Source organism: Trachypithecus francoisi, unplaced genomic scaffold, assembly GCF_009764315.1.
Source record: "Trachypithecus francoisi isolate TF-2019V2 unplaced genomic scaffold, Tfra_2.0 Contig01440, whole genome shotgun sequence".
In the NCBI taxonomy this organism is placed as follows: Eukaryota; Metazoa; Chordata; class Mammalia; order Primates; family Cercopithecidae; genus Trachypithecus; species Trachypithecus francoisi.
The window spans coordinates 18044957-18275171 of NW_022681431.1; the positions used below are offsets into that span (position 1 = coordinate 18044957).

General features: G+C 43.1%; 1 protein-coding gene and 2 long non-coding RNA genes across 14 annotated transcripts; 1 reads left to right on the forward strand and 2 right to left on the reverse strand.

Annotated features, from left to right (window-relative positions):
• Positions 1-27816: 27816 nt before the first annotated feature.
• On the reverse strand, positions 27817-35217 carry LOC117094483. The gene is made up of 3 exons (XR_004441563.1): positions 35085-35217; positions 34038-34248; positions 27817-27961 (listed from the first exon to the last, which is right to left on the reverse strand). It is a non-coding gene; the product is annotated as an uncharacterized LOC117094483 (long non-coding RNA).
• Positions 35218-35580: 363 nt separating this feature from the next.
• On the forward strand, positions 35581-229564 carry RBPMS (RNA binding protein, mRNA processing factor). 12 transcript variants are annotated; one of them, XM_033230033.1, is made up of 11 exons: positions 36065-37145; positions 42422-42490; positions 127194-127271; positions 131223-131261; positions 132735-132797; positions 158419-158569; positions 201794-201924; positions 213797-213932; positions 216028-216097; positions 223374-223477; positions 227951-229564. In XM_033230033.1, the coding sequence occupies exons 1-8, from the start codon at positions 37080-37082 to the stop codon at positions 213890-213892; spliced, it is 693 nt and encodes a 230-aa protein (XP_033085924.1). In that variant the 5' UTR covers positions 36065-37079; the 3' UTR covers positions 213893-213932; positions 216028-216097; positions 223374-223477; positions 227951-229564. The 12 variants fall into 12 exon arrangements, with proteins under 12 accessions (XP_033085956.1, XP_033085924.1, XP_033085943.1 ...); XM_033230065.1 differs by lacking the exons at positions 42422-42490; positions 213797-213932 and adding an exon at positions 35581-35675 and having other exon boundaries at positions 35776-37145; XM_033230052.1 differs by lacking the exon at positions 213797-213932 and having other exon boundaries at positions 226128-229564.
• LOC117094485 lies at positions 47312-67097 on the reverse strand. Its single transcript, XR_004441567.1, has 4 exons — positions 67087-67097; positions 63995-63999; positions 47979-49476; positions 47312-47926 (listed from the first exon to the last, which is right to left on the reverse strand). It is a non-coding gene; the product is annotated as an uncharacterized LOC117094485 (long non-coding RNA).
• Positions 229565-230215: the final 651 nt, after the last annotated feature.

The window sequence follows — 230215 nt, forward strand, 5'->3', positions numbered from 1 at the left end:
CAGCTTACTGCCATCTCTGGCTGCCTTCCAGTTTCAAGTGATTCTCCTGCCTCAGCCTCCCGAGTAGCTAGGATTACAAGCGCCTGCCACCATGCCCAGCTAATTTTTGTATTTTTAGAAGAGACAGGGTTTCACTGTGTTGGCCAGGCTCGTCTCAAACTCCTGACCTCAAGTGAACCGCCTGCCTCATTTTCACAAAGTGCTGGGATTACAGGCGTAAGACACCGCGCCCGGCCCTTTTACTTAGTTTTTATTTCATAATCTTAACTCTGCAATTCAGCTAGATGTAAAAGGGAATAAGGAAAATATAGAACCCAAAGAACTGCAGTGAGGGTACAAAGATTATAGAAAGCTGCAAGTGAATGGGGTGGTGAGATGCTCTCCTGAGCTACAGAAGGAAAGGCCTGGTAGTTAAAATAAAACACAAGTCAAATTTATTAGAATGATCCACAGTCAGCAATGGTGATCTTCTTGCTGGTCTTACCATTCCTGTACCCAAAGCACGCCATGGCTTCTGTGATATTCATGCCTTCTTTCACCTTGCCAAAGGCCACATGCTTGCCATCCAACCAGTCAATCTTGCAGTGCAGATGAAAAACTGGGAACTGTTTGTGTTGGGTCCAGCATTTGCCGTGGACAAGATGCCAGAACCCATATGCTTCAGGATGAAGTTCTCACCATCAAATTTCTCCTTGTAGACAGACTTGCCACCAGTACTACTGTGGCGCGTGAAGTCAACACCCTGACACATAAACCCTGGAATAATTCTGTAAAAGCAGAAACCCTTATAACCAAATTATTTCTCGTCAGTGCTCAGAGCATGAATGTTTTCTGCTGTCTTTGGAACTTTGCAAACAACTTAAAGGAGATGCAGCTCAAAGTCTCACCGTCAATGGCGATGTCAAAGAACATGGTGGGGTTGACCGTGACTTGTGGCATAGGGCTATGGGTGGCCCCAGCATCTGCAAAGCATCCTTGTTTTTGATGAGCTTAACAATTTTAAGAAGTTCTGATAAGGTTTTTTTTCAGACTTTCTCTCCATTAGAATTTTTCTGATGTTTCTTATTTGAGACTGAAGTTATAAGTTTCAGGGAGAAAGACCACAGACAGAAAGCGACATGTTCATCTCATCATATCAAAGATACATGCTGTCGGCTGGGTGCGGTGGCTCACACCTGTAATCCTAGCACTTTGGGAGGCCGAGGCGGGTAGATCACCTGAGGTCAGGAGTTGAAGACCAGCCTGGCCAACATGGTGAAACCCCATCTGTACTAAAAATACAAAAATTAGCCAGGCGTGGTGGTGGGTGCCTGTAATCCCAGCTACTTGGGAGGCTGAGGCAGGAGAATCACTAGAACCTGGGAGGCAGAGGTTTTAGTGAGCCGAGATCACACCACTGCACTCCAGCCTCAGCAACACAGCAAGACTCTGTGTCAAAACAAACAAATTTAAAAAACCACACAGAGAGATACACATGATTCTGTGTTGTAAACTAACTTCTGAAAATTTTGTATTCCTGGCCGGGTGTGGTGGCTCACACGTGTAATCCCAGCACTTTAGGAGGCCAACGCGTGTGGGTTACCTGAGGTCAGGAGTTCGAGACCAGCCTGGCCAACATAGTGAAACCCTGTCTCTACTAAAAATACAAAAATTATCTGGGCATGGTGGCACACGCCTGTAGTCCCAGCTACTCAGGAGGCTGAGGCAGGAGAATTGCTTGAGCCCGAGAGGCGGAGGTTGCAGTGAGCTGAAATCGTGCCACTGCACTCCAATCTGGCCGACAGAGTAAGACTCTGTCTCAACAACAACAACAACAAATTCTGTATTCCTCTCTCAGAGATTCACAGCTCACAATTGTATGTTCAAGGCTCTGAGAAGCCCTGTTACAAGGAAACACTCTTATTATTGCTTAATCTGGAGTTACTCAGACCACAAAACTTTTTTTGGTTGCCACAAAATATCTATTAACGTATTTTAGAACTAGTGTTCTGAAGAACATAGTTAGGAAATGTGGATTCACTCATTTTCTAGATAAGGGAACTTGCGTTAAGTGAGTTAAGTGATTTGTGCCAAGTTACAGGACTACTTAGTGATACAACTGGGTCTAAAACCCAGGGTTCCCAAATTCCTGATGGTCCAGTACTTGTGCATCGTACCACGTCATCACCTATGAGCCAGGTCGTAAGGCTGCTGAAAAACAATAGGAAATGGCTTTTAAAAGTAATTTTAATGGTTGGCTGTAGTGGCTCGTCCCTGTAATCCCAGCACTTTGGGAGGCCAAAGTGGGAGGACTGCTTGAGCTCAGGAGTTTGAGACCAGCCTGGGCAACATGGTGAAGCCTCGTCTCTACAAAAAATACAAAAATCAGCCAGGCGTGGTCGCATGCACCTGTAGTCCCAGCTACTCAAGAAGCTGAGGTGGCAGGATCCCTTGAGCCTGGGAGGTCAAGGCTGCTGTAAGCCATGATCATACCACTGCACTCCAACCTGGGTGACAGAGTGAGACCTTGTCTCAAAAACAAAAACAAAAAAAAACCCCACAATTTTATTATAAAATATTCATCTACATAATATGTTGTTTATGACATGTTATATGTTTGGCATAAAACATATGGCATAAAACAATATTAAGAAAAGCAGACCAGGCGTGGTGGCTCACGCCTGTAATCCCAGCACTTTGGGAGGCCTAGGCGGGTGGATCACGAGGTCAGGAGATTGAGACCATCCTGGCTAACATGGTGAAACCCCGTCTCTACTAAAAATGCCAAAAATTAGCCGGGCGTGGCGGTGGGCGCTTGTAGTCCCAGCTACTCGGGAGGCTGAGGCAGGAGAATGCCGTGAACCCGGGAGGCGGAGCTTGCAGTGAGCTGAGATCATACCACAGCACTCCAGCCTGGGTGACAGAGCAAGACCCCGTCTCAAGAAAAGAAAAAAAACAGAAAAGCACCCATGTATCATCACCCAGCTTAAGAAGGAGAATATTATCAGAAACTTGGAAGCACCTTGTAGGCCCTTCCCCAATTACACCACCCTGTGTTTATCATTGTGCTTATCATGCATTTGCTTTTCTTTATAGTTTAACTGCATAGACAGATCCCTAAAATGCATTATTCTATTTGATACATTTTGAACCTTTAATTAATGGTATTACTGTAGTATTCTTCTGCAACTTGCAAAACTTTTGCTCATTAATTTCTTGAGATTCATCCATATTACTAAGTATAGCTGTAACTCATTCATTGCTACACAGACTATCATTGGGTGAATACATCACAATTTTTTTTTTTTTTTTTTTTTGAGACAGTCTTGCTCTGTCGCCAGGCTGGAGTGCAGTGGCACGATCTCAGCTCACTGCAACCTCCACCTCCTGGGTTCAAGCGATTCTCCTGCCTCAGCCTCCCCAGTACCTGGGACTACAGGCACACACTACCACGCCCAGCTAATTTTTGTATTTGTAGTAGAAACGGGGTTTCACCATGTTGGCCAGGATATTCTTGATGTCTTGACATCATGATCTGCCCCCCTCAGCTTCTCAAAGTGCTGGGATTACAGCCACCACACCTGGCCTCATCACTATTTATTTATTCTCTGTCAATTGATCTTTGAGTTGTTTCTGTTTTAGTCCATCGCTGTAACAAAATACCTGAGACTGAGTAATTATAAAGAACAGAATTTTTTTTTCTCACAATCTGGAGGCTGTGAGGCCTAGATCAAGGTGCCAGTGGGATCCTTGTCTGGTGAGAGCTGCCTTCTGCTTCCAAGATGGTACCTTGATGCTACATTTTCTGGAAGGAGGAACACTGGGTCTTCACATGGTTGAAGGAAGGAGAGAAGGGGGAAAATGGCTGAACTCCCACCATCAATTTCTTTCATAATGGCATCAATCTACTCATGATGGCAGAGCCCACATGACCCACATCTCTCTCAGAAGACCTCACCTCCCAGCACTGTTGCATTGGGTATTAAGTTTTCAACACATGAATTTGTCAAGATATATTCAGACTATAGCACCTTCTCTTTTTCTTTTGGTTTAGTATAAACCATGTCTGAAGTGTTTTATATGCACAGACATGTATAAGCACACCTGCTAGTGTTTGTGTAAGTTATAACCTCAGAGAAATTGCTGGGTTATAGCACCCATCTTCAGTTTTATTAGAGAATATGAAATTGTCATTCAATTTACAATTGACATTGTCACCAGCAGTTTAAGAATGTTTCCATTGTTCTATATTTAGCAACATTATCTCACCAGACATTTTTTTAAAATTTTATATTATGGAAAATTTCACACATGTACAAGAATTATATTATAAACTATCCCCTGGCTTCAACATTTACCAACTCATGGCCAATCTACCATGGGCTATTTTGGAACATTTGAAAGCTAATCTCAGATATCTGAGATTACGTCATCTGTAAACATTTCATAATGTATCCCTAAAAAATAAGGATTCTGCCTTTTAAAATTTGAGGTAAAACATACAGTACAGTACACAAATCTATTTTTTTTTTTTTTTTGAGACAGGGTCTCTCTCTGTCACCCAGGCTAAAGTACAGTGGCACGATCTCAGCTCACTGCAACCTCCACCTTCTGGGTTCAAGTGATTCTCCTGCCTCAGCCCCCCAAGTAGCTGGGATTATAGGCATGCACCACCACGCCCAGCTAATTTTTGAATTTTTAGTAGAGGCAGGGTTTCACCATGTTGGCCAGGCTGGTCTTGAACTCCTGAACCTCAGGTGATCCGCCATCCTCAGCCTCCCAAAGTGCTGAGATTACAGGCATGAGCCACCACACCCGAACCTGTACACAAATCTTTAAGAGTACAATTTAGTGAATGGTGATTTTTTTTTTTTTTACGTATATAAGTACACAACTGTGAAACCACCACCGCGATCAAGATCTAGACTATTTCCAGCTTCTCCAGAAAGTTCCTTTGTAGCACTCTTTAAAAACGTAAGAACAACACCATTATCATGCCTAAAATAATTGCAATAATTCTTTAATATCATGAAATATCCATTAAATGATCTAAGTTCAATTGTCACTTTTTTTTTTTTTTTTTTTTTTTTTTGAGACGGAGTCTCGCTCTGTTGCCCAGGCTGGAGTGCAGTGGCCAGATCTCAGCTTACTGCAAGCTCCGCCTCCCGGGTTTACACCATTCTCCTGCCTCAGCCTCCCGAGTAGCTGGGACTACAGGCGCCCGCCACCTCGCCCGGCTAGTTTTTTTGTATTTTTTAGTAGAGACGGGGTTTCACCGTGTTAGCCAGGATGCTCTCGATCTCCTGACCTCGTGATCCGCCCGTCTCGGCCTCCCAAAGTGCTGGGATTACAGGCTTGAGCCACCGGGCCCAGCCCAATTGTCACTTTTAAAAATGTGTTTGCTTGTTTTATTGTCACTCAAATCAGGATCCAAATAAAAGCCATCTTTGTCCCCTTTCAAGCAATTTATTTGGTGAACAAACCAGGTGGTGTGTTCTGCAATTTCCCAGTCTGGGTTTTGTTGAATGCAGTCACAAGGTGCTATTTAACATGTTCCAGCAATGTGTGTGTTACATCCAGAGAGCTGATCAAATTTCCAATAAGAACATTTCTTAAGTGGTGGTATATTCTTCCATTAGGAGGCACATGACATTTTGTTATGTCTGTTTCGTGTGTTAAGGCAGCAATTATTGATAATCACTGCTTAGTTCATTGTTTCATTGGAGATTCTGTCATTCCTTTTCAATATATTAGTAGACTATGTATCTGAAGAGAAATATTTCATTATCAATTACTTGGTTACCATGAGGTGTAGCTTATACAGGAAACTGCCAGACTTTCAATTTTTAATCAGTATAAAATATAAAATGATGTTGTGGTTTTAATTTTCCATTTCTCTGATTTACTGGTGAAATCATCATATGTTCCATGTTTTCTTTTTCTTCTGTGAATTGCCTATTCTTTTTTTTTTTTTTTTTTTTTTTTTTTTGAGATAGTCTCGCTCTGTCCCCAGGCTGGTGTGCAGTGGCGCAATCTCAGCTCACTGCAACCTCTGCCTCTCGGGTTCAAGCAATTCTCCTGCCTCAGCCTCCTGAGTAGCTGGGACTGCAGGCGTGTGCCACCATGCCCAGCTAATTTTTGTATTTTTAGTAGAGATGAGGTTTCAGCACGTTGGCCAGGATGGTCTCAATCTCCTGACCTTGTGATCCACCCGTCTCGGACTCCCAAAGTGTTGGGATTACAGGCATGAGCCACCGCGCCCGGCCGTGAATTGCTTATTCTTATCTTTTTTCATTTCTCCCCTTGGATTGTATGTCTTCTTCTTACTAATTTTTAAGAATTGTTCACATAGTTTAGATATGAATTATTTGTTGGTTGTAAATATCTTCTTCCAGTTTGTGGCATTCAACTTTTGGCCTCTGAGGTTTTCCCTTACTTTGTTACCAGTTTGGATATACATTTTAAAAGATGAGCCAAGCACAGTGGCTCATACCTGTAATCTCAGAATTTTGGTAAGCTGAGGTGGGAGGATCGCTTGAGGCCAGGAGTTCAAGACCAGCCTGAGCAACATAGTGAGACTCCATCTCTACAAATTAATGAGTTAATTAATTAATTTGAGACAGAGTCTTGCTCTGTCGGCCAGGCTGGAGTGAAATGGCATCATCTCGGCTCGCTGCAACCTCTGCCTCTGCCTCCTGGGTTCAAGTGATTCTCCTGCCTCAGCCTCCTGAGTAGCTGGGATTACAGGTGTGCACCACCATGCCCACCTAATTTTTTTTTTTTTTTTTTTTTTGTATTTTTAGTAGGAACGGGGTTTCACTGTGTTGGTCAGGCTGGTCTTGAACTCAATTAACCAGGCATGGTGGCTCACATCTGTAGTCCCAGCTACTTGGGAGGCTTAGGCGGGAGGATTGTTTGAGCCCAGGAGTTTAAGGCTGCAGTGAGCTATGATCATTCCACTGCACTCCAGCCTGGGTGACAGAGCAAGACGCTATGTCTAAAAATAAAAAATAAAAATAAAATAAAAAGATGTTTGGCCAGGTGCTGTGGCTCACGCATGTAATCCCAGCACTTTCGGAGGCCAAGGCAGGCGGATCAAGAGATAGACACCATTCTGGCCAACATGGTGAAACCCTGTCTCTACTAAAAATACGAAAATTAGCTGGGCATGGTGGCATGAGCCTATAGTCCCAGCTACTCTGGAGGCTGAGGCAGGAGAATCACTTGAACCCGGGAGGTGGAGGTTGCAGTGAGCGAAGATCGTGCCACTGTACTCCAGCCTGGCAACAGAGAAGGATTCCGTCTTAAATAAATAAATAAATAAAATAAAATAAAATAAAATAAAATAAAAAGATGTTTATCTTGCCATGTAAAGGACACAGATATGCACACCACTAGCAACATGTGGTGTAAACGTAAGGTGAAATTTCCTGGGAAACTTACAGGCAGAACATCAGCAGACTATATGGATCCCACGTCATCTTGCCGTCTTGTGGATTTGTGTGCTTGTACAAGGTACCTCTAACTGACTGAGAAATTAGGCTATAACAATAGGAGCCTCCTGGTCAATGAAACTAGTTTGTTCTAAAGGAAGAGCCTCTGGAGCTCAGCCACCAGCAAACCTGTTCTTCTGCTGAGCAAACACAGACCTGCTGAGGCAGCCTCTTGCTAAGTGTGGGAGAGAAAATGAGCCTTCAGTGCCATCTGGATTTGTGTCTCCTTGTATCTGAGGTGTTTTGTAATGGGATCTTTTTTTTCAGGCTATCTAGCCTGCCATTTTACCAGAAATGGAAGTCCTCTAAAGAATGTTTTAAGGTCAACAGAGTGCTTACCATTAGACTGCGCATAGAATAACATAAGCCAAGCTACACATTGCTGCTAGATCAATCTTCTTGACATTTTCACCTAGTTCATGTTACTCTCTGGCTGAAAAGCTTGCAGTCATGCCTCAATTGCTACCTATTAATGTAGGTAGGAATTCTGCAATCTCGTCCCAATCTGGCTCTCTGATCTCACCTTTATATAAATCTCCATCCTACTAAATTGAACTCTTTCATGTCCTTTAAGAGCACCAAGAAATGCTGCTGTCTTGCCTCTTCCCTCCAATTATCCAAGCCAGAAGTCTCATCTGAGACCTGAGACAAATTCTCCCTTCTCTCTGAAGTGTCCTCTGACCCTTCCTGTCCCTTGTGAACAATTTGACTGTGGAGTAGCAACAATGACTTTTTTTTTTTTTTAAACAGGGTCTTGCTCTGTCGCCCAGGCTGGAGTGCAATGGTCTGGTGCAATCTCAGCTCACTACAACCTCCACATCCTGGGCTCGGGTGATCTTCCCGCCTCAGCTTCCCAAGTAGCTGGGACTACAGGCATGCAACACCACACCAGGCTAATTTTTGTAATTTTAGTAGAGATGGGGTTTCACCATGTTGGCCAGGCTGGTCTTGAACTCCTGGACTCAAGTGATCTGCCCGCCTCAGCCTCCCAAAGTGCTGGGATTACAGGCCTGAGCCACTGCACCCAATCAATGATGCCTTTTGACAGTACTCACCAAATTCGGATGTGCTCCCCACATCTCTCAGCATGCTTTGCAGTTGCGTTGGGGCTGTGAAACTAGCTGTAGCCAGGAGACCACAAAAAGGTGACATGTGGCACTTCTGGGCCCAAGGCACTTAAGAGTTAATATTTTTCCTCTACCCTTTATTTCACTATTGTGGCAACTGCATGTTCTAGATGGCATTGCTACAATATTGAGGAGAACCATCCTGCCCATGTTGAACACAATGTGAATGAGAAACCATGGAACTTTGAGAATCGATTTATGTCTGCAGCATTGACTAACCTATCCTTCTTCATGCAGATCTCCTTTCATTTGAACAATATAAAAGTATTAATAGATTATGTCTTGACTCTGACATTATCTTTTCTTTCTCTTACTCATTATTTTTGCCTGCCAAACATCGCCACCCCATCCTCTAAAAAAGTACCCCTTATTCCAGAGGCACAATCTTTGTGGGACTGGTTATGTTCTTACACTCCACAGTTGACCAGTCGAGGGATCTGACCCAAGCCAGGCCAATGAGCTCCTCCCCATGATTTTTGACTTGGAACCAAGAGAGTCAACTCAGACTTTTCTAGTGATTTGGAGGCCTAGGATATAAGGCCAGCAGCTGCCAGCAGCCATGCCCTGACCTGTGGGGAAAGCAGGTCTGCAAGAGGATTGAGTTGACACAAGGCTGCAGAGACACTTACGACCCTACTTCTGATTGTTTCTGAGGCCTACACATGTCCTAAATCTTCTTCATTTTAATGTGACAAACCTTTCTTGGACTTCTAGAGGCAGCAAAGCCCAGCTTGAGTTAGGTGCCTTGGACTATCTGTTACCCAGGGTCTGTCACCTGCAACCTAGCAAGTCCAGCTGACATCTGTCTACTCTTTGTCCTGCAGAAGCATCCTCAAACCAGCAAACCAGGAGTGTGGAAAACTGTTTGTCTCTAAGGTTGCCCCCCAAGTGGTAATGCTCCTTAAGTCAATGAGATGCCCTGATCCACAGGCATATATGTTCCTATCAGATAACTTCTGCCTCTGTGTCAAAAAGAGATACATGGAATTTGGCTCCATAGAACCAAAAAGAATGGTTTGGAAAATGAAAGGAGTAGGAACCCTGCAGGCATAAAACCAGCCACGCAGAGGAAACACAACAGCAGGCTGGTTGTGTGGTGTTAATGGGTTCGATGAGACTGTCTTGAGAACAAATCAGTAGGACATCAAGGTTCAGACAATTATCAAAGTCCTACTTCAACAGGAGAGGGCTTTCTTTTAAATGTTTTATAATCAATGAAAACATTGCAGCAGATGCTACTGATACCCACGCACATCCCTTCAACCCACCCTCGAGATCACCTGCAATACCTGAGTCTCCTTCCCTGAGGGATTTCTCTGGTTGCACATGGAATACCAGGGAGTGGAAACCCCCAAGAGAAACTTTAATTCATGAGGGATGGGAATTGGTGGATAAACATATCTCTCCCTTTGGTAGGACAGGACAATTCTGAGGTGCGTTTTACAGTCTCAAAAAGAGCCCCTTTGGAATGAGCAGTTTCCTCTCTTCCCTGCACTTCTCTACTTCCTCACCATACTAACCACTGAATAAGAAACTGCTTACACCCACATTCTGATCTTGGGAACTGTTTCAGGGAAACTCAAACGAACACAGGATAATAATGGTGATGGCATAATTTACATGCAGTAACAGTCACCTTTTTTAGAGTACACTTCTATGAATTTTGATTAGCAGTTGTGTAAATACCACTATCTATCTATCACCACCCCCAAAAAATTCCTTGGTATTCTCCTTGGTATTCAACCCCTCCACCTTCGCTACCATCCCCTCATAACCACTGATCTTCATTCCAGGATATCATATAAACAGAATTGTTCCACTATTTAGCCTCTTAGTTTATTTGAGTCTGGTGCCTTCCACTCACCAAAATGCATTAGAGACTCATCCATGTTGATATGGCCAGTCAGTCTATGAGCGCTTCCTTATCTGGTACAACAAGATGTTGCAAACTCATCTTGTGCTTTCCATGCTCCAGACCTGGAACCAGCCATTTCTACAAAGAGCCCTTTTGGTGGAGAATGGTACTTAGATACCAAGATCTGGGCATTAGGCCTGCTCATTGTTATGGACCCTCATAGTGGAAGAGCTAGGGAATATATAAATCACACACACACATACCCCAAGCATATCAGTATTTTATTGCATGGATATGTCATGTACTACGTGTATTCATTCACCAGATGGAATACATGATGGTTGTTTCCAGTCTTTGGAGGTTATACATAAGGTCATTACAAATATTCCATACAGGTTTTTGTGTGAATAATGATAAGTTTTTATTTCACTTGGGTAACTATCCAGGAGTGGGATTGCTTGGTCAAATGATACATTTATAAGACATTGACAAGTTGCTTTCCAAAAAGCAATGTAAAAGTGTTCCAGTTGTCCCACATTCTTATCAGTTCTTGGTATTATCTGTTTTTTAAATTTTAGCCATTCTGACAAGTGTGTAGTGTTATCTATTGTGGTTTTAATTTGCATCTCCCCAGTGATTAATTATGTTGAGCATATTTTCATGTGTTTAATTGCTACTCATATATCTTCTTTGCTGAAGTATCTGTCAAATCTTAGTCCGTCTTAAAATCGAGTTGTTCTCTTATTACTGAGTTTTGAGCATTCTTAAAACATTCTTCAATTTCAAAATGAAAACTATTTTTTTCTGATTAGAAATGTAGTGTGTTCTAATTTTTAAAAATCAGGGAGCAGATAAAAAGCTAAAGAAAGTGAAAACAAGTTAGAGAACTTTACCACCAAGAGGCAGAGACCCATCAAAGGTGGGTCATTTTACCGATGATGCTAAGGACCTTTCCAACATTACCCACACTGCTTCCAGCCCTCTGCTATAGGTGGGGTTTCCTCCTACACATAGGACCTCCAAGCTGGTGTGGCCCATGTGATCTGAGGGGCAGACACAGACCCACTGCCAAGTTCCACTACTATGGCCAAGCCTCATTACTATGGCCAAGCCTCTGCTTCAAGATGAGGATGTGAGCCATGCGCAATGGCTCTCGCCTGTAATCCCAGCACTTTGAGAAGCAGAGGTGGGCAGATCACTTGAGGTCAGGAGTTTGACACCAGCCTGGCCAACATGGTGAAACCCTGTCTCTACTAAAAATACAAAAGTTAGCCGGGCATAGTGGTAGATGCTTGTAATCCCAGCTACTCGGGAGGCGGAGGCAGGAAAATCGCTTGAACCAGGGAGGCGGAAATTGCAATGAGTCGAGATCACACCACTGCATTCCAGTCTGGGCAACACAGCGAGACCCCATCTCAATTTAAAGAAAAAAAAAAAAGGCCGGGTGAGGTGGCTCATACCTATAATCCCAGCACTTTGGGAGGCCGAGGTGGCGGATCACGAGGTCAGGAGTTTGACACCGGCCTGGCCAATATGGTGAAACCCCATCTCTACTAAACATACCAAAATTAGCCGGGTGTGGTAGCTCGCACCTGTAGTCCCCGCTACTCAGGAGGGTGAGGCAGAGGAATTGCTTGAACCCAGCAGCCAGAGGTTGCAGTGAGCCAAGATTGCACCACTGCACTCCAGCCTGGACAACAGAGTGAGACTCTGCCTCAATTAAAAAAAAAAAAAAAAGATGAGGATATGGTCTATACACTTTTAGTACCTTTTCTCAGGTAGAAACTAGCAAACACCATTCTCTTAGCTCATATAAGCCTGTGAAATGGTGAAATCCAATTACAGTTTTGTTCTCTCTGATACGGATACTGAATGGAGAGTCCTCTGTTCTGTAGTAAAACTATTTAATACCAGGCAAGCACTCTTTCCTTACAAAGAACAGCGTCTCACAGAATTCTACAAATGTCATACATTCTTTCCTTGTTATGTGTCTATGTGTATTTATATATTCCCTGGCTCTGTCCACTATGAGGGCCCCTTAGCAATAAGCACACCTAATGCCCAGATCTTGGTATCTAAGTATCATTCTCCACCAAAAAGGCTCTTGAATAAATGGCTGGTTCCAAGTCTGGGGCATGAAAACCACAAGATGAGTTTGCAACATCCTGTTGTATCAGATAAGGAAGTGCTCATAGACTGATGGCGCATATCAAGAGGACCCAAAAGTCAGCTTGAATGGAATTTATTTTGGCCAACTCTGGGACAATTTGAACATCAAAACAAATAATGATAGCAACATATGACATCCCACTAAATAAAACAGAAATTCATAAATCCGTATTATATAAATAGATATATAGAAGGGGAGAAGACAAAAACCCTCCTTGGAGTAGAATGCCAGCTAGTAAGTGTAAAAGGAGTGATGGAATTAGAATACTGCCACTTGTCAATCATTATGCTAATAATTCAGGCATGAAACATCAACCGATGCTAAAACTGGAAGGTGAAAGTTGGATGAGAAACAGGATATTTACACAGCCTCAAAGTTCCTCCCCATGAAGTAGTTATTCATGATAAAATGCGAAAGAGTAGTTTTGGTCGGGCATGGTGGCTCATGCCTGTAATCCCAGCACTTTGGAAGGCCGATGCAGGAGGATCACTTGAGATCAGGAGTTTGAGACCAGCCTGGCCAACATGGTGAAACCCCATCTCCATTAAAAATACAGAAATTAGCTGGATGTGTTGGCAGGCGCCTGTAGTCCCAGCTACTTGGAAGGCTGAGAAAGGAGAATCGCTTGAACCCAGAAGGCGGAGGTTGCAGTGAAAAGAGATTGTGCCATTGCAGTCTAGCCTGGGCAACAAGAGTGAAACTCTGTCTCAAAAAACAAAACGAGAAAAAAAGAGTAGCTTTGCCATCAGACACTATTAACCTTATTCTGGGACAAACTAACATTATGTGCTACCTAAGGGGGATGCAGTCAGTAAAGCTCTCACCATGACTGTGATATCCTCGCCAAAAATGCATAGCCTTGACTGAGTGCGATGGCTCACACCTATAATCCCAACAATTTGGGAGGCCAAGGAGGGAGGATTTCTTGAGGCCAGGAGCTCGAGACCAGCCTGGGAAACACAGTGAGACCCCATCTCTACATAAAAAAATTTTTTAAATACTAGTTGGGCATGGTGGTATGGAACCTGTTGTTCCAGTGGCCTGGGAGGCTGAAGCAGGAGGACGCTTGAGCCCAAGAGTTCGAGGCTGCAGTGAGCTATGATCAGGCCACTGCACTCCATCCCGGGTGACAGAGTGAGATCCTGTCTGTGAAGAAAAAAAAAAGAAAAGAAAAAAAAAGTATAGCTTAATCTACTCATGAGGAAGGAAACATCAGACAAGCTCAACTCAGAGACAAAATAACTGAGCAATTATTGTGGATGGACGGAAACTACAGAGATGCAACAACTAAGTACAATGTGTGGCCCTGGATTAGATCCTTTTGCTATTAAGGACAGTAACAAGATAGCAAAACTTGATGTTGTCTCTGGACAAACAGGAAATGGGAGTTCCCTGAACTATTCTTGAAATTTTCTGTAAATTTGAAATTATTTCAAACTACAAAGTAAAAAGAAACAAAATACAGGCAGAGGAAAGCCAGAAGAGTGCTTGATTTATAGGCAGATGCAGAAATAGGACAGAATGCTTAATCTCTTCTTTGTGGCAGAAGGATGAAAGAAACGTCTTTAAAGTAGAAAAAGAAGGCAACCATGGCTGTAAAATATCAGTATTTCTTTTACAGGCCTTTAATGAAAAATATTTCAGCAAATAAAATTTTTATTAGTTAGCAAAAATATAACAGAAATAGATCAATCAGGAAAGGAGGCGGGTCTACTAAGGTCAGTGTGATTATTGCCACCATCTCATAAACAACTATAGGTGGAAAGCAAGAGTTTAAAGTGGGTGAAATCACTTGCAGTTCAAAATCTAATAAAAATATAGCATTGTGGGCCTAGAGCCAGAGGATATTATTAGAATTGGTTTTAGTACCTATATTTATCCATATGGCACTTTTTTTTTCTTAAGAATCATCCTAGTCAACCTTTTCAAATTAAAGATATGCTTTTTAATAGGAAATCTGTGTCTCATCATAAAGATAGAAGAAAGTATGCCATGCCCTTAGCTGAGTTAATCTGGAGACAAACAGACTCTATTTCATAATTGCACAGTACACTATAGAGACATTGCTTATGGTACGTTTATTTCATGTGGTAAGTCATGTGCAAACATATTAATCAAGGAGCTTACAAACTGACAATGTATGGCCGGGTGTGGTAGCTCACGCTCGTAATCCTAACACTTTGGGAGGCTGAGGCAGGTTAATCACCTGAGGTCAGAAGTTCAAGGCCAGCCTAGCCAACGTGGTGAAACCCTGTCTCTACTAAAAAATAAAAAATTATGCCGGGCGCGGTGGCTCAAGCCTGTAATCCCAGCACTTTGGGAGGCCGAGACGGGCGGATCACGAGGTCAGGAGATCGAGACTATCCTGGCTAACACGGTGAAACCCCGTCTCTACTAAAAATACAAAAAACTAGCCGGGCGAGGTGGCGGGCGCCTGTAGTCCCAGCTACTCGGGAGGCTGAGGCAGGAGAATGGCGTGAACCCGGGAGGCGGAGCTTGCAGTGAGCCGAGATTGCGCCACTGCACTCCAGTCTGGGCGACAGAGCGAGACTCCGCCTCAAAAAAAAAAAAAAAAAAAAAAATTAGCCGGGCATGGTGGTGCATGCCTGTAATCCCAGCTACTTGGGAGGCTGAGGCAGGAGAATCACCTGAACCCGGGAGGCGGAGATTTCATTGAGCCCAGATCGCGCCATTGCACTCCAGCCTGGGCGACAAGAGTGAAACTCCATCTCAAAAAGAAAAAACTTGACAATGTATGTACTAACTCAAGATTGAACAACAGTATTCCCTTGTCGGTGGTTTTGCTACCCGTGGTTTCAGTTACCTGTAGTCAACTGCAGTTGTAAAATAGGTAAGTATAATATAATAAGATATTTTGAGAGAGACCACAGTCACATAACTTTTATTACTGTATATTGTTATAATTGTCCTATTTTATTATTAGTTATTAACCTCTTGTGCCTAATTTATAAATTAAACTTTATCATAGGTATGTATGTATAAGAAAAAACATACTATATATAGGATTTAGTACTATATCAGGTTTCAGACTACTAGATACTTGGGGTCTTGGAACGTATCCCCCATGGATAGGAGCGACTACTGTACTTCCATTGAAAATAACATGCGTGGCCGGGCGCGGTGGCTCATGCCTGTAATCCCAGCACTTTGGGAGGCCGAGACAGGCCGATCACGAGGTCAGGAGATCGAGACCATCCTGACTAACACAGTGAAACCCTGTCTCTACTAAAAATACAAAAATTAGCCGGGCGCAGTGGCGGGTGCCTGTAGTCTCAGCTACACGGGAGGCTGAGGCAGGAGAATGGCGTGAACCCGGGAGGCGGAGCTTGCAGTGAGTGGAGATCGCGCCACCGCACTCCAGCCCGGGCGACGGAGCGAGACTTCGTCTCAAAAAAAAAAAAAAAAGAAAAGAAAATAACATGTGTACTCTCTCATATGGTCTTGATACCAGCTCAGAGAGGAGGTAAGAGCCATAGTCACTAGTTCAATTTTACAAATAAGGAAACCACATCTAAGCAAGGTGAAATGCCCTTCCCAAAGGTGATACTTACAAGTGGCAGCGCTTAGACTCAACATGAGTATCTTATTTCTAAATTCCCTGCAATTTCCCTGACTCCAGGCTCACTCAAAAGAACCATGAACCAACATTAATCTGTAACTCCATGATATCAAACCATTGTTCATATCTTTCACGTATGGCACAAAAACTCATTTATTCAATAATCGCTAGCATAAAGTACTCATATGTAACCCGTTTCTAAAACATTTAACTTTTATTGAAGTAACAACAGGTGCTTAGGCCAGGCATGGTGGCTCATGCCTGTAATCCCAGCACTTCGAAAGGCTGAAATGGGTGGATCACTTAAGGTCAGAAGTTCAAGACTCAACTTGGTGAAACCCCTTCTTTACTAAAAATACAAAAAATTAGCTGGGCGTGGTGGCAGGTGCCTGTAATCCCAGCTACTCGGGACACTGAGGCAGGAGAATCACTTGAGCTCAGGAGGCAGAGGTTGTAGTGAGCCGAGATTACACCACTGCACTCCAGCCAGGGAGACAAAGTGAGACTCCATCTTAGAAAAAAAAATGGCCAGGTGCATCAGCTCACACCTGTAATCCCAGTACTCTGGGAGGCCGAGGTGGGTGGATCACCTGAGGTCAGGAGTTCAAGACCAGTCTGGCCAACATGGCAAAACCCTGTCACTACTAAAAAATACAAAACTTACCTGGGTGTGGTGGCGGGCGCCTGAATCCCAGCTACTTGGTAGGTTGAGGCAGGAGAATTGCTTGAACCCGGGAGGCAGAGGTTGCAGTGAACCGAGATCGTGCCACTGCACTCCAGCCTGGGCAACAGAGCAAGACTCATCTCAAAATTTAATTAATTAATTAATTTAAAAAGGTGCTTAAAATATTTGTTATTGACCAGACGTGGTGGTTCATGTCTATCATCCCAGCACTTTGGGAGGCCAAGGTGAGTGGATTGCTTGAGCCCAGGAGTTTGAGACCAGCCTCAGGAACATGGAGAAACCTTGTCTCTACTAAAAATACAAAAATTAGCAGGCATGGTGGTGTGCACCTGTAGTCCCAGCTACTTGGGAGGCTGACATGGGAGGATCAATGCCTGGAAGGTCAAGGCTGCAGTAAGCCGAAATCACGTCACTGCACACCAGCCTAGGAAACAGAGACCCTGTCTCAAAAAAAAAAAAAGGTTGTTATTGATTATGTTACATGAGCTGAAGCACAAACTTTCTTCCATAATCTCCACATACATACTCCACAACTTTTGTTGACTAGCTGCTGTTGAGTTTAGACTGACATTCAGGATGTAAGGAAAACTGGTAAAATCAGACCAAGTTATAGCCCAGAATGTGTGACAACAAGTCTGATTATCTCTGGTCAGCTAGAAGTCCAAATCAGCACTCATAAAATAAGTTCCAGAAGGCTTCAGAACAAATAATGCGTTTTCAAAAAACATTTTCTAGAATGCTTAACTGATGTGGCCATCAAACTTGAAAGAAATTCAGTGGATTTGCATCACAGTTTGAAAAAAAAGGATCATCTAGCCAAGTCGGCCTGCCACGGTTTTCACATGTTTTTAATATGGCACAAGTAGACATAATGGGAGTGTCAGATGTGACTATGTCACTGTTTAGTCTTTAAAAGTGAAGGATGTGGATTGGAGACTTATTTATTTAAAAGCTATTCATTCTACAAACATTTTACCAATAAAATGTTAGGCAAGGCACACAATCTAAGTGACTGTATCATTATTTATGTTAATGGTGGAAATTAAGTAAGTCTTGGTTAACATACCAGTGGCAATACCAAGCATACTGAGCGTCCTTGTAACCCAAAATGTTAGTTGTTTTAGGACATTTTAAAACATCAAGTCAGGCACCTTCTATTTAGGGCAGGCTGGGTGCTGGGGTTCATGCCTGTAATTCCAGCACTTTGGGAGGTTGAAGCAAGCGAATCACTTGAGGTCAGGAGTTTGAGACCAGCCTGGCCAACATGGTGAAACCCCATCTCCATTAAAAATACAAAAATTAGCTGGGTATGGTGGCGCGTGCCTGTGGTCCCAGATGCTCAGGAGGCTGAGGCAGGAGAATTGGTTGAAGCCAGGAGGCAGAGGTTGTAGTGAGCTGAGATCATGCCACTGCACTCCAGCCTGGGTGACAGAGTGAGACTCCATCACAAAAACAAAAAAAGGGACCAGGCATGGTGGCTCATGCCTGTAATCCCAGCTACTCAGGAGGCCAAAGTGGAGAGATTGCTTGAGTTCTGGAGTTCAAGACTAACCGGGGCAACATAGTAAGACCTCTTCTCTTTAAAAAAGAATTTTTTTTTTTTTTTCAAAATGTAGGAGAACTAGGTGAAAAAGTGGTGGTTGAGAGTAGAGGAAGGAGGTGATGGAGAGTAATGTGAAAGGAGGAAGAACACCTGGAAGAATACAGAATTAAATATAAGCCTGATCACATCATTTGCTTGCTCAAAACTTTCCAAATGCAGAGAACAACGTTGGTTTCCTATCCCAAGGTTATCACTCTTTCCTGCAGATAGAAGTGCCTCCCACCACAAATAATGAAATACCAGATGCTCACCTTCCCAGCAGTCAGTGCAGCTTGGCCCCTGTGTTTGGGTTCTGGCCAATGAGAGATGAATTCTTACAGAAGCTTCTGGAAAAGACTTTCCTCTTTAACAGAGATAAGGCCTATTTTTTCCAAGCCACTGAACATGATTGTGTGAGGGTGCGATGCTTAGAATTGCCACAGCTATTGTGAGTATAAGGGGAGATACAATGGGACCAGAAAAAGAGGTATCATATAATTGAGAATGGCAGAGTGAAAAGATGAAAAGGTGAACCAATCCAGGTACCACACTTCTCATTATGTAAAATTTTCAGAGTTCTGCTTAAGTCTATTTTTTTTTGAGACAGAGTCTCATTCTGTTACCTAGGCTGGAGTACAGTGGCGTAATCTTGGTTCACTGCAACCTCTGTCTCCTGGGTTCAAGCAATTCTTGTGCCTCAGCCTCCTAAGTAGCTGGGATTACAGGTGTGTGCCACCATGCTTGGCTAACTTTTTGTATTTTTAGTAGCGATGGGGTTTCACCACGTTGGCCAGGCTGGTCTCGAACTCCTGACCTCAGGTGATCCGCCAGCCTTGGCCTCCCAAAGTTCTAGAATTACAGGCATGAGCCAACATGCCTGGCCTCTTAAACTCTTAATAATCTGTCCCTTCTTTACTTATCCAAGCTTATCTCCCAGCACTTTTCTATTTTCTACTCTTCAGTGTTTTCAATTCACCAGTCAAAAATTCTCTGTAATCCCTTTACCCTCATTTCTGACTGGAACCCTCTTGGCTCTTACCACTCCTACTTTAACTGGCCACTATGCTCATCCTCATCCAGGGAAATATCATTTCCTCATGGAAGCCTCTACTGACCTCCCAGAGTGTGTATTTGTCACATTTTTGAACTCTCTAGAACAGTGCACTTCATAGGTATAGCACCGATCCCACTTTGTTGTAACTCCTTACCAATTTGCCTAGCCCGTGAAGATAGGGTCTGTGACTCTCTTGCATATCATTTTATTCTAAGAACCTATCATGGTATGTGGCAGTCATATCTGTGGAACACATAAACAGGTTGTAGGATACTGGGGGCAAAATAATTTCAAAGATCAATTAGAAAAAGGCAAACAACATATTTCAAAACATTGTACATTATAAATATGTACAATGTTTGTCAATTTAAAAATTAATAACCAGCTGGGCATGGTGGCTCATGCCTGTAATCCCAGCACTTTGAGAGGCCAAGGCAAGCAGATCACGAGGTCAGGAGATCGAGACCGTCCTGGCTAACATGGTGAAACCCCATCTCTACTAAAAATACAAAAAATTAGCTGGGCATGGTGGCATGTGCCTGTCCAGCTACTTTGGAGGCTGAGGCAGGAGGATCTCTTGAACCCGGGTGGTGGAGGTTGCAGTGAGCTGAGATCGTGCCTGGGTGACAGAGTGAGACTCTGTCTCAAAAAACAAACGAACAGACAAACCAAAAAATTAATAACCATATTTCCCACTAGAAATATGCACAAAGACACAATAGGCAAATTCCAAATAGTCATAAACTGAGGAAAAGATGGTCAGTCCTGCTAATAATCAAGAAATACAATTAAAGGAATGATGTTTTATCATTTTTCACCACCAACTGATAAAATGAAGATTTTTCCAGTGTTGAGAATGTTGTAATGAAATGGACATTCTCATGTAATGTAGAAGCAAGTGGTGCAAATTCTATCACCTTTCTAACCAGAAACATCAATGCATAAAATATGCTTAACATTTAACCTAATAACTTCTTTAGAACATATTCTAAAGAAATAATCAGGCAATGTATAAAAATGTTTGCACAAAAATGGTCATCAAAGCATTGTTAAATACTACAAAACTGTAAAAAAAACTAAATGTCCATCCATATAGGACTTGTACACCCATAGTTAAAATTATACAAAGCTTTTAAAAAGGATGAGGTTGGAAAAATCCAGATGCCTTCATATGGGTACATGTCCATAATATACATTATTTATTATTTGTTTCTGCTTTTTTTTTTTTTTTTTTTGAGATAGAGTCTCACTCTGTTGCCCAGGCTAGAGTGCAGTGGTATGATCCTGGCTCAGTGCAACCTCCTCCCAGGTTCAAGCAATTCTCCTGCCTCAGCCTCCCAAGTAGCTGGGGACTACAGGTGCCCACCACCATGCCCAGCTAATTTTTGTATTTTTAGTAGAGATGGGTTTCACCATGTTGGCCAGGCTGGTCTCAAACTCCTGACCTCAAGTGATCAGCCCGCCTCAGCCTCCCAAAGTGCTGGGATTACAGGCATGAGCCACTGCACCTGGCCAAGTTTGGTTTTTTTTGATTCCACATATAAATGGGATCATACAGTATTTGTCTTTCTGTGCCTATCTTATTTCACTTTGCATAACGTCCTCCAGATTCATCGATGTTTTCACAAATGACAGGATTTCCTTCTTTTTAAAGGTTGAATAGTATTCCATGGTGTATCTATACCACATTTTCTTCATCTATTCATCTATTGATAGATGGATAAAGAAAATGTGGTATAAATACACCATTTCTTGGCTATTGTGAATAATGCTCAAATGAACGTGGAAGAAAGATATGTCATTGACATACTGACTTCATGTTCTTTGGATATATGCTCAGTAGCAAGCCTGCTAGATCATTCTATTGTTAAATTTTTTGAGGAACCTCCATACTGTTTGCCATAACATCCAGTCATTAGTTTTAAATCTTTTCAGTCTGTGAATGTCCAATTTATATTTACAATGGTTACTCAAGAAAGGCACACATTTTAAAGTGGTTCACTTAGGGTGAAAATTACAGTAATGCTTATGATTACTGGAAGCCTAAATTTACACACACACACACACACACATCTAATTTTCCAAATTTTCAGCCATTGATGTTTACCTCATTAGTCATTTTTTTGCCTTTAAAAGTTTTATATGTTTATTTTATAGTTAAGCTGATTTAATAAAACTTTACTCATATGAAGAGAAATAAACTTTTTTTTTTTTTTTTTGAGATGGAGTCTCACTCTGCCGCCCAGGCTGGAGTGCAGTGGCCGGATCTCAGCTCACTGCAAGCTCCGCCTCCCGGGTTTACACTATTCTCCTGCCTCAGCCTCCCGAGTAGCTGGGGACTACAGGCGCCCGCCACGTCACCCGGCTAGTTTTTTGTATTTTTAGTAGAGACGGGGTTTCACCGTGTTAGCCAGGATGGTCTTGATCTCCTGACCTCGTGATCCGCCCACCTCGGCCTCCCAAAGTGCTGGGATTACAGGCTTGAGCCACCGCGCCCGGCCCGAAGAGAAATAAACTTCTATAAAAATGATGATATGGGGGCCAGACCTGGTGGCTCATGCCTGTAATCCCAGCACTTTGGGGGACCGAGGTAGGTGGATCGCCTGAGGTCAGGGGTTCGAGACCAGCCTGGCCAACATGGTAACGTCCCATCTCTACTAAAAATACAAAAATTAGTTTGGCGTGATGGCACATGCCTGTAATCCCAGCTATTAGGGCGGCTGAGGCAGGCGAATCGCTTGAACCTGCGAGGCGGATGTTGCAGTGAGCCAAGATCACACCACTGCACTCCAGCTGGGGTGACAGAGCAAGACTCCGTCTCAAAAAAAAAAAAAAAAAGAAGATATGTCTGTTTTTTCTGTTTTTCTTTTTCCATTTAGATATTCCCAAAAAGAGAAGAGACAAATTTAAAATGTGAATTTTGGCTGGGTGCACTGGCTCACACCTGTATGTAATCCCAGGATTTGTAAGGCCGAGGTGGGTGGATCACTTGAGGGCAGGAGTTTGAGACCAGCTCGACCAACATAGAGAAACCCCGTCTCTACAAAAAATACGAAATTACAAAAAATACAAGTTAGCTGGGTGCACTGGCACACCCCTGTAATCCCAGCTATTCTGGAAGCTTAGGCATGAAAATTACTTGAGCCCAAGAGGCGGAGGTTGCAGTGAACTGAGATTGTGCCACTGCACTCCAGCCTGGGTGATAAAGTGAGACTCTGTCTCAAAAAAAAAAAAAAAAAGTAAATTTCACAGTAAAATGTGGAAAAAAAGGGGGAATCTAGGAATGTATTGCTTTCCTTTTGATCACCTGGTTACAGCCCCATTTTCACTCTCACTTCTGAGGTGCCAGCTACTGCCAACACTTGAGTCTTTGGGGGATTCTGTAGCTTCTCAATTTTTTGCCGTCAAGCTTAGGATTTAGTTTTCTTAATATTAATCTTCTTCACAGCTTCCCAAATTTTATTACTGTTGTTTTCTTTCATTCTGTCTCTTTTTTTTCTTTCTTTCTTTTTTTAAGAGATGGGGTCTCACTCTGTCACTCAGGCTGGAGTACAGAGGTGCAATCATAGCTCACTGCAGCCTCAGACTCCTAGGCTCAAGTAATCCTCTTGCTGCAGCTTCTCAAATAGCTGGGACTACAGGCATGTGTCACCATACCCAGCTAATTTTTTTTTTCTTTTTGTGGAGATGAGGATCTTGCTATATTGCCCATGCTGGTCTCAAACTCCTGGCCTCAAGTGATCCTTGTGCTTTGGCCTCTCAAAGTGCTAGGATTAGAGGTATAAGCCACAGGCCTAGCTTTCTTTCATTCTCTTTATCCTTGTTAGTTTATGCTTTAAAATAATGTTGATGACAACAAATCTTTTTTGAATTGTTATTAGAGGTTTGGGGAGAGGGATGGAAATGCTTATGTTTAACCTGGCGTTTTCAAACAATGAAATGTGACAGTTCCTGTAGAGATTACAGCACAGCCTCCTGTTCAGTGCTGTTGTCCCTCCAAATTCATGTTTTTCTCACATGCAGAATACATTCTTTCCATCTCAACTGCCCGCAAAGTCTTAACTCATTTTAGCATCAACTCTGAAGTCTCATCTGATATCATCCAGAGCAGATATGGTAGAGACTCGAGGTACAATTCATCTTGAGGCAAAATTCCTCTCCAGCTGTGAATCTGTGAAACCAGATTAAGTTATGTGTTTCCAAAATACAATGGGTGGGACAGGCATAGGATATACATTCCCATTCCAAAAGGAAGAAATTGGAAGAGAGAAAGGGGTGATGGATCCCAAGTCCAAAACCTAACAGAGCAAATACCATGAGATTTTAAGTCTCAAAAATAATACTCAGCCCGGTGTGGTTGCCTCATGCCTGTAATCCCAACACTTTGGGAAGCTGAGGCAGGAAGATCCCTTGAGGTCAGGAGTCTGAGCCCAGCCAGGGCAACATAGTGAGACCCCCATCTCTAAAAATAATTTTAAAATTAGCCATGTGTGGACGTGCACACCTGGAGTCACTGCTACTTGGGGGGCTGAGGCAGAAGAGTCACTTGGGGCCAAGAGTTTGATGCTACAGTGGACTATGATCATGCCACTGCACTCCAGCCTGGGCAACAGAGTAAGACCTTGTCTCCTAAAAAAAGAAAGAATACTTGTCTTTGGGTCAATGCTGTGCCCGACTGATCCACTGGGGTGCAGCTCTGCAAGCAGTATGCCCCTTTGGGCTTTGTGGAGTACCACCCAAGTGGCTCTCTGCAAGGGCCTACCCACCCACCTCTGCTGAGTGTCACACCCACCCGCAGTGGAGACAAGCCTTGTTCTCAGCCTGTGCAATCTGGGTCTGTGGTGGGAGAAGCAGCTGTGATGATCTCTGAATCACCTTTGGAGTCCTCCTTCCCTTTTCTTGAAGGATAATGCATGTCTGTAGGTTTCCTTCATTCCGTCCTGCTTTCTGTTTCCTTTAATCCCAGTTGGCAGGGTTTCCGCTGGTACAATCCCGTGGCTTCTGTTGAGATGGTTGATTAGGTCTGTGGTTTGCACCCACACCAATCTCTTTATCAAAAGGTCAGTTATCCACACCCTTGGTGTTCTTTTCTGAATATCCTTTTTCATTTTTTACAATATGGACAGGCGGATAATGTTCCAATCTTGAAGCTGTGGTTCCTTTTTGCTTCACAATTCCTTCTTCAATTTATTTCTCACTTCTCAAATTTTACTTTAAAGCGGTCAGGAGGCATCAAGCCACTCCTTCAAAACTGCTTAGAAATCTCTACAGCTAAAATTAGCTGGGTGTGGTGGTGGGCGCCTGTAATCCCAGCTACTCAGGAGGCTGAGGCAGGAGAATCCCTTGAACCCGGGAGGCGGAGGTTGCAGTGAGCCGAGATTGTGCCATTGCACTCCAGCCTAGGCGACAAGAGTGAAACTCCGTCTCAAAAAAAAAAAAAAAAAATCTCTACAGCTAAATATTCCACTTCATTTCTTGCAAGGCCTACCTTCCACAAAACGCTAGAGCATGAATACAATTTAGTTACGTTCTTTGCCACTTTATAATAAGGATGGCCTTTCCTCCAGTTTTTGTTTTGTTTTGTCTTTTTTTTTCCCCCAGAGACAGAGTCTCACTCTATCACCCAGGCTGGACTGCAGTGGAGTGATCTCAGCTCCTTGGAACCTCCGCCTCCCGGGTTCAGGTGATTCGCCCGTCTCAGCCTCCCGAGTAGCTGCGATTACAGGTGCCTGCCATCATGCTCTGCTGATTTTTTGTATTTTTAGTAGAGATGGGGCTTCACTATGTTGGCCAGGCTGGTCTCAAACTCCTGACCTTAAGTGATCCACCCACCTCGGCTTCCCAAAGTGCTGGGATTACAGGCGTGAGCCACCATGCCCAGCCGCCTTTCCTCCAGTTTCTAATAGCATACTCCTCATTTCCACCTGAGACTGTAAGTGGTCTTTACTGTCTATATTTCTACCAACATCTTGTACATGACTATGTATTCTCTAAGAGGCAAGTTTTCTTTACAACTCCCCTTTTCTTTCTGATCCTTCTCCAGAATCACCTTTAAAGGTCCGTTCACAGCAATCTAGGCTTTTTCTAGCATGTTCTTCAAAACTCTTCCAGCCTCAGGCTGGGTTTGGTGGCTCATGCCTGTAATCCCAGTACTTTGGGAGAACAAGACAGGAGGATCATTACAAACCAACCTGGGCAACAAAGTGAGACCTCATCTTTAAAAAAAAATAAAATCTAGGCATGGTGGCCTGCACCTGTAATCTCAGCTACTCAGGAGGCTGAGGTAGGAGGATTGCTTGAACCCAGGAGTTCAAGGCTGCAGTGAGGTATGATTGCACCACTGCACTCCAGCCTGGGTGACAGAGCAAAACCCTGTCTCTATTATTATTATTATTATTATTATTATTATTATTTTAGATGGAGTCTCACTCTGTCACCCAGGCTGGAGTGCAGTGGTGAGATCTCAGCTCACTGTAACCTCCGCCTCCTGGGTTCAAGCGATTCTCCTGCCTCAGCCTCCCAAGTAGCTGGGATTCCAGGCACCTGCCACTATGCCCAGCTAATTTTTTTTTTTTTTTTGTATTTTTAGTAGAGACAGGGTTTCACCATGTTGACCAGGCTGGTCTTGAACTCCTGACCTCGTGATTTGCCTGCCTCAGCCTCCCAAAATGCTGGGATTACAGGCGTGAGCCCCTGCATCTGGCAGACCCTGTCTCTAAAAACAAAACTTTTCCAGCCTCTACCCACTACTCAGTTCCAAAGCTGCTTCCACACGTTTAGTTACTTGTTACAGCAGCAAACCGCTTCTTGGTATTAATTACTTAGTCAGCTGAGCCTGTCCTAACAATATACCACAGACTGGGTGGCTAAAACAACAGACATTTATTTCTCACAGTTATGGAGGCTGGGAAGTCCAAGATTAAGGTGCCAGCCAATTCATTTCCTCATGAGGAGACCGTCTTCCTGGCTTGCAATCAGCCACCTTCTCACTGTGTCCTCACTTGGCAGGGAGAGAAAGAGCTTTGGTTCTCGTCCTTTTTTAAAAAAAAACAAAACGAAAAAACAGGGTTTTGCTGTCCCCCAGGCTAGAGCACAGTGTTACAATTATAGTTCACTGTAACCTCGAACTCCTAGGCTCAAATGATCCTCATTCCTCAGCTTTGAGAGTAGTAGTTGGGACTACAGACTCACACCAACAGGCCTGGCTAATTTTTCTGTAGAGACAGGATCCCACTATGTTGCTCAGGCTGATCTTGAACTCCTGGTGTCAAGTAAATCTCCTGCCTTGGCCTCCCAAAATGTTGGGATGACAGGAGTGAGCCATGTGCTTGGCTAATTTGTTTATTTATTCATAGAAATGGGGGTCTCACTGTGTTGTCCAAGCTGGTGTCAAGCTCTTGGCTTCAAGCAATCCTCCTGCCTTGGCCTCCCAACGTGTTGGGATTCCAGGTGTCGGCCACCACACTCAGCCTCTTTCTCCTCTTATAAGGGGTGTGTCCGGAATTTATTCCTTCAGGTGGGAACTTCAAGAATGAAGCTGCGGACCCGCACGGTGAGTGTTACTGTTCTTAAAGATGGTGTGTTCAGAGTTTGTTTCTTCAGATGTTCAGATGTATCGGGAGCTTCTTCCTTGTGGTGGGTTCGTGGTCTCACTGACTTCAGGAGTGAAGCCGCAGACGTTCACAGTGAGTGTTACAGCTCTTAAAGGTGGCACGTCCAGAGTTGTTTGTTCCTCCCAGTGGGTTCGTGGCTTTGCTGACTTCAGGAGTGAAGCCGCAGACCTTGGCAGTGAATGTTACAGTTCATAAAGGTAATGCAGACCCAGAGTGAGCAGCAGCAAGATTTATTGTGAAGAGTGAAAGAACAAAGCTCCCACAGCATACAAGGGGCCCCAAATGGGTTGTGGCTGCTGGCTGGGGTGGCCAGCTTTTATTTTCTTATTTGGCCCCACCCATGTCCTGCTGATTGGTCCATTTTACAGAGTGCCGATTGGTCCATTTTTACAGAGTGCTGATTGGTGCGTTTACAAACCTTTAGCTATTCACAGTGCTGATTGGCGTGTTTACAATCCTTTAGCTAGACAGAAAAGTTCTCCAAGTCCCCACCCAACCCAGAAGCCCAGCTGGCTTCCCCTCTCTAGGGCACCAACCCCGTTATGGGGGCCCCACCCTTGTCACCTCATCTAAACCTAATTATCTCCCAAATGCCTTACCTAATACTATCACAATGGAGGTTAGGATTTTGTGTGAATTTCAGAGGGACACTAGCATTCAGTCCATAATAGGTTTCATCTGAAGGCTCCTCTGAGGGAAGATCTATTTCCAGGTCTACTCATGCAGTAGTGGGCTGGATTCAGCTCCTTGCTGGTTGTTGGACTGAAAGCCCATTCCTTGGTGGCTCTTGGCTGGAGGCCTTCCTTCCTTGCCACATGAGTGTCTCCATACAGCAGGTCAAAGGCAGCAAGTGAGAAAGCAAGAGAGGGCATGTAAGACATGAGACATCGTCTTTTTAAAAATCTAATCTTGGAGGTGCTATCCAACACTTTTGCCATGCTGTATTCCTTAAGAGCAAGTTGCAAAGTCCAGCCCACACTAAGGAAGGGATTACGGAGGGTTTGAATACCGGGAGGTAGGGATCATTGGGGCCCATTGTAGAGGCTGCCTACCCAGTGTCTTCTAGTTACATCCTTATCTTTTTTAAAATTAATTAATTAATTAATTAATTTTTTTGAGATGGAGTCTTGTTCTGTCTCCCAGTCTGGAGTGCAGTGGCGCGATCTCGGCTCACTGCAAGCTCTGCCTCCTGGGTTCATGCCATTCTCCTGCCTCAGCCTCCTGAGTAGCTGGGACTACAGGTGCCCGCCACCACGTCTAGCTAATTTCTTGTTTTGTATTTTTTTTTAGTAAAGACGGGGTTTCACTGTGTTAGCCAGGATGGTCTTGATCTACTGACTTTGTGATCTGGCCGCCTCAGCCTCCCAAAGTGCTGGGATTACAGGCGTGAGCCACCATGACTGGCCATCTTTTTCTTTTTTTTTTTTTTAAGAGTCAGGTTCTTACTCTGTTGCCCAGGCTGTAGTGCAGTGGCATGATCATAATTCACTGTAACCTCAAACTCCTGGGCTCAAGTGATCTTCCTGCCTCAACCTCTGAAATAGCTGGGCTTATAGGCATGTGCCACTATGTTCAGCTAATTTTTAAATTTTTTGCAGAGGCCGGGCGTGGTGGCAGATCACTTAAGGCCAGGAGTTTGAGACCAGCCTGGTCAACATGGTGAAACCGTCTTTACTAAAAATACAAAAATTAGCCGAGCATGGTGGTGTGTACCTGTAATCCCAGCTACCTGGGAGGCTGAGGCATAAGAATTGCTTGAACCCAGGAGACAGAGGTTTTAGTAAGCCATGATCATGCCACTGCATTCCAGCCAGGTGACAGAACAAGATTCTGTCTCAAAATTGTTTTTTTATTTCTTTCGTTTTTTCTTTTTCTTTTTTCTTTTGCAGAGAAGGAGTCTTGGAGTCTTGCTGTGTTGCCCAAGTTGATCTCAAACTCTTGGCCTCAAGTAATCCTCCCACCTTGGTTTCCCAAAGCACTGGGATTGCAGTTGTGAGCTGCTGCACCTGTCCTTGTCTTGAACTTTACTTATGACTATGTTTTCCTGATAGTACCTGGAATTTGACTTTTGCCCCTAGGCCATTTCTTATTGAGAGTTTTGTCCTCTGGAGAACTAGGAATAAAAAGTAGTTTTATTTCAGATCCTGCAAGTCTTGGTTTCTTTATTGCTTCTTCTAAATCCTGATGAAAAATGGAACAGTTTCTTTTTTAGTTCACTGCACTTCTCTGGTACTATATCATAGGCGTACAAAAGGAACCATTCCGCCCTTTCACCATTCTATCTGGAAATCTCCATAGCCAGATCCACATGTTCACTAGGTACCTTCTCTAGCTTTCACATAACTGCAGACTAGTTTAGCTAATTGTTCTTCTAATACGTAAATCAATCCCCCTTTTCTCCAGCCTGCAATAACAGTATCCTCAATGTTCTTTATTTTATTTTATTTTATTTATTTTGAGACTGAGTCTCTCTCTGTCACCCAGGCTGGAGTGCAGTGGTGGATCTCAGCTCACTGCAACCTCTGCCTCCTGGGTTCAAGCAGTTCTCCTGCCTCAGCCTCCCGAGTAGCTAGGATTACAGGCACGCATCACTATGCCTGGCTAATTTTTGTATTTTTAGTAGAGACAGGGTTTCACCGTGTTGACCAGGCTGATCTCAAATTCCTGACCTCCTCCCAAAGTGCTGGGATTATAGGCGTGAGCCACCAGGCCCAGCCCTGCTCACTGTTCTTTAATAGTGTTCTTCAATAACAGACTCAAGGTTCTTCCAGCTTCCGTCCTCCACCTGACCCCAAAGCCCCTGCCATGTGTTTTAGGTTTCTATTACAGTAGGAATCACCCTGTTGATTTCTATTACCCCACTTCTAGGTATGTAATTATGTTTCAGTTATATATTGCTGTATTACAAACCACACTGAAACATAGTGACTTAAAACAACAACATTCACTTTTTTTTTTTTTTTTTGCTAACAATTTTGCATTTTGGGCAGGGTTTGCTGCAGAAAGCTCATCTCTGTTCCAGATGGTATCAGCTGCGGCAGCTCAACTAGGGCTGGAGCAACCACTCTCAAGATAGTTCACTCAGAGGGCTGGCAAATTGATACCGGTTGTCTGCAGAGCTCAGCTGGGGCTGTAAGCCAAACACCTGGATTCTCCTCCATGTGGGCCTCTGATCATGGTCAGAGGGAAACCAGTGAACCTCAGAATTCTCTAAGAGCTGAAAATCAGGGAGATGTTGCACAACCATGTGAATATACTTAACACTACACTTAAAAATGGTTCAAATGGAAGGCTTAGGTGAAATGGTTTATGCCTATAATCTCAGCACTTTGGGAGGCTGAGGCAGGAGGATTGGCTGAAGGCAGGAATTTGAGACCAGCCTGGGAAAAAAATTTAAAAATTAGCCAGGTGTGGTGGCAAGAATCTGCAGTCCCAGCTGCTCAGGAAGCTAAGACAGGAAGATTGCTTGGGCCCAGGAGTTCGAGGCTGCAGTGAGTTATGATCATGCTGCTGTACTCCAGCCTGGGCAACAGAACGAAATCTGGAAAAACAAACAAGTAGGCTGGGTGCAGTGGCTCATACCTGTAATCTCAGCACTTTGGGAGGCTGAGGTGGGAGGATCACTTGAACCCAGGAGTCTGAGACCAGCCTGGGCAATACAGTGAAACCCATCTCTAAAAAAAAAAAAAAGAAAAAAAACCCAGCCTGGCCAACATAGTGAAACCTCATCTCTACTAAAAATACAAAAATTAGCCAGACATGGTGGCACACGCCTGTAGTCCCAGCTACTCAAGAGGCTGAAGCAGGAGAATGTCTTGAACCTGGGAGGTGGAGATTGTGGTGAGCCAAGATGGCACCATTGCACTCCAGCACTCCAACAGAGTGAGACTCCATGTCAAAAAAAAAAAAAAAAAAAAAAAAAACCCAAAGTGGTGAAGAAGGTAAATTTCATGTTATGTGTCTTTTGCCACAATGATAAATTAATAAATAAAAAAATCAGGGGAAGATGGAGAGGAGCTGGAGGTGAGTACGCACGCACGGGGTGAGGGAGAGAGAGGTGTCAAGGATGACAAAAACCAGTAAAATACAGCCCCTCTGGCCTCAAGAACTTCTTTGGCTCAGCCGAAGGGTTAAGAGACAATCACAACACACGTGGTAGATACTGCAGCTTTCTGCTGCAAAGCTAACATAGGTACAAAGCTCATGCCATGCAAATCGCCTCAAAATAGACCTTCAATGTCTGCAGTTCCCAAAGGCAAACATTTAAGACATAATTATAGGTTTGGATTTCTTAAGGCAAGCCTCGAAATGAACACTGCCAGAGAAACAACAGTGAGTAATAAAAAACTACAGGTGTGTGTACAATATTACCCTTTCAAGGTAATCTCGAAGGTCAGGCAATATGGTAGGTAGAGTGTTAGGCTGGGGAGAAAGAGGACTTTTCTGGTCTTCAGCACAACTATTACAGGATATAAAATCCCTTGGTTAGAGTGAAATTCCGTCTCAAAAAAAAAAAAATCCCTTTGTTGTCTTATAATTCTCAGGATGCCTGGGAACTGTTGCTACTGAGGAGATCTTTGGAATCTTTTTTTTAAAGTCATAAGCAAGTTGTAATTATCATTTATACCCTGATTGAAGGTACATTTTCCTCCCCCAAACTCAAACTCTTTGCCTTCAATCACAAAGTTTTACAAATAGCAAAAGTCTGTTTACAGATTTTCCTTGAGTTTTATTGGTAATACATTATTGCTCTTTCAAATAACTATTCTTCATGGAAAGGACAAAAAGCAGGAATCTCTCTTTTCCTGACATATTATCCCAACCCCATACGTTTTTCTGAAAACACCCTGAATGTCACTCTCACCACTGACTATATAGTATAGCCATTCCTGCATCAGTGTTGATTTTATTGTCTGATACGTCACATTCAATGGTGTGATTTTTTTTTTTTTTGAGACAGGAGTTTTTTTTTTGTTTGTTTGTTTTGTTTGGTTTTTTTTTTTTTTTTTTTTTTGAGATGGAGTCTCGCTCTGTCACCCAGGCTGGAGTACAGTGGCGCGATCTCGGCTCACTGCAAGCTCCGCCTCTCGGGTTCACGCCATTCTCCTGCCTCAGCCTCCCGAGTAGCTGGGACTACAGGCGCCCGCCACCTCGCCCGGCTAGTTTTTTGTATTTTTTAGTAGAGACGGGGTTTCACTGTGTTAGCCAGGATGGTCTCGATCTCCTGACCTCGTGATCCCCCCGTCTCGGCCTCCCAAAGTGCTGGGATTATAGGCTTGGGCCACCGCGCCCAGCCTTGAGACAGGAGTTTTGCTCTGTTGCCCAGGCTGGAGTGCAGTGGTGTGATGTTTGTTGGCTCACCACAATCTCTGCCTCTTGGGTTTAAGCAATTCTCCTGCCTCAGCCTCCTGAGTAGCTGGGACTACAGGCACCCACCACCAGGCCTGGCTAATTTTTGTATTTTCAAAAATGGGGTTTCACCATGTTGGCCAGGCTGATCTCAAACTCCTGACCTCAGCTGATCCGCCCTCCTCGGCCTCCCAAAGTGCTAGGATTACAGGCATGAGTCACTGCACCTGGCCTCAATGGTGGGATTTTATCTTTTACTGTTTGAAACCTTATCAGTTGTTCCATTCTGCACAAGGTCTCTATCTAGGGTCCTCCCTGCAAAATCATGACTAAAGACCACTGCTAGGCCGGTGGCTCATGTCTGTAATCTCAGCATTTTGGGAGGCTGAGGCGGGTGGATCACCTGAGTTTGGGAGTTCAGTACCAACCAGCCTGGCCAACATGGGGAAACCGTGCCTCTACTAAAAATACAAAAACATTAGCCAGGTGTGGTGGTGTGCACCTGTAGTCCCAGCTACTGGGGAGGCTGAGGCAGGAGAATTGCTTGAACAATTCTCGCCTGAGTGAGACATTTTCTTAAACAATGTTGCCTGGGCAACAGAGTGAGACTCTCAGAAAAAAAAAAAAAAAAAAAAAAAAAAAACAAAAAAAAAACTGCCAAGACCCTGCCTAATGCCATTGCTGTGACTACCTGTTCTAAGACATCTCCACTGATTTAGTCCTTCCTGCTGGATCTTGGAAAAATCCAGTGATAACATTCAGGCCTGAGAATCAGTAACCCATCAGACTTAAAATGCTTATTTATTAAAAAATAACTGAGTGCCTCCTATGTGTTGGGCACTGTCTAGATGCTGGGAATACCACAGTGAATAAGCCAGACAAGGATCCTCTCCTGGAACTTATTTTTGTTTTTTTGTGACAGAGTTTCACTCTTGTTGCCCAAGCTGGAGTGCAATGGCGCAATCTCGGCTCACTGCAACCTCTGCTCCCGGGCAAGCAATTGTCCTGCCTCAGCCTCCCGAGTATCTGCTATTACAGGCGTGTGCCACCACACCCAGCTAATTTTTTTGTATTTTTAGTAGAACCGAGGTTTCATCATGTTAGCTAGGCTGGTCTCGAACTCCTGACCTCATGTGTTCGGCCCACCTCGGCCTCCCAAAGTGCTGGGATTACAGGCATGAGCCACCGTGCCCCGGCTGGAACTTATTTTTGTTTTTTATCCCAGAGATTTCTGACTTTTAACAATGGACAAAGTCCTGGCTTGGCTTAAAGACAAAGGAACCAGATTCTTTATTTGGAATTAAGCCATGCTTCCCTGGGTGGGGATAGGAGAGGTTCTCCAGGCATCCTGATATCACACAACATAGTCCACCTGCTCCCAAGTGAAGTCTGAGTGGAACTATTGACTACATTGTCATTTTTGTTGGGCCCATGCCAGGCTCCAAGAAGACCATGCCCTTCTGTGGACTATGCTCCATGACAGGCAAGAATGGCCAAAGACACAGTGCTAGCATCATGGGCCACCACGGGGTCCTAAGACCACCACTCACCTATATTGCTTGGGAAGACATTGCCCCCTCGTGGTTCCTCATGTAATTGAGGGAGAAGCTGGCAGTGCAAAGGGCTGCTAGTTTAGGCAATCAATACATCCAAACACGTGCAAACTTTCCAGATTCACTGTAGCCTTGTCTCTTCTGAATGTCTTGGGTTGCAGTTTCAATAGACTTGGTTTATTTTCATCCAGGATGCATGTTTGTTCCCCTTAGAGAGAAATCACATTATGACAGCAATTAAAAAACATCTTTTCCCTATGGAAATCTTCCTGTTTCAAAATCTCCAAACCGCCAAGATAAACCCAGTATGTAAATCCAAGTATCACTACTGTTTTTCTCATAATGCCCTTAAAGCAAATATTTTCCTTGCTTTCTATAATCGGAAAGAGGATTCTGAGAGTATCTTGGCTCCATACCACTTTTTTTTGTCTTTTCTTTTTTTCCCCTTTTTGTGGAGAACGGGGTCTCACTATGTTGCCCAGACAGGTCTTGAACTCCTGGGCTCAAGCAATCCTCTTTCCTCTATCTCCCTAAGTGCTGAGATTCCAAGTATGAGCCACCATACACTACTTTAAGCTCCCTAAAGGGAGGGTCCTTATCTGCAATGCCCACAGCCGCCCCCACCCTATCCCCAGCAGCACTTAAATTAGTATAAAGAATGTCGGCCGGGCGCGGTGGCTCAAGCCTGTAATCCCAGCACTTTGGGAGGCCGAGACGGGCGGATCGCGAGGTCAGGAGATCGAGACCATCCTGGCGAACACGGTGAAACCCCCGTCTCTACTAAAAAAATACAAAAAAACTAGCCGGGTGAGGTGGCGGGCGCCTGTAGTCCCAGCTACTCGGGAGGCTGAGGCAGGAGAATGGCGTAAACCCGGGAGGCGGAGCTTGCAGTGAGCTGAGATCCGGCCACTGCACTCCAGCCTGGGCGGCAGAGCGAGACTCCGTCTCAAAAAAAAAAAAAAAAAAAAAAAAAAAAAAAAAAAAAGAATGTCTGCTGGGGGGTGGGGAGAAACAGTTAAGCAAATACTGTAGTTAGAAACTCACTGGTGCAGGACAGGAGCAGCAGGCTGGGACGCAGAATTCCTGGGAGTAAGAAGTGGGGCAGAACCCACTGATACATGGAGTTCCACATTTACACATTTGTAGCAGTCAAATCTGAAAGTTTGACACAGTGGTTCCAGACGGTAATTCCATCAGTTTGGGAGGCCAAAAGTGGGAGGATCACTTGAGGCCAGGAGTTCGAGATCAGCCTGGGCAACAAAGTGAGACCCTCATTTTTCTAAAAAAAAAAAAAAACCAGAAGCTTAAACGATCGAGTATTGGAAAAGCTTTCTAAGGCCCGGGAAAAATGGAAGTTTCCTTAATAATAATGTTAGCTTCCATGTATTGTAAACCTAAACGAAGCAAGAATGAATACTGGGTGCTGTACATAGCTCTATCAACCTATAATCTCGAAAACGCTAGGAGACACATTCAGCTGCTCCCATTTAACGGACGAGGAAACAAGTACGCAATCCTGAAGTTGGTGCAAAGCCCAGGCCCCCTTTCTTCTTCAAGCGTGCTTCCAGCCTCTGAAATTCCTCTGTGTGGACCCCGAGCTCTGCCTGCAATGAGGAATATTCACTTTGCCAACAAGTATTTATTGAGTGCCTACTATACACCCGGTAGCTCGTTTAAATAGCCGTGGGATTAAAAAGATAAATAGGGTAAGTTTGTGGTTTTTTCTTCCTTCCAGGAAGGAGCTTTCTGAAGGTTGAGGGAAAGGCCAGGTAAACAATCCCAGAACAGTCAGGTGAGAGTTGGGAGAGGAGTCGGGGGCCGCGGGACGCCCAGGAAGCGAAGCGGGGAAGGCTCCGGGCGCGTCGCAGGACCCGCGCTGGAGATGGGTTTGAAGCCCTGTCCTGAAAAAGCCGGCCCGGAGTGGGCTGTCCCCGGTGTCCCTCGAGTTCTCATCTTGTCATTCAAGCAGCAGGGGAAGAACCGGGTCTGGCTCGGGAAGGGTGGGCTTAGGGCCAGGGGTGCAAATCCCTTGGTAAAAGCCGGCAAACAAAAGTCGCACACATCCCAGCTCCCGGTCCTGGCCCCGGCGGGGCAGCGTCCCCGAAGTCCCGGGGCGCGCAGACGCCGGGGCCCCCAGGGGCCGAGGGAACGGCGGGACCCGACCTCCCCTGCCCTCGGCCTCCCGGGCCCTCGCCCTCCGACCAGCCACCGAGTCGGGGGCTGGGGTCGCCGCTTCCGCCCGCGGCCCGCGGCCCCTCCCCGGCGCGCGCCATCCGGCCGCCGGCCCCTCCTCCCGCGGGGGGCTCCGTCCTGCGCCCGGTCCCTCCGGGCTGCAGCCGGCAGCCCACGTCCAGGAGGGCGGAGGGAGGAGGAGAGGCGCGGAGAGGAGGGAGGGGAGAGGGGAGGGAGGAAGACGAGAGAAAGGGAGCTGCTTCCATCCCGGACTTCCCAGAGCCTGCCTGGAGCGCGCACTCAGCGGCTCTCGGGTCCCAGCGTCCCAGCCGCCGCCCGCGCCTCTCCGCCCCGCTCCTCCTCCTCTTCCTCCTCCTCCTCCTCCTCCTCCTCTTTCTCCTCCTCCTCCTCTTCTCTCGGCACCCCCGTCCCCTCCTTCCAGCGGCTGCAGCCCCCAGCCCCAACTCTCTGCGCTTACTCCTGGGACGCGCGTCCTCGCCCCATCCTTTGCTTCCTTCCTTCCTTCCTTCCTTCTTCCTTCCTCCCCTGGCTCCCGCCCTCCCTATCCAGGTCGCCCTCCCGGGGCCCGATTGTCTCGGTGCCCCGCTCTCGGCCCGCGCCCTGCCCCGTCTCTCCCTCGCACTTCCTGAGTCGCCCGCCGCTGCCGTCGCAGTCTCTCCGCGGGAGCCCCAGCCCAGCCCGAGCCCGAGCCCGACAGCCACTGCCCCGGCTCTAGCTCCAGCCCCGCAGCCCGCGGCGCCCGCCCGAGCGAGCCCCGGCGCCCGGGGAAGGCTACAGTGGGCGAGCGCGCCCTCGCCCAGCCCCGCTCCCCAGCCCTGCCCGGCCCGGCGAGGAAGGACCGGGAAGATGAACAACGGCGGCAAAGCCGAGAAGGAGAACACCCCGAGCGAGGCCAACCTTCAGGAGGAAGAGGTACTGGGCGGCTGGGTGCAGTGGCGGGGGCGACCCGGGACCCAGTGCGGGCGGCCGGCGGGGCGCGGGCGCGGGCCCAGGGCGCGGCGGTAGAAGGTTTAGGCATGGCCGGTGCCCCGGACGCAGCCCCGCAGTGTGGCCCGGGGAGGGTGGATCTCGGGAGAGTGTGCTTTTGTGTCCACGCACGTCTGCGGGCCCCAAATTGCGTAACTCTAAGGACTTTTCGGAGACTTTTGTAAGTATAATGCTCAGCTTTGTTTGCCCGGGATTTAAAAAGTGGAACCGAGAGCTGACTCCTGGGTGACCTCAGATGATCGGGACTCGGAGGGTCAGGACTTAGGGCTGGGGCTGGAAATTGTGTGTGGATTCGGGGTAGCGGGGGGGCAGTTTAAGGAAGAAACTCGGGGAAAAGTTTTCATTAAAAGATACCTCTGTTCCCTGCCCCCTCCCTTTTCGTGTTAAAAGTTCTTGGTGAAATATCTTTCTAGCCGAGGGTTTTTGGATTAATAGATAACTCATCAGCCACATTCTTCTCTGCTGAGTCAAAGACCCCGAACCTGGGCGGTGAACGCTTGCGAATTTAGGGCCGTGCAGATGAGGGGAGCAGAATAAGAGGGTTAAAAACGCAGCAATTCACCAAATGCTCATCGGGGATATTTTCATAGGACTTTGACTTCTGAGCACGCATTTTAGGTGGTGCGTCCTCACGATGAAAGTTTTGTGACTGCGGAGCGTTCCTTCGGTGGAAACAAAATTGAGTAGATGTGGTCAGAAGGGGAGTCGGACTCAGGAACAAACGTTTCAGAATTCAGTAGTAGGATATTTGTGGTATCCTACCAAATGACTGTTTCTGCAGGTACATTATCTGGAGTCCAAGAAATTACTTCTGGCGTACTTTTTAACATCCCACACAGTTGAGTTCTTAAACATTCTAGAGGAACTTGAGAGTGTGTGCAGATGCAGGAAAGTGCACGTCTCAATATGACCCGAAAAGATTCACACAGGTATTGCATCCTGGTATAGGTGTACACAGAAGGTAAACGGATTCTAAAGCGTTAGGATGTTGAGATCATTGTTGAAACACTGTTGTGTGCAAACTTCAATTCTGATAGTGAAACCAAAATTGCAGAGGAATTCATTAATACATACAGGTTCTCTGCACATTGTCCACTTGGAAAATGGGAACTATTTAGGTGGAGAAGGTAGAGGAGCGAGACTATGCCAAACAGTGCAAAATAGGAGATTTTACTCTCTTACCTAGTTGTATGGTAGTGAAAACCTAGATGAATTGCAGTCAGTCAAAAATTGCTTTCTCACCCGAGGACATTTTATATTTTATTATAAGAGACTATTTGAAGAGTTGTTTACATGCATGTTTTCTAATTACAAGTGTAGGAATGCTACTGGCGTTTCTTTTTTAAAGCAATGGAGAGTTGAATGGTATGTTCTTTTTTTCTTGAGCTTGCTGCTTTGCTATTTATTTTCCCTACCACTTAAAAAAATTTTAAAAAAATGCTTTTTAAAATTTGCTTTTTTAGGAATTACTATATTTAATTCACTTACCATATCAAAATAATTATCGCTTCAGAAATCTTCCTGTTTCAGCTAAATGTGCAATCTGTTTGCTTTTCAGGGTTAGAATATTATATCAAACTATCTTTCTTTATTTACCCAGTTGAGAAAACTTTTTTTTTTCCTTTTGATAGGTAGCAAAAGAGGTTCAGTGTCCTAAAAATCATACCCACTTAAGTATAGAAAAGTCACATTTTTCCGCTTGACTCATCTTAACAGCTGTCAGGACCGAGGGATTGCCTGCCCTGTTCCTGGACGCTCCTCTGTCCTTGCGAGGTTGTGTGTAATAATTGCTGTATAATCGCGGACCATTGCAGTACAGTTGCTGCCTCTTACTTGTCCTGTTACCTGACAGTGTTCCTTTTCAGGTAGAAATGGCATGTGACTCTAGAAAGTATCGATATTTTTAGCAAAACACTTGTTATGTAAAAAATAAGGGGACTGGTAGGAAGATTTCAGAACCCAAGTTATCGAAGAGATGTCGTGTACAAGACAGATAAGACTGTGAAGAGAGGGGGGTTTATAATGTCAGAAATTCAGGAAAAGACACTAAGGTGGCCTGAATGATCCGGGTAATTTTGCCTTAATTTCCTATTTTTGGTTTATATTTTGTTCTTGAAAAACTCTTAACTTCTTGTTTTTTTTCTTTCTAACTCTGAGAGCCACAATTAAAATAAATAGGGTATTTGGTGAGTGCCATTAATGAGACCGGCATTACGCAAAACCACTACATTGACCCTTTCCCTGCCCACCCATCGTATCAGCAACTTGCTCTTAAACACATTTAAAAACCTTGGCAGTGGACTCCGGTAAACAGAACACACATATACAATATATATATATACACACACACATAATGACAAGAGAGGAAAAATGTGTTTTCTTTTAATTTCTGGTGGCCATTGAACTGACATGGAAAAATGAGTCCAATCGTCATTAAGGGAAAATAGTTTATTTCACAGATCATGAGGGTGGTTTCGGCTTTCTCCACATTGTAGAATCCAGGTTTGTTTTTTTCTGTGTTTCTAGTTTTGAAACGAATTCCTTTTTATCAACCAGTGTATTTTAGCTGCTTTTGAGAGTTTCTAATGCTTACCCTGAAATAATTGCTGAAATTCCTCTTTGGTTCTAATTGTATAGAATGAACAGTTCAGGATCTAGGAGAATTTTTTGCAGCTTTTTAGGTTTGGAAGTTTTTGAGAACTTGGGCAGAACATGTATTAATACTTCTACTTTAGATAGCATTGAAAACTTTGAGGAAAAATAATTTTAGGATTTGGCTAGCCAGTTGTGTAAGAGAGATGATACATTTAGCTTTCCGGTTTTTAATGTATTATTACATTAAATACGTGTATAATACACGTATAATGTATTATGCGTGTGTGTCCCCTAAGCAAGTTGTCCTGTAAAGGCTAATCAGTTGTCAAAATCTCAGATTTACAAGGTTTGTTTATATATGTTTAGAGTATCATACCATTTCTTATGTTTTACAATTGATAAAATGATTCCTAAAATTTCTCTCGTTTTGCAATCAGACTTTATAAAAATTAATATATAAGTAATAGATCCATAATTGTCTTGGCTAATCAGTTATAATTTGAGTTTAAAGTATTTTCAAATATATGAAGACCTTTTCTGTCTTATAGCTAGAAGTAACTTATTTGTTGGTCACTGAATTTTCAAAATAGAAATTTAGATTAAATAATGTGATTTGGTTTTTATTTCTACTTTTATCCATGTCATTGAGTACTTTTCAGGCCGATTATAAAACATCTTTAAAAGGCCTTTTATTATATTGAAGCTCTGGTGTTAATTTCTCCTTAAATTGCTTTGAATTGACTTGTACTTACAGTAAAACTAAAGAAGCAAAAAACATGGAAGTGTTGGAATATTGATCAAAAAGATGTGCAGAAATCATGTAAAGTCAGTTCTTCAGAGGTTAATACAAACCTTTACTTTGCATTCCTTCTTTTAAAGTGTTTACTAATTTTGCCAAAATACTGGGGTTGTAAAGAAAAGTGTTTTTTACAATTGCTACAGAGAGGGTAATGTCAGTATCAGGCAACCTCAAATTTTCATTGAGCATTAAAGTCAGTCTACATTATGACTTCAGGAAGGTACAGAATGGTTTTATACAATTTAACCAAGATTGGGGATCTCTGTTATTCCAAGTCCAATAGTCCAATTCAATGCAATAAACATATATTTCAATTGTAGACTAGGATTTGGTGACAACTGATGCTCCATGACCCCTGCCAGTATGGCATGCACTTTTGAGTTATTTTTTCAGTAGCGGTTTAAACATTTCCCTGATAAACCCTTGTGTGTATCTGCAGGCTTCTTCGTTGCCAGTAGCATTTAGTTTTCAGATGGGTAGTTTGGAAGGGGTGGAAGCTCTTTTCTGGAGATGCTTTCATATGATTTTTGTAGGTTCATATTAATTTTTGCTTTACAGATAAAAGTGTTCAGTGCTGGTGATAAAGCAATAAAGTGGGTACTTCTGTGCAGAGCAGTGGTGATATAAATTAGTGTAGCTTTTCAGAAAGGACTGACACTATCAAAATGTGTTCAGGCCCTTTGATTTACTACTTTTATTTTTAGAAATTTACCCTAAGGAAACAGTATCAAAGATTTATATATAGGAATGATTTTTGCAGAGTGACTTATGACAGTGACAATTCAGAGGCACTCTGTATCTAACATGGGAAATTGCTAACGAAATCATTGTATAATTCTAGAAGGGGAATATTATGCAGCCACTAAAGGTTCTGTTTTTAAAGAGAAAAATACATGGGTTATAAAATATGTATTATACAATAGTATATATAACAGTAGTTATATACTATTCTGTGTGTTCTGGAGGTCAGAAACCTGAAGTCAAGGTGTTGGCAGGGCCACCGTGCTCTCTAAAGGCTGGAGAGGAGAACCTGTCCTTACCTCTTTGAGCTTCAGTGACTCCAGACATTCTGAAGACTATATTTTTATTCTCATGTTGTAATATTAAATGAAAAGAACTGATTTTAAAGTTTTATACTGTGTGATGCCAGTTCTCAAATAAATATATTTTCATAAAACGAAACATTAATAAAATGTATCTGGTAGATTACAGATCATTGCTATTTACTTTCTGGTGCTTTTCAGTGTTTAAGTTTTCTAAAATGATCATGTGAACAAAAAGAATTAAATGTTTTTGCTTTGAGGGTTTCCTTGAAATTGCAATATTCACGAAACCAAGGTTGGTCACATTTAGTTTTGCTCACAAACCTAGCGGCGAGAATCAGGCCTGCCTTGTTCCTCAGACATAGTGTTCCTTAGTACTATTAGTATTTCTCTTATTCATTCCCTTATCCTGATTATGTTGTGACGCTCTTCGAGTCCATCCTTACACCATACTGCTGGGCCCTCCAATGCCACGAATCCTTCAGTGCTACTTGGTACTCCACAAAGTCAAGTGTGCACATGGCTTTTGGGATTGCCCTCACCTACCTGTGTACTGTGATCCCTTGCTTCAGCCTCAGTCTTCCTCTTCTGTTTTCTTAATCTGGTCTGAGCTGCTTTCAAGCCAGGATTCAAGGTTTTCAGCCTACATTTTTGCAAGATCCCCCTCGCCTGAATGTCCCATCCCATAGAGATGATTTTTCCTTAGAATTTCAGTAAATTACTTTCTGTTATGTTCATTTAACTCCTGGTTATTATTTTTTCAGGTATTTATTTTGTATGGGTCTATGCCATTTTACAGTATTCCCAATGCTCAACACCTACCCTGGCACCAGGTAAATCCCCTCTGTACACATCCACACTTACATATATACACATGTATAATTCTTTGTAAATGTATATGAAATAGCCTTATGGGTGAGGTTGGTGATTGAGTTTGTATAGGTAATCTGTTAAGAAGCAGCCACTCGTTTAATGTTGAGGATCCCTTCTGCAGTCTGCACTGGGAATTAGAGAAGGCGTGGATGAATCCGCTGGAAAATTACTTCTATCCCTTTGTCATCAGGAACCTCCATTTGCCAGCACAGGTGAGCCTGCCTGGTCCATCAGATAGCCACTGTCAGTGTGGGACTGCTTGTCCCAAGGTGCATTTGAATTTTCACCATTAGAATTTGGTTTCTGCTGTGGAATTCCATTTGACCTTTTGGATGAGGGCTTCCAGAAACCTTGCTTAGGTGGAAGAGCACGGAGCTCCCTGTGTTCCCAAACAAGCCTGCTCTGTGTGACAGCCACTTTGGAATGTTTGTGTTCAGTTTCATTTGGCACCTTAGTGTCTGCCTGGGGGTAGGGGAAAGGGAATGCAAATGTTCCTCTTGAACAGTGCTTGCTTTGGTCAAAGAAAAAAACTTAGGAAGGAATGAGGAGAATGAACCTTAATAGCTGGTGCAGAAGTGGCTGCATAGCTCAGTGGGCTTGAGGCCATCTGGGACCAGGTATTTAAAATGGATGCTATGTTGGTATGAAGGTGTCAATTCCATGCCACTGGTGGGGATGAGCTTATTTGTCATGTGGGGATAACTCCTCGCACTCACATTCCTATCTTTAAAAGTGTACCAGGAGATTATTTGAAACAATTTTAATGCACTGTATTGTGTATGTTTGGGGGTGGAGGTGGGAGGTCCTTGATATTATCTGAAACGTGAAGCTGAGTAAAGGGGATATGTTTGTGGTATCAGAAGAAAGCTGCCTGGCTTGTCAGTGTTGCCGATAGCAGGAAAAAGGAAATACTGAAATCTTCAGCCTGCAGAATTGTCAGAAATCTTTTTATCTATTCACTAAATAAATAATTATCACCTAACTTTTATTATTTACTATGTGCCAAGCACTCTTCATATATTATCTTATTTCAGCCTCACAACAAGCTGATGAAGGGATGATGATGATTGTGTTCCTTTGATGGGGAAGTGGCTGAAGCAGTGAAAAGCTATGGAGCCAGGGTCTTCATGTGCAGATTCTAGGGATGCCAAGATCTGAGGGAGGCAGTTCCTGTCTTAAAGTGGCTCACAGTTTAATGGTGATGCCTCGGTGTAAGCAAACAGGTGGATAACCAAGCACGGGATTAAAGTAGAGGTAGTTGTCTGAGTTGAGCACAGCCAACCCTGCAAGGGAAGGGATGGAGCTGTGTCATAGAAAGCTTTAAAGAAGTTTGAAGAGTCTCTTCTTTAAAGACGGCATATGAGCTAAACCTCAGTTAAGATTCTGACTGATGAGAAAAGGATTCAGAGAGTGGGGAAAAGATGGGCTAGGCAAGGAATTCGCTTTGTGAATGAACACAGGCTTCAAAAGACCCTTTTGGGGAAGAGCAAGCAAGGCATGGCAGGAGGGAAGAATGGGGAGGGGCCATTGGCCCACAGTGGGTGGAGAAGCTGCGTCCGCACTAGGGAACTGGACTCTGTCCTCTGATGGGGCACCGGGGTGGATGTGCCCCAGAAGGCAGCATTCTAGGATGTCCCAATGGGCAGGGGGGTGCGGTGAATTTTGGAAACGTTGTTGAGAACCATTCTTGCAGTGAGGTTTCTGCTGCAAGAGTCCTGGTCTCAAAGTGAGGCAGCAGCCTGGCCACGACAGCTGAGGCATAGATGCCAGGTGTTCGGGGCCTTGATAACTGTCAGATGTGCGGGAGAGAAAGCAAGGAGACAGCCTGGCAGCCTCTTGGGTTTCTCCTTCGGGTGACTAGCTAAGTGGCGGTTGTATTTGTAGGAATAGAAAATAGAGATGGGGAAAGGGTAAGAAAAGAAGGTACCTAAGAGATGAAGATGTTATTGAGTCTGGGGTGCAAAGGAGAGGTCTGATCTTGAAATGCAATTTTCAGAACAATTCAAGAACATAGAGCTGATAATTGAAAATGTGCATACTGGGAGTGAGTGCCCAGAAAATGAAATTCATACTTTCTAGTAAACCTTGTGAGGGTTAGCAAGGAAAGAGATACAAAATTTAGTGAAAATTTGGAGTAATGTTAAAAAGTGTTTGAGAAAGGGAGAGAATTGAAAATAATCAGGAAAAATGGGGAAACTTAAAATTAATTTAGGAACATAAAAATGTATTACATATAATCTGCCTGTTTCTGAAGGGTTTGGTATACTTAGCCATTCGAAAGCCTGAGGGGGAGCTTAGAAAAATCTGGTGTATGGTGTTTCTCATATGCTTTTTTTTGCTTTGATCAAAACCCAGGAATCTGTTTATCTCTCACACTTGCCATTAATTCCCAGGCTTTTACTTCTCCAACTCTTCATTTGGCAACCCTGCACCTAAAAGAAAAGATCAAGCTACCATAAAATCTGGAGAGGCGTGAGTTTTTTTACGGGATAAAATTTCTAAGTTGCTTTTATCTTTTTTGACTTTATTGGGGAAAAAGAAGAGTAGGATGAGCCTTTGGCCAGCAGCCCAAAGACATCTAATCCGTGGGTCATATTTTCATTTTCTTCTTTTTTCTTTTTCTTTTGAGATGGAGTCTTGCTTTGTCACCTAGGCTGGAGTGCAGTGGTGCCATCTCACTGCAATCTCTGCTACCTGGATTCAAGCAATTCTCCTGCCTCAGCCTCCTGAGTAGCTGGGACTACAGGCACACACCACCACACCTACCTAATTTTTGTATTTTTAGTAGAGACGGGGATTTCACCATGTTGGTCAGGTTGGTGTCAAACTCTTGACCTCAGGTGATCCACCCGCCTCGGCCTCCCAAAGTACTGGGATTACAGGCATGAGACATCATGCCCGGCCATATTTTCATTTTATTCAATTTATACTTTAAAAATTTGCTGCCTTTTTCAGCCCAGCTAAGTGTCAGCTCAAAGCAGTCCAGGAACTTAAAAAGAAAACAACTTGCGTTTGTGTTTCTCTTAGGTTTTAACTCTGCTGCACCTATTATGGTGCATATTGTGTAAATGCTAAAGAGAAAAAGGAAATGGCAGTAATAAATGCCAATCGCACCAGGAAGATGGATTCAAATTCCAGGTTGTAATACAGTATTGTTAACACAAATTTAAAATGCAAAGGGAATGTTTAGGCAGTTCCATTGTGTCAGCCTTTAGGATTTTGCAAAGGTATGAGACACCTGAGAATCTCCAAAATGAGGTCTGGGTCACCAACCTCTGCAAATAAGTTATAGGACAACTTTAAATTAACTTTTATTTCTCATGAGTTGATTTTTTTTGTGACGTTCCTCTGAATTTCCCAGATCCTCGTGTCACTGGGGTAGATAGGCTGGCAGTGGCCAATGTTGTTCTAAGAGAAATCCTAAAGACAACCCATTTTTTTTCCTTGAATCCACAGGATCCTGTTTTGTGAAAATTCCTCTTACGCCCACCTATAGGATAGACAGTGGAGGCCCCCCTGGGAGAAAGTGTACACAGAAAGTGCTATCTAATTACAGAAGCAGCAGAATTTCCTTTGTGCTCAGAGGGGAAGTGCTACAAAAGTGTAATTACTTTACCCAGCATGTGTGATTTACGGGACTTAAAATGTGTGAGTTTCCAAAGAGGCATCTGTTTTTAAATACAGTATCCCTCCCAGCCAGGCAGGATGTGTTTGGGGAGGTGGGAGTGAGGACATGCACTTCCGTCCTGTGCCTGCTGCAGGATGCCTGGTGACGGGACTGAAACCGCTGGTACTTGCTGCCCCTCTGGGTCTTGCTTATCTGAGTAGAAAGAAGAAAATCAGCAAAGGGCTGCTCCCAGACCCGATCATCCACTGCTCTCCTCTTACCTTCCCACACCGAATTCTTTTTCCAGAACCTCCAAGACTTTTCCCAGTAATAAGCAAAAGAATTATCAGAGTGAACCCTGAGACCATTCTTAACATTTTTCTTTTCTTTCTTTTTTTTTTTTCTTTACCTGTTTTTATTTGAGATGGAGTCTTGCGGTGTTGCCCAGGCTGGTCTTAAACTCCTGGGTTCAAGCGATCCTCCCGCCTCGGCCTCCCAAAGTGCTGGGATTATAGAGGAGACCCATTTTTGTTGCACAGATTTCCTTGTCAGTCTTTTCCTAATATGCATAAGAACATCAATGGGGCCGGGCGCGGTGGCTCAAGCCTGTAATCCCAGCACTTTGGGAGGCCGAGATGGGCGGATCACGAGGTCAGGAGATCGAGACCATCCTGGCGAACACAGTGAAACCCCGTCTCTACTAAAAAAAAAATACAAAAAATTAGCCGGGCGAGATGGCGGGCGCCTGTAGTCCCAGCTACTCGGGAGGCTGAGGCGAGAGAATGGCGTAAACCCGGGAGGCGGAGCTTGCAGTGAGCTGAGATCTGGCCACTGCACTCCAGCCTGGGCGACAGAGCGAGACTCCGTCTCAACAACAACAAAAAAAAAGAACATCAATGGGATCACTGATCTTGAAGATCAGGTGCAGTGACTGGGCCGGGTGGCTCACACTTAGCACTTCATGAGGCTAGCGCTTTAGGAGGCTGAGGCAGGCAGATCAGTTGAGCCCAGGAGTTCGAGACCAGCCCGGGCAACACGGTAAAACCCCGTCTCTGCAAAAAAGTTAGCCAGGCATGGTGGCGTGTGCCTGTAGTCCCAGCTACTTAGGAGGCTGAGGTGGGAGGATTGCCTGAGCTTGGGGAGGTCACGGCTACTGTGAGCCATGATCGCATCACTGCACTCCAGCTTGGACAGAGTGAGACTCGGTTTCCAAAAAAAAACAAAAAACAAAAAAACAGGTGCATATCCAGATGTAATCAAACCTGTAAAAACACTGAATGGATTTTGCATATTAACGGATGGATCAAACATTTATGGAGCTGGTGTCTACTCTGCTTTTAACATTGCTCTTTGACAAACCATGTGAAGTGCTGCCATCCCATGTTTTGGGATAAGAAAGCTGAGGCTCTGAGAGATTAAGTAATTGGTCTGAGGTTTTACAGCTGGTGGATAGGAGCTTAAAATTCTCCAGTGGCATATGAGGTTCATGTGATCCGGGCCCTGCTGGTTTCTCTGACCTCATCTGCCAAGAATCACAGCCTCATTCATTATGCTTCAGCTGCCTGGGCTTTCACTAGGTGTCTCCAACTTGCCAAACTTGTTCCTGCCTCAGGGCCTTTGTGCAAGCCATTCTGTGTGCCCGGAAAGCCCTGCACTCAGACTTACCAGCCTCATCCTTGCCATTCATTTAGATCTCAATTCAGATGTCACCCCAGAGAGACCTTTGACCTCCAAGTTTAAAGTAGCCCTATATTCCCAACCCTTTTATTTTCCAAATAGTACTTCTTACCTCCTGACATTGCTATTCCCAACCCTTTTATTTTCCAAATAGTACTTCTTACCTCCTGACATTGCCTTATATGCTTATTGTACTTTTCTGGTACCCTTGGGATGTACCTCCCTGGCAGCAGAGACTTGCCTGCCTTGTTTAACACTGTACAAACCTCAGGTGCCTAGGACGATGCCCAGAACTGTCCAATACGTTTTTTTTGGTGAATTGACTAGAATGTAAATCTGCTTGACAAAGGCCAAAGCCTGTCCGATACACTGTGTCATCATAAACCTTTTTCAGCAGTTTTCAGATTAAACTTTGTATTTCTGCCTTGAAGATGATCATTTCTGGTCCCCATCCCCACTTTATTACATACAAAACCGCAGTTGTCATCTCGCGTCCTTTAAGCTGGAAATGTTGTTCAGACGGTAAGTGATAAAGCCCTTGTAGGGGTATGCAGCAGTTTTTTACACATAAACGAATCCTTCCCTTTTGTCCTCTTAGAATGGGAAACCTATTACAAATTCCACAGAACCAGGAGAGAGGGATGTGGGTCTGGTGTATAGGGAATGCGTAAGTACAAGTAGGGCAAGGTGAATTTGATTCCTGTTTTCCAGATGTGACTGTTAGCTTGTTAGAGTTACTGTTAATAACCCAGGTGGAATTGATTTGGAGATAGACTTACCACTTCTGATCCTTTGGGTCTAGCCTCCAGCTCAATATACCTTCTTCAATTTGCCTACAAGAGGAAAAAGATCTGAAGCTCAGCATAATGCTGGCTTTAGCCGTAAGAATCCAGCCATTAAGCCATCTATATGTGTAGCCATGAAGGACCTTCTAATCTGCCTTGTGAGCCTTTATGGGGCCACCTCACAGCCACAATTTATGCCCATGTGTGTCAACCTCACAGACTCAGGAGCTGTTCCTATTCATTGTATATACCAGATGACATTTCAGGATGAAAGAAATATAAGTTGTCATTACATAGGGCATCAGGCTAATAAGTCACCTGTTAGTTGAGCAGAGTAGTTATAGTTAGTGCACTGATGAAAATGCAGACCATTGGATTATCCTCATTTATAGCATTTATGTCACACTTGACCTTCAACAAACTTGGTTAACTTTACCATCATCCGTTACCTGATAGTCTTAGCACCAAGAGTATATAAATCCTTGTAGAAGTTAGTTCTTGACCAATCAATTCATGAGTATTCTTTTTTCTCTCTCCTTATCTTTGTTTCTGAGGGATCTAGGACAAGCCACTGAAGCTGCTTGTGTTTGACAAGTCATTTTAACCTGTTACCTTAACTAAAAGGTAGGGATTGTATAGACAATGCCTGTTGTGCATTAAAAGAACCATAAATCTCATTTTTCCACTTTCATTCCACTTTCCATTTCCCCATTGTGATGCAGAAAGCTGCTGTGGCGTGCCAAGACACATCCAGGGTGGGCTGTTTGGGGGGAATGGTTTTAATTTTGAGCCTTTTAAGTGAAAACCCTTAGACCTTGCCTCTATTTTGTTAAATTACGATTCTAACAAAATAAGCCAAAATGAGTGAAGCACTAGACTTTGGAAACTCTTTCCTGTATATTTGAAAAGATTTTCTTAAGACTGCTTTCCTTACCTGAAGTTGTTTTGTTTTTTCCTAAGCAAATGAGTGCCTCTCCTTGAAAACTGGGTGGGAGTCTCTGGGTGTGAGAGAACGGCAGGAAATGACCCTTTCTAAACAAAAGGACTCTTTAAGGCCTATCCTGAGTCTTTGTGTTTTGAGGAGGGGTTATGCAGAAAACCAGAGCTACGAAACGAATCTCTGCATTAGCCATTCTAATGGGGGAAGGGAGAATGGAGAACATTGTCTCCCTGCACGCCCTCCCAAGTATCTAATACCAGGGGACCCTTACTGTGAGATCCAAAGAAGTGCAAAAAAAGACCCTGGGAGCCAAGGTGGTTCTTCAGGAGTGCGTGGCTTCACGTCCCGTATAGGAAAGAAGGAACCAGGTTGGGCAGAATGATACCCAATGTGATGTTCTGGGTATCAGCTTTAACCTGGGCTTGCAGAATTTGTTTGAAAAAGCTCATGACCAGAAGTAAGTACAAAATGAAGAAAGTATGAGAGGAGTTTTGTAGGATCTATTTGTCATATGTATTTTTTTTTTTTTTCTCGCTCTGTCACCCAGGCTGGAGTGCAGTGGTGTGATCTCAGCGCACTGCAACCTCTGCCTCCTGGGTTCAAGCGATTCTCCTGACCTCAGCCTTCTGATTAGCTGGAGTTACAGGTGCCTGTCACCGTGCCTGGCTAATTTTTTTAAATTTTTAATAGAGATGAGGTTTCACTATGTTGGCTAGGCTGGTCTCGAACTCTGCTGATGTCAAGTGATGTGCCCGCCTCGGCCTCCCAAAGTGCTGAGATTACAGTGCCCGGCCTGTATATATGTTTGTGATAGATTTACCATATATATCTTTATGATCTGTTTATCCATAGGTAGAAGTTAGAGTGTTATGATTTTCTAATAAATACCCAGTAAATAAATCAAAGATTTGAATTGCTGTGTTAATGAGAAAATGAACTTTGAGGAATGCAGGTCCCTTTAAATGATCAGGTCCAGAGGGACTTTAAAATTAGACCACAGTCACGTCCTACTCCCCCCTAGAGCTGCATATTCACCTCTCTGTGTTCACTGTTTGCTGTTGCTACCAGTAGCTGTAAATTAACCTAATAATGCCGCACTGGACACTGTAACTCACTCTATAGTTTAACAATGTAGGTAGCCAATCACTAATCAGTGTAATTTGTGTAAACCAATGAGAATTCCTGGTAAACAACTTTATATCAGCCCACTCACTTGTCCCTCCTCCTTTTTTTTTTTTTTTTTTTTTTGCCTTTAAAAAGCCACTTGTAACTGCTTTTTAATTGGAATGTGTATTCAGGACACCCATGCTCCTGGGTTGCAATCTTCAAGCTTGGCTGAAATAAACTCTATTTATATTAATTTTGCCTCACCTTTTATGTTGCTATCAACTTCTTTTCTAAATCTAAGCTAAAGAGGGAATTAGTAATCATTGCTGTGCGAGGTAGTGGGCCTGTGATGAAGAAATGTCGGGCCTTGCCCTGCAGTGGAATGTTCCCTCCTCTCCTGACTTCAAAGTGACCATTCATTGTATCAGTATTTGCGCAAGGAGATCCCAGATTTAAAATGCTAGAAAAGGGGATAGGTCTTATCAAAATTATTTTGCTTTTATAAATTCTTGCTGTCTTGGAGCGATGAACTTCTCTGCTCTTCCAGGGATACTGCTATTTTTTTTTTTTTTTCAAGGAATATAAATCACTAATAATTAGAAACACATGTCTTGTTGAAAATAGTTTTGTGGTTTACTTCGTTTTCAGAACTTGAAAACGACAAACGTCTTTTCTAAGAAAAAGCATTGTTTGTTACACCACCACTGTAGGCTTTTCATTGTAACTATTTTTAGAAAGGCTGGCTCATGTGTTTGGTGGGGACTGTGTGTTGGGGGTAGGGGGCTGGTTTATTTACTTCACAGCACCAGATGCTTTACAGAATTGAAGATAAGATTAAAGCTGCAACTCAGATCCCATTATGAAAGAGTTTTGTGTATATATTAAAGGCTTGGAAGACTCTTTATCTTAGATATGAAGCCAGCAGTGCAGTATTCAAAAGAGATGTGATTATTGTAAGTTCCAGAGTTGATAGGGAAAAGTTATTCTCATTGAAAATCCCAGTGTCTGAAGTGTTGGTAGGTTTTCTTCATTTTCTTTTCTTTTCTTTTTTCTTTTTTTTTTTTGAGGCAGAGTCTTGCTGTATCGCCCAGGCTAGAGTGCAGTGGTGTGATCTCGGCTCACTGCAACCTTTGCCTCCCAGGTTGAAGCAATTGTCCTGCCTCAGCCTCCGAGTAACTGGGACTACAGGCACATGCCACCACGCCCAGCTAACTCTCGTATTTTTAGTAGAGACGGGGTTTCACTATGTTGGTCAGGCTGGTGTTGAACTCCTGACCTCAGGTGATCCGCCTGCCTCGGCCTCCCGAAGTGCTGGTATTACACACGTGAGTCACTGCACCTGGCCATTTTCTTCATTTTCTTTTTTTTTTTTTTTTTTTATTGAGGTGAAGTCTTGCTCTATTTCCAAGGCTGGAGTGCAGTGGTGCGATCTCAGCTCATTGTAACCTCCACCTTGGGTGTTCAAGCTGTTCTGCTTCAGCCTCCCAAGTAGTTGGAATTACAGGCACATGCCACCACACCTGGGTAATTTTTTTGTATTTTTAGTAGAGATGGGGTTTCACCATGTTGGCCAGGCTAGTCTTGAACCTCTGACCTCAAGTGATTCCCCGCCCCATCCCCAGCCTCCCAAAGTGCTAGGATTACAGGCCTGAGCTACCATGCCTGGCCCATTTTCTTAATACATTGTTTAAACTCCTGATTTGAGAAAGGTTAATGTATAACATAACAATTGGTAAGACACCAATTTACAAATATGGAAATATAAATTTAGATTCATTTAGAGGAGGTGGTATATGGTATACAATTGGCATATGTTTTTCATTCTTAAAGTATCAGTTATTTTCCTTTTATTACCTGTGGTAACATTGCTTGTATTTTTGTTGTTGTTGAGACAGAGTCTGGCTCTGTCGCCCAGGCTGGAGTGCAGTGGCATGATCCCTGCTCACTGTAACCTCTGCCTCCAGGGTTCAAGAGATTCTCCTGCCTCAGCCTCCCGAGTACCTGGGACTACGGGTGACTGCCACTACACCCAGCTAATTTCTGTAGTTTTAGCAGAGATGGGGTTTCACTGTGTTGACCAGGCTGGTCTCAAACTCCTGACCTCAGGTGATCCACCCGCCTTGGCCTCCCAAAGTGCTGAATTACAGGCATGAGCCACCACGCCCAGTTGCATTGATTGTATTTTTAAAAAATAAAAAAAAAAAAAAGTGTGATCCATTCTCTAAGCTGCTCGCCACCATGCAATATTGAGAGTCAGACGAATGGCTCTCAGATCCTGTGCATTAAGAACTGTTTGTGTATCAGCCTTCTTTTTTTTTTTTTTTTTTGAGGCGGAGTCTCGCTCTATCGCCCAGGCTGGAGTGCAGTGGCCAGATCTTGGCTCACTGCAAGCTCCGCCTCCCGGGTTTTACGCCATTCTCCTGCCTCAGCCTCCCGAGTAGCTGGGACTACAGGCGCCCGCCACCTCGCCCGGCTAGTTTTTGTATTTTTTAGTAGAGACGGGGTTTCACTGTGTTAGCCAGGATGGTCTCGATCTCCTGACCTTGTGATCCGCCCGTCTCGGCCTGTGTATCAGCCTTCTAAAGCATGGCGAATAAGACAACTTATGCAGTGGAGACACGTTTCCTGGGATCATCTGTGGTCGAGATAGATTCAGGAATGTAGTGTGTCTGATTTTATTGGGTGCAGGAACTGCTTTTTCTATAGCTGTTGGTATTCATGTAACTGGTGGTTAACCCCGAATCAAAGTGAAAATGTCCTGAGCAGGCATGTTTGTCCATTCTCTCCATGTTCTTAAATCATCAAAGGGAAGTTCTTGCCCTTTGCAAGACCAGCATCTGTTGCCATTTGGTCATAGTGCACCCAGCCTGCTGACTCTGTATCTTCAAAACAAAAACAAAAGCCAGTAGGGAGGGAGCAAAGACTCCAAAGTGCTGTGGGGCTTTGGAATACTGTGAGTTTCTGATTTTGGTAAATGTACATCCAAGATGTTTTAACCATTAACTGTCTCCTCTTCTACATTCCATTAAACCCCACTGGCCTTTAATCAACATGAGAATTTCTCTTGTAATATCCTGGATTGTGATTAGATAGATAGAGGAGTCCTATTGGTGTGAGTTTACCTTGAAGTCAGTGGAAAAGTGTTATTTTTCCTTTTTTTTTTTTTTGAGACGGAGTTTTGCTCTTGTTGCCCAGGCTGGAGTGCAATGGCACGATCTCAGGTCACCGCAGCCTCTGCCTCCTGGGTTCAAGCGATTCTCCTGCCTCAGCCTCCGGAGTAGCTCGGATTACAGGCATGCGCCACCACACCCAGCTCATTTTGTATTTTTAGTAGAGAACGGGGTTTCTCCGTGTTGGTCAGGCAGGTCTCAAACTCCCGACCTCAGGTCATCTGCCTGCCTTGGCCTCCCAAAGAAAAGTGTTGTTTTTCCGTCTACTGATACTAAAGTCAGCCCATTCAAAGCCTGGGTGCTGCTCCGTGCAGGAGACTCAGGAATGGAAATGCAGCAGATTGACCTGAGACCCTCCTTCCTGAAACCAGTACTCTGACATCTCGCCACATAACTCCAAAGCCCTGTACTTTCCAAACTGACATTGCAATCATAGTCTTTAGAACGCTTGCCGTAAATACCTTTCCTCCCTCCCCACGCCTAATGGATTAATTTTTAGTCTTATAAGTTAGGAAATGTCTCATATAGGGCTGAGATAAAGAGTAAGTGTTATTGTTCATGTAAAGCCCTGAAATAGTTTGCCTTTAGCAAAAGCTCTAGGGTATTTTCGCAGGTCTTTCGTTGTACTAAAAATGTGCAGAACTACCTTCTACCCCAGGTGGTCCTCAGCAGAGCTTCTGTGTGGAGCAGAAAGTTTTCTCCTGGGATATTTTTGCCTATTTTAAGCCCTGTCTTATGCTTATTTCTGTTGGTCATTTCTCCCAGCATTTCTTAAAGGAAAGATAGTAATGTATTGCTTCATTTTAGGGATTAAAAGAATGATAAATGTGTGAGGTGTTTAATTCATTTTATATTTTAAGTTGAAACTACCAAGATTCATAAGCTGTTTGTTCATCTAATTGGATCACATTGTGTTCAAGTTTCTGTTCACTGTTTTTGTTTTTTAAAACACAATCTTAGTTACCCGTTCTCTCCTCACCCCCATTAGCAAACACAAGTAAGCAAAAAAAAGATTAAAAAAGGAAACAATTCTATAACTCCCCCACAGCTAGTGTTAATACCTCACTGTCTTTTACATGTTCTTTTCTCTCTGCGTGCACACATGCATCTATTTGAACAAAAATGAGATCATAGTAAGTTTTCCATTTATTTCACTTAAAAGGATGTTATGAACATCTTTGCTTGCCATTGGATACATTTCTCTCTCTCTTCTTTGATTCGTCACCTTGCTGTGTCCTCCAGGCTGGAGTGCAGTGGCACAATGCGATCATAGCTCACTGCAGCTTTGAACTCCTGTCCTCAAGCGATCCTCACACCTCAGCCTCCCAAGCAGCTGGGACTACAAGTGTGCACCACCATGCCTGGCTAAGTTTTTGTGTTTTTTCTGTAGAGACGCGGTCTCATTATGTTGCCCAGCCTGGTCTCAAACTCTTGGCCTCAGGTGATCCTCCTGCCTCAACCTCCCAAAGTGTTAGGATTACAGGCATGAGTCATTGCATCTGGCCAATTGGATATGTTTCTGCAGCCAAATTTTAAAATCTTCCTATTGTGCTATACTATGGATGTGCCTTAATGTATTTGACCCACCCCTTATTATTGGGCTTATTATTAAACATATTTCCAGCTTAAGTGATATAAACAGTGCTGTACATCCTCCTAGCTAAATCTGTGTATACACCCTTAGTGATTTCCTTAGCTTCAATTCTTAGAGGTGGAATTTCTGGGTCAAAGGGCATGCATTCTTCTAAAGATATTTGATGTTTATTGCCAAATCTTCTCTAGAACACTGTACTAACTCCCATTCGTACTAAGATAATCAGCGGGCCCATTCCCTGCATCCTCTGCCCCTGCCGTTCAAAAATGTCGGAAGATTGCTCCCTCACTGTAGAGTTTTTCATATTTGTGTTCCATCTGTGATTCAGAATTAATATTCCAGCCTCATGTGTACAACACCTGGATGTTACATAGTGACTTTTTTTTAACCTCATTTGAAGACATATCCCAGTTGTTTCTCATACTTCACTGGGTATAAAAATGCTTAGCAGATAATTTCTGGGGGTGTCATTCTTGAGTTTATCGGGCACCATGAAGTGTGTTGATTTTTGTGTGTTAGGTGCTTGCTGTATTTTCCTGGCTATTAATGTCTGACGATGAGACCAGTATTTTAGGTGTTCTGAGTGCATGTACAGAATTTGAATCAGCTCTAACATTTGTCAGGTAGAATAATAACACTGCCAGTTAAAACTTTATTTTAGATGCATCCTGATTTCAAAGATGTTACAGTGTGGAAACATGTCTCAGAATCGGTGCATATATTATTCTCTTACCTGCTTTTCTGGTCACAAGGTTGGTTTGCTCTTGAGGTGAGAACAGAGACGGTCTGGTCAGTTTGACATAAGTTTTGGTGGACAGTGAGCCAAGTACATCCTTGGAAAGAATTTTGTAATTACAGTTGAATCAACAATGCCTTTTTTTTTTTTTTTTCGGAGACAGGGTCTCTGTCTGTCACTCAGGGTGTGGAGTGCAGTAGCATGATCAGAGCCCACTGTAACCTCAACCTCCTGGGCTCAAGCGATCCTCCCACCTCAACCTGCTGAGTAACTGGGACCACAGAGCTGTGTCACCACACCCTGCTAATTTTTTTTTTTTTGAGACAAAGTTTCACCCTTGTCACCCAGGATGGAGTGCAGTGGCACCACGTTGGCTCACTGCAACAGCACCATCTTGGCTCACTGCAACCTCCACCTCCTGGGTTCAAGTGATCCGCCTGCCTCAGCCTCCCAAAGTTCTGGAATTACAGGCTCCTGCCACCATCCCCGGCTAATTGGTCTATTTTTAGTAGAGATGGGGTTTCACCATGTTGGACAGGCTAATCTGGAACACCTGACCTCAGGTGATTCGCCTGCCTCAGCCTTCCAAAGTTCTGAGATTATAGGTGTGAGCCACCACGCCCGGCTCACCCTGCTAATTTTTAAATTTTTTTGTAGAAAAGGGGTCGCAGTACATTTCCCAGACTTTTCTCTAACTCCTGGCCTCAGGCAATCCTCTTGCCTTGACGTCCCAAAGTGTTGAGACTTACAGGCATGAGCTACCATGCTTTGCCCCACAATGCCTTTTATTAGGTAGAGACCGTGGTATATATCTCCTTGTGAAAATGATCCTTTTCCTCCTCCTTCAAATTGAGGATGCTGCCTTGGCGCTCCAGCATGTTGCAGCTCCTTAAGTATTACTCAGGATGGAGGAGAGACCATTCAGGGCAATCGCATCTTCCCTGAAGGGGCTGTTTTCACTGTGGATGCCCACGACATACCAAGAGTCAAATCCTGTCTGAGGAGTGTAGCTCCGGTCTCCCCGTGTGGGCAGGGCAATCACCATTAACCCCAGCCCACAGGCCTCCTTAATTGTTAACAGACATTCTGAGAAGTGCGCGCCCTCCACAAAGCCTACACACATGTGTTCAAGTGTGACTCTAGGAAATGAGCAGATGTAATGGAAACCTCAGTATTGACTCATCCGATTGTTATATATGAGTGGAATTTGCATCTCATTTAGTGTTTATTTCAGTAGATTCCAATTGAGGTCATGGAGTGCTAAATTTATATGCATCATAACACCTGTCTCAAAGGAATTGGGAACTCCTTTGCAAAATAAAAGATGTCTTCTTTTCCTTTAGCCCTTGGTTTTGTTTGGCAGATGGTGTAGGTGAAGAGAACATTAGTTGTGGAAGAGGTATGTATGACTCCCTTGGGCATAGTCATTGATATTTTTTAAAGACAGGCTGAGAGTCTGTTTTCTTGGCCTTTCTGGGGGATGGAGAAGTCGTTACTGAGAAGCAGTTTTCTTGCCTTCTTGGAAAGACCTCAGTCAACACAGGAAACAATGGGAGAATAACATTTGATCCTACTTAAATGGACAATATTGTGTAATATGGGTGGAAAGGGCTTAGAAATTCAGTAAGAGATCAGTGTGGACCAGAATAAAAGGCTTTGAGAAAGAAAGGTGGACCTTGAGGAACTGGTAATATTTAAATAGAAATGGGTACTGGGTTAGGAGAGTTTCACCATCATAAAAGTTTGGGGCCTGGCGTGGTGGCCCATGTCTGCAATTCCAGCACTTTGGGAGGTGGAGGCTGAGGTGGGAGAATTGCTTGAGGCTAGAAGTTCGAGACCAGCCTGGGGAACATAATGAGATGCTGCCTCTATAAAAAGTAAAAAAAAAAAAAAGATTAACAGGCATGGGTGATGTGTGCCTGTAGTCATATCTACTTGGGAGGCTGAGGTGGGAAGATCGCTTGAGCCCAAGAGGTCAAGTCTGCTGCAATGAGCTGTGGTCGTGTCATTGCACTCCAGCCTGGACAACAGAGTGAGGCCCTATCACGTAAAAAAAAAAAAAAAAAGGTTTGAAAGTAGGAATGAATGTAGCACATTTACAGGAGCAGGGAAAAGCTCTCTCTATTACTTTTTGACGAATGAATGGTATGTATTTGGGGATATTTTAAAGAATTTTTAGGCTGGGCACCGTCCTCATGCTTGTAATCCCAGCACTTTGGGAGACTAAGTGGGAGGATTGCTTGAGCCCAGGAGTTTGAGACTAACCTGGGCAACATGGTAAAACCCTGTCTCTACAAAAAATACAAAAATTAGCCAGGCGTGGCAGCATGCACCTGTAGTCCCAGCTATCAGGAGGCCGAGATGGGAGGATCAGGATCCCTTGAGCCCAGGAGGTCAGAGCCATGGCGAGCCATGATTGCGCCACTGCACTCAGCCTAGGCTGCAGAACAGGACCCTGACTCAAAAAAAAGGTATTAATATTTGTCAGTGTCATTGGTTTTCCAATCAGGGCTGTTCCACAGGTGATTGTTATACAACCAGGGAAGAAGTTAGACATCTGCAGAACTCAATGCCAGTTAGCTAAGTCTTTTTTTTTTTTTTCCAACTCATTTTGGGTCCTAGGTATGCAAGGCCATGCAAGCTGTTCAGGTTACCATACTGGAAAAATAAGGATTTTTTTTCTTTAGTTATTCTTCCTTAACTTTCTTTTGTATTCCAGCAGGGTGCAGTGGCGCAATCTCGGCTTACTGCAGTCTCTGCCTCCTAGGCTCAAGCAATTTTCCCATCTCAGCCTCCCGAATAGCAGTCGCATGCCACCAAGCCCAGCTAATTTTTGTATTTTTAGTCGAGACGGGGTTTCACCATGTTGCCCAGGCTGGTCTTGAACTCCTGAGCTCAAGTGATCGTCCCCGCTCAGCCTCTCAAAGTACTGGGATTACAAGCGTGAGTCACCATGCCCGGCCTTAACTTTCTGGATGAAGCCATTTACTCCATAACTTTGCTTATTTTTTCCTGTTTTTTTTTTTTTTGGTGGGGGAGTGCTTCTTCATTCTGCCTCTTCAGAACAGCATGGCTGTTTATCAGCCGTGGTGACTCTTAGCTGAATGTATAATTCCTAGATGATCTAGTCATCCCAAAGGTACTCAACTCCTACTTGGATTAGTCCCTGCTGGTGCAATGAGCAACAAACAGATTGTCCTTGATCATCCTGGAAGTTACAGTGTAGTTGGAAGTGTATATTAAACAGTTAAGCACGGATAAGTAGAGAATAACAGACTGTAATAAGTGCTAGGGAGGAAGAGTGCAGTTGATGTGAGATTGACAGTTGATAGTTACAAGGGGACCTTTTTGACTTTGTTCTCGGCACTGTTCACTTCACTGGGTATGAACTCGGTCATCTTCACTGTGCTGTGGGGTAGTTATCCACCACCGCTCCTCCCAATAGAGGAGGAACTGAGAGGCTCAGTGAGTTGAATAACTTGCCATGGGTCACAGCTAATAAATAACAGAGCCTGGATTTGAACCCGGTCAGTTAGTTCAAAATCCATCAATTTCACTAGACCTCACTGCCAGTTTAGAGGTACTAGAGAAGTTTACTTCAAGGGAACAAGAGTTCTCTTCCTTAGGCCCATGTCGCTCAGGATCCTGCCTCCCTAAACAGAAGAGCTTGCAACACAGGACTTGTGTAAGCTTTCGGCGATCGGTAATGTGGAAACTAATCTTGTCAAGGAGACGACCAGTTACAGGATCCCTAGTTTAAGAAAATCTAAATGGCCTTGGGCTTCCTCTTGCCAAAATCTAGTCTTCTCTGCTTCTTTCATCCTGCCTGTCTAGATCCTTAAGTTAGACCCCCAGAACCTCAATGGACTTTCCCCACCCTTAGTCCATCTAACATGAATGGCAGGCTCCTTTTCCAAAGGCGCTACTCTAGCTGGGCACAGTGGCTTATGCCAGCAATCCAGCACTTCAGGAGGCTGAGGCAGGCGGATAACCTGAGGCCAGGAGTTTGAGACCAGCCTGGCCAACACGGCGAAACCCTGTCTCTACTGAAAATACAAAAATTAGCCTAGTATGGTGGCAGGCGCCTGTAATTCCAGCTACTTGGAAGGGTAAGGCAGGAGAACCACTTGAACCTGGGAGGAGAGGGTTGCAGTGAGCCAAGGTCGTACCACTACACTCCAGCCTGGGCAACAGAACAAGATTCTGTCTCAAAAACAAAACAAACAAAAATCAAAGGCTCTACTCCATAAATCAGTTGCACCGAAAAACATTTGGAAGCTCCTTGATCGAAGATTTGATGTATGTGAAAGTGTTCTGAAGACCGTAGAGCGCTGTATAGTTGCACACCACCATGTTTTGGTGATAGTAAGATCCAAGTTTGAGAAATAATTCTCTCATCTCTTAAAATTCAAATTAAAAAGTGTATACTTGAATACTTCTTAGAATATTCAGAGCTGTGGAACCATCACCACTATCTAATTTTAGAACATTTTGTCAACCCCTGAAAAAAATCGCAAATCCATTAACCAATCAGTCAGCATTTCCTCCTCTCCCTAACCCAAAGCAACTGCGAATCTGCCTTTTTTCCTCTATGGATTTGCCTGTTTCGGACATTTCACGCAAATGGAATGATACAAGATTGGTCTTTTGGCTTTTTTCACTTAGCATCATGTTTTCAAGGCTCATCCATCTTACAGCATGAGTTGGTACCCTTCCCATTATTTGAGTGATGTCGCTGGTGTATGGATGTGCTATGTTTTGTTTGTCCATTCATCTGCTCACATATATTTGGGTTGTTGACACTTTCTAGATGTCAGTCTGTTATTACAAAGCATTCCACCTCCGGGTCCCTCAATGTCTAGTGCCTAGAGTGTTTTCTTTTCTTTTCTTTTTTTTGAGATAGAGTTTTGCTCTTGTTGCCCAAGGCTACAGTGCAATGGTGTGATCTCAGCTCACTGCAACCTCTGCCTCCTGGCTTCAAGCAGTTCTCCTGCCTCAGCCTCCCAGGTAGCTGGGATTACAGGTGTGAGCCACCATGCCTGGCTAATTTTGTATTTTTAGTAGAGAAGGGATTTCTCCATGTTGGTCAGGCAGGCCTCGAACTCCTAACCTCAGGTGATCTGCCTGCCTCGGCCTCCCGAAGTGCTGGGGTTACAGGTGTGAGCCACCATGCCTGGCCTAGAGTGTTTTCTTTAATCCTCTCCAGTTACTTCAACTTTTTTCTGTCCAAGCTTATCTTTTGGGCTTTCCCCCAATAGGACTGTTGAGTCAGTTACTGACTTAGCACAGTGAATATGCATCCTAATCCATTCTTTATTTTTTATTTTATTTTATTTTTGAGATGGAGTCTCACTCTGTTGCCAGGCTGGAGTGCAGTGGCACGATCTTGGCGCACTGCAACCTCCGACTCCCTGGCTCAAGCAATTCTCCTGCCTCAGCCTTCCGAGTAGCTGGGATTATAGGCAAGCACCGTCACACCCAGCTAATTTTTGTAGGTTTAGTAGAGACGGGGTTTCATCGTGTTGGCCAGGATGGTCTCGATCTCCTGACCTTGTGATCTGCCTGCCTTGGCCTCCCAAAGTGCTGGGATTACAGGCATGAGCCACCGCATCCGGCCTTACTTACATTCTTTTATGTGTCTACATGTATTCATTTAGATGTTGAGCTCAGTTTTTCAAAAGACAGTTCATCCAACAAGTATATATTGAATACCTACTGTGTGCCTGGCACTAGTTGGCAGTTCAAATAAATTAGTGAACAAAGCTAAGAGCCCTGCCTCCATGGGGACTTAAACATTTTGGCAAAGCTTACATTCTGGGGGACTTAAAACACACACACACACACACGCACACACACATTTAACTGCTACTCTTTTATTTTATTTATTTATTTTTTTGAGATGGAGTCTCACTCTGTTGCCCAGGCTGGAGTGTAGTAGTACAATCTCGGCTCCCTGCAACCTTCGCCTCCTGGGTTCAAATGATTCTCCTGCCTCAGCCTCCCAAGTGGCTGGGACTACAAGCACATGCCACCACGCCTAGCTAATTTTTTGTATTTTTAGGGATGGGGTTTTACCATGTTAGGCAGGATGGTCTTGATCTGCTGACCTCGTTGCCCCCCTTGGCCTCACAGAGTGCTGGGATTACAGGCATGAGCCACCGTTCCTGGCCAACTACTACTCTTTTATATCTCTGGGTGACTTTAAAATATATATATATGTATGTGTGTGTGTATAAAAATAAAATTAACTGCTAATCTTTTATATTTCTAGCACCTGACCACGAAATGTCATATGGTATAGATGGTCAATAAACATTATCTGATAACTGACATTGAAATTTTCTTTATCTTTTTTCCTGTTTTTTTTTTGTTGTTGTTGTTGTTGTTGGTTGGTTGGTTGTTTCTTTTAGAGGCAAGATCTTACTGTGTCAGCCAGGCTGGAATGCAGTGATGCAATCATAGCTCACTGCAGCCTCTCACTCCCAAGCTCGAGACATCTTCCTACCCCAGCCTCCTGGAAAGCCAGGACTGCATGTGCACACAGCCATGCCAGGCTATTTTAAAGAAAATTTATTCAAGAGATTATTTCAAGAGATGGGGTCTTGCTACTTTGCCCAGGCTGGTCTTTAACTCCTGGGCTCAAGTGATCATCCTGCCTTGGCCTTTCAAGACCCTGGGATTACAGGGGTGAGCCACTGCGCCTGGCCATGACATTTTCTTAATAATTTTTAATGAAGCCACTTAATCCTCTCCAGACTGTAAAGATCTCTGTCTTATTTCATACTGGCACTGTAATCACAGTTTTCGAGTTTATTCATGAAGGTGAAAGTGTCATCTTGGTGAATAGAAACAAACTTGGGAAAAGCACATCTCACTTCCTTCTGTATGTGTCTTTACTCCAGACCCTGGCCTGTGCTTTGCTCCTCCTGGAGGCTGTTAAGTCAGAGTCTTATTCTAAGGATTGGAATCTTCTGGAGATTCTGTGGAAGACAGAGGAGGGAGGGTGGTGTGTGTTCCTTACTTACTGTCAAAATTGAGAAATTTTCCTCCTGGCTGGCCATGGTGGCTCACGCCTGTAATCCCAGCACATTGGGAGGTGGAGGTGGGTGGATCACTTGAGCTCAGGAGTTCGAGACCAGCATGGGCAACATCTCGAAAACCCATCTCTACAAAAAATTTAAAAATTAGCTGAGCGTGGTGGCATGCGCCTATAGTCTCAGCTATTTGGGAGGCGGAGGTGAGAGGATTACTTGAGCCTGGGAGGCAGTGGCTGCAGTTCGAACCATGATCACACCGCGGCACTCCAGCCTGGGTGACAGCGAGACCCTGTCTCAAAAAAAAAAAAAGGAAATGTTTCTCCTCCTTTCTGTCCCATAGTACGCAAGTGTTTGTTTGTTCAGTTACTGACAGAGTTGAGGCTTATCTGGTGGTGAACATGGTGCCTACCAGGAAGGGCTGCCAGCTCCTTACACATCTTGCTATAATTAGTAGTAATTAGGCATCTTTCTTCCCCAGTGTCTTTTGGAACTGATAGTAGCAGGGCTTTCGCAGAACACTGTGAGAATTAATGAGTTAATATTTGCAGAGGCCTCTGGAAATGTTAAGTGCTTGGTGTTCTTATCTTTTCTCTGAGCTCAGTTGCCTTATAAGGCTGTCCACTGAGGCTGAGGGACCTCTGTGGGGAACAGGGCCAGCCCTGAGCCCAGATGACTGTGGCAGTCCATGACTGTTCCCGGAATGGGCTCAGATTTCTTATTTTAATAGGAATGACACTACTTTTTTTTGTAATTATTAGTGTCAGTCTTGCACGTACTTTCCCCCCAACTTTACTACATCTATTTTTAGCACCCCATCTCCATGGTTCTTGCCCTCTCAAAACCAATTATAGTAAAATCCATTTGAACAGAGATACTCTAGTCCAAGTTAAGTTCTTACATTTTCTTTTCCTGGAAAGATAGGCTACTTATCCCAAGAATTATTTGAAGTTAGTTCATTCTTTTTTTAAGTGTTGTATTGAGGAGGACAGAAAAATAGTAGATACAACATTCCAATAGTACTTCATTTATTTTAAACCAATGAATTAAAATGCACAAATATTCAATAGAGAGGTCTATAAAAGTTTGTTAACTTCTCATGAAATAGACATTTCTTTTCCAACAATAGTATGTAAACATGGACATTTACATACTCAAAAGCTACTTTCAAAGATTTCTCCCTCTCCCTCCTAGCCAGGTTGTCAGTATAATGATATCGATTTAGGCTATCATAGGCCTTTTGAGCTGGAAGGTCACCCAAGAACCGTATTTGTTCAACACCTTCACCTAAAAAGATGGGGCCAGTGAAGTTCAAGGTTGTGTCTGGAGCACATTCCAGTTTTTTCTAATTGACATTGTTTTTTTTTTTTTTTAATTTGAGGCAGAGCTTCGCTCTGTTGCGCGGGCTGGAGTGCAGTGCCACCATCTTGGCTCACTGCAGCCTCTGCCACTAGGGTTCAAGTGATTCTCCTGCCTCAGCCTCCTGAGTAGCTGGGATTACAGGCATGCACCTCTATGCCCAGCTAATTTTTGTATTTTTTAATAGAGATAGGTTTTCGCCAGGCTGGTCTCGAACTCCTGACCTCAAGTGATCCTCCCACCTTGGCCTCCCAAAGTGCTGGGATTACATGCATGAGCCACCATGCTTGGCTGGCATTGTTCTAATTGATCCCTATTTCTCCCTCTGGAAGGAGAGTTGGCATCTCCTTCTGGATCCCTTGAGGTCAAGTAAAATAACCCCTATACTTTTCAAATTTTTTAAGTAGAGAGAATGATAGCTACTCTCAGCCAACTCCAAGAAGAGTGTTATCACAGGTGAATCCTGTAAGATAAATACCAATATTTGCTGCAGTGGGGAGCATCAAGAAAGTGGCACAAGGTTAGAATGTTAGAATGTTATTTCTTTTTTCTTTCTTTTTTTTTTTTAAAGACAGAGTCTCACTCTGTCGCCCAGGCTGGAATACAGTGGCGTGATCTCGGCTCAGTGCAACCTCCGCCTCCCCGGGTTCAAGCGATTCTCCTGCCTCAGCCTCCTGAGTAGCTGGAACTACAGGCATGTGCCACCATGCCCGGCTAATTTTGTATTTTTAGTAGAGATGGGGTTTCACCATGTTGGCCAGGCTTGTGTCGATCTCGACCTTGTGATCCACCCACCTCGGCCTCCCAAAGTGCTGGGATTACAGGTGTGAGCCACTGCGCCTGGCCAGAATGTTTTTTTCTTAAATCTTTATTGACCTTAGAAATATTTATTTTTGTTGTGCCCCTCCCCCACTCCCTCCTCCCCTTTTAATGTCATCAGAACAACAGGCATTGGGTCATTGATTGCTATCTATGCTGGCTCAGTGGCTACCGTCATTTTTATTAATGATACACTTCTGTTTGCCAGGGCAGATAGCTTGTAAGTAAACATAAATCCTATATAGAAAGAATGAACAAATATTTTTGGTGAGCCTTGGACCTCCTGTATCTGTGGATGTTTATAGGCAATCTCTTGTTTATAGGAAATGGCGCAGAGTTGAGGAACTTTGGCCTCACTAGTGGTGGGAAGTGGGACAAAGTAGGCCACGTCTGTTGCTGGTTAGCTCACTTGATTAGAACAGTATGCTAATGAACCCAAGGTCACTGGGCCATCTGTGTATGGGTTAGCCAGCTCTGCTCTGCCGGGATCCCAGACCTTGGCCAGGAGGCTGGGCAATGTGTATCATTGGTCATGAGGCTGGAGCAGATAGAAAGATCTGTACTAATCCATCACCAGACCCAGAAAACAAATTCAAAACACATGTCCTGTGGATAGTACACTATCTGTGGCTCTTTAATTTATGAGGGTATCATAACAGATTTTTATAATTTTCTTAAAAAACAGATTTTTTTTTCTGATTAATAATAAAATGCATGTTATTGAGGATCCTGGGAAAATAAAGTTTGAGGAAGGAAACAAAATTCACAGTTTATCCCAGGACTGACAGAGGTTACATCTTGGATTTTTCCATCCTTGATGTTCCCTTCCCTTGGCTTCAATGACACCACACTTGGTTGACTTTCCTCTTCCTCACTGACGCCACTCCTACATTCCCCTCTTCCCCTTTTCCCCTGGATTTGGTTTGAAAATGGTAGTGTTCCTTGGCACTCTGTCCTGCATCTTCATTTCTCATTGTCCTGCATTCCCATGGATGGTGTCCTTCATCTCAGACTTCTGTCCTGAAATCCAGATTCAAATATCCAAGTGTCTACACCACTTCTAGTTGGATGCTAATGTGTCTGGTAAATGATCCCATTATCCCCACTATCTGACCTGCACCCTTGTGTTCCTCCTCTCTAGGAGTCACAGCCTTCACCTAGGTGCCCGTCCCTTCCCCTCCCCTCCCTGACTAATCCTTCACCAGATTCAACAGTTGTACTTTCCAAGAATCTCTCAAATCTGTTGACTTACCTCTACGCTGCTGCTGTCCTATTTCAGGCAACCAGCAAAGCTTTTACACAGCCTTAAGCCACTTGCCTGTCTCCAAGCTTGTCTGCCTTTCAGTCCTTACTGTCTTCAGGAGAGCCAGCTAACCTTTCACAGAATAGAAATGCACTCTGCCATTCTGCTTAAAACCTTTAACTGTGTCCCCTTGCCAGATGGTCTCATCTGCAACTTTCTCCGGCAGACCCTATGCTTTAGTCATATATAGAGCTTCATTCGCTTCTGATAATGCATCATCTCTTTCATCTATCCAGTAAGCATTTTTATGGATAATCAATTGTCAGATATCAGGTTCTGGGAGGGTGCTTCAGGAAACTCAATCTTGGATGGGGAGAGACCAAGACAGACCTGGGAGTATAGGCTTGGCTGGAAAGGCTGTTTTGACTGGCATTGGGAAAACCTGGAGTAAGACTGCTTGGTGTGTTAGAAGGCAGTGTGTACACACTCTGCCTTGTGCGACGTTTGGCAGCTTTTCCCCTGGTCTTTGAAAAGGATGCCTCCTTGAAAGAGTTATTCCAGGAGCATGTTGCATAGAAGAAAAGACATCCTGATGTCTTCATCTAAGAGAAATGCTTCTGAAGTTGGTCAATTTGTTTTTGCGTTAGCCTTATACTTAAAATTACTGTGTATGGGGACCTAAGTTTTAACGTAACACAGTGAATTCCTTTTGTAACATTCCGAGTGATATGTCCCATTGCAATGTGGGATTTTCAGAATTGGGAAATCCCTGAGAGCCAGGATGTAGAGTGTTGTTTCCCAATACCCTAGTGGTTTATGAGTTGGGAGAATTGTGTATATCCTAGCCATGTTCCCTGTTTCTTCTTGGGTTTGTTTTGCATCCCCCTTGCCAGATAAACTAAACAAAATGATAAAGAGTAGAAAAGACTGTCCATTAGTGGAGTTAATGTTTATGTAAATGTTAATCCATAGAAAATACAGTGTTGCTTTTCAGTCTAACAGACTCTTTGGCCCCTTATCCTACCCTCTTGGTGATTTTCATTGTTTTGTTGTTGTTTGTTTTGTTTTGCTTGAGACAGAGTCTCCTGTTGCCCAGGCTGGAGAGCAGTGGTGTGATCTCTGCCCACTGCAACCTCTGCCTCCCGGGTTCAAGTGATTGTTATGTCTCAGCCTCCCTAGTAGCTGGGATTACAGGCACCCACCACCATGCCTGGCTAATTTTTATTTTTGAGATGGAGTCTTGCTCTGTTGCCCAGGCTGGAGTGCAGTGGTGCAGTCTTGGCCCAGTGCAAGCTCCGCCTCCTGGGTTCACACCGTTCTCCCACCTCAGCCTCCCGAGTAGCTGGGATTACAGGTGTGTGCCACCACGTCCAGCTAATTTTTTGTATTTTTAGTAGAGGCAGGTTTTCACCGAGATAGCCAGGATGGTCTCGATCTCCTGACCTCGTGATCCGCCTGCCTCAGCCTTCCAAAGTGCTAGAATTACAGGTGTGAGCCACTGCACCCTGCCCTTTTTTCTGTTTTTGAGACAGTCTCCCTCAGTTGCCTAGGCTGGAGTACAGTGGTACCATCTTGACTCAACCGCAAGCTCTGCCTCTTGGGTTCAAGCAAGTCTCCTGCCTCAGCCTCCTGAATAGCTGGGATTACAGGCATGCACCCACTATGCCCAGCTAATTTGTGTATTTTTAGTAGAGACAGGGTTTTGCCATGTTGGCCAGGCTGGTCTTGAACTCCTGACCTCAAGTGATCCTGCCCGCCTTGGCCTTCCAAAGTACTGGGATTACAGGTGTGAACCACTTCTCCTGGCTTTGTTTTGTTTTTTGGTGGGGGAGTTTGTTCTTCCAAGAGACAGACCTTTTTTTTTTTTTTTTTTTAAAGCTAGTTTAAGAATACAATAAAATCTTCTGATTGTGTTTGTGAACACTGGTAAGTTTGTTACAGTGTTCAAATATTTTACTTCTGTAGAAAGAAAACCGAATATATCACAATTACTGGGTATTTAAGCTCTTACCAGAACGTTTGGAATTGTCTGATGCCCTCCGTTTTTTCTTAGTGCCTTCATGGTACTGATTCACAGTGAACCTTCACTGCTTAGTCCCAGATAACTGATTATCAGTGGTTGAAATCAACGTGGAGACGTCTCAGAAAACCTGTTTTTCAGAAACTTCTAGAAAGTTGCAAAGACAAAAAAATGAATGTCATTGTGTCATCTCATTTTTCTGTTTTTGAAAAATTATGAAGTTTTAAGTAATTGTGACTTTTAAACATGTAAAAGTGTGGAAGTACATCCGGTAAACAATGCAGTGTATTGTACCTCAGTTTCCTAACCCCATCCCCATTTGCTGTCCAGAAGTGTGACCACAGTTAACGGTTTAATATGCATCTTTTTATGTACTTAACATGTCTGTAAATGTATCTTTTATCTTTTTTGCTCCCTCTTAAATTTTAACTTGACATTAAAGTTTAGATCTTCCATGTTGGTATGTACAGCTGTAACACATTCTTTTTTTAGTAGCCACATAGTGTTTCAATGTGTGGATATTCCCAGATACATTAACCATTTCCTGCTGTAACATTTTAACTCTTTAGAATTCAACTATGTGTACTTTTGTAATTAAAAACGTGAATTTTGTTTTGCCTATGTGTTCTTCATGAAACACGATAGATATGTTGGTATAGTTTATATTTATATGTGTTACCATACGTAACACATATATATGTAGAATAACTACATAGATACTGGAACAACTTAAGTGCTATTTAAAGATCTTTTTTAACCATATGTCATTTTATAATATAACTTACTCTTTAATTCTAGAACTTATTTAATATTGAGATTCCTAGAAATGGAATTTCTGGATGAAAGTGATGTGCATTTAATTTTTAAGTTGATAATGCTGAATTGCTCTCTACAATGACATCAATTTGTAGTCCCATCTAGCTTGTCCATTTTTCAGTACACTTTCTAACATTTGAGATTGTTTCTGTTTCTTTTTTTTTTTTTTAAGAGACGGGATCTTGCTGTGTTGCTCAGGCTAGCTTCAAACCCCTGGGCTCAAGGGGTCCTCCCTCCTCAGCCTCCCCATTAGCTGGGATGCAGGTGCACACCGCCTTGCCTGGCTTAGACATTGTCCTTCTTACTCTGTAATCATTGGCTGTAAGAGGGCATTTCATTGTTGTATTTTGTATTTTTCTTATTAAAGAAGTGTACCATTTTCAAGTTTTCACTGGCTATTTTTAGTTTTTCCACAATATGGTTATTTATCTTTTGTCTATTTTTCTGTTAGATTGCATTTTTGATTTTGTAGGCACTCTTTATTACTATTATTATTATTTATTTTCTTTTTTTTTTTTTTTTGAGATAGAGTCTTACTCTGTCTCCCAGGCTGGAGTGCAGTGGGTGATCTTGTCCCACTGCAACCTCTGTCTCCTGGGTTCAAGCGATTCTCTTGCCTCAGCCTCCTGAGTAGCTGGGGCTACAGGTGCGTGCCACCACACCTGTCTAATTTTTGTATTTTTAGTGGAGACTGGGTTTTACCATGTTGGCCTGCCTGGCTGGTCTCAAACTCCTGACCTCGAGTGATCCACCCACCTCGGCCTCCCAAAATGCTGAGATTACAGGTGTGAGCCACCGCTCCCAGTCTTGGCACTCTTTATATGTTGTAAACATTAATTGTTTTTGTCTTTAATATATTTTAGAAATATTTTCCCTAGTCTTTTTGCTTGTCCTTTTAAAGATAGGCCCCTGTTATCATTTGCAAAATGTCATCAATTGCTTAGAAAATCCAAGATTATCAGTTGGAAAAAAAACAAAACCAAAAAAACCAGAACTAATAAACTTCAGTAAGATGGCCAGACAGGATAAACACAGAATCACAGGGTTTTAATTTTGTTTTTAAAAATATGGCTGGGCGCAGTGGCTCATGCCTATAATTCTGGCACTTTGGGAGGCTGTGGCAGGTGGATTACCTGAGGTCGGGAGTTCAAGACCAGCCTGGCCAACATGGCAAAACCCCATCTCTACTAAAAATACAAAAATTAGCCAGACATGGTGGCGTGTGCCTGTAGTTCCAGCTGCTCAGGAGGCTGAGGCAGGAGAACCACTTGAAACTGGGAGGCAGAGGTGACAGTGAGCCAAGATCGCGCCATTGCATTCCAGCCTGGGCGACAGAGTGAGACTGCATCTCAAAAAAAAAAAAAAAAAAGTACATGTATATGTGTGTGTGTGTGTGTGTGTGTGTTTGTCAGCATAGGAAAGCAGTACAAGTTGAGAGCATTTCTAATCTCAAAATGCCCCACAATCTGAAGCTTTTCGAGCACTAACGTACTACAAGTGAGAGAGATTCCACACTTGACTTCATGTGACAGATTTCAGTCAAAACTTGGTTTTCATGCACACAATTATTAAAAATGTTTTATAAAACTACCTTCAGGCTATGTTTATAAAGTGTATATGAAACAAATGAATTTTGTGTTTCGACTTGGTTCCCATCCCCAACATATCTCATTAGTTTTAAAATATGCAAATATTCCAAAATCTGAAACACTTCTGGTCCCAGCCATTTCACATAAGGGATTCTCACCCTGTACTAATCAATTAGAACACATAATAAAAAACAGATACCATTCTTGATAGCAATGAAAAACAAATTTGCAAGAACAACTTGAAGAATACTGCATTCTGAAGGACAAAAAAGACCTGAATAGGTCTGACGCAGTGGCTCACGCCTGTAATCCCAGCACTTTGGGAGGACGACATGCATGGATTGCTTGAGCCCAGGAGCTCGAGACGAGCCTGGGCAACATGGCGAGACCTTGTCTCAACAAAAGAAACCCACAGAATTAACTGGACATGGTGACATGTGCCCGTAGTCCCTGTTCCTCTGGAGACTAAGGTGGGAGGATCACTTGAGCATGGGAGGTTGAGGCTGCAGTGGGCGATGATCACACCACTGCACTTCAGCCTCGGCGATAAAGCAAGAGCCTGCTTCAAAAAAAAAGAAAAAAAAAGAAAACACCAAGTAAATGGAGATAATAGATTGTATTTCTGTGGATGGATATTGTAAAGTTGTTTCTTTTCTCCAAATTAATTTAAACAGTAAATGAAATTCTGATAAAAATTCCCAAGTACTTTAAACAGAATTTGACAAGCTAATCTGTAAGTCAGCTGGACTTATAAACATACATAAAACCAAGAACATTTGGAAAAGAACTCTTGGGGGGACTTTCCACACCAGATATCAAAACCCATTTTGAAATATTGTAGTTAAAAGAGACAATTCACCAGATGAAACTGAAGTCCACAGAGGTGAAGTTACTGGTTTAAGGTCCCAGAGCTAGATGGACATTTTTCATGCAGGTCAGTTGTGTTTCTCAGTGGCTGGACTGATCGCATGTGATTCTGACTTTCAGCAACGTTGTAGACTTCATTGGGAGGCTTCTTGATTGCCCAATTAGAAAGATATCTTTTGGGAAAATTACTTATGCAGGGAATCAACCTATTGGACATTTGCCGACCTTGAATAGAGTGACAAAAGGAAAATGCTAATGCAAATCCGTCAAGCCTTTGTGTTTCATGTTGTAGAGTTTTCCCTGTAAATACTTGCTCTATTGTAGCAGAGTTAGTTCAGAGTTGCAGGGTCATCAGGGCAGAAGATGAAGAGAGTCCAGGGTCTGTCTAGGAACAGTAGTTAGGAATGGTTTAGAAACTTGCAATCAATTGACAGACTAGTTAGTATTTTAGTGACATTATCAGTTAAAAGTTTAAAATATCTATTTGAAGTCATGAAAATGGCTAATTTTGATTTATTTTCATCCCATGCTTTAAATTTATTTGTGCTGAATTGTGAAGATGATGAGTTTAAAAGTACAGGTTAGAGATTTAGAATTTGTATGTAATTACTCTTGTGAAAATTTGTTTCCTTAGGGAGGTGTGTGTGTATGTGTGTGTGCGCGCGCGTGAGCTGGTCAGCTGCAGAACCTTCTGGTTAGCAAACCTGATAGCATCTAGGGTGGGGCTAAGGGGGAAACATGTTTAATCACATTCTCACCAGCTTCCTGGCACTAAGAAAATTGTCACCAGACAGCAGCCACCAGGATAATTTAACTTTAGTTCTGGACAGGCAATTGTGCAGCAATCATTTTCAAGTAAATTTCTTAAAGAACATGTAGGAATTATTTGACTACTTTCTGGTGATGTTTCCGTGAATCCTCTGTAGTGTTTTTGTTATGTTTGTGTTTCTTATTAAAAATTCCTTAAGTGCAAACATCATTTTCATAGATCATATTTTGTATTCCTAAATTTGAAAGGCAAACATCACACATTATTTTTTACAAATTTTCTAGGTACCTACTATGTGCCAAGGATAATGTCATACCCTCACATGCTTTATGGGTTAGGTGGAAAGTATTACACACAAGATTAAAAAGGCTGATGACTGGCTGGGTGCGGTGGCTCAGGCGTGTAATCCCAGCACTTTGGGAGGCCGAGGCAGGCAGATCACGAGGTCAAGAGATCGAGACCATCCTCGCCAACATGGTGAAATCCCATCTCTACTAAAAATACAAAAATTAGCTGGGTGTGGTGGCAGGCGCCTGTAGTCCCAGCTACTCGGGAGGCTGATGCAGGAGAATCGCTTGAACTTGGGAGGCAGAGGTTGCAGTGAGTCCAGATTGCAACACTGCACTCTAGCCTGGGTGACATGGCGAGACTCTGTCTCAAAAAAAGAGAAAAAAAAAAGCTGATTGCTATGATAGAGATAAGAATAAAGTAATAACCAGGTAGGTAATTGAGGAAAAGTTCTTTTTTTTTTTTTTCTTTTTTGAGACGGAGTCTCGCTCTGTTGCCCAGGCTGGAGTGCAGTGGCGCGATCTCGGCTCACTGCAAGCTCCGCCTCCAGGGTTCACGCCATTCTCCTGCCTCAGCCTCCCGAGTAGCTGGGACTACAGGCGCCCGCCACCTCGCCCGGCTAGTTTTCTTGTATTTTTTAGTAGAGGCGGGGTTTCACCTTGTCTGCCAGGATGGTCTCGATCTCCTGACCTCGTGATCTGCCTGTCTCGGCCTCCCAAAGTGCTGGGATTACAGGCTTGAGCCACCGCGCCCGGCCTGGAAAAGTTCTTAAAAGCAGCAGAGGGCTGGGATGAGTAGGATTATCTACTGTTTTTCTTTTACTAACTTTTTAAATTTTTTTTTGTTTTTGAGACAAGTCTTGCTCTGTCACCCAGGCTGTAGTGCAGTGGTGCGATCTCGGCTTCCACCTCCTGGATTCAAGTGATTCTCCTGTCTCAGCCTCCTGAGTAACTTGGGATTACAGGCACCCTCCACCACGTCTGGCTAATTTTTGTATTTTTAGTTTAGACTGGGTTTCACCATGTTGGACAGGCTGGTCTTGAACTCCTGACCTCAGGTGATCCACCCACCTCAGCCTTTCACAGTGCTGGGGTTATAGGCTTGAGCCACTGCTCCTGGCCTAAATTTTCTTAAATAATAGTACTACTAAATTTTCTTAATAATAGAGGTCTTGCTATGTTACCCAGGCTCATCTCGAACTTCTGGGCTTAAGCAGTCCTTCTGCCTCAGCCTCCCAGGGTACTGAGATTTTAAGTGTGAACCACCTCACCTGGCCTGCTATTATTTTATATAGAAACCCGCACCTCATTTAGGCGTGAGAGTATTCCATAGCACCTCCTTTGTAGGAACTTAATGTGCAAGGGAAACCCAAATGTATGTTTCTGAACAAATTTAAATAGATATCTGAGGGTGGATTTTAGAAAACTTTCTATTTGGACTCGTTGTTTTAATCTTTTTCTTGTGTAAATAAACACACCCAAGAAAATCGTAGGAAAGATACATAACAAATGCACCTTTTAAAAAAAGAAATATCCCAAGTTTATAATTCACGGTATTGGATGGATGTGTTTTACTGAGACAGAGCTGCATTTTCAGTAAATACTTTTTATCTACTACATGTGCTGGGGAAATGGGTGAAGCAGGGAATTCTGGGATCGCAGGAAGTCCCTTTCTGTATAGGTTCATTTTGTAGCCATCATGTGCATTGCAGCTATCCCAAGTGGGGTTGAGAACCAGGACCTGATTCCAGGTCTCCGAGCAGTTGAAATGTACCTTGCAAAGTCCATGCCTTAGGCAGGAGAGCTGCTCAGCGTCACTTCCAGCCTGTTTATTCTGGGTTCTGAATCGCCATGGGCTTCGTTATCTGGTTTCCCAGCCTCGCCTACCAGTTCTCTGTCTACCAGTGTTGCACCAGAGGTCTTTTTACTCTTACTCTGACTGGAGATCCAGACTCTCAAACATCTGTAATATTTGTCCCTTATCTCTTTGTTCATGTGTTCCGGCACCTTGTGAATATTTATAGGTCACCAGTTCTGCTTTCGCTTGAATACCTGTCTGGCAGGGCTTGGCACCTCTTTCCCCTTTGTGTATGCGGGGCCTAGTTGCCTAGCTACCTCGGAGGGGGCAGTGAGGGCTGGGCTGCAGAGAGGAAGGCCTGGCAAAGCCTGAGTTAGGCTTGTGCTTGTTCTCCAGTATGGGTGGGGCTTCCAGGGGCTCAGGGGCCATCTATTGTAGGAGTAACGGCCACTTCCCATCCATTTCTTCTTTCCTCTCTCTTTTGGTTCTTTATTTCTGCTTATGTCTCAGGACCAAACAGTCTGCAGGGTGAATTGGTGGGGAGGAAGTTGAGGGCTGGGGATGGGGAAGGGAGAACCTCCTGTAAATAGTAAATCTTAGTTTAGTTTTTCAGAGACAAGGAGTCACGTGGGTCCCTTGCCAAGAGAGATCTCTCTCAGGAAGAAAGGCAGGATGGTGCAGGGGTTTAGACTGCACTGCTTTAAAGATGCAGCACGGAGTTCAGCAGTGAAATCTGGCAGTGCCGGTGCTGATCTCTCTCAGGAAGAAAGGCAGGATGGGTTTCTATTACGAAAATTTGGATGGGCTTTTTTTTTTTTTTTGAAATGGAATCTCACTGTGGAATGCCGTGGCGCAATCTGGGCTCACTGCAACCTCTGCCTCGCGGGTTCAGGGCATTCTCTTGCCTCAGCCTTCTAAGTATCTGCGACGTTAGGCGTGCACCACCACGCCCGGCTCATTTTTGTATGTTTTGTAGAGACGGGGTTTCACCATGTTGGCCAGGCTGGTCTCTTAACTCCTGACCTCAAGCAACCTGCCCACCTCAGTCTTCCAGAGTGCTGGGAACAGGCGTGAGCCACCATGCTGGACCTTGGATCGGCTTTGATGTCTTCATAGCGCATGAGTTTTGGGTCAGCTAGTGTTAGGTTTGACATCCTTGTCTCCTAACCTGACTCTGACACTTATTAGCTGTGCTATCTTGGGCAGGTTACTTTCTTTCTTTGAAGCTAGTTCTTGAGTAAATTGGGAATAACAAAATCCACAACATAGAGTTGCATATGGATGGTAGCGATACTTAGAGATCATGCCTCAACAGAATGTAAATAGGTGCTCAACAGGTGGAAAGTTACTATCATTATTATTGTTATTTGAAAGGGGATAGCATTGAGACGTGAAATGAGAGCAGGTTATAGAGCAGTCGGTCAATAAGCCCAACTTTTGTGACACTGGAAATTTGATTATAAATCAGTTAGAAGGGGTGCATGGTTATATTGGATTCATAACTAGGTTCATACTCTGCTCCATTTGGCTGGCTGGGTGACCTTTAATCTCTCCAGACCTTAGTTTTTTCATCTGTTTGTAAGAAGAGAATGAGAATAATAATGCCCACTTCGTGGAGTCGTGAGGATTAAAGGAGATATGTAAAATGTTACACAGTGTCTGGTGCAGAATTTGATCTAGAAGGCCCTTATTATTAGACATAGTAACCTTTAAAGCATGCTAAAAGCAGTACTTGGTGACGATTACATTTTTGTGCTCTAGTCCTTTGAAGCATGGCTGTTGTATTTCCAAGTTTTTTGACACTCTTGCATTTTATTTTCTTGGGTATACGCGCACACACACACACAAATTAGCATTAGCTCATTATTAAATATTAACTTTTTATTCCATGTATTTATTTAATTAGAGACAGGGTTTCACTCTGTCATCTACCCAGGCTGGAGTGCAGTGGTATGATTTCAGCTCACTGCAGCCTCAGCCTCAAGCAGTCCTCCCACCTCAGCCTCCCAAGTAGGTGGGTCTACAGTCATGCATCACCACACCCAACTAATTTTCTGTAGTTTTTGTGGAGACAAAGTCTCACTGTGTTGCCCAGGCTAGTCTCAAACTGCTAGACTAAAGTGATCCTCCCGCCTTGGCCTCTCAGTCAGAGTGCTGAGATTATAGGCATTTATTCCATTATTATTACCTTTATGGAAATTCCTATCTTCCTTCAAAAGCTAAGGCTAGGTACCTTAATATATTGAAACGTATATATAGCATGAGTCTTCTCTGCATCCATGATTTAAGTATTTATATGTGTATATTTGATATGTAGAGTAATTTTAATTTCTTTTTTTTTTTGAGATGGAGTTTCACTCTTGTTGCCCAGGCTGGGGTGCAATGGCCTGATCTTGACTCACAGCAACCTCCGCCTCCCTGGTTCAAGCGATTCTCCTGCCTCAGCCTCCCGAGTAGCTGGGATTAAGGCATGTGCCATCATGCCCCACTAATTTTGTATATTTAGTAGAGACGGGGTTTTTCCATGTTGGCCAGGTGGGTCTCGAACTCCTGACCTCAGGCAATCCGCCCACCTCAGCCTCCCAGAGTGCTAGGATTACAGGCATGAGCCATCTTGCCTGGCCAATAGCTACTTTTCTTAAAGGATTTTGGTAAGAGTGTACCATTTGTCAGGCACTTCCTACGTCCCAGATATTGTTCTAAACATTTTTACAGACATTAAGTTCCTAAGTTCTCCTAACAATCCTAGGAGGAAGTACAGTTAGTTCTGAGCCCCATTTCATGGGTAAAGAAACAGCAGAGGGGGAAATTAACTTGCCTGAGGTCACATGGCTCTAATGTGATCAAGGCTGGCCTTTGAGACCAGGCAGCTGCTGACTGTAGCAATGGTGTTGTTCTTAACCACCACTCTATGCTGCTTCCCACCGTGCCCAAGGAGTGCCTGAAGGCTTCTCTCTCTCCTTCCTGAAAAGTGACTTACAGTCCCTTGACTGCACTGCTTTAAAGATGCAGCACGGAGTTCAGCAGTGAAATCTGGCAGTGCCGGTGCTGAAAGATGTAAGGATGCTGACAGATGCTGGAGAGGCTGGCTCAATGTTCATGTCCCACCAGGGGGCCAAATTGCCCATCTACAAATAAGGTTTCGTGTCTTCAGACTCCGTGGTGATTATTTTTTTCCCCAGGGGCCAGTCATCCTTGTAATCTTGTGGTAGAAAATTAAAGTGAGTTTCACTGAAGTGTGGTTGGATTTTTAAGGTTTCTTTTAACTATTAGTTTTGAGAAGTTAATTAAGTACCTGGCCTGTGGATCCAGCTTCCTGCATTTTCCTACTGTTTTCACTATTTAGACGGAGGCTTTGCTTAGGAAAATTAGATTACAAATTGAAGGGTGAATGAATACCTTATCGGCAGAACATGAATGTTTGGAGTCCTGAATAGGTAGCAGGCTTGCATAATGGGAACTGAATAAAGTTAGGCAAACATGCCTATCTCTGATCTTAAAGGTGTTGAACAGGCTGAGGTTAAAGTGTCGTACTTTCTAAAAGTCAAGGGAGCGAGGGAGGGAGAAAGAGTTTACTTTTTCACTTCACTTGCGGTGAATTTTTTTTTTTTTTTTGCTTACTATGTCTTGGGGTTTCTCCAGGTGGTAGAGGTTGCTCGGAGGTCTGGCTCCCAGCTTGCTTGAAAGGAGTGATTGTTAATGTTTTGGGGGATCGTTGATCCCTTTGAGAGTCTGGTGAAGCCTATGGGCACCCTCCCCAGAAAACAAACACACACACACACATACACAATATTTTGTTCATGGTTCTTTAAGGGCCACACACCTAGGCTTTAGAGTATATGGCAATTCAACATCAGAACTTGTTTACTGCCCCTCCCCATTTTTTATTTTTTGAGAAGGGGTCTCGCTTTGTTGCCCAGGCTGGTCTCAGACTCCTGGGGCTCAAGCAATTCCCCTGCTTCGGCCTCCCAAAGTGCTGGGATTACAGGCATGAGCCACCACACCAGGCTGACCTCCCCTTCTGTGGGCGGTCCTCAGCCTGGGCCTCCTGGCTCTAAAATTCAGCTAATCGGTGAATTCAGCTTTTGTTCTTATAGTCTTGTTTGTAACCCAGAATTATTTGCATTTAAAAGTCTTTAGAACTCCATACCCACTCCAGCTCTATCAGATGTGATCACTTCAGGAGGTAACTGTAAAGGGGACCCTGCTTTACTGGCCACTCTTAGCCAAATGGGCATTGCTGTTGAAAGGGGCCCAGGTAGCTAGCCTGTCAAATCTTCTCAGTGCTGTCCCCTCCCCGTCTCTCTCTACCGCCACACTGAATTCCCCGAGTTCACTCACCTTTACGTACTTTGGCAAATCTTGTTCTTTACCTGGAATGCCCTTCCATTCTTCCTCCACCCCAGGAATGCCTGCTCGTCTTTCAGTACCCAGATCAAATGGAAGCCTCGCTGAACTCCCCTGGCAAACTCTCTCTCTTCCTCTGTTTCCATAGCAATTTTTAAAGGTCTGTGTTACAGCATACATATCATGTTGTAATTATTTTTTATGTGTTTGGCAGACTCCACCGCCTGTAAACCAAGTGCTTGTCTTAATCGTCTTTGATCACGCAGCATGGTGTCAGGTGCTAGATATGTTTGCCATTCAGAGTTTATACAAGTGGGTTGTGGGGTTAGAACACAGGATGCAGATTCTAGCTTTGTGACTGCCATCTCTTTGTGCCTCTGTTTCCTCAGGTGTACGCTTGTTGGGGATGGGGAGAGTCTGAGTAAAGTGGAATAGTACCTAGCGCATGGTGAAATATTCAGCAACTAGACCAGGTGCCATGGCTTATGCATGTGATCCCAGCAGTTTGGGAGACTGAGGTGGGAGGATCACTTGAAGCCAGAAGTTTGAGACCAGCCTTGGCAACCAAATGAGAGCCCATCTTTTTTTTTTTTGAAATGGAGTCTTCCTCTGTTGCCAGACTGGAATGCAGTGGTGCGATCTTGGCTCACTGCAACCTCCGCTTCCCGGGTTCAAACGATTCTCCTGCCTCAGCCACCCTAGTAGCTGGGACTAGGCGCACACCACCACACCCAGCTAATTTTTGCATTTTTAGTAGAGACGGGGTTTACCACGTTGGCCAGAATGGTCTCGATCTCTTGACCTCATGATCCGCCTGCCTCGTCCTCCCAGAGTGCTGGGATTACAGGTATGAGCCACCGCACCTGGCCATGGGACCCCATGTTTACAAAAAATTTAAAAACAATATAAAAATTAGCCAGGCGTGGTAGTGCGTGCCTGTAGTCCCAGCTATTCAGGAGACAGAGGTGGGAGGATTGCTTGAGCCAAGGAGTTGGAGGCTGCAGTAAGTTGTGATCATGCCACTGCACTCCAGCCTGGGCAATAGATCAAGACCCTGTCTCAAAAAAAAAAAAAAAAATCAGTTGTTAACCATTTTGATATTTAATCATAACATTAAGCATATTATTGAGTGAAGGAGAAACTCTTAAAAATAACCCAGCATAATTGGAGAGAACATTATTTAGATGTATAGAAATTGAGTTAATTCTACATTCTCCAAGTTTAATCTCAGCCTAAAGTAAAGAAATCTAAATTTATAGGGCTCCCAGAGAGGCTTGGTAGGACACTCTATAATCTACTATTCATTTCTTCATATTAAAGTTAACTGTCATCTATGTGAGGACCTTAAGCCATTTACAGGTAGGTACTGTGGGAATATAAGACTTTTTTTGGTTTGTTTTTAAAGGGTAGGAAAACTCATGTACACTCTTTTAATAGTATGATTTAAATGTGTTCAAAAACCTTTTGTTTTTCAAATCCCTTTTCAGAGTAGCCCCAGTAAGCTTTGGGGAGTATGTGTGTAGTGGCATCGCCATTTGTAGCTCCACTAGGAACATGCAAAGCACATGGGAATCCGTGAAAAACAGTCACAGAAGCATCTGTTTCTGCTTGTAAGACCTATCAAAGGTGGTGAGAAAAAAGATGTCATTGAAGGAGCTCTTTCCTTAGTGTATTTTATTTGTAGGCAGGGTAGAAGTATCCTGCTAAAGTCATAAAATAGAATAGTATTTTAGAATTAGAAGGAGCTTGACTAGTCCAGCCCCTTCTTGCTTTACAGATGAGGAAACTGAGGTCCCAAAATGTGGAGTGATGTAACATTGTGCTGGGGATGTGGAGAGGGGTGTTTGTCATCACATGGATGGCCATGTGGCTGGCTAGGGGGCCTCAGAAGGGACCTTGTATTCCGTCTTTATACAGGAGCACCTGTCTGTCTTCAAGCACATGGCTTGCTTCTAGAAAGCTTTTCTGGACTCCTCAGGCAGTATTTCCTTTGTGCATTTTAAACTAAATTTTGACTCAATTAAAAGCAATGAAATCCAGGCCTCCTGGAAGGGTATTTAGTTTTCCTTTTTAGCAGAACAATTAAGCTAATGACAGTGTTAGAAGCCTCAACTACCCCATCCAGTGATTGATATACATGCCCCCAAATTTTTGTAGTGAAATATAAGAACAGTCTATAATCTGATTTTGTAATCAAGGTCTAACCAGTTATAGTAGGTCTCAAAAAGTCCTTAGCAATTGGGTTGTTAAGTCACCCACCAAATTCCCTGTCATTGACTTCTTTGGAGCCATTTCCTTTCATGTTTTGGCTTCTTGGTGTCTACATAGTTTCTAAGATCAGCAGTCCAATAAATTGTGCTATTATCTCCAGGTTTCCATGTCTTACATATGGTATACATTTGCTGTTGTCTCCTTTTTCAAAATGTAGTTCAGTTTGTGACTGTTTAATTTTTAAAGTGAAAGAGAATGTTTTAGAAGAAGTTAAATAATTTAAAAATTAGATGCCCAAGCCTAGTAACTTTGATTTATGGAAAAATACTTTTGGTTATATCCACACAGTTATAGAATCTATGCAGAAACTTGGCAAATTTTAAAAATCTGAAATCTGGCCCGGCGGTGGCTCATGCCTGTAATCCCAGCACTTTGGGAAGCCGAGGCAGGCAGATGGCTTGAACCCAGCAGTTTAAGACCAGCCTGGGCAATATGGTGAAACCCCGTCTCTACAAAAATGTAGGAATTAGCCAGGCATGATGGCGCCCGCCCGTAGTCCCAGCCACTCGTGATCATGCCACTGCACTCCAGCCTGGGTTGCAGAGTAAGACCCTGTCTTAAATGGATGGATGGATGGACGGACGGACGGACGGATGGACGGACGGACGGACGGATGGACGGACGGACGGACGGATGGATGGGTGGGTGGGTGGATGAATGGATGGATGGACGAATAAATTAAAAATCTGAAACCTTATAAGCCCTCCTGTTGTCAATAGAGAAGAGAACATACTACTATATACCCGTAATATCTCTGGAGGAGAAACAAGTTTTACGTCTTGGTTCTATTCTGTAACATGGAACCAAGGTATTTGCAAGCTGACAGTGAAGAAGAGGCTTCATTGTGCATATTCCTACACTGTATTTTTTCCTACATTTTTCAGAGTTTATAAAGAAATCTTGTACTGAGTTGTGTAATAACTTTTGATCCATTTCCCATTGTACAGTACTAAAGAACAGAAATGCAGTAATTCCAGCATTGTCAAAATCACTGCTATTTAAATGCTGTATGAAGAGAGTAGTGTTTAAATTCCTAGTAGCTATCTCACTTATATGTTGGCTGTGGTAGAGTAATCATTGTGGCAACCGTTTTATACATGTTTGAGTTACACATATGGCTTTGAGGGACATGTACTAATACCATATTTAGTAGTTTCTCCTAAAGACCAAAATTATAGCCTCATGTTTATTTACTTAGAAATTGATAAAAGTGCTATTAATTTAAAAAATACCTATGTCTTATAGTTCATTTATTCCAAAAAATATATATTAAATGCCTACCATGTGGTAGGCACTATGCAAGTTGCTAAAATTTAGAGACGAATAAAAGACCTTCTTATTTGGTGAGGTTGATGAAAAGTGAAGCAGATGATTAAAATCCAATAGTATAATTAATTATTTGTGAGTGTATTTTTAATGTGCGAAGCGGTTTTCAGATGTATTCTTTATTAGTCTCAATCACTTGCATTTCCTTGAATTGAATGGGAGAGGAGGAAGATGTGGGGTTGCAGTGGGTTCACCGGGAAGCGTGCATTATTCTACATATACTGGGGAGCACATGGTGTAATTGGCAGAGTGTATCCAGAGGGAGAAAAAATAGCATGTTGGTTCTTGATTTTATTATGTGGCATATAGGGTGTCACATAGCAAGGGGACAACTCAAATTCTGTAGGAAAGATTGCCTGACTTGGAATCTAGAGTCAAAGCCTATACCCACTCCCCTGCATGCCTTTCCTTTTCCTTTTCCTTTTCCTTTTCCTTTTCCTTTTCCTTTCCGTCTCTCTTTCTTTAGACGAGTCTCACTCTGTCGCCCAGACTGGAGTACAGTGGTGTGATCTCGGCTCACTGCAACCTTTGTCTCCTGGATTCAAGTAATTCTCCTGAACCTCTAGAGTAGCTGGGACTACAGGCATGCACCACCATGCCCGGCTAATTTTTGTATTTTTAGTAGAGACAAGGTTTCTCCATGTTGGTCAGACTGGTGGTCTCAAACTCCAGACCTCAGGTGATCCGCCCGTCTCGTCCTCCCAAAGTGCTGGGATTACAGGCATAAGCCACCGTGCCCGGCCGTCTCTTTCAATAATAGTACTTACCAGTATATTTATTACTGATTATACAAGTCTGCTATGTCAAGTAAGAGTTTAAAACATTTTTTGGGCCAGGCGTTGTGGCTCATACTTGTAATCGCAGCATTTTGGGAGGCTGAGGTGGGAGGATTGCTTGAGCCCAAGAGTTGGAGACCAGTCTGGGCAACTTAGGGAGACCCCGTCTTTACAAAAACATTAAAAAAAAAAAAAATGTTAGCCAGGCATGATGGCATATGTTTGAGGTCCCAGCTACTTGGGAAGCTGAGGTGGGAGGATCACTTGAGCCATGATCACGCCGCTGCACTCCAGCCTGGACAACAGAGTGAGACCCTGTCTCAAAAAAGAACCAAAAACAAATTTTAATTTGACATTTCAAAGACTTTTTCTTGTGAACCAATCTCTGACTTGTTAACAAAGTTTGAAGTGATCCCGCAGTTATTTAAATAAACCGACTCTCCCAACAGAAACCAACTATTTTCTTTTTTTTTTTTTTTTTTTTTGAGACGGAGTCTCGCTCTGTCGCCCAGGCTGGAGGGCAGTGGCGCAATCTCGGCTCACTGCAAGCTCTGCCTCCCGGGTTCCCGCCATTCTCCTGCCTCAGCCTCCCGAGTAGCTGGGACTACAGGCGCCCGCCACCACGCCTGGCTAATTTTTTTGTATTTTTAATAGAGACGGGGTTTCACAGTGTTTGCCAGTATGGTCTCGATCTTCTGACCTCGTGATCCGCCCACCTCGGCCTCCCGAAGTGCTGGGATTACAGGCGTGAGCCACCACGCCCGGCCAGAAAGTAACTATTTTCTATCCCATTGTCTGATGAGAGGCTCTGAGTCTTTGATTAGATCAAAGACTGCAGAAAAGTTAGCTCTGCATCTCATTTACGTAATATTTTTTACTCTTAAGCAAGAAATCTTCACCAGGTCCTCTTGTGATCTGGTGCTGACACAGAGCCATAACCATAGAGGTGCCCATGACTTCTTTCTGTGTCCCTTGAGGATGTTGTTGCCAAAGGCTACTTAAATTCTCCTCGGAGGGGAATGATTTCATCCTTTGGGAATTATCGTTTTAATTTGTGTCATTTACCAGTTTTACCTTCCTATCACAACTACCTCCATGGAAGTAGTTACATTGAAAAAAGATGCTTATATTAAAATCAGATAGGCTTTATTAATAAAGTGTAGTGTGTAGGTTTCTATGACTAATAAATAGTTTAAAGTCAGGGTAATAGCTGGTGTAATGAAACCAAATAAAATTTCTGGCTCATTCATAACTTTTATAGTTTACATTTATTCTTTGTTATTACTGACCACTTTATTCTTGTTAGAATAAGGCAGGGAATAAATAAATGAAAAAAAATGATACCACATTATTTTCTGTTTGCCTAAATTGCAACATAAGGAAGCAACAAAAGGAAGATTCCTTTCGCTTAAACATTCCGTTGACCCAAGAAAAATCACACATGGTTTGGAAGCAACTTTTATTTGGAGAACTAGACTTGAGTACGTTCAATTGAAAGCCAATGCAAGCTTCTGCTCCTCAAAAGTGATGTCTTTTGCCTAAGAATAGACCCTTCTTTCAGGCTAAAAACCAGATAAGCTGTCCTACAGTGATCCAAATAGCCAGCGGCCTCATTCCCCCCAAACTTGACTAACAACACAGCAATATAATTTTACCGTTTAAAACTTGGCTGACCCAAACATGAACTTTCAAAGAAAATAAGAGTCATTACTAAAAGAGATTCCATTTCTTTCCGGGGCCTAAGTTAAGATGACTTTCCAGAACTTTGAGAAAACTTACTCTTTCAATGGCCACTTAATTGTGTAACAAAATAAACATTCACAAGGGAGGCAAAATATAACATTCCCTATGTTTAGATTTTTCAAATATCTTTTTATCAGGGGTTCATTTTCTTTGTTGGGTTGTCATATGTAGTCTGGAATAATTTACCAGGTTCCACCCAAAAGTTGTACCAGGATCAAGGATCGCTTGACCCCAGGAGTTTCAGGCCAGCTTGGGCACCATGGCAAAACCCTGTCTCTACTAACATTACAAAAAACCAGCCAGGTGTGGTGGTGAATGCCTGTGGTCCTAGCTTCTCTGAAGGCTGAGGTGTGAGGATCTCTTAAGCCCGTGAGGCAGAGGTTGCAGTGAACTATATTCATGGCCATAGCACTTCAGCCCGGGTGACAGAGCAAGATCCTCTCTTAAGAACAAAAAAAGAGGCCGGGCGCGGTGGCTCAAGCCTGTAATCCCAGCACTTTGGGAGGCCGAGACGGGCGGATCACGAGGTCAGAAGATCGAGACCATCCTGGCTAACACGGTGAAACCCCGTCTCTACTAAAAAAAAAACTACAAAAAAATAGCCGGGCGACGTGGTGGCGCCTGTAGTCCCAGCTACCTGGGAGGCTGAGACAGGAGAATGGCGTGAACCCGGGAGGCGGAGCTTGCAGTGAGCTGAGATCCGGCCACAGCACTCCAGCCTGGGTGACAGAGCGAGACTCCGTCTCAAAAAAAAAAAAAAGAAAAAAAAAAAAAAGAAAAAGAAGGTGAATTCTACCTACCTGGCAGGGTCACTGGGATAATTGCGTGAACATGAGATGTGATTCACCACCTGGTACATAGTAGGAATCCATGAAATTGTAGCTGTTCTTCTTATAATTACTAATTTGACCTGGAACTTCCATGTCCTGATTCTTAGATCGCACATGATTATACACATGTGTTATCTAATTGATGACTTTCCAATTGATGACTTTCTAATTGATGACTTTCTAATATGAGCTGTTCTAATATGAGCTATTTCAACAATTAAATGAAGTCATTAATTGAATTGAATTGAATTGAATTAATTTAAATGAAGTCATTAATTTCAGGTAGTCCTAAACCCAAGGCAGTAAATTCTATGAGGTGGATGAACCTACATTTCATTTGTAGTTGAAAAAGAAAAAGTGAAAAAATTATTTAGAGTCCTGGGTCAATAATATGACTTTATCCTTCTAAGCTATAAAATGAAGGAGCTACACTAGATAGTCTGTAAGCAACCTTCAAACTCTGAAATTTTGTGATTGATTTTAGGCCCAATACTGGGGATCTGTGATTTTTTAATTTCTACAACTTCTAGGAAATGAGGAGTATCAAAGATTGTTACAGGAGAGTAGGGGCAGGGGAGTTACTATCATTGGTCTTTTGTGAACAAGACCAAAACAAGAACAAAAGAAAAAAGAACAAAAAAGAACAGCAAGCTGGGCACAGTGGCTCATACCTTTAATCCCAGCACTTTGGGAGGCCAAGGCAGGTGGATCACTTGAGGTCAGGAGTTTGAGACCAGCCTGGCCAAAGTGGGGAAACCTTGTCTCCACTCAAAATACCAAAATTAACTGGGCATGGTGGCAAGTGTCTGTAATCCCAGCTACCCGGGAGGCTGAGGCAGGAGAGTCACTTGAACTGGGACTGCGGCCACTGCGGGGAGCAGAGATGGCGCCACTGTACTCCAGCCTGGGAGACAGAGCGAGACTCCGCCTCAAAAAAAAAAAAAGCCACAAAAAGAAGTCAGTCCAGATTTGCAGAAATAACAGGAATTATTCCCACATAAAACACACACACATTTAGTTCTCAAGTATAGTTTTCTCTGTCAGCAAGGATTTTAGGGAATTCCGTTTGATCAGCAACTAAGGGTTCTCGTGGGACAGGGAAAGGAAGACATCATTGTCCTCAAGGAATTTATAATCTAATCTGTGATCAGCAGAAAGACATAAAATGGAAGTGTTCAAATACATGTTTCTGAAGGATGAACTTCCAAAGAAGACATCCATCCACCCATCTACCCATCCATCCATCCATCCATCCATCCATCCATCCATATGCTTACAGGTTAAACATCCCTTATCTGAAAATCTGAAATGCTTCAAAACCGAAACTTTGACCACTGACATGATGCCTCACATCTCACCCTATGTGTCAGTCAAACACAGTCAAAACTTTGCAGTCAAAACACAGTCAAAACTTGTTTCATTAACACAATTATTGAAAATATATTATATAAAATTACCTTCAGTCTACATACATGAGGTGTGTGTGTAATGTATGTGAATTTCATGTTTCGACTTGGGTACCATCTGCAAGGTACCATCTCATTATGTATATGCAAATCTTCCAAAATCTGAAATTGAAAACACTTCTGGTCCCAAGCATTTAGATAAGGGATGCTCAACCTACACTACTTGTGGAGGTGCTAAGCTATAACAGATAGTCTCTGGAGGCCTCTTGGGATATGTTGCCCTTTGATTTGGTTAATTCTCTTTCATAAATCACAGATCTTTGTAATCTTATGGTACCAGTATTTTATGATACATGACATAGGTTCAAAACCTTTTGCTACAATTTAAGATTCCATTCATATCAATAATCCTTGTAGGTCAGAGGGTACTGTGCTGGTGATATACACAGACAGCTAACTTGTGGAAGCTTAGAGAAGAGAAACAGCATCTGATGGGGATGGACACACAAGCCTATGTGGCGGTAGATGGGCCAATGGAGTGATTAGTTAGGGAAGACTCTACATCAAGAATACTCTTCAAGAGTCTTCAAAGATAAATCAGTGACTGGAAGGAAAAGAAACAACCTTTGGCTAGATTATTATTTTTTAAGAGAGAGGTTCTTGGCTTTGTCATCCTAGAATACAGTGGTGTGATCATAGCTCACTGCAGCCTCCAAACTTGTGGCCTCAGGTGATCTTCCTGATTTGGCCTCCCAAAGTGCTGGGATTACAGTTGTGAGCCACTGTGCCTGGCCTGGTTAGATTATTTAAATTATTGATCTGAAATATAAAGAGTTGGGGGAATATGAGTAAGTACAGGGAGACAACACTTTCTGACTCTTTTTAGTCCTTATGTGGAATTCAGTTATTTCCAATAATTAGCTCCTTTGTCTTTCCAATAAAACAATTATCTTTTCTCAGAGTAACAACATCAGCCTCCTCCTTTAATCAGGTCTTCTTTTCACTTTCCCCAGCCTCTAAACATGTCCTGGTACTAGGAGACTTTTATTGCTCAAGCTGGCCCGTTTTAGTATGGACAGTTCCAATGGTTGCATACTCTTAGGACGTTCCTGTGACTTCACGCTTGGTATGATTTCTACCTTGTTGGATGACTACCATAATTAACCCACTTCTCTAAAAATATTTGAAAGCTGCTGTCTAATTTCTCTTAAGCCTTGCTTATTTCTCCTTTAGGCTAACCATCTCTACTTGCCTCAACCACTGTCATAGGTCATAGTTTCCGATTCCTTTACTAGCCTGATTGCTTTTCTCTGAATCTCCAACTTTACCCTGCCAGTTGTCAGATGGAATCTTGTGCTCTGAGCATAGCTGTTCTATGCAAGAACAGGGCAGGACGATCACTTTCCTGTATCTAACACTAATATCACTTAGGACTGCAATAGTTTTCTCAACACACGTCACCTTGTTTCCCAGCTTCTCTGGGTCTAGGGTATGTGGTGTGCCTGAGCTTGCTGGTGCCCTTGCATTCTTCCATGCAGTTGTGGTTTGCTTGTGTTTTTGTTTTAAAAAGAATTCATTGTGTCGAATTTATAAAGGAGTTGGATTTTGTTCTAAAAGAGGTTCTTGCTTATGGGCACGTAATAAATATTTCCTGAATGTAACTGAGTTTAAGTATTGAACCTTTACATGTTTACACTCCCTTGTCATGATATATGTAGCATTTTGACCTAGATTTGTTGGGATTATAAGTCAAAATATTAAAATTGATCTTATCCGAGGCTGCCATTTGGAAAAATAACTTTACTTTAGAAGAATTTTGTATTGAACTCTTTGAAGGCTTTTTTAAAAAATGATGTTATTGGCTGGGTGTGGTGGCTCATGCCTGTAATCCCAGCACTTTGGGAGGCTGAGGTGAGAGGATCATTTGAAGTTAGAAGTTCCAGACCAGCCTGGCCAATATGGTGAAACTCCATCTCTACTAAAAATGCAAAAATTAGACCGGGCTTGGTGTAATCCCAGCACTTCGGAAGGCCAAGGCAGGCGGATCACCTGAGGTCAAGAGTTCAAAACCAGCCTGACCAACATGGCAAAACCCCGTCTCTACTAAAAATACAAAAATTAGCTGGGCATGGTATTGCTTGCCTGTAATCCCAGCTACTTGGGAGACTGAGGCAGGAGAATCACTTGAACTCGGGAGGCGGAGGTTGCAGTGAGCCCAGATCACGCCACTGCACCCCAGCCTGGGTGACAGAGCAAGACTCCATCTCAAAAAAAAAAAAAGTTGCTGGGTGTGGTGGCACGTGCATGTAATCCCAGCTACTCGGGAGGCTGATACAGGAGAGTCACTTGAACCTGGGAGGTGGAGGTTGCAGTGGACCAAGACTGCGCTACTGCACTCCAGCCTGGGCAACAACAGAGTGAGACTCCGTCTGAAAAAAAGAAAAAAAAAAGTTATTTTTACTTAGGAAATGATTTATCTATTTTGCAAGTTAATCTCAGAGCACAATTATACCTATTTATTACTTATTATTTATTCCTGTCTTCCTCTTCCCTCTGATAAATAACTTGGTAGTTTTTGGTAAAATAAGCTAATCAGCAGGGTTCTCTAAATAACATAGTCTCATGCCTGTAATCCCAACACTTAGGGAGGCCTAGACATGCGGATCACTTGTAGCCAGGAGTTGAGACCAGCCTGGGCAACAGAGTGAGCCATTTGCTTGTCTTGGCCTTTTACTTTCCATGTTTTAGGATGGTCATAACTTTTATCAGGTACAGAGTATACCCAAGTGAATTTTCCCCTTCTGTCCTCCCTGTACAACAAAGGAGACTGACCGTAATTGGAACCAGGATGTGTTGACGTGGTCATTACTGCAAGGAAGGAGGAAAAATAACAGCCAAAAATGCCATTTATGTGAAACTTGTGACTTGATTGAGGAAACACTTGCTCAAGCAAAAGCTTAACTGACTACCTCTATACTGAGGAATGTGAGAATTACCACATTTACTTCTGCACTGGAATTAAATTCTGTGTGTGATCACTGTCTTGAGCTCTTATTCTAACACTGGGGCAAAATGAGAGAGGCATTTGAAATGCAGATAATATACTCTACCTTAATCAATGTTTTTCTTCGTCTTTGCAATAATGATGTTATTAGATAGGCTTGATATCCTATGATTTTTGTCATCAAGTTTGCATAGTATCTATATAGAGAGGTAGGAAGATGCAGTTTTTTTTTTTTATTTATTTTTTTGAAATAGCCTTGCTATGTCACCCCAGGCTGGAGTGCAATGGTGCAATCTCAGCTCACTGTAACCTCCACCTCCCAGGTTCAAGTTACTCTTATGCCTCAGCCTCCCTAGTAGCTGGGACTACAGGTGTGTGCCACCATACCTGGTAATTTTTGTATTTTTAGAACTAGAGACGGGGTTTCACCATGCTGCTGACCAGGCTAGTCTCAAACTCCTGACCTCATGTGATCCACCCGCCTTGGCCTCCCAAAGTACTGGGATTACAAGAAGATGTGATTTATTTTAAATGTTTGTTTGCTGAGGGGGAGTATCTGAGTTTACCTTTAAGTGTCAAAAATAATCTGATACTATGGTACTAGTTGTTTTGTTCTTATTTCAGACTGAGTTAACAGGTGTAGTCAGTTACTATGCTCAGGAAATAATGTTTGGAGATAAACTTTGTGTGTGCTCTCTGTACATTTCATAGTATCATTTAAAAGCAAACCTCTTTAATCAAAGCCAAAAGGAAAGGATGTGTTCTCTTTCTTCCATGTTTCTTGGCAGACCTTACAGGTGAGTGGGAAGTCATGAATGGGCAATTTCCAAGAAGTACAAAAGTAATTTTGTTCATAAAGCAAAATATTTTCCTTTGATTCATGATTTACAAGGAAACCCATAGCTTAGCACCTACAAGAAACTTAAATAGGCTGACTTTTGCAGTGAGGGTCTCAAAGAAGGAATGCTGTGAGAAAATCTTTTGACATTCTGATGATACATTCTTCTAAAGGTTAGGAGGAAAAACTTCTTTCTTAGAGTTTGGCTCCCCCACCCCCACCCCCCTTGCTTCCGTCTTGCTAATTGCCTGTTTTTTGATTTTTTTTTTTCCCTTTTGTTTTGAGAAAGGGTCTCTCTGTCTCCCAGGCTGGAGTACAGCACCCAGGCTGGAGTGCAGCGGCACCATCACTGCTCGCTGCAGTCTTGACCTCCTGGGCTCAGGCATTCCTCCTACCTCAGCTTCCCAAGTAGGTATGACTATAGACATGTACCACTTTGCTCAGCTAATTTTTGTATTTTTTGTAAAGACGGGGTTTCACCATGTTGCCTAGGCTGTGCTTCTTTTTTATAATTAAAAAAAGATGAAAGCCAGGTGCAGTGGCTTACACCTGTAATCCCAGTACTTTGGGAGGCTGAGGCAGGATTATTTGAGTCCAGGAGTTCAAAACCAGCCTGGGCAACATAGTGAGACTTCATCTCTACAGTCAATCAGTCAGTCAATCAATCAGTCATTCGATCAGTCAGTTGTAGTAAAAAACACAGAACAAAAGTTTACCATCATAACCATTTGTTTATTTTATTTTTTGGAGATGGGGGTCTCACTCTGTTACTAAGGCGGGTCTCAAACTCGTGGCCTCAAGCAATCCTCCTTCCCAGTGTGCTAGGATTACAGGTGCCAAGCCCTAGCCTTTTTTTAAGTATACAGTTCAGTAGTGTTGAGTATGTTCACGTTGCTGTGCAACAGAGCTCCACAACTTTTACATCTTGCAAAACAGAAACTCTATACCCATTAAACAACAGCTTGCTGTCTCCGCATCCACCCCACCTCTAACCCCGTGGCAACCAGCATTCTTACTCCCTTTTTCTATGGATTTGACTATTCAGATACATCATATAAGTAGAATCATTCAGTATTTGTCTGTTACTGGCTTTAAGTCAGCCTGATGTCCTCAAAATTCATCCATGTCGTAGCATGTGCCAGAATTTCCTTCCTTTTTAAGGCTTCCATCGTATTTTTCCATCCTTCTGTCAAAGGGATGTTTGGGTTGCTTCCACCACCTGGCTATTGTGAATAATGCTGCAACGAGCATGGGTGTGCAAATATCTTTTTGAGATACTGCTTTCGTTGTCACTGGGTCTACTACTACTGGGTAATTGTTTTGGATTTTTTTGAGGTTTCCCATAGCAGCTTGCATTCCCACCAACAGTGCATAAAGGTTCCAATTTTTTCCACATCTTTGAGAACACTTTTTTTTTTCACCTTTTTTTTTTAAAGAGATAGATTCTCACTATCTCAGGATGGAGTGCAGTGCCATGATCATAGCTCACTGCAGCCTCAAACTCTTGGGCTCAAGGGATCTTCCTGCTTCAGCCTCCCAAAGTAGCTGACTAGCTAGGACCACAGTCACACGTCACCACCACTGCCCCCCACACCACCCGCCTCCAATTAGTTTGTTCCTCCGGCTAGTTTGTTTTTTTATCTGGCTTTTAATTTTTTTGTAGAGACAGGGTCTTGCTATGATGCCCGGCTGGTCAAGCAATCTTCCCGCTTCAGCCTTTCAAAGTGCTGGAACTACAGGAGTGAGCTACCCTGCCTGGACTATTTTGATTTTTGATAGTAGCCATAATTGTCCATTTTTAACATTAACTGTAATGATCAAATAACTTTGAGCACCTAGGGTTGAATAAATGTGAGATTTGTGTGCGGTCTGCAAAGCTGGAGTTAAAATTTTTTTCTTTCACTTTCTCCTAAACACTGTTTTGGGGTTTTTAAACTTACAATGGGTCTGGTACAGTGTATCATTGTTTCTTCGTGATTTTCAGCACAGTCTGTATTTTTAACCTAGGTAGAAAAAGCAGTGGAACATCATGGTAGCGAAAATTGCAGATCTCAAACTTGGCAGAACTATTAGAGAAAAGTAAAGTTCAGTAGAACAGATTGTGAGGAAAGCATTATTCATGTCGCAAGAGTTTACAAATAACAGGTGTAGGATGCACTGGGATGTTTCTTGCCCATTAATGGAAATGCTCCGGAGACTGTACAGTCAAGAAGATGGATAAGGTGGTAGATCCTTTCCGCTCTCTTCCTTGATTCATTTTTTCCCTCATACTGCCTAACTTCCTCTGTTACAGACACTGGGTAGTATCAACATGTTTCCTTATCGTTCAGTCTGAAAAATTAACCCTCCAAAAAATTAAAAAGGGAAAAAGTAATGTTCTGATTTATCTGCCATCAATATTTTTTATTTGTGGATTCTCTTAATACCATATCAGAAATAACTTTATTTATTTTTCTTTTTTTGAGACAGAGTCTCGCTGGAGTTCAGTGGCGCAATCTCGGCTTACTGCAAGCTCTGCCTGCTGGGTTCAAGCGATTCTCCTGCCTCAGCCTCCCAAGTAGCTGGGATTACAGGTGTGAGCCACCAGGTCCAACTATTTTTTTGTATTTTTAGTAGAGATGGGGTTCCACCATGTTAGCCAGGATGGTCTCGATCTCCTGACCTCGTGATCCGCCCGCCTCTGCCTCCCCAAGTGCTGGGATTACAGGCATGAGCCACCGCGCTGGGCCTATTTTTTATTTTGTTGTTGTTTCTTTTTATATAGAGAGTCTTGCTAGGTTGCCCAGGCTGGTCTCGAACTCCTGGGCTCAAGCATAGGAAATGTCTGCCCTTAACAGCGCATGGCTACTGAGTAACAATTCTAAACAGTAGTTCTTCGGCCTTTCCTGTGCTAGATGTTCCCTCGGGTGATACAGGCAAAATTAAGCCAAAATATGAAATAAAACATTTAGGCTTCTTTACATTCTATTTTCTCCTTCCCTGCCTCTCCAGGTCTCAGTCGCTTTTCACCTTGGCCCTTCGTTTTGTTGCACTCCTAGGATCCTGGAGCCTTGCAGGGTTTTCTCAGTTCGTTCCCACTCCTTTCACCCTCACCGTGGCAGCTCCAGAATGAGGGTTTCTCGCGCTTTATCTTCTGTTTCTGTAAACCTTCGCCACCAGTCACTGCCTTTTCCATTTTAATTGCATTCTCCCACCCCCGCAGTCTTCCTGGAATGCTTCCTGTTTTGCTCTAGGTGGGGCCAGTCCTCCAGGGAACCGCATCTGCATCTCTTCTTTTGCCATCATCTGGCTGAGCCCTAGGCGCAGGGGGAAGCTGGGTCAGGTGCGCGGCCACACTTCCGGTCGCGCAGCCCACACGGGCCGCCATTGTGGAGGTCCCAGCGAGTCTCTTGGGCCCGAACCGGCTGTTCGAAGTCCAAGGGTGCTGAGAGCCACGGTACCTGTAAGGGATCTGTTAAACTTCCTCAGATGGGATGGGGGAAAAGTCAGAGGGTGACATTTCTGGTGACCGATACCTGAACTGGGGCTTCCAGGGGAAGGCTAGAGAAAGACTTGGCAATAAGCTCTCCCTCTTGGGGCCATGACTCCTACCATTACTTTTATTTACTCATGATAGCTTTTTAAAAAACTGTGAAATTAATAATAATTCCCCTGAAATACCCACCTGTAGCAATGGAGCAATGAAACAAAGCACGTGCTTTTAAGTATTCTTGTCCACACAGCTGGCAGTGGCTCCTCCGTACCGAAAGCAGTTGTGACAGTCACCTCAAGCCCTGGAGCTTCTCCACAACCCGAATCTGGAATATGCTGCGTGGATATTGCCTTTTTATAAAATATTGGAATCAATTGGCCCAAGGTCTATGTACTCCTAAACTGTAATACTTAATATTTTTTCTCTGAATTCTGTTTTAAATAGTTTTTTAAAAAGGTGTCCTGCACTATTTGTTTTTGGTAATTATGGCTAAAAAAATAAAAAATCTTTAAATGTGCATGATGTAAAAACAAAAAGACTGCATAGTATAGTGGTTAAGAGCCCAGGCTTTGAACTGCTTGAGTTCAAATCAAGCTGTAACACCAGCTGTTTTAATTTTGGACAGGTTCCTTAACCCTAACTTTCCTAGGCTGCAAAATAGCTCCTATCTTATAGGCTTGTGGTAAGGGTAATTGGGTAGATACAGGTTTACAGTTGCTTATCTGAAGTCCTTGGTGTCGGATTGCTTAAAAACCTTTCAGATTTTATGTTGATTGATTAATTGGCTGAAACAGGGTCTGTCTCTGTCACCCAGGCTGGAATGTAGTTAGCTTACTGCAACCTCTGCCTCCCAGGTTCAAGCGATTCTCTTGCCTGGGCCTCCTGAGTAGCTGGGACTACAGGGGTGCACCACCATGCCCGGCTAATTTTTGTGTTTTTAGTAGAGACAGGGTTTCACCATATTGGCCAGGCTGGTTTCGAGCTCCTGGCCTCAAGTGATCCTCTGGCTTTGGCCTACCAAATTGCTGGGATTACAGGTGTGAGCTACCGCACCCAGCCTCTTTCAGATTGTGAAAGATAACATAGTACATAACCCATAAGTAACATAATACAGTGAGGTCTAAGGTAGCACATAGTAATTAAGCACATTCATTTTTCTTCAGTGAAACATGAATGCTATACTAAGTGAGATAAATTAAAACTATGAATAGTTTTACATCACTTTAGATCAGGTTTTGCCACCCAGTGAGTTTGCACTGCCCTCCTCCCAGACTCACCACTATAGGCTTTCAGAGCATTTAGATTTTGTAATTGTGGATTAAAGGTTGTGGAGTCATATGTAAACCATTTGAACAGGGCCTGGCGTATACTAAGCACCCTATAAATGTTATGTGCAAAACTGAATTCTTCCTATACTTTATAACTAGATTGTTATTATTTAAAAGAGTAGTTTAAATCATAGTGGTTTAAAGTGGATGTAGCGAAGGCCAACATAACTATCTGTGTGTATTTTTCGCATACTATCTCATTTGGGTTTCAAGTCTGTTTTTCCCATGGTAAAAGAACAAGAAAGACAGAACAAAGAAGGCAGAGTAGAAAAGTTCCACGTTCCTCCTCACTCCATCTTGCCTAGCCAAAACAATTGAACAGTTTAAGATATCTATTTCAAAGATTTCAAATAAGTTCTAAAATGTATTCGTTTGTTGTGAGTTGTGACTTCAGCCTTGACTTGCCTCTACTCTTAAGTACACGGTAAGAACTGAGAGCCACCCTGTGCATCTTAAATCTTTTAATCTGCTTTGCTGCCAGTGGATTATTTCTAGAACATGATGGTGTAGAAAATTCTTAAATTTTAGGCAATTTAAATGCTTCTAAGATTTTTTTTTTCCTTACCAAAGAGGTGGCTTCTGAGTTTAGGACTGTGGGGTTGATGTTTCATGTGAGTTCATGGCTGCATTACATTTGGCCTGAAAGTCTAGTGATCTGGTATATTTTATCCTGTGATCCGTTAATATCGATTGAAAATACGCTATAGCTCTTACAGTGAAAAATAATTAGACCTATTTCATCCTCTCTTTCTACTTAATACACATATTTACCCAGTCTAAGCCTGATCAAAAGGACAATGGTGGGAATGCCTGAAAGAATAATGTATGCTTTTCAAAAGATAAACCAGATACTGGAAGCAGAAACTCTGAAGGACAAAGTTAAAATCTGAAGGTAGATCTTACTATCCTTGTGTCTGCAAGATAGACAGATTGACAAAAGTAACTATAATACAGAGCTATTTAGATAATTCAAAAGAATTACATCTTTAGATTATTTTATTGGCTTATCTGAAATTCCATTTTTATGCATAAATTAGTAATCTATTAGTTTCTTTTAATTCTCTGTAGAAGGAAAGGCTGACATGGGAGTTTTCATCTTTTCTTTCTCCTTGCCATTTCTTCATCAGTTATCTTTAGTCTGTTACATATACAGATATATACACAGATATATGTATGTATTTTCCTGAAACAAGGTCTTGCACTGTCACCTAGGCTGGAGTGCCGTGGTACAATCACAGCTCACTGCAGCCTCGACCGCGTGGGCTCCAGCGAGTCTACCACCTTAGCCTCCTGAGTAGCGTGTACTACAGACCACCACTCCGGGCTGATTTTTGTGTTTTTTGTAGAGATGGGGTTTCACTATGTTGCCTCAGGCTGATCTGGAGCTCCTGGACTCAAGCGATCCACCCACCTCAGCCTCCCAAAGTGCTGGGATTATGAGCATGAGCCACTGTGCCCAGCCTGTAAATACATTTAGGTGAAGACTTTGCTAAAGAAAGAGACAATGAAATCAGTTAAGATACCAATACGGTACATAAAACACAACTTGGAGCATTAAATCAAAATTGCCAAAGCTCACATTTTTCAAGTGTAAGGCTTGTTTCTTTGTATACGCTTATCTCTTTGCAACTTCATGTTGCTCTGATGTGTGGGATATTAACTTTAAAGGTGATTTTATCATTTTATGGTAGTTATTCCTTCGTTCACTTTCCCCTTTATTGTGGTTAATCTGTGAAGTAGATTTGGTCATGCAATACACTTTATTTTTAGCAGTCTCACAGTGTTTTAACTCTTGTATTTTATTGCCTTTAATACAAGAATGAAGGCCAACAATCAGTAAGGGTGAGGCTGTTCTGTTTCATACTTGATACTCAAAAACTAACTTCTGTGTTTTCTATTTTAAGTCTTGTTACAGGTAGACTACTTTTTCAGCCATCAGTTAAAATAAGCTTTTCTTAAAAATGAGATGATAAATAATTACAGCATTAGAATCCCTAATATATGCGTGTATGTGTGTGCACGCACATGGGTGCAGTATGATAGTGGCAGCAGCAACAGAAAACCAAAGTAATGTGGCTTAACCATAATAGGCATTTATTTCTCTCTCATGTAAAAGTCTGAAAAGTGATCTATATTTAGCAGACTTTTTTGGTGTGTGTTTTTTTTTTTTTGGAAACAGGGTCTTGCTGCATTGCCTAGGCTGGAGTGCGGTGGCATTATCCTAGCTTTCTGTAGCCTCAGCTTCCTGGGCTCAAGTGATTTACCCAGCTCAGTCTCCCAAGTAGCTGGGACTCCAGGCACATGCCACCACACGTGACTTTTATGTGCATGTGTGTGTGCGGTGGAGGGTAGTTGGGGTAGAGATGGGACTTTATTGCCCACGCTGACTTTATATTTTGATTCTCTGCCATCTTCATCAGGTAGCTGTCATCTTATGATCTAAGATGGGTGCTCCAGTTCCCACAGTCATCTTCTAGGCAAGAAGAAGGCAGGAAAAAAGGCTCTTTTTATTTTATTTTTGATTCTGTTGCATACCAAAGGAATGTTCTCTTTTAAAGGCACCACCTACCTAGAAGTTACAGGCATCACTTCTGTCCATACCATAGGCCAGAATTTACTAGTATAGTTTGAGTATCCAAAAGAGTCCTCCAGAATCTGAAACTGTTTGACTACTGACATGATGCCCAAAGGGAATGCTCAACAGAGAGTGTAATTGCAAATATCCCCCAATATGGAAAAATTCAAAAATTGAACACTTTTGGGCCCAAGCATTTCAGATGAAGGGTACTCAGCCTGTACAGTATTAACTAGCAAGGGAATTTAGGAAATGATGTGCCCAACAGAAATTTATTACTACATAAAATAGAGAAGATATTAGAGGAAGTTAGCGGTTATAATAGTAAAGCGTGTAATAGTGCAGTGTTTTGTGAATTTTGGATACTCACCATTATAAACATCTGACAAAAGAAAAAGACTCAACTGCATTATAGAGCTGCTGGGTTCTATAAATCACCAGTCTTGAGCATCCCTGCAAAATATTTCCTTCCAACCTGTCTCCCATGGAGAAAAAGATCTCCTAATTCTTAATTTAGGAAAGACTTTATAAGGAGACATTACCATATTAAGAAGTGAAACATATGATAAAAAGAAATATGAATTCCATAACAAAGGGGAGAAAGTAAACGTCTATTCAACTTTTATTGAAATAAATATTTTCAGAACTTTATTGTGTCTATACAAAATTGGATCTGCATCTTTTTTTTAAACTTAGCAATGAATCTTCGACTTTCTGTATCAGTAATGTAGATCTAACTCATTTTTAAAATGATATGTAGTCATTTGGGGAATTTTAAAACAATGTTAATACATAACTGTCACATATCTCATTTGTGATTACTTTTTTTGCTAGGTGATGGATTATAGATAGCTCTTTGATATAAACAGGAAATTTCTAAAAGCCTCTTAGTCCTCTTGCCTCAGCAATCTATAGTCCATCCTTTCAGTGTTCCCTGAATTTTCTCTGTGAGAATACAGTGCTGTTAAAAGTTAAGAGGACTGTGACATGGAAAGCAAATAAACATAACAAAAATTGTTGAGATGATTTACAATTGTTCCCATTGTTTAATTCAGAATGGAACATAGGAAAATAAATTAGGTTTCTCGTTCTAAATAATGTTTGCCTAATTCTTTTAGAATATTAGAATGTAACTTATTAGTTGTATATTGGGTAAGCATTGGAAGAGTCAACCTGTATTTGACATTTTTCACATGCCCTTAACGTTAACCATATGTGAGGTCTTCCTGTATGCATATTTGGATGTACAGCCTAACTGAGGTGGAAAACACCAAGATGTTGGCAGGGCAGTTGCATTCCAAGTATGTGTTCTTTTTGCTCTTCCTGCCATTGGCTTAGGATTTCAGTACTAGTCTTAAAACCAGGTCCTTTCCCGTTCCCTCCCATCTTGACTAGGTTGCCTCTCGAATTCAAGTCAAGGCATGTTTTCTATCAAATATAGACTTTCAAAATGAAAGCAGCAGTGCATGAAGAAGAGAAAAAGACCAGTAGAAATGTGTAAAAACTAGAGAAAGTATACAGAGAGCAGTGGGTAGAAATGGGTGTAATGGTTGACAGCTCTTGGATCCAGGAGTCATGTCTTGTTCAAGATTCAAATCCTAGCTCTGTCACTTTCTAGTTACATTGAACCAAGTTATTTTGAACTTGTTTCCTTATCTATAAAATGGGGACAGAAATAGAATGTAGTATCTGTTGGATTCAGGATTAAATAAAGAGTTCATGTAATAAAATGCTTGGTAGTATGTTTGGCAACTATTATACAACTCTATATACTCTTCATTTCTTCTCTGTGTCCAGATTATTTTTTTTTTTTTTTTTGAGGCGGAGTCTCGCTCTGTCGCCGGGACTGGAGTACAGTGGCCGGATCTCAGCTCACTGCAAGCTCCGCCTCCCGGGTTCACGCCATTCGCCTGCTTCAGCCTCCCGAGTAGCTGGGACTACAGGCGCCCGCCACCTCGCCCGGCTAGTTTTTTTTTTGTATTTTTAGTAGAGACGGGGTTTCACCATGTTAGCCAGGATGGTCTCGATCTCCTGACCTCGTGATCCGCCCGTCTCGGCCTCCCAAAGTGCTGGGATTACAGGCTTGAGCCAAAATGTTGCGAGACCGTACCCATGGAGGGGACCTTTTCTGTCTTTTGTTTCTTTAAACTGCTGTCCTGGCTAGCTTTTTTACTTAGCCTGTGGGATTGAAGTCAGGACTAGAAATTTGGGAGTTTGGCATGTTAAATTGGGATGAAAGCTGGGAGTACTGGAGAATGACAGGTAACTTCTGCAAGGGTAAACAGTGATAAGAACCCACTAATTGCACATTCTCAGGCTTTTGAACAGTTCCCATTGTGGCATGTATTTGTTCAGTGCTTTGTTGTACCTAACTGAGAATGAAAGAAGAAACAAAAAGGAAAACTATAATGTTTTTAAACTTGGATTTTGCTGTTGTTAATATAGTAGGAAACTCTAACATGATCTTTTCTGACTTAGTCTTATATTCAGATATCCTGAAGCAACTTGAATAATGTCCTGTTTCTTGCCCCCACCCAGCTCTTGATTGGATCCTCCTCTTCACACCTCCTCTTTTTTGAGACAGAGTCTTGCTCTGTCGCCCCAGCTGGAGTGCAATGGCACGATCTCAGCTCACTGCAACCTTTGCCTCCCAGTTCAAGCGATTCTCCCTGCCTCAGCCTCTGGAGTAGCTGGGATTACAGGCACCTGCCACCACATCTAGCTGATTTTTGTGTTTTTAGTAGAGACGGGCTTTCAGCGTATTGGCCAGGCTTGTCTCAAACTCCTGACCTCAGGTCACCCGCCTGCCTCAGCCCCGCAAAGTGCTGGGATTACAGGCATGAGCCGCTGTGCCTGTCCCACACTTCCTTTTAAATGGAGACAGAAGCAAGCACTGTCACCTGTACCTCACACAAGGAGAAACTGGGCCTCACGGTGATTCACTGGAGGTGCATTGCTGCTCCTATGAGGCTTGAGGCCAGGTTTTCTGCTTCTCTGATAGCCTCTTAGGCATTTTACCTTTCACAGAGTACTTTTCCATTATTTTATAAAGACCTCCTTCAGGGCCAGATTCCACAGTTTTATGGTTAGAACTTGGTTTCAACAGAAAATCTTGAAAAATTACAATTTACTTTTAGTTACACTTCAGGTCAACTAGGATGTCCTGTTTAGAAGCAGGGATCCAAGCCTTTTTAAAGAACAGTTTATCTTTCTTTTAAACAAATGAAGGTATTACACGGCTCACAGATGGAAGGCAGGTTGCCACATTAAAATAAATTAGTGCATGGTTTCCTTTTCCCAAATAACTTTCCTCTTAAAGTGAGGGTATGGGAGAATGGATTAAAAGTATAGATTGCCACATATAGACACTTTAAAATCAACGAGCGTAGTAACTAGTCAGCGTTTTAATATTCATTTAAAAGTAAGTTGCTTAAAAACCCTGGAGGTAGACTATTTAATCATTTGCATGCTAGTTTCTAAGAATTCATAATTAAGCAATTCAGCATGAAATGAATTTATAGATGGACTATCTTAGATTTGGTATTCTGTAGCAGGCAGACTTATTTTCAGTCTGGTGGACCAACACTGGATGGTTTCAACCTGGTATCTGTTTGCTTTTACTCCGTAAACCCACAACTGGACTTCGAGGAGGAGGGTGGGAAGGACATCATGGGAGGTCATTTCAGGTAGAGTCAGTCCCTGTGATACTGACTGGCAGCTCCCAGGTCATGAGCGAATGGCAACCTTGGTAGTATGCCTCCACTGCTGTCCAGGCCTTCAGTCCCACTTCTTGTCTTGGAATTCGTGACACTTGAAAGAGAAGAAGTCATCTCATAAAGTGCTGCGTAGTATTTCCAGAACTGCATGGTTGTGAAAACATAACTGGAGTTCTAAAAGCTGGCACGGTCTTTTATAACAACAGGTAAATGCAGCGACCAGCTTATTTGTGGCTTTTGGTTTCCCACTGCCTGAAAGAAAAAAAAAGTATGTGTGTTGTTTTTGAAAACTAAAGGCAGGGCTTTCATTTAAAAATAAAGAAGCTTCAGAATAAAGTTACTTCTCCTTTGCCTTTTATGGTACTGACTGATGAAAGGCAGATAATATATCTGGCAAAAATCCTACAATGTATATTACAATGAGTAAAAAATAAAAAAATAGGGTGACTGGCCAGTGTCTTAATATTTTTGAAAAAATAGACTCCTTGAAAAGCCCTGGAGGTAGAAAATTTAATTACTTTACATGCCAAAAGAAATGTTTCCATCCTAGGGTCTTGTACAGGCTGAAGGTGCTGGATTATAACAGCGTTTCATTTTTTGTAACTGACTGTAGTAGAAGTGGTGGACAACAACATGTTTCGCTCTCCTGGGCTTCTAAGGTCTTCAGATTCACACCTGCCACTTCAATGCGCTAAGACTTGGAAGATTTCTTTCTCCTATCTCCAAGCTAAAATCGTTTAATCATATCCTGCCATTGACTATTGTGTTTATAATAAACTTCATGTGTAAAATGACATAAAGAATTGCTTCAGCCATTGACACAGTGTCTGTACTCATGGGGCTTTGTTGTTTAGGCAAGACTGAGACGTCTTTCATTATTTAGTGGGTGTTTTGATATAGGTCATGTGAATGCTGTCTGTCAAGCAAAGCAACAGTGCTTTGCACAGGAACTGAGTTGAGATTCTGATAGATATGGATTATTATCTCCGCTGTCTCCTGCACCCCAGACAGTTTTCTCTCTCTCTCTCTCTTTTTTTTTTTTTTTTTTGAGATGGAGTCTCGCTCTGTCGCCCACGCTAGAGCCCAGGCTGGAGCGTCTCGGCCTCCCAAAGTGCTGGGATTAAAGGCTTGAGCCACTGCACGCGGCCAGTTTTCTCTTTGGAATAGCTCACGTTATTTCAGGCTCTCTAGGAGTGTGAGTGAGACTAGTGTCTTTCTCAGGGAAAACTGCCATTTTACTGATTTTTTTCCCAGCAGGAAACAGTCTGTTGGTGATGGATATACTGCTAAGAATAGAGAAAAATGAGAAACTACAGGTACTTGCACAGGCTTCAGGGTCAAGTTTCATTCATTGACACATTTAGCCCATTTGTTTTTTAAATATCAAATTGTAACCAATCTCCCAAATCTCTCTCATCTTTTAGGGACTGGGGGACGGTAGGCAAGTAGAACAGTGTTATTCCAGGAATTGTCGTTAGCCCGAAACCATTATATAATGATTGTGTTTCTTTTCTGTCATACTTCAGTCACAGTATCATTTCAAGTGTCCCTCAGAAAGATGTCACATCCATAGACGGCACCTTGTAGGGAGGAAGCAGCAGTCAAGGGGTCATTAGTACTAGAACACAGGCCTTTCCTATCAAGTGCTTTGTCCTCCATATCACTCTGCCTTCCTTCACGAGATGCCTTAACAAGGCTGCATTCTCGTGTCTGAGAGATCATCAGTACAGGTTCTAAGGTCGAACAGGTTGTAAGAAGAAGGTGGTGATCAAACATGGCATTTTACATCATCAGTCCTTAGTTATGAAAAATATGGGTGTTCCCGAGGGCTGTCATAGGTGGCCGGAAATCAGGGTCTGTAAAGTCCAAGGTACGGCAGAACTGGAAGCAATGAATAACTCATGTTTGATGTACAGAGATGATTGTACCCAGTGTTACCATTTACAGAGAAGGCATCCAAGCCATAATAAACAAAATGCTAGACTAGATGTCACTGGGCAGGGCTGGGGTTGGGGGGTATTGGGAAGTAGAATATCACTAGGTGATAGTTAGATATTCATTGCTGGCATTTTATCCAGACACCAGAGGAACATGATCTTTGCAAGTATATTTGTTATCTGTCCTACCTCCACCCCCTACAATAATTTTTAGAAATACTACTAGTGAGTGCATAGGGGTGATCCATATTTCATTTATTTCAGTGTGGTTCATGTAATTCTGTCATCTTTGACTTCTATAATGATGCCTAGGTAGGGAAGAGTGCCAAATGGTCCTTAGCCCTCAAATTCCTGCCAATCACTGAGTTGTTGGTAGTGTTCTGTACTACAGGGGATATACCAGGACAATTAGCTTTAGTTCAAAACCATTTATCGTATCAGAGAATGTGGGAGACTGACTCCTGGCACTTGTTCATGACATATGAGATATGCTATTTGTCTAAAAACTATCCTTTTCACATTTGTTACTGTTTGCTAGTCAGAACTTCCAAAATCTTTTCCTTGGAGATTTCCTTCCGAAAATGTCAGTATCTCCTGACTTTCAGAGCAAATTGAGGGTTACTGTTCTTAACAGGTGTCTCATGCTGCCTTGAAGTATGGTTACTTGATACAGATGTCTTCTTTCCCCTTCTTTGTGGATTCGTTGTGGCCTCTGTAGCAGTATTTCTCAGTGTGTGTTCTATGGGCTGCCTATATCTGTATCATTTAGAGTCCTTGTTAATGAGGCAAATTCCAGGGGCCCAACCTTACTTAGAGTATCCAGGATTCTTCACTTTAAATAGCCATCATACTCTCCCTGTGGTCCTTATGTTTGGGTAACCATTCATGAAGAATCTTGTAATATGGTCTGTGTACCTGACAGCTAGTTCGAAATGCGGAATCTCAGCCCCCACATTAGATCTACTAAATTAGAATCTACATTTTAGTAAAATGCTACATGAAAATAAGGATGCAAATTGCTTTATAACTCTCTATATGGAGGAAGCACTCATTAATCACTGTTGGTTTGTGGATCTGCTTTTTGTATATTCTACTTTTCCAAAAGAAACCAAAACAAACAAAAAAAAATAGCTTTTAGCTTCTTGGAAATTTTGGGGGTGTCTCAGAAGAATTGTTCTCTTATTACATTATTCGCAGTAAAGAATAATAGTGAAAGTTCATGCTATCACTAGTATAAGCACAGATTTAGTTATTTCCTCCTAAGTAACTGCAGAAGTACCTTATAAAATCTAATTGCAGATCTGTTTCTTATACAAAAGGGTCTAATTCTTCTCTGCCTGTGTGAGATTCACTCAGGGCCTGACTCCAAGGCCTCTGCTCCAAGATCAAGAACATCTTCTCAACAATCTTCAGTGGCACTTGGCAATAGGAGCTTTCAAGGGCCACAATCTCATCTCAGTGGGAGTAGGTACAATTGAATGTTATTTGTGTGTTCTTTTTTTTTTTTTTTGAGATGGAGTCTCGCTTTGTCGCCCAGGCTGTAGTGCAGTGGCCCGGATCTCAACTCACTGCAAGCTCCGCCTCCCGGGTTTACGCCATTCTCCTGCCTCAGCCTCCCCAGTAGCTGGGACTACAGGCGCCCGGCACCTCGCCCGGCTAGTTTTTTGTATTTTTTAGTAGAGACGGGGTTTCACCGTGTTAGCCAGGATGGTCTCGATCTCCTGACCTCGTGATCCGCCCGTCTCAGCCTCCCAAAGTGCTGGGATTACAGGCTTGAGCCACCGTCCCCGGCCTTGTATGTTCTTTTAAAACTAGAAAACCTTTCTGTGGATTTAGTCATGTTTCCCAAATGTGCTTGATCAGGAAATTCATCTGTATTTCTTATTAAAAATTCATACCCCTAAGCCTCACCCCCAGATCAACTGAATCAGAATTTCTGGGAGGGAGCCCCAGCAGTCTCTTAACAGACATCCTGGACAGTCTTGTGATCAGGCATATTTAAGAAATACTGAATTATGTGATCCTTCCCCCAACAGATTACCTTTCTGATTACATTTTTTAGCTGATATCATTCCTTTTGTTTTCTTGAACATACATTACCCCAAGAGCAGTAAAGAGGGAGCTCAGGATTGCTAGCTTAGTATTGAAAACCAGAAAGTATATATAACTAAATACTACATAATATTGTTTGTCCAGGACTTAAACATACTTGATTAATAAGTATTAACTTAGCATGAGTTTATTATCGATTAACTTATTCATACTATTGTATTTTCCATGTATAGCGTCCTGAAGATGGCAAGTGTTACATTTAGTCTGCATGTAGAGGAAACAAGATCTAAAATAGTAAAATGGTGGACTGTCATGAAATATGGGGGGAAAAGAAAGAAAGATCAGACTGTTACTGTGTCTATATAGAAAGAAGTAGACATAAGAGACTCCATTTTGTTCTGTATTTGAGATGCTGTTAATCGGTGACCCTACCCCCAACCTTGTCCTTGCAAGAGACATGTGCTGTGGTGACTCAAGGTTTAAAGGATTTTGGGCTGTGCAGGGTGTACTTTGTTAAACAAGTGCCCGAAGGCAGCTCACTGGTTAAAAGTCATCACCATTCTCTTAATCTCAAGTACCCAGGGACGCGTACACTGCCAAAGGTCGCAGGGACCTCTAGGTATTGTCCAAGGTTTCTCCCCATGTGCCAGTCTGAAATGTGGCCTCGTGGGAAGGGAAAGACCTGATTGTCCGCCAGCCTGACACCTGTGAAGGGTCTGTGCTGAGGAGGACTAGTACAGGAGGAAGGAAGGCCTCTTGGCGGTTGTTGGCAGTTGAGATGGAGAAAGGCATATGTCTCCTGCCTGTCCCTGGGCAATGGAACATCTCGGTGTCTGATTGTATGTTCTGTATACTGAGAAAGGAAAAAACCGCCTTAGGGCGAAAGGTGGGACTTGCTAGCACAATGCTGCTTGTTATGCACTAAAAAGGTTTATGGAGATGTTTGTATATGCATATCAAGGCACAGCACTTTTCCTTAAACTTATGTCACAGAGATCTTTATTCATATGTCTTACTGCTGACCTTCTCCCTACGATGATCCTATTATCCTGTCACTTCCCTTTTTCTAAGATGGTAAAGATAATGATCAATAAATACTAAGGAAACTCAGAGACCGGTGCCAGCGTGGGCCCTCTGTATGCTGAGCGCTGGTCCCCTGGGCCCACTTTTTCTTTCTCTGTACTTTGTCTCTGTGTCTCATTTCTTTTCTCAAGTCTCTCGTTCCACCTAACAAGAAACACCCACAGGTGTGGAGGGGCAGGCCACCCCTTCAAAATACATTAGGAGTGTTTGTGTAGGGGCTGACGGGGAGAGGTTATATGTGTGATTTGCCATGTCTTATTCTGCAACTCCTTTTCTTAACATTAAACTTGTGAATGTGCTTCAACCTCGGACAAATTGTTGTTATTTAGAGAAATGAATTATGCATTCTTTTCTTTATAATTACATAGTTTATGTACCATCCTTTTTGAACTTAGCAAAAGGATTTGTTTCTTGTAAAGAAATAAATGTGTTGGCCTCTCATTTAGTATTGGAGTAATCCTTGTGTCTCAAAAAGATAAATTATCAAATACTTTTACTGTACTACTGTGTTACACATTGTTGAATCTATTATTTGTGTGTGTCAATCCATGATTAAATTAGGTAGTGTTATGTAATTTGAGTTCTCAAATTCTTGTTTTGTTTGTTTGTTTGAGACAAAGTCTCACTCTGTTGCCCAGGTGGAGTGCAGTGGTGTGAACTTGTGTCACTGCAACCTCCACCTCCCGATTCACGCAATTCTCCTGCCTCAGCCTCCCAAGTAGCTGGGATTACAGGTGCCCGCCATCACACCCGGTTAATTTTTGTATTTTTAGTAGCGACAGGGTTTCGCCATTTTGGCCATACTGGTCTCAAACTCCTGATCTCAAGTGATCCGCCTGCCTTGCCCTCCCAAAGTGTTGAGATTACAGGCATGAGCCATCACGCCGGGCCTCAAATTCTTGTATTTTGTAAATCATTTCATGGGTTTAAATTCGTGCTTATGATGGATAGGTGAGAAGGGAGTCTTTTCGTTGTACAACTAAATTCCTGACCGTTTCTGTGAAATAATTTAAATACTATCCAGCTAGGGCTTTTTCTGAGTGAGCCTGTCATTCCAATGCATGAGGAAACTTAGATCCCCAGTCTGAGGAAATTTAAATCTGTGATTCAAAGTTATAATGATAGGTGAATGAGATACCTTGCCTACTCTCAAGGAATTTATAATTAAATTGGAAAGTACTTAACTAAAACCTGTGAAACGATTAAAAAACAGTAAGTCCTGACTGTGGTATAAACAATGCAGTAGGAGTACAGAAGAGAAAAAGAAAGAATTGGAGCAGTGGAGAAAGCTGCTTTGGGGAAGGAGAGTTTAATTTGGGCTTCTAAGAGTAGAAGAGAGCCTTCTCTGAAAGTAAAGAATAATTATAAAAGACAGTGCAGGCCGGAAGTGGTGACTCATGCCTGTAATCCTAGCACTTTGGGAGGCCAAGGTGTGTGGATCACGAGGACAGTTGATCGAGACCATCCTGGCTAACATGGTGAAACCCCGACTCTACAAAAAAATTAGCCAGGCGAGGTGGCGGGCGCCTGTAGTCCCAGCTACTCGGGAGGCTGAGGCAGGAGAATGGTGTGAACCTGGGAGGCGGAGCTTGCAGTGAGCCGAGAACACGCCACTGCACTCCAGACTGGGCGACAGAGCGAGACTGTGTCTCAAAAAAAAATTAAATAAAAATAATGAAAGACAGCGCTTTTATTTGGGAATAAGCAATGTGTGGTATTAAGACCGACCCCGTAGAACCCAGGGAGGTAATGTATGGAACATCTGAAGGCCAGAGGCTTGGGGATTTTGTTTTGATATAGTTGAAAGAAACTGATCCTTGCTAGCAGTGTTGAGTGTGAGGTCAGAAGAGCAATAATTTTGTTGTGTGTGTGTTTTTTAATGCATTTCAAAAACCAGATGTGTGTCTTTCTGTGTGTATGTTATATTTGTATCTGATGCTTGTTGCTTTTTAACATCTCTAATTTTTGTCATCGAAGGTGACACTGCAAATAAAATTGAAAATTTCTGATGAATGGTATAGTCTCCAGCAAAGATGAAAGATATTTGAGCAAAAAAAATGATACTTGTGCTAGCCTTAAAGGGTCATCTAAGGGCTAAGAGCCAGTTGTGTAGGCGCTGCTTACACTTGATGGTGTTGAGGGATGAGGTGTAAGGCTAAGGGTTCATAATCTTACTCTCTGGGTCCATAGTACTTTTGACACAGTTTCAGTTAGCAAAAAAGTATTGTATGTGGTGTGTGGTGTTAACCACACTGAAAAGATTTTTTTAAATATCATGGTTATATTGTAGTTTGGCATATACATATACAGTCTTTTAAGATTTCTGATGAGATATTGGGTTTTATTATATTTAGAATATTTGGAAATTCTTTCACTGGGATCGGGACAAATAACCTGTAATTAACAATAGCTTAGATGTGGCCTTGAAAGAGTGATTGAGAACCTTTGGGTCACACGCAGTGGCTCATGAGGTCAGGAGTTCAAGACCAGCCTGGCCAAGATAACGAAACCCTGTCTCTATTAAAAATACACAAATTAGCTGGGCACAGTGGTGTGCGCCTGTAGTCCCAGCTACTTGGGAGGCTGAGGCAGAGAATTGTTTGAAACCCCAGAGGCAGAGGTGGCAGTGAGCCGAGATCATGCCACTGTACTCCAGCCTGGAAGACAGAGGGAGACTCCATCTCAAAAAAAAAAAAAAAAAAAAAAAAAGAACTTTCAGATCCTTGGCACAACAGAACTGCATATCTGGGATGTTGGTCGTATCTTTATTTGGTTGTACTAAAACACAGACTCTCTGGCACTGTGAGAACTGTCTTGCCCACACATATCATTGCCTGTGTTCTGGCCAATGCTGCCCTGTCATACCAGGTTCCAAAGATCACTGACAGGCTGGGTCATGTCTGCTCTGAAAGATCCTTCCTATGCCCCCAGGTTCTGATAATTTTGAGAGAATCCTTTCTCAGTTGAGGACAGTTTTGGGAACTGCCTGAGATGTTTGAAATTCACACAAAATGGAAAATATTGAGCTGGTTTCTGTAAAATATGCTATTTTATTTGTGCTCTTTACAGTTATATTACAAATCTGTATTCTCAGTCACAGGTTAAACTTTGTAAAGTAATTCCAAATTCCTGAAAGGAGGTGGTGGTGGTGGTGGTGGTAGCATAAAGAAGCATTTCAGACTGGAAATTCAGTATTAATAATGAAATATTTGTGTTTAATTTGTTTAGTGATATGCAGTTTGTTAAGTGGTAATGTTCTTTTTCTTTAATAGCGATTGAAGCAGTATTATGGGTAACTTCTCAAAATATTGGTAGCTAAATGAAATCCTAAGTTTTAGAATTTGATTTACATTCTTTTTTTTTTTTTTTTTGAGACAGAGTCTCGCTCTGTCATCTAGTCTTCTAGTCTGGAGTGTAGTGGTGCGATCTCGGCTCCAACCTCTGCCTCCCGGGTTGAAGTGATTCTCCTGCGTCAGCCTCCTGAGTAGCTGAGATTACAGGCGCACACCACCACACCCCGCTAATTTTTCACCATTTTGGTCAGGCTGGTCTCGAACTCCTGACCTCATGATCTGCCCACCTCAGCCTCCCAAAGTGCTGGAATTACAGGCATGAGCCACCGCCCTGGCCTTGATTTACATTCTTTAAGTACTTTTTCTGTCCCTGCTAGCAGAAAGTGTAACAAGGTAGCACTTGAGGAATTTATATATTCATCCCTCAGTATTTGTGGGGGATCGGTTCCAGGACTTCTGAGGATACCAAAACCTGTGATATAAAATGGGTGTGGTATTTGCATATAACCTATGCACATCCTCCTGTATCTTTGCATCATCTCTGGATTACTTATAATAGCTAATATGATATAAATGCTGTGTAAATAGGTATACTATAATGTTTAGGGAATGATGACCCAAAAAAGTCTGTACATGTTCACTACAGATGCATTTTTTTTTCCTCAGAATATTTTTGATCTGTGGTTGGTTGAATCCATGATGTGGAACTCACAGATATGGAGGGCCTACAGAATTTGTTTAACAAAACCTTGGGTCATACTTAGTCTGCCTGTCAGGTACTTTTCTGAAGATTCTACAGATATTCACTGATTTATTCCTCTTAGCAGCCCTATGAGGAAGGTTTTGTTATTCCTATTTTACAGATGACACTAAGCACTCATTTAATTAATAGTTGGTCCAAGATTGCTTAGCTAATTGGTGTTGGAGCTGGGATTCAAACCCAGGCAATCTGACTCCAGAGTTTATAGCTTTAACACTATGGTCTGCTGAGTAATTCTTTCACAAGAAAAAAAAAAAAAAAAGTAGATTTAGTCATGGCTGTTAGGTCAGCGTCTGTGATGAACTGGTTGCACATCAGTAATTCTGCAGTTCATTTACCTTGTTTTGCACTGGCATTTCTGTGCTAAATTCTTTAAATTTGTGGCCTCAGACACTGTTGTTGCTGTTTTGAGACAAGGTCTCACTGTCATTCAGGTTGGAGTGCAGTGCTGCAAACATGGCTCACTGCAGCCTCAACCTCCTTGGACTCAGGTGATCCTCCTGCCTCACTCTCCTGTGTAGCTGGGACCAAAGGCATGGGCCACCACATCCAGAGCTAGCTTTTGTAAAGATGGGGTCTCACTTTGTTGCCTCCCAAAGTGATGGGATTATAGGCATGAGCCACCACACCCAGCATGTTGGCCTTTTTTTTTTTTTTTTTTTGAGACGGAGTCTCGCTCTGCCGCCCAGGCTGGAGTGCAGTGGCGGGTCTCAGCTCACTGCAAGCTCCGCCTCCTGGGTTTACGCCATTCTCCTGCCTCAGCCTCCCAAGCAGCTGGGACTACAGGCGCCCGCCATGTCGCCCGGCTAGTTTTTTTTTTTGTATTTTTTAGTAGAGACGGGGTTTCACCATGTTAGCCAGGATGGTCTTGATCTCCTGACCTCGTGATCCGCCCGTCTCGGCCTCCCAAAGTGCTGGGATTACAGGCTTGAGCCACCGCGCCCGGCCTTTTTTTTTTTTTTTTTTGAGATGGTGTCTCGCTCTGTCACCCAAGGTGGGGTGCAGTGGCACAATCTCCGCTCACTGCAACCGCCAACTCCTGGGTTCAAGTGATTCTCTTGCCTCAGCCTCCTGAATAGCTGGGATTACAGGCGTGTGTCACCACACCTGGCTAATTTTTGTGTTTTTAGTAGAAATGGGGTTTCACCATGTTGGCCAGGCTGGTCTCGAACTCCTGACCTCAAGCGATTCTCCCACCTTGGCCTCCCAAAGTGCTAGGATTACAGGCATGAGCCACTGCACCAAGTGGGGTTTTTTGTTTTGTTCTTTGTTTTTAGATAATGGAATCTCTGTTGCTCAGGCTTTCCTTGAACTCAGCCTCCTGAGTAGCTGGGACTACAGGCATGAACACTGCCCAGCTTCATTCTGTTTTAATTATTACATGAACCATAAATAGATTGTACATTTTAAATAAATGTTTGGTGAAAAATGGCTTGATTGACAGGTTCTCAATGGCAAGAACTAGGTCTTCCCACCTGGTGTTTTGTGACCTCTGTATGCTTTTAACAAAAGCCTTTCGTTATACCTGTGGAGTTGGAATGGAACTTGGAGATCAACTCTTACACACTTTCATTTCATAAATAAGGAACTGAGGCCCAACAAGATCAGTCCCTAAGCCCTCAACAGTTTGTTTTAAAACAGAAGCATGATTTAAACCACAGTCCTCAATTTAACGGTCTTTTCCTCCCATTATAGTCATCGAAAATTTATATAATGCCAGATTAAATATCTCAATAAACTTTAAAAAAATACTTTAGATCAATTTAAAAGCACATATAATCATGCTAACCTAGGTTATTTTTCAACCACAAACCTCGCCTTTTTTTTTTCCTCTCACATTTGTTATCTTTTGTTGTTTCCAGCAGGCACATAACATTGCTAGTTTTACATCATAGCAAGTCTTGTAAGATCTGTGTCTCTTTACATAATTACACATGTGTATAAGCAACATACAAACTTAATATTGACTTGATTCATACAACCACATAAATAGTTAACAGACATAATTAGGTGGTTATCAGATCAAACAAATATGTCTTTGGTGGAGAGTACCAAGTAGGCTGGGGCATATTAATTGTAGCCTAAATGTATTGAATATATTCTGAAATCTGAAATGCATACAATTGGAGAAGCTAATCTAAACTAACAATCCAAACTTACAGATATCTAAACTTAAAAATGGAAGTTTGTTCTTTTACTGGAAGTACTCGTTATCAGCACTGAGCTTTATAGTATTAAGTAAATTAGTTTGTGAATTAGAGAAAGGCACTAATGTAAAATGTTATGTTCTAAAAACTTGTATTTCAGCCATGTGGTGGTCTAAATAGTGGCTGACTGGAATTTTTCTGTAGAAACAGTTTTAGAGAAGTGGGTGATTCCCAGTGGAGAGCTCACCAAAGCCCTGTGAGGCTACATCAACATCTGTGCTCTGTGAACGTCCCTAGGCTTGACTCTCTTCGTCTTTTTCCTGGTATTAGCTTCAAAATATTTTACATTTATATTCTTGCTATTTATTTTCTATATGACGTGAGATACATCTGGAATTAAGTCTAGATGTTAAAGCAGACTGTAGCTAAGATTTCTTACACTACCATAAAAAGTAGTGATTAAACAAATCAGGAAAATTATAAGTTGAAATACCTCTTTTTTTTTTTTTTAAAGAGTCATGTTTATTTTATTGCCTTTTAGATTATTGCATCTAGTAAATTAAAAATTAACGGAGCTGGGTGTGGTGGCTCATGCCTGTAATCTCAGTACTTTGGGAGGCTGAGCTGGGTAGATCACTTGAGCTCAGGAGTTCAATAAATGTTTTGACATTTTGTATTTCTCTACCAAAAATATGAAAAATTAGCCAGGCATGGTGGCATACACCTGTGGTCCCATCTACTTGGGAAGCTGAGGTGGGGGAGGATCTCTTGAGTCTGGTAGGTGGAGTTTGTAGTGAGCTGTGATCACAGCGCTGCATTCCAGCCTGGGTGAAGGTGAGACCCCATCTAAAAAAAAATAATGATAATAACGGGAAAAAGACCAGTCTTCTGGTGGGACTTTAAAATAGAAATGCATATGCACCCCCAACTGCATAGCTTCTACTGCCTAGCTTTACCAACTGATACCAATCTCTTCATTGATGATGATACAATTATTTATTCCTGACAGCATTATGGCATCATAAACAAGTGATTTATATAGTTTAAATCTAAATAGGTGCCTAATAAAAAGTGACTTGATAACTTTTAGGGACAATTTTTCTTTAAAAGTTTTAAATATTAAAATTTATTTAACGTATACTGAAATTTGCTTAACTAAACTTTTAAATTTGACCTCATCGTAGTTTCTTATACAGTTTTTGTTTGTTTGTTTGTTTGTTTGTTTTTGGGAGGCGGAGCCTCGCCCTGTCGCCTAGGCTGGAATGCAGTGGCGCTATCTCGGCTCATTGCAACCTCTGCCTCCTGGGTTCAAGTGATTCTCCTGTCTCAGCCTCCTGAGTAGCTGGAACTATAGGCGCATGCCACCACGCCCGGCTAATTTTTTGTATTTTTTAGTGGAGACGGAGTTTCACCATGTTAGCCAGGATGGTCTTGATCTCATGACCTCGTTTTCCATCTGCCTTGGCCTCCCAAAGTGCTGGGATTACAGACGTGAGCCACCGCATCCTGCCTCACGTACAGTTCGAAGAATACAGAGAGATCACTTCTGCCCTTTGCCTAATTTCTGCCTGTAGTAACATCTTAGAAAATTGTAGCACAATGTCACAATCAAGAAGTTGATATAATCCACTAATTTTGTTTCTGTGAAGTTTTATTATATGTGTAGGTTCATGGATCCACCACTACAGTCAAGTTAGTGGGGAACAAGTCCCCACTACAAAGATCCCTGAGGTTGCTTTCGAGTATGTTAGATAAGTGGGATTATGCCTTATGTAATCTTTAGAGATTTGGCTTTTTTTACTTAGTGTAATTCCCTTGAGAGTCATTCAAGTTGTTGCTTGTATTAGTAGTTTATTTATTCTCATTGCTGACTAGTAGCCCATGTTATGTATATATCTAGTTTGTTTAACCATTCAGGTTTTTGTGTGAACATGAGTTTTTATTTCTTTTTAGAATAGGTACCCAAGGGTACAATTGCTAGATTGTTTGGAAATTGCATAGTTTGATAAGAACCTGTTTTCTAGTGTGGTTGTACCTTTTTGCATTCCCAACAGCAATATATGTGAGAGATTCTGTTTCTCTGCATCTTCACCAGCACCAGTATTATCATTGTTTTTGTGTCATATGAGATACAATCAGGTATGGATTTTAATGTAAATATAAAGTAGCTAAAATATCATATACTACAATAAAAAGTGATGATTAAACAAATCAGTAATATTATGAAATTAAGTAACATTATACTTTTATTTTTTTTTTTTGGAGACGGGGTCTTGCTCTGTCACCCAGGGTAGAGTGTAGTGATGCAATCTCGACTCACTCCATTCTCCTCCTTCTGGATTCAAGTGGTTTTCCTGCCTCAGCCTCCTGAGTAGCTGGGTTTATTATAGGTATCTGCCACTACGCCCAGCTAAGTTTTGTATTTTTAGTAGAGATGAGGTTTCACTATACTAAAGGTGAAGGGGATTAAGCTCCACTTCTTTAAGGGAGGAATATCAAAGAAATTGTGGACATAGTTTAATATGAGGAAACTTAGGAATGGAAAGGTTAAGTGATTTGTCCAAGTGCATACCTTGTGAGTTGCAGAACCTGGGTTTGAATCCCAGCAGACTCCATGTGTTTTTGGTTGTTCTGTGAACCATATGCTTTGAGCACTTAACCTCTTGAGTACATACTCGAACTCACAAGGTTTGGTGGCCCCTTGCCTGTAATCCCAGGACTTGGGGAGGTGGAGGCAGGAGGATCACTTGATCCCAAGAGTTCAAGACCAGTCTAGGCAGCATAGGGAGAACTCATTTCCACAAATACAGAGAACAAAAAAATTAGCCAGGCCCGCTGTGAGTACCTGTTGTCTCAGCTACTTGGCAAGCTTAGGCAGGAGGATCTTTTTGAGCCGAGGAGGTTGAGGCCGCAGTGAGCTATGATTGCGCCAGTACAACCTGTTTCTTTAAAATAAAAAAAGTTTTAATGACTTTCTTCATACTTACGTGTTCATATCTAGATATTCATGAGTGATATGGCCCTCTCTTTTATATCTGGTTTAGTACTTTGACTCAATTTTTACATTCACTCATTTAGTTGATAGATACTGATCACCTCCTGCCAAGTACTGGGATGCTCACTGTCGTACGGGAAAGAACTTTCAGTTTAAAGGCGAACTAACTGACCTGGCACCAAGAAATTTAAACTATATATTGGGTAATTTCTGATAACTTAATAATTGGGAAATAAACCTCCCCCCACCCCAGCTTTCTAATTCACACCTTCTCTAATTGTTAGAAGCACGGTGCATAGTTTTAAGAATGCATTGTAAACTGAAGTTGGCAATGGGATGAAGTTCCTCAGAGTTTGTAGATTGCTAATATCAAAAGCAATAAATACTTGAGAGTCCTGGGCAGTGTTGGAACTGTAAACTGCTAGTGTCTAATTTTTTTCTCCTGGTACTTTAAATGACCATGAAGAACTCGGTGTGGTCTGGGTTAGTTTTAACTAACTCTGATTTGTAAAATGAGTCACCAAATTATGCGAAAGGAGAAAGGAAGAGAGGTCTTAGAATTTTGATCTTTTTCATATTCTGCACTTATATTTCATTTTATCAGTCCATAGAAAAGTCTTTATTATGGTAATCATTTTGACATTAAACTTCAGGGTACTTAGGATTAAACCATAAGGGCATGTGCACCTTAGGGCATTAGAATGCAACTTTATATTCATAATACACTGGACTGATGTATACATTAAAAAACTTAATGTTTTAGCAGTGTATGCAGTGAAATTGTGTGAAAAGTAACATTTCATAGGCTGACCAGGGTTGAAATAGAGCAAGCCACCTAACAATTAGTTAGAAGAACTAAAGGATGGAGTAAGAACAGGACCAGAGTTAAGGGATGAAGCATCCTGCCTTTATAAGGAACTTCATTGTTGAACTCTAAGGATTTGACAACCATATTTCTTGTTTGACAGCATTCAGTGAATTTCCTAATACTCAGGTTAAGTTCTCTCATGTATACACACATAGCTAGTTTCCTGTCTAGTCTAATTCAAACCTTAAATTCTTGATTTGTATCTGATATACCTCTTTCCCTCTGTGTCTGAGAGTACTAAGGGAATTTCTTAACAAGGTTAAGTGTTAACATGTACAGACATTTCTCTTGCCTATACTTTGGCAGCCAAACCCTAGGAGTTCTCACCTTTTCTCTTTCCCTTTTAGATATACGGCAGACATGAGGAATGGCCTGAGTTGGAGTTTGCTTCTTAAGCAGTCCTATCAGGTGGGGCATGGTGGCTCATGCCTGTAATCCCAGTGCTTTGAGAGGCCGAGGCAGGTGAATCACCTGAGGTCAGGAGTTTGAGACCAGCCTGGCCAACATGGTGAAACCCCGTCTCTGCTAAAAATACAAAAATTAGCCAGGTGTGATGGCAGGCGCCTGTAATCCCAGCTACTCGGGAGACTGAGGTAGGAGGATAGCTTGATCCTGGGAGGCACAGGTTGCAGTGAGCTGAAATCATGCCACTGCACTCCAGCCTGGGTGACAGAGTGAGACTCGGTCTCAAAAAAAGAAAAAAAGAAGTCATATCAAAGTCAGAGCTTATGAAACATTCTGATTAGAAGTCAGCATTGAATTGGGCTGGGATTGACTCCTCAAAGATTGAACATAGTGATGTGGTGTACCCAGTGCTAACTTGCTGTCCCTATTCCCCAAGCATGTCTGAGTTGTGCTCAGGTCCTGCCTTTATGAATTATGGAACATCATTGTTCTCTTTTCCATCTGTGCTCCCACTAGTCTTCCTTCTTCCCATCATCCTACCGAAAACTTTGTGATCACCTTGGCAAAGGGACCTTGGTTTCCATAGGCCCTAAATCAGGGTGTGAATTTGGTTATTCTACAGATTGTGTCAGCCAGTAACTGTCACTTACAGTAAATACTAGTGGATTCCTCAAAACTAGGGAGTCATGCACTGTGGGTGATTATTAATATATGGATGGCTTTTTCTTTTAGAAAGGAAAGAGCAATGATTAATACTAAAATAGGCTAGGTGTGATATCTTACACCTATAATCTCAATACTTTGGTAGGCTAAGGTGTAAAGATCACTTGAGACCAGGCGTTTGAGACCAGCTTGGGCAAGACCTTGTCCCTACAAAAAATAAACATAATAAGATTAATTGGATGTTGTGGCACACACCATTAGTCCTAGCTACTTGGTTGGCTGAGGTGGGAGAATCACTTGAGCCCAGGCATTGTAGGCTGCAGTGAGCTATGGTCGTACCACTGCGCTCCAGCCTGGCCCGAGTGAGACCTAAACCTGGGAACCTGGGAGTCCATAACAGCAGCACAGTGGCTTTTTTTTTGAGATGGAGTCTTGCTCTGTCACCCAGGCTAGAGTGCAGTGGCGCGATCTCGGCTCACAGCAACCTCTGCCTCCCGGGTTCAAGTGATTCTCCTGCCTCAGCCTCCTAAGTACCTGGGATTACAGGTGCCAACCACCATGCCGGCTAATTTTTGTATTTTTAGTAGAGACGGGGTTTCACCATGTTGGTCAGGCTGGTCTCCCATTTCCTGACCTCAGATGATCCACCTACCTCGGCCTCGCAGAGTGCTGGAATTAGAGGCATGAGCCACCATGCCTGGCCGGTGGCCCTTTTTTAATTCCTATGGTTAGTGAATCCTTGGTGACTATAGCAATGTGATCTCCTGAACCAAAGCATGCCTTCCCAGGGCACGGAAAAGGAACAGGTCTTTAAGTCCAATAGGTGACCATTTTCAGGAGGTAAGAACTTGACCACCTCCTTTTCTTGAAGTCAGTGCCAACTAGAAACTGGAGCTTGACCAAAGCCAGTTCATTTCTGCTGAGCTGCAATCAGAATGAAATGCCTGGCAGACCATTTTAATGGTTGCAGTAATCCATTTTCATGGTGGCAAGGCCTGAATGGGAAATCATACCAAGACAACAAAGCCTTCTTTGGAAATGAGATGATCAGCAGTCCTCAGCAGGGTTGAGTCTTGCAACTTGGTGTTTCAGCTCATGGTTACAAAGTAGACAAATAACTTATAGATTATTTAAAAAGAGTAAAAGAATTTAACCAGTGTGTAAAATTTACAAACTGGGCTCTGATGCCCCTCTTGTGTGTTAAAACAACCCAGCTCTATGAGATTTATGCTGCACAGTTATGTGGAGGCCTTAACTTCTCAGTTTCTGAAACCCAAGTTTATATTACATGGTCTGTCAGAAGAGGGATGGCACTGCCATAGGTCTTGGAATGAGAGTGATCCCTCTGTTCTTGTCTAAGTAGAGGAGTCACAAAGCAAGAATACTCCTTTGACTGAAACCAGTATGTTTCTGCTCCTGGGGCAACCTTAGTCACTGGTTCCCTTTTTTGGTTAGGATTATTTTTTCAAAAGTAAATACTGGCTGTTGGTCAGAATTGAAATGCGAAGCAAGTTACGTGAATATATTTTTGCCAGATCAAGCTTGTCCCTGAGGATCAAGGACAGGCAGGAAAATGAGAAAGAATATTTCTAAGGACAGTGGACACGCTGAGTTTGTGTTTCCAAACCAAGGAAATACATTTGGGCTTGGATTTGTTCTCATTTTTAAAGTAGTTGTTTATGCTTGTAATTTAAATGCCAAAATGTATAAATACATAAAATGAAGTTTATCTGTAATTCTACCTTCCTCTCCACTATTAACATGTAGATAATTTGGTATGTATTCCTTTAATACCTTTTTTTCCCCTTGAGCATGTACTAACTTATAAAAACCCTAAGAGAATTAAACTGGGGATATGGGCAGTTCCTGCTGTTTGCTTTTTCCCTTAATAATTATGAACCTTGTTCTATGTCAGTAAATCTAGATATCTACTTACTCAGCTTTTTAAATGTGCAGGTTAATGAATTTGGGCTTTTTTTTTTTCCCCAAAAAACTTTGTTAATTACGAATTTGCATTTGTTGAAATTGGACATATGTATTTGTAAGTATGTTTTAATTATCATAAGTTAAAATGTGAACAATTTTCCTAGTAACCATATATTGATCACTATTCTGGTCTATATAGTCCTGAAGTTTTTTTACACTTTCTCTTTTTGGGTCTGTCTCGATTTCAGTCTATGTCTTACATTTTTCTCCTTGATTCAGATTGATTTTTATCCTACTTCCCTTTCCCTCCTTCTAAATATCTTTATCTTATAATGCTAATCTCTCCTGCCTTTTTGCCATATATGGGTGTTTGTCAGTTGATGTTATGTAACTCTGTTGATACAGTTGTGACTGGGAAATGCCATCTTATTTTGTTTGCCATGTCATCAGCTGAACTGTTTACAAGCAAATACTTACATCTCCATGGATACAGGATTATGTAAATCCTTGGATTTACGTATATTTCTAAATCAGTCAAGAGATATTTATAGAACATATACACTCTGTGCCTAGGACTGTGTTATACACTACAAAAAACAGCCTTCAAACTCTAAAACGCCCATAGAAAGGTTTCATCTGTGAATCCACTGTGTGTTTCAAGAATGGTTTCTCCAAAAGAATGATTCAAACGTATAGCACATTTAAAAGCTGCTTTGGGGTCTTCATTTATATCTTAAAGAATATGGGTAGATTAAGAGAAAGCTAACAGAGAGAGAGATGAATATAGCCATTAACACCATGGGTTTACTCAGAGTGTTTCAGATAAGTAACTATACATAGTCATTCCTGAGTCATTAGAAGATAATTATGTTTCCCAGAGCCATGAATTTAAGAGGAACCTCAAGAGGCCAGCTCAGAGCAACTAGATAGATGACCTTAAAACTTTTATGAAAAACTAGAACATGCACAGAAAATGATCATAGTCTTTGGATACTATGTGTTTACCAGATGTGGCTGCTACTTGAAAAGTATGTGTGATTATTCTCTGTTGTGTACTGAAGTGGAGCATTTTTCTATTGCTTTTTATTTTCATGCCTAGATTACCAACAAGATTAGATACGCTGTTTATTAAAGAGAGGGCCATTTTAAGGCCTGCTTTTGGCCTTTCTCTCCAGGGAAGCTCAAGACTGCCACAAATGACTTTACTTACTGAATCGGAGTTTATTAAATGAGAAGCCAGTCAATAAAATGTGTCTTGCCTTTCCTAGTGGGAGCTGGCAATGCCATTTAATAACACGTGGTCAGTTTATCCAAATCTGACTGTAGCCTCTGCAGGAATGCTGGATAATGGCTAAGTCAAGAACACTCTTGCTCTTCTGCCCAGCACAGGATGATTTTTACTAGCATTTATTCTTTCAGTCCTGTTGGGGTAAAAAGGAAGTTGAAGGTACATCCACAAATCTTTTTAAGTCCCTTTGGGACAAAGCTGTCAGCAGTTTCATCTCTTGAACTTCTATGAGGCATGTTGTGTACTTGTCTAAGAAATATGTTTCCCCATGTGTTCCATAAAGTAAACATCTGCGGATGCTGAAGGCATAGTGCCAGGCACATCTGTGTCCATAGACATTGCTGGTAAACTAAGGGCTGCTCTGGATAATGCTTTGACTTGCTGCAAAGTTCAGTTGGCATAGTAATTCATTTGTTATTTTTGGGGAACAGTTTTGTTAATGAGTATTTCATCATGGATTTACATGCTGCTTATGCTTGTATCTTACTCTTAGGTTTTTTTTACTTTGTGAATGAGCTAAGCTTTCTGTGATCACAGGCAGCCATTACATATTCAGTTTATTTCACTGACAGTAAGCTCTCTGAAGGCAGGAATCATGTCTTTATGAATTTAGTAGGCTTAGCAAAGCCAAAACCCTGAAGTGCCCTTTAGTGGCTCAGATGAAAAGTATGATGGTAATAAGAGTAGGGAAACTAAAATATTTTAAAATATTTTTGTGATTCTAGGCCAGGCACGGTGGCTCACACCTGTAATCCCAGCACTTTGGGAGGCCAAGATGGGCAGATCACCTGAGGTCAGGAGTTCGAGACCAGGCTGGCCAACATGGTGAAACCCCATCTCTACTAAAAATACAAAAGTTAGCTGAGCATGGTGGTGAGCACCTGTAATCCCAGCTACTCGGGAGGCTGAGGCAGGAGAATGGCATGAACCCAGGAGACAGAGGTCTCAGTAAGCCAAGATCACGCCATTGCACTCCAGCCTGGGCAACAAAGCGAGATTCCATCTCAAAAAAAAAAAAAAGTACTGTGATTCTAGATCCCAATCACCATAGAAAAGCATGAATTTGATCTTCAGGAAGCTATCTTTTCCATTCATTATTCATGATTTTTTTAAAACTTGCTTGATGACTTCCCTAGTCTGAGGAGGTCTCTAGGATTCCAAGCACATTATGCCCTTGGATTTAAGTGACCTCTAGTTGGAATCAAATACATAATGTAAGTATTCAAAAATTATTTCCCCCTTGTCAGTCTGCTCTGCTGGAGGAAAGAATATCTCAGTGAGAGAGATGAGATATTCTGGTAGATTTCTGAAACAATAGTGGACTTCATGAGATTCTAGGAAACCTAAGTCTCGTCCATGTTTAAATAAAATGCCAAACATCTGATCTGCCTCCAGTTTGATGAACAAAACAGAGTTGCTTTGAGCCTCTTGGCATCTGTGGGTGAATGGCAAACTTAGGCCTGACAGGAGCTCGGATTTTCTTTTTCCCTATGTATAGCAATTTTCTATTGAAACACTAAAATAAGAATCTCTTCACTTTCCATTTTGGAATATTTACCTAAGAAAGAATTTCCTCCATAAACTTTATAATATAATATTGATATAAATATCGACTTTGTCTCTAGTCCCTTAAAGAAAGGGAGGTAATAAATTGAGGTAGTTCTCAACCTAATAAAATAAACTTACGGTATTTAATGCATATTTATTTTAGAAAGATGGAAAATACAAATAAGCTAATAAACATTAAAATCAATTACTATACCATTGAGGGCTAAATGATAGAAACATTTGAGTACACATACTATAAGATAAATTTTTTTCCTCTATCAATACTTATATGTTGGCTACTTTATAAAACAAAGTGGAACTATATATACTTTTTTCTTGAACATCATTTTTATTGGCTGTGTAGTAGTTCATTGTATGATACAGATGAACTTTAATTTATATTAAGTAACCTTTTGTTGATAATTCCCGGATTTCAAGTAACCTCTGTTGGTAAATTGACGTTTATGAAGCCCTTTTCTCTATAACAATATCATAAATAATAGTTTATTTTCTAGGTTAACTCCTCAAATTCTAATTCGTATTTATCACATGGTAAGATGCACCACTAGATAAATGGCACCATGACACCTAGAACGTAGGTTCTGCTTACCATATCATTTTTGTGGAAATCTCTGTAATCCATTAGCACCTGGCACAGTGTCACAGAGAAAACAGGCACTCCCCAAAATCTGAATGAATGGGAGATGATATGCTCGCTCTGCCCAGGTTGTCCTGACCAGAACAACCAAGTAGAACACATGGTGTTCACTTTCTGTACTACGGGAGGAGAGTTGCAGGTGACAGGGAGGGCACATTGGATTAGCAGGATTTCCTCGCTGTTTGTATCTTTGACACTTGTCAGCAATTCTGCCTTGGCCAACTTCATAAAGACCCCCAGGAACTTGTTTATCTGGTGACAAAGTTGGGGGTATTGAAAGTGAGGATGCAAAAGATAACAGAAAATGTGAACAACAAACTTCACCTAATTGATACTTACAGATCATTCCACCCAGCCCCAGCAGAATACACATTTGTTTTAAGTGCACACAGAACATTTACCATGTTGTGAACCATAAAACAAGAAATTGATGGGCATAAAAAAAAAACATGTACCTTTCATATATAGGCATTCCACTTCTAGGTGTTTATCCAAAAAGAAAGTAAGTATACATCCATACAAAGATTTGTACATGAATGTTCAAAGCCATTTTATTTGTAAAAGCCAAAGCTAGAATAACCTAAATGTCTGTCAGCATGTGATTAGATAAACAAATTGTGGTGTATCCACATTCCAGAATACTTCTCAGTAATAAAAAGGAATAGACTGTTGATACATTCAACAACATAGATGAATCTCAAAGTAAATTTCACTTCATGCTAAGGGAAAGAAGCCAGATGAAAAGAGTACATACTCTGTGGTTCCCTCTGTGTAAGTGTTTGAAGCATATATATAAAGAGACCAGAGCAGTGATTGTCTAGGGATGGAGAATGGTGGGACAGAGTAAGAGAAAGGATTAAAGGGGCATGAATAAACTTCTGGTGGTGATAGATTGTCTTGGTTGTGATGTTTCTTAGGTTATACATATGTCAAAACATACACTTTCAACGTACACTTTCAAGATGTGTAGTTTATTTTATATCAATCATAACCTCAATAAAGCTGTTTATAAATCATAAAATAAGGCATTCAGAATTCTGGGGCTATTTACATCATTATAGTGTTTATCAAACACACATGCAAATGGCATGACATTTTACTGGGTACTGTGCTGGGTCAATAAACAGGCCTTGCTTGGTGATTCGCACTTCTGTAAAACAATAAGCAATGAAAAGTGTTGGGAATCTCACAAAAAGCCTAAAGCTAGGCGAGGTGGCTTATATCTGTGATCCCAGCACTGTGGGAGGCCAAGATGGGCGGATCTCTTGAGCTCAGGAGTTTGAGATCAGCCTGGGCAACATGGTGAAACCCCATCTTTCCAGAAAATTAGCCAGACATGGTAGCACACTGTCTGTCTGTCTGTCTGTCTAATATTCTCCCTGTCTTTCACTGAGGAAAAATCTTCCATGTATATACATGGTTAACAATTGAACAGTTGAGCATCAAATTTTCAGTCATGTTGCATCCTTGTGAGTAGAGAAAAAGAAATAGAAAATATGATGATAATTCAGTAGCTACTCCTTGCCTATTGAATCAAGATCAGATTCCTGAGCAAGTGGCTTTTGATGTTTTGTGTGGTTTGACCCCAAGCTTCTTGTTTAGTTTTGGCTTGCCCTTTCCCGAGAATGTATTTTTTCTTCCTCTACTTCAATGCCTTGGTGAATGCTTTTCTCTGCCTGTGATTCTTAGGCATCCCACCTCATCTTTTGGCTCTATTTGCTAAATGCCCATCCTTTAGATTCTTATTCAGATGCTTTCTCTGGTGTTTCCCCTGTGTTGTGTATTTTCGTAGACACTAAGCACATAGTGTACACTCTACACTTTGCACTATATGTATTTACATATGTGTCTTGAATGACTTTTATTAGTGGCACCATGGCCAGGTACCTTGGTCATGGTAGGCCTATGTGTTGATGTGTTGATTGTGCCTTAAACACAATGGGTGGAAGACAGTATAGCGATTCCTCAAAGATGTAGAAGCAGAAGTACCATTTGACCTAGCAATCCCATTACTGGATATATACCCAAAGGAATATATGTCATTCTATTAGGAAGATACATGCACATGTATGTTCATTGCAGCACTATTCACAATAGCAAAATCATGGAATCAATCCAAATACCCATCAATGATAGACTGGATAAAGAAAATGTACATATACACCATGGAATACTATGCAGCCACAAAAGGGAACGAGGTCATGTCCTTTGCAGGGACATGGGTGGAGCTGTAAGTCATTATCCTCAGCAAACTAACACAGGAACAGAAAACCAAACACCACATATTCTCACAAGTGGGAGCTGAAGGATGAGGGCATAGGGACACATGATGGGGAACAGCACACATTGGGCCTGTCAGGGGCTTGAGGGGAGGAAGAGCATCAGGAAGAATAGCTAATGGTTACTGGGCTTAATACCTAGGTGATAGGTTGATCTGTGCAGCAAACCACCATGGTATGTGTTTACCTTTGTAACCTGCACATCCTGCACATGTACCCCAGTACTTAAAAGTTTAAAAAAAAAAAAAAAAACAAAAACGCAATGGGAACAGTAGTCAGTGATGTTGGCCCTGCTGTTTTGGAACCGAACAGATGCAGAATTAATACGTTTTGGTTACTATTTAGGTGCATTGGGCTTAACTGTACTTTTACATTTATTAAAGTTATTGTAATTAATGCCTGTGAGGAAAGCAGCAACAAAACAAGCAGGAGGAAACAAATTGTTTTTGAAGCACATTATATTGACCATATATTTAGGGCGGAGGAGTGGCAGAGTTACTGTGCTCATGTCATTTTTTTCTTAAGCTAATATTTAAATTATATGGAACCTTCCCCCATCCTTCACATTTTTATAACTGTGCAATGGCTAGTTGGGAAAAGTTAGCTTGTAAGTTTAAATCAACTAGATGTAATTCACTCAGAATAATTCACATAGAAATATTCAAGTGTTGGCTTAGGGAATGTACCTTAAGATTACACAAAAGCTGCGTCTCCCCTAAAATTTAAAAAGGAAAAAAAAAGAGTTGGCTTAGTGGCATCTTAACAGTGAAGTATTCATTGTATCATGGAAAGAGCATGAATTTAGTATGAGTTGTGGAACATTTGGAATAACATGTTTTTGAGATTTCAGGTGAGAGTTAATAACTTTGGAGTGTCTACATCCTTGATCACTTCCTAAATTTATTTTTCCAGGTCCGGACCCTATTTGTTAGTGGCCTTCCTCTGGATATCAAACCTCGGGAGCTCTATCTGCTTTTCAGACCATTTAAGGTACCTTTTTTATCTTTCAGAAATTATAAAATGAGACAAAAGTCTGTATGCTTCCTGAGGGCTTTTTGGAGCAAGAAATGAAATATTTGAGAAAGCACTTCGTAAAGAGATGTTTTTAAAAGGTTAATGAGGCGGGGCGCGGTGGCTCAAGCCTATAATCCCAGCACTTTGGGAGGCCGAGACGGGCGGATCACGAGGTCAGGAGATCGAGACCATCCTGGCTAACATGGTGAAACCCCATCTCTACTAAAAAAAATACAAAAAACTAGCCGGGCGTGGTGGCGGGTGCCTGTAGTCCCAGCTACTCGGGAGGCTGAGGCAGGAGAATGGTGTAGACCTGGGAGGCGGAGCTTGCAGTGAGCTGAGATCCGGCCACCGCACTCCAGCCTGGGCGACAGAGCGAGACTCCGTCTCAAAAATAAATAAATAAATAAATTTAAAAAATAAAAATAAAAAAATAAAAGGTTAATGAGTAAAGGAGACTGTTCTAATGTACAGTCTCACTTAGGATAGTTGCATAATTACATATTTATATTTCAAATGCAATAATGTTAATGAAGATTTATTCCTAATTTCTTACCTTATTATTTGAAATAGTACTGTTGATACTGTTCTTTGGAAATGTAAATAAGTTTTTATGAACTGGGTTAAGAACCTAACCACGATTCTTTTTTCCATGGCAAAACTTTCAAACAAAGTAAAACAAAATTTTAAAGGATACCTAGTTATGAGTTGAGGATCATATTTCCTGGTGTTTATTGAAATATTTAGTGCAGTTACCTGTCCTTCCTATGGAAATAAGATCACTTGATAGATCCTTAATGTTGCTAGGATTGAAAACTTCATAGTAAATTAGACACCAAGCACTTAGAAACTATGCTGAAATAACCATGCTGCCAAGAAGAAACCTTTTGAAGGCTGGCCTTTGGAGGATAGGAGAAAGCTGGAGCTGATTGAATCGGGGCCCTGGAAGGTGTATGTACCTTCCCTGGAAGGGCCTATGTTCAGGAAGTCTTAAGTTGGTCGATGCAGATGTGTTAGCAGTGCCTGGCAGGGACCGCACTTATGATTCGGTGATGGACTATCTTGATTTCTGGTTAAAGATCATCCTCATTGAAGCAGGTCCCCAGTGATAAAGGCATGACAGGTTGAGGGATAGGATTCAGCTTCTTAGGGAGAGGGAATAGGATATGACAACTAAAAACTCTTGTGTTGACGAGGAGGAAGGAGGGTTGCAGGGGCAGCCAGTTAGACCCAACAAAGATAAAACAGTCTAGCTTATGTGCCAAGAGGGCACCATGTCATAATGGACATAACTCCACCTGACAGCCGTCCCTTTAATGCAACAATAATGATGATGGCCCGGGGAACAGAGGTCAGGCGCCAGGTCAGGTGGGAGGAAGTGGGAAAGGAAGAGAAGGTGGTGTGAAGAGAGTGCCACCTTTTATAGAATTTCCTGAGTTTCTTCTGCCGGGTTGTACTTTTATAAAAGGGACCATTTTTCTATCCTTTTTATAGAATGAAAACTGTTAAAGCAAATTGATCTTCTTAGTATATAAAATACTGTTATGTTTTGGGGTGTATAGAGAGAAAGACATTCACCAGCAAGCCCCTTACATGAATTATTAAAGTATCGTCACAGTCCTTTCAAGTGGATGAGTCTCATTTTTTCAAATGAGGAAAATGAAACTTGGAGCAGTTGAATAAATTGTGCTCAAGTTTACACACACAAAAAATGGCAGAGCCAAGATTCAAACCCAAGCAGTCTGACTCTGTCCTCTGTGTTCTGAACTATTATGTTATACTGCTTTTCTGTTTGTGTCTTGAGAATGCAGTATATCCCTACCAGTGGTGTTTTACTTGAGTGAAATAATCCATTTGTCCTTTGCCTTCGAGACCTTCATGGTGTTTAAACCTCCGGTTTTTTCAGAATAGAGCACCTTGAAGAAAGGAAGAGGCAGAGCTGTGAATCATGACCTCTCTGGCCATAAGAGCTCAAGGCCTTTGAGGTGAAATGTTTATGGTAACTAATTGGCAACATAGTTTTCTGCTGGGAAGATGTAAGGATGAATCAGTCTCAGCATCCTACCCAGAAACCCTGATGATAAAGTCAGCACCCTGGTACATTCCTGACAACCCTCTTTTAATTAAAGTCCCTGGAGGCTGACCCTAGTCTGCAAATCTGTCTCTGCACTGATATGTGTAGTGGTCAATCATGTCAAGTGGTGTGTTTTTCCCCTGTGTCATCCATTAATATGCAAGCCACCAGCTATTGATTATTTTCAGAAATAAACACATTTTGTTATGCTTATCTTGAGGAGCCGGGAGGGTTGAAGAGAGGGAGTGAAAGGAAGGGAGTGTTTCTGTCTTTCTTGAGCATGAGCTGGAATAAGAATCCAAAGGGATTATTTTTGCATGTCCCAATCAGAATAGCAACATGAAAGCTGGTTCCTTCAGTAAGTAAGCAAAAGAACTCAACAAAATTCAACATCATTGCCTGCTTAACCTTTTCTGGCAGTTTTGAAAATGTGGTCAGGGAGTTTTACCAAGTATATTTTTTTGAGACAGAGTCTGGCTCTGTCTCCCAGGCTGGAGTGCAGTGGCACCATCGTCTCACTGCAAGCTCCGCCTCCCAGATTCACGCCATTCTCCTGCCTCAGCCTCCCGAGTAGCTGGGACTACAGACGCCCGCCACCACGCCTGGATAATATTTTTGTATTTTTAGTAGAGACAGAGTTTCACCATGTTAGCCAGGATGGTCTCGATCTCCAGACCTCGTGATCTGCCCGCCTTGGCCTCCCAAAGTGCTGGGATTACAGGCGTGAGCCACCGTGCAAGGCCCCAACTATATTCTTAATGTTTTATTGTTGTTATTTTATAGCAGATACATGACCAAATCAATACATGCTCTGACCTTCCTGTCGTATTAAATTTACCCTCTTTTCTTGCCTAGTTCTGTAAAATCCCTATTCTTATCTAGACCAAGAAAACAAAAAGATTGCTCTTTTTTTTTTTTTGAGACGGAGTCTTGCTCTGCCGCCCAGGCTGGAGTGCAGTGACCGGGTCTCAGCTCACTGCAAGCTCCGCCTCCCGGGTTTACGCCATTCTCCTGCCTCAGCCTCCCAAGCAGCTGGGACTACAGGCGCCCGCCACGTCGCCCGGCTAGTTTTTTTTGTATTTTTTAGTAGAGACGGAGTTTCACCATGTTAGCCAGGATGGTCTCGATCTCCTGACCTCGTGATCCGCCCGTCTCGGCCTCCCAAAGTGCTGGGATTACAGGCTTGAGCCACCGCGCCCGGCCAAAAAGATTGCTCTTAACAGAGACATTCATTTTTCTACCATTGTGTAATTTCATGGAAAAAAAAAAATAGAAGGAAGAGAAACACACACAGATGAATCCATAGATTGATTTTTTTTTAAAGGCCCCAAGAATGCAAACAGGTGTGTGTGTGTGTGTGTGTGTGTGTGTGTGTGCACGTGCACATGCATGTGTGTAATTTGCTTTCCCAGATAACTTAGGAGACATTTGTAAGGGGAGTTAGGTAATTGGCCGGGCGCGGTGGCTCAAGCCTGTAATCCCAGCACTTTGGGAGGCCGAGACGGGCGGATCACGACGTCAGGAGATCAAGACCATCCTGGCTAACACGGTGAAACCCCGTCTCTACAAAAAAAATAAAAAAAAAACTAGCCGGGCGAGTGGTGGGCGCTTGTAGTCCCAGCTACTCGGGAGGCTGAGGCAGGAGAATGGCGTAAACCCGGGAGGCGGAGCTTGCAGTGAGCTGGGATCGCGCCACTGCACTCCAGCCCCGGCGACAGAGCGAGACTCCGTCTCAAAAAAAAAAAAAAAAAAAAAAAAGGAGTTAGGTAATCAACAAAGAACTTACTTTTATATGAACAAGATGGTATTACTACAGTTACTTTTGGCTAAACTTGGTTTTTCTTTATTTTCAGGGCTATGAGGGTTCTCTTATAAAGCTCACATCTAAACAGGTAAGAATTTCAAACTGGCATATAAAGATCACTTTTTTACTTTCTTCAGTAATGTTACTGGGGCTTGACATTCTTTTTTTTATTCCCATTAGGATTTGAGGGTTTTCTTGTCTTTAAAATAAAGAGTGAGATGTATTAGGAATTAGCACAGGAAAATGCTTCATAATTCTATAATCATCAGCTGGAATTTCAGGGACTGTCCCAGAGGAAGATAAACACAGTGGTATACTGAGATTGATTTGTATGTTCAGTGAAAATAGTGGTTTATTATTTAAATTCACTTTTATTCCCAAGTCTTTCCCATTTCTTTTTGTGAGGTTAAACAAACGTGTACAATCTGTGAATATCAGATAGTGAAGGATCATGCTGTCTGTCAAACCTCTAAACTAAGGCAGAGTCCCAAGTCCAGAATGGAGCAGAGAATGTACAAAATGGAAGTGGTAGTCAGTGATTCTGATAGTTCCTACAAGCTTAGAGATTATAGCTATATACTTTTTTTTTTTTTTTTTTTTAAAGCTAAGCACTTGGCACACACACCTCTCCAATCACTATTCATCTCTCTGGTTCATGAGAAGAATGATCTTGGAGGCAACCTTCTCTACTGCAAAATAGGGAGTCCAAAGCTCTGAACAGCCTAATTAAGAAGATGATTTTTGTTTTTTTTGTTTTTTTGTTTTTGAGACAGAGTCTCGCTCTGTTGCCAGGCTGGAGTGCAGTGGCGTGATCTCGGCTCACTGCAACCTCTACCTCCCAGGTTCAAGCGATTCTCCTGCCTCAGCCTCCCAAGTAGCTGGGATTACAAGTGCACACCACCACACCCAGCTAGTTTTTGTATTTGTAGTAGAGACGGGGGTTTCACCATGTTGGCCAGGATGGTCTTGATCTCTTGACCTCGTGATCTGCCCACCTCAGCCTCCCAGAGTACTGGGATTACAGGCGTGAGCCACCCTGTCCAACGAGCACAGGATTTTTTAAAGCATCCCTTAGGATTTGAGATAGGAATGTTCACTTTGTAATTTTGGTCATGCAGTGAGAGTTCAGGGGTTTTATCATTGTGTCATTGTATTCTTGCACTTACAGTGTACCAAAAGGTGATTCGGTTCTCTTTCCATTTTAAAAGATGAAGAAACTGAGGTACAGTGAATTTGATTTAGGAAAGTAGAGCCTCTCCAACCCAAGTTTTCCTCTATTCCCTTGTTCACTGCTATTCACCTTTCAACCACTTCTAGATTTTTTTATGATTCTCTAAATCCCCAGCTGTGCCCTTGAAGAACTACCCTCACCATCCCTTTGATTCATGTTAGAAATTTGGCTAAGCCACTAAGTCATGATTCTTCGGGACTTGGCTTTCTTATTTCTGCCCATTGCCTGTGGTCATTTCTTTATCTTAGCTCTTCAGTTTGACGTCACCCTTGACCTAGAAAAATAGACATCATCTGATTTTTTTCTTCATATTTCTCTTTTTTTCCTCAGCCTGTAGGTTTTGTCAGTTTTGACAGTCGCTCAGAAGCAGAAGCTGCAAAGAATGCTTTGAATGTAAGTACTAATGATGTAATTGTAGGGGGTTTCCATATGAGGTGGTGGGAAGTAATGAAATCTCTTTGGACGGGAAATCAAGTGGAAAGAATATGACTGCACAATCTAAGAGGGAGGGATTCATCAATTTAATTAGCCCTCTAAAGAGCTTTTTCCAAGAATTGTGATCAGAGGTACAGATTATTAAATAGCGCTCTACTTTCTGATTGCTTTGAATGAAATGCTCAAAATATCTGAGATATGATGATGTGGGTCTTATTTTAATCCAGCCCATCCCATCCCATGGTGGTGTGTAGTGCTGCTTTGTTTTTTCCAGAGGAGATATTTGAGATGTTAGCTTGCTCATCATTATACTCTAAATAACTATGCTCAGAATAGATTGAAATCCTGGCTTTTTTCATGTCATGAGGCTTTCCTTTTAGATATGCAGCATTTAAAAAAAAGAAAAACTGCTCATAGTCTTTATTCTGGTTGATTAAAAATTTACGTATAAGGCTTTCCCAAAAGATGTGTGTTGTAATAGAATAAATTACAGTCATTTGTAATTGAGTAGATACATCTGTATTTGGTTTGTAGGTGTGTTGTTGCTGTGTGTTTTGAGACTTTTACCAGTATTGTTTTGGTGAATATTTTTCCTCCTTAATATGTTGAAAAACTAAACAACTTAAGGGAACTAAGTTAGAGAAGGTGAAAGGAAGTAGAATGTAGTTTCAGATGCTGAGGATGAATCCTCAGGTGAGGAGTCTCAGTGAAGGCTGGCTCCATCATGCTCTAGGCAGTTGGCCTAAGTGGCTGTGAACAAGTGCTGATTGAAGCACTCAGTGTTTAGGGTGCTTCCTAAAAGGCAAGCAGCCACTTGACTTGTTGTAATACAGGTACCATTTTGGAGGCTTCTGGGAACTTGTGTCTGGCCTTTGTGTTGCTGTGGTACCTGCAGGTACCCCTGCCAGCTGCTCCTTTGAGTAGACCATGCAGAGTGCTGTTGGAGAGACATGGTATAGGTGATGACTTAGAGGTCCAAGCAAAAGTCTTCATACTTCATATAATGGTGTCATTGATACACAACCTTGAAAGGTTTTTAGACTTTGGAACAAAAATGTGTACACTCTGAGAAGAAACACCTTAATTGTTGTTGGTTTTTCATATAAAGCATGTAGGAACATCTTAGGATTCCAGGAATTCCAGAGTCCAGAATATTTCTGGATTTGGATAAATGACCTGGTCAGAATAACTGCCTACTCACTCTGTTCCTCTCCTGTAGAACAAAATATAAACCAATTATTTATTGAGCACCAGTAGTATACACCGAAGCACAGTATATAATTAAATGTTTTGATGTAACAGTTGTTTTATGATTTTTGCATTAAATACATAAAACCAGAATTTTCTCAGTATAATGACACTGTAAACTTAAAAATAGAACCACAGTTTCAATTTAGCAGTGTTTTATTTTAACCAGGTGGGCACCTTCTAAATGCAGAAATATTCTGGGTCCTTTAAGTTATGTTAGATGAAGTTTTCACCATGTTCTTTTCATTGTTCTTACAAAGGAAGTAACAAGCAGTTGAAGCTTCCCAGACTTGGCTCTCATTGCTTTACTGTATTTCTCTTATGTGTATAAAGATGTCACTGACTCATTTTCTGAACAATAGGCTTTTATAGTGACCTCTCATCTGACAAGGCAACATTCCCTTAGGGTGGTAGGTTGCGTTTTTGTTTTTTAGAGATAGCCGAAGGGTTTTGTTTGTTAAAGAATAAAGACAGACAGGGTGTTGCTGTGTTGCCCAGGCTGGTCTCCAGCTCCTGGACTTAAGAGATTCTCCCACCTTGGCCTTCCAGAGTGTTGAGATTACAAGCATGAGCCACGACACCAGGCTGAAATTTTTTTTGCTTTTTTTTTTTAATGTTTAAATGATAGTAGTCAAAAAACTGTGTTTCCTCGCCCTACTGAATACAGTGAACATAGTTTCAGTTTTTCTTGGTGCCTAAAGGTTATCGTTACAAATAGCAGGTAATGAACCTACTGTAATATAATGATGGAGCTGTTTAACCCTGTTTGCGCCTGTGCCAGCTGGCCACAGATCACTGTTGTCTGGTCCTGAGGTCTGGTTTTAGGTTATTCTTGCACTAGGCTCTCCATTCTTTTTTTGCGCTGGCAGTACGGCTTTCTCCAGCTGTATCCTCTCCTTTAATCATTAATACTCTTTGATACTTGTGTGTTAATAACTTGGGAAGAACCCCAAATAAAACAGGTCTAATTCTGTCCTATTCTGTGGGCCTAAGAGAAAATCCATATTTACCTGTAGAATAATGATCCCACTGCTGCCCAGAGCTGACTTACATAAGAGTGTAAGGCATTTACTGAGCTCCTGGCTGATCTCTTGACATTTTGAACTTTTCTATGTAAAGTAGTAGAAGTGTTAGAAATCTTCCTGATGTTATAGTTAGGGAAACAGACTTGGAGGGGATGGATGATTCACTCGTCATGTGTAGGTTTAGAGCTCCAACTAGGAGGCAACTAAAAGTAAATTCTTGCATCTAAGTCTTGTCCATTTTATACATCTTTTTGCTTGCTTTGTACATGGGATGTTGCTGCATTTTTCCTTGTGGCAGTTAAAGACTGTTTAATTCACAATGTCCAGGACAAATGTCCACTGTAAAGTTCGGTGTGTGACCATGGAGCAGACCCATTCAAGGTCATGTATTTAATCATGAAGCCCAATAGGTATATTCTTTGTGACCCAACATATTAGGCTCTTTTCAAGGTCATCTTTTCTAATTGACGAGTTAAAAACATACGATGCTTGTAGCCATTAAAAGTTTTCTCCGGCCGGGCGCGGTGGCTCAAGCTTGTAATCCCAGCACTTTGGGAGGCCGAGGCGGGCGGATCACGAGGTCAGGAGATCAAGACCATCCTGGCTAACACGGTGAAACCCCGTCTCTACTAAAACATACAAAAAAAAAAAACTAGCCAGGCGAGGTGGTGGGCGCCTGTAGTCCCAGCTACTCGGGAGGCTGAGGCAGGAGAATGGCGTCAACCCGGGAGGCGGAGCTTGCAGTGAGCCGAGATCCGGCCACTGCACTCCAGCCTGGGCGACAGAGCGAGACTCCGTCTCAAAAAAAAAAAAAAAAAAAAGTTTTCTCCTCTCATGTCATCTGTCCAGGGTTCTCTTAACAACATTTTCTTATTTTCCTTTGGAGAGAGAATTCAATGTTGTAATGTTTTGTTTTATTCCACTATTGAGAAACATACACCTGAATCCAGTAAGTTTCCCTGTGTAGAATAGTTTAGTGTTATGAACCACTTCTCCATGTTTACTTTCTCTTTTTGTTGTTTCTGTCTTGATTGCTGTCTGGTTCAGTTGTTAGTATTAATGATTAGTCTTTTCTCAAAATGACTGATTTTTAAAATCTATTTTCTTCCATTTTTGGACTGGGATTCAGCCATTTTGATAATTGTATGGAAAAACATGCTCAGATTGAATTAAGTTGTAACAGTGAACTTTTTATCAGGGAACTACTCAAACCTTCTAAAGTTAAATACAGCACGTTTTGTTTCTATAGCAAAAAGTCCCACGTTAGGCAAAGAATAACTCACACCCAGACTTCTTTTCAGGTTATCTTTGGTCTCATTAATCCACATCATTAAAAGCCCCATCCATTCTTTAACCTGGCAGCAAAATATCTGACCTATTCTTTGTCTTTAACTCACTTTGTAATTTCTGTACCTGTTTTGAATTTCCAAGCTAAAGGAAGGGGGGCACTGAAAATCTGAAGTATCAAATTATTTTTAGGACTTGTTTATAATTTTGGAAGGTAAATTAGATGCACTACTATAGGGAGTTAGCTAGATGTAGGAGAAATTCTGACTTGTGGAAATTTTTAAAAGTAATACGGAATGTGGAAGGGTAAAGATCCCCAAAAGATGTGGGAGTAAACCATCTGGCTATTCCCAGCAACTGTGAGGACCTCAAATTGTCATTATTGTCTAGTAGGAATCTTATTTTTATAAATAAGAATGATTTGTAGTTAACCTTCAATTCAGGCTTACGCATGATCTCTGCTAATGTAGAGATCTCTGTAATGACCTGTTATGGCATTGTCTTGTCTTACTGGTGTCTGGAAATTGACCATTACTTTAAAAAGTTGTGAACTCTTTAGTATATGTGCCATTCATTTGTTATCCTTCCTTCCCTGATTTTGGATAGTTGTTATTGGGCTAGGTTTTATCTTAGACTGTATTAAGTCACGTGAGAACTAGAAAAGTCTGTGTACATCACTACAAATTGCCTTCCCAACCAAAATTGCTTAGGCTAGTGTAGTAATTAGCTTTACTCTCAAACTGTACTCATTAATCTAAGTGATCTCTAATTATCAGTGAACCTCCAAGTTCAGTGTTGTTTTTCTTCCAGATAGCTCTTGAGATGTAATTTGCATATGATTCACCCATTTTAAAAATACAATGGCTTTTGGTATATTACCTTATTTTTTAAAATTACGGTAAAATACATTTAAAATGTTGTTATTTTAATGACTTTTAAATGTATGCTTTCTTGGCATTATTTACATTCACCATGTTGTGCAATCATTACCACTATTTTCAAACTTTTTCATCAACCCAAGCAGAAACTCTGTAGCCCTTATGCAGTAAATACCTCCCCATTCTCCCTTTTCCCCAGCCCCTGGTAATCTCTAATCTGCTTGCTTTCTCTGTGAATTTGCCTATTCTAAATAATGAAATATTTGTCTTTTTGCTTCTGGCTCTTCTTTCTTAGCATAACATTTTTGAGATTCATCCACGCTGTGGCATTTACCAGAATCGAATTCCTTTTTATAGCTGAATAAAATTGTATTATATGGATATGTGCATTTTGTTTATCCATTCCTTTGTTGATGGATGCTTAGATTGTTTCCACCTTTTGGCTATTGTGAATAAGGCCACAGTGAACATTGGTGTGTAAGTATCTGAATCTGTTAAAATTCCTTTGGGTATACCTAGGAGTAGAATTTCTGGGTCATGTGGTGATCATTATGTTAGCTTTTTGTTTACTTTGGTTTGTCATTGTTTTCCATAGTGGCTGCACCATTTTGCATTCAAAACTTGTTTCCGTTTTTAAAATTATAACCATTCTAGTAGATATGAAGCAATCGTGGATTCTTGCTAAATGCTTTTTGACTGATTTTAATAGCAGATTTGATTTCTGTAGGAATTTCACATGACTTAAAATGTTTCCTTTAGCAGGGACAAGTAACATTTCTGTGACAGTTCTAAGTAATGGAACTGCATTTGTTTTACTTATTAATAACAGAAACGGGAAAAACTCAACCCTTGTATTGCTCTTTTAATAAGACAGAACTTGAAGGAAAAGTATTTTGTCAAGGTCTAAATAGATTTTGGAATAAAGAGTTGAAAAGCAGTTTTGTTTAAAAGAGGTAAAATAGCTGCCACTCAGACTTCCATTGCAAAGAAACCTTAATAATAAATGGAAAAACTGGGCCGGGCGCGGTGGCTCAAACCTGTAATCCCAGCACTTTGGGAGGCCGAGGTGGGTGGATCACGAGGTCGGGAGATCGAGACCATCCTGGCTAACACGGTGAAACCCTGTCTCTACTAAAAAATACAAAAAACTAGCCGGGCGAGGTGGCGGGCACCTGTAGTCCCAGCTACTTGGGAGGCTGAGGCAGGAGAATGGCATGAACCCAGGAGGCGGAGCTTGCAGTGAGCTGAGATCCGGCCACTGCACTCCAGCCTGGGTGACAGAGCGAGACTCCGTCTCAAAAAATAATAATAATAATAATAATAATAAATGGAAAAACTGTATCTAAAGTAAAAATATATGAAATATTAAATTATCTCTTGACTATTGAAAAAATTTGATTGAATAGTATTTGCAGTTAAGAGAGAATTTTAGAAAACTTTAATAATTTGTAAGAAAATGTGCTGAGAAAAGACTTGATAGTGTCAGATGTTGAAAAAACAGCTGATATGATCAGGAAAACTTAGCCCTTTTTTCATTTCCATAAATTCCTGGCATTCAAATAAGCACTACAGTTATTTATAAATATCACAGTGATTACAGTCTCATACATAACTTGTTATATTAAGTAGTTTGAGCTTTCCAGCTACCAAGGTTCTTTATAATTAGATATAATTAATTCATTAGTTCTATACCAAGTTTCTCATTGGTGAGATGGAGGTATTATTTACTTCGAAATGGTAAAGGGAAAACAAGCAAAAGCATTTGCAAATGCTCTGTAAGTAAACCTATACCATGAATATATTTTCTTGGCCAGAAGTACTGGGACAGACCGTTAAATATGGAGGGGTTACCAGGGCAGTCAAGACCTGCACTGGCTACACAGAAACATTTCGACTTGGTTAGGCAGTCTCTGTTTCCTGTGTTACAGGTTTTCCTGACAGCCTGTGCAAGTTAGGACTTTTGATCTTAATATTTGTACAGCTTGTGAGTTAGGTGAATTATTTCCACCAAACAAAACTTTTTACAAATATAAGCGTCCAGATGGCCTAGCTCAACTCCGCTGGCCCCCACTAGACACCATATCAATATGTTTCTTATCAGTTTTGAAATTTTCTCCTTAAGTTTCATTTAGCATATTGCCGAAAGTGGGTTAAAGAGGACCAGTTAGTAAGATCCCAGCTGGGACTTTTAGATGGGAAATATGCAGGATTGCCAGATGAGATCATGGGCCTGATCTAGTGTTTATCTGTTAAATCTGTTTATAACTGCTTAACTCTTGACTTGCAGACTTTTAAGGCAGCCATTTGACGTCACAGGGTTGGGAACTAGGCTTGTGCCAGTATAAAGCTGCTGTGATGTGGGGCCATTGGGCCCTTTTGTTGTTTTTCTCAGCTATGTGCATGCACTTTGGAGCTTGACAAACAGCCGTATCCAGTGAACTCCCTGCAAAGAAATTTGAAATTGACTCACCATGAAAGGCATACCACCAAAAGTGACTCCTAACCCATGTACAATTCAGTAAAAAAGCACTAGTTAACAAGTGCCCACTAAGTGATTATTTAGTTCTAGAATCTGTTCGGATTTTCTTTGTTCTGGCTCTGTTCTCTTCATGGTGGCCCTGCAATTTTTGGATGTTATAAAACCTCCCTACGATTATAATAGCACGTAAGTTAAAAGTTCTGAAAAAACAAATGAAGATGCATTTATTTAAGTAGTCTTCAGTTTTTTGCTGAAGAAGAGTGAGTTGATTATTTGAATTTATGAAGCATTTACTTAGGAAACTAGAAAATAAAACACTAGTGAAAGAACCTCGCCAGGCACAGTGACTCATGACTATAATCCCAGTACTTTGGGAGGCCGAGGTGGGCGGATCACCTGAGGTCAGGCATTCAAGACCAGCCTGGTCCAACATGGTGAAACCCTGTCTCTACTGAAAATACAAAATTTAGCCGGGCATGGTGGTATCCTGTAATTCTAGCTACTCCAGAGGCTGAGGCATGAGAATCACTTGAATCTGGGAGGCGGAGGTTGCAGTGAGCCAAGATCGCGCCACTGCATTCCAGCCTGGGTGACAGAGCGAGACTCCATCTCAAAAAAAAAAATTAATTTAAGTAATTAATTAAATAAACAGGATTCACCCCAGGTCTGTATCCCATGCTCCTACTCTTTACTAGGCTGGCCAACGTGGCAAAACCCCGACTTTACTAAAAATATAAAAAGAAAAAACCAAAAAATTAGCTCGGCACGGTGGTGGGTGCCTGTTATCCCAGCTACTTGGGAGGCTGAGGGGAGAATGGCTTGAACCCAGGAGATGGAGCTTGCAGTGAGCTGAAATTGTGCCATTGCACTCCAGCCTGAGCGATGGAGCGAGACTCTGTCTCAAAAAAAAGGAAGTTTAAAGAAAGAAAAGTAATCAGAAATGTTAGTAGCATCCTTTCCCTGGGGAAATAGGGAGGAAGAACCACACATTCTCACACATAAACCAGTGTATATTCCAGTGACAAGTATATGTGGAAATCTCAACTTCACCCAGCTCTTCTCTAGGTAGAACACTTCATCAGATAATTATATTACTGTGTGAAATAGCTCTCAGAATTTTCCTTAAGGCCTTTTTTGAGGATCTATTTGTTTAAACTTACATCATTTTAAAACTCATGCCATTTTAAAATGATACCCCATTTGACCTCACCCTTTCTCCATGGTTTTTCAGACATTTCAGAAAGTGTTGTGGATCTAATTTGCCTCTATTGTAAATGTAAATAGAAAATATAGTTAGTGTTTTTGGAACATGAAGTGCAGAGTGAGTCTTTTGCTAGATCTTGTTTTGGCTGCTAAGATGCCAAGCCAGTTTTAGAACCAAGAAGTCTTAATGTCTTGACTGTCTTGACATTACTGATGGTTCTGCAGGGCAGCACATTTTGGCAGCTTAAATCACTGTCGTCTTTGTTCTCTTTTACTTTTAGTGAATGATCACATCATCACAATGACTAGGGTCTTCACAGTTCCCTTTCACACACTGGCTTAATGCTCCTGATAATCCATAAGGATTTGAACTTTTGCTGCACAAAGCTAGAACCCTTGGTCTTACTCTGTAACTGGAATGCATTAAAACATTTTAAAACCTTGGGGAGCCAGGTAGGACTTAACCATCTCAAAGATCGAATAAGGTGTTTTGGGCCGGGCGCGGTGGCTCAAGCCTGTAATCCCAGCACTTTGGGAGGCCGAGACGGGCGGATCACAAGGTCAGGAGATCGAGACCATCCTGGCTAACACAGTGAAACCCCGTCTCTACTAAAAAATGCAAAAAAACTAGCCGGGCGAGGTGGCGGGCGCCTATAGTCCCAGCTAGGCTGAGGCAGGAGAATGGCGTAAACCCGGGAGACGGAGCTTGCAGTGAGCCGAGATCTGGCCACTGCCCTCCAGCCTGGGCGACAGAGCGAGACTCCGTCTCAAAAAAAAAAAAAAAAAAAAAGGTGTTTTGATAGATACTGGCTAATTATTGTACTATTTCAAGTGTATACAATATGAGGTATTTTCTTTCTTTATAATTAAATGCAGCCTTTTTTTTTTTTTTGCTGTTTATAGACATTTAATAATTACATGGATGCGTTACAAAATTTTAATGAGAAAATTACAAATAGTCAAAATTTTTTATATGTAAAATAAGTGAGGGAGAAGAAATAGAGTAAATGTTTATAGAATGAAAAATTATATAATACATAATAAATATGAAACTAGGAGGAATAAATAAAACCAAATTTTAGTGAACATGATTAGACTAATCTAGAATCTAAAAGATAATAAAATCCGTTAACAAAACTAATATTTATAGAAAAATACACCATGAAGTATATTTTCAAGACTAAAATTTATCTTCTAAAAATCTAGTGTTAAGTTTCAGTAGATAACATTTTGGAAAACTAAGTGATGCTTTGAAGTAACCTGGTCATTGCATAAAAGGATATGATTTTTTTTTTCCTGGCCATTGTGTAGCAAGTTAATTTTTAGGATTATTGTTTTTAATCAGAAGTTCAAAATAATTTCCCCAGAAAAGCAGTGGGGTAGAAAATTTCTGCTATAAACTTATGACCAACAGTTCTCTTACATTTTGAATTTTTAAATCTATTTTCTCCTTTATTTGCCTTACACAAGACATCAGTCATATGTAAATGAATGAATAAATACACAGCTTACTTAAAGAGTTAAATTTGTAAACATAGGACATGAAAATAAGTTTAGATGGAAAAGGAATTCACATCACATTACTTTATAACAAAGGAACAAAAATGTAAAGTATAAAAGCATTGTTTCTATGTGCACTTTCAAAAAATAAAGATAAATCCATCCAAAGTAATTTCTGTATAATGTCTCACAGAATTTAGGTATTCACTTAGAAGTCAGATGTAATGATGTCCAAATAAAAGAACATTGAATATAAGGCAGAAACGGTTATTTAAGATTACAGGTCATAGATACACCTCTGTGGAAAAGGCAAACAACTAGGTGTGAAACAGAATCTGACTCTTCACACATCTTAGAATGCTCTATAAATGAGTGACAAAATGAATGGAGGAAAGGCTTTTAGGCTTAGGGATGACCCTAGGTAACTCTAGCAGGAAGATGTTGATTTTAACAAAATTTCACCCTGTCCCCTTGATTTATCTGTAGAGGTGTTTACCAAATTCTGAAAACACACTTGAATCTGTTCTTAAAAATTTTAATACACTGACATTGAAAACATAGTGTGTATTTGATGGTAGGGTGATTTTATGTATTTCTGCATAACATCAAGTGTTAGTTTGTACTGTAAAAAGGCACTAAATTTGTTAATTGAGGCTAAGAAGAGAACAATGGAAGTATGTCTTCTTGATAACCAGTTATGAGGGTGTCTGAATCCAGCTGGCTTGATTTCTATCCAGGCCCTGTCACTTTACTGATTTGGGGGCTCTTCTTCAAGCCTTGATTTTCTTTCCTATGCTGTTGATCGTGGCCACCTCAAAGGGTAAGAGGATCAAATTAAATGAGATGGTGGGTGTTTTCGGTGGTTTTTGATTTTTTGTTGTTAAGACAGGGTCTTGTCCTGTTGCCCAGGCTGGAGTGCAGTGGTACGATCATGACTCACTACAGCCTCGACCTCCCAGCCTTAGGTGCCCCTCCCACCTCAGCCTCCCGAATAGCTAGGACCACAGACACATGCCACCAGGCCTGGCTAATTTTTTTATGTTTTGGAGAAGTGGTGTCTCTCTGTGTTGCCCAGGCTGATCTCAAACTCCTGGCCTCAAGTGATCTCTCAGCTCAGCTTCGCAAAGTGTTGGGATTACAGCTGTGAGCCATTGCGTCTGACCAAGATGGGTATTTTTAAAGCCATTGGCATTCAATAATGGTAAAAATACTGATAATTAATGATAATGACAACCTTCACAAAGGACTGTTTTTTATTCCTAAAGTTTCTTTTTCTCCTTTCCTTTTCTTTTTTCTTTTCGCTTTTCTCTTTTCTATTCTCTCTTCTCTCTTCTCTCTTCTCTATTCTCCTCTCTCCTCTCTCCTCTCTTCTCTTTTTTCTGAGACGGAGCTTCGCTCTGTCGCCCAGACTGGAGTGCAGTGGTGTGATCTCAGTTCACTGCAACCTCTGCCTCCCGGGTTCAGGCTATTCTTCTGCCTCAGCCTCATGAGTAGCTGGGACTACAGGCGCGCTCTGCCACACCTGGCTAATTTTTGAGTTTTTAGTAAAGATGGGGTCTCACCATGTTGGTCAGGCTGGTCTTGAACTCCTGACCTCGTGATCTGCCTGCCTCGGCCTCCTACAGTGCTGAGATTACAGGCGTGAGTCACCATGCCCGGCTAAAGTCTCTTTTTCCGTATACTGGTTTTTAAAATAATTTTGGTGGAACCCCAAATTCCAGTGGATTCAGAGTATTTCTAAACATTGACTTATAGTTAATGGCAAAATTATTCATCCTTCCTTTCTTGGAGCTCATCAGGGAAACACAGTTGCAATGTTATTTAATATTCTCAAGCCTATGAAATATTGTAAGCCAAACAAACACATCCTCATCTCTGTTTTATTCTATCTTAATTGTGCACATCTTTCTCCATTTCAAATTCTAACTGAATCTGTGTTTCAAAGACCCAACATCCATTGATTATGATGTTTCTTTAGCAGCCAGTGAGATTCCTGACTTAGAGGGTTTTTTTTTTTTTTTTTGAGACGGAGCCTTACTCTGTTACCCAGGCTGGAGTGCAGTGGTGCAATCTTGGCTCACTGCAACCTCCGCCTCCAGGGTTCAAGCGATTCTCCTGCCTCAGCCTCATGAGTAGCTGTGATTACAGGCGCGCGCCACCACGCAGTGCTAATTTTTGTATTTTTAGTAGCGACAGCGTTTCACCATGTTGGTCAGCTGGTCTCAAACTCCTGACCTCGTGATGCGGCCACCTCGGCCTCCCAACTGACTTAGAGTTTATTGTATAGATAAGCCTTTTTGCAGAAAGGGAGAAATTCAGCCTTAGTTTGGTTAGATCACTAGTAATCTAATTGCAAGGATTCATTAGAGGAAGAACACTGATTTCAGTTGTTTAGAGGCGAGATAGGTTTTGCCTCACTTTGTTTTGGCTCCCTGTGCAGCACAGGAAGTACTTTGCAGTGAACTTCCTAAGTTTGGACTTGACTGTTTACATTCTTTTCAATTAACTTGTCCCTTCAGCCCCAAGTTCTTGGTTGGAAGGAGCTTGCAAGCCATTTGATGGTGTGTGTTAGAGGTGTTTTAACAATAGGGTTAAGGAGCAAATTTACCTGCTTTCCTTATTTCTGTATTTTTACGAAATTCGTCAGCGACATCTCCCCCAACCTCTACTGATTAATTTAGTAAATGGTATTAGTAAATGATGTTGAGGACCGGTAATAATATATTGGTATAAATGGCTCATTTTTATCCTTAGTGAAATTAAGGATATAAAACCATTGACTTATAAAATTATTTGTATTTTTTAAATGTAATACAGCTTTTTCTTTCTAAAAATTTGTTATTGTCAAGTCGTACAGTTTGTAAATTAGTAACTAGATCGAGACAGTGATTATCTTTGGGGGAGGGGGAAGAAAACAAGAAAATGCACATGTTTTCTACTTGCTCTTGGTGTTTAACTTCATTAACGTTACCTAAACTTGGTTGGGCACACACAGGGTGGGGGGCTTCACTGGATCCTGTTGGGGGCTGGGGGGTTCATTGCTAAAATAATGGAGAGCAGAAACAGGATTGTGAAAATATACTTGGAGGCCTATTGTGGTCTATGTCTGATCTTTAAATAGAAACCTTCTCAAAATGATTTTGGAAAGTTTAGGCAACTGTGTGTTGTTTTTTTTTTGTTTGTTTGTTTGTTTTCCAATTGTAGAGTTTGTTTATGTCAGTACTGCTTTCTCTCCTCCTCCTACCTCTTTTTTTTCCTTCTGCACCAGCCACTAATAAAAGCTCAAAGTAAACTTTGCAGAATGATCCTTAAACATATACAGAAAATTAAGATAGGTCCTCAAATGACCTAACAAGCACTTAAGGTGAAGCTAAAAGAAGAGCACATTAAATGCATTCTCGGTCTGCCTACCTCAGAAGTGGGACTTACTTTTCATGTGCTTTTCCATGTAGACACAGACACCCCCACCCCCGATAGAGTTTCGCTCTTGTTGCCCAGGCTGGAGTGCAGTGGCACAATCTTGGCTCACTGCAACCTCTACCTCCACAGTTCAGACAATTCTTCTGCCTCAGCCTCCTGAGTAGCTGGGATTACAGGCATGCAGCACCACGTCTGGCTAAGTTTTGTATTTTTAGTAGAGATGGGGTTTCACCATGTTTGTCAGGCTGGTCTCTAACTCCTGACCTCAGGTGATGCACCTGCCTCTCCCAAAGTGCTGGCATTACAGGTGTGAGCCACCATGCCAAGCTGACACATGTTTTTTAAAATAATTCTCTGAGACTTTTTATGTTACACAGTGTTAATCATTCAGCTTATCTTTGAATGCATAAAGCACTTTCACACATGCATGCATCCATTCTCTCATTTTGCCTGATATGTGCATAATATGTATTAGATGCAAAAGTAGGTTGATCTCCTTTTCAATAAATTAGAAGATTAATGTGCAATTTTGTATAATTAGTCCTTTCTTTAAAGAGCTGACACGACACTTGTCATCTACTAATTGGATATGAAATTAGTAAGTATTTCAAAACCCATCCCTTCCCAGTTTAATCCTGGGTTTTGTACTTGGCAGAAGCTGTGTAGGCACATATGTGGCCCTTATGAATGAAAATGATTCTCTCAATTTGCTGTCACTAGGAAAAGAGATACAAGCTATTTTTAAAGTTGTAATTGATAATGAATTTGCACATAAACCCCCCTCCTTTTTCATTGGATGCACTCTGTAACCAAAGGGGTGTGTATTTTCTAGACTGGCCTGTTTCAGTAATATAGACTGGCTTCTTTAAGAATAAGGTTGTGATTTCTTTTGTCTGTTTTATTGTTGTTTTCTTTTTTTCTTTTTGGTGCCAAATTCACAGATTTAAGCCTATGATCTGAGCTTTACAGAGATGAATCACGTAATCCAGAAATCATTTACATGTTCACATTGACAGGGCATGATTTCTATGCCACATTTCTGAAATTTTTGATGTGGCACCCATAAGGTTTTAGTGAAATACAGGGAAGTGCTTTGTTGAGGCAAACCCACTGTTGATTTCCCAAGTCAGTGAAGTTGGCCATCAAAATTCTCAAGTTTCTTTGGTGTCACTTGATAGTGACAGACATCAGACTGGAATGTCTTGGGCCAACATTAAGCCGATATGGACCATTAAAAGTTTGTTTCTAGGTTTTCCCCAAATCCTCTATCAGAGTTGAAAATTTAACTGAATTGAGAGCTATTGCCTAGAATCTGCTTCCTTTAAGCTTTCATTTTTGAGTGCCTTCATTTAGCAGGTAGCAGTAGTAAAAGACATTGATGCAAAGGGGAAAGAACGTATGCCAATGGGTTTGTTCATTGTCCTAACAGTGAGACAGGAGAGGAAGAGTCAGTAAGGACTCTGCAATGAAAGGGACTGCTGGCAGCACCAGTCATGTTTGGTGTTGGTGCGTTAAGGATTCTAAGGGATGTTTTTGTGCCGACCAGAGCAGTTGACCTGCTGCTTTACCTTCTGTTCACCTTCAGAGTCCTCGGTGTAAAAATGTGAGCATCAGGATTCCTGAGTAAGAGAGTACCATCTGCACTCTGGCCTATGTTTCTTTCCATGTAATAATGTCTATTTTAAAGTGTCACTGTAAAATACTGCTTTAATGGGTAACTGACCGTGTTTGGCTTAGAAACAGCCCCTTCCTATCATTGTCAGGGCTCAGGTCTTTCAATCATCCTTTTCAGAATGGTTTGAGAACACAGTGGCAAAAGTTCAAACAATCATGCCCTCTCGACCCTTTGGAAAATAAACTCTGCTTGACTCTGATTCTCTTGACATGTTAAAGATTGCATTTATAGCTTCTTCAAAGGCCCTGTCATGACTTTATAGTCATCCTATACAAAGCAGATTCTCCTAGGGCATGGTTATGTACATAGGGATGGCTGGCTAACACAAAAAGTAAGTGTGTATTGTAGAAAAGAAATTAATTGAGCTGGGGTGGATAGTCAAGTCAGATGGAGATTCTAGATACCTTCGAAGTATATCTGCCTAGTTCCTCCTACAAAGGGAATCCAGTCTCTCCAATTACCAGCCAGGCCCCTAAGACCTACTCAGACTGTGTGAACCAACAGACATGGGGCAGGAGAAGCAGGACACACATCAGCTCCCTGTGGGGGGAACACAGGGAATAAAGGAAACTACACAGCATCAGACTGGATAGCAGCTCAGGTGTCCTGCTGCTTTCTCCCAGTTGGGGCAGTCTCAGAGCAGAGTATGAATCTCATCTTTCTCTTTCTAAGTAATAGAAGAACCTCTCCAAAAAGGCCAAAGGAGAAGAATCCCTATTGGTTCATATTTGGAAGAGGAGGTCCATAGCTGATAAGCACTGGGCCATAGGGATTAGTGTTTATCAAATGTCAGGCATTAATCTGGCCATTTACAAGATCTCATTTAATCTTTACAATGAATGCTATGAAATATGGACTATATTCATCCCCAGTTTACAGCAGAGGGAACTGAGACACAGAAAGGTTAAACAGTAAGGTCAATAGTGAAGTAGTATTTGAATATAGGAGTCAGACTCTGAAGTCTACATCCCTGATTCTCACAGTGTAAGCCTCTTGTTCATGGCTAGGTTACACAAAATTGATTGTGACGTCTCTTTTATAATTGTGACTATAATTAACTATAGCTGATGGTACTCCTAGACCAGCATCACCTCTAAAGGCTCCATGGCTACGTATACGACAGGAAGCCTTGGGAAAGGGGTCTCTTTCTCCAAGTGCAATATAGCTGTTTTACCAATGGAAAGGGAAACATGCTTTCAAATGACTGAAAACAACTAGTTTTCTTGATGCCTTTGCCAGTTGTAGAAGGGGATTGATTAACTAAGACCATCTTCTGGTTGCTTTTCTAATCCTTCTAGGTTTCGGGGGCAGACATGAGGTTTTCCCCATTTTGTTATTGGAGATACTTCATACCTTAAACAATGTATTGTTTTCACCATAGGAATTTGGCTTAGTGGTGGGAGGGTGTGAGTTTGAGTGCCACAGTTTATTCACAGGAATAAAAGTGAAGCCAAATGTACATTGTATTTTAAGAAGTGGCCTAGTCATTAGGAAATCCCTCTGGTTGATGAGGATGAGATTAGGCTTTTCTATCATGGCCAATATTATTCTTTTATAACACTTGGCTTGTTATAGATATTATCAGAGGAGAAATTACACAGGCTTGAAATCAAAGATAAACCTGTGGAAACATTCTAGACCAGACATGGAAACATATTCCTTTCTGTAACTAAAACCTTCAAAAGAGGATAAAATTTTATTGCGTTTTATGGAACATCTGGTTTAGAAACAGTTATGAAGATTTTTTTTTAATTCAAGGGGTTAAAAATCAAAACTGACTTCAAGATATGTGGTAGCGTAACACTTCCTGGAAGACTGTTCAATTAGGCAATCAATTGAGGAACCTGTACCCAGACTCATGGCCCAGCATCACCTCTAAAGGCTCCATGGCTACGTATACAACAGGAAGCCTTGGGAAAGGGGTCTCTTTCTCCAAGTGCAATATAGCTGTTTTACCAATGGAAAGGGAAACATGCTTTCAAATGACTGATTTAGGCAAGGGGAAAAAGGAGTATTAAATCAGATTATTCTAAGGTAAAGCCAGGGCAAGCACTGGGAGGTAGTTGGATTAAGAAAAAGAATGAGGCATAATTGGTGTGATACAGTTTCTCATTGGGCAATAACCCAGCAGCACAGGCTGTGTATTAACAGTCTTGATGTCTTTGCAAGCAATGCCCTTATTTAGGAAAAGTATGAAATACGGTTTACATCTGACAGATTCTTTCCCTCACTTGTTCATTCTCTGTTGGAATCCATATCTACCTAAGTTTCATCACAATGCAAACTGAACAACAGCCTCAGTTATTATCTGAAAACAATGTCGTCTTTATAAAATAAAAATCTTTGCAGAACTGTAATGTCCTCACACACACATGCTGTATTGGGAATTTAAAAATTGGATTGTGATATGGATTCTACTGGTAGTTAGCTGGGAATTTAGGCACATTAATTTAGTTTTCTGAATCTTTTTTCATCTGTGTTGGGAAGCCTATTGGCATTTTGGATGAGAATTCTAACATTGTGTGGGACTGACTATTCTGCTCCTTTTAGGACCTTATTTTCCTGCCTAATGAATGCATGTACGGTATTCAGTCATGTAACAGCCTTCAGATACCTTTGCACATTTCTCTTTCTTTTCTTTCTTTTTCTTTCTTTTCTTTCTTTCTTCCCTCCCTCCCTCCCTCCCTCCCTCCCTCCCTTCCTTCCTTCCTTCCTTTTTCTTTCTTTTCTTTCTTTCTTTTCTTTCTTTCTTGTCTGTCTCACTCTGTCACCCAGGCTGGAGTGCAGTGGCACGATCTCGGCTCACTGCAAGCTCCACCTCCCAGGTTCACGCCATTCTCCTGCCTCAGCCTCCCAAGTAGCTGGGAGTACAGACGCCCGTCACCACACCCAGCTAATTTTTTGTATTTTTAGTAGAGATGGGGTTTCACCGTGTTAGCTAGGATGGTCTCGATTTCCTGACCTCGTGATCCGCCTGCCTTGGCCTCCCAAAGTGCTGGGATTACAGGCACGAGCCATCGTGCCTGGCCACCCTCGCACATTTCTAAATACCCCTAAGGAGTAGGGGGAAAGGGCAATGAGGAGTACTAACCATGGCTGAGAACTAGGTTTGATGACCCCAAAAGTTCAGTACTAATTATGAATTTCGTGATTTATGTAGACAAACCTGTATTACTTACCGTCAGAGAACCTGACCCAGTTCTCTACCAGCTTCCCGTTCCTCTGATCTTCACTCATAGTTTTGCATTTTAAAAATGTTTGAGTGTCACAAGTTTTCACTTATAACACAGTGATATATTAATAAATGGTAGAAAACTTATACTGTTTCATTTTTAACTCACCTTCACACTGTTGTCTCTCAGTGAGTCCTATGCTCTCCACTGTAATAGATTACCCAGATGCGGGTTTGTCTGTGGCCTCTCATGGAGTCATTTCAGGCTCCAACTGAGTGTAACAATTGTTTTCACAGACTCCTGGGGAAACTTTCGAATATACCTTGCCTAGTTTCTGTTTCTAATATAACCAAATGTTTTATGATGCCTGTGGCAGAGAAAGCTGACAATACTCAAAAACTGTAAATATATTTTAATTTTGGACCAATATTTGAAAGCTCAGAATCTCTCTAAAGTATGTATTTACTTCCTAGTTTCTGATGGAAATGACATGGCTATCAATTTTAAGAAACCGTTTATATTCCTAACTTAACGTTTTTAACTTCTAAAAAGGCAAAAAAGTCTATTCTTTCTGCTTCATTTCCTTTTCTCCTGTTGAAACATTTGTGGTCCCTGGGATATTTCCTTTTCTTGTGACCAAAATGCTCTTTGAAAATAGTAGAAGGCTTTTATTGTGGCTCATGCCTGTAATCGCAACACTTTGGGAGGCTGAGGCGGGCAGATCACTTGAGGTCAGGAGTTCGAGACCAGCCTGACCAACAAGGCGAAATCCCATCTCTACTAGAAATTTAAAAAATCAGCCAGGCATGGTGATGCACACCTATAATCCCAGCTACTCGGGAGGCTGAGGCATGAGAATCGCTTGAACCCAAGAGGCAGAGGTTGCAGTGACCCAAAATCATGCCGCTGCACTCCAGCCTGGGTGACAGAGTGACTCTGTCTCAAAAAAAAAATGAAATGGTAGAAGATTTTTATTCTTAGCTCTCTCTAGAAAATGTTTTTTGTTGTTGTTTTTATTTGTTTGTTTTGTTTGAGATGGAGTCTTGCTCTGTCGCCCAGGCTGGAGTGCAGTGGCGCGATCTCAGCTCATTGCAAGCTCCGCCTCCTGGGTTCACACTGTTGTCCTGCCTCAGCCTCCCGAGTAGCTGGGACTACAGGCGCCCGCCACCACGCCTGGCTAATTTTTTGTGTTTTTAGTAGAGATGAGGTTTCACCATGTTAGCCAGGATGGTCTCGATGTCCTGACCTTGTGATCCGCCCACCTCGGCCTCCCAGAGTGCTGGGATTACAGGCAGGAGCCACTGCACCCGGCCACAAGGTCAGAGAGGGATAGTAGCAAATTTGACGTTAAGTTTCATTGGCTGTGGGTTTTCATTTGGAGTTGGCCGTGGGGAAAGGGGCAGTATAAAGGTTGTTAGAATCAATTGAAGAAGTCTTTCACCTTACTAGATGGGATCGTATATTATTAGTACCTTACTATTTGTATACTATAGTAAAAGGCAGTTTCATCTAGATCAGTACATATGCCTCATATCTACTGGATCAACAGGTCAGAATGGGAGTGTGGGAAGCTCTAGCAGAATCTGATAGGAAGCTCCTAAAGAAGTGACTTGTGGCTGTATCCCAGAGGAGGTAGAGTCTTCGATTATTTAGAAGCTTCCTTGGAGAGGTTCAGTATCTCAGAAAGTCAAAGCAGGTGGGGAGGGGAGTTAGAATTCTATATCCTCAGCTTTTAGTCAACATTTATAATACTTATTCATAAGTGGGTTAGCAGAAAGATGAATGGGTCAAATTCATCTTTCAAAATGATTTCAAAAGTGAATCAGCTTTCACTTTTGAAATGGTAGAATAGTTTTTACTTGCTGTGAATGCATAGGCAAAGTAGAGACAACAAGGATGGGGAGAGACTCCAAATTGAAGACAAACAGAAACAAATGAATCTAACTGTATTACAAATGAGTAACACAATCGCACTGAAGGTGGGGGGCATGGGGAAACTAACCCACAGATAATCCAAATAATACACATATTGGCAACACACATTTAGACTAAAGACAAAAAACTGTAAATAAATATAAGTTGCAGTTAATAGACTTTTTATAGTGGTATCGGTTAGCAATTTTGAAACTAATGTGTGTTTTTGTATTGAGCAAATAAATAAATGTATAGTAGATAATGAGAGCTAGGATTCTCGCTGTTAGAGGAGTTACACATGCAAAGGAGAGGGATAGAATTAACCAACTGGTATTAGATTGGAATTGGAGCTATCAGTATGAACTTTAATACATCTAAATATATTTTAAATATATTAAAATACTTTATTAAAATAAAAATTAAAAATGTTTTAAATAGATATGATGCAGAGAAGTAGATCTGAATGTGAGAGCATGTGTGTGTACACAACTGGGACACTTGGAACAGCAAAATAAATAATGATAGTAATGAATTATAAAGCATAGAGCTAAATATAAGTCTGTAAGTCATTACTGATGTAAGTAATTAATTAACAGGGCAGAAGGGAGAGCTTTTCCATGGAGTAGAAAGTTGATACACTGTTTATAAAAGGAGCAATGAAGGCAATCCCAGCTACTCGGGAGGCTGAGGCAGGAGAATTGCTTAAACCCAGGAGGTGGAGGTTGCAGTGAGCCGAGATCATGCCACTGCACTCTAGCCTGAGTGACAGAGCAAGACTTCCGTCTGGTGGCAGTGGGGAGGAGCAATGAGATTACTAAAGCACCATCTGGCAACTACAATAGTAACAGATGCTTCAGGTAATAATTATTAATAGATGTTAAAACTAGTGGATTTTTTGAAAAACAACATATAGTCTAGAAATACCTGTCTATGAGAAACTAGTTAAAAGGGGAAAACATAGCATCTTTACAATAGAGAAACTTGGCAAATGATCAAAGCTAATATCACTCATAATGGGACAGAAGTGACATCATGTGCCTCTTGATATTATGCACTGTGCAGGACACACATCTCTGATCTTCCTGCCAAAAAATGCGTAACCTGAATCTAAACCAAAAAAAAAAAAAAAAAAAAAAAAGATAAACCCAAATTGAGGGCCACTCTACAAAATAAGTAGCTTGTAGTTTTCAAAAATATCAAGCTCATGAAAAGTAAGGACTGAAGAGCTCTTCCAGGAGACTAAAGTGATGACAACTAAGTGCTGTGTGTGATTCTAGATTAGATCTTAGATCAGGAAAACAAAGGGATGTTCTTGTTTTTAGGAAATCAGACTGAAGTAAAGGGTAAAAGAATATCATGCTTGCTACTTACTTTTAATCAGTTCAGGGGAAACATGGTATGTGTGTTTGATAAATGTGAAATGCTAACATCTAAGAAATCTGGGTAAAGGGTATGTAGGAACTATACTATGTCTGCAATTTTTCTGTAAGTCTGCAATTATTTCAGAATAAAGTTCTTTTTTAAAAGTAACTAGTTTTTAAAAACATAGCTGGTTGAATGCTGTGTCCCAGTAGGAAATCTCTTATTCCACCTCTGTCCTTTTGTTTTTAAACTCTGTATTGGATTTTATAAATTATACATATTTGTAAAAATTTCACATGATGGAAAATTGTACAAAAGTCTATCCCCTCTCTCACCCCTGCCACCAAGTAGACTGCTATTAACTGGTTGGTTGTCTCATTCTAAACCTTTCTGGACTTACACAGATAGAGAAGTATACATGCACGTGTATATACAGACTCCTCTGCCTCCATACTACTAAACATTGTTGAGTATCTTTTTTTTTTTTTTCCCCCAGCGTAATCTAGCCATGGACATCTTTCTCAATATGTATATATAGCTCTGCTTTGTTTGTAACGATTTTTTTTTCCTAAATGAGTCATTCCATTGTCCCTGAAACTCGTTGTCAAGGACTGATGGACTAACTTTAGTGTAGAACCATTTGTAACAACACTGGGAGCCTGAAGCTAACAGAATTGAAGTACTCTGTTTATTGTACCAGATAACCAAGACTCTGTCAGGCATGAGGGTGCTCTGAAGACCTCAGTGACCGGAATTTGGAGACTTTTGTTCTAGTGAGAGGCTGTTACGGTGACTCAGCTTTGATCAACATCATTTTCTGTGTCTCTATATAGGCTCAAGGTTGAAATCCTTATAAGAGAAAACAGGTTTGTGATCAGGGGAATAAGGGCGCAGAACACAAACATTGGCCCCTGAGTACCCTTCCCAAAGAAGAAGACTTAGAAGGCAGTAGCCATCTCATCCCAACTACTCTTCCCAGGGCTGCTCTAATGGTTTCATGTCTGATCTGTTCTAGTCTCTTCATTGAGTCTATCTTCCCTACCACCCCTGGAGTTATCACCAACTACTGTGATTCTCAAATGTGGTGCCCATACAAACAGCATCAGCATTACCCTGAACTTGTTACAAATGCAGATTTTCAGATTCCATCTCAGAGCTACTGAACCAGAAACTCTAGCAAGTCCTTCAAGTTGATGCTGCTAACATTTGAGGGTCACAGACCTACTACATAAAGCTGACATTATCCCCCTCATTTTTAAAACCTAATGGCTCAGCTGAGCACACACTCCAAAGTCCTCACTCATGCCTAAGAGGTCCTTTGTGATCTCACCCCAGTCTGCTTGTTCAGCCACCCTACTCCTGACTTCTCCCATCCCAACACCCTTTGTGCATCCTGTTACAGAGAAATTTGCTGAGCCCTTTCCTGAACTGCACCTGGTGAACTTCTACTCTTCCATCACTTCCTCAAGTGCCTTCCCTGGCTCCCTGGCATGAAACTGCCCTGATATACTTTTAAGTATACTGGACAAACAAGAATATGTTGTTTCTCAGCAGTGTCCTTTTATCTCCCAGAATTTGCCCTGAGTAGGGAGTTCAGCCTCTGTAGATTATATGGAACCTGGATTGGTTGAGACTATTGACTGTCCTGTAGCCAGTGAGATTGGGGTGCTTGTAAGTAACTGTTTATATTCAAATTAATATACTAATATTCAGAAACTATCCTTTCTGGTCCATGTAATAAATAGGACACCATTTACATTTGGAAGAGAAAGGTTCTCTGTTTATTGTGAGAAGAACGGTGAATTATGAGCAAGAGAGGAAAAGGTTGCTTTTTGAAAGACACAGGTTCACCCTTTCACTTGGCAGTAATCTTATCCTGACAGCATTTAATGTGAAGTAATTGTAACCAGAGAAGAATCTTAGTAGGCTTTAATTAAAAACACAAGGATTTTTTTTTCTCTTGTATTCTTCCTCCTATCTGCCTCTTTTTCATCTTTCTCTGTTTCTTTTTTCCCTCTTCATTTCTGTGTTCTCCCTTCTCCTGCCCCTTTTTTCTCCTCTTCATCATCCCTTAACATTTACAATGCTTTTGGCTTGGCTAATCCCTAGGGATGGAGACTTAGCTGAGCAGGATATTGATGACCAAATATGGTATTGCTGCTAAAGATGTTAGAGGAATGTGGCTTGTATTCTAAGCCTCCGGCCTCTGAATAAGCTGCCAAACAAATTAGGTCATTTTAACTTCTGAGCTTTTTTTTTTTTTAAATAAGGATGCTGGAGCTTTGATTTGGAACATGATGTTGATGTTATTTTAGTTCAAATGGAGGGGGTATGAAGAAGGGGGCAGGGAGTAGGGGAGACTTAGTTCAGCATGTTTTAGGACTCAAGCCACCAGCCCAGGTTGTGTAAGAGGCAAACACATTATGTGGAGCTTCAGTTGATTCTGAAAGACCAGAGAAAGAGCCGAGGCATAGAATTCACATGTACAGCCTCATTTTCTGAGGCCAGATGCTCTAGACCACGACCAGGTCCCAGGATACTCTTCATGTTATCCCCAGTGGCCTGGGCCACAGGACTCATGTGAATGTGAGCTCAGGTTTAGGAAAGTTGCTTCTTCACAGGAAGGTTGGTCAGGTTTAGTGCCAGGGAGGACGTCCTGAAGTTGATGGCAAGTTGCTACTATGTGTGTCTGATGGAGTGGGATGCGATTGAACAAGTCCTTCCACAGCATACTTGTACTTGACACCCAGGGACTGTGCTTGTCTCCCATCAGAGACCACAGTTCTTACCTCCATTCTTGGAAATATTTATTCTGTTGTAGTATTAGCTTTGTTAGGATTGAAGTTGGTCCACCTCAGTGAGGTCCTTTGTGACCTCACCTCAGCCTGCTTCACAATGCAGCTTTGCTTTTGTTTTTGTTTTTCCTTATGTACTTTTTGGGCAAAATAGTATTGAGGTTTCCCAAATTTAAAAAACAACAAAACAACACACCACCAGTTAAAGAAAATGTTCTTATGTTTCCCAGAACGGGCACTATCTGTTCACTTTTTGGTGTTGATCAGGTGTGCACAAGGGCATTCTCCACATCCCTTTTGCGGCTGCCCTCACTGGGTTTCTTCTCAGAATGAGTGAGTCATGCTCGGGAAGAAATTCCACCCACTCCAAGACTTCTGGGTCAGGGCTCTGTGGCTTTTGTTAGGCCTCCCTAAGGACCTCTCTTTCCTTCCCCTTCCCCCCTTATTTCCTGTTAATGCCATTACTATCCAGCCACAGGCTCTTCCTTGTATCCTTGAAGCTGAGCCTGTTGAAGTTTGAAGTTCTGAGTTGTTCATCCTGGTCTCTAAAGTAAGAGAGTCTTATTTTTGTGGATATTTCTTTTTCTTTCTTTTTTTTGAGACAGAATCTAGCTCTGTCACCCAGGCTAGCGTGCAATGGCGCGATCTTGGCTCACTGCAACCTCTGCCTCACAGGCTCAAGCCACTCTGTCTGAGCATTCCAAGTAACTGGGATTACAGGCACATGCCGCCACGCCCAGCTAATTTTTTTTTTGTATTTTAGTAGAGACGGGGTTTCACCATGTTGCCCAGGCTGGTGTTGAACTCCCAAACTAAGGCAATCCACTCGCCTTGGCCTCCCAAAGTGCTAGGATGACGGGCATGAGCTAGGGCATGAGCCACAGCACCCTGCCTGCTCTTACTTTTCTTCAAGCTCATTAGGAAGAACGGTGGCGAGGGACGGGGGATGCTTTGGAGCCCTCAGGCCCATGTGTATACATTCAGAACACTAAATGGCAACTGTGGTCTTCGGAGACTCATTTTCAGGACTCCAATCCCTTTCCAGACCACACCATGAAAACATGGGAACTGTGTGGGTCCCATGGGTGCATATTTAAAATGCACTCTCTTGGGATAGCTTTTTGACATGTAGGGTCCAGAATTCATGATATTGGATGCTTAATAATGAAGGCATTCTTGAATGGTGGAAGGATTCCAAATAGACTTGTCTTGCCCTAACTTGCCTTTCATAGTGTCTGTGATTTATTTTACTGAATATAATCTGTTTTAGGTAAACTGCAGGAATAGGGTCAAAGGTAACTGAAATTACTCTACATTAAAGTGTATAACTGTGCTAGGAATTTCCTGGTTCAAATTTTAAACTGGAAAGTTTTTGTCTAAAAAGAAAAGGAATAGTTGAAAATCTGTGTAACTACATTTTTAAGTACATTAAATCCCACTGACTTTCAGGACACTTTGTGTTGTCATTTTTCCTGTAATCTGTGTAAGTAGTAAGAATGACAGTGGTTGCTGACCTTTTTTCCTGATAGACCAGGGTTTACTGGTGTGTTTATTTTGTCACCATTCCGGTTTGACTCTAAGGAAATGAAAACATCTTCCATTTGTTCTCTATTTCCAAAGGGCATCCGCTTCGATCCTGAAATTCCGCAAACACTACGACTAGAGTTTGCTAAGGCAAACACGAAGATGGCCAAGAACAAACTCGTAGGGACTCCAAACCCCAGTACTCCTCTGCCCAACACTGTACCTCAGTTCATTGCCAGAGAGCCATGTAAGTCGATCTACTTTTCATTTAAAAATAGTAATAACGAAGAACTGTTCGTGTGCTGCATGTGAGGTTACACCACGGGACATGGAGCTGGCTGAGTCTTATTTTCCATTTCTGTGAAGAGGTTGCCTAGGCGTTCTTGGTGTCAGAATTCCAAATACAGCAATCTTGTTTGCGATTGGCTGTCCCAAAAGATGGTTCAGCTTGAATAGAATCATAACTTCAGAATTTCATTTGATGTACTACAGATTTCCTTAATGTGATACTGACCATTGTGAGTATGCCCCTAGTTGCCTTGGGTATAAACCCTTTATTTCTCCATGCTCAGACATGAGAGCTGGTTCTCAGCATTCACTTTAATCCATTTGTTGAAGGACATCAGCTCGGTGGCTTTGGAAAAATAGGATATTAAAAGTGAAAGAAGCAGATCTTAGGAAGTTGGTTCTATTCAGTTTAGCCATAACTCTAGGGGGAAAAGTAAACACACACAAAGAATTTATATATCGGAACAGTCAGTCTAGCAAACTAATACCAGTAAAACTTTAAGGAAATTTGGGGCTTCCTGTTTCAACTTAATTGGATAAGGACACTGGCTAATTGCTCAAGACGTCTTCTACCCCACATCAATAAGCTTATTTCATTATTTCTGCCTTTCATTGAATAACTTTAAAAGATTGAATTTTCTTTCTCAAGCTCAGTCAGTGGCAGAAATGGGGCATGAGACAGGCCTTAACTTTTCCTTTCATTGCAGAGCCATATGTGATTTAATATGGCAGGGCATTCAAGGAAACCCAAATGACTTGGATTCCAAGTTATTTGGAATATTTCTGTCCTGTCATTTTTGGTCTGCTTTCTAAACCACATGATTGTGATCTTCTTCCTTCGATAATACATTTTAACTCTTCTTATTAAAATTGAAGGACACATGGATTCCTTGCTCCCCCCCCCCGTGTCACGTGCATGTCAGATTTAATCAGGTTATCTTTGGAAGTCACAACCATTCTCTAGCTCATTCACTCTTGCTTGCTACTCATCAGTAGAAACTAATAGATAAGTCTTCCAGAATGCTCTAAAATAAATGTTTCTATGAATCCAGAAAGTCATAATAGATGAAAAAATTATTTTGTTCTTTCACCTTCTTTGTACCAGGGAAACTAGAAAACTTTGCTTACTTATTTGGGAAGGAAATCTAAACAAAAGTTACATCTTACAGTGTACTTGTAATACAGGAGAATATAGGAACATCCTTTACATAATTCTTCATCCTTAGAGTATCTAGCTTAATACTTTGTATATTGTATGTATTTAATATTTATTATAGTGAGTGGATAAATTGATACTGAAATTGGGCTACTTGTAGAACTACAGATGGATTTCTATACCTCTTCTCTCTGAAATTCTTCTCTCTTGATCAAGGCATCAAAAAAGAGTATTTTTAGGATGCCTGAATTAGTAAAAATAACCTAAAGTAATTCTTTGCCTTAAAGTGAATTTGCCAACCTCAGATCTCAGAGTTCTTTGAAAAGATTAATTCAGACAGGAAATGTAATGCTGGTGATACTTAACTTTACATCCTCAATTCTTTGCTGAATGCTCTTTTTAACAGGCCCACAAAACTTTTTGTGAATTTCCTACAAGAGCCCTGTGAAATAGGTAGCCAGGAAAGTTGTAGCCAGGTCACAACATGCCATACAAAAGCAACAAATAGGAACAAACTGAACATTCACAAGTCCCTGAAGTTACAGGAGAGCATAGTAACCAAGCTTAGAACTCTTTTCTGGCAAGCTCTACTCACCTCCCTTCCCAGCATACAGAACAGTGCAAAAATGGCCAGATAGTTTCCATGACAGGGTAAAAACTTGCTCAGCTGTTCACAGCAACACAAATTTGAAGTTAAAATAAATAAATAAATAAATCCAAGCAGCCAGCAGTGTATTCTTGAGGAAAATAAAAGTCAGCATGATTTATCTTAATATAGCTCATTTTTACGACACAGCGTCTTGATAAGAGCAAGTCCACTGTGGCTCAGGTCAACCTTATTATCCATTGCCATTCCCTCTGGGAACTGGGAACTTGCCCGTCAGATACACTTGCTTACCTGGAATCACACCACAAGACTAAGAACACTGTGTTGGGTTTACACGGACAAACCCAGTTGCATTGTACTCAGAATTGAGTACTCAAGGTGGTCGGTTTAACTCATCAGGTGTAGACTATAATGGAATTGCAGAATTTGGGGATTGGAAAGGCCCTGAAGGCTAATCTTTGTTGTGGGCCATAGAAGTTTTTTATAAATGTTTCTTTTTGTTAATGTTTTTATATGGTAGTGGCTGAAAAGCACTCGCTGCCATTGCTAAAGGAAGAATGTTCTGTGGTTTGATTATACAACAAACATATACTTGAACTCTCAATTCTCCATAAATATCTGAACTTAATGAACTTAAACGAGCACCCAGTGTGCTAGACTCTGGAGAAGAAGGAAATTGGTTGCTGCCTTTAAAGGGCTGTCATTCTGGGGCGTTGATGGTGGTCAAAGTTGTCAGAAAAACTTGGCCTCATATGAAGGACATAAAACAGATTCTGCAGCTTGGTTGAGATTGCCCCCAATCAGACTCCATATTTGCTGAGCACCTACTGCATTTGTGCCAGGGATGAAGAGTGAGAAACCAGGTGTTGCAACTTAACCTGGGTAGATGGTGGCCTGCTGTGGAGAACTTTGGCTTCAGGCTAGAAGTTGTCAGTGAGAATCCTGTCAATAATTCTGCCAATTATTGACAAGCTTTGTGACCTTTAAGAAAAAAATTTTTTTTAACTTAGTTGTGCTCCCATTCTCTAAGCTATAAAATAAGAATAATACTTTCTGATTGTTAGGAGAGGTAAATAAAACAATATCCTAGGATTGAGCTGAGGATTATAAATAGGTATAGTGTATGTAGAGTACTAGGAAAATGTAAAGTACAATCATAATTTGTTAATAAAAAGCATTGGGTTGCCTTTCTTTCCTAATAGTTACAGCAGATATTGATCTTCTGAGTTGTCATCACAGTTTGAGTATAGCCAATTGTCTTTGCAAGTTAGGAGAAAGGATGAGTGAAATTGTCATACAATTTCAAGAAAGTAGTATGTCTACCTGCCTAAATTTTTATTAATAGAATTGATCATTAATTTCAGCTTTTCTTTCTCTTCCTTGTATGTAATAAAGTTGGAAAAGAACTGTGAGAAAGCGGGAATTAAGAGATGTTGAAGAGCCGAGCGTGGTGGCTCATGCCTGTAATCCCAGCACTTTGGGAGGCTGAGGCGGGCGGATCACAAAGTCAGGAGATCGAGACCATCCTGGCTAATGCGGTGAAACCCCGTCTCTGCTGAAAATACAAAACTTAGCCAGGCATGGTGACAGGCGCCTGCTAAAAATACAAAAATTAGCCGGGCATGGCGACGGACACCTGTAGTCCCAGCTACTCAGGAGGCTGATGCAGGAGAATGGCGTGAACCTAGGAGGCGGAGCTTGCAGTGAGCTGAGATTGCGCCACTGCACTCCAGCCTGGGCAACGTCTCAAAAAAAAAAAAAAAGATGAGGAAAAATTATAAATGACATTAAATTCTCCTAGATTGTGCATTAAGTTGTATAGGAAGGTAGTATTCTATAATAAGAACTCTGCTTTGGAGATGAGGAAAGAGTAAGTCACTGTTAACTGATTTTTGTTTTTCTCATCTGTAAAGTGATGATGCTGTGTGCCAGATGCTCTCCTAAGCATTTTTACGTGAATTATCTCATTTGATTCTCAATAGCACTTGTTTTCCAGTTGAAGAAACTGAGGCCTGGGAAAGTCTAGTAACTTTTCTGAGGTTACACCATCAATAAGTGTGATGGCTGAATAGTGTCCCCCAGAATTCATATGGTGAAGTCTCTGCTCCTAATACCTCAAAATGTAACTATATTTGGAGATAAGATTTTTAAAGAGAAGATTAAGTTCAAATGGGGCCCTTAGGGGTGGAGCTCTAATCCATTATGACTGCTATCCTTATAAGAAGAAAAAGACACCAGGTACGTATACACATAGAGGAAGGGCCGTGTAAGGACAGAGGACAAGTCAGCCATCTGCAAGCCAAGGAGAGAGACCTCAGGGGAAACCAACCCTACAGACACCTCTAGACTGGCCTCTAGAACTGGGAGGAAGTAAATAGTTGTTGTTTAAGCCACTCACTCTGTGGTATATCACTATGGCAGCCCTAGCAATACAGTACATCAAGTGATAGAGCCTAGGCTTAAATTCTAGGCTTTTTGTCATTTACAAGTTTTGTAAGTTTGGTTTAGTTACCTAACCTCTCTGTGGCTCAGTTTTCTCAGCTATACAACGGCAATAATAAGGGCCACAGAGTCAGTACACAGTGGCTGTTAGTGTGCATGTGTAAAAATGGACACATTCATGTGCCTTTGGTCCCTCATAATTAAGAGACCTATAGTTTTTCTGTGTTTGTATACTCCGCATCTCACATCTAGAAATACATAATGGATTTTTTTGGGTAACATACCATAGTTTTATTTTTATGTTTTTTCAGTTGATCATAATTGCCTGATTCCCAGCAAGTGTGGAGAGAGGTGCCCTTCAAAGTACTTTTTAAACTTACAGTGTTACTGAGGTCTGATTGGGATGTGATTAAAATGCAAATATTTAAGATGGCTCATTTGATTAGCTTGTCATAATACATATGGAAATGATTGAATACATGTTCTTGATGAGTTTATACTGTTTGCAATATACCTTATTATAATAGTGCCCTTAAAGGTGGAGGCATTCAACACTTAATAGAGCCTTTACTCAATTTAGACAGATCCTGTTCTTTCCATTCAGTTTTTATGAAGCAGATGTCAAAAGGCTCCAGAACTCTGCAGTAATGAAGATTCTTACACTTCAGCCCCAAGGAGTCTGGTTCTGCAGGTCTGGGCTAGGACGTAGGCCCTGTATTTTTAAAAAATGTAATTGTTCTTATTTTCCTCCCCTCTACGCTTTTAAAAGCTCTATGGAAAGTTTTGATACACAGTTAAGTTTGAGAGTCACTGGTAAATCAAGGAATTTTTAAAGTTAAATTCTCCTTCCTACTTTATTTATTTATTTTTTTTTTTGGAGATGGAGTCTCGCTCTGTCGCCCAGGCTGGAGTGCCGTGGGGCGATCTCGGCTGACGGCAAGCTCCGCCTCCCGGATTCATGCCATTCTCCTGCCTCAGCCTCCGGAGTAGCTGGGACTACAGGCGCCCGCCACCTCGCCCGGCTAATTTTTTGTATATTTAATAGAGACGGGGTTTCACCATGTTAGCCAGGATGGTCTCGATCTCCTGACCTTGTGATCCACCCACCTAGGCCTCCCAAAGTGCTGGGATGTGAGCCACCGCGCCCGGCCCTCCTTCCTACTTTCATATTCTTCTCCCTTGCCCCTGCATCTTTCTTCCCTCTCTCAGACAAAAGCTTGCTCTGTTAAATTGGTACTCTTAGATATCTGATCAGCACATAACCTCTTGATGAATAATCAGATTACTTCCTTGTTTACCTGCCATGTCCCTGGAAGCTCCCATTTATCCAATAGCATCCTAGGCTAACTGGAGGTGAGTTCTCTGTCTCATGTCTTAAGAGACCCTGTGAAGGTTCAGGAAAGCCTGTAAAGTATCTCACACATTCCCTCCCAGGGACAACACTGAGCAAATAGGAAATCTCTTAACATTCATCTCTGTGGGATGAAGTCCTCCAGGGCCTATCTAAAGCTTCCTATGTCCCGTGGAACAGAGCCCTGGTGCCTGCGTTTTCCAAGGCAGCAGTGCATGGCCTGCACAATTAGAAAGACTGGCAGATGTCTTGTCAGTTTCACGCTTGCTCTCCTCCAGCAGCATTGTTTATGAAGACTGGGCAGGAGGAATACCTAATCAATCTGGGCAGAAGGAACGGGACACAAGGGGGTGACTAAAAGTTGCAGGTGTTCTGAGGGCAGGACTTTCTATTTTATTTTTCCCAGATAACCAAAATCCTACGTGCTTCTCAGAAGAAAAATTTTCAGGCAGTCCAGCAAAAAATAAAAGTCATTAAATTCTGCTACTACCCAGAGACAATCACCATTAACACTTTGGTGCTTTTATTTACACACCTTTTAATATGCATAATAAAATGTATCTCTGCATTTTGAATTTCAAAATCATTTAACTTACCCCTTTATCTTTAGGACAAAGATTTGCTGCAAGTGAGACTGAGTGGCCCAGTAGGGCCGAAAGTAAAACCTGGGCTCTCACAAAACATCACCTCAGTGTCTGCTGCCGTTGCTGTAGAGCACTGTGTGTTCATGTGGCACAGATAACGACTACTAGAATCAGAGCAAGAGGAATAGTAGCAGATAGATGTCTCTCTTAACTCTCTGATGTCTCAAGTAAGCCCAAACCAGCTCCTGAGCTGCTTGAATTCTGGCATTTGATTGAATGATTCATAGGCCTTTATTTAATGGATGGGAAGAAAGGAAACGTTTATTGAGCAACTACTCTGTTTCCTTAAGAATTATATGTAAAATACCTATTTTACCCCTAAGGAGACTGAAACTCAGAGTTCGAGTAACTTTCCCAAAGTCACATAGCTCGTTTTAAGGCCTGCTTGGCTCTAAAACCCATTGCTAGTCTTAAATCACCACACTGCCTTTTTTTTCCCAGTTATGTTTTTATTATTTACTTCCCGACCTGCTCCCCCTCCTGCCCTTCAACATTGCCTACCTTATGGTCCATTTCTTGATTGATTGGCAGGGTTAGGCATTGTCACCCAGGCAGGAGTGCAGTGGCACAATCATGTCTCCCTGCAGCCTTGAGCTCATCTCAAGTGATCCTTCCACCTCGGTCTTCCAAATAACTGGGACTACAGGTGTGTGCCACCACACCCAGCTAAATCTTTATTTTTTGTAGAGTTGGGGTTTTGCCACATTGGCCAGGCTGGTCTCCAACTCCTGGGCTCCAGCAGTCCACCTGCCTTGGCCTCCCAAAGTTCTGGGATTACAGGTGTGAGCCATGACCCACTTCTTTTTGAAGTAGCCCATGGCTGCTGACAGCTACAGTTCTTTCAAAGGTAATTCCTTAGAAGGTGCTTTAAATTCACTCAGACCTTTGAAAATGCACTTACTAAAGACACCAGTGGCCTACATCATATTATATAAAGTCAGGATTTCAGGGATAGTCAGCTACTTATTGAAAAAATCAAGGCTGGGCGTGGTGGCTCATGCCTGTAATCCCAGCACTTTGGGAGGGCGAGGTGGGTAGATCACTTGAGGTCAGGAGTTTGAGACCACCTGGCCAACATGGTGAAACCCCATCTCTACTAAAAATCCAAAAATTAGCCAGGTATGGCAGCACTCACCTGTAATCCCAGCTACCCCGGAGGCCAAGGTGGAGAATCACTTGAACCCAGGAGGCAGAGGTTGCAGTGAGCTGAGATCGTGCCACTGCACCCCAGCCTGGGTGACAGAGCGAGCCTCTGCCTCAAAATAAAATAAAACAAAAAAATCAAGCTTCAGACTGGGCACAGTGGATCATGCCTGTAATCCTAGCACTTTGGGAGACCGAGACAGGCAGGTTGTCTGAGCTCAGGAGTTCGAGACCAGCCTTGGCAACATGGCAAAACCCTTTCTCTAAAAAAAAATACAAGGCCGGGCGCGGTGGCTCAAGCCTGTAATCCCAGCACTTTGGGAGGCCGAGACGGGCGGATCACGAGGTCAGGAGATCGAGACCATCCTGGCTAACACGGTGAAACCCCGTCTCTACTAAAAAATACAAAAAACTAGCCGGGCGAGGTGGCGGGCGCCTGTAGTCCCAGCTACTTGGGAGGCTGAGGCAGGAGAATGGCGTAAACCCAGGAGGCGGAGCTTGCAGTGAGCTGAGATCCGGCCACTGTACTCCAGCCTGGGCGACAGAGCGAGACTCCGTCTCAAAAAAAAAAAAAATACAAAAAATTAGCTGGGCACAGTGGTGTGCACCTTTAATCCCAGCTACTTGGGAGGCTGAAGCATGAGAATTGCTTGAACCTGGGAGGCAGAGGTTGCAGTGAGCTGAGATCGCACCATTGCTCTCCAGCCTGGCTAACAGAGTGAGAGTCTGTCTCAAAAAAAAAAATCAAGCTTCAGTATAATTCAGTAGCATCAAATTTGATGACCAAGGTGCATTAACTGTAAAATGTTTCCTAAAGTTAAGCCACCAGATCATTTATATTTAGTTTGGTGTACTTTGTTCTCTCTGGGAAAACTAAAACTAACATAGAAAATAAAACTAACATAGAAATGTGAGGGACTGTCTTATATGATATTGGGTTGGTTATTCAGGGAGATAAAATTTTCAGTCTATGTTAAGAGAACATGCCTCAAGTCAGTCAGTCTCTCTCTCTTTGTTTTTGGAGATTGGGCCTTGCTTTGTCACCCATGCTGGCCTTAAAGTCCTGGGTTCAAGCTATCCTTCTGCCTCAGCCTCCAGAGTAGCTGGGAGTATAAGCACATACCACCTTGCCTGGCGTTTCTTCATGTATTTCCTTTTTTATTATTTTGTATTTTTATTTACTTGTTTGTATAGTTTTTTGTTTTTGTTTATTTTATACATATATATCTATGCATGTATACATACTGTATAAAAATACAGCATGTGGCAGGTTTTTTGGTTTAGTTTAGTTTAGATAAAACATATGGTCATACTATTCTTAACATGAGTTCTCACTTCGTGGACCCCTTTCCATCCAGGACTGTATATCCAGAGCATTGTGTTTTTGTTGTTGTTTGGATTGTTGTTGTTGTTGTTGTTGTTGTTTGAGGTTAGGTCTTACAGGGGTGCAATCATACAGTCATATCTCATCACTTCAGTCTCCAACTCCTGGGCTGAAGCCCAAGTGATCCTCCTGCTTCAGCCTCCTGACTAGTTAAAAAAATTTTTTTATGTAGAGGCGGGCTCTCGCTATTCTGGGCCTTCTCGCTAGGCCTCCCAAAGTGCTGGGATTACAGGCAAGAGCCACTGCACCTGGCCACTGACCATACTTACACAAATTCTCACCTCATGAACACCTTTCCATCCGGGTAGATTTCATCAAGACTGCCTCCTTAAGCCCTAGAAACTGTGTTGAGGAGACAGGCATAAGAGCAGAACTCCATACGATCTCTTTCGTGTAAAGGGAGGAGTTCAGTATAGTAGTGATAAATAAAAAGGGGAAGGGGCCTGCCCTGAAGTTTCTTTTAAATATCACCCGGAATGCTACTGGGTGGGTGCATTTAGAGGTACACTTAGAAAGTGGGAAGAGGTGGTAGTGAGGGCACACGTCATTATTTCACACTTTTTTCTAGCCTCCCGTCTCTGCTGGTGAGGGATAGGAGCGTCAGTGTGAAGAAGAGGTTTTGGGGAAAAAGTAATGCAGAGTCTTGGGGTAGTCAGAGCCATCAGGTGATAGCAAAAGAAAGAGACCAGGAAGTGAGACGCAGAGGAGAAAGACATCAGACTGTGGCAGCCGAGCCTGCAGGGGTGTGCTCGCTTGACTCGTGCCCATGCCCTTTGAGGCAGCTCTGAAGTGGGGGGACTCCATCCTAGCGATTCTGTCCTTGCTGTGGACCAGTTTGAAGCTACTATAAGCAGTCTTCACAAAAACACACGGATGATTTCCATTCTTTGTATTTAGACTTCATAACTCTGAACACCCTCACCACTCCAGGCATCTGTGGGCCGGATTGTCCCTTCAGATAAGAGAGACTCTTCTGAAGAGTCTCGATGCGTATTTGGCACTCTGGATATGTATAAGAGCACCAGGGTCCAGGCACAGTGGCTCACACCTGTAATCCCAGCACTTTGGGAGGCCAAGGCCGGTGGATCACCAGAGGTCAGGAGTTCAAGACCAGCCTGGCCAATATGGTGAAACCCTGTCTACAAAAATACAAAAATTAGCTGGGCATGATGGTGGGTGTCCGTAATCCCAGCTACTTGGGAGGCCGAAGTGGGGGAATCACTTGAACCTGGGAGGCAGAGGTTGTAGTGAGCTGAGATCGTGCCGTTGCACTCCAGCCTGGGCAACAGAATGAGACTCTGTCTCAACAGCAAAAAGCACCAGGTGCCATGGCCTTGGGTATTCTAAGAAATAAAAACATGATTCAAAACCGCAGAAAAGGAGGACAGCAGAATATTCTTGGACACCAGAGACCTAAACTAATGTTCATTTCTACCCATATCTCACTCTGACAAATACAAGAATGAAGCAAAACCCCGTTTCTAAGAAGAAAGATCAAACATCTGATCTGATCAACACCTGTCTCCTCTACAGATCTGCATCTGTTCCTCGGTATTGCTTAGCATGGATAGTTTTAGTTTTTAATAATTTAATAATAACGTTAGGCAATTGATTTGGTAGGAATGGTTTTCAAATATAGTTATATCTTGTTTTATGTAGGAGATACATAATTGCAGCACAGTGTAGAGCAGCTGATTCAGTTAATGTACATTATGAGTTAATGGTAGTCTATCTTTGAATATCAAGGCTATTAACATTTGCCTTGAATTTGTTTCTTCCTTTTTCTTTCTTTTTTTTTTAAAGACAGGGTCTTGCTCTGTTGCCCAGGCTGGAGTGCAGTGGCACAATCTCGGCTCACTGCAGCCTCCACCACCCGGGTTCAAGCAATTCTCCCGCCTCAGTCTCCCAAGGAGCTGGGATTACAGGGGCGTGCCTCCTTGCCTGGCTAATTTTGGCATTTTTAGTAGAGACGGGATTTCACCAGGCTAGTCTTGAACTCCTGACCTCAGGTGATGCACTTGCCTCGGCCTCCTAAAGTGCTGGGATTACAGGTGTGAGCCATAGCACCCAGCTGAATTTCTGTTTCTTTATTAAATCATTGAGCAGCTGTAAACAAATAACAAGAAATCAGGGGCCAGGTGCGGTGGCTCATGCCTGTAATTGCAGCACTTTGGGAGGCCAAAGCGGGCAGATCACGAGGTCAGGAGATCGAGACCATCCTGGCTAACACAGTGAAACCCTGTCTCTACTAAAAATACAAAAAATTAGCCGGTCGTGGTGGCAGGCACCTGTGGCAGGAGAATGGCATGAACTCCAGGAGGCGGAGCTTGCAGTGAGCCGAGATCACGCCACTGCACTCCAGCCTGGGCGACAGAGCTGGAGTGCAAGAATAAAAAAAAACAACTCAGGGACTCAAATCTCTTTGGATATCACAGAATTATATTGTAATGCAAATAATTGCCCCAACTTTTGTTTTATAAGCTCAAATTAATCGTTATATTCTTAGAGATGACAGAGTAAAGGGAGTTGATTTACTGGTACAATCCAGAAGAAATAAAAACAATTATGTGAAGACCATTGCTCACCTCACTTGCTCATTGTGAAGGAAGGTGTTTCTTATATTGTTGATACAGGCTCCTTTTTACTTCCCTTTTGTAATCCTCAAATAAAGAGCTATCTTTTCTTCTACAGTATGGCAGTTCTCAAAAGCATAGTCCACACACCCCTGGTTGGTCTCTGAGATTCCTTTACGGAGTACATGAGGCCTATATTATTTTCACAAGAACAGTTTGCCATTCTCATGTGTAGTAGTGGACATAACTACTGGCACCTTCATACATATCAAGACAGTAGCACCAAAATACATTAGTAATCATTTACCAATGTGAGCAGTAGTAAAAAGTGTGCAGCAGTAAAGTGTGCATCCTCACTCCTGCACACTTTGTTAAAAAAAAAAAACAGCCAATTTTACCTGAGAATGTTTTCGATAACAGGTAAAAATTATTAATGTTATGTAATCTCAACTCTTCAGTGCAAATCGTTTTATGATTAAGTGTGACAGAATGGAGAGTGTACATAAAGCTGTTCTGTAGTTGTTGAAGGTATGAGGTAAATGGCTGCTTTCTTCAATCCCATTTTTACTTAACACTCATAAACTATGGTTATTCAGACTTGGATTTTGGCCGACTTTTTCGTGAAAAATTGTGAGATGTGCCTGTCACTTCATGGAAAGTGACAGTTTTTGTTCCAAATAATAAAATTTTAGCTTTAAGGCAAAAATTAGAATTTTTGAAAACTTTAAGCTACCACAGTGATTTTGACAGCTTCCCAACAGATTGGTGGTGATGTTAATGATTTTTTTTTTTTAATTGAGATGAAGTGTCACTCTGTCACCCAGGCTAGAGTTCAGTGGCTTGATCTCGGCTCCATCTCAGCATTCCCAGTAGCTGGTACTACAGGTGCAAGCCACCATGCTGGGCTTTTTTTTTTTTTTCTTTCTTTTTTTTCTTTTTTTAATGGAGGCAGATTTCACCATGTTGTCCACGCTGGTCTCAAAGTCCTGACCTCAAGTGAGCTACCCACCTTGGCCTCCCATAGTGCTGGGAATACAGGTGTGAGCCACCACTCCCAGCCATATTAATGAAATTTTAAATTGCACAATGAAATGGGTCAACATTTGGAAGAGCCACATAACTCACTGAACCATTATCTTCCAAATGACCAATGTATCATATTCCAAAATCATGCATGGGTAAAGCTCCATATAAAATGGAACAATGGATTTTTTAAACTCTTTTTTAGTTTTTAGTTTTTATTAGAGACCATATCTCACTCTGTTGCCCAGTGGCTCGATTATAGCCTCAAACTCCTTCCGGGGTCAAACGATCCTCTCTCCTCAGCCTCCAGAGTAGCTGGGAGTACAGGTGTGTGCTTCCAGACACAGCTAATTGTTTAATGTTTTGTACAGATGGGGTCTTACTTTGTTGCCCAGGCTGGTATCAAGCTCCTGGGGTCAAGCCATCCTCCTGCCATAGCCTCCTAAAGTGCTGGAATAGCAGGTGTGAGCCATCACACCAGGCCAGGACAATGGATTTTAATGGAACATAATAGGAAAGCTCATTGATAAGGCTTCAGATTCCATAATCCAAGACATCTTTAATAACCACCCCTTAATAAATGTTGGTGTAATAGCAGAGAAGAATATCCAGTTACCTGTAAAGAGTATTGAAATATTACTCCTTTGACCAGCTAGGTGCATATCTCTGTGAGACCGTATTTTTTTCTTTTTTCTTTTTTCTTTTTTTTTTTTTTTGAGACGGAGTCTCGCTCTGCTGCCCAGGCTGGAGTGCAGTGGCCAGATCTCGGCTCACTGCAAGCTCCGCCTCCCGGGTTCACGCCATTCTCCTGCCTCAGCCTCCCGAGTAGCTGGGACTACAGGCGCCGGCCACCACGCCCGGCTAGTTTTTGTATTTTTTAGTAGAGACGGGGTTTCACCGTGTTAGCCAGGATGGTCTCGATCTCCTGACCTCGTGATCCGCCCATCTCGGCCTCCCAAAGTGCTGGGATTACAGGCTTGAGCCACTGCGCCCGGCCGAGACCGTATTTTTTTCATATGCTAGAGCCAATACAATATGTTACAGTAGATTTAATTAGAAGCAGATAAGAGAAATCAGTTGTATTCTATTAAACTAGATACTAAAGAAATTTGCAAACATGTAGAACTAAAGTTTTATCTTGTTTTTTTTTCTAAATATGTAGATTTCATTAAAATATCTTATTTGTAGTAATAGGTAATGGGTTTTTTAAAAATAAAAAAACCACGAATTAATAAACTTTTTTTTTTTTTAAGAGATGGGGGTCTTAGTTTGTTCTCCAGGCTGGAGTGCAGTGATGCCATCACAGCTCACTGCAGCCTCCAACTCCTGGGCTTACGTGATCCTCCTGCTTCAGCCTTGGGTAGCTGCTACTACAGGCACGCACTACCTTACCTGTCTAATATTCCAATTTTTGGTAGAGACGGGGCCTCACTGTGTTGCCCAGGCTGGTCTTGAGCTCAAGCAGTCCTCCCACATCAGCCTCCCAAAGTATTGCCATTATAGGCCTTAGGCACTGTACCTGGCCACTTACCTTTTTTAACTTCAAAAGTTTAGGACACAAACAAAAGTTCTTTTTGACTTGATCGTTTTTACATGTGTAAAGGTGTCCTAAAACCAACGTTTTAAAACCTCTGGTATTATTCATTTAAGATTAACATTTTTTTGTCCAGGCGCAGTGGCTCACACCTGTAATTGCAGCACTTTGGGAGGCCGAGGCAGGCGGACTACTTGAGGTCAGTAGTTCGAGACCAGCCTGTCCCAACATGGTGAAACCCCATGATTACTAAGAATACAAAAATTAGCCAGTTGTGGTGGAGGGTGGGGCGCCTATAATTCCAGCTACTCAGGAAGCTGAGGCAGGAGAATTGCCTGAACCCAGGAGGGAGAGGTTGCAATGAGCTGAGATCGTGCCACTGTACTCCAGCCTGGCGGGCAGAGTGAGTGGAACTGTACCTCAAAAAAGAAAAAACACCTGCAAGCTTTTGTGCCAGCCTCTCCTGTAAAGTGGGTCTTTTATTTCTACTGTGTATTCTGTAGTGACTAGCCCAAAAGTAACTGGTTGTATGAGGAGCTGGATAACACACCACCAATGGGTGTGTACCAATGGGTGGATACCATTCTTATAGTACCTCCTTTGGAGACTCTCCCCACACCAAGTATCTTTCACAAATGCCCAATTCTCTCCCACTACAATACCAGTTCCAAATGTGGTACAAACTTATTCCAAGAAATGTGGAAATTAAACAAAAATGTTTTAATACAAAGATTTAAGGCATTTACAAAATTACAAATTTTTTTAAATACAAAGATTTAAGGCATTCCAGAAACATAGTTTTTCTTATACGTGTATATACAAGTACAGTGGCATGTGCCTGTAGTCCCAGCTACTCGGGAGGCTGAAGCAAGAGAATCAGTTGAGCCTGGGAATCTAAGGCTATAGTATGTCTTGCCTGTGAATGGTCACTGCACTGCAGCCTGGCCAACATAGCATGCGTGACTCCATACACTAAATACACACACGAGTTTTCCTCATGTGAACTGATTTTTTAAATAATATAACTTACTTAAATCTGTATGTTTTAAAAATTGAGTGCTGAAAATTATGTTACCCACCCAGAGATAAATATTTTAACATTTTGGATGAATAGCTATACAGACATACAGATAGATATTGTATGAATGGGATTTGACGTTACATCCTGCTCTGGTATCTGCTTTCGTTCTCAGCTCTAGACCTTATTTTTTTTGTTTCTCAATAGATACATAGACCAAGACCCTATCGGGAGGGAGGGAGGGAGAGAGAGAAAGAGAGAGAGAGAGAGAGAGAGAGAGAGAAGAGAGAGAGAGAGAGAGAGAGTGTGTGTGTGTGTGTGTGTGTGTGGTGTGTGTGTGTGTGTGTGTGTGTGTGTGTCTGGCTGATCCATACAGTGGAATACCATGTAACCAAAGCTCTTTTGATTTGGGAAAACATTGGCAGAAGTGATGGTTGCTTGGAGAGTTAAATCTCTGGTGTAAATATAATGTAATCTGTGCAAACTCAGGTCCCTTATCCTTCTTTTCATTCTGCACTTCATGTAGCCACTAGGATCCTAACTATACTGAGATATAATGGAGGAGCAACAGTGTCTCTACTTAAACAAAATAGTTTAATTAGTGGCTGAAGGTGGAGGGGTGTCTTTCTGTCTTTTAATTAAATAGCCCTCAGAAGGTCAAGGAGATCGTACTGGTGAAACATTAACAGTTCTGTACAGGAAATTATGGTGAGTTCCTGTTCTGATTTTCTCACTTGAGTTTAGCAAACATTTGAGGGGAGGTGAGAAATTAAAAAGCTGAATAAGTTACAGTTCTGCTCTTGGAGTGTTTACACATAGTAGAGGAAACAGACCTGTAAGGAGCTGCCATGTAAGGTAGAGCAAGTGTTCAGTTGAAGTTATAGACAGTGCTTGTGCAACTGATGAAGCTGATAATTATTCAGTGCATGGGAAAAACCTGATAGTCTTCCTCTTTTAGCTGAACATGAGAAAGACTTCAGTTAAGTAGAAATTGTGGAAACAGATCTACAGACTGAAGGGGTGGCCAGCGTGAAGATCAAAAACTGCAAGTATAGGGAGGAAGAATCACAAAAGAGCTGGAGCTCATGATCTAGTACAGCTGAAGAGATGCCCAGAAGGAAACAGAAAGCAGCAGCGCTGGGCGGGGATATTGTGCCGCATTTAGGAAATCTAGATACCATTTGTTCTGTGAATAGGAGGAAACTTTTCAGGATTCATAGAACGCATCTCATCAGCATGCTGGTTTATTCATCTCAGAGGTAGCATGTATGGAATAGGCAAACTCTGATAAAGAAGTATGAAGAGGTTTCTTGTGTTTTTTCTTTGTTGTGTTTAAAATGACTTACATTAACTGTGTTACACATTCTGTAGGGCAGAATTCCAGGCACAGGTTAACTGGATCCTGCTTATGGTTCCACATGACGGAAATAAGTGTGTTGGCTGAGTTGCAATTTCATCTCATGTTTTTCCGTTCCCACGTGGTTGTGGTAGAATCCAGGGTCTTGAGGTTGTAGGCAGTTAACTAGGAGTATGACTTTTTCTTTCTTTCATTCATTCATTCAGAGACAGAGTAGAGAGTGTTGCTCTGTCTCTTAGGCTGGAGTGCAGTAGCATGATCTCAGCTCACTGCAACCTCCACCTCCTGGGTTCAAGCGATTCTTCTGCCTCCGCCTCCCGAGTAGCTGGGATTACAGGTGTGCATCACCACACCCAGCTAATTTTTTTGTATTTTTAGTAGAGATGGGGTTTCACCATGTTGGCCAGGCTGGTCTTGAACTCCTGACCTCCAGTGATCCACCCACCTCAGCCTCCCAAAGTGCTGGGATTACATGTGTGAGCCACTGCGCCCGGCCGAGCATGACTTTTTTTTTCTGAAAAGGAGTATGATTTTTAGCTGTCATTTAATTGAACCCCCACCACATGCCAAATACAGGCGCATACATACATGATCGTTAACCCCTCCTGTCCTCAGTGTAAGCCAGTATTACCTACACTTGATAGATGGAGCAGAGAGTAAGTGGAATGCTGATCACACCTTACACCCTGAGCAGAAAATGATGTTTTTCAGGTGATATTGCTAGTGTCCCCCACCCAGAAGCCTGAATTTAGTTGGAAAGGAAAAGTTTTATTAAAAAGTCTCTCTCCTGTGACTTTAAGGAAGAAGGAGGGGCATGTTTGCAAAAGAAACGCTGCTGATGAACGTTTCCCTGTTAAATCACATACATCTTAAGACTCCTGTCTCATGGAATCAGTATTTTCTTGGCAGTTTTACAAAGAAACTTGATTTTAAAGCCACAATACAGAAGAGATTGGTGTCTTCTATGGCTTGGGTTTTATCTGCTTGGAGGGCATGTGTCTAATTCTCTCTTTCCCTCTCATACTGGTAAATATACCAAAATATAGAGAGAATAGTATGACCAATCCCAAAAACCAATCATTCATTTTAACAGTTATCAAGATTTAGCCACAACTTTTTGATTGCTTCTTTCTCCTCCTCCTCATTTGTCTTTTTACAATTGGTCAGTCAATATATTGCATTAGTTATATCTTTTAAGTGCCTTTTAATCTAGAGCAGTTTCTCTCACCCTACTTGGGAGGCTGGAGTGGGTGGATCTCTCTTTTTCATGCCATTGGATTGTTGAAAAAGTGCCAGCCTTCCTGGGAAAAGATTCTCCGCTGGATTTGTCTGTTTTCTTCTTTTAGATGTCCTTTTGCTTGTTCTTGTGTCCCCTCTATTTACTGTAAATATAAAAGCTTGATTAGATTTGCAAGGTTTGGTTAAATTCAGCCTTGCCATTTTGGGGTATGAATATATCATAGGCTGTACTGTGTACTTTATGTGACATCCCTTTATAAAATAACTAATTTGGCGACTGTTCCATGTTTGGTGTAAACTAAGAGGGGTTTGTGGATTCAAGCCTCCATTGTAAGGTCCCTATCACCTTCATTTTAACGACTTCATGTATTGATCTTTTTCCTCATTACTTCATTAATGACTGAAAAATGTTGATTTTTCTAATTGGTTGTTTACCCTGAAATATAGGTCATCCTAAAAAGCAGGACAAATGCTTAATTCTTTTCCTTTTAGTGCAAATTTTGAGCCTAAGACATTGGTGCCTGATAATCTCCACTGGTGATCACTGTTTCGTGGGGGGTTGTTTGTTGCATCGTCGTTGTTATTGTTTCCCCTTTCCCTGTTTTTGAGTATCATCATGAACTCGTGTTTTTTAGTATATTTTTAAGGTTTTCAGAATACTGCAGTCATCATTCTTTCTGATGTCCAGGGGCAGGGAAGGGACAGTATCTTTTTGATAAAAGGATATACCAGGACTCCCTCAGTGGACTGAGTTTTGGAATGTCCATCATTTGTAAGAGTGATGGGTCTCACTTCCTAATGGTTCAGAACCATTAGAGGTACTTCCCTGGGTGCCCAGTGTGACCTATCACTGTTAGAGTATAATACACTTCTTTGGCTCTTTATCTGGTTAAAGCAACTCCTTTATCCACAGAAAAGCCCACTTTTACAGCTTTGTGAGGATAAAATTTTTGGAAAGGAAATAGATTTTTTAAAAATTACTAAGATTCTTTAATTAGGAATGACAGTAGAAGACTGGGATTACTAGTGACTATACATTATTTTTTATTTTCTTCCCAATTGTAAGGCTGTGTCAGCAGAACATGAAATTAAGCTAAAAGTGGAAAGGTGGTACATGTAATAGCCAGAATGTTCATCAACAAGAAAAGAAATTTATCTTGTAAAAAGTGTGTCTTTGCACGTAAAATAAACATAAAACAGACTGAGCACTGATATTGACTAGATGCTTTAAAATAAGCAGAAGGGGCAGAAAGTTAAATATTTAGATTAGTTCAAAATGTTAGCTTTATAGTAGTGTGCCATTGATGGCGTATTCCTGGAACATGTCTTCTCTGCTTGTTTTAACACCTGACCTTGGTCCCTGAAATGGAATGTATAGACAGGAAGACAGTGATATGGGTGGGTTTGTTTGACATTTTCTCTTTGTTTGAATAAGCCCTTTAGTTGTTTCTTAATACGACTGAATATTTAGCAGCTTTCTAGGACCAAGACAGTATGGTTCTGTCATTCCGTCATGATTGGTTTAGGTTCATTGACGTTTTCCCCAAAAGAACTAGACACACTTGAATCTGAGGTTGAATTTAATTGACTTTTTCATTGTATGCATATGAAGAATAGATGAACTTTGTCAACAAAGATGATGCCTGGCAGAAAGATTGAAACTTAGTAGGCTCTTGTTATGGGAATGCTTATTTCCCTGCTTCTCTCTCTCAGGGTTATTATATAAAATTATTTTAGATGACTCATATAATTGTGAGTAATCTAAATTACATGAGTATAATGTGAGCATAACGTCCTCCATGTTTATCCATGTTGTTGCAAATGGTAGGATTCTCTCCCCGCCCCCCTTTTTAAGGCTGAATAATATTCCAATTCATGTATACACCACATTTTCTTTGTCATTTGCCATTTAGATTGTTTTCATGCCTTGTCTTTTGTAAATAATGTTACAGTGAACATGGGAGTACAGATATTTGTTTTTTTTTTTTTTTTTTTTGAGACGGAGTCTCGCTCTGTCGCCCAGGCTGGAGTGCCGTGGCCGGATCTCAGCTCACTGCAAGCTCCGCCTCCCGGGTTTACGCCATTCTCTCGCCTCAGCCTCCCGAGTAGCTGGGACTACAGGCGCCCGCCATCTCGCCCGGCTAATTTTTTGTATATTTTAGTAGAGACGGGGTTTCACCGTGTTCGCCAGGATGGTCTCGATCTCCTGACCTCGTGATCCGCCCGTCTCGGCCTCCCAAAGTGCTGGGATTACAGGCTTGAGCCACCGCGCCCGGCCCAGATATTTGTTTAGACGGTAAATCTTAGGTTGTGTTGTTACCATATCCTCCAAAATAATAATAAAGAAGATAGAATGAGAGAATTGGAGAAATGTTGGTCAAAAGAAACAAAATTTCAGTTAGGAGAAATAAGCTCAAGAGATCTATTGTGCATTATGGTGACTGTAGTTAATAATGTAATGCATACTTGAAAATTGCTGAGAGAGTAGATTTTAAGTGTTCTTATCAGAAAAACCTAAGTATGTCAAGTAATTCATATGTTAATTAACTTGATTTAACCATTCCACAGTGTACACATATTTCCAAACATCACATTGAGCCAGGGCTGGTGGCATAGGCCTATAGTCCCAGCTACCTGGGAGGTTGAGGTAGGTAGATCCCTGGAGCCTAGGAATTCTAGTCCAGCCTGGCCAACACAGTGAGACCCCATCTCTATTAAAAACAAAAAAAACACACACAAAAATAAACCAATTCCAGCCTGGGCAACAAGAACGAAACTCCACTTAAAACAAACAAACAGCCGGGCGCGGTGGCTCACGCCTGTAATCCCAGCTCTCAGGGAGGCAGAGGTGGGAGGATAGCTTGAGCCTAGGAGTTCGAGACCTGCCTGGGTAATATAGCGAGACCCCGTTCTCCACAAAAAGGAAAAACAAAAAAAAAATGGGGCTGGGTGGAGGGGATCATGCCAGTGATCTCAACATTTGGAAGAGGCCAAGGTGGGCAGATTGCTTGAGCCCGGGAGGTCAAGACTGTAGTAAGCCATGATGGAGCCACTGCACTCCAGCCTGGGCAACAGACCAAGACCCTTTCTCAAAACACAAACACACATATGTAAAGTTGTACACCATAAATATATACAATTTTTAATTTGCCAATTTAAACTATAAGTTAATTTTATATAATTTTTAAAAAGGATAGGAGGAAACATTTGGAGATGATGAATATGTTTATGATATTGATTGTGGTGAGAGTTTCGTGGGTATATACTTACCTCCAAACTCATCAAGTTGTAGATATTAACTATGTACAGCTCTTTGTATATCAGTCATTTCTCAGTTAGGTGATTTTTAAAAAAATACTTACCTTTCTGACAGGCAGAAATGGCATGACATTTTAATAGTTGATTAATAAAGTTTTTTTGTCGTATACTTATTGACCATTTAATTTGAGAATGGTATTTTCCAGTTATTTGTCAATTCTTGTTTTCCTTATTGATAGGTCTGTATAAGAAGAATAATGCTTTCTTGACTAGTGGTTTGCTTTCAGGTGGTTGAAGGAGAAGCTGGTGATTCTGTTTTCTTTTTTCCTCTCCCTCAAAATTAATAGTATGAGCACCTCCACAGCTAATGGTTTCTCTTTAAAATAATGATGGATTAGGCTGGATGCAGTGCTTCATGCTCTAATCCCAGCACTTTGGGAGGCTGAGGCAGGCAGATCACTTGAGGTCAGGAGTTTGAGACCAGCCTGGCCAACATGGTGAAACCCCGTCTCTACTAAAAAGACAAAAATTAGCCAGACTTGGTGGTGCACGCCTGTAATCCCAGCTACTTGGGAGGCTGAGGCAGGAGAATTGCTTGAACCCAAGAGGCAGAGGTTGCAGTGAGCTGAGATCGCACCACTGTATTCCAGCCTGGGCAAGAGAGTGAAACTGTGTCTCAAAAAAAAAAAAAGTTATAATGATGATGAAGTTCCTGTTTTGTTTTACCTCACTGAGCTGTAATAGGAATAAAATGAGATAATGTGCTTTAAAATATGTTAAGTACTACATAGTGGCCTGTTGCAAATACAGTCCAAGGCTTAAGCAACTTCATTTGGAGTATCATTTGAGTAAGGTTCCTCTAGAAATCTATCATGCAGGGGAGGCCAGGGCTGTAGGGTGAACACATGGGCAGGGGAAGAATTCCTCAACATTGTAACTGTAAAAATAAATCTAACCTTGATGCTTTTTCTTTTCTTGATTTCCATAAATTGCATTATACTTAATATAGACACATTTTGTGATCTCATAGCTGCATTACATGTTAATTTCTGCTGAGTGGGTTAGTAATCAAATAACCAAATGGATAGACAAGAGACTTTATAAGTGGATTATCTTGCTTTCTGGTGTTACCATTTTTAATGATGGTCTACTCATTTTTATTTTAACTTTTTGTTATGGACATATATAAAAGTTGAAGGATTTTTCGCATAATGTTTTATTGTTTTAAGTTTGTTTGAATCAGCATTCAATATGTTCCCTCTCATTCTCTCTTGCTTTTTTGCTTGTAGTTTATTTGTTGTGGAACCCAGATTGTTGGTCCTATAATTTCCTAGGTATCTCTGTGGTTTTGTTTAGCATGATTCTGTTTGTCAATTATCTGCAAATTAGTAGTTATCTTTTATCTATTTTTTAATCATGCAAGGATACCTGGTGGTGTGTGCTTCAATCAAGAGGCACAATGTGATGTGCCACATTGGTTATCTTTATCAGGATCTACCAATTGCCCATTCCTTTTTATGTTTATTTACTTGTCTTTTGGTTATGTTAATGTATTTCGTTAAATTAAAAAATATGTCATGTATTTATCAAACAGTGCTGTATGAAGATTATACCAATGTACACAGCCAACAGCCATGTACCAGAATGTCCACATTTTTTTTATTTTATAGATATCTGAGGCTTAAGGAGATACGTAGTTTTCCCCAAGATTATGTAGCTATTCAGTACAATACTCAGCTCTATATATGTAAATTTTGCATTAATCTCAGACATAACACCAGTTTTCTTCTCTCCTTTCACTGTAGTCCCAGGTTATTGCTTATCTTCATTTTTTGAAAAATTATAGAAAGGCAGATATAAGTAGGGCAAGGTGAGATGAAAAGAAGGGAACTAAGGCCGGGCACGTGGCTCAAGCCTGTAATCCCAGCACTTTGGGAGGCCGAGACGGGCGGATCACGAGGTCAGGAGATCGAGACCATCCTGGCTAACACGGTGAAACCCCGTCTCTACTAAAAAAATACAAAAAACTAGCTGGGTGAGGTGGCAGACGCCCGTAGTCCCAGCTACTCGGGAGGCTGAGGCAGGAGAATGGCGTAAACCCGGGAGGCGGAGCTTGCAGTGAGCTGAGATCTGGCCACTGCACTCCACCCTGGGCGACAGAGCGAGACTCCGTCTCAAAAAAAAAAAAAAAAGAAAAGAAAAGAAAAGCAGTTAACATAGGGTTAACATAGGGTTAAAGACCCAAATGTGATTTCCAGAACGTTCTGCACTTTCTTCTCTCATACTGATTCTCTAGTGCTTAAAATTATCCAGCCATTGATAATCATTACTTAGGTCTACTAATTCATTCCCTAATCTTTTGTATTTTTCTTTTCTTTTTTTTTTTGAGATGGAGCCTTGCTCTGTTACCCAGCCTGGAGTGTAGTGGCGTGATCTCAGCTCACTGCAACCTCTGCCTCCCAGGTTCAAGCGATTCTCTTGCCTCTACCTCCGGAGTAGCTGGGATTACAGGCACCTGCCACCACGCCCAGCTAATTTTTTGTATTTTTAGTAGAGATGGTGTTTCACCATGTTGGCCAGGCTGGTCTCGAGCTCCTGACCTTGTGATTTGCCCACCTCAGCCTCCCAAAGTGCTGGAATTACAGGCGTGAGCCACCACACCAGCTTGTATTTTTCAAAATAAACATTTGATCACATTAATAACTTTGGAAACTTAATTTCAAACTTTTCCGGTAAAACTACTTTTTTGTAGCCCTTTAAAGACCATTATTAGCACTATTTATAAAAAGTACCAAAGCTGGGATCCTATTGGAATATTCCAAGTTTAGTCTATCATACCATTTTTGCTAGCACTTCATCAGTGGATATATTTACAAAAAAATTTAATCTAGATGTGTTTGATATATGATTAAAAGTTATTTCAAAAATTGTTTTATTGTAAATGTTTTTCAAACTGAAGTTCTTCTAAAATAGCAATTTAACTTGATTTCTGGTAAATAGTTAAAGATTAGCAAAGTTTTTAATGTCATAATTTTTAGTAGAGGTTAAATTTAGAAATTACAGTCTCCTACTTCTAGTTCAAATCCAAGTGAACTTTTAGAAGTCTAAAATATACTGGCCTCTCTCAAGACCTAGACACAGATACCAACAAATGCCAAAAGAGATATGCAAACAGGAAACTATGTGATTCTTTTAAAAAATATTTTAAATCATATAATCATTTTTGCACTTGACCCTTCTCCTTCCTCCTCCTCCTCCGCAATAAAAAGAATCTACAGTAATCCTGTAGAAACTTTAGAAATCTTTCTGTTTTTCTTCCCCACAACTCCCTATTTATGTATGTTAAGTGCTACCTGATACAGCAAACACATGTAAATGATGTCCCTTCAAAGTTCACTAGCTTCCTCTCTGAAGTAATCTAAAATTCAGAAGCCATAAAACAAACCATCAGATAAAAGTGTGAGACTTTATACTGAAATAGAACCATAAGAACTTTTTTTTGCAGTTTCTGCAAGGAATTACTCCTTTCAGTGAATCAATAATGACGTTTTAGGTCAGGAGAATGGAAACTGCTTGCGGAGGAACGTAGGTAGGTGACTCTAGTACAGAGAAAGGCATTTGATGTGGCAGAGACCTAAGGCCAGGTAGGTGGCGGGTGTCAGGACCCATGCTGTAGAGCTGTCTGCAGGTTGCAGCTCCTCCAGCTGGCCTTCCTAGCCCTGACCAATTACTCTGAGCCTTCCAGCCCTAAGCTGCTTCTCTTGAATTCTCCTCTGGATACCTATACAGTGTGTGAAAGAATTCCTTGCCACTCATGAGAAATGTATAGATGCATTTGAAAATATTTGATGCACTTAAATCCCAGATTAGTAGCAATTATGGTAACAGATGTCCGTTTGATGAAAAGACATTTCTAATAGATGGGGGAATCCCATAGTGACATGAGAAGAGGTTCACTTCCCACTTTGTAGAGTCCACCTCTTTAGGACGGCGTGCAGGCCCTTCATGATCTGCGCCCCCACTCCTCATCCCCAGATCTCCAGCTATTAGGTCTCCTTGAAAGCCATGTTCCAACAATACTTAGCTCTGGGAGTCCAAAGAGAGTCCATCATGTATTTTCTTTGCCTTCAGGCTTTTTGCTTAGAGTACCCATTCTCTGGCCATAAATTTAATACCTTTACAAATTAGCTGCTTGTCCTTGAGAAGTCACCTTCACCATCGCTTCCTTCATAAAGCTTGCCTGGCTTTCCAAATGTAGGTTAATTGCTCTACTGTGTTGGTTACTGCTGTAGAACTACGTTTATTCAGGCAGCAGCATAGATACTGATTACATTTATGTGGGACTGTTGGTGGAAGGCAGGTTCCCCAAAGTGAAAATAATCCACTGAGATAAATTTTCTAAGCCCAATTTTATTTTACTGAAGGCTGGGAAGCCCTGAGGTTGGTTCTGGAAGCACACACAGCCTGGAGAAAAGCAATTCTGGATGTATGTGGCTACCCCTTGATTTAGATGAATTACATTCCAGTCAAAAGGAAGAACAGATTTGAAAATTTAGTGGCAAGACTGACTTCATTCAGGAAATCATAACTAATTTTACCAAGCTAGGGGTGAGTTGATGGTGTGCAATAAATTTGGGAAGAAGGAAATGGGAATCCTGGATTACAATTAGTAGTTTTCTTTAATTCAAAAGGTATTGGGAGCTATTGCAGATCTGGAAGAAGGAGAATTTACATTATCAGAAAGAACTCAGCAACAGATTTTAAAGGAGATGTGGCTTTGTTTTAGGTATTTTCTCATCTAAAAAAATTGAAGCGAATGATTAAAAATGCATCACCAAAAGTGCCGGGGTGATGATTCAGATAGCGCTCTGTAGCTCCATCCTAAAAAGGGCATGCTAGCCTCTTCTTCTGATACGTACTTAGAAAACTTTCCCAGTTCTCTCTCCACCTCTATTTCCAGCACCATTTGCCCCTTTGGACCTGATTCTCATCTAAAGATATATTCTATTATGGGAAGTAAATACCCCTGAGAAAAATAACGTTCTGACAAAACCTTGAAGTGAGTTCTTGTGTAAACCCTCAGACAGGCTACTCATTCTATATTTGTAGCAGGATCAGAGGAATTACCAGATGAAACGGCCCTGGAAGCTGGTGTGAGCATCCACACCACAGGCCTTCCTCTCGTCCCTAATCACACAGCTACCCTGGGAAGCCTTTTCTGGGGTCTCCCAGTCTCACTCTGGGTGGTTTGTTCTTCTTTCCTCCACTGCTGGTTCCCCAGGTCTCTGAATTAAATTTTCTATTCTCGTCTTTTTTCATAAATTCTCTTTGAAGATCCAGAGACAACTCTCCCAACAGTTTCTATTCCCTCTGAGACATTTGTAAACTACCGTCTCATCACCCACTAGCTGGCCCACAGCCATTGGTTACATACACAGCCCAATCTTTTCATAATTTACCATCCCAGCCCCACACTGTGTGCTGTGGGCTTCATGATCCGTTTACCAAACTATTCCCAGCCCCAGCATCCTGTGCTGCGCCTCAGCACAGTGTGAGAAAAGGAAAACTTGGAGGGGATCCAGCATGAAAAAAAAATGAAAGATTGGGAAGAGGAGTGTCTGTGAGAAAAGGGTGAAGGAGCTGGGTAGGTTTAGTGCTTGAGAAGAGATGGAGAATGAGACATACATTGAGAGACTGTTTCACTTTCACCTTGGTTATAATATCCATAAAGATAGGTTTAAAATGGTAATCCTTGTTTAGTGGTGGACTCTGTGTATGTGGGATGTCACATTGCTTTCGGAGAGGTACTAAGGTGCTCAAGCAGCCTCTGCAATAGGATTTAGTTCCCTGTCTTTTCTATCCCTTGTCTGATCAGCCCTGAGATTTTACTGGTAAAGAGACTGGAGAAAGAGGGGTGGGTGGACAGGACACATAGGATGGGGGAAACTCCTGCAAGTATGTTTGCCTGATGGGCTCCAGATGGGGAGCCGGGACATACCTGTGACCATGGTGGGTCATTAGGTCTTACATAGTTCTGGGAACTGGTGAAACCTGGGGTCAGTAGATGGTGCCTGTTTGACCTTTGGGCATCTTTAGGAATGAGAAGTTCAAGAATGATGATGACAGCAGCTGTTACTCATTCAAGACATTTCTGTTAAACACGTTGTATTCATTATCTCATTCAATCTTCACAACACCCTGTTCCGTAAATACAGTTATTATTCTCATTTTACAAAGAGGGCATTAAGCTCAGAGTTTTTAAAATGTGCCCATGGTCACATTTGGTAAGCTGCTCATCTGAGGTTTAAAGCCAAGTCTGTCAGGTCACAGACCCTAAGGTGGGGTTGTTTGGTTTGTTTTAGCAGCGTTATTGAGCTGTAATTCACATACCATTCAATTTAAAGCATGCAACTCAGTATTTTTTGTTATGTTATTAATTTTTAGAAATTGTGGTAAGGCCCAGCACGGTGGCTCACACCTGTAATCCCAACACCATTGGAGGCTGAGATGGGTGGATCACTTGAGGTCCGGAGTTCGAGACCAGCCTGGCTAACATGGTGAAACCCTGTCTATACTAAAAAAAATTAAAAATTAGCAAAGTGTGGTGGCATGCCCCTTGTAGTCCCAGCTATTCAGGAAGCTGAGCAGGAAAATCTCTGGAACCCAGGAGGCGGAGCTTGCAGTGAGCCAAGATCACGTCACTGCACTGCAGCCTGGGCAACAGAGCGAGATTCCGTCTCAAGAAAAAAAAAAAAGTGGTAAAATATATTTGACATAAACCTGCCATTTTTTTAGTGTACAATTTAGTGACATCAATTACATTCACAGTGTTTTGCATCCGTCACCACTATCTATTTCCAAAACTTTTCCCTCACCTTAAAAACTCTAATTGCATACTTGTAATCCCAACTACTCGGGACACTGAAGCGGAAGAATCACTTGAACCCGGGAGGCGGAGGTTGCTGAAATGGTGCCATTGCACTCCAGCCTGGGCAACAAGAGCAAAACTCCATCTCAAAAAGAAAGAAAGAAAAATGATTCTAACCTTTAAGCTGTAACTCCCCATTCCCTCCTTTCCTTGTCACCTGGTAGCTGAAAATCTACTTTCTGTCTCTGTTAATTTGCCTACTCTAGATACCTCATATAAGTAGAATCCTACAATATTTGTCCTTTTGTGTCTGGCTTCTTTCCCTTAGCATAATGTCATCAAGGTTCATTCATGTTGTAGCATATACTAGAACTCCATCCCTTTTTATGACTGAGTGATGACCCATTGTATGGATATCTTGTAAACTACATCTTGTTTATTCATTTGTTGATGGACACTTGAGTTGTTTCCACCATTTGCCTATCGTACAGAGCCCAAGTTTTAGCTGGCATGTATATTACAACATAAGCTGAGAACCACACCAGGATGAGATCTCCTGATTTCAAGCTGGAGCATCACACCATGTTGCGGAGAACCCGTAGCCTCAGTATTGACAGTCAGGCTGACCTGAATTTTGAAATACAAGTCTATCACATTAGCTGTGGGGGAATGGGCCAAGTTATTTAACTTCTCTGACTCTAGGTTTCTCAGTCTCCACTATCCAGACAGGTAAACACAACAATATGGTTGAATATGTGTTCTATTGTGGGAAGTTTTCTTTCTTTCTTTTCTTTTTCTTTTTTTTTTTGAGATGGAGTTTCACTCTTATTTCCCAGGCTGGAGGGCAATGGCGCGATCTCAGCTTACCGCAACCTCTGCCTCCTGTGTTCAAACGATTCTCCTGCCTCAGCCTCCCGAGTAGCTGGGATTACAGGCACACACCACCACGCCCAGTTAATTTTGTATTTTTAGTAGAGATGGGGATTCTCCATGTTGGTCAGGCTGGTCTCGAACTCCCAACCTCAGGTGATCCACCTGCCTTGGCCTCCCAAAATGCTGGGATTACAGGCATGAGCCACTGCGTCCAGCCATTCTTTTTTTTTTTTTTTTTGAGACGGAGTCTCGCTCTGTTGCCCGGGCTGGAGTGCAGTGGCCGGATCTCAGCTCACTGCAAGCTCCGCCTCCCGGGTTTACGCCATTCTCCGGCCTCAGCCTCCCAAGTAGCTGGGACTACAGGCACCCGCCACCTCGCCCGGCTAGATTTTTGTATTTTTTAGTAGAGACGGGGTTTCACCGTGTTAGCCGGGATGGTCTCCATCTCCTGACCTCGTGATCCACCCGTCTCGGCCTCCCAAAGTGCTGGGATTACAGGCTTGAGCCACCGCGCCCGGCCCAGGAAGTTTTCTTAAACACTTTACCTTTTCAGTTATCATGACAACCTATGAGAACAGGTACTACTACTACTATTCTTCCTCCTCCTCCTTTTTTGATAAGGAAATTTGGCGGAGGTCACATAGGTGGTAAGTGACCAGGGACTTCAAACCTAGATCTACCTACCAAAGCATTATACCAATCCCTCATGCAAACCATATGTATATGTATGTGCTTGTTTTATATATATATATATATTTCACTTGTTTATGTACCTTTTTCCATCTTTATAGACAGGTCTTTTATGTTACTATTTTCGGTGGCTATAATAATGGACCATTCTGTAGTTACTGAACTAGCCCATAGATTTGAACATTAAGGTATTTCCCCTTCACTAATTAAAAAGAACTTTGTATGACCATCTTCATAATACTTAACCAGCAGTCGGTTCTAGATTTGTAGGGGACCTTGCCTGCACTGGGATGGCTTGGACATCTTCATTCTAAAATGTTCTGAAGCTTTAGGGAGGGAAGAAACCCCAGTAACTCCTTCGTTCCTGTGTTGGATCACCTGCCAAAGATCTGAAGTCATTCCAGAGTCAACCAGCCTTCCTGCTGACCCTAATGCCCAGATTTCCTTGATTTTGCATCAGTGCAATTGAAAAAAAGATTTCAGACTGACAGGCAACCTTTTTAGTGTTTGAAGGTAATCAGTTCATCCCAGACCAGTGATCCTCATGAGATAGAATTACTTACTATTCCGCAGAACGAAGAAGCTCAGTCTAAACTCTTGCAGTTTTCTTTTGGTATTTCAGTGCTTCTAACCAGGTTAGGATACCCCGTTCTCATATATGAACTCTGCCTGTCATTCACTTCCCAAGAATGAGTGCAGTCTTCAGGAATGAGAGGGCAGGAGGGGGGAGTTGTTTACATTAGCATTTGCCAAGTTTTTACTGTTTCTTACCGGAAAGTCAACAGTGTGACTATTAACCTCCTGCATAATTAAAATTTGGGCCTTGTTATGGTTGTTCTTAAACTTGTGGTTAAATCTTTGTGATTTTTAGAAGGCAAAGAGATGGAGAGTAAAAGGAAGATAAAATATGACCATTCAGGGGAACTGAGGTACATGGACACCTGGAGCTGCTTGTTGTAAATTGGCAGGTTCATTGCAGCCGGTGGAATGAATGATAAGGGAATTGTGTAGATCAGCGTCTCCCAAGGTACTCAGCCAATTTTGTTTAATAAAGTTAAGTAGATTTTTTTGAGCAGATCACATTTCCCTGGTGAAGCTGGAGGGCTGTGAGATTTCTTTTAAAGAAAGTCTTCTGCTCTTAAATGAAGAGCATTGTTCTTATTTTAAAAATAAGTACGTGAACACCAATATAATTAACAAAGCTCTATCTTCTAGTGATCATTAATTTATTCTTAGCACAAAAGAGCTGAACAATATGTCTGAGGCACGAAGAATGAGGAAGAAACAGTTAAACATGAGAAGTGGCTGAGGGCATACATTCCAAAGCACCACTCCCTGCCACCTCCCTCTGGTAGGTAATGACTCCAGATCATCCGATGAATCAAGGGATTGTTTTTGTACTGAGGATAGATTTCCTATAGCAGAGACAACATTATTTATACTCCCAGATTGTATTCCTTACCTTTTTTCCTATATTAATGTCAGTTATTAATGTTGTTGTTTGACACCGTGCACTTACTATATGCATGTCAAATTCGCATTCAGTTTTTATAATGAACTATGTGTTAGTTTTTGTTTTTATTTTTATCTGAGGAATCGGAGGCTGGCAGAGATTAGGTAAGTTATCCAGTGTTGAACTTCTGGTAACATTTACAACTAAAGGACTTAAAGGGGAGAAACGCCGGTTTGACTTTCAGGTGAAGCTTATTGAGTCACCTTTCACCACCGTACACATACATTCCAGAATTACCTCACCTATAATACTGATACAAGGAGGTCATTTGTTCTTTTCTTGTCCATACCCTTTTCAGTGACCATCTCCTCACCCTCTAAAGAGTTCCCAGGTCTTTGGGCACTTCTCAGATGACATACCACATCTTCCTAATAACCTGCCACTGTGAAATAAGGAGTTCCATTTCCAAATAGTTTCTAGTACATTCTGCTACACACTCCCACCTAGGATCGCCAGGATACATTCAGTTAAACAGGAATTACCTGTAGAGAATCAGGTCCTTTTGTAACTCAGCATTACTGCCCCAAATCTGGGCTGGAAAAATAAATGCTGATGATACTCAACTAGCAGTTGCCTCACAGCAGGTGCCCAGTAAGTGTTTGTTGAAGACAAACATTTGTTAACCAAAATGAATTAAAATGTGAGAGTGGCCCCGACCAAATGGACATTTTTGGATTTTGTGGGCTTTATTTATTCATGCTAGTCATAACTTCACTTAAGAATTAGCCTCATTGCCGGGCGCGGTGGCTCAAGCCTGTAATCCCAGCACTTTGGGAGGCCGAGACGGGCGGATCACGAGGTCAGGAGATCGAGACCATCCTGGCTAACACGGTGAAACCCCGTCTCTACTAAAAAATACAAAAATCTAGCCGGGCGAGGTGGTGGGTGCCTGTAGTCCCAGCTACTCAGGAGGCTGAAGCAGGAGAATGGCGTAAACCCGGGAGGCGGAGCTTGCAGTGAGCTGAGCCACTGTACTCCAGCCTGGGCAGCAGAGCGAGACTCCGTCTCAAAAAAAAAAAAAAAAAAAAAAAGAATTAGCCTCATTTTGTTTTTTGTAACTGGAGACTGCCCAATTTTTTCATCGATCTTGTGGCCTCATGGCTTAACACTCTCAGAAAATATTTTTTATTCACTGTGATCATGGAGTATGCAGGGGGATTACCCTTCAGTGGCAATGTGGAACTAACTTGCCTCTGAAAGCAAGGGAGGTGAAGGAAAGCAACTCTCAGACAACAGATGTTTCCAGAAGTAGAGTTTTGCTTTGCACTGAAAATTTAATCCAAGGGCATCAGATTTTTAAAACATGAATGAATCAAAGTAGGAGAGTTTGGAAAAGGAGGGCACTTTTGAGATTTCCACACTTTGTTGCTAGCAGCTTTGTTACCTGTGGAGAGATAGTTCTGGGTCCATAGGTGGCTCTGCTCCTGTAGGTTTTTCTTGTTTCACAGTAATTGGCAGTAACAGGCTTGTCTTACTTAAGTGATTGATCTAGCCTGGCTTGAAGAGATGATCCAATTCCTTGGCACACAGAAATGTTTAGCAGGCTTCTTCATATCCATTGCCATTGTGATGCCTGATATATCTGGTGCTAGTGAATAAGTCCAAGAAGTGTAGAACAGATGCTGTGGAATTTCTTTTCAGGACTAATAACAGTATAATTTTTTCTTGTACACAAATCAGGTTATTTCCCCCACCAGAATGCCAGGTTAAATTATTTCAAGTCTATACAAATTGTTTGTTTTGGCCGGGCACTGGCTCACGCCTGTAATCCCAGCCCTTTGGGACTCTGAGGTGGGTGAATCACGAGGTCGGGAGTTCGAGACCAGCCTGGCTTACATGATGAAACCCCGTCTCTACTAAAAATACAAAAAATTAGCTGGGCGTGGTGGCGGGTGCCTATAATCCCAGCTACTCCGGAGGCTGAGGCAGGAGAATCGCTTGAACCCGGGAGCTGGAGGTTGCAGTGAGCCAAAATTCACTCCAGCCCGGTGACAGCATGAGACTCTCCCCAAAAAAAAAAAAAATTGTTTGTTTTTAGCCTAAAACTACAATTTGCATTCTGACTTCTGAAAAGCACAGAAACTCACTTTGAAGGCAGTGATGCCTTGTCAGGAATGTAGACTCCGGAAGCAGATTCTTTAGATTTGTATCCCTCTACCTATAAGCTGTATATGACCTTGGACAAGTCACTAAAACTCTCCAAGCATCAATTTCTTCATCTGTAAAATGGAAATATTAGTATCTAGCTCAAAGGACTAAGAGGAGATTGATACTTTATGCTTGTGAAGGATACTATACACATAAGCACAAAATAAATACTTGTTCTGGTTTCTAGGGACACGTTAACATAATTTTAAAATAAGATTTCAGTCATTGATGTTTTTAGTATTCCCTGTGGATAGATCAAGGGCAAGTAGCCCACGGTTAGCCAGCATAGATGGGGAACCAGAAGAATGGGGGTGGTGGAGTTGCTGAGTTCCTAGAACAGGAGAAGGCCATGGGTGAGAGTGGGAGCTCAGTTCAGACACACAGCTTCATTCTGGAGTTCCTCACGTGGCTCATAGAAGAGTTTGCTTATGTGTGTGTCTAGATTTGTGTTATTTGTGCTATGGAGTATATTTTGGGGTTCTGACTCATCAGTTTCCTAGGTCAGTGGCAATCTCTTTAAAACTGATAACTATGACAAGTTATTAGTTTCTGCCTTTTTTCTTCAAGGACTGGAACCTTTGCAGGTTTAAGAAAACTGACATTTTCTTAAAAGTCAAGGAAATGTGCTAAACTGTAAATCATTGGGTGAATTACATAATTCTGAAGTTTATGTCCTCTTGCTAGTTGTAAGTTAGTTGTAGGCACTTTGTAATATCGTTAATTTTAACTAACTTTTCTTGAATATGTTCTGTGTGCCAGACATATGTGCTGAGGATAGGAGATTACAGTTGTGTGAAGGACATAGACACAGAAAAAGATAATTTTTCATGTAAGCAGTAGGTGCAGTGTTCAGGGTACACATAGGCTGTTTTGGGAGGTATAAGAAAGGCTATCTGGTCTATACTGGATTTTCACGAGAGCTCCGTGCCTTGATGAACACTCTTTCAGGCAGCACCTGTCCCTACTAAGAGTCCCAGCTAAGAAATGGAAAGTTCATTAGGTCAGCTTCATTAATTATCAAAGAAATCTACATGAAAATAATAGACTTTAATAACATTTCTTTAGATATAGGGTGTCACTGTGTTTGCCTAGGCTGGCCTTGAACTCCTGGCTTCAAGTGATCCTCCCACCTCAGCCTCTGGAGTAGCTGGGGTTACAAGCATGTGCCCCGTTCTGTTTTTAAGGATGATTCCCAGTGTTATTATATTAAAAACTGGTATAAATGTTGCTACTTTGGGAATTATACATTCAAACAGCACAGTTAGGTGTATTGAGGTCCATAAAAATGTTCATTTCTGAAAGCTTGGCAAGGTTATCTGGAAGGCTGAGGAGAGAGGATCATATGGGCCAAGGAGTTGAAGTTGTAGTGCGCATTGATGATCACACCTGCGAGCAGCCGCTGCACTCCAGCCTGGGCAACATAGGGAGACCTTGTCTCTAAATCAATCAATCAATAATGCATGAATGAATGTCTGCTGTGTAACATGCACTGTGCTCGGTACTGGAGATACAGCAGTAAGCGCAAGAGACACAGGCCCTGCACTCGGGGACCTTCTAGTTCAATAAGAGATCATCTCTTTTCTATGGACTAGATAGAGATGAACCCAAGCAGCAATTTCATTAAAAAGACACCTCTGCCTCCCCTTGCTGTCATAACCATCCTTCTCCCTTGCTCCCTTTCCTCCCTCACCACATAACAGATGTATGCCAGAAGAGGTGTGTGAATGACAAATGAAAGTTTTACTAAAACACTTTTTGTTTATAATTTTTTTATTTAAAAAAAAATTAATTTCCACCTGAATCATAGACTCAAGTTGCCCTGAAGATATACATCCTAAAACACTTTCTTTGTGTTAGAAGAAATTTATTTTCCTTCCTTTTCTACTCTTTCTCCTTTGTGAACCTCCTTTGTGGAGGGCACAGTAGTGAATCTAACAGAACAGTATGCTGCTCTCATGAAGCTTACCCAGGTCTCTAGCAGAGTGGGACTGAGCAGATTTTCTTAGATTGTTCATATGACGTAAAACCATTACGTTCTGAAAATACAGCTCCTGTTAAACATCCAGACTTGACTGCAGTTGTCAGGAAATTCAGGCTCGCAGAGAGGCTGGCAGACACTTTGAATCTTCAGTCTGCTAATGCCAGGGAATGGACTTTCCTGGGGAAACTCTGGGTAACCCTCATCCCAGCAGCTGCAGGTCATAGGAAAGAAGAGGAATGAAAATGTCCCCATGTGATGAGTAAGAGTAGGTATAGTAGTGGCTTAAGTTCCCAGAGGAACAGTTTTCTTCCCGCTCATGCTCAGGGTTCCCTTCAACTCTAAGATTAGAAAGCAGATCCTTTTAAAATCCTGGATTGCGTTGCAGGATTTCTTGGCCTCGAAGAGGTGGGCAGTAAAGGAAGAAGACAATCATCAGAGCAGTGACTGGTCAAAAGAATGGCGGAAAATCATTAAATGGAGAAGTGACTCTGGGCCAGTTGAATCATGACCACCTGCTTTTGGAATTTCCTTGGCATACGTATTTTGGGGTCTGTTTGCTTTTTTGCAGACAACTTGTTGCTTCTGCAGTTTGTATTAGAGAAATAGTGGAGTGGGGAGACAGCGGAAGTTAAAGTCAGTCCAGCTGAGAACCTGCATTTGGGTAATAGAAGTAGGGATGGGAATGAGAAAGACATAAAGAAGATATCATTATCATCAGTAGATGGAGATAATGAACATGGAGAAAGGCAGTGAAGTGCAGAAGTGAAGGGTCTGGACTCATGATCTGGATCGATTCACATCCTGGCTCTGTGAGAGTCGTTGGGCTGGATATTTAACCTTGCTGTGTCTCAGCTTTCTCATAAGGTAAAAGGAGCTCTTGCTAATGTCTCCCATGAGGATGATTGGTGCACAGAATGTGCTCAGTAAACACGAGCTCCTACTGTCCTTACTACTGCTATCATCACTGTCATTATCTTTGTCATCTCTGTTGTTATTAGGACTTAGCAATTGTTTGGACATAGGAAGTGATGAAGGCTTCTAGCCTGAGTAAAAGGGATAAAGGAAAGTGTTGGCGGTAAGAAGAGGAATTGGTTTATGAATGACAGTAAGTTCACTTCTCGATGAGTTGAGTTTGATGAATTTAGGGTGTTTACATTGGAGTAGAAATCAAAGCTATAGGTTTATGAGTCATCCTAAATAGAATTAGTAGTTGAAGCAATGGAAATGACCAAGGTCCATGATAGAGAGAAAGTAGAAATAGTGGAGAGCCAAGCCGAGACTTGATTTCTCCTCATGACTGCAGCACATAGTACAGTTGGTTCCCTGTACAGAACACAAAAATCGCCATGGTCATTAGTGCTGGGTGGTGGAAAACACCTCCTTTGAGCTATTCACCCACTTTTTTTTTTTTTTTGGAGACTGAGTTTCACTCTGTCGCCCAGGCTAGAGTACAGTGGTGCAATCTTGGCTCACTGCAGCCTCTGCCTCCCAGGTTCAAGCGATTCTCCTACCTCAGCCTCCCAGGTAGCAGGGAGTACAGGTGCCCACCACTGCATCCAGCTAATTTTTGTATCTTTAGTAGAGACAGGGTTTCACCATGTGGGCCAGGCTGGTCTCAAACTCCTGACCTCAAGTAATCCACCCGCTTTGGCCTCCCAAAGTGCTGGGATTACAGGCATGAGCCACCATGCCCGGCAACACTCAGTCTTTTCATTAGCTTCTTTCATAAAAATCTTCATCTACATTTGTCTTCTTGGGAAGCCAGTGATGTGTTTGACATTCTATGGGAACCGTATTAGTTCCCTAGGGCTGCCGCAACAAATTACCAGAAACTGGGTGGCTTCAACGGACAGAAATCCATTCTCTCACAGTTTAGGAGACCAGAAATCTGAAATCACGGTGTCAGCAGTGTTGGATCCTCTAGAGGCTCTGAGGCATTCCTCTGTTTGTAGACATACCATTCCAGTCCCTGTCTGTCTCAAGATTCCTAAATCTATCTGCAAAGACCCTGTTTCCAAAAACAGTGACGTACTGGGGTTCCAGGTGGATGTGAATTTGGGGAAATGCCATTCACCCTATCACAGGAGCTAGTGTGCACTGCCCTGCGCCATGGGAGCTGGCGTGGGCTATATTCTTAGTCCTGTGGCGGAAGAGCATGTCTGAATAGGCTAGTAGTACTTAAAAGAGTGGGCCTTGTATGGCTGATTTTTAAAAGGCTTACTTAACAGACATGGATCAACTACTTGCTGAGGTATGTGAGTGGGAGTTGACTGCTAACAGAATCCTTGATTTATTTTTCTTGTTTCAAAATTTATATTATTCCTATTAAAAATGGAATTTTTCATCATGTTTGGATTTTCTGTGTCATGGCTGCTGTTTTTCCTGGCCAAATTCTTCATCTTCGAGGCAAGCTCTCCTGGAAGACTCTGTCCCTGAGTTTCTTATAGCAAATTGAGTATGCTAAAAAGCCAGACATAAAGACCACCTGCATTCCAAATGGGGCCCTGTCACCACCAGCAGCAGTGGGGGCATCACCCACCCCAGGGAGGAAAGGATGGTGTATAGAAGGGACCCCGAACTATGAGACAAGAGACTTGAGTTCTGGTCTCAGTTCAGACGTTATAAGTTATCTATGAGACCTTAGATAGATCGTGGTGCCTTTATGTGCATATTTCTCTTCCACCCAGAATGAACCCTCAGTCTGACTGTTTCTTCACCTGAAGGCAGGATGGAAGTATATTTTTTCTTCATTTTCTCAAGTATTAAGCAAATGGTTGATTTTTTTTTTAATCTGTTTTTTCTTTTTTCTTTCTTTCTTTTTTTTTTTTTGAGACAGAATATCGCTCTGTAGCCCAGGCTGGAGTGCAGTGGTGCGATCTTGGCTGACTGCAATCTCCACCTCCTGGGTTCAATCAATTATTGTGCCTCAGCTTCCCAATTAGCTGGGATTACAGGTGTGCACCACCACACCCAGCTAAGTTTTGTATTTTTAGTAGAGATAGGGTCTAACCATGTTGGCCAAGCTGGTCTCGAACTCCAGATATCAAGTGATCCACCCACCTCCACCTCCCAAAGTGCTGGGATTACAGGCGTAAGCCACTGCATCTGGCCCAAATGGTTGATTTCTTGATACTGTCTTATAATATGGTGGTAGGCATTGGTAAGCAAGAATAAGAGCTTGCCGTCCAGGAGGTAACTACTGTGACTGGGGAGGTGCAGGATATGGTGGAGCACAGAGAAATCAGTCTTCTAGACTAGAAGTGCGAGGCCAGGCCCCTCCCCGCCCCTGGAAGCGGCATCTAAGTAGAGCACAGTGAAGAGTTAAGCTGGGTGGAAGGAGTAAGTAACTGATGAGTAAGAGTTAAGCCAGGCAGGAGGAGGGGGAGAAGAGTGCCCCTGGCAGAGGGAGCAGTGTGTGGGAGAGAGGAAGGCATAGTCATGCAATGGAAGTGACTGATCCCAGACCATGAGGGAGAACCAGATGAGAATCAGAGCTGGAGAGGAGAATGAGGGCCAGATCATTTGGGGTCTTCTAGGCCATTACGTGGAGTTCAGGCAGTATCCACAGAGCAAGAGGAAATCATAGAAGGGTTCTAAGTGGCATGACTAAGTTAAGAGACAGGGAGGGTCTTACTGTGTTACCCTGAGCTGGAAGTGCAGTGGCACAGTCACAGCTCACTGCAACCTCAAATAAGTCCTAGGTTCGAGTGAACTTCCCACCTTAGCCTCCCAAGTAGTTGGAACTAAAGGTATGTACCACCAGGCCTGGCTAATATTTTGTTTTTTTTTAAGATATGGGGTCTCCCTAAAGTTGCCCAGGCTTGTCTCAAATCCTGGGCCCAGTTGATCTTCCTCCTCCTGCCTCTGCCTCCCAAAGCACTGGCATTACAGGTGTGAGCCACTGCATGCAGCCAAAATGTGTATTTTTAAAGTTGTCTTGACATGAGTGTGGAAGCCAGGAGGGCTTTTAGGAGGCCTTTTCAGTAATCCAGTAGTGTTGGTGAAGATCAAGCTGGATCATGGGATAGATTCACCACGACCTCGATGAAAGAATGAATGAGAGGGAGAATGGGGTGACCACCCGGTGTGTGGTGTGGACAGCTGAGTGGAAGGTAGCATCTTACTGAAATCTGGAGCCAACGAGGACAGGTCATTGAGGGAGCATATTTAGTTTTGGGTATGTCAAGCATGAAGTTGCTGTGGAATATTTCGAAATAGACGTTTTCAGGAGGCAAAAAAGTTCTTTTTTTTTTTTTTTTGAGACGGAGTCTCACTGTGCCCAGGCTGGAGTGCAGTGGTGCAATCTTGTCTCACTGCAAGCTCCACCTCCCGGGTTCAAGAGATTTTCCTGTCTCAGCCCCCTGAGCAGCTCGGACTACAGGTGCCTGCCAGCACACCCGGCTAATTTTTTGTATTTTTGGTAGAGATGGGGTTTCACTGTTAGCCAGGATGGTCTCAATCTCCTGACCTTGTGATCTGCCCACCTCGACCTCCCAAAGTGCTGGGATTACAGGCATGAGCCACGGCGCCTGGCCTCAAAAAAGTTCTTAAACCTTGTGTTACCAACTAAACTCAGAGATATATGGCCATACTTAAGTCCATTAAAGATTCTCCTTGTTCTTCCCTCTCTCAGTTGTTTCTAAGAGTCATTCATGTTTATCTCTCTTTCAATGTGACAGTAGACTGGAAGCTTCACCTTTCTGCATCTGTTTCCTCATCTAAAACGAAAAGGCAGAAGATGATCTTCCCAAGCTCTGTAGGCTTAAACCTTCATCAGACGCTCTGCAGTTCTTTGGTTTCAAAGGGATTACAGGGTGGCGTTGGAAGTTTCTAGTCCTTGTTTTTCAGAATCCAATTTGAGCTCTTCTGGTTGCATATTCTCATGCTAAGAAAAAAAAGCCTATTCAGATGTATATTGTGAGCCCTCAACAACATTATCCTCAGAAGGTGCAAAAAAGAAAAGATGTAGCCAGATTGGTGCAATGGGAAAGGATTTGCCCAGCCTCTCAGGAGGGACGGATTAGGCCCAGACAAAAAAGCCCTGGCCTCTTGATCTGCCCTCTTTCTGCTCACTGGGGCCTGGCTCACTCTGGGTGGTCAAGAGCCTCTTTTGTCAAGAGGAATCTCACCCCCTCCCTAAACTCCAATTCATCCCAGTGGGCCTTGGGCAGCAATCTTTGTCTTCTTTTTTCAGCCTTCCATCCTATAAAGTTTGAGCAGGATGGGCAGTGACTCAGGAAGGTGAAACCCATCAGGGCCTTGCCTCCTGCTTCAGTGGGGAGTCCTTGTGAAGGGCTTGTGCTGTGGAAAACCGGTCTCTCTAGCTTTTGTAATTTTCTCAAGCAACGAAAAAGCAAACAAATGCAAGAAGCTCATTCTGCTTTAATTCCCACTTCCATCAAAGGAGTGTGTGTGTGTGTGTGTGAGGAGAGTGCTCAGGCTCCTACTGAAAAGTCAGGTGTTTGTGAGGCCTGCTTCAGGTGCGATCCTGACCTGGTCAGGCCATGTATCTTTTGATGTTTATGGTAACTCCACATTCCTTCATGAGGGGAGAAGGGAGACAGAGATGATAAGATGTATCAAGGGATTTATCAAGTGTAAGTTCACCTTCATCTCTTTTAGACTTCTGCCTTACCACTACTTTACTATTACTCAGCAATTTTGAGTTTAGGGGATTTCAGAGCAAATCCTCTTTCCTGTTGGCCTAGGTTTTGTGCAAATGTTAATAGTGAATTGTGTCTAAGCATCAGTAAAGAACTAATGGGAAGTAATGCTTCAGGATAAAAATAGAGAAAAGTCTGGAAATCATAAATTCCAGCAGTCAGGCTGACATTGAAATCTGATTCCAGCTTATCTGTGTTGCTTATCTCTTTAGGATCAGATATCTTAAAGGACATATTCATTTCATTTTTTAAAGTTTCTTTTTTTTTTTTTTTTTTGAGGCGGAGTCTCGCTCTGTCGCCCGGACTGGAGTGCAGTGGCCAGATCTCAGCTCACTGCAAGCTCCGCCTCCTGGGTTCCCGCCATTCTCCTGCCTCAGCCTCCCGAGTAGCTGGGACTACAGGCGCCCGCCACCTCGCCTGGCTAGTTTTTTTGTATTTTTAGTAGAGACGGGGTTTCACCGTGTTAGCCAGGATGGTCTCGATCTCCTGACCTCGTGATCCGCCCGTCTCGGCCTCCCAAAGTGCTGGGATTACAGGCTTGAGCCACCGCGCCCGGCCTAAAGTTTCTAAAGGAAGAACCCACTGATCAGGTAACTACCTCTACCCACCCCACCCCACCCCAGTTAGCCAGGACGATAAGGAAGGACCACTGACAGGCTTCAGGTCAAACACGTTCCCCCTGAGGGCTCTGTCATTTGGAATCAGTTGTATGTATCAGTTTTATAGTCTTTATAGCTTTATAGTCTTCCGCTATCACAGTGGGAACAGACAAGCATAGGCCACAGATGAGTGTATGAGGATTTAAAAGACTCAGAATGTCTTAAAATAGCCTGGTAGCTAAACAACAATAATAGCTTGGCATTCCTGAGAATGGTTGTTTGTTTAAAATTCAAGGCATCGGTTCTGGTAGCAGTTAGTTTCCACTAGCTGGGCTCCCACATTAGTTACTCTGGAAATCACAGTCTCATCACAACAGGAAGCACAGGGATCTATTAAGCTCCTCCCAGCCCTTCTGAGGGTGGTCCCTAAGCCTTGGGCTACAGGCACCTACACACCCTAGAACACAGTAGATGCTGTAGACCTGATCATTTTAAGGACTGTAGTGATGTTGTTGTTACCCTGACCAAATAATAATTATCAGTCCACTCTTAGGGGCTTATTTCTCCCACCTAGATACACAGGCAGTCTGTCTTTCCATCACCAAGTCCTGAGGAGGTAGCTTTTACTGCCTTGTTGAGAGGAGGAGGGAGTCGGGAAGGCCAACCAGCAACAGTATGTTAAATCACATTGTGATTGTTAAATCACCCTGCATTGTTGGGGTCCCATCATGTCTGGAAATGGGTACAAACTGCCCTCTGAACGTATCATCAGCAGTCAGCTCTTGACTCCCTACCATCCTGAGAGGAGCTCGTGCCGTGCAAGCTGGCTGTGGGGAAGCCTCGCCTACCCCCTGCCCACCAGATCCACGTTCACCCACAGGCTCTGCTGCTTTCTGGTTTCTCCATAGAGCAGTCCCACATCACACCGAGCAAAGCAGTTTTCTGTTGCTAGTCCCCTTTCCATATTGAAAAGTTTTGGTGGATGGGAAGGATGCAGAGACACTGGGCCTGGAATGGCTCCTTAGATGGTGGGAAGGAATAAAGTGGCTCTGTTGACCTTGGGTCACATGCACTGTAGACTTAGGGAAAGTCCTGAATGGCAGAGTTACTAATGACTATCAAATCACCTTTTGCTGACTCCCGTGGCAGTCCTGGATAGCGTCCTTGGCATACGTGATTTCAGATTTTGACAGGTGATAAAAGCACATCTTGAGATTGCTGCTTCACAGGGCCCAGATTCCTTGCTATTGACTGATGTTATTTTTGCCTTTCCTGAGAAGCTCCCTCATGTGTTTGCTGTTACTTTTAATGGATTGCTTCCTGATCCATCGGAGGCCCAGGCACTTGCCCTTCAATCTGGCCAACTGCAGCCTGACCTGGGTGGAATTGGAGCTGCCTGAGGAACACTTAGACCAGGCGCTTGGCAACATGACTCACTTTTTCCCCCTAAAAGTTAGTCTGTAAAGAGCAACTGGAAATGTTTACATCTTTGTGGAGTGTAATTTTAATCAGGATTCTCAAGGTTTTTCACCTCAATTCTCTGAATTTTTAAAAAAGATCTTAAATGCCCTGTGGTCACAGTATTTGGCCCGGTACTTCTGGGGGCTACATGGAAAATACTTGATGATCATGACTGACTTGTCAATAGCAGTTATGCCAATAAACAGAAAAGTCTTCCAGTTCTGGTCTGTTGAGGCCCGGCCGTTAAGCCATTGTTTTCCCAAAGGCTCTGCAGTGGGTTCTCATGGGATATCTTTCATTGGTTCTTTCTCTCCCTTTTCCTCAGAGGGCCACATTTGCTGTTTTGTGCAGGAAATTCCCACTGTTTTGGGTTCCCCAGCTACAGTTGGAAAGACATCAGAGTGTTCAAGGCGGAGTCCAGGCCTGAGATCTCAGCAGGCCAGACAGACAGCAGATGCTTGTTGCATTTCTTGTTATACTTTTCGTTCCTTGCTTAGCACTTGTGGGACCAAAGCCAACAAACAACAGGTTGTGAAAAGAATGAGAGTCATTTGGCTTCTGACACTGATTGGGGCTCGGGGTTTTTGGGTGTTTTGTTTTCTGATTTGAAACTAGCTGTTTGGTAACCACTAACTCTCGCCTTATTCTTTTCTTGCAGATGAGCTCACAGTGCCTGCACTTTACCCCAGTAGCCCTGAAGTGTGGGCCCCGTACCCTCTGTACCCAGCGGAGTTAGCGCCTGCTCTACCTCCTCCTGCTTTCACCTATCCCGCTTCACTGCATGCCCAGGTAATTGATACCCATCGGCCACGACTTCACTCACTCCACCTCCAGTCCTTTCAAACTTGGTTCCCCAGAGCACACCATACAACTAACACCTATCCAGCTAACAGATCCACCTTGAAGAGATTAATGATCCCCTCTAAATCAAGCTGACACTCCTTCAGGACTTACGAGGATCGTCTGACAGCAATGATATCACCCACTGCCTGATGTTTGCCCCAAATGACACCTCTCTCTTCCTTAATGATCTCACCTCATATCGCACATGAGAGACTGGGGCAAGTTTATCCACTTGGCTCCCAGCTAGCTAGAGGGCATCACCGGAGTGTATACGTGTGTGCCTTGTGTGGAAGGGCTACAGAGGAAGGTGTGTGCTAGGAGCAGGGGATATGTGCGTCTGTGCGTGTTTCTGTGTGTTGAGAGTTTTCCACTCTCGTGTACTGTGAGAAGAATCTCTGACCAAAGGGAAAGCTTCCATGGAGGAAGGCTATACTTCTTAAATATGTTACAGGAAAGATGAAGGGTTCCTTTTCTCCATTTTCAGGAAGCCCTGTAGAAAAGAAGGTACAAGATAGTGTCTAAGATGGAATTACAGGTCAAAGTAGAGATCTCTATTCTGACCAGCTTTCTTTCTTAGTTAAAAATAGCCTGATTTTTATAAACAAACTTCCTGTTTCTCCACAAAGGTTACTATCTACATACTAACACTTCCTGTCCCCTTGGAGAAAATATTCTCTTAGCTTTGCTTTTAGCACAAGTAGTAGTAATCAGTGTAAAGATTCACCTTTGGAGATCACTCATTCTTTGGCCTGCAAAGATTGATGACCAATAACAAATAGAAAGTACGTATGTAGGTTTCATTTGTCTTTCTGCATGTGTAATTCAGCCTTTAAATTTTAAATTTTCAAAAATTATTAGGCTGGACAGGCGGAGTTTTCATTTGCTTGTTTTGCTCAGTGTTTGTTTACAAGGCTGGATGAAATAAACAGCTTCCCAGAAAACTTCCTTCTGACTTAAAACTCTTTTATGTTGTACAGAATTCACTGTCTTGATAAAGACCACCTAGAAGCAGCCCCCAGCGAGGGTTCTTGAAAGTCATGGGGTCAAGATTGTTGTTGGCTGAGCATCTTTTAATTCTTTTCACTGAGTTACCAACACATTGTGTGTGCATTGACGACCCGGCTTCCTGGGCTGTCTTTGGTGCCTGAGCCCCAGTAATGATTGCCCTCTGTGTTGGGAGAAGAAGGGAGAAAGTAGTATAAGTAGTGAAGAAAAAAATGTAGGTGGTGGTGGTGGTGGTGAGAGTACATGGCACAGAAAACAAAGGAGCCAGGATTACCTGTGCCTTTGGCTTCTCCTTCCCCTGCTGCTTTTTCTTCCCTTTTCCATGTCAGTGCTTGGGAACCCTCACAACTGGCAGGTAACGGGGTGAGGGGATAAAATGTAAACCTGTGGGTTTCTTCTGCTGAGTCATTAGGATCTTTGTAGCAGGCTGCGGATAAATGTGTGGATGACATGGGGCAACTAAGAGCCCCTTTTGCTTGCCACCTCCCACCCCTGCTCTGGATGGTGTCTCCTCTTGCTAGACTGCCGGGTACAGATCACGTGGCAGTTAAGGCAGATGTTAATAAATACCATGAAGCAGTGGTTTGCATGGTCTTCTGAATAGCCATATCAAGAGTTGACAGCGGCCAGAAAGTACTGGGAATGGTGGCTTTTGGATATGACATCTGCCCATTCTTCATTCATGTCATGGGTAAAATCACAAGTAATTCTGGAGATACGGTATGGTAAGAGAAGGGCCTAAAGAGTCTCAAGAGATTAGAAAGCATATGCCATTGTAAGGAAGGATGGGGAGAGACAGTGCCAAGATTAGATGGACTCAGCCATTTGACTTAATGGGATGCATTGCCCATGGTGGCACCCTCCCCTGGGAGGTCTTGATCTTGAGACTTTCCCAAACTGGAATCCACTTAGCTCTGCCACATCGGTCCCAGATTTGGTGGGACTCTCATCTGATACCAGTTTTCAACGCCACTTCTTGTTTGGAGTCATTCCCAGTGCAGGCATGGACTCTGTGAACAAATTCCGTTATTTAAATTTCTTTGTGCAGTGTGAGAATCAGAATGAGCTAGTAGAGGCTCTACAGATCAGCTGGTCTGACCCATTTGACAGATGAGGAAACAGGCCTGAGAAGATGGAGGGAGCTATCCACAATCTGAAGTGGCTCTACCATGACTAGACCCAGGTCACCTGCCTCCCAGGCCTGGCTCTTTCCACTCCGAGGTGCTGGCTCACCACAGACTTATTCTTTAATGGAATTTTGGAAAGGCCTCACTCCAGTGACTCCTTGGATCTTTCTTCTCTAAGTAGATGGGAAGCCTGTAAGAAGAGACTTGGAGGCAAAGCCAAGGGGATCAGCACTTAACCTTCACCCAAAGGGCCCAAGAGAATCTTTATTAACTGGAGGTAGAGCAGACTGGAGCCTTTACGGGGCATCTCCCCATATTGGATAATTCAGTTTTTGTTTTGGAAATCTTATAATGTCTTTGGAGAGGCTTTAAATAATTTTGTTTTTCTTAGCAATGTTATGCTCTATTTTGAGACATGGATTTTTTTTTTCTTCTAGTGTTTCTCTCCTGAGGCAAAGCCCAACACACCTGTCTTTTGTCCACTTCTCCAGCAAATTAGATTTGTCTCTGGGAATGTGTTTGTAACATACCAACCTACTGCAGACCAGCAGAGGGAGCTCCCATGTTGAATTTGTTAGCTATCTTCCCCCCTTTCGCAAAAAACTATTTCTTGACGACCTTTGAGAGATTTCAATAAAAATTTTAATCAGAGCAAAAATGATCTCAAGTAGACTGCAGCGTTTTGTTTTCATGGTGATGCAATGTTGGAGCAAAGGTGTTACTCTTTGACTGAGGTTTTGGGAGAATTGGGCCTGTGACACCAAGTCTATTTTACGTAGAAGGACTCAGAACGAGCTTGCTGGAGAGGCAAGGTCCTGGAGCCGAGGTCACACCACTGCTGCTTGTCTCTGCCTGGGCTCCCGGAAGAGCCACCAAGAGCTGCATGTTGGAAGCATCTCATCCACCAGGAGACCTCACTTCAGCAGGGATGCTGCATCTAGCTAGGGGAGGCCCTGTGAAATGTACGGGTGCAGTGTCCAGTCTGCCCACTGGGATCCACAGGAAGGAAGACCAGGAGACAAAGTGTCATTGAAAAGAAGTTGAGTCATATTTCTAGCTCTGCCCCGGCTTCAGCTGTGGTCTGGTACCCCTTCAGATTTCCCAGCTCTAAAGTAAGGATACTTATTTGCCGTCAGATCCTGTTTTTTAGAAATTATTGGATAAGGTAATAGGACTGAAAGCCTCAGTACTGACTTAATGTTTAGAGATAAAAGAGCGACCTTGTGCAGCAGAGACGTTGGATTGCTAAGAAGAATCGTTAACATTTTTAAAAGTGATCATCCAGTTGACTGTCAAGGTCATTGGTATTTGAAATGTATTAATTAGGAGAGGAAGCTTTCATCTGTTGCTTTCAAAAAGCTTATACACTGAAGAGAGCACACAGCTGTTCTGTCACCTCACATTCACACACTTGAGCTTCTCAGGTTTGAGCTCATGTTTTGCTTTCAGTCTTGTGATGGGGCAGAGAGAAAGCCGGTAAAGTATACTGTCCTTACCACATACTCAGAACACAACACCATGCACCCTCTACTTCAGGCAGAGCCACAGTGTGCAGCCAGAAGCTTCTGTAGGTAAGTAGGACTGAGAGAGAAAGTCCTGGTTACCTGATTCCTCTTCAGAGGCCTCATTTGTCCAGGGTAACAGCAGTTCTCTCGGATTTCTAATAGGGCTGCTGTACGGCTTACCTGGACATAAACCAAAAGTTTTAAAATTATAACACAGACTGCCTGAGGACAAGGCATGCATGTCCCTTGGGATGGCCCTGTGACACACTGGAAAAATTTTAAAGGTTAAACCCAAAATAAATACAGAAGTGGACCATGGGAAGAGAGACATAGGCTGGGAAGGGAACTCAGAGAGGAGTAGATGGGCCTGGGAATAGTGGGTGGGCTACCCAAACTGCAGGGCTGTCCCCACTACCCGTGTATCTGAGCATTTGCTCATCAGCAGGGTGGGACTTCCGAAAACTAGATTTTAAGAAAAGCAAATTGTGTGAAGCATCCGCATCACTATGCCCTGTAGGAAACACTGAGGCAAAAGACCCAAGGACTTCTGCTTTGGTGTCAGGTATGTTTTAAATACATAGGGTATTGGGGATGTCTCGAGGGCAGGGCTGCGTATGCACCTCCATGTGCACGGGCTCCTTAGGAGTCTCCCAGCAGCGAGACAGCTGTGGATCCCCTCCAGGTGCATGGGCGGCTCACAGGGCAAGGACTCTGATGGTTTTGGCTTCCACCTCCTGTACAGTGGCCAGTGCTGTAAGGTCGTTGGTCCCACAGGGAAACCTGTGAACAGAGCCATGTCTGGGGCCCCTGGGAGTTGGCTTCAACACCTCACCTGGCAGTCCTGCCTCCCCAAAGTAAGGCAGGAGTCCGGAGATTCCCGGTGCTTGCTTCTGTGACTCTCAAGTCACTCTAGCACTTGAGCCCTGACTGCCTGGTCCTTGAGGCCTGGGCTTCCTAAGATGTATACTCTCTGCTCCAGAGCTGTGGCTGTGGCTGTGGCTGTGACTGTCCGGAAAACCACGGCTTTGAAGGACTGCAGAGCTTGCCTTTGGGGCTGTTCTGCCCAAGGCCTTCCATTGTTTTCAGACATAAATGAAACTGTTAATCCTCTGACATTTACCTTTCCCTCTCAGCCTGCAGCTCTGTGAAGGTCAGACTGTGAGGAGCCACCCCTCTAGCGCTCTGTCTCCTGACAGTGCCAGCCTGGCCTCGTTTCCTGTTTGGTGAGGCTTTCTAGGAGCACCTGGCTTAGCTCTCACAGGAGGAGGGGAGGACGAGGAGGCCAGGCCTCATGCTCACAGTGCCAGCCTCCTGTGAGAGTGGGCTGGGTCTCCTTTCCTTTCCCAGGCCCTTCCTGGGGCGATTTCTATGCCTGCCTCCTGAGGCAGGGCCTGTGCTCTGAGCTGTGGCTTTCGGAGAGCTCTGCGGGTCTTCGTGGCAGGAATGTAGGGTCGAAAGGACAGGCTTTGGAACTCCCTGGCCAGACACGAGCTCTGCCATTTACACGCTGTGCCACCTCAGTTGAGCAAATTTCTTAACCTCTCTGGGCTTCAGGAAAAGGGCCAGTAATCCTTCATGTAAACACTTAAGAGAGTGCCCGGCATATTAGAAGGGCTTCATAAATGTTTGCTTTAAAGGTAGCCCTTCCCAGGGATCTTTTAAGGGGCACTTGAATTTTCAGTAAGGAGAAGGAAGCCCAGACTAATCCTTAGCTACCCACAAGGCAGTGACAGTTAAGACAGGATGGTCAGCACATGTGGATGACGCCAGCGGGGGCTGCAGAGGCCTCACGGCTGGAGCCAAATGGAAGACTGGAAAGCATGAAGGAATGACGGGAGTAAGATGAGGCCTTGCAGTGCGAGCGCCACCCACAGCACCGACTGACAGCACCTGCCCTGCTCCTGGCAGTGTGATCTCCACAGCTTTTGCCAGCACTGGGAGAGCTTATCCCCAAGAGGGGCCTCCCCAAACCAGGCCGGACACGGCCAGCAGCACACCCTTCTGACAGGAAATACATCCGGGGTGGAGGGGGCTGGGCAGCTGAAATCCCAGAGTCGTAATGGCCCTTGCCCTCGCAAGTTACTTTACACAAACCCACTGTCCCTGACCTTTCCAGCTGTGGCCTTATCTCACTTTGCTATCGGAGAAACTGGAGAAAGAACCACGGGTCACCCAGCCCATTCCTCCCTGGACTTTCTGGCACTTTCTTCCCACAGTCCTTCTGCTGGGATTCTCCTCAGCCTCATTTCCAGGCAACTGAGTTACATCTTGTACTTGGGGAGGTTGTTCTCTTCACAGTTCTGCCATGAAACCCGAGAATCCACCCCCGGCCAGGCAGATGCTCTCTCCCTGGTGACCCTCTCCACCTCTTCCCTCATTTGCAGTGAGAGACATCAGCATTTTGTCCTCCACCCCAACTGGCCTCTTTAGAAGCAGTCCTCCAGAAGCATCCATCCAGGGTGTTAGGGAAAGATGTTCTTTTGTCCAGAGCTGCTGCTACTGAGGCCCAGGCCTCTCCATGTTGGGCAGTTTTAGAAGGAAATGCTGTTCAGAAACCAGAGTCAGTCCCCCTGGATATGGCTGTGTGACTTTGGCCAGGGTCACTCACCCCAAGGAGACTTCCCTAGAAATCACAGTTTTTTTTTTTTTTTTGAGGCGGAGTCTCGCTCTGTGGCCCAGGCTGGAGTGCAGTGGCCGGATCTCAGCTCACTGCAAGCTCCGCCTCCTGGGTTCACACCATTCTCCTGCCTCAGCCTCCCGAGTACCTGGGACTACAGGCGCCCGGCTAGTTTTTTGTATGTTTTTAGTAGAGACGGGGTTTCACAGGGTTAGCCAGGATGGTCTCGATCTCCTGACCTCGTGATCCGCCCCTCTTGGCCTCCCAAAGTGCTGGGATTACAGGCTTGAGCCACCGCGCCCGGCCGAAATCACAGTATTAATCAGGATTGGCAGAACCTCGCAACATGGGACTCCTCCTGACTGGGGCAGCGTTGCTCTCCATTACTCCATTACTCTCCATGTGGTACACTGTTGTCCAGGCTTCTAGGTGTGTTCCATGTGTCCTTTGTGGAAGGTTAAACTCCCCAGATCCTGCACACCTTCTCCCCTGTCCTTATTAGCAGTAAGAGCCCAACCCTGAGTCCCAACAAGTTGCACCTGGAAGTGCCGTCTGCGCTCGGCTGTTCCCTGGAATTAACAACCGTGTGGCCCAGCTGTCACAGTCAGGTGCTGCGGAGGGCCTGGCACCTAACTGGGACCCAGTTTTTTAAATCAAACCAGATTTTAATGACAATTTCTACCCACTCTACTAAATTTGGGATCCTAGGCAAGTTGGTTGTAACTGCACTGAGCCTTAGTTTCATCATCTATAAATGGGAAGAATGCACATCTCCATGGGTTTATTTTGCAGGAAACAGTAACATGTTTGGCTTAAAGTCATAGTTATGATTCAAATAGCTCTTCTAATGCCTTCCCTTTGTCAGGATTTGATCTGGCGTGGCCCAGAGGCTCCTGAGCCCTCCCTGTAAGCTTGAGGAGCACTTAGGACACAGGGACTCCTGACCAGGACCCCGATAAGAAAAACCTAAGGGCCCGGGCTTTTTACTTTGGTAAAGAAGAGAAGCACTGGAGCCAAGGCGGGAATGGTCCGTGGCTGTGGCGTATACCGAGACGAGGCTCTCTGGTTGGGTCAGCTGGCTGTGCACCCAAGGTTTTTGTCTTCCTTCTATAGGCATAGGTACCTGGACGCCATCTGGAAAGTATGTGAACTCTAACTGCCTTGGAAAGAAAACCAGGGCTGCAGAGAAACTTTGGAATTATAACATGTAGCCTTCCTAAAAGGGGAAAGTGAACGTTTCTGTGAAGAAAACCAATTGTGACAGTAGGGGAAAAGGAAAATCAACTCCAAATGGAATCATGTTTTATTCAGGATTTGTGCTGCTGGTGGGGAAGGCCAGACCCAGCGACAGGATGGGAAAGTGGGGCGCCCCAACTTCAAGCTTTGTGCGTTCTGCCACGAAGTTATGCGCTTCACTGAGCTCAGCTCCTGGGGACCTCTAATGGCCCTTGATAGCAAACATAGTTAAAAATTAACAGACTGACAGAATTAAATATGGATGACAAGCAACCACTGTGGACTTAATCTGACACAGGGTGTTACACGCTTGGGTGCCTTTAACCCAAGTGGCTTCTGGAGTGAACTTCGGAGATGTCTGAACACATTTCACATGCCTGTTTGGAAGCAGAGCCTAGCTTGTGCTTAGGACAGGCAGGAAAAGGGTCTAAGAGCTCAGGAGAGAAAATTCTCCCTGGAGGCTTTCGTTTAATTAAACCCAGCTTTGGTCGGGCTTACCAGCATGTACTCAGAGTCCTAGGACCTTGTCCTTGTGGTCTAGACCTTGTCCCTGCCTGGGCTCGGACCTCAGTAGCACTTGCCATCATGACTGGAAGATCCTGCAAGAGCACAAGGCCAGCGGGGAGCATGGCCTCCTCCAGCCAGGACTTTCTTGCTCACCTCTTTCCAGCTGTTGAGGCAGGTGAGATGGCAGCCTTAGCCAAGGACCAAGTCATATAAATCTTGACATTCTGCCTAGATCATAGCGACTTAATTGCCCTAGGCAAGGAGTATTAGGTGCCAGACAGGTCGTGAAGAATGCTGATGGCATTTTCATGCCTCTGAGTCTGCTGAGAAAGAGTATAGGCTGCCGATTCTGGGGGGCTGGGAGAGGAGGAGTGGTTCCTTTACAAGAGGGCCTCATTTCACACAGCAGCGAAATTCCTAAAAAGTGTTCTTCCAGTTTTGGTGAGTGCTTTATTAGAAATGGAGGTGAGGGTTGCTATTTAAAAGAATCTTGCCGTCAGCACTGTGAGGTAAGGAAGACAATCTTTTTGTATTGCACATCATCCCTCCAGCCTGGTCGATGACTTTGGAGTTTGTTGGACCAACGTATGCTGGGCTTGGTGGCCTTTCTTCGCCTGGCGTTCTCTGACAGAGCTTGCTGTCATGGCCTAGCGTGCCTTATTTGGTGGTGCCACCCAAAAGTGGGTCCTGAGGTCTGGAGTGGGCGGGGCGGAGTTGATGGCAGTTAGTCACTGTGTGAGTGGTTCCCTGCAGTTGCTCCGAGTTGGGAATGAGCCCTCCAGGGGACTTCAGGGCTCCATTCTGGGGAGAGTCATGGAAACCTGCCTGAGAATATCCATGCCTTCAAAACATTAACCCATTAGTTTGAGATAACATTCCTGTCGTTTACATAAAACAGCTTGTTTAAGCTACTGTGGGTTTTGTTTTGTTTTGTTTTGTTTTGTTTTGTCTTTTGTTGAGATGGAGTCTTGCTTTGTTGCCAGGCTGGAGTGCAGTGGCGTGATCTCAGCTCACTGCAACCTTCACCTCCCAGGTTCACGCAATCCTCCTGCCCCAGCCTCCCGAGTAGCTGGGACTACAGGCGAGCACCACCACGCCCAGCTAATTTTTTGTATTTTTAGTAGAGACGGGTTTTCACCATGTTAGCCAGGATGGTCTCTATCTCTTCTTGACCTCATGATCTACCCGCCTCGGCCTCCCAAAGTGCTGGGTTTATAGGCGTGAGCCAGTGCACCCTGCCCAAGCTACTGTCATTAACTATTTTGTTCAAAGAGGGATGAATGTGGTGCAAGGGAAACCTGCATTCAGGTACAGCACCTGCGCTAGGGAAGGTAAGAGAAAATCTCTAGCTGCTCCATGTGAATGAGACATCAGAGCACTAGCTGGTTTGACGGTCTGTCTTCAGCTCAGAGCATGCAGATGGCACAGCCCAGCCTCTTAGATCCGCCAAATGCTACCACTGCAAGGGGCCTTCCAGACAAGCATTTCTCAACACCCACAGGGATGCACAGCTGTTCCATAATCCGGAGATCCTGCAGTGGGATAAACTTGGGCAGCACAGGTCTAGGTCAAGTCAAACCGGTTTCTTTAGGGAACTTCTCGGAGCCCTTACTGTGCCGATATGTATCAAGAGACGGCTGAAGGGACCAAACTGTGCGTTTCTCTCTCATGTCCTTGACATGAGAGCATTTCTAGACCAGTGTTCGTCCAGCCATACTTTTTGAAACTTTAAGAGCAGCATCTGTCAGGCTTGAGCATGTACCTGGTGATCACCTGGAGGGCTGGTTACAGTGCTGTTTGGATGCCCCTCCCAGAGTTTTGGCACTTCTGACAAGTTCCCAGGTGATGCCGATGGTCCAGGAACCTGAGAACCACTGTCTAGGTTTTACCCCTTCATTCCCCAGAGAAGAAAACAGTCAAACCAGAGAGTGTTTACTTTCAGTAGTGACTATTAATTGAGCCAGTCACCTGCTAAGCACTTCTTGTGACTTCTTCTAAGGGCAGGTATGATAGTGGGATTCAGCCCCTAGAAAGGGCACAGTGCAGTGGAAATCATTACTGTAGTGTTAGAGTTTTACCCTGTGCCAGTCACTCACCGCTGCAGAAGGGCTGCTGCTTCAGGCAGGGCATCCTCCCGAGACTAGTCAAGGTCTTCCTGTCCTTGGCATCAGTATTAGGAACATAAATTCTGTCTGTATTTAATCCTCTGGCCTTTCATTTTCTCATCTATGAATGGGAAAGGATGGAAATTATTTTTATGGGTGGCTGCCGCTTTCTCTAGCATTCCATTTGGTTTTTACCCTGAGCTGCTGCTTTTCCTGGGTGTCTTGGTGCTCTCCTGTTGTCCAGTCCGTCACCATGCTAAGTGTTGGAGACTTACGGTGTTAGCCATGCAGGGGCACTGCATTTTCAGAGCATTCCTGAAGAAGAGTGATGGTAGAATCCCAAACAGTGTGACCCTGGGTAGTGAACTCTAACATAGTAACAACTGTTATCACTATTGTTAAATTCTAGTGGAGAAGATTCCCAGGGTCGTCCATGTTGCCTTAGATGTCACAGGCCGTGTGAAGTGCTTAGCGCAGTCTCTGGCACGGACTAAGTATCAGGGTCAGTTTGGTTAAGTATATTGTGTTAAAGTTTCTCACAGGGTCTTGAGAAGCCCCTGGAATTGTGTGCAAGACTGAGTGTGCACATTTGAGCGAGAACTATAGGGGAAGAGAGAAAAGGTGTGTGTGCGCGCGCGTGCGTGTGTGTGTACACATACGTTTTCTATACATGGCATGAAGAAATGTCAGGGGCCACTGCCTTGCATGGAAAGCCAGCCCTTGTTACATTATTCTAATGAGGAGCCCTAAACTAGCCTGCTGAACTGTTTGGAGAGGACCTTGACGCAGGCAGTCTGGAGGGGAACTGTAGGTTTTCCCCTGTTAAGAACTGTAAAGCAGCCCTTATGGGATGGGCAGGAGTGACCTGGGGCCAAAAGCAGAGCAGAACAAGCAGCCCGAATGGGGCTAAGAGAGAACCCTCTCCTCATTACCCCCACACAGTGATTAGCGCAGAGCAGCTTGTTCCCCCCACCCGGGCCGGCTGCCCGAACTCTGCTGTGCACCATGAGCCCTGCGGCTCTGCCTGGCTGCGGTGCAGGAACCTGGATGAGCCGCTCAGACTTGGCCTGGGGGGCACTGCCCTCTGCTGGAAGCTGGGCGCAGCGCAGCCTCTCCGGCTGGAAGAGGAGGCGGCCGTGGGTGTCTGTGGATGCGGTGAGAAGAGCCCCCCACTTGGCAAGCACGTAGTGTCCTAGCCTGAGACACAAGAGCAATGAATTCAGGGGTCTGTGTGTCCGCCACCCGCCACCACATCCACTCTGAGGAGCAGCCACCTATTGCATCGCTGGCGTCCTCACTCCTCAGCTGAGCACAGCCCCCCCGGACCCCACAGCTCGGAACCCGCCTTCATGTCACTCTGGAGTGCGCCTCGACCAGGCTGACTAGAGCCTGACGACGGGCTGCTCGCTCGTCCCCAACCCCGCAGGCACCTGTGCGAGTGAGAACGTGAGGGCTGTGTGCGAGAGCTGGTCAGAGAGGCTGGGGCCGGGCTTCCTTCTCGCAGTCACCTGCACCGAAAGCAGAACCATGCCATCCACTGTGCGGCTCTCCTCCCCGGGCAGCCCTCCCCTTCCTGTGTCTCCTGTGAAACACCGTCGTGTCTTGGCCTCGTCGGGGCTCAGTGCCCCAACCCACACCCAGGCCGCACCAGTCGCACCACTGCGCTCCACACTGACCCAGTGCACACAGACCCATCACCCTCTACTGTGTGTTTAGGTGTCCAGCCCCCACCTGCCACGGGGGCTCTGTGTCCCCGCCCCATCCTTTCCCACCTGTCTCAGGAAGGCAGCTCCAACTCTGCTCTTTGCTTAGTGAGCAAGTGGATTCAGATGCGCCAGGCCGTGAGCCGTGGGTAGGTATGAGTTCTTTCTTCTCCCCACCTCTGCTCTCCTTCTCCTTCCCTGGACCCTTCTGTCCCCCTCCCTGCCCGTCCCTACCTCACTCCCATCTTCCCCACTATTGCCCTCCTTTTGTTCTGAACACACTTCTAATTTCCCAGTGTGTGTTCTCCAGCCTCCTGCATGGGAAGTTTCTGACCCTTGTCCCTGTGATTGCAATGAGTGCTGGGAGTGACCCCGGCCCTGCCTTAAATGAGCTTTGGTACCAGCTGGTGGCCCTGAGGACAGCAACTTTGCCTTTCCCTGATACTGAGGAGCCTGCTCGTGCTGGTCATCTGATCTCTGGTCATATCTGGCATGGTCGCCAGAGGAGACCCAATGCACAGGCGGCCTGAGGGAGTTGTGCAGGCAGAAGCTCCATTGTGTCCTAAGCCTGCATTTCCTGACTCAGTGAGGCCAGTGAGGAAAGAACCGCTCATGAGGAGGCCCGTGGGGAAGAGACTCTCAGGCCTTCTTGTGCTCGGACCAGGGGCAAGGTCAGGGTGCTGTCAGATTTCTCTAGGACCCAATTTCTAGACATCCCTGCTTTTAGAATCAAGTCAGGGGATCTCATGGGACCTCATCCTGGATTCTGACCCCACTGGGCCCTGTGACCCAGGTCACTGAGAATCCCCAGACCTCAGTTGGTGTCCACACCTGTAAAACAAGATGAGACAGGAGCTTTCCACCAGTCCCTTCAGAGCCCTGCGTTGTGCAGCGCTGCTTCCCAGACCCCCCTGCACCTCCCTTTCGGCCAGAATGGCTCCTGCTTCATCGTTAAGCTTTGGAGATCTGAGTCCTCCTCTGCCACCCTGCAGGAGGGCACCACCTCACCTGGCCCCGCAGGCCTCGCCTTCTCCACTCCAGCCGCGCTTCTGGGCTGCTCATGGTGGTCATGGGGAGACCATGCCGCCTCCGTGTGAAAGGAAGAGCGGTGACAGGCGGGCATCTCCTTCCTGTGTCCGAAACTGACATGGCCGGTGATGGGTGTTGTTAAGGACTAAGTGCGCTTTCCCTTTTGGTTTTTGTTTTGTTCCATTTTTTTTTTTTTTTTTTTGAGACGAAATCTTGCTCTGTTCCCAAACTGGAGTGCAGTGGCGCGATCTCAGCTCACCGCAACCTCCGCCCTCCGGGTTCAAGCGATTCTCCTGCCTCAGCATCCCAAGTAGCTGGGATTACAGGCATGCGCCACCACGCCCAGCTAATTTTGTATTTTTAGTAGAGATGGGGATTCTCCGTGTTGATCGGGCTGGTTTTGAACTCCTGACCTCAGGTGATCCGCCCGCCTTGGCCTCCCAAAGTGCTGGGATTACAGGTGTGAGCCACTGCACCCAGCCATTTTTTCCCCCCTCCATGTTTTCCTTGGCATAGGACCTGGAATATGCTGCCAGGTGGACAAAGTGTTGCTCAATCCACCTGTGTTTGCGTCTGGCCTTCCACTTTGGAAAGCTAATGGAAGAGACAGGGCTGCTGGTCCCACCTGGGAGGCTACTTGCTAAAGGCTGTAGGCCCATCTCCTTAGCAGGGTGAGCAGAGGGCCTGGGGTACCAGACACCCACAGTGCCAAGAAGCTGGAACTCTTTTTCTAAAAAAAGAACACGAACAGAATCACAAAGAAGTCCTGGCCAGCCACTGGTGTGCGTGGGGTCATGAACTGCCCCTTCCTTCCGAAAGCAGCTGTTTCCATACTCTGCTTAGAAAGCCCTTAGATAGCCTTTCACCAGCCTAGGCCCAGGAAAAGGAGTTCGCTGTGCCGGATGTTAGCCTCAAAATGGCTGCTAACCTTTAAAAGGAGGATGAGAGCAGAGAAGTTGGTGGAACCTCGGGCGCTTCTCGAGGTGGGTGCTTTCCTTGGAGAGCTTGCCCGTGTGTTCATAAGGGTGTGTGGAACGCCTCTCAGGACACTGCTCTGATGCTTTTCAGCCCCTTGGGAAGAGACCCTCACAGGCTAGTGTGAGTGGGTACCATCTTGGAACAGTGGGGCAGTGGCAGCCAAGCAGGACCCTCCATGAGAATGGGGATATGCTGGGGAGTCCTGGCTCACGGCCTTCTCCCCACATGTCTTTTCAGATGCGCTGGCTCCCTCCCTCCGAGGCTACTTCTCAGGGCTGGAAGTCCCGTCAGTTCTGCTGAATACTATGTAAGTACTTGGTTTCCTGTGAATGTGTGAAGCCCCTAGTACACATCCGTACATGGTGGATGTGCCATGAACGCAGCTCTCCTCCTTTCTCTGCACCCACACCTTATGTACCTCCTTTGTCCGTCTTTGTTAAACTCACTTGAACTACATAGCGGTGCATCTTTTCCGAGAGGAAGTTTTCACCTAGGTATGGGTGCTAGTCTGTTTGAGTCTAACTTACGAAACCAGTACCTGGCCTCCCCACTTAGAAATAAGCAGCCAGTGCTAGTTTCTGTGGAATAGCTGTCAGAACGTTTTATTACGTAATTGTAGTTCACCTGCTGCCAGCATTAAACCAAAACCTTTATCTACAGGAGGAGTCATCCACTCGGTTACACAGTAGTTGATTATGGGAGATTTATTAGAATGAGTTTCCCTGCATTACCTCATGTCCAAAATTGTCATCGTTCTAAAGTATCTCGTTTTCCTACCAAAGGTGCAGTGCACAGTTCCAGCAGGCTTTCCTTTAAGGTTTTCATCATGAAGGAAGCGGTATCCTAAATGGGCATTTTTGTGCCATTTTAGGCTGAACTTTGCTTCAGAGAACTACCAAATGCCTTTTCTCCATTTCTACAGAATACCAAATGCCTTCTGTAATTCAGAAATTCTGAATTTCTGTGAAGTACAAGGCACTGTTCTTCTAAACTCTAATTTAGTATGTGCATTTGGAGAGTCTTAATACTTAGAGTTAAGTTTTTACAATGTTATAGTTCCACCATCAGCCTTCTCTTGGTTTACATAGTTCCTTCACGAAATAGGAAGGAAAATGAGAAGAGGAAGGGGCCTGATCCTCGTCCTGTTAGAAATGCTAAAGAGATCATGGCAAACCTGTGTACCTGATTTTACAATAGCGTCATGGGCCTTTCCTTGGAGACCTTCTATTCTAAGATAAAAATACTTCGAAACTAGCGTTCCTTTTCTTTTTCCACCTTAATACTGAGTCCATGTGCCTTTGTTAGATCATTTGAAGCCATTTAGATAGACTCTTCTGGAGAGGCATTCTGTGGAAAGAACAGGCCCCTGGTCAACTTAGATTACACTTATGTGGAGAAATGTTTCAGACCTCTCACTACAGCTGGCCTTGCGCAGGTCAGTGCCCTGTCAGTGAAGAAGAAAGAGAGCATTGAAGAAGATTTTTTAAAAGTGCTAGGGTTTATTTTATACAGGTAAGTCGCCCTGTTGACCTGAAGTCTCGGTTGGTGGGTCAGGTCACCTTCAAGATCTGGGGGGACTGCTGAATGTGGACTTGATGTTTGAAGTTCTCATCACACAGGAGGCCGGCCCTTTGGGATAAGCTCCGGTCCGAGTCAGAAGACCCCTTCTGTGTTCACAAAGGAGAGGTCTCAGCAGACAGTAGAGAGATGAGTAATGGGCATGAGAGTGTCGGAAGCTTACAGACGATTCTCAGAGCAGCCAGTCATAGCCCAGCAGCCACCAGGCCATTCACGGCTCTTTCTCTGATGGTAGGGATAGGAAAGTTTAGAGAGAGCGCTCTGTGCTTCAGGACATCAGCATCAGTAAGCTAAAATTGTGTCTACTCTTCCTCTAACCCAACATATTTCATATTTTAACCCAAATACTTCATATTCAAGCGTAGCCAAATAATAATAGTTATCAGGGGTGATCGCAGGTGAAGTACACAAATCCTTCCAAGGTCAGTGAAACAAATTTCTTTACCCAAAGATTCTCGGAGCCTTTATTACCATAGGAACATCATGAATATTTAAGAGGAGGGGCTCTGGTACACAGTGTTCCTCAAGCTTATTTGAAACCAAGTCATCCTTTTTTCACGGAATCTTAGGAGACTAATGTTTCATGCTTGGGGGAACCATATCCTAACCTCTTAGCCAGAAACGAAACCAGAGGCTCCCACATATAGAGATCCTTGGATGAGTATTCATATGTGATACTGCACATTAATCTGTGATGATATTTAAAAACCCAGACAATGTACTAGCTGCTTTTCTTGTAGCTACTTTTGTTTGTCCTTTATTTTGAAATTACATGTCGTGTGTGTGTGCGCATAAGTACCCTTTTTAAATGGTAGTGTTAGGAAATGGTAATTGTCTCTTAAATGTCCAACGTCCTTTATTAGTTAACATTTCGTGATAAAATGTTATTTTTAAATACTTGTGAATTCTAAAAGTTTGCTTTTTGAGAGAGATTTTTTTTGCTCCAGGGAATACCATTTTTAAGCTATGAGACTATATTTTAGATATAGTCTAGGGTCTATGAAGTCCAGAATTCTGTAAGTCCTTGTTTCGTCTTTGTGTACCCATAGTTAACTTTTAAGTACAGATCCCAAAGCCTTACTTATTTGGTTGCATAGGAACCTCTCTGTTACCATGGTGCCCAGCAGCCTTACAACTCCAGACGGCACTGTTCACACGGACCCTGCTGAGAGCACCTCCCTCTTCCATAACAGTGTGTGGAGCTCTCCATTGTCAGGCTGGTAGGGTGTTCAACTGGAGGTGTCTAGGATGAGGTAACTGGAAATTCTGAAGCACACAAGAGAGGGCATGGCTTGAAACATTGACCTGGCCCTCGGCATAAACTGACCGTTGAGGAAGTTCATGAAACTGGAAGAGAGGCCACTCGCCGAGCACATCTGAGAGCCAAGAGTCAACAGAGAAAGAGCAGCCCCCAGAGAGTGGAGAGGGAGCTAGAGGAGCAGGGGCGCCAGCCACTTCTGTCAGATGCTCTAGGAAAATCAAACGTGGTGAGAGGAGACCTTCGACTTGGCGATTTCAGTTGGTAGAGAAGTTGGCAAAGGATGCTGGCCTGGGACCTAAGGAAGGGCTTTTTTCCCCTTAAGAATTTATGTAGGCCACAGAGAAGACAGCCATTGTGAAGCAGTTGCGTGGGTTCCAGTGACAGAGATCCTGGGCTTCATTTGTATCTGCTCACCTAATTTTTTTCCAAATCATTTCTCACAGACCCTTCAGCAATGGCTACTAGAAGGATGAACAATTGCCCTCCTTTGGAAGTACGGCTTATAAAAGCCCTGTGAGATCCGAATAAGAGTATGTAATGGGCCAGGCGCAGTGCTTCACGCCTGTCATCCCAGTACTTTGGGAGGCTAAGGCAGGTGGATCACTTGATGCCAGAAGTTTGAGACCAGCCCAGCCAACAAGGTGAAGCCCCGTCTCTACTAAAAATACAAAAATTAGCCAGGAATGGTGGTGGGCGCCTGTAATCTCAGCTACTAGGGAGGCTGAGGCAGGAGAATCACTTGAACCTGGGAAATGGAGGTCGCAGTGAGCCAAGATCATGCCACTGCACTCTGGCCTGGGCAACAGAGCAAGACTGTCTCCAAAAAGAAACATAGAAACATATAATGTCTCTCGTGGATGAATCATTTGTTTTGAGCTAAGCTTGGGCCATGGGCCAGACTTCCTCGGAGCCTGTGGGGAGCAGGTGAGGAAGGAGTATGGATAATGGCGCCCATTATTCCTGCCCGCGGGAGAGTCCAGTCTCCCAGCCCATCTAAAGTTAGACCAGCTCAGTGCAGATCTATTATTTCAGCTCCTTCTAGTCTCTTGGATCAAGTCCTTTCCAAGATGCCCTATAATCCAAGCTGTGTAATCTTAGGCAAAAGTAAATTAGAATTGGAAACAGTGGTGCTGATGAGCTAATATAAACATTTTTAAACTATAACAAGTCTGTCAAAAAGGCCAAATGAAAGGCACATACCATTCATTGGCAGAGGCTCACATGGCTGTCTCCATTCGGCGGACAGGGCTTTCTTCCCCAGCTCGTTTTCCAAGCATGGAAAGAACAGAAGACGAGCAGGAGTTGCCGTCCTTCCAAATCCTCAAAGGCCAGGGCCTGCACTCCCAGAGGCCCTTCAAGGATTTTTCATTTATCTACTTGGACTTCTTAGTGCTAAAGAGAAATCAGTGACTAGATTAGAAATGTAAATAAGCACTTTATTCTGTAGACAAACATGTGTTGTGTCTGCTGTGTGCAAGATAGGAAAATGAAAAAACAGGCCTGTGCGCCTCAGGAGCTTAAGTTCTAATGGCAGAGAACTGTGGACACATGTACAAGAGAGGGAGTTACTGCACACGATCCTGCAAGACCAGCCTGCTGTGAGGACAGCCAAGCTGAGAGCATGTACAGGCCATGTGCATGCTGTCGCTGTGGCATAAGCAAGGCCATCAGGAGAGGGGTGGTCAGAGGGGGACAGGGTGTTACTGGTGTTTTAATTTGCTCTGCCTCTTGCTGTCGGATGGTGTTGAGTCTGGCCACAGGCTATGTCTGCATCACTAGAGTTTTGCTGAGGGTCCAGCCATGTGCCAGAGAGCCTAGAATACAGAATCACCATTGACAATAGTCAGTTTCCCAGATACAGTGAGAATAGGAGAGCATGAGCAATGTTGCTGTCACTCCTTACGTGCAGTCAGAGCGAGGCAGCTTTCCTTGAAGGATATTCAAATAGAGTTGAACTGTTCATGAAAGGGAAGAACCAGCGTTGGGGAGCCAAATGGGATGTAGGGGGAGGTCTTCTTTCAGGACTCTTGAAATTTTCCTGGCCATGGACCAGGACCAGAGCCCAGAAGTTATAAGCACGTGTCGTTACAGCGTCCCAAATTGGAGAAGGAAATGGCAAGAGAGAACAGAGAACACAGCGGAATTTGGAGCTGTTTTAACCTTCTCTTCCGTTTTGGGTGGAACGGCCTTGCCTGTCTTTGGCCGTGAGCTTGGAGTCATCCTCAGTGGAGCCCCAGGTGCTGGTGCCCAGGTGGAGCTTAGAGCTTAACAAGGAGGAAAGGCACTGGGGCTCCAGAGGCCCAGACAGCTGCGGTGGCTCCTGCTGTCACCCTGGCCTCCCCTTAGAAGAAAGCCTCGTGTCCACGTCACGCTGTCACACTGCGGTGCACCCAGCAACCAGTATGAGGCTGTGAGGTCTGCACATCACACCTAAGGCTACTAACGCCATAAGTGTCCGTCATACCTAAGGCTAATACAGTGAGTAGCTGCAGTGTCTCAGGGAGGAGATGGGTAATAGGTAATCAAAGTAGACATAATAGTTTGGGTGGTGATAGTATTCAGGGAATAAATAGTAAGGCCAGTAAGCAGCTTAGTGCTGTGTGGTGGGGCCGGCACTTCTGGTGCCTTCTGCTTCAAGGTAGCAGAGCAGTCAAGGTCCACCTGAGAAGGTAACATCTCAGCAAAGACCTAGAACTTCACCACCTTTATACGGGGTTTCTTTGTCAGAACACACTCCTTTAGTGAGGTTTGGAAAATATTTAACTCCTGTAATCTTAAAGTAAATGAACTGGCAGTGCGGCAGGCTTGGCTCCCATGCGGCACTAAGGAATCACTGGGAGAGCGCGGGGCCCTCAGAGACCTTTCTCCACTTTCCCAGTGAGGAGACGCAAGCCTGGTTCTGCGATTCCTTCCAGCCCTGGGGTCTGTTACAGTTCCCATCTGAGTTCTACAGTTGGGGTGGGCCTGAGGACCCCCCATGCTGCCAGTCCTGTGGACGCGGTGGGTGCCCCTCCAGCCACCACTGTCCTCTGGACTGTGCCACATCACAAGCACTTACCAAGCTCCTCTGCAAACCACGTGACAACCAAACACAATGAAAGCTGCAGCCCTGCCAACCTGCTCCTGCCCATTGTCTGTTTTCCGTGGATCTGTCTGGAGTCCTTGGAGACTCCTGAGCATGTGCATCAGCAGAGCTGCCTGACTCTTCCCTGGAAGAAGTTCAAAGAGGGCAGCCACATGCTCAGACCAGGCCATGGGGCCCGGGGGCTCGACGACTCCTGAGAGCAATTCCTGGCCGGACTCTGGCTCATGTCACTGCCCCACTCCAGGGAACCCCAGGGGTGCAGACAAGTGTTGCTGGGGTCGCAGGAGCAGGTTGTCCCCTATGCTCCTGGGGACATGGAGGAGAGGGAGGTTCCCAAGATCCCAGTGCGTGTATGAGTCGCACTGATGAGCTGAAGCCCAGAGACTTCTTAATCATCCTAAAAAGGCAGCCTCCCGGGAAGCGTGGCCTGGCTCTGCAGCTCTGGGTGGCTCGTGCTCTCCCTCCCGTGTGGACGGGGGCCGGAGAGGTTGGGTGAGCTGATAGGTTTCATGTGCAAAGATAATTATTTTCCTGTTCTCATAACCCAACTTTTGCTAGGAAACTAGAATCACATCTAATGTTGTATAGTGAAGCTCTGGGGAAGATATTTTCTTCCTTAAATCGGAGGAGAGAGATGTCCTAGGGAGGTAGTCTTCAGGCTCACCCTTGATTCCAGAGCTGGGTTTCAGCACAGGCAGTCCCCTCCCCCTGAAGAGTCCTGGTGGGGCCACTCGGAGGTGCCAGCTGAGCCAGTGCCACCTTTCTGGGGGAACCCGGACAGTAGGCAGCAGCGCGTTATGCGCTCCAGTTCTCAAAGCCTCGCATACTGGACACGGTCTGTCTGCAGTAAGATAGATCTGAGAAACGCTAGTGGGAAATAGACCGCTGGTGTCCACATGCAGGGAATTGGGCTTCCTTCCCGGCACCGGAATCCTTGCTGTAACCAGCCGGCTCGGCGACAGCTGTGCCTGCAGGGGGAATATTAGAAACCGATTCTTTGCTGGGTCTTTGCACCTTCGTATTTCAAAATTCCTAGACCCTAGGGAGTAGCCAGATGGGTTCACAAATGTGCATCCTTTTAGTTTTTGTTTTCCAGGAGGTGCTTAGAGCAAAGTTTAGTCCTTGGTGCCTGTGTCAGACAGGGATTTCTTATGGCCTTGGGCTGATCAAAGCTGCTGTGTTTCGAAGCCTCCTGGAGGCAGTTGTTTCTGGATCTTGCTGTGTGGGGCCCCAGGTCCCAGCTTTTCCTCTGCAGGGCTTTTGGATGGTCCTCGGGGTCTAGGCCACAGCCCTTGGGATGCAACCACAGGGACGTGGGTGCAGAGTTCTGCTTGCTGGGCCCGCAGCCTCCTAGTGCACCCTCAGTGAAGAGTTCACATGCTTTTCTTGGAATGTCCTTCCTCGCTGGCCCCCAGGAGCCTCCTCTCACTTGCTCCACCAACTCCTCAGTGTGTTTTCCTGGCTGAGAGCTTTTCATGTTGTATATCCAAGGCCATCCTGCAGCATCCTCTCGTCCTCAGCTCAGCAGCAGAGGCCTTTGATCTCTTTTGTCATTGCCTCTCGGCTCTCTGCCCTCAGAGCAGGCCGGTGTTCAAGACCAAGGCAGCCCCAAGTGGAGTTTACTGTGCACCGTTAACGGGTGATCTTTCTCCATCCCAGGTCCCAGGTGTGTGATGGCGGCTGCAATCTGTCTTGTGGGTATTAATGCAATCTTCAGTGGTGGCTACTGTTCTCTAGCTGTTCTACAAAACTGGAGCATGCTGGTGAGTAAGAAGAGTCAGGGCTGAACCAGCCCTCAGAGGGGCGGCATGGCCTGGCCGGGGCACGGAGGTGTTGGCCAGTGTGAACACATGGGAACTGTGGGCCTCTGGGGGTGGGGTCTGGCATTCCAGGTGCTCGTGTCCCTCCACCCCGGGTGATTCTGCCCGGAGCTCTTTAACATCTGCTCCAACACGGCCTGCCGAGAGAAGGTCATCCCAGGACAGCAACTAATATATTTTTAAAGCGCATCACCCCAGTATTTGGGTACCATGAACATGTGGCTGTCCAGCAGCACCTGGAGTGAGGGATTCCGCCTAAGGAAATGTTACTGAAATGAAGCTTTTCCCTTTAAGTGTCACCTTTTTTGGGGGAAATTAATCATTTTGTTGGAAATCTGTTTCAGATGTAATGTGTATATCCCCCCATCTCATTAATCCAGTTATACTGAGTATGATCAGCCATTTCTTGATGACTTGGGACACAGGATAATTACCCTTGGGCATGACTGAATCATAGATTTCTCAGTGAATTTCTCCAGACTGTGGGCCTTTTAGTAGGTCATGATTTTTTGGTGATCTGTCTTTTCAGTCGGTATTACCTGTCACTCCTCAGTTCGTTAGCTACTAGCAGGAAATGTAGTCTTAAAAAAAAAATCCTCATGTAGCATCCCCAGAGGTGACCTTGCTGCTGGGTCTCTGGAAAGCCTGGCTTAGAGCGGCAGGAACGCCAGGGGCAAGTCTGTGGCGGTTTATGGCTCAGCCTAAATGAAGCAGCAGGCTGCATCCCTCTGAGGGGCCTATAAAAAAAGATGGATCCGAAAGGATCAAGATTCCTGCTACGGACAGAGAACCAAGCAGTTCTGGCCAAGGAGGTGGGACCGCATTTGAGGGGCTTAAGTCACTTCATACTCTGACGGTACCTCTCAGTGCCGACCCAGGAGCAGGCATTAGGTGTGTGCTCCACTGGGGAGCCTGCGTCCCACCACCCCAGGCAGCTTTCTGATAGGGAGCTGGACCCTGCACTTGGGGCGTTTTTCCCGGGGCGCCTGTTTCTTGCACTAACCCAAGCTTTTTTCACATCACATACGGCAGCTGGGTCTATCCCACTAGGCCCACCGCCTTCTAGCGTGTTAGCTGTTCCTTTTGTCATGGCTCTTAATAGTCATCACTCACGCAAACTTTTTTAAAAGACATGATTTTGTTCTTCCTCCTGGGGATATTTAAAAGTTAGTTAAGCCACTTACACATTTTTTTTCCACTTAACGCAAGTTTTGAATGCTGGTTAGATGTCATTTTTTTTTTTTTTTTTTTTTTTTTTGAGATGGAGTCTCACTCTGTCATCCAGGCTGGAGTGCAGTGGCGTGATCTTGGCTCACTGCAAGCTCCACTTCCTGGGTTCACACCATTCTCCTGCCTCAGCCTCCCGTGTAGCTGGGACTACAGGCGCGAGCCACCGCGCCCGGCCGACGTCATGATTTTTGAATGCAGCAAGGCAACCAAAGTGTCAGCAATGCAAGGAGCAGGGGAGCTTTCCTGGCAGGCCATGGAAGGGCCTAGTGATGGAGGGCAGGTCTGGGTCATGGTCCTGGGACAGCTGAGGGTCAGGTTGCAGATGCCCTGGATGTGCCTGAGAGCGCAGCGGCAGCCAGCGCGGAGGGGCGCTGTGGCCTTCTCAGCACCTTCGCCCCTCCGCGCTGTGTGTTAAGGTGGGGCTCACCATTTCTTGGGGCCTTCCCTGGGATACAGGAGCAAGTTTGGAGGGCGCTTTTCTCTTCCCAAATCTGAGGTCAGACGACACTGCTTATGTGACCTACCCTTGTAGAGCACAGATGGGCCACTCTCCATGGCCCCAGGGCTGGAGTGGAGCTCCAAACTGCAGACACTGTGCCCCCAGAGGCTTCAGAGATCGTGAACTTTTTCAATGACGTGTTTGAAAATCTCTATTACAAATTTTATTAGTGCCTGATATTTTTGAAGATGAAGCTGACAGGTATTAAATGAAAACTGAAGCACTCCTAACTAGGAGCCTTTGCCACATGGTAGTCTATGTTTGTTTGGAGTTGGGGGGAGAATATTCCTTATCTGACTTGGTAATGAGGAATCGTTGGAAACTCTTGGGGAAGGAAGCCTCAGGAATTAGGTCAAGGAGCCACACACAGATGGATCAAGGGAGTCTTTCCTCTGGGAGAACAATCTCCTAAGGCACTGGACCAAGACCCTGACTGGGTGCGAAGAGACGGCAGAGTGAGGGGTAGGTAGCGAGCATCCTGACCCCAGGCCCATCTGCCCTTGCATTCTGAGTCCTAGCAGAGACCCGAAATGCAGTGCTTTAGAATTGTGTAATATTCCTTAAGAGACCAGGAGACATTCTCCAGTGTCTTCAAACTGGGACTGTTCCCACTTACCTGAGATAAGGAGATTTGCTTCCTGTCTTGACATCCCATCACCTGTATGTCATAGTCGGTCCCTTCCAGGAAGACCCCGCAAGGAGAACCTGCTCCTAATCAGAGCCTTATGCGTTCCCAACCCTGACCCCGCCATCCCTCCGCGGGGCTGTGTTCCGGGATGTCTTTGGATTCTGTTTAAAATGTTCTTGTTAAGACATTCCAAGGTTTGAACTCCGCTCCTAGCTAAACCTCTTCCTTGTTTACAGGGACTGAAATAGCCACATTTTGACCTTCTGTTCAGTCTGGGATCATCTGTGGTAGCGTGACTACATTCCTTTCCCATACGAGGATCTCATTTACACAGCAGTTATGGAAGGGCCAGAAAACTAGACTTGCTCCCGCCCTCCTCCTGCCCATGTTCCTTTTCCCTTCAGATTAGCCCTCCTAGGCCGCCATTCCGCCTGCTCAGGGGCCGAGGCATTGGGAAGCCGCGTGGGTCATTACCTAGGAAAGCTGGAGGCGCCACATCCCCCTCATCAGGGCCAGGCCTACCCATGGAGGGCTGAGGGTGCCCCTGGGCTGGTGTGCAGAACCCAAAGTGGGTCGCCACCCTTAGTTTCCTGCTCCCAGGCCAGATGTCATCAACGCCAGGGACCCGTGTCTCGGTGCCACATGCCATAAATGACCCATCACTCCTGTTTCGTGTGTCCTACAGTCTAAGTGTTTGGAGGGTTTGCATTTGGGCCACCTGCAAGTGACTGTGTCTGGGGTTTCAGGAGGAGGAGAGGGTCTCAGGAAAATAATGTAAGCTCATCCCTGTGGACGCCACAGTGGCCTGGTCAGTGAGAACCCCTGCGAGGAGCTTAGAGGAGGAAGCCCTTAGGCCAGAGAGATCGGAGGCGTGAGTTCTGAAAGACAGTGGGGCCTGTATGTGCTGAGGGGACTAGAACAGAAGAGAACAAGGAAGAAGAGGCACAGCACGCTCTTGCTGAAAGTAGCCCGGCGGCCAGGCTTTTGAAGGCCTCGAAGGATGTGTTAGGGATTTGGAAGCCATTGGAAAGATAAGCAGAGGTGGAGAGTGATTTAGGAATGTTGTCTTGCTGCCTGAAGCAAAGTGGATGAAGATTCAAGGTAGAAGCACACATCCGCACAAGCGGCCCTAAGATGGTGATGGTGGAGTGGAAGGAGCAGATGAGCCGAGGACAGGAGATGAGGTCGGTGTAAAAGGGCAGGGACGGGGCAGGGGTGCACAGGGATGAGTCTGGATTGGGCTGCCTTGAGGGCTGTCTACAGTAAGCATACTTAAGCGGATGTGCTAGAACTATATGAAGAGAGACAGGCAAGTATTAGCTTCCCGTCACAGAGAAGGTCCGGAGTATCCATGGCCCGCTGTGCAAAGCTCTGCCTGGCCTGCCCCTGCTCCGCTGGCCGTTACTACCGCTATCCACTCGTACTGTCGTCCAAAAACTGGGAAGTGAAAAAGGTGTATTGGGTCACAGGTCAGATCCAAGTTGGACAGACTTGGTTTGTATAGAAAGGAACATTTACAAGCTCATCCCGTACACTGTGTTTCAGTGGTCACCTAAATATTCCTATTTCAGGACTTTAAACACATTTTCCCAAATCTAACTTGGGACATTTAGATAGGTTATCAGTAATTACCTGTTTTTCTTTATAGCCTCTTTCCACACACAAATAAGCATCTCCCTGTACAAAATTCTAACATATGCTGAGCTGATTGCCTTCTGCATACACCTTTTCTACAACTTGTCAAACGCGTGAGACATGCTGGTAAGATGGCAGGAAAAGAAGTGACCGAATAATACAATATAGCTGAGATGTGTTTCAAGAAAACCTCTGGGCCGGGGTCGGGCTCTGTGAGTGGGAGTCAAGGACTTGCCCCATGTATCTAATCAAGGTGAGACCACTGACACGTGTGTGTGTGGTCAGTAAATGTGTTGTATACACACATCTGCACACTGTCATCTAAGCCATCCGTTCTCCCATCCACAGCATCTCCAGGACGAAGCCATCACAACCAGGGAGGGGTTGACACCTGCCCTCCTAACATGTTTTCTTTCTGTTTCAGGCTTGAAAAAACCTTGCCCAGTTTTGATCCCTTCAAGACTTTGCCACAGCCTCTATCACACATCTGTTTTTCTCGAAGAAAAAATATAATAAAAATGTTTTACTCTTTTACACTGTATAATTGTAAGAAATAGCGTGTTATTTGTGAATGCATGGTCTGAAATTTCTGTACAGTTTGGAGATATTTTCAAACGAAACGTAAGAGAAGTCAACAATAAAACCAAGAAAAGTGAGTATTTTTATACCAAACATTTTAAGTATGCTGGGATGGACGATCTTACACTGGGTTGGATCACAGGTTTTGTGCTTGACTTTTGAATGCTTGTAATTAAAAAGATCTATTTTTTTCCTCTGAAGTAAGTTGCATGTTTGAGGCATGTTTCCAAATATCAACATTTCCTGCATTGTATTGTGAATATATAGAAATCTGTGCCTGGCCGAAGTCCAGGGTAAATGAGTAGCGTGGTGGTAGGTGTTAGAAACAGAACTGTTGTCTGCAGTGTTAGGTCTAGGATCCCAGTTCTAGTAGGACAGCCCTGCAAGACAATCAACCAGAAGCCTCCAGGAGCTTCCACCGATGGCTTATTCACAACTGGGCAAGAAAACATCGTTGGTAAGAACTGCGGAGTGTGCCCTTAGAATGCCCTGGCAGCTCCAGCTGTGACTGTATCCACTGTGTGCCAACTATGAGTTTGTGCAGTTTTATGTTTCCACTCTCCTGCGTGTGTAGCCACTCGATGCCTAGCCCACCTTCCACAAGCCAGCCCCGCATCCCTCTCCCCCGGGGGAAGTGCACAGCCTGCCTCACTGGTAAGGGAAACCTTGGCTGGGGAGGCCAGCCCTGGCCCATGAAGGGGCTGGCTGTGCCCAACCCACTTGGCTGCAGTGGGCAGCTCATGTCTCTGTCTGTCTCCAAAGTGATGTTCGCAAAACACTGGCTGAATTGAGCTGGTATTCCCAACCCTTGCAGCACTAGGCCAAACCGACCACATCCCATGAGCCCCCAGATGGCGTCTCCTCACTGTGAGACAAGATGCCACACCGCACAGGAGACAGAGGCAGTGGGCATTTGGAACCAATTCTGTTCAGACTTCATCAAAGCCAAAGTCAGTCTGGTGTTGTCAGTTGGCACATCTCCAGAGTTCATGACAGCTCAACCTCTCCCCTTGTACAGAAGCCATTTGTAAAACCACATTGACCTAAATTCAGCTGCCAAACACAATCACAGTCTTTCCTATTGATCTGCTCAGCTTATGTTGAAAATTTCAATGTCATGATTACATGGTTGGTTTGGGTTTTTGTTTTGTTATTTTCCATTGGAAATAAAGATGTCAAGAAGCTTTTAAAGGTCACCACAAAAAAACCAAGGCCAGGAGTGAGGGGCTCTTTCTTAGCGTAAATAAGGGGAAAGGGCAGTTAGCTCGGGGACCTGTGATGGATCCACTTTGGTGTTCAAGGACCTGCTTATGCCCTCAGTGCGACTCGGTCTTGGTGAGATGCCTGTGCTCCTCTACGGCAGACAGCTGCTTCTGCACAGTCTCTTCTGCTTTCATAACTGTTAAAGGTACTTTTCTATTGTCATTTTTTAAAAATAAAGTGTTTATTCCAGCTCTCACACCATTGCTTGACAAATTCTTTTTTAGCAAGACCAACTACATGTATCCCACACTGCAGACAAGAGGCCAGCAGATTTCCTTCCCATTTTCAGGCTTCGGCAGAGCTAAGCATTGGCCATTGAGCTTAGGCACAAAGAGATTAAAGGAGGAAGCAGACACCGGGGAGAGCCAGAGAATAAGCCTGCAAAGGCACGACCACAGCAGCTGGTGAACAATGACACCAGAGGCAGAGGGACCTCAAGGGAGGTCCCTCATCTACCTCAGCCTACAAAGCTTGACTCAGGATTTTCTGAGTTATATTAAAATGTCACTTAGGCATTCTGCTGCCTTAAGTATATCTTATGCCAAGCATGGTGGCTCACACCTGTAATGCCAACACTGGGAAACTGAGGCAGGAGGCTTGCTTGATCCCAGGAGTTTTGAGACCAGCCTGGATAATGTAGCAAGACCCTGTTTCTACAAACAATTTTAACATTAGCCAGGTGCACTAGGACCTGTGGTCCTAGCTACTCAGGAGACCGAGAAGGATGGACAGCTTGAGCCCAAGAGGTCGAGGCTGCAGTGAGCCATGACTGCTCCACTGCACTCAAGCCTTGGCAGCAGGGCAAGACCCTGTCTCCAAAACCATATTTAAAAAAAAAAAAAAAAAA

Excerpts from the sequence above, each read along its gene's own strand:
- RBPMS (XM_033230065.1), top strand. The coding sequence starts at position 35,923 with ATGGGTTTGAAGCCCTGTCCTGAAAAAGCCGGCCCGGAGTGGGCTGTC.